Raw genomic sequence first — 214,851 nt, 5'->3', positions numbered from 1 at the left:
ACACGATGTGTATGTAGTTGGAACCGTTTATGAGTAATGGATCCCTTAGTTGTTATCTAAGTTATTATTTTAGGTGTTTAAAAGGACCAAATGGATATTGGGTATTTGGGTTTTAATGATTAGTTGATTAATAAGTAGATCGTTATCGTTCAGAGGTAAGTGTCTGACCAATTCAGATTAGAGGTCTTAACCATTCAGACTCTGTATAAATCTCAACCATTCAGAGGCAAATGTCTGAACCATTCAGTCATCTGCTCATGAAACAAACAGTCTGAACCATTAAGTGCTGAACCAGTAAGAGGTGTAAGAGGTCTGAACCATTAAGAGGTAAACAAACAGCCTCTAAGTTTATATATGTTAATCAACCTATGCTACCTGAACAAGGAAAACAAATTTTTAGCCGCCTCTAGAACATGGCCTCTGTGTAGTTGTCCACCCTGCACACCCTCAAAGACGGCTCTATATATATGCAATGAATTGGTGGTCATTTGATCACAGGTCGCGTTTCTAAGTACAAAATCACAATCATGGCCTAATTTCAAGTTGTGTTTTTTTCTCAGTTTTTATCATGAATTGTTTATAAAATTAGTGTTTTGATAACTAGACTACGAACAACATACATCATCGGTCTAGCTGAGTACTTGTGAATCGCTACTATATGGGAGGTGTTCGAATGGCTTTGCTTATATTGAAAATGGCGATGAGAAAGGAGGTGTCGATGAGATGGTGAAAGGTGACTAAACAGTCTAGAATTTAGTTTACTTCAAAGAAAAGTTAGGTGGTGGATGAAAAAATGGGATCAAGCTCTACACTAAAGTGGGTTGGTGTAAAGTAGCTAGGGCAAAGTCCACGCATAAAAACAAATAAACAATCATTATAACATGCTTTTTATCCAATTTATACTATATTATATGCATTTAACTTATACAATGATACACCCCAACTCATGGCGAAAACATCGGGACGGGACGAGGACGAGATTTCTCGAGACTTCATAATACTATTTACGACAATATTTAATCAAAACCGATTTCATTTCATTGCATAATTGTCAAGTACAACATTTGGAAATCAAAGTACAACAAGTTCTTAAAACGATACAACAAGTTACAATAAACAAAATACAGCAATTCTAGTATTCTAAGTGTGTTTCTAATCATCCTTACTAAATTCCATGATCATCAATGTCATCAACCTGCAACATGTTCAAAGTATATTTCAATACAAGATATATTGCGAGTATACAAGTTTAACAAAATGGTATAAGTATAAAAATCAATACAAGATATATTGCGAGTATACAAGTTTAACAAAATGGTATAAGTATAAAAATGATTAAACGAATCCACATGGCAAAACTTGTTATCTATACTAACGTAAAAACTGGCATGCGATTAAAGCGTCAACTCAAAGACCGTTAGCGTAATCCTATCATAGCAACGATAGGACCGTTCTATTTTAACTTAACATGACCACAAGACTATGAGCGGTGCGTTACTCCTATAGCACTATACATATTAAGGGGAAGCTCGTACGAAGTTAATGACAAGTTTATCACATAAGAATGTTCTGGTAACACGAATCAAGTATAACGTATTAAGCATGCATGATTGGATTGTTTGCTTATGATTACATAAAGTATGTGTGATTGTGTAAGTTGAATAAGTAAACATATTACACCCAAAAGTGTAAAAAATAAAAAGGGTGTTCGAGTAAACTTTGCAAATCTTTGTTTGATAATCCCGTTGAGTTGTTGAGTTGAAGTAGGAACACCGAGGTTACCCTACATGGGGTAAACAAAGGTGTAAGTCGTTTGGAGTTGAACGGAGGATTCGGATTTGGAATTTAAAGTATAAAAACACGAATATATATCCCGTTTGAACACTCGTTGTCACACTAAGTTACTGTGATTTCACGAGTCCCAATTTGCCTAATAGAATCACAACGAGGAATCCAGAACTGAGATTAATGGAAAACCGAAACATCACAACACTGTTTCGTGCAAATGGAAGGTTTCCTTCGCGCGAGTAGGCATCATTCGTGCGAACAGAAGTTCGTTTGAACTTTTTAACCATTAACCGGTTACGTTGTGAGTTCAGTTATGTTACATATTATATTATATAGTTATAATAATAGTCCAGTACGTCAGAGAGTTCATAGAAGTCATGCATGGAGGTATAACACCTCGTTATAAGTTTCACCAAAGCACAAGTTTATTAACAGTGTTAACAAACCAGTTGGTCATGAATATAACAGAAAGTTAATAATACAGTAAGTAAATACCAAACAGCCGAACAAGGACAACCCAGGCGTGTCATTCCCAACATGGCAAGTGTTGGAGGTGAAGCGGGGTTAACTTACTTTGAGTCTAGAAGACTGTTTGGGTGTTCGTTTGCAAGTCCAAGTGAGGCGGTGGAACTAGATTGAAAACCAAGGTTTTCATAATTCACACTTCTGTTAAACATTGATTCACCCATACTGAAGACGGGATCCGAGATAATCATTCAACGCTTAGAAAAATTTTTAAACGGGGTAACAGAGTCCTTACGCGCGAATGGATGTCCATTCGTGTGAGTGGGATGCCCAGTCGCACGCGTGGGCTCTTCCTTCGTGCGAGTGGCTCTGTTTTGGGGCGAGTTTGGTTCGGTTTTGTTTAAATAAGCTCGTTTCTTGGTTGGAATCAACCTCAATACTAACCCACAGCTATAGACTTAGCTTGTGAGCTCGGTGGGTTCTTGATTCTGCCAAGTTTCGATATCAAAAAGCATTTTATAAAAGTTTGAAAAATAGAACTTCAATCTTCAACTTGGATCTCAATGTGGTGAGCTTCATTATTCAGATTGCCATGGCAAGTCTGTGAAATCTTCCTAGAGAATAACCTAGTTGCAAGAATGGAAAAATAGTAGAAAAAGTAGAAGAAAAGTATAAGAAACAAGTATGAAAATGTAAAGGAAAGTGAGTTTGAATTCACTTAGAAGCTGTTGGAGTGCTCTGCTGGTCGTGCACAAGGTCAGATGTCGCAACCCCCGTCCCCTAACAAACCCGGGAACAGGCGGTCATAGCCAGTTTCAGTGGTATCTGGTTTATCCATTTTGGCAGCAGAAATTACATCAAGACCGTAGTTAGGAAATATTTTATCAGAGTAAAATACCAAACTTTTATAATATTAAACACTTGGGAATAATCCCACGTTTTAAGTACACACATGTTCATAGGGATAAACCCTATTTTATTTAATAAAACATCTCTTTATTTTAGGTAACGTTATAACCACTTTTCCAAGCCTTCAATGCTGTCCAGCTGGCTTCTACTTGGCTTTCACATTTTGTTACCTGAAACGCGTTTAAAAACATTTTGTCAGTGGGAAATACTGGTGAGTAGGGGTGCAAACGAGCCGAGCCGAGCCCGAGCTCGACCAGGCTCGAGCTCGAGCTCGTTTAACATATGAAAGCTCGAGCTCGAGCTCGGCTCGATTCGAGCTTTATTTCTGAAGCTCGAGCTCGGCTCGAATGTAATTCTTCAAGCTCGAGCTCGGCTCGGGCTCGACTCGTTTAGTATTTTTTTAATGAATTTATATTAATAATAATTATTATTATATATATAATTTAGTTATTTTTTATATTTATATGAAAGGTAATTATTATTATATAAATATATGTTTAATATACTAATAAAAAATATATATAAATAGAAAGCTCGATTAGGCTCGCGAGCCGGCTCGAGCTCGATAAGCGAAGCTCGGGCTCGGGCTCGTTTACTAAACGAGCTTGTTTTTAGGCTCGGGCTCGAGCTCGAGCTCGTTTAAGCTCGGCTCGTTCGAGCTTTTTTTCGAGCCGAGCTCGAGTAGCTCGCGAGTAGCTCGGCTCGTTTGCACCCCTACTGGTGAGTAAATCTTAGTTTAATCGAGTTTAATAAAAACCATTGTACAGTATTGAGGGCGGTGGCGCAATTACATTTGTTTCCATCTACTAAATTACCACCCACGGTACTGTCAACCCGACTTGTGATCATGTTACTCCTCGCAAGGTAGTAACAAATTTTGTATACAAAACCCCAACATACCGACGATAATTGTAGAATACAAATACTCAATAACTGTTTAATATATTATTAATTATGTGAGGTTTTGTAAAAACAATTTGCAAAAAGGAGATTACTCACATTGCTGTCTTAGGGTTTCCTTTAAGGATTTCCTGGTGATTATCTATAATTTACACAAATGCACACGCGTTAGTATAATAACCCAATATTTACATTAGTAATACCCTCCCCGAGACGGCATTCCAACGACTACGTCGGGCAGAACCACGACAGCCGTTACGGAACCCTGGATCAATCGGGCAGCGTATCTAATACGTAACCGGGGTTATGATACTTACAACGGAGCAGAACTTTGTTATTTAGGGGGGGTATTATGCCCGAAAATTATGTTATCTATGCAGAATTTAGAGAGAGAGATCGAGAATGAACGGTTTGAAACTGAGGCTCAGGGCCTCAATTTATAGGCGACCTTTCGACTTCCCTCACGGCCCGCGAAGGACGTAGCCAAGGGCTACGCGGCCCGCGTAGTAGGGGGTCTACGGGGTAGCTTTGTCCGGTCAACAAGATAGGTTCGACAAGTGTTTGACACGTGGCGGCTCCAGGTGAGGCCTCGTTGCAGGGCTGTCGCGCTCCGCGTAGACCCTGATGTGGTCTTACGCGGCCGCCAAAGACCCCTAAAATTTGTTTTTAATTAATTTTAATAAAAATAAAGGTATTCGGGGCCCGTTTTCGCATACGGGGTTTATTTTAGGACGTATAGGGACACTTTAAAATATATAGGGTGTCGAAAATAATTAGGAGGGTTGTTATATCCTCCCCACCTTGTTTTAGAACTCGTCCTCGAGGTCTGCTGGAATAAGTGTGGATATTTTCTTTGTATTTCCGATTCAAGCTCCCAAGTGTATTCCGGTCCTCTTTTGGAGTCCCATTTCACTTTGACCAGAACTAATCTCTTGTGTTTAAGATTCTTGACTTTCCTGTCTTCAATCTGTAGAGGCTTTTCTAAAAATTTAAGTTGCTCATTTTTGAAGTATAGTATTGACGAAGTAATGTTCGATCGAATAGGGCACTCGATTGGTAAACATTACTGTCCGGATCATGAGATACTATGCCTCAACACTTAATCGTTTTCACAACTCGTTCGTAATAGGAATGCCAGCCGATCGAACAGACTGTTCGATCGAGTGACATTCAGTTGAGGACCACTCCTGAAGTTCCTAGCCGATCGAGTGAGCTAGCCGATCGAGCGAACCGCTCGATCGACCGACTTGAAAGGTAGGAACACTTCAGTGTTCTCAAATACTGCAACAAAAACTTCCAAAGTTCAAATCCTCTAACACGAACACACAGAGGAAGAAACAATCCACCCGAATGGTCCAGCCGATCGAGCCAACCGGCCGATCGAACAGGACTGTTCAATCGGATATACCAGCCGATCGAACAGGCCGTCCGATCGAACCTGCCGTTCGATCGACCAGCCCATCCGATCCATCCATACTTGTTTACTTTTCCGCGTTACTTATCGTTATGCTATCTAACTATTCAGGCTAATCTTACTCTAAGCGCTCCCTTCAATCCACAATCAATCACTGTGAGTATACTCGAACCCTTTTTGCTTTAGCACTTTTGGGTGTTACATACGTTACCTATCAAATCACAATCAAACACAAACTATTTGAACGCTGACCATTTGCATGTGCTACTTGACTAAATGAATGTTGTTTATTATGTTTACACGTGGAATGCTCTCTACCTGCCTTAGCAACATAGTACTATAGTTTGGACTCAGCACCCGTTCACACGGGGGTTGTTAAGGACAAATACTTGCATGGATTACGATGGTAATCATGTATTGCGAACCGTCTCGGACGGTCAACCCGTAGTCGTTGGTATCGATGGTCCCATGTCGATAATTAACATGCATCGTTTTCCTCTGTGTACGTGCCTGGTTATGCGTAAACTATTCGAACTCTATATGCTATTACTAAACTTGTGTGCTCACCTTTACATTTTATGTATTGACTTTATTTTAAACGTATGTGACAGGTGTTTAAGGTGTTAGCTTGCTAGGAAAGCGAGGCAATAATAAAGCTTTAGAGCCCATATAGCAATTGTAGGTCGTAGCCTACCTAGGGGTCTCTAAAAGCGAATAAACTCTAGCCATGGAGCCGTTGGAGTTGTTCGATCAAGCATCTATGGCATTAGTTGTGTGTAGATCTTGTCCGGATGAGTCTTAATGACTCTAGGCAGTACTTTAAAACATTTGGTCTGTAATAAATTGAATCTGAGTTGTCGAGACAGTACTGTTTGTTTAGTTGTATTCTATGATAACTTGTTTATTTATTTGGGATACTGTATGGGACGTATCACTTAACTGAATTTGTAATAATAGTTGTTGTGGAGACTTCTGGACAATCTGTTTCGCTCAGTGCCGCGCCCCGATGATTCCGCCATCGGTTGGGGTGTGACAGATTGGTATAAGAGCCATAACTATAGGGAATTAGGCAGACACGACCTAGTCCGGGTCGCTGTCTTAGAGACCTAGACTATAGTTAGGAACCATCAGACCCAGTTTATGTGCCTTGTTATGTAATTCTTCCCTATCACTGCGCTCGAATTTTCAAATAAAGTCAGTAGATTTGGTTGGGAATAGGTGTGAAAGCCGCAAACTCCTGACCAAGCTGCCTGACTTATGCCGATTCAATTCGTTTATTTATGCTTATCTCATTATTTTTACTAACGAACAAGGGAGATTATACCAAATCAGGAGTGAAATCCATATTTTTGATGCATAACTTCCTCTATTTTTATTAAAAAAAACAAGGAAGAAATTGCTAAGCCAAGGGGTGAAACCCTGACCTTGGCAGTTAGTTCTGTACTTATTTATCTCACCAAGGCATTCGACGGACTCCAACGACCTGAACTCACAAGTATGACCTAGGGAACGCGTGTGGAATGCCCGAGAATCGAGGCAGAAACACGACCTCTAGAGTCGAAAGTGACGACAAGTCTACTGCGAATAGTCGAATTGTCGTGGGTAGTCGATGTCTAGTAGCCGCAGACAATCTACCTCTCGAATTTATGTGTTTCGATTCTGAGAACCGTAACCGCGTACTCTGATGACTCGTTGATTTTTATGTGTTTCTCTGTTTTGTGTTTTGTATGTGTTTTATATTTGCCTTCTCTGTTTGTGTTTATATTTCGGGATGTTATTCGATTCTGCTGTCAAATTTCAATCGACACACGCGACTCGTACTGTTATTCTATCCCTAATCGACACACAGCTATCGCAAATCTAGACGATATCATACTGTGCTATACGACTAAGTTAGGTAATTCGATACCATATTCGAATGACACTCGAACTTTGAAGGATAGGTTTCTGTTTTCTGACTGCTATGTGATTAAATGGTTACGTGTTTTTGTGTTTATGTGCCTCTGTGTTTATGTGCTCCTGTGCTTACGTGCATCTGTGGTTGTGCATATGTGTTTACGTGATATGTGTTTCGACGTGATTCTAAGCTTTAGATAGTAGTAGACGTGTGAGGCGAGATTCGATTTCGTTGTGTTGAGACTCGTGACGATGTCTAATGCAGACCATGTCGTCGTCTGGATCCCGACCCCGAGCCCCACTTACCCGCCAGGAAAAGAGGGACAGACGTCTCGCTGCTATCATCTCCAAAACTGCGGCGAAAGCTGTGAGTGAGGTGTATGAGAACGCCAGCAAGTCGTCTGAAGAATCACGAGCTGAAATCCCTAAGGACTCAAGCAAGGCTGCTTTCAGCTTCAAGCAGTTCAAAGCGTGCGGGCCAAAGGAGTTTACTGGCGAAGATGGTCCGACAGCCATGTTTCACTGGTTCGACTCGGTCGAAGTCACTCTGCGCCAGAGCGGATGTCATAAGCATCTCCGTACACTCAATGCAACAGGCGTCTTCCAGTCCCGTGCTCTAGACTGGTGGACGGCCGAACGAAACAAGCGCGGAAATGATGCAGCTTACGGGCTATCATGGAAGGAGTTGAAAGCGATTATGATCGAAGAATTCTGCCCTCCTCATGAGCGCCAAAAGCTGGAGGACGAGTTCTGGGGAATCAAGCAGAAGGATGGAGACAACGCTGCTCTCACTGCTCGCTTTAAGCAGCTTAGCATTATCTGTCCTGATCAAGTCAAGACCTCAGATCAAGCCATCAAGAAGTACATCCGAGCTCTACCCGACTGTGTAGCCGACTTCGTTCACGCCGCCAAGCCAGCAACAATCGAGGAAACCTACCTACTCGCCGCTGAGATCAACGATAAGCGAGTCAAGTCAGGTTTTTGGGATAAGCAAACCAAGTCTCTGCATCAAGCCACTGCAACACCCACCGACTCATCTGCTCAATCCTCCAAGTCCTCAAGAAGGAAGAAGAAGAACCACAACAATAGCTCCAGCAACAAGAGTTGTGCTGCCGCAACCACCGCTGCTCCCCTGCAATTTGTACCAGCTCAACAGCAGCAACACCAACGTTCAGCTCCAGTGATTAATGCACCGCCAGCAAAGCGTGCATACAAAGGCCCTCACCCACTCTGCCCGACATGTTCGTATCATCATCCAGTGGGTCTAACTTGTCGTTTTTGCGCTCACTGCAACCTCTACGGTCATTTCACTGCGAACTGCCGCTACGGTCCCCGTCAAACCCCAGCTCAAGCTACTGTCAACCAAGCTCTACTCCCTACTCCTCAAGGCCAACCAGCAGCTCCAGCACCTGCAGTCAATGCTCGAGTCTGCTTTGCATGTGGTGACCCTAACCACTTTGCAAACAGGTGCCCGAACAGGGTGGTTAAGCAAGAGCCCCAGCAACAACAGCAGCCTCAGCAACAGCAGCAAGCAGCCCATGCCCGAACCTTCAACATCAACGCCCGCCAGGCTCAGGCGGATAACAACGTGGTTAATGGTACGTTCCTTGTGAATGGTATTTATGCATCATGTTTGTTTGATACTGGAGCCGATAACTGCTTTGTGTCATTTGAATTCGAGAAGCTCCTTAGTCGTAAGCGCTCTTATCTATCCTCGTCATTCGAAGTCGAAGTTGCTACAGAGAGAACTATTGCCGTTAACTCAGTACTCCGTGATTGTACTCTCGAACTCAACAATCACATCTTCCCAATCGACCTTATTCCGATGCAACTCGGAAGTTTTGATGTCATAATAGGCATGGACTTTCTTCGTGAAAACCATGCTAAAGTTGTGTGCTTTGAAAAGATGATTCGATTCTCGCTCGCAAATGGTGATCTCCTATGTGTATACGGTGAAACAACGTCGAAAGGTCTCAAGCTTATGTCGTGTATTCAAGCCAGCAAGTATCTCCGCAAGGAATACCGAGCCTTCTTGGCCAACATCGTAGTAGCGGAGAAGGGAAAGAAAAAGAAAGTTGAAGTAAAAGATGTTCTAGTGGTTAGTGGATTTCCTCAGGTGTTCCCTGACGATCTTCCCGGACTACCACCTAGTCGTGATATCAACTTTCGCATCGACCTCATTCCTGGAGCTAACCCCGTTGCCAAGGCCCCTTATCGACTCGCTCCATCCGAAATGAGGGAACTCTCGAACCAACTCCAGGAATTACTCGAAAAAGGCTTTATTCGCCCAAGCACCCTCCTTGGGGCGCGCCAGTCCTTTTCGTCAAAAAGAAGGACGGGTCGTTCCGGATGTGCATCGACTATCGGGAATTGAATAAGCTAACCATCAAGAACCGATACCCTTTGCCACGAATTGACGATTTGTTTGATCAGCTACAAGGTGCAGCATGTTTTTCTAAAATCGATCTGCGTTCAGGATACCATCAGCTACGGATTCAAGAGGAAGACATTCCTAAAACCGCTTTTCGAACCCGTTATGGCCATTACGAATTTGTTGTCATGCCCTTTGGTTTAACCAACGCGCCCGCGGTTTTCATGGATCTCATGAATCGTGTGTGTAAGCTTTATCTTGACCGTTTCGTCATCGTGTTCATCGACGATGTCTTGATCTATTCCAAATCAAAAGCCGAACACGCACAACATCTACGTTTGGTTCTCGAGTTACTTCAGGGGAACCAACTCTATGCCAAATTCTCCAAGTGCGAATTCTGGTTAGAGGAGGTTCAGTTTCTGGGTCACATAGTGAATAGTCGGGGTATCCATGTCGATCCTGCGAAGATTGAAGCTGTCAAAAGCTGGATTACGCCTAAGAACCCGTCAGAAGTTTGTTCTTTCCTCGGACTAGCGGGCTATTATCAACGATTCATCGAAGGATTCTCCAAGATCGCTGTGCCGCTTACCGCTCTCACCCATAAGGACAAGCCTTTTGTGTGGGGAAACGCACAAGAGACTGCCTTTCAAGCCCTCAAGCATATGCTGTGCAACGCGCCGATTCTTACACTGCCCGACGGAAGCGACAACTTCATCGTCTACTGTGATGCTTCTAACCTTGGTCTCGGCTGTGTTCTCATGCAGCGAGACAAGGTTATAGCCTACGCATCTCGTCAGCTCAAGATCCACGAGAAGAAATATACAACCCATGACCTCGAGCTAGGCGCGGTTGTCTTTGCATTAAAGATTTGGCGACACTACCTGTATGGCACTAAGTGTACAATCTACACTGATCACAGGAGTTTGCAACACATCTTTAATCAGAGAGAGCTTAATATGTGTCAACGCCGATGGGTAGAACTTCTAAATGATTACGACTGTGAGATTCGTTATCACCCAGGCAAGGCGAATGTGGTTGTTGACGCTCTCAGCAGAAAGAGTTACGTGCTCAGTACTCGAAACATCCAAGCACAACACAACCTCGAAACCCTCATCCAAGAAGCTCAACATGCTTGCTTTAACGAGCGTACATTGAAGAGAGAAAAGATCTATCACGATGGAGCTCAGTTAGTAAGCAAACCTGACGGGATATTCTATTATCTGGACCGAATTTGGATCCCTAAGCGGACCGATTTGCGAAAGATTATCATGAACGAAGCCCACAAATCCCGGTATTATATTCATCCCGGTGCAGATAAGATGTACCAGGACCTGCTTTATAAGTACTGGTGGCCGGGTATGAAAAGGGATATCGCTCTGTACGTTGGAAGCTGTTTAACTTGTGCAAGAGTCAAGGCTGAACATCAAAGACCTTCTGGCTTACTCGAACAACCGCCGATACCTATATGGAAGTGGGAGAGTATAGCTATGGATTTCATAACGAAGCTCCCGCCCACGCCATCAGGTCACGACAGTATTTGGGTCATAGTTGATCGTCTAACGAAGTCAGCCTACTTTTTGCCTATACGAGAGGACTACAAGGTGGAACGACTAGCCCAAATCTATACCGACGAGATCATTCGTAATCATGGTACGCCTCGTGACATCATTTCGGACCGCGACGCTCGGTTTACTTCGCGATTGTGGTAAACGTTTCAAGCGGCCCTTGGTACGTCGCTTAATCTGAGTACTGCATTCCACCCTCAAACCGACGGACAGACTGAAAGAACGATCCGTACTCTTGAAGACATGCTCCGAGCGTGTGTTATAGATTTTGGTGGTAGTTGGAACAAACACCTGCCATTGGTGGAATTCTCGTACAATAACAGCTATCATGCCAGCATCCAAATGGCACCTTTTGAGGCTTTGTATGGTAGAAGATGTCGATCGCCTATTGTGTGGCACGAGATCGGTCACTCGCAACTAACCGGTCCCGAGATTCTACAAGAAACGACTGAAAAAATCCACCAGATAAGAGACAATTTGGTAAAAGCTCGGAACAGACAGAAAAGTTACGCCGATAAAAGACGCAAGCCCCTTGAATTTGAAGTTGGTGACTACGTACTCCTAAAGGTATCTCCTTGGAAGGGTGTAGTCTGATTCGGCAAGAAAGGGAAACTCACGCCTCGATATGTTGGACCTTTTAGGATTCTGGAAAGAATCGGAAAAGTCGCCTACAGACTCGAATTACCGGAGGAACTCAGTAACGTCCACCCGACTTTCCATGTCTCTAACCTCCGAAAATGCCTTGCTGATCATGATCTAATCGTACCACTCGACGATCTTCAGGTCAATGAAACGTTACACTTCGTGGAAAAGCCTCTCGAAATCATGGATCGCCAAACCAAGCAGCTCAGGCGCTCTCGCATCCCAATCGTGAAGGTCCGGTGGGAAGGCAAACGAGGCGCGGAGTTCACTTGGGAACTCGAAAGCGACATGAAGGCCAAGTACCCGCAGTTGTTTAAATAAATAGATCTGAAGCATCAAATTGGTAAATCACGGTGTAGTGTAGCCTTCGAGCCTAATTTCGGGACGAAATTCCCTAAACAAGGGGAGGCTGTAACACCCCGTGTTTTCAAATGTCAAAGTCAAACTCAAAGTCCAAGTTAACTTTGACTTTCTTTGACTGTAGATAGTCGATTTATATTTTAGTTGTATTATGTGGAGTAAGTGTTGTAATCAACAAGAATCGAAGTAACCGAATGCGTTTTAAAGCAAACCGATCTACGACTGTGAATAGTAGGAAGTAACAATGCGATAAAGTTAACTAATCAGCAATCAAACCGATCTAACAATCAATCGAACTCGAGACTCGAATTATGCGAATTGTGGTGTTGTTATACGTGTGTGTGTGCCTTATGTGATACTTGTGCATGTTTACTTTATGTTTGGTGTGGTATTCAAGCAAATCAATCGAAAATCGAATCGAAACTTGAAAGGCAAACGAACTCAATCGAAACCAACATCGAAACGTGACTTAACAAAGATTGTATGTTAGATATAGTGGCTGGGATTAAAAGTAATTTGACTAGGAACTCTATCGTATTCGTATCATCGTCCATCGAAATCGAAACGTCGAAAATCATCGCAAAAATGCTCAAAGTGTGTGGCGGATCGAACAGGAAGCATCCTGATCGAACAGGCCAGCCGATCGGCTAGCATCTTGCCAGCCGATCGAGCAGCCCACTCGATCGGAGCTCCCAGCCGATCGGCTGCCACTTTCCTCTTTTGGAAGCCTATAAATAGGGCTGTCCTTGTCTTCATTTCCACTTTTGGAAAAGTTCTGACCGGCCAGCTCCTATTCTTCACCTTTTCTCAGATTTCTCTCAATCCCAGTAAGTTTTCACTCTAATTCTTGTACGATCTTGATCAATACTTGATTCTACAACTTTCTATCTTTCAAAACTTGGATTCTAACCGTGAAATCACCAAGATCTAAGTGTTCTTGGGTGATGTCATCATGGTGTTCTTGAAGAACATCAAGCTTTGGCATCATTCAACCATGAATAGCTTAGCTCTAACCGATTTCCACATAAACAAGTTAAGATCTATCATAGATCTAAACATTTTCATGGTGTAAAGGATTGAAAGAAGGATTTCCAACTTTGATGTTGTAATTTGAATTTCCTTGTATTGTATTTGACAATTTGAATTTTCAATGAAAATGGTTTTGAGTTAATTATTGTCGCAAAATAGTGTTATGTGTGATGAGCAATCTATTTCGTCTCACTCCGATGATTCCGCCATTGGTTGGGGTATGACATCTGTCATGCAGATACCCCTTTTGGTGGGCCATTGCCTAAACTTTTTTTTTTTAATATGTCACATGTAACATACGTCATATAATAGTTTTTATGGTTAAAACACAAAAGTAAAGCATTGGCCTTCTCCTACACATGTGTTAATAGGTTTGATTCTAGCCGAAGGTTCTTACCGACCTTTCCTTAATTATCTAGCCTCTTCCATCTAAGCACCTTTAAGTTTTAAGGGTTTCTTTTATAACGGTTAATCATTTTTATTTATTATCAATTTTAGCCCAAGGTTTTTACCAGATTTTTCTTTCTTGTCTTCCTTACCATACCTTTTTTTTGCATTTTGGTGTAGGCGTCGCAGGAAAGAGTGTTATAAGTGTGTACGGGCCTCATTAAATTGCTTTTGATGGTTCCGTGCAGTCAGATTGTTTGGATCCAATGTTTGATTGAGCAAGCCGATGAGCTGGGTGACAAGGTGGACGAAGATGTGGAGGGTGATTGGGATCTGTATTCTGAAACAGTAGATCTAAATGACATGGCACCATGGAATGTGTTTGGTGGAAGGAGTATGCCATGATGTGGATTATGACTGGGATCCGCTACCTAAGATAGTGGATTCTTCTCTGAATTCTCAACTGCAAAAAGTGGTTTGATGGAGCACTTTCAATTCAATTATGGTGGAGTTTGGGCAACGAGTGGTTCGATAGAGTGTGCAATACTATTAATACAATCCGTTTGAATTCGATATCCATGCAAGCTATAATCAGACTTGATTTATAGCTATAGTATCTTTTATTTCAACTTGATTAAAGTTTGCACGACAACCAAACTATGGCATTCAACCCTGTATCATCGATTCCTCTATCTGCAAAGTGTCCAGCATTGTCTTTTTTATTAGATAGCAAATCCGATGTGCCACCATGTAACCCATCGATCAAGCCAGCACACACAACAAGCGACCACGTCACTCGTGCACAACCTCGTTTTTAGGCACAAGTATAACCCTCTCACAAAAGTAATTTTCATTGTTGATGTTTTGGAGAATTAGGGGATAAACGAAATCAATTAAACTGGGAATGGGGCAGACTGTCATTAATTAGAATATAGTGTGGTATTTTAATTATTGCTTCCCCGTCATTAGGACAACCAACATTTCCCTCATCAAAGTCTAACAACCATTTTGCAAAATTATTTTTTTCCATATCAAAGCCGAACTTCCAATGGTTAACCTCATGGCTTTTTGGTTAACCTTAGAAACATACATTTACTCCAAAGATTTGATGAACTTAATGAGGCATTCACAATATCTTGTCTTCGACCATTTGGAACAACATAAAGAATTTGTCTAAAATCCTCACCAAAAACACCAAGGTGGTGTTTGTTTTTTTTCTAAAAAAGATTTATGCAGTCTTTTCTGTCTTCGCCGCATAGACCACACGCAGACATTGTCACCTGCAGACTGTTTTGTTTTTCTGAAGACGTTTCACTAAAAAACCTTTGCGCAAGCTCTTCTTGGTGCAAACTTGGCACAACCACTTCTAAGATCTTCTAAGGTCTGCAGAAGGGTTAAACACCACCACTAGGGGTGCAAACGAGCCGAGCGGCTCGCGAGCTACTTGAGATCGGCTCGAGAAAAAGCTCGAAACGAGCCGAGCCTTATCGAGCCCGAGCCGAGCTTGAGCCTCAAAACAAAGCTCGTTTGTTTATCGAGCCCGAGCTCGAGCCTCACATGTGAAGCTCGTTAGGCTCGCCGAGCCTTATCGAGCCTTAGTGTAAACAAGCCGAGTCGAGCCGAGCTTATTTAAACTTGTTTACAAGCCGACCTCGAACCTAAAAATAAGCTTATTTAGTAAACGAGCCCGAGCCCGAGCTTTACTTATCGAGCTCGCAAGCCTAAAAAGTCTTATATTTATATTATTTTTATTTAATATACTAATTAATAGATAATAAACGAGCCGAGCCCGAGCCGAGCTCGAGCTTGATAAAATACAAATGAGCCGAGCTCGAGCTTTGAAAACAAAGCTCGAATCGAGCCGAGCTCGAGCCCGAGCTCTCATAAGTTAATCGAGCTCGAGCTCGAGCCTGGCCGAGCTCGGGCTCGACTCGTTTGCACCCCTAACCACCACCCACTACCATCGTCCACCACCACCCACCACCACCCACCACCGTCCATCACCACCACAACCACCGTCCACCATCCACCACCAACGTCCAACACCACAACCACCGCCTGTACACCACCACTAGCTTATTTTAGAAGTCTACATACGTTAAAAAAACAGTCTTCTCAGGGCCGGCTCCGAAAATCACAAAAAATTTTTTAGCCCTGTTCGAGATAAAAATGTGGGCCCTATTCTCAAATCTTCATATAATATAAACTCATCAATCATTCAATCAAATATATAAATACTAAAAACCCATAATACTACGATAATTGTTATGAAATAAATAAAACAAATTAACAAAAATAGTATAGCAAAAATGATCAAATTATCGAACCTGCTTGCTAAGCGAACAATGTGGTTCTTTTAGCATTTTTTGAAGCAAAGCTCTCGATCAACTCCTTGTAATTCATAGTATCTAATATTTCACTTTCAGAAGAAATTGTCGCCAACCCGTTTAGCCTTGCTTGTGACATTGTAGAACGTAAATAGGTCTTCAACAACTTCAACTTTGAGAAACTTCTTTCTACCGATGCCATGGTTACCAGAATTGTCAACAACACTTTATATGCATTTATAGCATTAGGATAAGTATTACTGCGTTGGAAGATATAGTCTAAAACATCAAAAGGGTTGTCAATGTGTCTCGGTAAAAATGTATTAATCAACTTCAACTCCGTATACAGGCCCTTATATTTGTTTAAACTAGTCACTTGGGCTTGTTAATTGGGCCATTTTTTAAAACTTTTAAATAGGCCCTTATCTATACTAACATCCAGAATTATATATATATATATATATATATATATATATATATATATATATATATATATATATATATATATATATATATATATATATATATATATATATATATATATAGGTAGGGGATCCTGTAAAAAAGGCCCAAAGTGTGAGAAAGGTAAGAAAGAATCTTAACCATTAGATCTTTTGATCTAATGGTTGAGATCAATAGGGACCAAAATGGTTAATATTTTTTTTTAATTTGGACTGAATTGAAAATTATAGGGGTAATAAAGTCTTTATATCCATTCAAACTAGGAAACTGTAAATCAAAATTCCTATAATTCCGATCTCTCTCCAATTGATCATACAGTTTCTCTCTCTCTCTACAATTTCAAAACCCTAATGCCGATAAACCTCCATATCGATAGAACAGTGGCGACGACGAGCGGCAGCGACGACGGCAAGCGACGAGCGGCGACGTCGAGCGGCAACGGCGACGGCGAGCGGGCAGCGGCAGTGGTTGTGCGGATTGGCAGCGGTGGTGCAGCAGTGGTGGTGCCGGAAGTGCCAGTGGTGGTGCCGGAAGTGGAGAAGATGATACAGAGGTGTTTTTTTGTACTAAATGATGTTTTTTTTATTTACTGCTGAATGGTGTTATTTTTGTGCTGAATGGTGTTATTTTTGTGCTGAATGGTGTTATTTTTGTACTGAATGGTGTTGTTTTTGTACTGAATGGTTTTTTTATCTAATGCTGAATGGTGTTATTTTTGTGCTGAATGGTGTTATTTTTGTGCTGAATGGTATTATTTTTGTACTGAATGGTGTTATTTTTGTGCTGAATCGTGTTATTTTTGTACTGAATGGTGTTGTTTTTGTACTGAATGGTTTTTTTTTATCTAATGCTGAATGGTGTTATTTTTGTACTGAATGGTGTTATTTTTGTGCTGAATGGTATATTTTTGTACTGAATGGTGTTATATTTGTACTGAATGGTGTTTTTTTATTTACTGCTGAATGTTGCCATTTTTGTGCTGAATGGTGTTATTTTTGTACTGAATTGTGTTATATTTCTTGTACTGAATGGTGTTTTTTTATTTACTGCTGAATGGTGTTATTTTTGTGTTGAATGGTGTTATTTTTGTGCTGAATGGTGTTATATTTTCTGAATTGTGTTATATTTAAAACACCATGTATGAACATGCTCTGAATGGTGTTATATTTATGGACGGTTATAAGTCCTAAAATCCAGGTTTTTCTCTCTCCAAATCCTTAAATCAAGGATTACCATATTTGAATTTGTTAATGCATTTACAATCCTACCCTTTTCAATTAATTTTAATCTAATGGTTGAGATTCTTTCTTACCTTTCTCACACTTTTGGTCTTTTTTACAATAACTCCACCCTATATATATATATATATATATATATATATATATATATATATATATATATATATATATATATAATTCTTAAAAAAATTTCGGGCCCTGATCGCAGGCACCAACTGCACCCCCTAATAGACGGCCCTGAGTCTTCTTCTTGCAGACTGCAAATGTTTATTCCATCTCTTCTTCTACAGATGTCTCTAGGAATGCAGACATTTTACCTCTTAAAAAACTACCAGCACCTAACCTTACCTCCAAATGGGATTTGAGAATTGATAGAACGATCATATTGAAAATGTCATTCATAGTTCTATCAAAGGATTTGAATGCATGTTTTATGGAAAATTGGTGCTTCATCCCATATAATCAACTTCGTCTCGTGGAGTAAATTAGCCACACAATTGTCTCGTTTTAGATAACAAACTGAATCCTCGGTATGATTGAAAGCAATATGAAACCTGTAGTGTGTCGTTCTGTCGCCAATCAATAACAACAAAGTAATCCCACTAGAGGCAACATTTAATACGATTTGACCTTTTGATCTTATTGTTGTCAACAATGTCTTTCATAAAAGGTTTTATCGGTTTCACCAGAGTCGTAAACGAAAAAACACCTCCTTAGTTACCGTTAACTCGAGCTCAATTAACTTATGAGAGTTTGAGCTCAGCTCAATTCGAGCTTTATTTTCAAAGCTCGAGCTCGGCTTGCTGGTATTTTCTTAAGCTCGAGCTTCAACTCGTTTATTATCTATTAATTAGTATATTAAATAAATATAATAGAAATAATAGACTTTTTAGGCTCGTGGCTCGACAAGTGAAGCTAGGGCTCGGTCTTATTTACTAAATAAGCTTATTTTTAGGTTCGGAGTCGGCTCGTAAACAAGTTTAAATAAGCCCGACTTGACTCGGCTCGTTTACACTAAGGCTCGACGAGCCCGACGAGCTTCACATGCCATGCTCGAGCTCGGGCTCGATAAATAAACGAGCTTTAAGCTCGACTCAGGCTCGATAAAGCTCGACTCGTTTCGAGTTTTTTCTCAAACCAATATCAACTAACTCGCAGCTCGTTTGCACCCCTAAGTCTAACTAACATATTACTAAGGTGGTGTTTGGTTTTTCAGATGTAAAAGGTCTGCAATCTGCGGACCACATCTGTAAACGTCTGCACGAGAAGAGGTGGACCAAATGTCTGCGGAGTGTAATAAAAAGAGTGTTTGATTATCTCACCTCTTTACCTCTTCCCCTCCCCTGCTCACCCTTTCTCCACCACCACCACTCCTCGATCACCCACCCTCATCAGATCTGTCATCAAATCTGCCATTGAATCCGTCATCTTCCTCGGAATCTGTTATCTTCATCAAATCCGTTATCAAAGCTGTCTCCTCCGGCGACATCATCCACACCCACCCTCATCAGATCTGTCATCAAATCTCCTCCGGCGACATCATCGGACCTGTCATCAAATCTCCTCCGGCGACATCAAATCTGTCATAACACAGATTTCGGTGTGTTATTATTATTATAGACGGAGATCGGAGAGATGAAGATGGATGTATCCAGATCCAGATCTCACATACAGTGGTTCAATAAACAACAACAGATATATTAAAGGTTTAGGGTTTCTTTCTTAAAAATGGTGTTGACGTGCAATGTGAACTAGATAGTAGTAGACTTCCTGCCTAACCAACCATTAACACACTTTGATTTCCTATTCATTCCACCAGATCTCAAAACCTTCCTCGCCAATATTAAATTCAATTAAAAAAAACAAACAAGGTGTGTGATGATATGGGTAAACTGAGATTTGTTTTTGTAGTTGGTGATGATGAACAGTGAAGGATTTGGTGTGGGGGCTGGTGACCGGGATTTGAGACTAGGAGGAGAGGGATGGAGGGAGAGGGTTGGAAGAGGTTGGAAAAGGTGGGAAGACATTGGACTATGTCTGTGTGGGGAAGAGGAAGCGCAGAGGTTTGAAGACATTTTTTAATGAAACATCTTCGAAAAAACAAACAGTCTGCAGAGCTAAACGTCTGCGCGTGATCTGCGCGGCGCAGACATAAGAGGTCAGAAGAGGTTTTTCTGAAAAAACAAACACCACCTAACTTTCCCTCCATTTCTCAATTCCTCTTACCATAATCACGTGTTAATCACGTGACTTCCCATTCCGTACGTTAGGACCGTTAGGTCGAAGAAATTGATCTATTCAATGACATTTCCCTAATTTATCTCGTATAATCATCATCATCATAATAATAATTTCAATGGCCGATTGATCTGTGTTTCATCGCGTCAATGGCGAGTCGTTCGATTTCTAGGGTTTCAATCATTCTCCTCTTTTGTTTTCCAGGTAATTCTTAATTTCTTATCTATAATCAACCTAATTTCGCTTTTCTATTATTGATTTGAATAATTGAATCTTATATAAAGATTTGAAATTGTGTTTGAAAATTGTTTGTTGAATTTAGGTTTTTTTTTTTTTTTTTTTTTTTTTTTTTTTTTTTTTTGTAGAAGTTTTGTTATCAGCAGTTGTGACACTACATTCTATTGAAATATATACAACTCATGCATGGATATCGTCATCGCCGAAAGTTTACTTTCAATGTAAAGGGGAGAAGATGACGGTTTTGCAGGATGTGAAGAAGAAACACACTGTATATACTTTCAGGGATGAAGAATCTTTTCAGGTATTTATAATCTAATCAAATGTAAGAAAAAAAATCACAAAAATGAACACTTTTTGGGTGCAGTTAGACTATGTGTAGTGGTTTAACTAATAACACAACTATTTTTTAATTTTCTTTTTTATATAAAAATGTGAGTAAACGGTTTGGCGCCCCTCTTTAACGAGCCAGCACGGTGTAAACGCCCTTGGCGGGTGACTCCTGTTTTTATAGCCATGGTTGTAAAAATCCCGACTGGTCTTCGATTAGTTGCTGATTAATCACTAATCGGAGGTTCACCGATTAGTGGCCGATTAATCGCTAAGCGGTCAATGGCGGTCCTATTCTGGCCAAATGTTGACCAAACGTTGACAAAATTTCAACCAAACATTATAAATTTTTTCTAATTACTTAAAAAATGGGTCAATGAGGGATTAAAACATATCTACTTTAGAAAACTACATATAAAACGTGTGTGTATATATATAACTAAAAATTACATATAAAAAAACTCAATCCGATTACTTACGATTAATCCCTATTAATTCCGATTAATCGCTAGTCGGTACCCCACCGCCCGACTAGCGCCTAGCGATTCTTACAACACTTATAGCCATGAGATACGAGGTATCTACTATCATCAAGAATGCATAGGAATGTACAAACATGACCCACATTATTTGTGAAAATAAAGTATAAAAAAAGGAATTTTGCGTATAAATAAAAAAAGGGGTTGTTTGTTTCAGCTCTTAATGGGTCAGACCTCTTATTGGTTAAACACTTAATGGTTCAGACTGTTTGTTTCGTGAGCAGATGTCTGAATGGTTCAGACATTTGCTTATGAATGGTTAAGCATTATACTGAGTCTGAATGACTTATTTGAATTGGTCAGACATTTGACTCTAAACGGTTAAGCATTATACTGGCTCTTAATGGTTAAGACCTCTTACTAGTTCAGCACTTACACATTCAGAAGTTGCTAAACAACGCCTAAATAATGGGCCTTGTTTGTACATTCCAAGGCATTTCAAGTGTTACGCGAAATAATTTCACGTATTTTATGGCTATATAGATAAAAATTGTCTGACATGGACACTAACGTGTAATGCATCTAGATAATGGTAATTCTCGTAGTGTAATATATGTGTTTTTCGTATAGAAATTTTTGGGTATATACGTTTTCGACCCCCCGTTGGAAATCTCAAGCTTCGCCACTGTGCATAAGCATATGATTATTTGTTGTCTTTTAATTCATCAGAGTTTATATGATTCAGACTTAACAAGTTCATTAAGGCATGATATATTTGTAATATCGTTTATGCGTTTGTTTGTTTATTTATTTATTGTTTAATATTTTCAGCCTCTTGTGGATTTCAAAAGTACAAAATGCAAGAGATGCGGATTTTATGAAGAGAGGCTTATTAAATCTGACGATGTGTTTGACGAGTGGGAATTCTGTCCTGATGATTTTAACTCTGATGATGGTCGGTACATTCACACCAAAGACGAGGAACTTAATGCAACATTTGTGTGTAAAGAGTGTGTAAAAAAAGGTATTGCGTATACGCATATCATGTACATGTTTATTTATATTTAATGTGGCAATCCGGGTACATAAACAATGCGGCTCAAAACGGGCCAGGTTGGGTTGGGTTGTCCCCTTAACTAACACCTTTTGTCCAAAAATATTCAAGTTCTTACGATTAGTTAGCGTGTCAAATATGATTCAGAAGAATTATGTTATTTTAATAAGAGTAAAGTACACGGATGGTCCTTGTGGTTTACTAAAATTTTGGATTTGGTGCCTAGTTTTCTAAAAGTACACGAATGGTCCCTGTGGTTTGCACTTTGTAACACATTTAGTCCCTAGCCAACAAATGTAAAGGTTTTAGCATGTCCAAGTTAAGAGACTAAATGCGTTACAAAGTGCAAACCACAGGGACCATCCATATACTTTTAAAAAAATTGGGGCTTAATGCGTTACAAAGTGCAAACCATAGCGAGCATCCTTGTACTTTTGGAAAGCTAGGGATCAAATCCAAAATTTTGGTAAACCACAAGGACCATCCGTGTACTTTACTCTTTTAATAATATTCTATGTTTTGATTAAGGTGGATTTTGACCCGTTTCTTTTTCAGTTTTTATTTTTCTATTTTAACCCTTAGAAATAAATCATAACTCGAATTGACCATTAAGAGGATTCATCTGAACCCTGAACCACCTTTCTGGTTTGGGTTGACATGGATTGGATCGGGTTGACCCGAAAGTATGTATGTTAAAAATTTTAAATATATAGTGTGTCAAATATGATTCAGAAGAATTATGTTATTTTAATAAGAGTAAAGTACACGGATGGTCCTTGTGGTTTACCAAAATTTTGGATTTGGTCCCTAACTTTCTAAAAGTACACGAATCACTTTGTAACGCATTTAGTCCCTAGCCAACAAATGTAAAGGTTTTAGCATGTCCAAGTTAAGAGACTAAATGCGTTACAAAGTGCTAACCACAGGGACCATCCATGTACTTTTGAAAAAAGTTGGGGACTTAATGCGTTACAAAGTGCAAACCATAGCGACCATCCTTGTACTTTTGGAAAGCTAGGGATCAAATCCAAAATTTTGGTAAACCACAGGGACCATCCGTGTACTTTACTCTTTTAATAATATTCTGTGTTTAGATTAAGGTGGATTTTAACCCGTTTCTTTTTCAGCTTTTTTTTTTTTTTCAAATTTTAACCCTTCGAAATAAATCATAACTCTAATTGACCCATTAAGAGGATTCGTCTGAACCCTGAACCAACTTTCTGGTTTGGGTTGACATGGATTGGACCGGTTGACCCGAAAGTATGTACGTTAAAATATTTTAAATATTTAGTGTGTCAAATATGATCAAAAGTTGTGTTATTTGAACATACATTTTACTAGACTTTCACCATTCACCATTGTGACCCGTTAGAGATCAAACATAACTCGACTTATCTAACAATCTATTAACTATCGAACGTTTGACTTTTTGCAGGCGCACCCAAGAGCTCAGATAAAGAAAACGACTCTCGTTCTCATGAAAAAGAAAATGGAATGCACTGGTCTATGATAATAATCATTGGTTTAAGTGTAGTGTCTTCTACTGTACTATTGATCATGGGATTACTTCTTGCGTACAAGATTTGGCAGAAGCGAAAGCGACAGCAAGATCAGGCTCGGTTTATGAAACTGTTTGAAGATACGGATGAGATAGAAGATGAATTAGGTATTGGTCCTCTTAGTGACTCAGTCTAACAAATGTTTTTATGCAATTTTAACTTTTGCTCGGTTCTTCATATATACAAAAGCAGTTGAGTTTATAAAAAGGTGATTGTAGATCTAAAGTGGTTTGATATGGTAAGTGTTAAATCTGAGGTCGTTTACACAGGTGAATCAAGAACGCAACTCCAATTAAAACTTTTGCTTAACACCCTTGAACAAACAAATAAAGGTTGTATATGGGATTAGAACTCGTGTCTTCTTATTATTAAAGTTACTTTCAAACCACCAAACCAAGTGCTTCAAGATGGTATTTTTCTGATTCATTTCGTATATATTCCAACTTTAGAGTGTTAAACTTATTTAAAAAAAACATTGGGCCCTGATTGGTTTGGGCCCTGAGCAGTTGCCCATTCCACACACCCTTTGGGCCGGCTCTGCTTCAAATAATACATTTAACGAAAATAATTTCGTAAATTGTTATTGTTCATGTTACATCTTTTTCTTTTAAACATTCATGATAATACTCTCAGTTCGATGCTCTTTTTGAATACCTTTTCTGAATGTCTTTGAAATTTACATCCATGTTAATTACCAACTACCAATAAAAGGATATTATCACTCCATCATATAGTTTCTTTTTTTTTTGTTTTTTAAACTTTTGGTCATTAATAATATATTCTTTTTAAATAGGGGTAACTTTGTAGAATAGTAACCAACTTTTAAAAATGTTCCAATTACCTATATTTTTATTTTATACCATCTTTACCGTAATCTTATCGTTCTACATTATTTAAAGCATCTCAGTACCCAATGTTACTTTATATTTATGTCTGTAATTTCCAATTATTATATTTTATTAACTTTTGCTCGGTTCTTCATATATACAAAAGCAATTGAGTTTATAAAAATGGTGATTGTAGATCTAAAGTGGTGTGATATGGTAAGTGTTAAATCTGAGGTCGTTCACACAGGTGAATTAAGAACGCAACTCCAATTAAAACTTTTGCTTACCTCCAAAATCGAAAGCCTTTTTTCCATATCCGCCATCCATTGATCATTATATTCATATGTGGCGTTGGTGGTCGTGTTGTTGATTAAAGAGGGAGTGCTCTCGGTGATCAAGGGTTGGTGATGTGCACTTGCTCTACCTCGACAACTTATGTGGTGGTGTAATTTGTGCCTTCGTCAATGGCTATCAAGGGACATCAATTGCAACAAAGATTTCATGACTAGCCTTTCACCAGCAGTGGCAATACGTTAACACTAGGTGCTAAAGTCCATAATAACCCATACATGTGTTGCGTATTTGTACCATCTCTTATAATTTTGTACGTAACATCCAAATAACCGTAAATATTTCATTAAAAGTTATAACTTATTTTCCTTTTTTACTTTTTTTTTATAATTATAAAATTAGGTCAATTATATTGACTAAAAAGTGAAGTTAAACTATGGGCTCAAGCTTGACCAAACCAACTCTTATGGGTTATTGGACTTAAGTGGAGGTTGAAAGGCTCTCCACCATTAGAGCCGAATAACATGTTAAAAATCCTTGCTCATATGGCTGCAAATGCTACTTCTATCCTTTTGCTTATTGTGATATTCCTGTCCTTGTAATATGATAATGAATTTCATTATTCGAGCAATGAAAATGGTCGAATGGGGGGTAAAACTTCAATGTTGAAATTAGTAACTTTAGTATAAATTATTGGAAAGTCTTGTAAAAATTATACAAAGTCATATTTTGATCTGATTGAGGTGTTATGTTTTTTATTAGAAAGCTACACGAGTCTACTTTATTAGAACGACAAACGCACCCATTCTTTAATCACATTCCTAAATCTACACATTATCCACTATGAGACTAGAACCCTCAACCACATTGAAAGAGACACCACTATATACATACCTTGATACCATTAGACTACACGCCCTTTAACTACAACCACATAGAGAGAGACATCATAATATCAATCATAAAAGCACAACACGACAGATCCTTACAAGTGACTTGCACACAAGAAAAAGTATTGCTTGCACAATATTCTCTATATTTTCTTTAAGGAAACATCACATTATTCTTCAAGCAACATATGAAACAAGTGCCATTGAGATAGTGGTGGAGGGTAGGAAAAATTTGTTCCTTGACTCTCTCCATTATTTTCTACGGTATCCAGGTGAATGGCGAATACGGATGGCGCCGGTTCGTCTTGGATAAGAGACGAGGTTTTACCGATTATTTCATTGTCGTGTCTTCGGACTGGTGGAGGTTAGGTTTCTGCGCATCTGGAAGAGCCAAAAGACTGACAGCGATCGAGTAGTCGACCTTAATCACAGCGTCCGATGTGACGATAGTTAGAATATCGTTCCTTCCCGTTAAAAAAACATATGAAACAAGTAACAAGACACGATGAACGTTGAATATTTCCACCAATAAATGGCACTTTCAGCCATCACAACCGCCGCCATAACCACCAGTCGCCACTCCATCTTATCACATTCACCATCCGTATCAAACCTCACACTCCTCATAACAACACACCGTCTTCATTATCATTATCGCCACTCCAGAAAACTCATTACAACAACAATGGCATCATCTTCACCGGACCACAAGACCACTGCACCCTACGGCTCCTGGCACTCTCCGATCACCTCCGACGTCGTTTCCGGAGCTTCCAAAGGCCTCGGAGGCACCGCCGTTGACTCTCACGGTCGCCTATTTTGGCTTGAGTCACGTCCTACTGAAGCCGGGTAGGTCAATGTTAATCGATGATTTTACGAGCCCTAATTTTGGTAGTTTGGTGTTTTATTGGTGAAATGTTGATTTAGTTAGTTTCTGAAACCCTAATTACTGTAATTTGTTGTTTCATAGGCGATTGTTGATAGATTTTGTTGTTTCATAGGCGATAGTTGATAGATTATTGGTAAAATGTTAGTTTAGTTCGTTTACGAAGATCTAATTGCTGTAGTTTGTTGTTTCGTAGGCGACTGTTGATAGATTTATCAGTAAAATATTAATTTGGATACTTTCCGAAACCCTAATTACTGCAGTTTTTTGTTGTTTTATTGCGGTTTTATAGACGATCACTTATAGTTATCCTCCAAAACTTAAGTAATTTGTTGTTTCATAGCCGATCACTGATAGAATTATTGATAAACTGTTGATTTAGTTATTTTCAAAGAACCTAATTTTTGTCGTTTGTTGTTTTATCACGGATTTATAGACGATCGTTTATAGTTACTTTTCGAAAACCTAATTACGGTAATTTGTTGGCGATTGCTGATAGAATTACTGGTAAATGTTAACTTAGTTATTTTCCGAACTCCTAATTAGTGTAATTTGTTGTTTTATTGCGGTTTCATAGACGATCTTTTATAGTTATTTTCTGAAAACCTGATTACTGTAATTTGTTGTTCCATAGGCGACTGTGGATAGATTCATTGGTAAAATGTTGATTTTGTTATTTTCCAAAAACCTAATTAATGTAATTTGTTGTTCTATAGACGATCGGTTATAGTTAAAGGGGATAAAGACGAAAACAAAGAAGCTATTGATGTAACACCGAAAGAATTCTCAGTCCGTACAGTTGCCCAAGAGTACGGTGGTGGTGCCTTTTCAATTTCAGGAGACACTGTTGTTTTCTCGAATTACAAAGATCAAAGGCTTTACAAGCAATCTACAGATTCAAAAGGTTTGACCTAATAACTATCACATTAATCTGATATTAAAAATATTTGCCACAATGTTAATGGAAATCAATTGGCATTACTCATTAGAAAAGTGTGTATGACATAAATCATAAGGCGCGTCTTGTTTTCAAATGTCAAAATGAATAGTTTTGACTTGATCACAAAAGTCAAACTGTAACAACTTTTTTTCATGTATCTAGAGTTTAGTAAAATTTGGTATGTTTTAAGTGTAGATTCAGCACCTGTGCCACTTACCCCTGATTATGGTGGACCTTTGGTGAGCTATGCGGATGGAGTTTTTGATACATCACTTAATCGGTTTATCACTGTTATGGAAGGTACTTTTTTTTTGTCTTGTGCCCACAATTTTTATATATCCCTTTCAACCATTTATCCCACTAAATATTGTCATGTTTATTTCTGTTAGACCGACGTGAAAGTAGCTTGGATGCAATCACAAGCATCGCATCGATAGAACTTGGTGGTAACACTATTCAAGGTATGGTTAGCGATTGTGTTCTCAATTTTTGTTTCAATTGTTTTCTGGTCTTGAGTATTGAGTCATTTAGTTTTGCTAGTGGTGGCAGGATTTGCGTAGGGCTGTCCCTTTTTATCTGAAACCCGACCCGAATTCGAAGCCACCTGAACCTGAATTAGAGAATACCCGAAAAACCCGAACCCGAGTAACCCAAACCCAACCAACCCGAACCTTAAATGGCTCGGTTATCGGGTCACTTTTTCCCAACCAAAAACCCGAACAACCCGACCCGAAAAACCCAAATCTCGAAACCCGAACATTATTGTCTTTTTTTATAGATGCGATTTGATTTGGAGTGTTTTATATTTGAAACATTAAGATTTGGGACTTTTGAACATTATCATACCATATTGTTAAATGATGTTTGAATTGTGATAATATTTTTTTTAACAACATGATATATTTGATGATATTTGGCGAAAAAAAAACGATTTTTTTTTTTAATTTTACATATAAACCTGAAAACCGAACAACCCGACCCTGAATAACCCAAACCCGAACAACCCGAATTTTAAATGAGTCGGTTATCAGGTTACTTTTCGGTTTTCCTAGCCAAAAACCCGAACAACCGGACCCGAAAAACCCGAAACACGAAGGTCACCCCTAGATTTATGGGTCTGGGAGGTTGGGTAACTGGCCAAAACGTGTTTAGGTTAAAACAGGCAGTTTTTTTGGTATCTGTTAAAATGGATCCGGTTGGGTTGAGCCACAAACACTTTTGTCCATATCTGTTTTAAGTATTTTTTGCAGTGATATACATTTTTCCAAAGCGATAATTTTACAACAATAATATAAATTTTTGAATAAATGATCTAGGAGGTTGTATACATTAAAATAGGCTTTAGGGCGACTCAACCTGTTTGACGTGTTCGTCCCCATTTGACCGCTTCCCCTTTTGGCTTATTTTTATTAACCTTGCTGAAATAAAACACACACATGGAATCGTTATTTTCATAATCAAATGGGATGAAAATGCTGTCTCTATGTTACGCACTCAGTGCGAACCTTGATCTTGTACTTTTGATGGTAAATACTAAATAGCCATTTTTTGTCATTTATGGTGACACGCAGAACCAAAAGTATTAGTTGGTGGAAATGATTTTTATGCATTCCCGAGACTGGATGCTTCTGGAAAAAAGCTGGCGTGGATTGAATGGAGCCATCCGAACATGCCATGGGATAAATCACAACTCTGGGTCGGCTATATTTCCGATACTGGGTAAACATAGTGCTTTGTTTTTTTGAGTTATTATTTCAAATTATAATGCTTTATAATTTGAATGACTGTGTAACCTCTGTGTTACGTCTGGTTCCTTGAAAGTTTTTGCCATGCTATAATTCATCTCATCCTTCTTTATTATTGTCCATTATGTTTCTCATACATTCGATTATGCTAATTCCATTTATTTGTACAGAGATGTGTATAAACGTGTATGTGTGGCAGGAGGTGATTCTGCAATAGTAGAATCTCCAACCGAACCAAAATGGTCTGATGAAGGTAAAGTGTACTCTCGATTCACGACAAAATTTACACTTCTGTAGCTCTAAATATGAATCAGGTCCTCAAATATTATGCTATTGTATATTTATATATTTTTATACCTCGTGTAGAAAGTTACTAAAATCTGTAATCTCATGAGGGGGTTTACAGGTGCATTATTTAATCATTTTAGCATCTTACGTACTGCAGGGGAATTGTTCTTCATCACTGACAGAAAAAGTGGATTTTGGAATCTTCACAGATGGGTAATTCTCGAAAAATGTTGTTATTTATGTTCTGGTTGTGTATCTGTCGTTACCTAGCATAGTTGTCAATAGCGAGCGTAGCGATCGCTATAGCACACTCAGTGGCGAAGCTTGATATTTTGGACAGGGGGGTCGAAAACGTATATACCCAAAATTTTCTATACGAAAACTACACACTCTCTACTACTGTGCGAAAAGTTCGGGGGGTCGGCCGCCCCCTCCCTCCCTACTTAACCTGCGCCCTTGAGCACGCTACATAGCGTATAGGTCTAGGCTTGCTATTAGGGTTGAAACGGTAGATAGCGATGATAGCGACAATTTTTTTTTGTTTTTTTAATATAAGTAACAATTAAATATAGCTATAAAATAGTTAGAGTTTAGGTTTTTGTTAAATATACATGTATAATAGCATATATACCAGGGTATTTTGATATAATATACATAAAAAATTAAAAAAAAAAAATTCTAGTGTATCGCGATTTATAAAATAGCCGCCCGCTATTCGCTATGTAGCATATAGGTACCTTATCGCTATTTGTCGCTATTCGCCATTAACAACTATGTTACCTAGTATATTCAATAATAATCCATTTCTTAAATATCAGGTTGAATCTGATAATACGGTGGCGCCAATATATTCATTAGAGGCTGAATTTGCAAGACCATTATGGGTGTTTGGTATGAACTCGTATGAGATTATTAAGGAGCAAAATAACTTAATTGCTTGCACTTACAGGTTATGTGTTGTTTTACATTCATCATTTTATTTTTAAAACCTTTTCGTTCCATTTCAGTTGATTAAAATTTTATGACGTGCAGGCAGAAAGGAAGGTCATATCTCGCAATTGTGGACAAAAATAAGAGCACATTATCCGTCCTTGAGAGTCCTTTCACAGATTTAATGAATATTGTAATCTCACTACACCTTGTTCTTGACGGTTCTTGTTTTATTTTGACTGGGTTGTCAGTTATCACTGGGGTTATCTAATGTTATTGTTAATAATTATCAATTCTTTTCCGTAGACTTCAGGTGTAAAATGTCTATATGTTGAAGGGGCATCTGGAGTCCACCCGATGTCAATAGCTAAGGTACTATTCCTACTGTTCATAACTATCGACATTGCTTATTTAAACACCCACTAAAAGCCTTTCACTAAATCAGAAGTATAACCGCTTTTCTTTCAAACATCAAAACATTATTGTCCAGATAATTAGTTCCAATTTGCAAATCCGGAGCACCCCCTTTCTAAGTTTATCAATAGATTTATATCTATTAGACTATGGGCCCACGGGTTTGGTTAGGTTTTTAGGGTTACTCGTAATCCCTATATATTGTAACCTACTCATTCAATAATGATCATTCAGTCTTTAATAATCTTACATGGTATCAGAGCCAGCCTAGGCTCTATACCGTTTCCGTCGTGCCGCACACAAATATACAAACCCTAGCCGTCACCACTTGAAAAAAACCCTAGACAGGGCGGCGTGCCGCCACTGCCGCCCTGTCCGGTCTTTGTTCGTTTTCCGTTTCCATTTTTTTTCAGTTTTGTGTTCAAATAAAGCTTCGTCTTCGGTTCTAGATTCACCGGTCTTCTTACGGTCTCTTACCACACAGATGATGCTACGGCTCATCCTGTTGATTTCGCATCTCCGTCAAACCGCCCCTTGCCGCCGTGCCGCCGCCGCTCATTAGACTACGGTCTTCGCGCGCCGCCTACAGGATTACGATCCGCCGCCGCGCCGCTACCAGCCGCTGCTGCACTTCCGTATTGGTTGTCTCTTATTGGATTACGAGATCATTCAAAACCGTGTATCGAAGATTATGGATTTAAGATTGCAAGATTATGGAATTTTGATCGAAATCGAAGACAGTTTTTTAGCGTTTATTATTGTTTTTTGTTTTCAGTCTAAGCTTCTAGTTCCATCGGCTACGACTGCGGGGGAGTATTAGACTATGGGCCCACGGGTTTGGTTAGGTTTTTAGGGTTACTCGTAATCCCTATATATTGTAACCTACTCATTCAATAATAATCTTACAATATCATCAAACCATTGTTTATAATTGATGTGAACTGATCGTGTGTGGGGGACAGGTGTCTTTAGATGAGCAGGCATCAAAAGTAATTGATTTCAAGATTGTTTGGTCTTCTTCACCTACTATTTCAGAATACAAATCATACTTTAGCTCTCCAGAATTTATCGAGTTTCCAACCGAAGTCCCTGGTGAAGTGGCATATGCATACTATTATCCACCAACGAATCCCGTTTATCAAGCCAGTCAAGATGAAAAACCTCCATTACTGTTAAAGAGTCATGGTAACTGTTTTTTTTCCCATTTTTATTAAATTCACGTGTAGTTGTGCACATACATGCATGCACACATAGTTTTTACATTCATATTGTGTATTTCACATTTTATATGAACAGGAGGACCTACTGCCGAGACACGTGGAATCTTAAATCTTAATATACAGTTTTGGACTAGTCGTGGTTGGGCTTTCGTGGATGTGAATTATGGTGGAAGTACCGGTATGTTGAAGTTTAGAATGATATCGTATTCACATAAATAAATTCGGGTTTATAGTTTAGTACTTTAGTATATGTTGGGCACTTGGGCTATGTGACCTATAGGTCTTCTGTAAAAGTGTCATCTTCGGCCCATCTACTTGTTAACGGGTCAAATCGGGTTACTTTTTTTTACCTATGGGTAAAAGGAGTAGCTGAAAAAAAATGAGTCAAACGGGTCATCAGTTGACCAAAGTCTATTTTTCAAAGCATACACCAACAGAGTCACTTGATTTTAAAATTAATCAGTTCTTGTAATAATATACCTTTTGTAATTGTATTTAACACAGAAGTTGTTAAGAATGTTTTAAGAATTGGACGCATAGTTGTCAATAGTGAATAGCGGACGATAGCGACAAGCTACCTATACGCTACATAGCAATAGCGATCAAATAGCTGGTGCTATTTCATATTTAGCAATAGACTAGAAGAAAATTTTAGAAAAATTTTGTATGTATATTTTACCCAAAAAAATATAAAAAAGCTAAAATTTTACAAAAATCTCGCTATTTACCGCTATTTGTCGCTACCAGCTATATAGCGACACATGAGCGCTACGCTACGCTATTCGCTATAGCGGGCGCTATGCTCCCTATTAATAACTATGATTGGACGAAAGTGCTCCTTCTTCGATATTTTGTCTTCAGCATGGTTCTAACTTCTAAGTTCTAACTACTCTTAAAATCATTAACTAACTCATATATTTGCTACTAAAATTGCATTATGTCATGTTTTGAAGGTTATGGTAGAGCATTTCGTGAAAGGCTATTGAAGCGCTGGGGTATGGTTGACGTTAACGATTGTTGCAGTTGCGCTCAGTTCTTGGTATTTTACCACAAATTTAATCCTTACAAAATAACCATTCGGTCACATGTATTTGCCTTTTTTCAAGTTGTGCTGATATTCGTTTTTCTTTTTTCTGCTCTCTTTTTGTACAGGTGGATAGTGGAAAGGCAGATGGTGAAAGACTATGCATCACTGGTGGCTCTGCTGGCGGTTACACAACATTGGCTGCACTTGCATTCAAAAAAACTTTTAAGGCTGGAGCTTCTTTATATGGTGTAAGTACTCTGTTATTAATGACCTGTTGAAATTTTTTTCGATTTATTTTGTCACCGCTACATTTAACATATGGTAACCATCTTGAACAGGTAGCTGACCTGAAGTTGTTGAAAGAAGAAACTCACAAGTTTGAGTCCCGATACATGGATAATCTTGTTGGTAATTATTATTTAATTTCACTCCTACGTTACGATGGTTTTCATCTATCTGAACCTTTTGTGTACGTGAATTACTAGCTGATGATATATTAACATTGCAACAGGGGGTGAAAAAGAATTCTTTGAGAGATCACCTATCAATTTTGTTGATCAATTTTCTTGCCCTATAATCCTCTTTCAAGGCTTGGAAGACAAGGTATTGGAAGCGTTTTTTTGTTATTTGTTCACCGTGGTAAAACTTTGCCTTATAAACAGTTTGTAAGGCCTCCTAATCCAAGATCTCACTCAGCTAAAGCCACCAACAGGTGTGCGGAATCCACCTGATGATTAACCACTGTAGATGAAACACTAGAATGCAAAGATTTGTGAGAGAAATCAAGAATACACTGAGTATTCTTGATGAGGAAGATGAATGACGTCACTCACACAAAGTAGCCGCCAAACAAAACACACACAATGATTAGGGTTAGGTGCACAGAATTCACACAGAATCGTCGCCTTGTCTATTCCACATAAAGGTATAAATACAAGGCAAACCCCGGACTTTCAAGACAAACTAGAAAGCCCGGACAAACAAACTACACAAAGCTCAGACCTTTTGTCCTAAACAAAACTCAGACAAAAGGCTAGGCTAAAACTTGGACAGAATGTCCAAGGATAAAACTAGGACTAAGTTTCACTATATGTACAATAAAGACCCTATAACATGGGAGACATGCACTTATCACCTAAAGTGCATTAACAAACTCCCCCTTGATCAGTGCATGGTCTTCATTGGTCTTGAGATCTTCATACTCTCTTCGAGAAGCTGCTTCCTGCCCAGACCTTGTTCTTCACACAGAACTGAACCACCTTGATGAACTGGTCAGCTAGAACACGATCTTCTTCATTGTATTTTAGAGGTAGGCGCCGAAGCTTCTTCAGATGTGCTTCCCTTAGGTTGGCAAGCCAAATCGGATCCAGAACTTTAGCAATCTCAACCGTCACTTTTTTTTTGGTAATCACATCTTCTCCAGTCTTGCTATTGAGATACCAATAACCTATGTTGTCAAATTTGTCGAGATCAAACTTACGCATAGGAATTACGGAGGCATCTCGCTGGAGGATAGACCATCTTCCATTCTTCTTTACCAGTGAACTTGTTTAAGTACTTAACTCCTCGACCAACCGCTGGCTTGAACATCTTCCATTTACTTTCTCGACTCTCAGCAACAAGATGAGGAATCAATCCTCTGATACTAGCAACATTTGTATGGTTGTTGAGATCGAGCTGAGCAATGTGATGGAGATCACGAGCTGGAAGAGTCTGAAGGAACTTGGCCCTTGGCCTGAAGTACTGTACCCCATCGGTCCTTTTTATCATTACCAGGCCGTGCTGCTTATCGAAATCCCAACTTCGAATCTGACCCGAATACTCACCTTTTGTGGATAAATACCTCTTCCTTTGAGTTTCATCTGGAAGATTTCTAAACCATTTGTGAGCTGCCAAGCTAACTTCCTCGAGAATTCGTATAGGATTAAAGATTTCTTCGGGCATTTCACAGCCAAACACAAAGCCTCTGATAACATCACTGTTGACCGGTAAGGACTCGTACTCAATCCTCTTCCCTTTCGCAGTCTCAATGAAACTGAACTTACCAGCTAGGTCGTCATCGGTTCGTCAATCTTCAACCATTTCCTCAACCACTTCACCAGCTCCTAAAACCAATTCAGCAGCAGGATCTAACTCAGAATCAGATAGGGCACCTGTATCAGAATCTACAGGGCCTTTATCTCCCCCTGCAGCTGCACCCGAAGACTCCCCCTCAACATGAGCCGAGGTTGCAGCTTCAGGGGCACGTGCGCTCCTTGACTACTCCCCTTGCTTCGCTGCGTTGGGATCCTTGTCCTTGTCAAGATCGTCTCTGATTTTCTTTAGTTCATCCATCTTGCATTTAGCCTGAACCTGAAAATTCGAAGCCGAAATCTCCCCCTGAGCAGCAAGGAGTGACACAAGATCTGTCACAATCCCGAGAAGCCGATCCGTAGTACTAACCAAAGTCTGTTGTCGGGCAGACGTCGAGGCATCTTGTGTTATGAACTTACCCAACTGAACACTCTGATCTTTGGTTAGACGAAAAAGCTGTGCCATCTGCTGGTCTCGAACTGCATCCCTTTTCTTCAAGAAAACAATTTCTTTCTGCTGCCTAGAGATTTGATTCTTATGTTGTACCATAACCTTGGCTGCATCCTGAAATTTGCCACGAACAAACTCCTGAAAGTTCTGCCCTTGACCTGAACTTGATGGTCTCGAAGTAGAAACAGTAGAAGATTTAGGAGCAGGAGGTCTTGAGCCAGACGGCTGTGCACTAGATGGCCTAGGACCTGAAGATGGTAGAACTGGAGGAAGCAGGCCCTTTCTTCGATCGCACCGGCGGACTCGGACCGAAAGCAACATTTGGACGTGCTTGTCGTGTCTTTAGCGCTTGCAAAGAAGAACTTCCTGATAAGGCAAACACATTACCCGTACCCATTTGAGAAGATAACGACCCAAATAGTGGTATCGCAGGAATCGGAGAAGACATTATCGGCGTTACTGGTTGAGGAGAAGTAACCATACTGGTAGCTTCCACAAAGGAAATGAATGGAAGTGAGGAAGACAGTGACGGGAGAGCTACAGATAACTCCATATTAAGAAGACCTCTGAAGTCTGATGGAGCAGAGCTGGATGTAAACGTGACCGAAGCAACCATCGGACTCGTAGACTGAAGATCCGAAACAGCAACACGTTGTCGCTTATACGTCATGAGAGGAACTGGCACACGAACAGTATCAGTATCAGGACGACGACGATCTTCATCATCATCATCAGAAGAGGACGAGCTAAACACAATTGAATCTAAATCATTCGCTCTGTCATTCCAACTAGCTAAGTGTATACTCCAGTCGGAAGAGGGACCGAAAGAAGCAACCTTCGCTCGAAATAACTCAAGCTTTTCTCTTTCAAAGGGTGAAATACGATTTTGAAGTTCCTTCATTACTAACAGAAGGTATTGTTTTTCAGATGGCATATCATCTACGGATTCATCCACAGAAACTTCTTCCGTAGGACGCTTTCCTTTGTCAACTGTACGGGAGGACGGACCCACATCTAGAGCTTCATCAAGCTCTAAAATCACATCATCAGTTTCTACAGCAACTCCTGTTGCCGAAGACGTAGAAACTGGAGTTTGAACAGACACAGTTTCTTAAATAGAAGCAACAACAACTGGTTCAGAAATCACTGGTTCTTGAACGGGTTCAGGATCCGGAAGATTAACCGGTGGTTGTTGAAGATCAACCTGAGGTTGAACAACCACGGGCTCGTGAGCATCTCCAACAAAGATTTGATCAACACCACTTCTAAAGTAGACATGTGATCTTCAGTCGCCTTCGAAAGTAGACATGTCGCTGGAGCAGACGAGTTAACCAACGGGCGCATGTCCATGATATATGTGTTACTCACCCTTGGAGCCCTCATAACGATCCAATCTTCAGGAACAGCAAATCCCGGACGCAAAACGAAGCAAGCTTTATCAGTGAACAACATTGTGTACTTGTTATCACAGATTTGAGAAACCGACATCAAGTTATCGTTCAATTCTTCAACGTAGTTCACTTTATGCAGCGTGATTTTTCCATTTGACACAGAGCCTTCACCGGTGATATATCCACCCTTTTCACCGGCAAAGTTCACATAACCACCACGAATTTGTTTAAAATTGTTCAATAACTCTTTATTTCCTGTCATGTGTCTGGAACAGCCACTATCGATATACCAAATATAGATAGCCCTCTTCAGCTGCTCCTACACTCCCCAACAAGAAAATTTAGTTAGAGTGTGGGACCCAAGCCATGTTGGTCTTGGGTCGTCCCGATTCGTCAACATAAGAAAACTCTTTGAAATAACCATCATCGCCTCTGTGTCCACCACTTTCATTTCGGAAGTTGTTGGAATGAGTCCCCGCAAATCGTGGATTATACGGAGTTGACGATCTGTTGGTATAACCAGAGTTTCCATACCCTCGGCTTCCATAGTTTTGGTAACTGTAATTTTGATTCCTGGGTGGCTCAAAATTTCTGCCAAATCTAGGAGCATCTTCGTGTCTTGAGAATGATCGTGGATGATTATCCGAATGCGGTCTTTGATTTGGAAATCGGGGGGGGGGGGGGGGTGACGCATTTCGATCATTCACGAGTCTGTTCTGTGCATGAGGTCTAACATAGTTGTTGTTCGAACCTTCAGAGCGTTGGTCATTCTCAAGTGCTTGGAAGGTAACATGATTTTGTCGTCTGTGAGGGGTTTTTTCACGAGTATCATGTCTTTGAGATGTGTTTTCCGATCTGTCCCCACGGTTAATAACAACGGGTTTCTCCTCTTGGTCCTGATTTTGTTGTGATTTAACATTTGGTTTAACAACTGGTTTTACTTCTTGTTTAATCACTTTGTTTTTCTCAACCTTCTGATTTTTACCATTTTTCTTTTCAACATTAACTGTTTCATTTTGTGGTTTTTCAACAAAAGGTTTCTTTTGATCAGGATAAACAAGAGATTTGCCCTTGTCATCTGGACAGTCTGCTGCTAAGTGTCCTTTCCCACGACACTTATAGCATTTGCGAATTTTTGCAGCATTCTTTGGACGTTCCTCATGATTGGTCGAAGATGATGAGGCATTGGTGGAATTTTTCGAAATTTGGTTCACAAACTGAGAGTTGGAACCTGTTTCGATCTTAACTTCTTTGACAAAATCCTCCCCTTTCACAAATTCAGTTTTAGGGATGACGACCTAGCTGGTAAGTTCAAACACCAGATTGGTCTGAAGGCAAATGATAAGCGTTTGTTGATTCTGTATCCTCGTTTTCTTTGTCTTATTTTTCGACATTTATTGCCGAATCTTTCGTTCGAAGGAACTTTACCTGCCTACGCTCAAGCACACATGCCTATTCGTATTTTCACTGATTGTGCCAGGGTTAACGAGTCCAAAAGGACTGATACTCGTCCTGTTACGACTCCCTTGCGTGGTGCTATTCTTCAAGGAAATTACAATCCAGAAATTGATCCGAATTGGTTAAACATTAGAAGTGGTGTTGATCAAATCTTTGTTGGAGATGCTCACGAGCCCGTGGTTGTTCAACCTCAGGTTGATCTTCAACAACCACCGGTTAATCTTCCGGATCCTGAACCCGTTCAAGAACCAGTGATTTCTGAACCAGTTGTTGTTGCTTCTATTCAAGAAACTGTGTCTGTTCAAACTCCAGTTTCTACGTATTCGGCAACAGGAGTTGCTGTAGAAACTGATGATGTGATTTTAGAGCTTGATGCAGCTCTAGATGCGGGTCCGTCCTCCCGTACAGTTGACAAAGGGAAGCGTCCTATGGAAGAAGTTTCTGTGGATGAATCCGTAGATGATATGCCATCTGAAAAACAATACCTTCTGTTAGTAATGAAAGAACTTCAAAATCGTATTTCACCCTCTGAAAGAGAAAAGCTTGAGTTATTTCGAGCGAAGGTTGCTTCTTTCGGTCCCTCTTCCGACTGGAGTATACGCTTAGCTAGTTGGAATGACAGAGCGAATGATTTAGATTCAATTGTGTTTAGCTCGTCCTCTTCTGATGAGGATGATGAAGATCGTCGTCGTCCTGATACTGATACTGTTCGTGTGCCAGTTCCTCTCAGGACGTATAAGCGACAACGTGTTGCTGTTTCGGATCTTCAGTCGACGAGTCCGATGGTTGCTTCGGTCACGGTTACATCCAGCTCTGCTCCATCAGACTCCAGAGGTCTTCTTAATATAGAGTTATCTGTAGCTCTCCCGTCACTGTCTTTCTCACTTCCATTCACTTCCTTTGTGGAAGCTACCAGTATGGTTACTTCTCCTCAACCAGTAACGCCGATGATGTCTTCTCCGATTCCTGCGATACCACTATTTGGGTCGTTATCTTCTCAAATGGGTACGGGTAATGTGTTTGCCTTATCAGGAAGTTATTCTTTGCAAGCGCCAAAGACACGACAAGCACGTCCAAAGGTTGCTTTCGGTCCGAGTCCGCCGGTGCGATCGAAGAAAGGATCTCTACGTTCTCCAGTTCTACCATCTTCAGGTCCTAGGCCATCTAGTGCACAGCCGTCTGGCTCAAGACCTCCTGCTCCTGGATCTTCTACTGTTTCTGCTTCGAGACCATCAAGTTCAGGTCAAGGGCAGAACTTTCAGGAGTTTGTTCGTGGCAAATTTCAGGATGCAGCCAAGGTTATGGTACAACATAAGAATCAAATCTCTAGGCAGCAGAAAGAAATTGTCTTCTTGAAGAAAAGGGATGCAGTTCGAGACCAGCAGATGGCACAGCTTTTTCGTCTAACCAAAGACCAGAGTGTTAAGTTGGGTAAGTTCATAACACAAGATGCCTCGACGTCTGCCCGACAACAGACTTTGGTTAGTACTACGGACCGGCTTCTCGGGATTGTGACAGATCTTGTGTCACTCCTTGCTGCTCAGGGGGAGATTTCGGCTTCGAATTTTCAGGTTCAGGCTAAATGCAAGATGGATGAACTAAAGAAAATCAGAGACGATCTTGACAAGGACAAGGATCCCAACGCAGCGAAGCAAGGGGAGTAGTCAAGGAGCGCACGTGCCCCTGAAGCTGCAACCTCGGCTCATGTTGAGGGGGAGTCCTCGGGTGCAGCTGCAGGGGGAGATAAAGGCCCTGTAGATTCTGATACAGGTGCCCTATCTGATTCTGAGTTAGATCCTGCTGCTGAATTGGTTTTAGGAGCTGGTGAAGTGGTTGAGTAAATGGTTGAAGATTGGCGAACCGATGACGACCTAGCTGGTAAGTTTAGTTTCATTGAGACTGCGAAAGGGAAGAGGATTGAGTACGAGTCCTTACCGGTCAACAGTGATGTTATCAGAGGCTTTGTGTTTGGCTGTGAAATGCCCTAAGAAATCTTTAATCCTATACGAATTCCCGAGGAAGTTAGCTTGGCAGCTCACAAATGGTTTAGAAATCTTCCAGATGAAACTCAAAGGAAGAGGTATTTATCCACAAAAGGTGAGTATTCGGGTCAGATTCGAAGTTGGGATTTCGATGAGCAGCACGGCCTGGTAATGATCAAAAGGACCGATGGGGTACAGTACTTCAGGCCAGGGGCCAAGTTCCTTCAGACTCTTCCAGCTCGTGATCTCCATCACATTGCTCAGCTCGATCTCAACAACCGTATAAATGTTGCTAGTATCAGAGGATTGATTCCTCATCTTGTTGCTGAGAGTCGAGAAAGTAAATGGAAGATGTTCAAGCCAGCGGTTGGTCGAGGAGTTAAGTACTTAAACAAGTTCACTGGTAAAGAAGAATGGAAGATGGTCTATCCTCCAGCGAGATGCCTTCTTAAAATTCCTATGCGTAAGTTTGATCTCGACTAATTTGACAACATAGGTTATTGGTATCTCAATGGCAAGACTGGAGAAGCTGTGATTACCGAAAAGAAAGTGACGGTTGAGATTGCTAAAGTTCTGGATCCGATTTGGCTTGCCAACCTAAGGGAAGCACATCTGAAGAAGCTTCGGCGCCTGCCTCTAAAATACAATGAAGAAGATCGTGTTCTAGCTGACCGGTTCATCAAGGTGGTTCAGTTCTGTGTGAAGAACAAGGTCTGGGCATGAAGCAGCTTCTCGAAGAGAGTATGAAGATCTCAAGACCAATGAAGACCATGCACTGATCAAGGGGGAGTTTGTTAATGCACTTTAGGTGATAAGTGCATGTCTCCCATGTTATAGGGTCTTTATTGTACATATAGTGAAACTTAGTCATAGTTTTATTCTTGGACATTTTGTCCTAGTTTTAGCCTAGCCTTTTTAGATTTCCCACGTGACTTTGGTTTTGACTTCACATTTTGAACTTGATTAAAAATTTCCAAAATTTTATTGCTTATCAAATTTTCAATGTTTTCAAGATTTACCTCATTTTTCTTTGAAACTCCACTCATCTTCGACTGATCTGAGTCAGTCACTTCATCTGGCTCAGATTCTGACTCACTTTGCGGTTCAACCGTCAGAGGGGTTTTTGGCACAAAATTTGCCAATTCAGGATCAATGCTTGGCATCGATGTATAGTTATGGTTTACCGGTGGAGGCACCTTACTATATCCAATGCCGAACATTTTTTCCTCAGATTCTTTGAGACGTTGGCTGTTAATACAAAAATTCATCGCTTCGGATGAATCCCCGAACTTTTCAATCTTTCGTTGCAAATCTAAAATCAGATTATCTTTTTCCAAAATGATTTTTTTCTTTTGTAAAACACAATTTTGATTCATTTCAAGTTCAGATTTTAATTTCTGATTTTTAAGATTTCCCTGAGCCACAAGTCTCTCAAATTCAGAGATATTATTTTTCAGCGCTTTTATCTTAATTCGGTATTCTTTATCCGAATTAAACAAAACAGCAATGAGTTCTATGGATTTTTCTAAATCTGCAATTATGTTTGTGTTATGAAGTGCATATCTGTCACTCAACACATCTAGCACATCGCTTATCTACAGAAGATGATTTTACCTCAATGCCAGCCATGAATGCACAAGCCTCGTTTTCTACGGAGTTTTCTTCCAACCTTTTAGCTTCTGCATCCGCAAATTGCTGCATTTCAGCTGTGGAGAGTTATCCCTTTTCTACATCTTCTGTCTTGTTAGACTTTTCAACAGACTCTTCATTCGATAGATTCGATGGATCTTCATTCTCAGCAACATTTCCCGAATCCAACTCTTCCCCAAAAACCTCAGCTACAACCGCAAGCTCCTCAATGCTAGTCTCTTCGACAACCTCTTCATACACTTCTTCGTTCCCAATTTCAGCTATAAATGCTTGTGATACAATAGCTCCTGAGATGTCTTCCAAAGCACAACCCCAGTCATAAGGCTCAGTCACACTCACACTCTGTAGAGGTTGAGCCACCATAGCATTGTTTGTCGAAGGTGTAAGATTTTCAGACCCACTTGAACGAGCACTCGAGTTAGAGGTAGCAGCTGATGCATTGTTGTGAGGTCTTGAATTATTTCCTCGAGAGTTGTTGTCTCTATCAGATCTTTCCATTTTCGGCTTTCGACAATCACGTGCAAAATGCCCGTAGATACCGCAGTTGTAACATTTTACCTTTGACATGTCGACTCCCATTCAAGTCTTTGTCTGACTCCTATGAACTTCCTACCCGTTCTCAACAGAAACTTCTTCGCTCTACGGACTAAGAGTGCCATGTTGAGTTGTAGATCATGTTCTTCCATTTCGTCTTGATCTATCTGATCAATGTCCTCATCGAGACTTGACGGTTCAACGAGTTTTCCAAAACAGAAGTTCTCGTAGGCTGTCATGAAGGACGCCAAAAGACTCATGTTTTCTTCAATCAACTTAAAACAACTTGCATCTATCTTAGGAATGTTCAAGCTTGTTCCTTGAGATTTCTGAGCTCCACTAGAAGAGTACATCCCTTGATTGGAATTGGTTGTTCCACTTGAACCGTCATTGTTGCTTATAAAGGCGTGTTCACTTGCAGAACCTTCATTCTCCGAATACAAGGCAACACCGACTCCACCATTACTACCCTTATCCGTTGGTTTCGAAGCCATATATAACTGAGGATCTTGAATCTTCTCGAAATCAGATGCTTGATCTTCCATATTCCAAGCATAACCCCTCAGTTTTTGGACAGCTTCTTCCAATGAGAGCTCCTCATAGAGAACACCCTCTTTAATCAATGTGGTGTACATATTCCATTCTCTGGAAAGACAATTCAGAAACTTTTCAACCTTCTCAAATTCAGTGTAGATACCCTCTTGACTTCTATCAAGTTCGCTCAACAGATGATAAAATCGGTTCACCGTGTCATCAAATGATTCATTTCTTAAAGCTTTGAACACAACAAATTGAGTCTTCAAACGTTCGAGACGTCGCTTCTTGTACATTGCATTTCCTTCATATCGCTGGATCATACTATCCCACAATTCCTTTGAGCTACTTCTCTTACGGAACGTATGAAGTATAGATTGTGTCATAGCCATCGTTATCATTGACATAGCTTTCTCTTCACAGTCATAAAATTTCTTCTGGTCGTCAGTGAGTGCCAAATACGTATCAATTGTCAACGTACGTACTGGAGTAGCTCCACATCCTTTAACGATACACAACCAGATTTTGATGTCTTTTGCTCGTACATATCTTTCGAAACGCTCCTTCCACTCAGGAAAATCAAGCTCGTTTATCAACACAGGAGGTTTGTCGTTACTCCCTACCTCAGCATTGTGCTTGAGGTTTTGCACCATTGCAGTCAGATTGTTGTTTGCCATTTCAGAAAACAACAGTAGGTTTCCAAGCAAGAACTGTGTTACTGAAAAGATTTTCTAAGTCCAAACTCGGAGAGAAAACACGGAGTGAAATGTCTGAGCTTTAATCAGAGTGTGAAATCCGGATCACAAAAACCTGAAATAAAACACAAAACAGAAAAACTCGGACACTACACTGTTAGGAATTTAAACTCAGACCACCTAATAAAAGAAGAAAAATTCGGACTCCCTAACAAAAGAAAACTCGGACTCCAGGAAAAGTTCAGACTCTAATAGAGGTTAAAATTCGGACTCTATAAGAAAATAAAGTTCGGATTCCACTGACAAGATAAAAGTCGGACTTCCTAAGCATATAAAATTCGGACAAGAAGGTTTAAAAATTCGGACTAAAGATCTAAAGACTCGGACCTAAATAAAAGGAAACAAACTCGGACTCAAGGGACTAATAAAACTCGGACTAGGTAAAGATTAAGTAAAATTCGGACTTAAGTAAAAGGAAATAGAACTCAGACCTGAAAGAAACTAGGGTAAAATTCGGACTACTAAGCTAGGGCATAAAATTCGGACAATATAAGGAGTTTAAAAATCGGACAAGAGTTTTGAAACTCAGAACAAGTAAGAGTTTCTCAAAACTCAGATCCAGTAACCAATCTCCGGACTATCTCCCCAATGTGACTTCACACTGGTTCAACAATACCCCGGAAACACAAACACAGAATTTAAACCACGGACAAATCTTCCAAAGATCAAACTCAGGAATCTTTTTCAACTTTCAACACTGAATAAACAAGAACCAAAACCCCTGTAAAACCCAGATGAAGAACAACACTAAAAATCACCAAACTACTCAAAATCCATCATCAAATCACTAGAGATGAATGAAGAATCATGAATAAAACACAAAAACTCACTAAACACTCACTAAACCCTATCAAAGTTTGAACTTTTCTCACAAAAACCTTCAAACTAAGAAACACCTACAGTAGTATGAGCACACTGCTCTGATACCACTTGTAAGGCCTCCTAATCCAAGATCTCACTCAGCTAAAGCCACCAACAGGTGTGCGGAATCCACCTGATGATTAACCACTGTAGATGAAACACTAGAATGCAAAGATTTGTGAGAGAAATCAAGAATACACTGAGTATTCTTGATGAGGAAGATGAATGACGTCAACTCACACAAAGTAGCCGCCAGACAAAACACACACAATGATTAGGGTTAGGTGCACAGAATTTCACACAGAATCGCCGCCTTGTCTATTCCACATAAAGGTATAAATACAAGGCAAACCCCGGACTTTCAAGAGAAACTAGAAAGCCCGGACAAACAAACTACACAAAGCTCAGACCTTTTGTCCTAAACAAAACTCAGACAAAAGGCTAGGCTAAAACTTGGACAGAATGTCCAAGGATAAAACTAGGACTAAGTTTCACTATATGTACAATAAAGACCCTATAACATGGGAGACATGCACTTATCACCTAAAGTGCATTAACACAGTTGAAACCGACCGAACCCTTATAAACAGTTGAAACCGACTGAACTGTTTAAACTGAAGCAAGTCGGTCGGTATGGTTCGGTTGACTGTTCGCTTTTGGCAGTTTGGAGCCTGGAACCCGTTAAGAACCGGCCATTTAACGTTTATATTTTTATGTTTTTTTAATTTTATTTATGGAATCACAGTTATTACCATCATGAGCCTTCTTTATAGTTTTAATTTTTTAGTAATGAACCGACCATTTAACGTTTATTATTTTTTATTATTTTTTTTTCATTCTTGGAATACACAGTTATAACCATCATGAGCCTTCTTTATAGTTTTAAATTTTTTAATACAAACGAATGAGTTTGAAAAGAAAATAATAAAAAAGGTTGGTTCCAACTGCCGAAATCATCCCCCCCCCCCCAAAAAAAAAAAAAAAAAAAAAAAAAAAACCAACCAACGCGGCAGGTTTTTTGTTTCGTTTGTAGCAAGTGATTCAGCCTAGGATTTCCGTCAAAAATCGGCTCATGAACACCCCTGGTTGCTAAAATATGGAACAAGTGGAAAATTTTATATCTATATCTTGTAGTTCTTGTATATATCATAATGAATCGATGTATGCTGTGTTACAGGTTGTACCTCCTGATCAAGCAAGAAAAATTTATCAAGCACTGAAAGCAAAAGGATTGCCAGTTGCTTTAGTGGAGTATGAAGGGGAGCAGCATGGTTTTCGTAAGGTTAGAAATATATAAAATGTCTTTGTTTTTTATTTTTATTTAATTTTGTGGTAAAAGTAAGTTGGTTACTGTAATATGTGTGCAGGCCGAAAACATTAAATTCACACTTGAACAACAAATGGTGTTTTTCGCACGTTTAGTGGGACACTTTAAGGTTGCAGACGAAATCGTTCCCATCAAGATTGATAATTTCGACTAAGAAGTATGTATTTTTATATCTTTTCGCACTTCACTAGCTTAGAGGTGACATTTTTGGCCTATTTTCCTAAATTGGTTCATGTTATGTTTTTTTCTTTGGGTCAAACAAGCAAAGTCAAACTCTTGGCTAAATGAAAACATGTATTTCAGAGTGAAAGTTAACCTTTTTGAACAATATTGTTATGTAATAATATTTACAGTAAATGTTTTTTTTAAAGACTGGTTGGGCTGTGGAACCGACGGTGATCTTACAGTTTGTGTTTGTCCCTCTAAATTTTAAGTGGGTTGGACGATCAATGTACAACCCGGTCGTTATACCAAACATATTCTTCAATTTACAGAATCGTTTTGTTGGTCCATGATCGGTCCATATGTTGATCGTGGTCTTACTTTGTTTGGGTATTTAACATATATAATCTTATATTTATCATTACAAATAATATGCAGAAAAGGAAGAAAAGTGCAACATATCAACGTAAAGGATGATTTCTGTAATTTTTGTAGTTCAAGAATGATTCGTGCAATAACGAAAACAATAATTTACTCTAATTTAGTATGCATGGACCGAATTTTAACTGGGTTGCGATAAAAGGAATTTCGGCCGGTTTGCTGAATTTGACTTTTTTGACATCGGGTTTTGAACGGTCAATGAATCCTTCAAATTGGGTATTTGAAGTGCTTTTAAGATATCAATTTATTGTATTATTACGCCAATCAAAGAAAACAAAAGAAAACAAAGAATGTCAAATCTCATTTGCGATTCTTCAACTCTTATCAAAGAAAATAAAAGAATGTCAAATTCTTCCACTTGATTTTATTACAAGTCTTTTGAATCCGTTTAAACCTTTTCAGTTTAGTGGTTCTCTAGTTACTTGAACTTATTAACTACATTTTTTTTCTTGGGCTATAATACACTTAAATACTTAACTCTAATGCCTATCTTAAATGGTGAACTATCTATCGTAGTTTAAAATTGTTGGGAAATCTGAACAATGAAACCGATTTGGCGTGCAATGCTCAAGTAGAGTTTTAAGAAGAGTTTTAAGAAGTGGATAATTATAGATTAGTAAATGCAATGTTTAATTTAAAAACCGGTTTTTTTAATTATACCGGGTTAGGCTCTGAAAAAGGTTTAACCGGTTGAACCGAGTTGTATTGGGCGGTTGAACCGGGTTACTATTTAACCCTATAATTCCATAAAATACAAACTCATCTCAAAAAACAATCCAATCTCAATTAGGATTTATGTAAATGATCATAGTTTTATCTAAAAAACAACTATTTTATTGTAAAATATTAAGCATTTTAAGAGCATTTTTATTACTTATAAACAATATTGCATTGTACAATGTGAAAAACAGTTTTAACAGTGATGGAATATTGGAATGGAAGGCACTAAGTTGATTATCGTAAATATGAAAAGCCAATATTACCTTAATTTCTTATTTTATTAAAATTAAGAAAAAAATCAAATTCCAAGGTAATGCAAACCGGTTCAACGGTTTGAACCGGTAGAACCGGATTTACCGCCGATACCTATGATATACCGTATTTGGATTTTACCGGCCCTTATCGTACCGGACCCGTGTCCGGTATCCGGTTTAACCGGCCGGTATGAACCAGTGTTTAAAACATTGAGTAAATGTGATTATGATTTAATAATTATTTGAAATTATCATGTCCTAGTTAATTAATTAGATAATTTTCTAGCATTAAATGTGATTATGATTTGATAATTATTGGAAATTACCATGTTCTATTAATTGATTAGATAATTATCTAGCATTCTAAAGAGTTAGGTTTGGATGTCTTTAGGATAATTATGTGAATAATTCTAGTTCCTAGTTATAGTTTAATGCGTTAGGTTTGCTATATATACCGTATATTGGGTAGAGATTCGTAATCAAGTTTTTAAGCAGTTTTCTTGATCTAATAGTATTATGGGAGTTGGCCATAATTTTATGCTCGTTTGAGTCTGAATGGGATTTGAAAAATATTTTTTCTATTTACGACATATCATACATCTGAATTTTTGTATGGATTTTCTTTTAGGGGGTGTTTGAAACTTGAATAGAGCTTTAAGACACATGTGATGATGTGAAATTGTAATAGTTTTCTTTTAATGGTGTTAAGTATCCAATTTTTTTTGAGTATTTTAGAATCTATACAATCATACGGAGGAGGGAGTGATAAATGTTACTGGGTAATTTAGTCTTTTCTTAAGTGAATTAGTTTCTCACTTGATTTTGAAATGGTTATAACTTTCTTCTACGTTAAATTATTTTAAAAAATATACACCATATTAACCATATTCTATTGCTATAGTTTTCTAAAAAAAAAAATTACAGGATTTTGAATACCCATTATGTGATTACATGATTTAAATACATAGTACCCATTATAATACCCAACACATGATTACGTGCTTTTTGAATACCCATTGCGTGATCACATATTCAACATAAATCATTACACATTCAATATAAATCCATTATATGATTACAAATTTAATATGATTTGTTATAACTAATGTTATTACAATTATGCTTCTTACGTGATTACACATTTAATAATAAAAACTTGATTGTTTATGCTTTATTACACAAATAAATCTTTTGTATACGACATTATGTGGGTATTATACGTTGATTTGGCTAATGTTTTGTATATTATTTATCCTTAATACATGATTATACCTGAAATATTAGGTATTCCATATGAAATATTATGTATTACATGTTTTGTTTTTACGTAATTGGTAAACCATAATTTTTCGTTGACTTTTAGTTTTAGTTAGATTAAAAAAGCCGTGATTTGTACCATTAATCGCGGAATCAATTGTCTTCTCAATATTAATAAAATAATCATAATATTTATGGGACAAATAATCTAATCCTAGGATACGTTGTGTATTTGGAAGTCTCAGTCATTTCATCAATAAAAATACTTGAGTAAATGGCGGTTTTGGTCCTTGTGGTTTATAGGCCATTGCTATTATCAGAAATGTTTTGTGATTTTAATACCAATGTTTTTATTTTATTGCAATTTCACTCCACCATATTAACTCCATTTGTATTCTAGTTAAAACCAAGTCACATGATAGTGAAAGGGAAAACTCGTAAATAACCAAAAATTTATGCCATATAATAAAGAATTTTTTTTAAAAATTTATATAATATAAAAAATCATGTACGTGATCATAATTGGCTGTATTTAGAAAGCCAAACCAGACCTCTTGGTCCTAAGTAAAATCGAGAACGACACGTATGGACATGCCACAAATTCATTTACGAGCTAATAAACCTATTTGATTTTAAGTGAACTATAAACCCTCTAGTATTGTCTTAACGTTTTCCGTTTCTTATCGCCGTGACCCTCAAAATATACCCGTAGTATATGGGGTTTGAACATACGCTTTCTTTTTTCTTACACAGTAAGCCTGAAACATTTTGGTCCGTACTCTTTTTTATCTCTTTGCTATATTATATAAAGAGAATGGGTCCTGTACATGAGAGAAGATTCGTACGAAGCATACGCGAGGTTGAAAGGAGGACAAGTATTCTTGGCTTGAAGGGTAATTTAGTCCTTTCTCACTTAAACAATTTCCCCACTTTGATTTTCAAACCGCTATATCTTTTTTCATGCGTTAATATTTAAAAAAAAAAAAATTTACACCGTATTAACAAGCATTTCATTCTCTTTAATTCGAGCAGCATATTGCTATAATTTTCTTAAAAAATACAAGAGTTTGAATACCCATTAGTTTATTACGTGATTACGTGATTTTGAATATCCAACACATGACTACATGATTTTGAATCCACATTACGTGATTACACTTTCAACATAAAGCATTACGTGATTTTACATTCAATATAAATCCATTACTTGATTATACATTAAATATGATTTGCTATAACTGATGTTATTACGGTTATGATATTACGTGATTACATATTCAATAATAAGAACTTGATTGTTTTATGCTTTATTACGTGATTGAATCTCTAATATACAACATTATGTGGTTATTATAGATTGATTTGGCTAATGCTTTGTATATAATATATCTTTAATACATGATTAGGCCTAAAATATTAGGTATTACATATGAAATATTATATATTACATATTTTTGTTTTTACGTAATCACTCAGTGTGGGTATCACATAAAATTCTATAATGAAATCAGTAATTACCAAATGAGTATTCAAAATCACGTTCACGTAGTCACGTAATAATACATAGTCAGCTATTTTTATGTAATTACGTAATCACTTAGTGAGGTTTCACATACTATAATGAAATCACATAATAGGTATTCAAATCACGTAGTCATTGCTGGGTTTCATAATCACGTAATGTGTATTCAAAAATCATGTAATTTTTTTAAAGAAAACTATAGCAATAGACTGCTTGAATTAAAACGGATGAAATGCTCGTTAATACGGTGTAATTTCAAAAAAATATATTAACGTATGAAAAAGTTATAGTTGCTCGAAAATCAAGGGGAAAGGAGTTAAAGTGGGAAAGGATCATAATACTCTGCATTTGTTTCTTCAATTGTTTGAACATCGTAATTACAAAAATGTCATCCCTAGTTTTGAGCCATTGATCTTGGTAGATCAATGGCTGGGATTCTCACCTATCCTTCGTACAAGAGAAGACTCTTGTACAAGATCAGAAGACTCTTGTACAAGATCTGGATACATTATATAAACTAGGAAGTTATATAAACTTGATTATATGAAAATTTTGAACTATTTACAAAATCTTGTACAAGATCTGGATACATTATATAAACTAGGAAGTTATATAAACATGATTATATGAAAATTTTGAACTATTTACAAAATATTCGATCAATAGTGCAAACTCAATCGCATGTACCATCGTCAAAAAGAAAATAGCATAATAATAAGGAAAAAAAAAAAAGCTTGGCTAGTGATTAAAACATTAACAATATGTTAAATAGTTTCAATTTATTATGTTGTTAGTGGTACCCAAATTCTTTATTATGTTTCACGTGTTTATGCATGAAGAAAAAATAAAAAAATAAAACCTATGCTATAACTATGCAGCATCACCTGCTTTAAGCATCCCCTTAAAAGTGTTCGTTGAATGGGATATATACCTTGTAGTATAGTTGCTATAAAATATCTTTAGAGTCCCACCCTAAACTTCCATCGTCCAAAACTTCCAAGGCATTCTCAAGTGCTTCTTCATGGCAAAGGTTTATTCTGAGAGTGAGACCATCATTCCAGTTGTAAACACTAAGAATCCTATCGTCTTGACGGTGTGGAAGAAGTCTTTGATCTTCAGTTGCGACGGGTTTACAGTGTACAACTCCAATGGAAATCTTGCATTTCGAGTAGACAACTATTTCGTGAAAGGAAACCGGGAGATTGTTCTCATGGATGCGTTAGGCTGCGGTCTCCACACCGTTAGGCGCAAGGTATATTTATTTCTACACCTGTAATAACTTACATAAAACATCATCTTAACGTTGTACACAAGCTGATTAGTGATATGATTTATTATCCTCAGATGTTAAGCCTAGCAGACAATTTTCTTGTCTATGATGGTGAAAGTGTAAATCCCCGATTTTCAGTGACCAAACATGTGAATATCTTAAACACCAAGTCACTAGCATATGTGAGCAGTGTAGGATCATCAAAGAACAGGAACAAAAGAAATGTGATCTATGAGATCCAAGGATCATATGCTCAAAAGTCCTGCATGGTGTATGATGACAAGCACCGGTGTGTTGCTGAAATTAGGAGGAAAGAAGCCAAAGGAGGGGTGGCACTTGGGGAGATGTTTTTGCTTTGGTGGTACAACCATCTATCGATCCTGCCATTGCTATGGTCCTCGTCATTGTCCTCGATCAAATGTTTGATTCTTCTAGGCGCTTCTCTAAATAGATTTTGATGGCCGGCTCAACCATTTTGGTGGCCTAAAGCGAAGTAAAAACTAGAGGCATTTTCCCTCAAAAAAATTGACTAAATCGCAATTGCCGCCCAAATACAAAACTCGATATGCACCGCCCCTTCAAATATGCTATACATCAATAATATCTATCGCAACCCAGCCCAAATATCATATATAATTATTACTAATTTTTTTAAAGCTGGAGGCCCAAAGCTTAAGCCTCAAAATACTTGGGCTTTGGCCGAGCCCTGATAGATTTGGGTGCAACAACCATGTACAACTCCTAGTTTTATGAAGTCCTAGTTTTGTGCTTCAAATTCTTTAAACATAGTATGGATAATAAATAGGAATATTGGAGTTTAATAAGCCCAACTATTCGCCGTTGGCCGCCAACAGTCCTAACTTCAAAAATAACCATCAGCAATCCCAACTATTAGCATATTAGCCTCCAACGGACCATGACTTACAGAACCCTAACGCTGTTAGTCTCTGGTCGCCGGAAAAATGTTTTTGGCCGGAAAAAGATTCCTAAAGGTCCGATCTAAGGTTACAAGTTCGGACCCTTAGATGCATATATACGGACACTATAATGTAAATTCTGATCACAGTCCGATCAATGTAAATACGGACAACCTTTCAAAGCAAATATGTGTGGACTCCCTTCAAAGTTAAACATGTACTGACCTTAAACCAATATCACATCTACGGCTTTAATTAAATAAATAAATGATTGCTATGTGCGGACCTAAATAAGCCACAAGTACGGATTGTTATGATATATTATATACGACCATAAGTAATTTCATAAGTGCAGACATGAAGAGAACATTAAGTGCGGACATTGAGGCAACACATGTGCGGATGTTTTTCAACTAAGTTAAGTGCGGACTGATGTAGGAAGAACAAGTGCGGACCTTTAAACCTATTCATATGTGCGGACATCAACAAGGCTTGTAAGTTCGGACCTCACATATTGCACAAGTTCGGACGTGTATAAGATACACAAATTCGGACCAACATTGTACACTAAGTGCGGACTTCTTTTATAAACAACAAGTACGGACATCTATTCCTTTTTAACAAATGCGGACACATCTTGAGATAACAAGTGCGGACAGTTTCAAAGAAACTACAAGTGCGGACATTATAACTTTGTGACTTCACAAAGTCTGACAACAATCAGAATTTTCATTCTTCAAGATTTCTACAAACAAAAAACCCCAAATGCATAGAAATCCACCATGTCAGGCATCAAATCAAACAATCTAACAGTGGTATCATACCGAAACAACAAACAATCATTGCACAATCATTCGTCTAACAATTAAGTATTCATTGACGTAAACAATCACACAACAGTTGTTTGGATATCTAGGGTTTGTATAAATCAAAGGAACAAGATTAACAACATATCATGCAATCATAAACACTTACCTCTGGTTAAATCTAGATGAATTGAAGGTCAAGAATTGATGTGTGAACTTGTGAAGCCAAGAATGATTGAAGGAGGATTGGAGATGATTAGAGAGTGTAAAAATGCGTATAGACAAGTTATGGAGAACTTAGGGTTTTGAGTAGTTTATTATAGTTTCACAATTACTCTAAACACCCCCTAATAATATAACTTTTACACAAAAACCACATACTACCATGTAATTTACAATTAAAGCATACAATTCACGTATTTGTCATGCAACACATAAATTTCGTATAAGCCATCGGTTTATAATATTATTTGCGGCGGTTGTCAATTTCGATGTGTGTGTTCCGGTTCCCCGAAATACGAACGTAGACTCATTTAACAAACCCTAGTTAAATGCAGTGCTATTGAATGTATAACTTATGTTAACTGTGGTTAGGTTAAAGTAGTGGCTTGAAGTTTCGGGTTGTCACATCATCCCCAACTTAAAAGAAATTTCATTCCGAAATTTGATAAGCAATCTCAGAAAAATGAAACGGTGAGTTAAGATGACTGTGGATTTTCCTTGGGTACCACATCATCCCCAACTTGAAAGGGAATTCCGTCCCGAAATTCACTAGTCGTATCAGTGTTAGGTTTAGCAGTTTTGAATAAATGAGTGTTAGGTTCAGCTCGATGTAACCAGTCCATACCAATGACTATATTAAAGCTACCAAGGGTATCAGGAAAGAGATCAGTGTCAAACACTTGACCTAGGAAATCGAGTTTGCACCCAACATAAATATGGGATGCTTCAATCGGCTGCCCGTCAGCCAATTCCTCAATGTGTTTGGTTTCCAAAAGGGGGTTGGCGTCAACCCTAACAGTCTACTGAACTTCAAAGTCACGAGACTCCAATCAGCACTAGAATCGAATAAAACAGAAGTGAAACGATTGTTTATAGAAAACGTACCGGTCATACAGTTGTCATCATTCCCGGCGTCACCCGCGCTAATTGTTTTGAAGGCTCTGCTGGTGGTTACACAACATTGGCTGCACTTGCATTCAAGAATACTTTTAAGGCTAGAGCTTTCTATATGGTGTAAGTGCTCATTTGTTTTATAATTTGACCCGTTGTCTAACCCGCTCAACTTGTCACCACTGCATTTAACATATGGTAACGGTCTTAAACAGATAGCGGACCTGAAGTTGCTGAAAGAAGAAACTCACAAATTTGAGTCCCATGACTTGGATAATATTGTTGGTAATTATTATTTATTATTTACTTTCACTCCTATATTGCAATGGCTTTTACGTATCTCAACTTGTGTACATGAATTATTAGCTGAAATTTTTTATTAACATTGCAACATGGGGTGAAAAAGAATTCTTGAGAGATCACCTATCAATTTTGTTGATCTCTTTTCTTGCCTTATAATCCTCTTTCAAGGATTGGAAGACAAGGTACTCGAACTATTTTTTGAATTATTTTGCTCACCCTTTATCAGTACTTTTTTTATGATACAAACTAATGATTCTGAAAAAAAAAAAACAGTTTAAAGAGCCAAACCGAACTGTTAAACCGCTAAACCGGATGCAACCAGGCCGGTAAGATTTGTCTTTTTATTGAAACCGTAGTTAGCAGTTCAACCCATAATTTTCGTAAAAAGCAGCTAACGGGGCCATGAACACCCCTTGCCAAAATATTGAAAAAGTGTAAGGTTTTATTTCCGAATCCATTTCTTTACTATTATAATTATTATATAATTTTGTTTAGACAACAACTATTATAAATTAAAAATATACATTACATACATATAGTTTTATCATAACTTAATAATAAATTTATAATACTTATAACTTATATGTAATGTATATACTTCACAACATACAAAATATAAATATTATATCAAATGTATATACTAAAAGAGAAATTATTTTTTTCACATTATGAATACTAAAATAAATCACTAATAGACAAAGGTTAATGAAAAATAAAAATATAAATTAAAAAATTCAGGTATAAGATTGGGTATATAGTTCGGGTAAACGGGTAATTGGTTTCGGGTAATCAGGTCGGACATCACCTAAGCCCGTACCTGACCCATACCCGCAAAAATTTTTAAAACTAATCCCATACCCGACCCAATACTCGTTAGGTATTGGGTATACCCGTCCCATTTGTGTCGGGATTCGGGCATACCCGCCTGGCTCGGGTATTTTTGACATCCCTACACAACAGTTGGCCCTTGAGTTAGTTACGGATGTATTTTTTTTTATTTGGTTTGGTGCAAATTACGAATTTGATAGTTGATTTACAGTTTTTTGTGAATTCGGCCTCTGCAGCTACAAGGGCTAGTGTTCATTTAGATCCTTAGCGACTTTGCGTTAGCAACATACATAAAGTTAACCAAAGGCCCCTTTTCTTTCTCTGTTGACCAAGTCCTTTCCTCCGAACTCAAAATTACCGTGGGCACGGATCTGAGACACATCCCCATATGTGACCTCAATTTCATCATGCACCATGTGAACATCAAGGAAGAAAAACATAAAGTTAGGGTTTCGAATTTCAAACAAAATCAGGTTGATATAAATAGTCCAAACATCAGCTTGTAATTCAGGCCATTTCTGTTTTCGAGCCGCCGGATCGTAGGTCCAAACATGATCATCCACAATAGTCTCTGACTCTAATCACAACTTATTTATTTATTTTTGAACGGCGTACGGTTAGGATGTCGCTAATCACATTATTTAGATGGGTTGGACTTTTGGCCACCGTGTCGTAGATTACATAAGCAATTACGCTAGTTTCATATGGAATCATCACCTACCGTGTAGCATATATTGGGGAAGTTCATATAACATAAAATCGAAAATTTGACTTTTGAAATATTTTTTAAGACAAAAAGCTATCTTTGTGAGTGTAGGGACTATTTATTAAAGTAAACAGTGTCATTGATATTGAATCCGTTAAAATTGTAATAAGAATGAATTTGTATTATGACACAAATGACATGGACTAATTAAAAGCAGAGTTAATCATTAGAATTTTACACTAAAAATATATATATCTATATTTATCTATATACTATATTAAGAGAACTGGGTTTTCTACCCTTTTCGTAATTTTGCCTAGGTACAAATCTTGTAGCACCATGTACAAATGAAGCAAGCCATTTTAGAGGGGGTAAACTTGAACATTCTCCAAAGTTTTAAGACACTTTGAGGGCAATCTAGACGTTTCATCCATGGAATCCATGCCCGCTTATGTCTTCTATTAATTGAATTAAATTAAGGAATTAAATAAAACTTTTATAATAATTAAATAAATTAATTGATTAAATTAAATGTTAGACATGCAACATTTGGGATTTTCATGATTTAATAGTATGTATAAATATAACAAATAGATTTATATGGACTATAAATAGGTTTTCTACCCTTATAGTAATTTTACATTCTGTACATATTTTGAAGCAACATGTACAAGAGAATCAAGCTATTTTAGAGAGGGTAAACTTGCACATTGTCCAAAAAATTTAAGACACTTTAGGGACATTTTAGGGATTTTGGCACCTTTTTAAATAAAAATAATTCAAAAAGTTATGGGTACTAATAAGTAATGATCATCAAGGCCATCATTTATTGAATTGATGAGGAAATTAACTATTAGTATATGAAGGGTTTAGCCTTGCACTAATCTATATACAAACCAAAAGCCGTAACTGATATTGAAGTTAAAACCCTTAAGTAAATGCTAAAAACACTCATGTGTATATAATATATATTCCGCTAGGAACATGTGTTGTATGTTCAATTTTTTTGCGAGCAATGTTTTATTTTGTTCATACTGGGAGATATAATTACATGCACATTGTTTTTCTGATTCATTGCAAAGAGAACATGAATTAAGTTTATTTGTCTAGGCTTTTTCTCAATAGATTTTTTTTCGAAAGTGGTTAGTAATTTGTAGTTTTAATATTTTTTCCACAAGATATTTACTGTAATTCAAATGCTATTGAGTGTTTGGTTTATAGTTTTTATATCTTAATATTTATCTTCTATCCTTTTATTTTTTCATTATGTGGAATGAAGGTAAAGGTTGATAGAGAGAGTCGTCTCCATAAGCAGCTATGCTTGCTGCACAAGATGTTTCAACAAGATGCAAGGTTTTTACTTGTTTCTTTTAGTGTCTTGCTATATGGTAATCATAGCAGTTTGTTTTTGTTTGATACATTACAACTAACAAATTTCTGTTGTAACAACTGGAGCTTGGAATCAATGCCCTCCACAAAAAACTATAGGCAACCGGAGGTAACAAGACAAAGACACCCGGTCCAGGTGCACAGTTTGCCCTCAGAGCTCTTGTCCGTTTTGGCATGAAGATTGGTCACATTGGTATGCTTATATTCTTTATTTTTTTATATACGAATTTTTGTATTTGTTATTTTTGCTCTTTGAAGAACTTTTATTTATGTTTAAGGAGTAGTTGATAAGTAAGTTGTATGTTTTGATGATGACAGAGGACCTGACACCAATTCCAACAGATAGCACTCGTCGAAAGAGTGGGAGAAGAGGAAGGAGGTTGTGATATGTTTTTTGTCTACAATATGTTTTCAAAGTATCTGCAATTTGGATTATGGTTGTCTTCAACTTTTGTAGGTTATTTTTATGTTCTGGTTGACATTTGGGGGTGACATTCATTTTTGTTGAACTGCTTTATATTTCTGTTTAATGATATTCTAATATTTACTTCATATATGGGTTTTTATGCTTTATTTTTGCTTAATCAGATGTATTCTATATGTAGTTGAGGTCAATATCAATTCAATGGATGTCAGTGTGCTTGAGATCTAAACCTTATTGATTGAATCAATTTGAGAGTTTCAGAGTGTGTTAAAGAAACGTTTTGAGGATCTTGTCAAATTTGTCTGTTCATTCTTTATCTTAGTAGACTTCAGTTGACTTTCAATGTAATTGATCTTCCTTTGATGCCATTGTTGAGGTACACAATAGAAAATATACGAAAATTACATAAATTCATGTATTGAATATCAGTTGTGGTTCGTAATAGACATAATTGAATCTGATATTAGTCGGGACACCCGCTGCAACACGCGGGCATTCCCACTAGTACTATATAATAAAAGAAAATGACGAGAGACACTTGTCACAATTGTAAGTCATTTACATTTTTGTTTTTTCGCATCTCTCTCTCATGCTTAATTATGAATTACTATTATTTAATTATTGATATTTGTTATATTTTCATTAACAAATGAATTTAATATGAAACTAATTATAAAATCTCTAAATAAAGTTATTTTGTTGATTAAAAACTTGTATTTAAATCTCTAAATATCATCAAATTCAAAGTTATGTTTGTTAAAATATTATAAAAATGAAAGAATAATGACACTAATTGTTTTTCTCTAGGTTATCTCTTAAAATTTTCAGTGGTTAGATGGTTTGAATGATAAAATATGTCAATTTTTTCAACCCACACGGGATTCTAACCTAGTGAGCTATATAAGGAAACACGCAGTCAAATATGTTATGTCAATTAATCATCCAAAAGTAGACTAGTGTCGTCTAAATCAGATTCAAATAAAAAAAACTCAAGATTTGATTCTAAAGTACCAGAAAAGATTTCGTAATCAGATCCCAAGTCGGGCTAGCGAGATTAGACACCCCATCCATAAGGAAATACACAGTCAAATATGTATCTCAATCATCCAAAAATAGACTAGTGTCATCTAAATCAGATTCAGATAAAAAAATGCAAGATTTGATTCTAAAATACCAAAAAAGATCTCGTAATCAATCGGGCTAGCGCGAGATCAGATACACCATCTATGAATTAAGCAGCATCATCGTCATCAAACTACATGCTGAGCATGTCTTGTTGCTCCATATCTTCTTCCAAACTTCTCCACTCAAGTTCACGTTTAGGGTCTACATTGCTCCAATCTTCTTAATTGAGAATAATTTCCAACAAAATCACAGGTACCAAGTGAGCAATTTCTTGGTTTGGAGTTCATGAATTGGCGAGCAAGGTTGACTATAGTCCACCCGTTGATCTCAGCATAAAGGGCAAACAAGCTTAGTTTGTTCTCTCCCTTTATTTATATTTGACTTATCAAACTGGTCAAGACAATTTGAGTGGTGGGAACTCGTGTCACAAATGTAAGGGCGACATCCTTTTTTCAAGAGAAGAACAAAGTAGAAGTACAACATTGTGTGGGCTTCTTTTGGAATGGATGTTGTTGATGAAGAAGAAATCATCCATTTTGCCCCTTTTGTGTTTGGATTTCCCTGTAGATGATGAAGACAATGATATTTAGGGTTTTGTTATTTAATTTTGGGCTAAGAGGGTAAAGGGGTTTAAAAATGATATCATATATGCCATGTCATTGCCCAGTCACCGTCCACGTCATTAAAAAACAAACAACATTAGATTTTTTTAAATAATTTTAACCAACATAATACCTTTTAAGTAAAAAATATATGTTTTTTTAACTAATAATTAAATTCATTTGTTTAATTATATAATAACTATTTTTGATTAAAAAAATAAGCATCCATAATTAATTAGGAGAGAAAGGGGCAAAGAAACAAAGAAAAAAATAGTAGTATGGTCTTCTTTTATTATATAATATAGATATAGATGACAAAAAAGTAAAAAGAAAAATGAGATGTTTATAGCTATGGTTCGGGTAGATGTAGAGGCGGCTCACACATTTTTTAGACCAAAAGTGAAGTAAAATTTTACACCCTTAGTGAAGTAGGTCAAACAAAACAACCGATAATAATATAATAATGATAAAATATTAAGAAATAGAATAAAACATTTAAATATGTGAAAAAGTTTTAACGTGGTATATATTCTCATCCATCGATAAAGTTTCAACTCTTAATTCATGATCTAATACCAAAAGGCAACATTTGAATATTGAAACACACAATTTGACTACAATTTCACATATGACAATAGCATATATAGTAAGAATACTACTTAGTTTCTATAATCCTTGTAAAAAAAGGAAAACAATTTATATGCAATAATCTTTAGCTAAACATTTGATGCAAGAAAAAATCATATACCATAAATTTCATTACATAAAAAGTAATACTTGAAAATATGAGTTGAAAATCTTTATAACAAATCATAAAATTACATGTATCAAACAAGAACCCAGATTGAGTATAGACGAACTAACAACTAGCCCCTAGTGTAAGGTTGAATTTAAATTTTAAAATCGTAAATGTTTAACATTACCATGTGCAGTCAAGATAATCCTATAAGCAATCAACATGTTATGAAGGATTGATATTTGTTCTTTAGATCCCTGCACAATGAAAACGATAACATGTAAGCATGCTACATTCGTAACAAAATCAATGACGACGATAAAACTAAAACAGAGTTCTCGCCATAATAATAACTCAGAACAAAAATAGAAGAAAATAGAAGTAATGAAACAAAGATTAAAATGCTTACCTGAGATGACCTCGCTTGTTTTCCTAACATTGGCAATGAAGTTACCAATTAGGGTTGTTGACAACGGCAGCCGCAAGAAGAGAATAAGGTTTTATGATTGTGCATTGAGTAGGGTTTGATAACTTCTTATTTATAGTATTGGACCACTAAATAAAACTGGACTTTTTTTGGGCCTACAAGGCCTGTCCAATTTGAAAAGGATAAAAAAACATGCAAAAATTCAAAAGTGTGATTGTTGTGATTTGTAACCTATATCTCTATAGCCAAAAATGAAATACTTACCGCTAAACTACAACAAGATTATCTGTCATATAGTTAAATTACATATTAACATCCACATCACACACACACGCGCGCGCACACACACACATATACATAAATATATAGAAACAAGAGGATCCGGAGAAAACGCCTTAAAGTGTGAAAACGGTGAGAACGATTCTCAGCCACAAGATCTTTTTGCTTTGTGGCTAAGTTTGATGCGGGCCATTTTTGTAGATACTAGGAACCTTAGAACTACCAGGAGGGGTAAAATGGGATGATCCAAACAAGGTTGCACATGCTAATCACATGCCATTTCTCCATCACATTTAACCGTCCATAATTCTTTTATACGTGATTATTTAAGAAAAACTTAAACCATAAAATCCAGTGTTTTTTTATCTTTCCAACGACTATACTATTGATATAAGTTTCAAAAAAAAAAATGAACTGGGTTTTTATGGCGTTTTCAACTTTGTTTTTTATTTTTATGGCGTTTTCAACTTTGTTTTTTATGACGTTTTCAACTGGGTTTTTATGGCGTTTTTTCTGTACCTGGTGTATTTATGGCATTTTCAACTGGTTTTTTCATGGTGTTTTTATTGAATTGGGTGTTTTATGGTGTTTCCAAATGGTATTTCTTGGCATTTTTCATGGCGTTTTCTGAACTGGAACTATTTTTTGAATTATGTTGCTCACCCTTTATCGTTCCTTTTTTTATGATACAAACTAATGATTCTGAAAATAAAAAAAACGGTTTAAAGCGCCAAACCGAACTGTTAAACCGCTAAACCGTATGCAACATGGCCGTTTGATTTGTCTTTCTCTGACACCGTAGTTAGCGGTTCAGCCCACAGTTTTTGTAAAAAGCGGCTAATGTAATGGATCGATGTACTACGTTGAAAAAGTGTAAAGATTTATTTCTACATAACGTATTTTTTATATACATTGTAATGGATCGATGTACTACGTTGTGTTGCAGGTTGTATCCCCTGATAAGCAAGAAATATATATCAAGCATTAAAATCAAAAGGATTACCTGTTGCGTTGGTGGAGTACGAAGGGGAGCAGCATGGTTTTCGCAAGGTTAGAAATATATTTAATGTCTTGTTTTTTATGTTTATTTTTTCAGGTAAAGAGATTAATTACTTTGCATGCGTAATGTATTCTGGCCGAAAACATTAAATTCACACTCGAACAACAAATGGTGTTTTTCGCACGTTTAGTGGGACACTTTAAGGTTGTAGACGCAATCGTTCCCGTCAAGATTGATAACTTCGACTAAGAAGTTTGTATTTTTGTACCTCTTTGAAGTTCAGTCGTCTTAGAGGTGACGTTTTCGGCCTATTTATTTTATTTTCATTGTGTCAAATAAGCAAGTCAAAAGGGTTGAAACTTAGCTAAATGTAAACATATCGAAATTTCCTCTTTTCTTAAACAATATAGTTTTTTTTTTGAATAAATTTGGTTACTTTGTTTTATAACGTTGACAATTCTTTTGGCTTTAGTTGTCAATACTTTTCGCACAACGGCTCATGAACACTCCTGGTTGCTAAAATATGGAAAAAGTGGAAAATTTTATATCAATATCTTGTAGGTAATGAATCGATGTATGCTGTGTTACAGGTTATACCTCCTGATCAAGCAAGAAAAATTTATCAAGCATTGAAAGCAAAAGGATTACCAGTTGCTTTAGTGGAGTACGAAGGGGAGCAGCATGGTTTTCGTAAGGTTAGAAACATATAAAATGTCTTTGTTTTTTATTTTTGATTTAATTTTTTGGTAAAAGTGAGTTGGTTACTCTAATATGTGTGCAGGCCAAAAACATTAAATTCACACTTGAACAACAAATGGTGTTTTTCGCACATTTAGTGGGACACTTTAAGGTTGCAGACGAAATCGAAATCGTTCCCATCAAGTTTGATAATTTTGACTAAGAAGTATGTATTTTTATATCTTTTGGCACTTCACTAGCTTAGAGGTGACATTTTTGGCCTATTTTCCTAAATTGGTTCATGTTACGTTTTTTCTTTGGGTCAAACAAGCAAAGTCAAACTGGTTAAATATCACTCAAAACTCTTGGCTAAATGAAAACATGTTAATTTCAGAGTGAAAGTTAACCTTTTTGAACAATATAATTATGTTATAATATTTACAAAAAAATGTTTTTAAAGACAGGTTGGGCTGTGGAATCGATGGTGATCTTATGGTTTGTGTTTGTCCCTCTAAATTTCAAGTGGGTTGGACGATCAATGTACAACCCGGTCGTTATACAGAAAAGGAAGAAAAGTGCAACATATCAACGTAAAGGATGATTTCTGTATTTTTTTTGTAGTTCAAGAATGATTCGTTAAACTCTAATTTACTCTAATTTCGTATGCATGCACCGAATTTTAACTGGGTTGCGATAAAAGGAATTTTTTAAAACAAATCGTTTTATTTATATATAAAATACTGGCCGAGTTACATCAATATCGCAGGTAAGCGAGCAACAAGCTGCGCCCAAAAGGAATTTGGGCCGGTTTGCTGAATTTGACTTTCTCGACATCATTTTTTTGAAGTACTTTTTTTGAACGGTCAACGAGTCCTACAAATTGGGTATTTGAAGTGCTTTTAAGATATTAGTTTATTGTATTGTTACGCTAATCAACCTATGTATATATATGTGCGTCAAATCTCTTTTGCGATTCTTTAACTCTTATCAAAGAAAACAAAAGAGTGTCAAATTCTTCCACTTGATTTTATTATAAATCCATTATATGATTACAAATTTAATATGATTTGTTATAACTAATGTTATTACAATTATGCTTCTTACGTGATTACATATGTAATAATAAAAACCTGATTGTTTATGCTTTGTTATGCGATTAAATCTTTAGTATACGACATTATGTGGGTATTATATGTTGATTTGGCTAATGTTTTGTATATTATTTATCCTTAATACATGATTATATCTGAAATATTAGGTTTTCCACATGAAGTATTATGTATTACATGTTTTGTTTTTACGTAATTGGTCAACCAGAATTTTTCGTTGACTTTTAGTTTTAGTTAGATTAAAAAAGCCGTGCTTTGTACCATTAATCGCGGAATCAATTGTCTTCTCAATATTAATATAATAATCATAATATTTATGGGACAAATAATCTAATCCTAGGATACTTCGTGTATTTGGAAGACTCAGCCATTTCATCAATAAAAATATGTTGGTGCACTTGTGTCTGTACTTTGTCTGTATTCGGTCTTATGTAACGATGTCCTGATTTGTGTTGTAAGTTGACCAAGTCAACCATCCTCCGGTTTGACTTGGACAACAGATTGTATGTTGAGAGATGTTCTGATCGAAGGATGATGTAGAGATCGAAGGATAATTTGGATCCTTCGATCTCATCTAAAGATATGCTTCGAACGATAGACCTCGAAAGACTATCCTTCGAGGTCCCTGCTTATCCTTCGAAAGCATTGTATCCGAAAGATGATCCTTCGGCCCATCTTTCGAATCCTTCGACCAGACCTGCTGAGCTGGGTATATATACCCATGCATGTGTTGAGTTTCGGTAGACAGACACACAGACAGAAAGAGAGAGTATTCTTTGAGAGCATTCTGTCCAAACTCACACACACATCTTAGAGAGTTTATAGAACACTTCTGTAAACATTGAGCTTGTAACCGAACCCTCATTGCATTAATACAAGTTGTGTTAATCGGTGAACTTGTGTGTTTGTTTCTCTACTTGCTACTAACTCGGTTTGCTTGCTAGCTTGGATTCCGCACTCGCTAGTAGGTTTGTATAACAAGGTTTAGGTTCGTAATCCTCCGCGAAAAGGGACCTACAAGTGGTATCAGAGCTTGGCTCTTTACCTTGTTTAAAACCGGGTTTTTACAAGTTTTGGTGTGTTGAAACACTTGGTTTTGCACCTGTTTTTACTTGGTTTCTTGCATTTTCTTTGAGTAAAAACGTGTCTAAACTAACCGGGAGTGTTTAAAGTGGGGTTGGGTAACTTGAAAAATTGTTTTAAGTGATTTTGAATTTTCCGGCTATATTCCGGTTCAAAATTCCGGTGACTGGTGTTGTTGTCATTTTTGGCAAACTTTCAAAGTTGGTGGTGAAAGGACAGCCTGCACATCCTTTCTGCCGAAAGTTGACTTACCTACCCATCACCTTTTCACCAACCCGTCACATCTGTGTCAGTGTGTCAGTGCCCATTCGAAAGATATCCTTCGACTTCGAAAGATATCCTTCGACATCGAAAGACCATCCTTCGATCAGTGACAGCTCGATAGATAAACATCTTTCGAGTAGTCCTTCGAAGTTCGAAACATATCTTTCGATCAGGGAATCTTTTCGAAAGATAGTTGTTTTATCTCGGAAGATAAGGATCTTTCAAGTGTGAATCTTTCGAGATTTTGAGTCTTTCGAAGCCAGTGCTCGAAAGTCAACAGTGATCCTTCGAACACTGTTGATCATTCGAACAAGTGTGATCCTTCGGAAGTTAGCTATTCGAAAGATAAGTGTCCGAAAGATAGGGATTTGACTCGAAAGATAAGGATCTTTCAAAAGGGAATCCTTCGAGTTCTTGAATCTTTCGATATTATTGTTCAAGACTCAACAGTAATCTTTCGAGTACTGTTGATCCTTCGAACAAGATTATATCTTTCGATTGTGATCTGTTTATTGTTAACAATTTTCTGTGATTTCAGATCTTTCGACCAGGATCTTTCGGTTGTGTATCTTTCGGATCTTTCTTACTTAGCATTTATTTTGCTTATCTATCATGAATCCGAGTTGGTGGGGAACTCCGGCTCCAGACAATGGTGAATATACAAGATCAAATGTCACTCCTTCATGGTGGGGTACATCGGCTCCAGACGATGGAAAATACACGAATACCAGGTCATCTCCTTTATGGGCCGAGTCGCCGGTATCGACATCTTCTCAGGGAAATCAATGGGCTTTGGTATCGAATCAAACTCCGAGCATTCAAAGTATTCTACTAAGCGAAAGTGAATCAGGAAGTTTGAATCGACCTCCAAAGTTGATGCATTTGAATGAATATCCAGGATGGGTTGAGAGATTTAAAACATATGTTCTTGGTCAAAATACGGAACTGTGGATACGTTTCACCACAGATTTCGATCAAGCCATAGAGGTTGCTGCTTCAGATTCTACTACGTTTGCTGATCTTCCAGAAGATAAAAAGAAAACCTATGATCTGGAAAAGAAGGCATACGCCATTCTCACTCAGGCGTTGAGCAAGGATATCTACCATCAGTTTGTCAGCTTCAAGACAACAAAGAAGTTATGGGATGGATTGAAAAACAGAGGAGTGGGAAATGCAGCAACACGTCAAATGCGTCATGATCTTCTCAAGAAAGAATTCGAAGGCTTCACTTGTATGGATAAGGAGTCCTTGGGAGATATGACAAGCCGATTTTATCATCTGCTTACGGAATTGGATAATTACAGTGTAGTGACAACTCAAGCTGAAGTTGTGAAGAAGTTTGCTGATGCTTTGCCTCCTCAATGGAGTAGTTTCTTGGAAATCCTGAAGTACAACGGGGTGTTGAGGACCACTAATATCAACGAATTCGTTCAACTGTTGGAAAACAAGGATCAGGAGGAAACATTGAAGGCGAAGAGAGTTCCATTGCCACAGAATCCAGAAATGTACTGTGGAACTTCCAATTCTTCGTCTGCAAGAACCGGTTCACATGCTCCACTTCAAACAGCGTTTGTCACAAGCACAGATTGTTTTGGCAATCCAATACAAGTTCCTGTTAAGCCACCTCCCACCACAGACATGTATGGAAATCCAATCCAACCACCTCCACCTCCTCCTGCTCAACAACAACAACGTGCATGTTATGGAGGAACATCATCTGCTGGTCAACAATCAAAGTCAAGTACAGTACAGCTCGACACGTCAAGTTTCTCTAAAATCAGTGTAGAAGTGGCTAAGGAACACATGGAGCTGCTTAACACTGTAGTGAGCGCGTACTGTGGGTTGATAGAAGGTCAGATTGGCAACATTAATCTGACACAAGAAGATTACAGGCAGATTGATAAAGAGGAGATGGACTTGATGGACATCAAGTGGGCCTTTGCGAGTGCTGTGAGAAGAGCAAAGGATTGGATGGAGAGTACTGGAAGAACCAGCTTGGAAAGTAAGCGAGATACCAAGTATGGGTTCGATAAGCAGGCCGTTAAATGCTTCAACTGTGGTGAACGGGGCCACTTTAAACGGGAATGTACAAAGCCAGCCCAGCACGGGAATCAAAACCCCTTCAGGAACCAAGGCAACCAGCAGAACAGAAACAATGATCGTACATTGGTGCCTGTCAACAACCAAACCAACCGAGCACTTGCAGTTCAGGTGGATGAAGGTTGTGACTGGTCAATCCAGTTGGGTGGTGATGCTCCTGATGGAACAGCATGTTTTGCTCAGATTGTGAAGGAGCTGGTTCACACCAATGGTGGAGAATCTTCTGCCAGTGGTGATGAATCGTCTGAAGATGAAGACTCCTCTGGATACAGCAGGAGTGTTGATGAAGAATCATCCAACTCTGGTGATGATCATGTGGGTGAGACATCTAATGTTTCAGATGATATTGACATTGATGAACTCTTGGGGGAAGCTGTAGCAGAAACTCAAAGAAGATCTATTCTGGTGGATCAAGCTGCTTACTCTTCGTCTTCTCTTCATTCAGCCTTTATGGCTAATGTCGACGGTTCATCAAGTCAGGTATGTGTCGATGAACCCACTGCTGTTAATTGTGATGAATGTGCTAGGTTGCATGCTAGATGTGCTGATCTTGAGAAAAGTATGTCTGAGTTGCAAGGCAAACATGATGCTTTACAAGCTAGTTTGTTTGACTTGCAAGACAAACATACTACTGTGAATGAGAATTTGAGTGACTTGCAAAGTAAGCATGACGCTTTGCAAGAAAAATATGATGTGACCTTTCTCCACAATCAGAAGTTGACTGTGGATCTCTCTAAATGCACAGAAGCCAACATGTTTTATGAAAACCATGAAAAAGAATTTAAGTCAGTAATTGAAACATTAAAGAAGGATAAAACTGAACTGACTAAAATGGTTTCAAGAAAACAAACTGATATTAATTTGTATATATCTCGCCTTGAGAGTATGCAAAAAGAGATGGCTTGTGTGAAAACCGAAAGTGATGCGATCCAACTCAAGCTAGACAGTTATTTGAGTTCTAGCTATGTGTTAGATCACATCATTGACGTTCAGAAAGAAAAACGGGATGTCACATGCATAGGATACAAAAAATGTCCACCACCAGTCAGACACAATTATGATGCCATGCCTGATGAGGAGGATAGAGTGTTCTTCGAACCATCTGTTCCTCTTGATGTGAAGGAGTTTGCAGCAGGACTCGGATACCAGAAAGAAGTATCCTCAGATTCGGATGTGTCAGCAGATACATCTGTAACTGCTGAACAGAAACAGGATCCTCCAGTTGAGGTTGAGGATGCTGATTCTTCAGATGATGAATCTGATGATGCTGCTCCAGCAAAGTCTGATGCGGTAGTCAAAAATGAGGACATACCTCTTGAGAATCACATTCTATGTGATCCCCCTGCCACACCCGCTAAGACTGTTGCAACTGAGTCCTCGTCTGAGAAGGAGTCGGAGAGTGTGACCTTGCTGTACACTTTGGTTGGTGATGATAAAATTTACTCAGACAAAGATTTTCCTATTAAGAACGTTAATCAATCCTTAATCGATAAAGTCTTTGAAAATTCGACAAGTAAGTTTTTGGGGAAGAAAGGACCACATGTTACAGTTACACAGTGTCCTCCAATCCCAAAGGCTGAAGTTCGAAAACAATTTGGCAACAAGAAATTACCAGCAATGCCAAAACAGCAAAATCACACCAAGCCCAAAGGAAAGGCACCGGCTCAAGTCCAGAAGAAGCCGAATCAAAAGAAGAAGAAAAATGTTAACTTTGTGAAATCGACGGGAACGGACAAAATTGAAACGTTTGAAAATAAATCTAACTTAGATTTTGTCAAGAAAGCTACTGTTTTGAAAAGGAATGAACAAAACAGCTCAAAGCCTAGTACCTCGAGTTCACAAGGTTCAACATCATCGGCTAAGAGAACACATGATTCTTCGAGGTATGTTGAACGAAGATCATGTTTTGAGTGTGGAACCATTGGGCATATAATTCGAAATTGCCCTTACCTTCATAAGCAAAAAGGGAAGGTTGATGATCCCCGTGACAAGACTGACCGTAAGCCATCTACTTCCACAAAACAAGATCCCCGACTTGTAAAAGAAAGGGAGAAGAAGCAGAAACGCCAACAGGTCAAAAGGATTGAAAAAGCAATTAAAACCGATGTGGTTCAAAAACAATCTGTTTCTGTAAAATCAACACATTCAAAAACTTCAAACTGTAATGAAGTTAAAATGTTAAAGAATGACACTGATAAAACAAAACAGACATGGAAACCTAAATCGGTTACTGAATCAGGGGGACCATCACAATTTACAAACCATCAAAGACAAGAAGTTATTGTCATTGATGAAAATGGAAGACCCAAGACCACAATGGCTTGGGTCCCTCTCTCCAACTAATCTCTGAGTGAGTGTGCAGGAAGTTCCAGGAGGAACTATTGATAGTCTTAGGATTGTTGATAGTGGAATGTCCTTGCACAAGATAGGCGACAGAAGAAATTGTTGCCTTTGATGGTGAGAGAGAAAAGAAAAAGAAAATGTGGCTGAATGAAGATGCAAAGTCGACCAAATGAAGAACGTGCCGAAAATTTGGTCATTCTGGTTTTGATCGGGTCCTCAGGAACGAATGAAGTGAAATGTGTGCCGATGCCTTGGCGTGGATTGAACATCCGCACACCATTTCTGAAAGAGAAAGTCAAAGACCTTCGCTGGTGAAATGTGGAAGACCAGCCGGACCCGGAGGTTTATGAGCTTATTGCTGTCAAGAGACTTCTCAGCAGTTGCAAATTCGATCTTGAAGTCCACACCGGGTGGATATCCAGTTGGGAGAGTGCTTAGATTCCTTGCAATGCACGGAACAGTTGCAGGATACGCCTTTAAATTCTTAATCTCTCCTATACTTGTCGATATTTTAGCTGCTTTGTGAACTGTTATTATCTCGTACAGCACTCTTTGACCTGACACGTTGATCTCGGATATCACCTCACACGTGATTGTTTCAATATGAAACTCATCAATGTTGTCAAGGTCCGCACCGCTTACCGACATGCCAACTCATTTTTCAAAATTTGTTAAATCTTTTCGGATAAAACTTAATTTTGGTAAACGGCATTAAGGTCAAGCACAAAAGTAAACCAACATCGGAAAATCATTGTTGAAAATATCCTTGTGTTTTTAAATTTATCTTAGTTTATTGATTTTAGGGGGAGTAAATCCAAAAATCGGAAAATACAAAAACATCGAAAAATTTCAAAAACACAAAAACAATAGAAAAACAAAAATGAGTTTCCTGGCGAGCAAAAGAGAAAATGATAGTACATCAGTGGTCTATCCAAACCTCTCTAAACCTTAAATGCAAAACGATAAGCAGCTCTATATAAGATGTATCGGTAGGCTCACAATCATTTTAAAGTGTGCAGGGTGATATAAATCTTAAATCGACTGAAGATCAGGTGGGAACCATTCATTGGCATATGGTCTTAGTACCGAAATTTCGTTTGATAGATTGCCGAGGTTCTGAGATATTCGGTCTTTATGCTGCTTATCATCTGGGTATCATGGTTGTATCTTTTACCGAAAAATAACGGGGACGCAAGTCTAGATCTTCCATGATACTATACATACGTGTACATATTGCATACTGCATTCGACCTCAATAAGTGATAAACAATCACATGTCCAAATCAAATAAGTGATAAAATATCACATTTTTCCGGGTGTCAAGTTCGTCTCTCTGCTGTACGGAAGTACTGACCTGTTCACGGACTTGCACCTGTGCCCTCATGCATACGAAAATCAAGTTCCTCATCAATAAGTGATTATATCACATAGGACTTGTTTTCAAATCAAAATAAGTGAGTATCTCACAATTTATACGGTCAAACAGATGATAATCGGTATACTCACCGGTAAGATGAACCCTCGTGCATACCTTGATACGGGAATGTGTCGTGATGTGGATGAACACCGGTCGGTAAGTATAAATCATACCTTAACGTATCCCCTCGCCATGATTACATCTGATAAGTTGAGCTTAAGTGGAAAACAATACCGATAATTGTTATAGGATGCTTATCTTAATATTAACTAACTGAACAACAAGAGTGTTTTGGCATGACCGTACACTGATATGATTCTCTTACCCTCGAAACTCGCAAAAAGAATGTTTGTATATATTTATTTATTTACTGCTTAACTTTTATTGTTTTTCTTTTAAACAGTTTCGTCGTTTGGTGCATATCAGCACGACATTAGCGGTGATGTCGTTTGATAACACTCAAAGGATTTTAAATTGTTATCTTTTAATTTCAAAAACACGCCTAAAATCCTTGTTTTAATATAAACTTTATAAAAGCCAAAAAGATTTTATTTCTGCTTTATTTTCGATCGTACGATGTTGGAGCTCAAGTCTTCGCTACCTGAAACCTGACTGAAAACCGAACTGACTAAATCTTCATAAACGGTCGAAATTTGCATGTTTGAAAGTTAAAAGGCTAAAATTGGCAAATTTATTAAACTTTCAAACTGTCGGACGGTGTTTGATTGTGACATGGTCATACGTGTGTCTTTTGTTTATGCTAACTATATTCCAAGCAGTTGTTCTCATTACGCGTTTAGATTTCTTGCATGTGCAGATTCTAAAGGCTAGGAGAACATGGTCGATGACGAGCTTTGGAATGAAGACACGAAGGCACTCAATGAATGAAGGTGATCGAGTCGCCGCTGGCCATCATCATCACCACAAGGATCTCACTTCATAAAGATAAAGTCTTTTCACGAGCATAACTCAAGGGGGAGCTTATGTTAAGGGGGAGTTTGTCAACACACTTCCTACATGATACGGGTAGTTTGTTGATACACTTTCTACTTTCAAGACGTGAAGACTTTGAAGATCCTCCGACATTGAAGACATGATAGGACATCAGAGTTTTGAAAACCTGAAGACCAAAGACCGTCGAAGTTCAAGACGAGTCTACACTTTTAGAAGAACAAGACAAAGCTTAGAGATCAAAGACAAAGCTACAGCCAAGGGGGAGTTTGTTGGTGCACTTGTGTCTGTACTTTGTCTGTATTCGGTCTTATGTAACGATGTCCTGATTTGTGTTGTAAGTTGACCAAGTCAACCATCCTCCGGTTTGACTTGGACAACAGATTGTATGTTGAGAGATGTTCTGATCGAAGGATGATGTAGAGATCGAAGGATAATTTGGATCCTTCGATCTCATCTAAAGATATGCTTCGAACGATAGACCTCGAAAGACTATCCTTCGAGGTCCCTGCTTATCCTTCGAAAGCATTGTATCCGAAAGATGATCCTTCGGCCCATCTTTCGAATCCTTCGACCAGACCTGCTGAGCTGGGTATATATACCCATGCATGTGTTGAGTTTCGGTAGACAGACACACAGACAGAAAGAGAGAGTATTCTTTGAGAGCATTCTGTCCAAACTCACACACACATCTTAGAGAGTTTATAGAACACTTCTGTAAACATTGAGCTTGTAACCGAACCCTCATTGCATTAATACAAGTTGTGTTAATCGGTGAACTTGTGTGTTTGTTTCTCTACTTGCTACTAACTCGGTTTGCTTGCTAGCTTGGATTCCGCACTCGCTAGTAGGTTTGTATAACAAGGTTTAGGTTCGTAATCCTCCGCGAAAAGGGACCTACAAAATACTTGAGTAAATGGCGGTTTTGGTCCTTGTGGTTTATAGGCCATTGCTATTATCAGAAATGTTTTGTAATCTAATACCAATGTTTTCATTTTATTGCAATTTCTCTCCATCATACTAACTCCATTTGTATTCTAGTTAAAGCCAAGTCATATGATAGTGAAAGAGAAAGCTCGTAAATAACCAAAATTTATGCCATATAATAAAGATTTTTTTTAAATTTATATAGTATAGAAAATCATGTACGTGATCATAGCTGGCTGTATTTAGAAAGCCAAACTAGACCTCTTGGTCCTAAGTAAAATCGACGTTCATATGACATGCCACCAATTAATATACGGGCTAATAAATCTGTTTGATTTTGAGTGAACTATAAACCCTCTAGTATTCATGATCCTCAAAATATACCAGTAGTATATGGGGTTTGGATATATGCTTTTTTTCTTAGACTGTAAGCCCAAAACATTTTGGTCCGTACTCATTTTTATTATTTTGCTATATTATATAAACTAGGAAATTTAATAAACATGATTATATGAAAATTTTGAACTATTTACGAAATATTCAATAGTGCAAACTCAATCTCATAGTCAAGAAGAAAATAACATAATAAGAAAGAGAGCTTGGCTAGTGATTAAAACAATAACAATATGTTAAATAGTTTCAATTTATTATGTAGTTCATGGTACCAAGATTCTTTATTTACTTGCATGAAGAAAAACATAAATAAATAAAACCTATGCTATAACTATGCCGCATCACGTGCTTTAAGCATCCCCTTATTACAAAAGTGTTCATTGAATGGGATATATACCTTGTAGTATAGTTACTATAAAAAATGTAGAGTCCCACCCTAAACTTCCATCATCCAAAATTTCAAAGGCATTCTCAAGTGTCTTCCCCTTCTCTTTCTAATCAGTGCTTCTTCATGGCAAAGGTTTATCCTGAGAGTGAGACCATAATTCCAGTTGTAAACACTAAGAATCCTATCGTCTTGACGGTGTGGAAGAAGTCTTTGATCTTCAGTTGTGACGGGTTTACAGTGTACAACTCCAATGGAAATCTTGCATTTCGAGTAGACAACTATTTCGTGAAAGGAAACCGGGAGATTGTTCTCATGGATGCGTTAGGCTGCGGTCTCCACACCGTTAGGCGCAAGGTATATTTATTTCTACACCTGTAATAACTTTCATAAAAATGTCATCTTAAAGCTGTACACAAACTGATTAGTGACATGATTTATTATTCCCAGATGTTAAGCCTAGCAGACAATTTTCTTGTCTATGATGGTGAAAGTGTAAATCCCCGATTTTCAGTGACCAAACATGTGAATGTCTTAAACACCAAGTCACTAGCATATGTGAGCACAGTAGGATCATCAAAGAACAGAAACAAAAGAAATGTGATCTATGAGATCCAAGGATCATATGCTCAAAAGTCCTGCATGGTGTATGATGACAAGCACCGGTGTGTTGCTGAAATTAAGAAGAAAGAAGCCAAAGGAGGGGTGGCACTTGGGGGAGATGTTTTTGCTTTGGTGGTACAACCATCTATCGATCCTGCCATTGCTATGGTCCTCGTCATTGTCCTCGATCAAATGTTTGATTCTTCTAGGCGCTTCTCTAAATAGATTTCAGGGCCGGCTGAACCATTTTGGTGGCCTAAAGCGAAATAAAAACTAGAGGCTTTTTCCCAAAAAAAATTGAGTAAATTGCAATTGTGGTCCAAATACAATATTCCATATGCAACGCCCCTACAAATCTAATCTGCTATACATCAATACTATCCATCGCAACCCAACCCAAATATCATATATAATTATTACTAATTTTTTTAAAGCTGGAGGCCCTGTTTATTTGGAGGCCCAAAGCTAAAGCCTCAAAATACTTGGGCTTGGGCCACAGATTTGGGTGCAACAACCATGTACAATTCCTAGTTTTATAAAGTCATAATTTTGTGCTTCAAATTCTTTAAACGTAGTATGGATAATAAATAGGAATATTGGAGTTTAATAAGCCCAACTGTTCACCATTGGCCGCCAACAGTCCGAACTTCAAAAATAACCATCAGCAATCTCAACTATTAGCATATTAGCCTCCAATGGACCATGACTTACAGAACCCTAACGCTGTTAGTCTCTGGTCGCCAGAAAAATGTTACTAAAGAGGTTTGAGACGAAAATGTTGAGTTTTCCGGCAAAACAGAAGTTTTCCGATGAGAAAGGAATTTTCCAGCGACCACAATAGTTGGGACTTTTACTAGAAAAAGGTTTCTAAAGGTCTGTAATAAGGTTACAAAGAGGTTTGAGACGAAAAGGTTGAGTTTTCCGGCCAAAATGGAGTTTTCTGGCTAAAAACGTTTTTTTGGACGACCGGAGTCTAACAGCAGCATTTGGGTTCTATTAGTCAGGGTCCATTGAAGACTAATATGTTAATAGTTGGGACTACCAGTTGTTATTTTTGAAGTTGGAATTGTTGGCAACCAATAAGAAATAGTTAGGATTATTAAAATCCAATATTCCTAATAAATCATAGTAGTTTTAATTCAAATATGTTTGAAGTGGTGCATACACTAATATACCATAGTATTTGATCTAATGTGCTCTAGTTAAAACCTAGTGGTGTAAGCACTTTTTTCATTTCTTAGGTTATGTGTAATTAAAAAAAGGTGGCCTTGATGAGCCCCATATAAACTCTCAATTTTTTCATCAATCAAATAAGGAAACAATTAATTTAATTGCAACTACGATTTGGTGATATTTAAACATATGATAACATTACATGATGGTAGAAAATTTGTCTGCTTGTTATAACAATGTATACTTAGTGTCGTGAGTCTATGTAACCTTCAAAGTCATTTCATTGATTAAGAAATCCGAGCACCATATTCTTTCTACATATAATAAGTTTAGATGGATATTAAAAATTCAAAACGTTATAAATAGTGTTACTAAACATGATATAATTCATGCATACTCAATCATCTATTTACCATGTGAAACTAAATGTTAAATATTGTAGATTTGATAAACGTTTTTAGCACAATAAAAAAACATAAACAAATCTACACATGTGGATTTTCTTAAAAAGTTTAGAATTTGAGAACCCAATTCATTCTATTTTATTGACTAAGATTCAGATTCTTTTTGTTTTTATATGTATTTATTAAATATCTAAGTATGTTGTAGGAAAACAAAAAGAATCTAGATAGTTAGTATATGGTATCGTTACTAATGGTATAGTTGCAACTTGCAATGATATGAGCTTACGTATTTATCTGTAGTTAGGATATATGAGTTTTGTAATAGAGTTAACTAGTAAATTTCTCCCACGCGTTGTCGCGGCGTCGAAACGTAAAGTAACTCGAATTTATAATGTCTAACAAAAACATATTAAATTTCATTGCACTCGTTTCCGAAAAAAATTTACGTCAAAAACGAACGCATACTAAAAACACACATAAAAAAGCACAAAAACGTATTATATTTGACTCGATAGAATTTACGCCGAAGTGTAAATCAACTTGAGTTTATACCGAATGCATATATGCGGACACCATAACCCTGACCATAACCATGCTAACAAGTTCGGACCCTTAGACGCATATATACGGACACTATAATGTAAATTCTGTTCACATTCCACAATGTAGATTCAGACAACCTTTCAAAGCAAATATGTGCGGACTCCCTTCGAAGTTAAACATGTACTGACCTTAAACCAACATAACATCTGCGACCTTAATTAAATAAATAATTGATTGTTATGTGCAGACCTAAATAAGCCACAAGTACAGACTGTTATGATATCTTATGTACGACCATAAGTAATTTCATAAGTGCAGACATGAAGAGAACATTAAGTGCGGACATTGAGGCAACATATGTGCGGATGTTTTTCAACTAAGTTAAGTGCGGACTGATGTAGGAACAACAAGTGCGGACCTTTAAACCTATTCATATGTGCGGACATCAACAAGGCTTGTAAGTTCGGACCTCACATATTGCACAAGTTCGGACGGGTATAAGATACACAAATTCGGACCAAATTGTACACTAAGTGCGGACTTCTTTTATAAACAACAGGTATGGACATCTATTCCTTTTTAACAAATGCGGACACATCTTGAGATAACAAGTGCGGACAGTTTCAAAGAAACTACAAGTGCGGACATTATAACTTTGTGACTTCACAAAGTCAGACAACAATCAGAATTTTCATTCTTCAAGATTTCTATGAACCGAAACCCCCAAATGCATAGAAATCCACCATGTCAGGCATCAAATCAAACAATCTAACAGTGATATCATACCGCAAACAACAAACAATCATTGCACAATCATTCGTCTAACAATTAAGTATTCATTGACGTAAACAATCGCACACAATTAGTTGTTTGGATATCTAGGGTTTGTATAAATCAAAGGAACAAGATTAACAACATATCATGCAATCATAAACACTTACCTCTGGTTAATCTAGATGAATTGAAGGTCAAGAATTGATGTGTGAACTTGTGAAGCCAAGAATGATTGAAGGAGGATTGGAGATGATTAGAGAGTGTAAAAATGCGTATAGAGAAGCTATGGACAAATTAGGGTTTTGAGTAGTTTATTATAGTTTCACAATTACTCTAAACACCCCCTAATAATATAACTTTTACACAAAAACCACATACTACCATGTAATTTACAGTTAAAGCATACAATTCACTTATTTGTCATGCGACACATAAATTTCGTATAAGCCATCCGTTTATAATTATTATTTGCGGCGGTTGTCAATGTTCGAGAGTTACCATGTGTGTGTTCCGGTAATTCCCCGAATTACCAACGTAGACTCATTTAACTAACCCTAGTTAAATGTAGTGCTATGAATGTATAACTTATGTTAACTGTGGTTAGGTTATAATAGTGGCTTGAAGTTGCAGGTTGTCACATCATCCCCAACTTGAAAGAAATTTCGTCCCGAAATTTGATAAGCAGTCTCAGAAAAATGAAATGGTGAGTTAAGATGACTATGGATTTTCCTTGGGTACCACATCATCCCCAACTTGAAAGGGAATTCCGTCTCGAAATTCACTAGTCGTATCAGTGTTAGGTTTAGCAGTTTTGAATAAATGAGTGTTAGGTTCAGCTCGATGTTTGGTCAACCAGTCCATACCAATGACTACATTAAAGCTACCAAGGGTAACAGGAAAGAGATCAGTGTCAAACACTTGACCTAGGAAATCGAGTTTGCACCCAACATAAATATGGGATGCTTCAATCGGCTGACCGTCAGCCAATTCCTCAATGTGTTTGGTTTCCAAAAGGGGGTTGGCGTCAATCCTAACAGTCTACTGAACTTCAAAGTCACAAGACTCCAATCGGCACTAGAATCGAATAAAACAGAAGTAAAAAGATTGTTTATAGAAAACGTACCGGTCATACAGTTGCCATCATTCCTGGCGTCACCCGCGCCAATTGTTTTGAAGTCTCTGCTGGTGGTTACACAACATTGGCTGCACTTGCATTCAAGAATACTTTTAAGGCTAGAGCTTCTCTATATGGTGTAAGTGCTCATTTGTTTTATAATTTGACCCGTTGTCTAACCCGCTCAACTTGTCACCACTGCATTTAACATATGGTAACGGTCTTAAACAGATAGCGGACTTGAAGTTGCTGAAAGAAGAAACTCACAAATTTGAGTCCCATGACTTGGATAATATTGTTGGTAATTATTATTTATTATTTACTTTAACTCCTATATTGCAATGGCTTTTACGTACCTCAACTTGTGTACATGAATTATTAGCTGAAATTTTTTATTAACATTGCAACATGGGGTGAAAAAGAATTCTTGAGAGATCACCTATCAATTTTGTTGATTACTTTTCTTGCCTTATAATCCTCTTTCGAGGATTGGAAGTGTCACACCCCAACCACGTAAAACAACAAATCATGGCGGAAACGTCGGGGAGTGTCGTAACAGAATCATTGTTTCACAACCATGGATTAAATAGTTTCGTTTCATTGAATTATTGAACTCAATGTTTATTACAAATCAGATAAATACAAATATTGGCTTTCAAGTTTTAAAGTCGCTAAGGCACGAGTCCATCCTATGTATAGCATGTATCAACAATCATCACATAGCAGCACCTGAAAAATATGTAAAAATAATAGGTACGTCAGCATAAAAATGCCTGTGAGATACATAGGCTTTATTAAAATAGGATTCATGACTTGTAAGTTTGAAGAAAATGTTTAACAAAAGTAGTCATGAGCCTTAAAATATTTTCTTTTATTTTTCATACAAAAAGTGATAAGAAATCAGATGATATAAAAGAATAATGCATAATGAAATGAATAACCAAGTAAAAATGAGTTTGTATAAAATATGTTGTTTGTAAAACAATGTTTTGATAAAAAGGTTTGCAACATATATAAAAAATATACCTTGGTTTTAAGAAAGTCGGATAATAATATATTAAAATATATTTTAGTTTCAAAACAGTTAAACAGATAGTATATCAAATATACTTTAGTTGTTAAAATAATAGTTTTCGGTAGTATATCATAAGTATACTTTGGTTTTGTAACATATCAAAACTATGCTTTGGTTTTGTAAATAACATATCAAAACTATGCTTTGGTTTTGTAAATAACATATCAAAACTATGCTTTGGTTTTGTAAATAACATATCAACTATGTTTTAGTAAATAACAAAATATATGTTGGATTTGTACATAGTATATCAAATTATACTTTGGTAAATAATATCACATATGGGAGCATATCAAACTATACTTTAGAAGTATATCAAAATATACAAAAGAAAATGTGATTTAGAATTCATTCAAACCTTAGTGTATCAAACTACACCTTAGAGACTATAGAAATACCACAAAGGAAATTTTTATTTGGATAAAATTTGGTTTCTGACATTCCATACAACAGGAATGGGGTGTCTAGTCCTATAGCGCTATATCGTACTACCAATCGGTTTGGTGAATGTATAAAATAAGTACAACCCAACAATTTATTTAATAAGCTTTGAAAAATTAGTGTTTAAACCATAGATAATCATTCAGTTTGTCAAAAGATAAGTACTAGCATGTATAATCATATAGTCGAAATCATGAAAATAACAAATAGGTACACATGTTTCACCCAAAACATTTGAAAACAGTAAAAGACGGGACTATGTACTCACTTGAGGATGCTTAGAAGTCTTGAATAACAACCAAGCAAAGCTAGAGGGATCACGGAACCTAATATAGGTAACTATGTAAACAAACCGGACCTAAATCGGAAGATCGGATAGGATGAGGTTTCGTAAACCAAATGAGCATAAGAACTCATGTAATATGGTTTAACAAAGCCTACATTCTAAAACTTAACCTATCCTAAGTGCTTACGACCCATTACGACTCGTTTAGGTAGCTTACGCTACTTTAATGCGTCGTTCGCGAAAAACGCGTTCGGTCCGCCTAACTAGTCCTATGACAAGTAATATATGCCTTAACATGTCTAATAATGTTGCCTAATTAGTTTAGATGTCAAAATTTAGGTTACATATGCTTAAATGAATTTATGCGTAAAAAGGGCATTTTGGTCATTTACCTAAGGCTAAACTACCTATCATACAACTACTTAAACGAAGTGACCATAAGGTATAACCTCGGAAGGTTATTCCCTATAATACCATGGTCACATAATATGCTTGGTCGGATCCTAATGATCGACCAAACGGGTCTAGTTCGAAAGTCTAAGCGTTTGTTTAGACCGCTTGTGATGCAGTTTCGCGTGCAATCAAATGGCTCAAGATCACTTGATTAATCAAAGACGATAAAACGAACCAAAGGGTTCAAGAACAAAGTTCTTATCATTAAAAATCAATCAAAAACTAAAAAACAATAAACCCTAGATGCCCTATTTATAACCATGAAAAAGATAAAATAGGAAATTCAAATTTTAAATAAAAATATAAGATATGCTACTGCATCATTCTCCCCATCTTCAAAAAAACTCGTCCTCGAGTTTTGTCTTCGAACCAAGCCACCTGGGTCGAATGGAACATCAACCCGATTCCGCTTTATGATTATCATCATTACCCCTTTAAACAACTTAACTTCATGAATCATTTCGTCCGACTCTAGACTTGTACCACCCGGGTTGAATGGAGCATTGGTCCTTCTCATTTTCATTATCGGCTTCAAATCATGACCCAAATTCGAAGTTATCTTCCCATTGAACTTAGAGTAGGGTCCATTAGTAATTGGCTTCAAATGTGATCTGGTCACATGACCCAAGCTAATAAAAAACCCATGTAGGTCATTACCCTTGGTAGCAAAAAGTTTTGAGACTTGATTAGTACTTTTCATATTTGTTTTCGGTTTGCTTTTAGTGGATGTGGATTCCACCATCACAATAAAAGGGTCATCCAAATCCATCAAGGAATTTACATCGTTTCCTACATTTTCAGTTGGGCCACGTGGGCTTTTGCCATGCATTGTATCCATGCACATATACCCCAAATTGTCGGTAGATTCCATTTCATCAATATCCGCCAAAATATTTTTGTTATTTTGAATGGATTCTTCCCTTTGAATTACCACTAAAATAGGCACCCCATATTGAATACCATCTTTTCCAACAACACCCATATAATTGCCAACATTAATTTTTTGAATATTTGAGTTATCTCTTTTCATTCGAAATCCCGCAATCTTCGTTTCTGCATTTAAATCCAATATTTCTTTCAACATGAAGAAAGAACTTACCATGGTAATAGACTGAGTCCCATAGGTAGTCTCCGGATCCCCCGTCACCATTGTAGGACCACCACCTTTGACACTTTCAACATTGCAAAACTTGAAGAACGATTCATCACCCGGTAAGTTCTGATCACAACCGGTTATCCAAGAATACCATTCCTCGTCCCAGTATTCATCATACACGGGAGGAGAGTCATAGATAGCGTCGCCATTGGTAGGATGCTCCTCATCCCCGGATAACTCGTCCCCGACGAATCCTTCCGGTTCCGTTTCCTCCCATGTCAACGGTGCCTCAAGATCGTGGATCCGTTGCCTGAGTCGTTGGATCTCGTGTTGTAATTCGAGGTCTCGGACTCGTTGTCGGAGTCTTCTGATCTTAAAATCCCGTGGTTCAGCACCAACCCTTCCACTGCCTCGGTCGGCGATTCTGCGGGTAGGATGTCTGTCTTCTCCACGAGCACGTGATTCGGGACCATCTCTGCCGTTGCCTCGGTCGGCGATTCTACAGGCATAAGAGTAATCACTATCACGTTGAGCCATTTGATAAACCATAGCTCTGATACCACCTGATGCAGTTTCGCGTGCAATCAAATGGCTCAAGATCACTTGATTAATCAAAGACGATAAAACGAACCAAAGGGTTCAAGAACAAAGTTCTTATCATTAAAAATCAATCAAAAACTAAAAAACAATAAACCCTAGATGCCCTATTTATAACCATGAAAAAGATAAAATAGGAAATTCAAATTTTAAATAAAAATATAAGATATGCTGATATGCTACTGCATCAGCTTGACTTACGACTCTATACAAGCACTAAACTAAAAGTGACGAGCTAAACATGTTAAAACATGCTTAACTAAGTTAGAAAACATGTTTTGATATCAAAACAAAGGGTTTTGATACCCAAGAATAGTTTGGTTGCAAAATACGCATAAACGCACATTTTGACCGAAACTATGACTCGTCACTACACCTAATCAACGTGGTAATCAGTAGGTATAGTCACTAGGGAGTATAACCATCGTGATTACGCTCACGTTGCGAAGTTCAAACGAACTTCGTGTTGACCATAACCTGGTCAAAGCAGAAAGTCAAACACAGTTTGACTTTTACGCTTAAAAACGCATAAAAGTACGAAAGAATACTTACAAAAGGTCCAAGCTAGGAGATTTGATCCAAAAATTCTCAGGTATGAAGCTTTGAGCTTCAACTTAGAGATAATTCAGATCAAGGTGTGGGTTTGGAATGAAATGGGGTTGGGTATTTATAGAAAATCAAGAACCGTTAGTATCATTCATCAATAAACGAGCTTCGATCTTGGCCCTCCAAGTGGGCACAAGGTTTTCTAATACCATGGGACATGAAAAACAATCAAATACCAGCCCAAGGTATTGAGAATTTTACATAAAAGCCCCTGAAATTCAACCAGTTAGCTAAAAGCTGGATTCTAATTTGGGCATGTCGTCGCGGCCCACGTAGCCAGACCCTAAGGTCTACGCGGTCCGCCTAGCCACTTTCAGAAACTGTCAAGTTTGGTCCCTGCAATACATAAAACTTGTTTTTGGCTCGTTTAAGCCCCGTTAACCCCATTTCAAGGCTCTAAAATGAAGTTAAAGTATAGGGAACTTAAAATATGCTCAAAAACATCTCGGATTTCGGTTCATTTGGCCGTATGATTGCGTTGTTCGGTTATTTACGACGAAACACGAACGGACGCGAAAAACGATCCAAATTACGTGACGAATGGAATTTTATCATAACAATCACTAAAATAACATATTTTAATGATTACATAAATTTTTGGATGTCCGGATATATTCAGAACGTAAGATATGCGCGAAAATGCAAACTTATGCACTTTTTGACGCTTTTAGTCCCTACTGATCAATAAAGTTTATTTTAGCATACCGAACCCCTCAAAGCCTATTTCTAAGTTATGTAAAGTATATTTAGGGCATGTTTAACTTATGATCAATTTCCGGAATGTTCGTTACTATACAAATCGGTATAGTTTCGCAGTTTGACGCAAATAGTCCCTGCGATCGAACAAACTTGATTTCGACACACCAAACCATCCAGAACTTATTTCTAAGTTATGTAAGGGTTGTTTAAGGTATGTTAAGCCTATTTCACTATTCTGGAGTGTTTGTCACATTAAACTGATTACGTTTACGTATCAGTTCGCGTATAACTTTCTAGAAAGCGATTTAGAGCTCGAAATCGAACAAGAATTGATATGTGCAAATGATTCACATATTTATGCAAATCCCAAGTATGAAACACAATATTTCATTGGTTTGGTATTTGTTTGATGGTTGAAGTGACACAGGTGTCACAGGATGTCACACCCCCAAAATCCACACGCGGAGTATCACCGCTTGGGAGCGTGACTGACCAGGATCAAGCCACCAATCATATTGAACATGCAATTAATATTAAGTAAAATAAACGTAAACCATCCATTCAATACGATAGGTGTTCAAAACATAACCATAGTTTCAAAGTGTAGCGGAAGCATAGTAAATAAACCAACAATAGTTAATAGTTTTAAATGTCATAATAGTTTCAACGTAGAAACCACGTTCCTTGCCCACAACGACCCGCTTCTCCAGTGCAAGCTCCAAGTACCTAACGATCTGCAAGGCATGTAACAGAATGATCAACAAACTAGTTGAGCGAGTTCACAGAAAGTAAATGCGTAATAGTAAGTTCGTTTGTAACAGGTGGCTCTACTGGGCCGTTAGTACGTTCTATTGGTGGGGGCTTCCCATGTTGTATAACCACTAGACTATTCGTAACTATAAGTATCCTTCACAACCGAGGATAGTGATCAGTATAAGTATCCTTCACAACCGAGGATAGTGATCAGTATAAGTATCCTTCACAACCGAGGATAGTGATCAGTATAAGTATCCTTCACATCCGAGGATAGTGATCAGTATAAGTATCCTTCACATCCGAGGATAGTGATCAGTATAAGTATCCTTCACATCCGAGGATAGTAATATGGTAGTCTAGTCATAGTATTAGTAGTGTATCTATTCAACCTTATCCTTTCAATCCCATTCCCAACACCCCGGGAATCCCATGCCTTGGTAAGAGTGTGAACTCACCTTGGTTTGCTCGGTATGCTAGGTTATGCACTCACAAGTAATTAATCACGTCCTATTGTATGCACGTATAACAAATCAGTTCATGTTCGCAATAATACGCATGCAATTTAATGTTCACATAACAGTCAGTTTGCATATCGGCACAACACGTATTATTTCACATTAAATCATCAGCTAGTGTGCACGGATACAAATGTTAACATTCATCACCAAGCATAGCATGCCAAATAAATCAAGCATTTACTCCATCACTCAAAGTATGTTCATAACCATATATCTTTCGATCCACCCTTATCTTTCGGTCCACAGTTATCACAGTTATCTTTCGGACCAAATGTTATGTTTCGAACCTAAGGTCATCTTTCGGTCAATGCTATCCTTCGGTCAACACTACTATGGTTCGGTCAAAGTTATCCTTCGGTCAACACTACTATGGTTCGAAGGACAAGTATCTTTCGGTCTCAACAACTATGTTTCGACATAGTTATCCTTCGACACAGATTATGTTTCGGTCAACACACTATCTTTCGGTCAACTATCAATTCCTAACAGTTTCAGTACGTCATCGATCAAACAGGCAGATTTCAATTGTTTCTCAAGAACCCTAATCGAACCATACATGAACACAACCTATTTACATTCAATCAGGTTAACTTTAAAACACGACAAGTTTATAACTAATCAAGATCAATACTCGAACCCATGGCGTAACAATCCGATTAACATAAATATTTTCCAAGACATACATACCAACCGATTACAATATGAACAATCCGATTCAGATGAACAATATCTATCGCACATACAATGCTATCAATCACCAGGTATATACATATGCAATTAAATCGGCCCACATGCGATCAACTAGCAACAAGATCGGTTAACAATGAAATCGTGTAATCATGTGTTCGATTATCAGTTAAAGCAATTAGCACGACAAGATCATCAAAATCGTAGGTCACTATTTCGCCGACTATTCAGAATTAGACACACGTACATGTTTTATCACACACACAATTAACCAAGATTAATCATATACTAAAGCACCAATCGGAACTAGAATCACTAACCACAATCCAATACTGAATCGGATTCCAAAGAGAAGGGAAAAAGGTCTTGAAGCTTGCTGCCGTCGCACAAGAGGAAACTAGGGTTTTTTTTTGAAAACTAACCGTCGACTTACATGCATTCACGTTTATAAATCGTTTCACAGGAATGGGCCAAGCCCATTAGAAAGACTGGGCCGAAAGATGTCGAAGGATAGAGTCCTTGGTCGAAGGATATGTTTCGTAATCCTTCGAACCGAAAGTTGATCCTTCGAATCGAAGGTTATCTTTCGTGATCCTTCGAACTGTATGTCATGTTTCGTGATCTAGACTAAGTGTTTTAATAATAATTCTAATATTATTTTCTACCACAGCAAGTAATCACATATAGGCAAAACGACAATACGTTTCATTAAAACACAACGCGTACAATTTCAAGTCCACAATCCAAACAACTAAACAGTCAAAGTCAACGCGCATCTAATGCGAAAGTGAAAGTCAGAAACTCGAGTTGTCACATTATCCCCAACTTAAAAGAAATTTCGTCCCGAAATTTGGTACGCACTCACTGAGGAAGCTAGGTAAGTCACATCGTTCACTGGTTTTCCTGGGGTGTCACATCATCCCCCCGTTGATTTGGAATTTCGTCCCGAAATTCAGTAGTAGTAGCTTCAGCCTCAGAAGTGGATGCATTGGTTTCGAATAGCTGGGGGTACTTTTCTTTCATCTGGTCTTCGCGTTCCCAGGTATACTCTGGGCCACGCTGGGAGTTCCAACGAACTCGAACAAGAGGGATTCTCTTGTGTTTGAGGACCTTAACATCCCGGTCCGTGATTTCAACTGGTTCCTCGACGAACTGCAACCGCTCGTCGATAGTGAGTTCCTTAAAAGGAACTATAAGGGTCTCATCTGATAGGCATTTCTTCAGATTCGACACGTGAAATACATTGTGAACTGCACCGAGTTCAGCTGGTAGGTTTAATCTGTAGGCTACTTTGCCAATCTTTTCTAAGATTTCGAATGGTCCGACGTACCGCGGATTCAGTTTGCCTCGTTTACCAAATCGAACCACACCCTTCCAGGGTGAAACTTTCAATAAAACCCGGTCCCCGACCTCAAATTCCAATGGTTTTCTACGCTTGTCCGCGCAGGCTTTCTGACGGTCGCGTGCTGCCGCCATGCGTTGTCGTATCTGCGCAATCTTTTCTGTGGCGTCCACTACAATCTCTGGACCCGTAATCTGGCTATCCCCCACCTCTGCCCAACAGAGAGGTGACCGGCATTTACGTCCGTACAATGCCTCGAATGGAGCGGCTTGTATGCTGGTGTGATAACTGTTATTGTACGAAAACTCCACCAATGGGAGGTGCTTTTCCCAGCCGTTGCCGAAATCGATAACGCATGCCCTAAGCATGTCTTCAAGTGTTTGAATCGTTCGCTCAGACTGCCCATCCGTCTGAGGATGATATGCTGTGCTCATGTCTAAACGTGAGCCAAAGGATTTGTGCATCGCTTGCCAAAGCTCTGACGTGAATCGTGCATCGCGATCCGAAATAATGGAAGTGGGCACTCCGTGCCTCGAAACAACTTCTTTAAGATAGACGTCTGCTAGAGTGGAGAACTTGTCCGTTTCCTTGATCGGCAGGAAGTGTGCAGACTTGGTGAGTCGATCAACTATGACCCATATGGTATCGTTCCCACGCTGAGATCTAGGTAGGCCTGTAACAAAAATCCATGGAAATTTCTTCCCATTTCCATTGCGGTATTTTAGGCTGCTGAAGTAGGCCTGATGGTTTCTGATATTCAACCTTGACCCTCGCACAGGTTAAGCATTTTCCAACATACGTAGCGATGTGAGCCTTCATACTAGGCCACCAATAAGTAGTACTGATGTCGTGGTACATTTTATCCGACCCTGGATGTACCGAATAGCGAGACTTGTGAGCTTCATCCATTACAAGTTCGCGTAAACCGCCATAAAGTGGGACCCAAATACGCCCCGTTACATAGTAGGCGCCGTCTTCCTTTTGTTCCATGCGTTGCCTTGAGCCGCGTAAGGCTTCAGCTTTGACGTTTTCGGGTTTCAGAGCTTCCATCTGAGCAGCTCGTATCTGAGAGGGAAGACTAGACTGAATAGTAAGCTGTAGCGCTCGCACGCGCTTCGGTAGAGTGTCTTTCCGACTGAGGGCATCAGCCACAACATTGGCCTTGCCTGGATGATACTTGATGGCGCATTCATAGTCGTTTAGAAGTTCAACCCATCTCCGTTGACGCATATTCAAATCCTTTTGCTTAAGAATATGCTCGAGACTCCTGTGATCGGTGTAAATCGTGCACTTGGTACCGTACAGGTAGTGTCGCCATATCTTAAGCGCGAAAACAACAGCTCCCAGCTCTAAATCGTGCGTCGTGTAGTTTCGTTCATGAACCTTGAGTTGCCGCGAAGCGTAGGCAATAACTTTATCCCGCTGCATCAATACACAACCAAGCCCCTGTATCGATGCGTCACAATAAACCACGAAGTCATCCGTGCCCTCTGGCAATGAAAGAATAGGTGCGCTGCAAAGCCTATCCTTTAAGTACTGAAAAGCGGTCTCTTGCGTGTTACCCCATCTGTAAACGACACCTTTCTGTGTTAGCATAGTAAGTGGTTGCGCGATCTTTGAGAAGTCTTTAATAAATCGCCTGTAGTAACCCGCCAAACCCAAGAATTGGCGTATTTCTGTCGGTGTACGTGGTGCTGGCCAGTTTCTGATCGAATCAACCTTGGATGGATCGACATGAATCCCATCCTTGTTCACCACATGGCCTAAGAAGTGGACTTCACGAAGCCAGAAGTCGCATTTTGAAAACTTTGCGTACAGTTGCTCCTTTCGAAGAAGTTCCAAGATAAGACGTAAGTGCTGCTCGTGTTCCTCCTGACTCTTGGAGTAAATCAGAATGTCGTCGATGAAAACAATGACGAACTTGTCGAGATAAGGTTTGCACACCCTGTTCATAAGATCCATGAAGACTGCAGGCGCGTTCGTGAGCCCGAATGGCATGACAAGAAACTCGTAATGACCGTAGCGAGTTCTGAAAGCGGTTTTGGAGACGTCCTCATCCCGGACTCTCAGCTGATGATACCCTGACCTTAGATCAATCTTGGAATAGTAACACGACCCTTGCAACTGGTCGAATAGGTCATCTATGCGCGGAAGAGGATAACGGTTCTTCACCGTCACCTTATTGAGTTCGCGGTAGTCGATGCACATCCTGAACGTACCGTCTTTCTTCTTCACAAATAACACTGGAGCTCCCCAAGGCGAAGAGCTTGGACGAATAAAGCCCTTTTCCAAGAGCTCTTGTAGCTGCTTCGACAGTTCTTCCAGTTCGGTTGGAGCTAAACGATACGGTGCGCGGGCTATTGGTGCTGCTCCAGGAGCTAACTCAATCTGAAACTCGACTTGACGATGAGGAGGTAAACCAGGTAAATCTTCAGGGAACACTTGAGGAAAATCACGCACAACTGGTATATCCTCCAGCTTCTTTTCCTTTGCTGATGCGTCAGTGACAAGTGCCAGAATGGCAGTATGCCCCTTTCGTAAACATTTCTGCGCCTTTAAGAATGAGATGATGCCAACCACAGCACCACTCTTGTCACCTTGTACTTCGAGAGGTTCTTGACTGGAGCGAGGAATACGAATAACTTTTTCTTTGCATAAGATCTCCGCGTGATGTTGGGACAACCAATCCATTCCGATGACGACGTCGAAACTACCCAAAACTATGGGTATGAGATCAATCGAGAAAGTCTGACCCGCTAGAACAATACTACAACCCTTGACTACCTGTGCGGCTTCTACACTTTTACCATTGGCTAGTTCTACGACGTGTTTGGTGTCTAGAGGTGTTGGTGTACGTTTTAATAATTTACTCATTTTCAATGACATATAGCTTGTATCAGCACCCGAATCAAATAAGACAGTAACATAAATATCGTCGAGAAGAAACTTACCCATAACCACATTGGGATCATTCACTGCGTCACCCCGACCTAGCACAAAAGCACGACCACGAGCTTCATTGCCGTTGTTGTTGTTGTTTCCCCCGTTGTTGTTGTTACCATTACCCTGATTGTTGTTACGGTTGTTGTTGTTCTGGTTCCTGTTCAACTGAGGGCAATGCCTTTTGAAGTGACCCTCTGCACCGCAATGAAAACACCCTTTGTTACCCTGCTGCTGATTCTGCTGTGCTTGAGGTTGCTGCTGATTCTGGTTTGCAGGTCGAGCGCTTCTACAATCTTTGGCCTCATGACCCATCTTGAGGCATCTTTGACAACGAACCTTATTACACTGGCCACTGTGATGTTTGTTGCAGGTGTTACACTTTGGGAGATTTCCTCGATACCCTCCCTGTCTGTGGCTGCCTGAGGTGTGCTGACTGGGACTCTGGTAACTGTCTGTCTTTCGTTGCTGGGCTTGCGACTGCGCTGAAGCTGACCCCTTGCTAGAATCCCCATCCCATTTTCTCTTACTTTCACTGGGAGTAGCAAGTGTAGTAGAAGCAGTAGCGGTAGCAGTAGCACTGACACGCTTAGGCAGTTTATTTTGATCCACTGCCTGATCGGTGATGCGATGAGCGAGACGCTGGATTTCCTGGATGTTGTTGAGGTTAGCCGAGGTAACGTGGCTCTGTATTTCTGGTGCCAAACCTTTGAGATACAACTCAATACGCTTGTATGGAGGGTCCACCATAGTTGGACATAACACAGCCAACTCATTTGATCTCTTAGTGTAAGCTTCGATTTCCGAACCAACCATTTTCAAGTTATACAACTCGTCCTCCAACTTGTGAATGTCTTCTCTAGTGCAGTATTCCCTCTTGATCAGTTCTTTGAAATCATTCCAGGGTGTGGCGTTAGCAGCTGCCAACCCTAAGATCTGCACTTGTGCGTTCCACCAAGTGAGCGCAATCCCTTCAAGTGTGCCAGTGGCGAACTTCACCCTGCGAGCCTCAGGGCATTCACACATTTCGAAAACCGACTCGAGCTTTTCAAACCAGTGGAGGAGTCCAACTGCTCCCTCCGTGCCACTGAACGAGCTAGGACGACAATCCATGAAATTCTTGAAGGTGCACCCAGGTTGTTGCTGAGCGGGTTGACCTATTGTGTACGAATAGGGCAAAGTTAAGTACGAGAATTAATGTAGGATCTAAAGATCCTAGTGTCTATACTGCAGGGTATACTACCTGCTTGGGCGGCTGCAACTGCCGCAGCAATGAGAGCCTCTAGCTGGGCTTGAGTCATGTTAATTCGTGCGGCCATTGATCTTCACATCAAAGGCAACATAAGTGAGAAAGGTTCGCGAATAGTGCGATGACAGAAGAGTGTAAGCACATAAGCTCATGCAATGACAAGTTGTGAGCAAGGTAATGTAAGCATACTACGAGCAAAGTTCTATGCAAATTCTAGCATGTAGGCAATAAACATAAACCTTATTACCTAGGAAGTTGAGTCTTGCACGTGGAGCGAAGCGTCGTTGTGGATCGTTGAGAGCACTGTTCTGGTTATAGTCTGGTTTTAATAAAAACGTTTTTTTTTTCCATATTAAAACCAAGTTCTCTATAACCAATGGCTCTGATACCAATCTGTCACACCCCCAAAATCCACACGCGGAGTATCACCGCTTGGGAGCGTGACTGACCAGGATCAAGCCACCAATCATATTGAACATGCAATTAATATTAAGTAAAATAAACGTAAACCATCCATTCAATACGATAGGTGTTCAAAACATAACCATAGTTTCAAAGTGTAGCGGAAGCATAGTAAATAAACCAACAATAGTTAATAGTTTTAAATGTCATAATAGTTTCAACGTAGAAACCACGTTCCTTGCCCACAACGACCCGCTTCTCCAGTGCAAGCTCCAAGTACCTAACGATCTGCAAGGCATGTAACAGAATGATCAACAAACTAGTTGAGCGAGTTCACAGAAAGTAAATGCGTAATAGTAAGTTCGTTTGTAACAGGTGGCTCTACTGGGCCGTTAGTACGTTCTATTGGTGGGGGCTTCCCATGTTGTATAACCACTAGACTATTCGTAACTATAAGTATCCTTCACAACCGAGGATAGTGATCAGTATAAGTATCCTTCACAACCGAGGATAGTGATCAGTATAAGTATCCTTCACAACCGAGGATAGTGATCAGTATAAGTATCCTTCACATCCGAGGATAGTGATCAGTATAAGTATCCTTCACATCCGAGGATAGTGATCAGTATAAGTATCCTTCACATCCGAGGATAGTAATATGGTAGTCTAGTCATAGTATTAGTAGTGTATCTATTCAACCTTATCCTTTCAATCCCATTCCCAACACCCCGGGAATCCCATGCCTTGGTAAGAGTGTGAACTCACCTTGGTTTGCTCGGTATGCTAGGTTATGCACTCACAAGTAATTAATCACGTCCTATTGTATGCACGTATAACAAATCAGTTCATGTTCGCAATAATACGCATGCAATTTAATGTTCACATAACAGTCAGTTTGCATATCGGCACAACACATATTATTTCACATTAAATCATCAGCTAGTGTGCACGGATACAAATGTTAACATTCATCACCAAGCATAGCATGCCAAATAAATCAAGCATTTACTCCATCACTCAAAGTATGTTCATAACCATATATCTTTCGATCCACCCTTATCTTTCGGTCCACAGTTATCACAGTTATCTTTCGGACCAAATGTTATGTTTCGAACCTAAGGTCATCTTTCGGTCAATGCTATCCTTCGGTCAACACTACTATGGTTCGGTCAAAGTTATCCTTCGGTCAACACTACTATGGTTCGAAGGACAAGTATCTTTCGGTCTCAACAACTATGTTTCGACATAGTTATCCTTCGACACAGATTATGTTTCGGTCAACACACTATCTTTCGGTCAACTATCAATTCCTAACAGTTTCAGTACGTCATCGATCAAACAGGCAGATTTCAATTGTTTCTCAAGAACCCTAATCGAACCATACATGAACACAACCTATTTACATTCAATCAGGTTAACTTTAAAACACGACAAGTTTATAACTAATCAAGATCAATACTCGAACCCATGGCGTAACAATCCGATTAACATAAATATTTTCCAAGACATACATACCAACCGATTACAATATGAACAATCCGATTCAGATGAACAATATCTATCGCACATACAATGCTATCAATCACCAGGTATATACATATGCAATTAAATCGGCCCACATGCGATCAACTAGCAACAAGATCGGTTAACAATGAAATCGTGTAATCATGTGTTCGATTATCAGTTAAAGCAATTAGCACGACAAGATCATCAAAATCGTAGGTCACTATTTCGCCGACTATTCAGAATTAGACACACGTACATGTTTTATCACACACACAATTAACCAAGATTAATCATATACTAAAGCACCAATCGGAACTAGAATCACTAACCACAATCCAATACTGAATCGGATTCCAAAGAGAAGGGAAAAAGGTCTTGAAGCTTGCTGCCGTCGCACAAGAGGAAACTAGGGTTTTTTTTTGAAAACTAACCGTCGACTTACATGCATTCACGTTTATAAATCGTTTCACAGGAATGGGCCAAGCCCATTAGAAAGACTGGGCCGAAAGATGTCGAAGGATAGAGTCCTTGGTCGAAGGATATGTTTCGTAATCCTTCGAACCGAAAGTTGATCCTTCGAATCGAAGGTTATCTTTCGTGATCCTTCGAACTGTATGTCATGTTTCGTGATCTAGACTAAGTGTTTTAATAATAATTCTAATATTATTTTCTACCACAGCAAGTAATCACATATAGGCAAAACGACAATACGTTTCATTAAAACACAACGCGTACAATTTCAAGTCCACAATCCAAACAACTAAACAGTCAAAGTCAACGCGCATCTAATGCGAAAGTGAAAGTCAGAAACTCGAGTTGTCACATTATCCCCAACTTAAAAGAAATTTCGTCCCGAAATTTGGTACGCACTCACTGAGGAAGCTAGGTAAGTCACATCGTTCACTGGTTTTCCTGGGGTGTCACATCATCCCCCCGTTGATTTGGAATTTCGTCCCGAAATTCAGTAGTAGTAGCTTCAGCCTCAGAAGTGGATGCATTGGTTTCGAATAGCTGGGGGTACTTTTCTTTCATCTGGTCTTCGCGTTCCCAGGTATACTCTGGGCCACGCTGGGAGTTCCAACGAACTCGAACAAGAGGGATTCTCTTGTGTTTGAGGACCTTAACATCCCGGTCCGTGATTTCAACTGGTTCCTCGACGAACTGCAACCGCTCGTCGATAGTGAGTTCCTTAAAAGGAACTATAAGGGTCTCATCTGATAGGCATTTCTTCAGATTCGACACGTGAAATACATTGTGAACTGCACCGAGTTCAGCTGGTAGGTTTAATCTGTAGGCTACTTTGCCAATCTTTTCTAAGATTTCGAATGGTCCGACGTACCGCGGATTCAGTTTGCCTCGTTTACCAAATCGAACCACACCCTTCCAGGGTGAAACTTTCAATAAAACCCGGTCCCCGACCTCAAATTCCAATGGTTTTCTACGCTTGTCCGCGCAGGCTTTCTGACGGTCGCGTGCTGCCGCCATGCGTTGTCGTATCTGCGCAATCTTTTCTGTGGCGTCCACTACAATCTCTGGACCCGTAATCTGGCTATCCCCCACCTCTGCCCAACAGAGAGGTGACCGGCATTTACGTCCGTACAATGCCTCGAATGGAGCGGCTTGTATGCTGGTGTGATAACTGTTATTGTACGAAAACTCCACCAATGGGAGGTGCTTTTCCCAGCCGTTGCCGAAATCGATAACGCATGCCCTAAGCATGTCTTCAAGTGTTTGAATCGTTCGCTCAGACTGCCCATCCGTCTGAGGATGATATGCTGTGCTCATGACTAAACGTGAGCCGAAGGATTTGTGCATCGCTTGCCAAAGCTCTGACGTGAATCGTGCATCGCGATCCGAAATAATGGAAGTGGGCACTCCGTGCCTCGAAACAACTTCTTTAAGATAGACGTCTGCTAGAGTGGAGAACTTGTCCGTTTCCTTGATCGGCAGGAAGTGTGCAGACTTGGTGAGTCGATCAACTATGACCCATATGGTATCGTTCCCACGCTGAGATCTAGGTAGGCCTGTAACAAAATCCATGGAAATTTCTTCCCATTTCCATTGCGGTATTTTAGGCTGCTGAAGTAGGCCTGATGGTTTCTGATATTCAACCTTGACCCTCGCACAGGTTAAGCATTTTCCAACATACGTAGCGATGTGAGCCTTCATACTAGGCCACCAATAAGTAGTACTGATGTCGTGGTACATTTTATCCGACCCTGGATGTACCGAATAGCGAGACTTGTGAGCTTCATCCATTACAAGTTCGCGTAAACCGCCATAAACACGACAAGTTTATAACTAATCAAGATCAATACTCGAACCCATGGCGTAACAATCCGATTAACATAAATATTTTCCAAGACATACATACCAACCGATTACAATATGAACAATCCGATTCAGATGAACAATATCTATCGCACATACAATGCTATCAATCACCAGGTATATACATATGCAATTAAATCGGCCCACATGCGATCAACTAGCAACAAGATCGGTTAACAATGAAATCGTGTAATCATGTGTTCGATTATCAGTTAAAGCAATTAGCACGATAAGATCATCAAAATCGTAGGTCACTATTTCGCCGACTATTCAGAATTAGACACACGTACATGTTTTATCACACACACAATTAACCAAGATTAATCATATACTAAAGCACCAATCGGAACTAGAATCACTAACCACAATCCAATACTGAATCGGATTCCAAAGAGAAGGGAAAAAGGTCTTGAAGCTTGCTGCCGTCGCACAAGAGGAAACTAGGGTTTTTTTTTGAAAACTAACCGTCGACTTACATGCATTCACGTTTATAAATCGTTTCACAGGAATGGGCCAAGCCCATTAGAAAGACTGGGCCGAAAGATGTCGAAGGATAGAGTCCTTGGTCGAAGGATATGTTTCGTAATCCTTCGAACCGAAAGTTGATCCTTCGAATCGAAGGTTATCTTTCGTGATCCTTCGAACTGTATGTCATGTTTCGTGATCTAGACTAAGTGTTTTAATAATAATTCTAATATTATTTTCTACCACAGCAAGTAATCACATATAGGCAAAACGACAATACGTTTCATTAAAACACAACGCGTACAATTTCAAGTCCACAATCCAAACAACTAAACAGTCAAAGTCAACGCGCATCTAATGCGAAAGTGAAAGTCAGAAACTCGAGTTGTCACACAGGAAGACAAGGTACTAGAACTATTTTTTGAATTATTTTGCTCACCCTTTATCGGTACTTTTTTTTATGATACAAACTAATGATTCTGAAAAAAAAAGTTTAAAGAGCCAAACCGAACTGTTAAACCGCTAAACCGGATGCAACCTGGCCGGTTAGATTTGTCTTTTTTGTGAAACCGTGGTTAGCAGTTCAACCCACAATTTTCGTAAAAAGCGGGTAACGGGGCCATGAACACCCCTTGCCAAAATATTGAAAAATTGTAAGGTTTTATTTCCGAATCCATTTTTTTACTATTATAATTATTATATAATTTTGTTTAGACAACAACTATTATAAATTAAAAATATACATTACATACATATTGTTTTATCATAACTTAATAATAACTTTATAATATTTATAACTTATATGTAATGTATATACTTCACAACATACAAAATATAAATATTATATCAAATATATATACTAAAAGAAAAATTATTTTTTCACATTATGAATACTAAAATAAATCACTAATAGACAAAGGTTAATGAAAAATAAAAATAAAAATTAAAAAATTCAGGTATAAGATTGGGTATATAGTTCGGGTAAACGGGTATGTGGTTTCGGGTAATCAGGTCGGATATCACCTAATCCCGTACCTGACCCATACCCGCAAATTTTTTTTAAACTAATCTCATACCCGACCCAATACTCGTCAGGTATTGGGCATACCCGTCCCATTTGTGTCGTGTCACACCCCCAAAATACCACCTAGGGAGTGTCCCTGATAGGCGTGTGACGTACCAACAATGAGCCACTAATTACATTGAACCCATACATGATTCAAAATAAAGTTCTCAATTATTAATAAAAATACCATCAACAAGTTTAAGTGAAAACCAAAGTGTTCATCAGAAGCAAATGAAAAACCCAAGTTAAACAGTTTCAAACCAATATATAGTATCAAGAAAACAATAACGTGAATCCCTCCAGTTGACCCATGACTACTCCTGCTACTCCAGACAGCAAGTTCCAATCCATAGACATCTAACGACCTGCGAGCATGTAACAAGTGTGTCAGACAAGGCTAGTGAGTTCATTGTTTTACGAAAACGTTGGTTACCAGATGTTTAGTTAAGTTCAATGATTGCATTTCTGAAAACAATGTTGATAATACCCCGATACAAGACGACTTCTGATTATTTTGCCCTTTCTCCAATGCTCCTATCAAAGCATTGGTCATGACTAGGTCATTAGTTCAACACCCGTCCTCCCAGGTACGGGGTGAGGTTGCCAAACCTAAGTAGCGCTACTAACTAATACCATGTTACCTCCCAGGTAACCAAACAACACGGAGGGACTTTAAAGGTGATAGGATGAGTATATTATCCAACATTCCCGTCTTTACCCAAAAGACTTATCCCTCCCCGGGATACCCACTGACTGTCCCAACCACCGGGACGCATGCTCAAAAGAGATGAACTCACCTTAGATTGCTCGGTACGATTAGTTACTCTCTTTTTTTAACAGCTGATCACACACGTCCTAACATGTTTACCGGTAACAATAAGTTTTTATGTGCAACTGAACCACATATATCATGCACAAATAGTTCACATACTCATGGTTCACATATCACGTAATTAATGTACATGTAACACGTAGTTCAGGTCATACAGTCAATCTAGCAACACAAAAATATAATTATTAATCAAAATAATTCACTTATGTTTTGTGCGCCCCACTGTTACTCATCAGCCCACATTCAATTCACAACTTATGTTCATATATGAATTAGGCACATCCGAACCTTGTTTTAACCCATTCTAACAACATATGTGCAGCCATCCTATGCCAACTATCAATTAACATGGAACCATAGACCAAGATATAAACATAGTCATTCATGAATTACCAATACTGTGCTAACATGGCCCAAATATGTAATCAAGTCAGTTATGGGCTTCTTTCGGTTACAGTCCATTAAAACCCCACCGGCCCAAGAATACATTTGTGTGTGCCCCAACCAGTATGCTGTTTTGATCCAATACTCGCCCCCCGATTATAACCCACAAACCTTTAATCTTATTTATCCCCTATGTGTACATACCATTGTAGTGCATAATATTGGCACCTCTTATCTTTAAACTGAACCATTAATTTTTTTTTTTGAACAACAACGATGGAATCTTTATTCATGATCATGATCATGACTCATTGTCTAAGTTGTGTCATAATTACCATCATTGAAGTCATGATCATGCACAAATAGTTCACACATCATTGAAGTCATGATCATGACTCATTGTCTAAGTTGTGTCATAATTACCATTTATGAAAACATGGGAATTATCAATCCTATATCCTACGTACACAATTTCCAACTTCAACAAAACAAAACATCATTTCATCATTCAATTCACCTAATATTAATGCTCTTGAATATTCTGACAATACTATTAATATAAGCACATGGTTTGATCAAATCTAGACTACTAACACATACACATGAGCCGCCATTTTCTTATACAAAGTTATCCAAATTTTTTTTCAACCCAATCATGACAACATTTTTCATAACCCATATAACATCCTCATTATTATTATTATTATTAATTGATTAACATGTAACTTAAAATCATGCACTAATAGTCTGAATCAAGTAACAAACACCCTCTAACTACCCATCATAGATCAACTAGTTCATCACCATCAAACTCATCAACACTTCGTTTAATAGTTCCATTAATTGACAAGCCTCGTTGATGCAATAACATACACAATTTATTATCATATGAAAACAATTAATAATATTCATAAGGTTTTCATATAACAGGTTGTTTCCACAAATATTCATAAGGCTTTCTACTATCATATAACCCTAATCCATCAAACTTCAATAACAACTAGCAATCAGTATGTTAGTCGGACCCATCATCATGATCAGGTTGCGACATGAATTGAATAGTATGGCAGATTTGTTAATAATTTACCAGATATTTAGCAAGGTTTATCATAGTGTGACCCTAACCAAATCGGACATTAATCAAGATAGTTTCCAAAACATAAACAACACACATATATCTTTGCATGAATAAAGACTAACCGAATGGTGTATAAGACCAAACGCAGAGGTAAGTTCCAATGAAAGGGTTTCGAATAGGGGGGGGGGGGTCTCCTGTTGCCACAAATCCAAAGGGGGTAGGGTTTGTTTGTGTTGATATATTGTGGGTTATAAAAGAAAAGCTACGTAACATCTAATTATAATGTCAAACAAGCTTAAGTGGGCCGGTACTCATGACTTGGGCCGAGATCAGAATTAAATGCACAAAATGTGTATTGGGCCGAGATCACGAAGTGTGAATATGTAGCCCAAATACGTGCGGCCCAACTCATTCGGTTTTCTAAATCAGTCGAACGACACACAAAACGTTTAACAATTTCCCGTATAGTGAATCAGTTAAACATACGTAATCATTTAGTTGCGCACGAGATAGGTAGACGAACATAGAGGCACACGTAAAAAGTTGTGGGATTTCAAGCAATGTTAACCTTAATTATCCGGGTTGTCACATGTCGGGTTTCGGGCATACCCGTCTGGCTCGGGTATTTTTGACATCCCTACACAACAGTTGGCCCTTGAGTTAGTTACCAATGTACTTTTTTTATTTGGTTTGGGGCAAATTACGAATTTGATAGTTGATTTACAGTTTTTTATGAATTCAGCCTCTGTAGCTCCAAGGGCTAGTGTTCATTTAGATCCTTAGCGACTTTGCGTTAGCAACATACATAAAGTTAACCAAAGGCCCCTTTTATTTCTCTGCTGACCAAGTCCTTTCCTCCGAACTCAAAATTACCGTGGGTAACGATCTGAGCCACATCCCCATATGTTACCTCGATTTCATCATGCACCATGTGAACATCAAGGAAAAAAACATAAAGTCGGGGTTTCGAATTTCAAATGAAACCAGGTTGATATAAATAGTCCAAACATCAACTTGTAATTCAGGCCATTTCTGTTTTCGAGCCGCTAGATCGTAGGTCCAAACATGATCATCCACAGCAGTCTCTGACTCTAATCAGAACTTATTTATTTATTTTTGAACAGCGTACTGTTAGGATGTCGCTAAACACATTATTTAGATGGGTTGGACTTTTGGTCACCGTGTCGTAGATTACATAAGCAATTACACTAGTGTTAATGCACTTTAGGTGATAAGTGCATGTCTTCCAAGTTATAGGGTCTTTATTGTACATTTGTAAAAGATAGTCCCAAGTTTATCCTAGGGACATTTTGTCCAAGTTTTGGGATGGTTTCTTTAGTCAGACCTTTTTGTATAGGACTAAGGTCAGAGTTTGTTTATGTAGACCTTTTGTCTGAGTTTTGTCTAGGTCAAAAGGTCTGAGCTTTGTGCTATTTGTTTTGTCCGGGCTTTCTAGTTAGTCTTGAAAGTCCGGGCTTTGCCTTGTATATATACTTTAATGTGGAATAGACAAGGCAACGATTCTGTGTGAATTTCTGTGCACCTAACCCTAATCATTGTGTATGTTTTGTCTGGCGGCTGCTTTGTGTGAGTGACGTCATTCATATTCATCTTCTTCATCAAGAATACTTAGTGTATTCTTGATTTCTCTCTCAAATCCTTGAATACTAGTGTTTCATCTGCAGTGGTTGATCATCAGGTGGATTCCGCACACCTGTTGGTTGCTTTAGCTGAGTGAGATCTTGGATTAGGAGGCCTTACAAGTGGTATCAGAGCAGTGTGCTCATACTACTGTAGGTGTTCTTAGTTTGAAGGTTTTGGTGAGAAAAGTTCATACTTTGATAGGGTTTAGTGAGAGTTTAGTGAGTTTTTGTGTTTTATTCATGATTCTTCATTCATATCTAGTGATTTGATGATGGATTTTGAGTAGTTTGGTGATTTTTAGTGTTGTTCTTCATCTGGGTTTTACAGGGGTTTTTGGTTCTTGTTCATACAGAGTTTTGAAGGTGAAAAAGATTCTGAGTTTGATCTTTGGAAGCCTTGTCCGTGGTTTAAATTCTGTGTTTGTGTCTCCGGGGTATTGTTGAACCAGTGTGTAGTCACATTGGGGAGATAGTCCGGAGATTGGTTCTTCTGAGTTTCAAATCTCTGTTACCTTGTCCGAATTTTGTCTTAGCTTAGTTTGTCCGACCTTTTTATTTAGATTGCCTTGTCCGAATTTTTATTATCTCTTAGTGAGTCCGAGTATATTATTAGTCCGAAGTTTTTTGGTTTAGTGTGTCCGAATTTTAGTTTATACTCAGTCCGTTTTTTTTTAAATATCATGTGTTTTTTAGTTAGTTAGTCTGACTTTTAAAATCTGAATTTTAGATTTGTTCTTGTCCGAACTTTTCTTTAACATAAATTAAGTCCGAGTTTGTTCTATTATTTAATATTTGTGGTGTCCGAAGTTTTTTTTTTTTTTTTTTTTTAGTTGATAAAGTTTAGTAGGTCCGACTTTTAAGGTTTCTTTAGTAGGTCCGACCTTAGTTTATAATATTGGTCCAACTTTCCAGTTAGATTGCTTTAGTCCGAACTTTTGTTTTAAGTTTATAATATTGGTCCAACTTTCCACTTAGATTGCTTTAGTCCAAATTATTAGCTCTGTCTTTAGTTCGATTTTTTTAATAGTCCCTCCTTATTCCGAATATAAGTAGTGTCCCAACTTTTTAGTTGCTTTGTCCGACTTTTTTACTTTTGTTTTTAGTGTCCCAAGTTTTTTTATTGTCCCTCAAGTTAAAGTCTGAGTTTTGTTTTTTTTTTTTGTTCTTTTGTCCGAATTTTGTGAAGTTCCTAGTGTCCAAACTTTATTTTTGTTGAGTCCGAATTTTATAGACCTTTTAGATAGTCCGCCTTTTGAAATTAGCTTGTGTCCGACTTTTAGTAGAGTCCGACCTTTAGAGTCCGAATTTTAAATTGATTAAGTAGGAGTCCGACTTTTAATCTGTTTTAGAGTCTGACTTTTAGTTATTAGATGTCCGACTTTTGCATGCTCTATTTGTCCGACTTTTCTTTAGTCCCTAATAGAGTCCGATTTTTCATCTAGCTAGTAGAGTCCGAATTTCTGTAGTGCTTTCAGGAGTCCGATTTTTTCTAAAAATATAGAGTCCGAAGTTTTCAATCTTGGTTTAGTCCAAGTTTATTCCTAACAGTGTAGTGTCCGAGTTTTTCTGGTTGTGTTGTGTTTCAGGTTTTGCGATTCGGGTTTTTTCACACACTGATTAAAGCTCAGACATTTCACTCCGTGTTTTCTCTCCGAGTTTGGACTTAGAGAATCTGTTCAGTGACACAGTTCCTGCTTGGAAACTTACTGTTGTCTTCTGAAATGGCAAACAACAATCTGACTACAATGGTGCAAAACCTCAAGCACAATGCTGAGGTAGGAAGTAGCGACAAACCTCCTTTGTTGATAAACGAGCTTGATTTTCCTGAGTGGAAGGAGCGTTTTGAAAGATATGTACGAGCAAAAGACATCAAAATCTGGCTGTGTATCGTTAAAGGATGTGGAGCTACTCCAGTACGTACGTTGACGATTGATACGTATTTGGCACTCACTGACGACCAGAAAAAATTTTATGATTGTGAAGAGAAAGCTATGTCAATGATAACGATGGCAATGACACAATCTATACTTCATACGTTCCGTAAGAGAAATAGCTCAAAGGAATTGTGGGATAGTATGATCCAGCGATATGAAGGAAACGAAATGTACAAGAAGCGACGTCTCGAACGTTTGAAGACTCAATTCGTTGTGTTCAAGTCTTTGAAGAATGAATCATTTGATGACACAGTGAATCGATTTTATCATCTGCTGAGCGAACTTGATAGAAGTCAAGAGGGTATCTACACTGAATTCGAGAAGGTTGAGAAGTTTCTGAATTGTCTTTCCAGAGAATGGAATATGTACACCGCTTTGATCAGAGAGGGTGTTCTCTATGAAGAGCTCTCATTGGAAGAAGCTGTTCAGAAACTGAGGGGTTATGCTTGGAATATGGAAGATCAAGCATCTGATTTCGAGAAGATCCAAGATCCTCAGTTATATAAGGCATCAAAACCAACGGAGAAGGGTAGTAATGGTGGAGTCGGTGTTGCTTTGTATTCGGAGAATGAAGGTTCTGCAAGTGAACACGCCTTCATAAGCAACAATGACAGTTCAGGTGGAACAACCAATTCGAATCAAGGGATGTACTCTTCTAGTGGAGCTCAGAAATCTCAAGGAACAAGCTTGAACATTCCTAAGATAGATGCAAGCTGTTTGAAGTTGATTGAAGAAAATATGAGTTTGTTGGCGTCCTTCATGACTGCCTACGAGAACTTCTGTCTTGGAAAGCTCGTTGAACCGTCAAGTCTCGATGAGGACTTTGATCAGATAGATCAAGACGAAATGGAAGAACTTGATCTACAACTCAATATGGCACTGTTAGTCCGAAGAGCAAAGAAGTTTCTGTTGAAGACGGGTAGGAAGTTCATAGGAGGTCAGACAAAGACTCGAATGGGAGTCGACATGTCCAAAGTAAAATGTTACAACTGTGGTATCTACGGGCATTTCGCACGTGATTGTCGAAAGCCGAAAATGGAAAGATCTGATAACAATTCTCGAGGAAGTAATTCAAGACCTCACAACAATGCTTCAACGGCTACCTCTAACTCAAGTGCTCGTTCAAGTGGGTCTGAATATCTTACACCTTCGACAAACAACGCTATGGTGGCTCAACCTCTACAGAATGTGACTGAGCCTTATGACTGGGGTTGTGCTTTGGAAGACATTTCGGGAGCTATTATGTCACAAGCATTTATAGCTGAAATTGTGAACGTAGACGTGTGTGAGGAGATTGTCGAAGAGAGTAGCATTGAGGAACTTGCAGTTGTAGCTGAGGTTCTAGGGGAAGAGTTGGATTCGGGGAATGTTGCTGTGAATGAAGATTTCTCAATTGAAGAGACTGTTGAAAAGTCTAACAAGACAGAAGATGGAGAAAAAGGAGAACGCTTTGAATTCAACATCTCCACAACTGAAATGCAGCAATTTGCGGATGCAGAAGCTAAAAGGTTGGAAGAAAACTCCGTAGAAAACGAGGCTTGTGCATTCATGGCTGGCATTGAGGTAAAATCATCTTCTGTAGATAAGCGATGTGCTAGATGTGTTGAGTTTGTGACTAAGATTGATAGATATGCACTTCATAACACAAACTTAATTGCAGATTTAGAAAAATCCAGAGAACTCATTGCTGTTTTATCTAATTCGGATAAAGAACACCGAATTAAGATAAAAGCGCTGAAAAATGATATCTCTGAATTTGAGAGACTTGTGGCTTAGGGAAATCTAAGAAATCAGGAATTAAAATCTGAACTTGAAATGAATCAAAATTGTGTTTTGGAAAAGAACAAAATCATTTTGGAAAAAGACAATCTGATTTTAGATTTGCAACGAAAAATTGAAAAGTTCAGGGATTCATCCGAAGTGATGAACTTCTGTATTAGCAGCCAACGTCTCAAAGAATCTGAGGAAGAAGTGTTCGGCATTGGTTATACTAAGGTGCCTCCTCCGGTAAACCATAACTATACATCGATGCCAAGCATTGATCCGGAATTGGCAAATTTTGTGCCAAAGACTCCTCTGACGGTTGAACCGCAAAGTGAGTCAGAATCTGAGCCAGATGAAGTTACTGACTCAGATCAGTCGAAGATGAGCGGAGTTTCAAAGAAAAATGAAGTAAATCTTGAAAACATTGAAAATTTGATAAGCAATAAGATTTTGGAAATGCTTAATCAAGTTCAAAATGTGAACTCAAAACCGAAGTCACGTGGGAAATCTAAAAAGGCTTTGAAAAATATCCCTAAAACTGAGTTTGTGAAAGGGGAGGATTTTGTCAAAGAAGAAGTTAAGTTGTGAACCAAATTTTGAAAAATTCCACCAACGACTGATCATCTTCGACCACTCATGAGGAACGTCCAAAGAATGCTGTGAAAATTCGCAAATGCTACAAGTGTCGTGGGAAAGGACACTTAGCAGCAGACTGTCCAGATAACAGGGGTAAATCTCTTGTTGATCCTGATCAAAAGAAACCTTTTGTTGAAAAACCACAAAATGAAGCAATTAATGTTGAAAAGAAAAATGGTAAAAATCAGACGGTTGAGAAAAACAAAGTGATTAAACAAGAAGTAAAACCACAACAAAATCAGGATCAGGAGGAGAAACCTGTTGTTATTAACCGCGGGGACAGATCGGAAAATACATCTCAAAGACAAGATACTCGTGAGAAAACCCCTCACAGACGACAAAATCATGTCACTTTCCAAACAGTTGAGAATGAGCAACGTTCTGGAGGTTCGAACAGCAACTATGTTAGACCTCATGCACAGAACAGATTCGTGAATGATCGAAATGCGTCACCCCCCCGATTTCCAAATCAAAGACCGCATTCGGATAATCATCCACGATCATTCTCAAGACACGAAGATGCTCCTAGATTTGGTAGGAATTTTGAGCCACCCAGGAATCAAAATTATAGTTACCAAAACTATGGAAGCCGAGGGTATGGAAACTCTGGTTATACCAACAGATCGTCAACTCCGTATAATCCACGAGTTGCGGGGACTCACTCCAACAATTTCCGAAATGGAAATGGTGGACACAGAGGCGATGATGGTTATTTCAAAGAGTTTTCTTATGTTGACGAATTAGGACGACCCAAGACCATCATGGCTTGGGTCCCACACTCTAACTAAATTTTTGTTTGGGAGTGTAGGAGCAGCTGAAGAGGGCTATCTATATTTGGTATATCGATAGTGGCTGTTCCAGACACATGACAGGAAATAAAGAGTTATTGAACAATTTTAAACAAATTCGTGGTGGTTATGTGAATTTTGCCGGTGAAAAGGGTGGTTACATCACCGGTGAAGGCTCTGTGTCAAATGGAAAAATCACGCTGCATAAAGTGAACTACGTTGAAGAACTGAAGCATAACTTGATGTCGGTTTCTCAAATCTGTGATAACAAGTACACGATGCTGTTCACTGATAAAGCTTGCTTCGTCTTGCGTCCGTGATTTGTTGTTCCTGAAGATTGGATCGTTATGAGGGCTCCAAGGGTGAATAACACATATGTCATGGACATGCGCCCGTTGGTTAACTCGTCTGCTCCAGTGACTTGTCTACTTTCAAAGGCGACTGAAGATCAATCGTATCTCTGGCATAGGAGAATGGGCCACGTGCATCTGCAAAAAATGAACCACTTAGTGAAAAACAACTTAGTGTTGGGGGTTCCTTTACGTAGTTTCAATATGCACAACAAATGTGAATCATGTGAAAAAGGTGTAACACTCTCATTTAAAATACACAATATTTTTACCGACTAAATAAGAAAGATCATAATCATTAAAAGCACAAACATTAATACTAATCCTAGTTTAGCACATAAGTGTTTTAGAACCACCACAACACTAAAAGGATACATAAGTATTCCTTCTATTACAAAATTATTACTACTGATCATCTAAGACAAAATTTTCGGAACTACTTCTTGAATGTGTTCGGTTCATAAGCCTTGCGTTGATCACCATCCGCTTGGTTGACTTACTTGAAAGCTGGAAAATTTAACAAAATAATAAGGTTAGAATCCTTCAAATTTCACATAATCAAAAGTACGCTTAAAACGGATTCGAACTGTGAATTTATACAAAACTTAACAATTTTGGCTGGGCTCCACCGTAAATTACGGTGGTCACTGTAATTTACGGTGGGCGCTGGACATTTATGGTTCTGCCGTAAATCAGTAAAGAACCACCGTAACGATTCACTCTCTACCGTAAATTACGGTGGTTACCGTAATTTACGGTAGCTTCTGCATATTTTCCTGTTTTGCTGTTTTGACCCGTTTATTCCAATTTTTGCACTTTTAAGTCATCAAAGCGCAGTACGGGACATTTCTTTGCAACAAGTATGACCCGTTTTGGATCCCTTGCTTCAACACACACGCTCCCATTACCGGTTTGCGTGTTAATAATATTCTTCCCATTACCCGACACAAGGGTTATGGTCTACGGATGAGGTACTTCCGTTACCCGGTTTGTACCCACCATTGTTAACTCGTTTTGGTTTGCCATTATGAAGTCCCTCATTTAAGCAACCAAACCAACACGACTCTATATTGTTCATAACTAGTAAACAATTAAAAATGAAAACTAAATCATCAATATTATAGTGGCGTTAACCACGTACCTCAAAGCTTTCCTTTTAAACGAGCGTCCGCACCGGCTTGACTTCCCGACGCCTCACTCGTGTTGCCTAAAACATACAAGCCAATTACCATTAGAACCATTCGGCTCATGACTAAGCTTGTTACTTTACCAACACCACATTTGTGTCGATCAATGTCTATTAGGCATTTTATCAAGCATCTTATGTGCATGATTTCTTACAATTCATAACTAAGTTTAACATTTATCATTTAGCCATGATAAACATCAATTTAGGCAATTTCACATAATTTTCACATTAATAATTTCTGAACCTTGTCCATAGAACTTGAATTACTCTAGGATACATCATAAGCCTAAGGTCTCATACTTTTCTACAAAAACCCCCATATCACCTCTAATGGTGATTATGAACTTTACAAGAATCAGGCTAAATTTCAACAAGCACTCGACTAGGGTTCATCCCTATATACTATTTCAATCAAAACAACTATCATGCATGCTCAGATTTGAATCTCATGAATTTTTCTAAAATTTAAGTTAGAACCGAATCATGAAATTTTGCATACCTTACGATCCCTTAGTCAAGGTGATCACGAATCTATGTTCAGATTTCAATTTGGACTTGATTCGAACCTTCAATTAATGAATTTTGTGAATGTTAGGGTTTGAGGGGAAATCCCCTTGTTGCCTGCGTTCTGGTCGATCAAACACACACTTAGGTGTGTGTTTGGTGTGTTATTTTACTAGTAATAATTGAAGTTCCAGATTTGACAAGTTTGGTCCCTCAATTATACATGAGCTATAGAAAAAGGGCATTTAATTATACTTTGTCATATTATGTTAAGATTCTTACTAACTAGGTTATCTTTCCTAGTCCTTTATCTTAACTTACTACTGATATTTAGTTTAAAATGTAACATTAATATTTTCGGGGTGTTACAAGTCCACCCTCCTTAAAGAGGGTTTCGTCCCCGAAACCTGTTTATGTATATGACAAAAATTTCATACGCGTACCGAAAAGTGTAGGGTGTAGTCGTTTCATTTCCTCTTCAGACTCCCAAGTGGTGTCTGATCCTTTTCGGTGTTCCCATTTGACCTTTACTTGATAGATCATCTTGTTATTTAAGCTTTTCACCTTACGGTCTAGAATTGCAATTGGTCTCACCGCGTAGTTGAGACTATTATCCACCTCGATGTCGTCATAGTGAATATACGCGGTTTCGTCAGCTAGACATTTCCGGAGATGTGATACATGGAACGTGCTATGTATCCCACTCAACTCTGCGGGCAGTTCGAGAAGGTATGCCACCCTACCGACCCGCTCGATAATTCTGAAGGGCCCGATAAACCTTGGGCTTAACTTTCCCCTTTTTCTAAACCGGATTATTCCTTTCCATGGTGATACCTTCAACATCACCTTATCACCAACTTGAAACTCAATTGGTCTTCTTCGTTTGTCTGCATACGCCTTCTGTCGATTTTGAGCCGCCCTCAGGTGAGCTCGGACTATGTCGATCTTTTGATTCGTGAGTCCGACTATATCCTTTTGTGCAAGTTCACGCGGACCAACCTCACCCCAACATACCGGAGTTCGACACTTCCTACCGTATAGCATTTCATACGGGGCCATACCGATGCTTGCGTGGTAACTGTTATTATATGAAAATTCAACCAACGGTAGGTGAACATCCCAACTACCCTCGAAGTCAATTATGCACGCCCGTAACATATCTCCCAATGTTTGTATTGTTCTTTCACTTTGACCATCCGTTTGAGGATGGTACGTGGTGCTAATGAACAATTTAGTTCCCATGTGCTTTTGGAAATCGCACCAAAAATTTGAAGTGAACCGGGTATCCCTATCGGACACGATGGATACCGGCACTCCGTGGCGTGCTATTATCTCATTAGTGTACACTTCCGACATCTTCTCTGACGAATAAGTTTCTCGGATAGGGATGAAATGGGCACTTTTGGTTAGTCTATCCACAATTACCCAAATGGCATCAAAACCACGGCTAGTTCTGGGCAGTTTGGTTAGCAGGTCCATTATAATTTGTTCCCACTTCCAAACTGGAATATCTAATGGTTGCAACTTGCCGTATGGTTTTTGATGCTCCGCTTTGACTTGTAAACAAGTCAAACACTTCTCCACGTATTTAGCCACATCCCTTTTCATCCCCAGCCACCAATAGTTTTGCTTCAAATCTCTATACATCTTAGTCGCTCCGGGATGGATCGAATAGCGAGACTTATGAGCCTCGTCAAGCAGAAGACTCTTAACACCACATGTGTTTGGGACCCAAATCCTATCATTCCGGCATTTCATCCCATTACTTCCTTCCGTAAGGTCTTTTACCATCCCTTTTATACGCTCTTTCTTCCAATTTTCTTTCTTTAACGCTTCGGTTTGGGCTCCTCGGATACACTCAAGCAAACCTGAAGTTACTACCAACTGCATAGACCGTACTCGTATTGGGGCGCATTCGTCCTTTCGGCTAAGGGCATGCGCCACCACATTAGCCTTTCCGGGGTGGTAATGGATCTCGCAGTCGTAGTCTTTCACCACTTCTAACCAACGTCTCTGCCTCATTTTTAACTCCTTCTGATCGAAGAAGTACTTCAAACTCTTATGGTCAGTGAAAATAGTACTTTTCACACCATACAAGTAATGCCTCCAGATTTTCAAGGCAAAGACCACGGCCGCCAACTCAAGATCATGAGTCGGGTACTTTGTTTCATGCGGCTTAAGTTGCCTAGAGGCATATGCGATCACCCTTCCCCTTTGCATTAGCACGCACCCAAGGCCTAGGTGTGATGCGTCCGAATACACTACCATATCCTCCGTACCATCCGGTAAAGTCAACACCGGTGCACAGGTTAACTTTTCTTTTAATGTCTGAAATGCCTTTTCTTGATCGCTTCCCCAGACGAACTTCTCATTCTTGCGGGTCAATTTGGTCAACGGCGCTGCGATTTTGGAGAAATCCTGAATGAATCTCCGATAGTAACCTGCCAACCCCAAGAAACTTCTAATTTCGGATGGATTCTTTGGAGGGCTCCACTTTGACACCGCTTCCACTTTTGACGGATCCACCAATATTCCCTCGGCACTTATGACGTGCCCTAGGAATTGCACCTCTCGTAACCAGAAGGTGCATTTTGAGAATTTAGCATATAATCTCTCCCGCCTTAACACCTCCAATACTTCTCGTAAATGGTTAGTGTGCTCCGCCTCGTTTCTTGAATAAACGAGGATGTCGTCTATAAAAACAATCACCGATCTATCGAGCATCGGTTTGCAAACCCGGTTCATGAGGTCCATGAAAGCCGCGGGCGCATTCGTTAATCCGAAAGACATCACGAGAAATTTGAAATGTCCGTATCGTGTTCGGAATGCCGTTTTTGGTACATCATTTTCCTTTACCCTTAATTGGTGGTAACCCGATCTCAAATCGATTTTTGAAAACCAGCTAGCGCCTTGTAATTGATCGAATAAGTCATCGATTCTCGGAAGCGGGTATCGATTCTTTATCGTGAGTTTGTTTAACTCCCGGTAATCAATACACATCCGCATGCTCCCGTCCTTCTTCTTTACAAATAGCACGGGAGCTCCCCAAGGAGACACGCTAGGCCGAATGAATCCCTTTTCAAGTAAATCTTGTAACTGAGACATTAATTCTTGCAGTTCTGACGGTGCCAATCTATAAGGTGTCTTAGCAACTGGTTTAGCACCCGGGGTCAGTTCAATCCCGAACTCTATTTCGCGCTCTGGTGGCATTCCCGGAAGATCCTCGGGAAAGACATCTCCAAATTCACGCACCACAGGTACGTCTTCAATCCTTGGCGTTTCTTTTTCGACGTCACGTATGTAAGTTAAATATGCCGTACACCCGTGTAGTATAAACTTGCGGGCTTCTACCATCGAGCATATCATGGGATTACAAGCCTTCTCCCCATAGATGATGACACGCCTTCCGCTCGGAGACGTTAGGTGTATCTCCTTACGTAAGCATATCACTTTAGCATGGTAGCGGGATAGCCAATCCATTCCGACGACCACTTGAAATTCACCCATGGACATGGGTATTAAATCAATGGAGTATTCCTCGCCATCGATATTCAATTTGCATTCCCGACATACATCACAGACAAGAAAACTTTTGTTATTACCTACTTCTACTTCCATTGGCATAGGTAATTTCGTTAATGTAAACATGGGGTTTTGAATAAATCTATGTGAAACAAAAGACTTATTCGCACCGGTATCAAATAAAACACGTGCAAGGATCGAATTTACAGTAAATATACCTGTAACCACGTCGGGTTCCATTTTTGCTTCAGCAGCAGTGATTTGGAACGATCTTGCCTTAGCTTTTGGGGTTTCATCCCTAGAGTCGGCACTCTCTTTCTTTCCCACCAATTCCGGACATTCTGACTTTTTATGACCCGGTTGGTAACATTTATAGCACACCGTTACTTTGTCTGGGCAATTTGCAACCCCATGCCCTATCTTGCCACATGCCACACAAGGTTTGTTCTTGAAGTAGCATTCACCCTTATGAGTGCGTCCACATGTTTTGCAACTCGGAGAACCTCCTTTTGCACTTCCCTTTTTCGAAGATTCAGCTACCTTTGGCTTCTTTGTGGGACTCGGGTTTTCATCCAAGGCCCTTCTCTCACCTCTTTCAACTTGCCTTTTTAGTTTAATCTCGCGTTCCCGCGCCGCGTTGATTATGTCGGTGAGGCTTTCATAATGCGAGGGGGTCATGAACTCCCTATATTCAGCCCTAAGCATGGTGTGATAATAGTAAATTTTCTGTTCTTCAGTTTTGACCAAGTCATCACAAAACTTGAGCTTATCCATGAACATCCCCGTAATTTTATCAACGGTTTCACCTTTTTGTCTCAATTGCATAAATTCCTCCTTTATCTTATTTATCACTGCCTTGGGGCTATGATGTTTGAGGAATGGTGCTTTGAAATCTTCCCAAGTCATTGCCCTTATTGCTTCAACACCCCTTTCGTTTCTGAGGTTGTCCCACCAATCCTTGGCTTGGCCTCTAAGTTGGCCAGTTCCATAAGCCACGAAGTCCATTTCATCACAGTGCGTTCGTTCGAAAACACCCTCAATATCGCTTATCCACCTTTGACAAGCAATTGGATCTACCTCTCCATTGAAAATTGGGGGCTTACACGCCATAAACTTATTGTAAGAACAACCTTTCTTTTCCTTAGCCTTGCCTCTATCACTGGTAAGGTCTTCTCTTAATTCACCAATTCTTTCCTCCATAGTCGAAAGTAAGGTGTTTTGCATTCTTTCCACAAATCTTGGTAGGCTAACTTCGATGGCCCTTCCAACTTCCTCGACAATCTTCTCTTTCAACTCGTCGGTAGTGAGGGATAGAACATTGTCACTAGCACCTCCCGACATCTTCTTACTGAAATATTAAAATGATTCGATAAATAATCTTGTTCAATCGCTCTCATGCCTTTACATGAGACTTCGTACTCATTATTCGGCCAAGTATATATAACTTTGCCTTATCATTTATACTAAGTGTACTTCCCGGGTTCGAGTATATCACTATACTCCTCCCATACACAATAAATCGTTATCCTTTTTAATCTTTTTAAATTTAATTTGCTTTAATTGAATTCTTACCGGATGTTGATCAAGCCTTGAACCGAACACAATTCTCTTTAACCTTAGCTCTGAATACCAACTTGTAACACTCTCATTTAAAATACACAATATTTTTACCGACTAAATAAGAAAGATCATAATCATTAAAAGCACAAACATTAATACTAATCCTAGTTTAGCACATAAGTGTTTTAGAACCACCACAACACTAAAAGGATACATAAGTATTCCTTCTATTACAAAATTATTACTACTGATCATCTAAGACAAAATTTTCGGAACTACTTCTTGAATGTGTTCGGTTCATAAGCCTTGCGTTGATCACCATCCGCTTGGTTGACTTACTTGAAAGCTGGAAAATTTAACAAAATAATAAGGTTAGAATCCTTCAAATTTCACATAATCAAAAGTACGCTTAAAACGGATTCGAACTGTGAATTTATACAAAACTTAACAATTTTGGCTGGGCTCCACCGTAAAGTAAATTACGGTGGTCACCGTAATTTACGGTAGGCGCTGGACATTTATGGTTCTGCCGTAAATCAGTAAAGAACCACCGTAACGATTCACCCTCTACCGTAAATTACGGTGGCTACCGTAATTTACGGTAGCTTCTGCATATTTTCCTGTTTTGCTGTTTTGACCCGTTTATTCCAATTTTTGCACTTTTAAGTCATCAAAGCGCAGTACGGGACATTTCTTTGCAACAAGTATGACCCGTTTTGGATGCCTTGCTTCAACACACACGCTCCCATTACCGGTTTGCGTGTTAATAATATTCTTCCCATTACCCGACACAAGGGTTACGGTCTACGGATGAGGTACTTCCGTTACCCGGTTTGTACCCACCATTGTTAACTCGTTTTGGTTTGCCATTATGAAGTCCCTCATTTAAGCAACCAAACCAACACGACTCTATATTGTTCATAACTAGTAAAAAATTAAAAATGAAAACTAAATCATCAATATTATAGTGGCGTTAGCCACGTACCTCAAAGCTTTCCTTTTAAACGAGCGTCCGCACCGGCTTGACTTCCCGACGCCTCACTCGTGTTGCCTAAAACATACAAGCCAATTACCATTAGAACCATTCGGCTCATGACTAAGCTTGTTACTTTACCAACACCACATTTGTGTCGGTCAATGTCTTTTAGGCATTTTATCAAGCATCTTATGTGCATGATTTCTTACAATTCATAACTAAGTTTAACATTTATCATTTAGCCATGATAAACATCAATTTAGGCAATTTCACATAATTTTCACATTAATAATTTCTGAACCTTGTTCATAGAACTTGAATTACTCTAGGATACATCATAAGCCTAAGGTCTCATACTTTTCTACAAAAACCCCCATATCACCTCTAATGGTGATTATGAACTTTACAAGAATTAGGCTAAATTTCAACAAGCACTCGACTAGGGTTCATCCCTATACACTATTTCAATCAAAACAACTATCATGCATGCTCAGATTTGAATCTCATGAATTTTTCTAAAATTTAAGGTAGAACCGAATCATGAAATTTTGCATACCTTACGATCCCTTAGTCAAGGTGATCACGAATCTATGTTCAGATTTCAATTTGGACTTGATTCGAACCTTCAATTAATGAATTTTGTGAATGTTAGGGTTTGAGGGGAAATCCCCTTGTTGCCTGCGTTCTGGTCGATCAAACACACACTTAGGTGTGTGTTTGGTGTGTTATTTTACTAGTAATAATTGAAGTTCCAGATTTGACAAGTTTGGTCCCTCAATTATACATGAGCTATAGAAAAAGGGCATTTAATTATACTTTGTCATATTATGTTAAGATTCTTACTAACTAGGTTATCTTTCCTAGTCCTTTATCTTAACTTACTACTGATATTTAGTTTAAAATGTAACATTAATATTTTCAGGGTGTTACAAAAGGAAAAATCAAACGAAAGCCTCATAAACCGAAAACAGTTAACTCAATCAAAAAACCACTTGAATTGCTTCACATGGATCTTTTCGGCCCGATCCATGTTGCTAGCATTGGTGGGATGTCTTATTGCTTAGTTGTCACTGACGATTTCTCACGTTACTCATGGGTATTTTTCTTAAAAACAAAGGATCAAACCGCTGGTATTTTAAGAGACTTATTCAAACAACTTGAGAAAAATTATTCACTTCCTATTAAGAAAATCCGAAGTGACAACGGCACTGAGTTTAAAAATCATTATATGGATGAGTTATGTCGGGAAATGGGAATAATTCATCAGTTCAGCGCTCCATATGTTCCTCAACAGAATGGAGTTGCACAACGGAAGAATCGTACCCTAATTGAGGCGGCCCGCACTATGCTTTCTGAATCAAAATTGCCAATTTTCTTCTGGGCCGAGGCAGTAAACACTGCATGCTATGTGTTAAATCATGTGCTTACTGTCAAAAGAGAAGATAAAACGTGTTATGAATTGCTTGAAAACAGGAAACCGAACCTATCTGGTTTTCAGCCTTTTGGGATTAAGTGTGTTATCAAACGCACCAAAGATACTCCGAAAATGGGGGAAGTTGGTGAAATTGGGTTCTTTTTGGGTTATGCCAATGGAACTCCAAACAAACACGTTTATAACATCAAGAAGCGAATAGTGGAGATCGTGTTTGACATAACTCCTTTGAGTTTTGATCCTCCACCGTCCGAATTCGGTCCCAAAAGTGGTTATGATTATGATAAATTGTTTGATTCGTTTGATCTTCCTGATGTTTCAGAAGAAGATTCGGAGGTTGTATACACACATCTTGTGAACAAAGATGAAGTGGATGCGAGCTGGAGAGCAAGTATTCCTACTAATGTGTCTTCGAATGTTCCAGTCGCTCTGATTCTTCGACCGTAAATAATGCTGTTGCTGAGCAGATCCCCAATGCAGCTGCTCAAACTACAAGTGGAGATCTATACGTTGACTTTTCAGCATATCCAAATGTTGAAGCGTCTTCTGGTAATGGTGAAGCTTCTAGTAGTAATGCAAATGCTGAGGGGGAGATTCAATCGAATTTGGGAAACAATCTTCAAGCTCCGGCAATCCCAGTTCCAAGAACAAATATTCATCATCCTGTTGATAATATTATTGGGAATCCAAACGCGGGAGTGCAAACGCGAAGGAGTATTTCAGAGATGCAATGTCTGTTCTCTGCTATCAAGAAAGAAGAAATCTACAATCTTAGCCTGCATGAATGTTTTATCTCTCAGATAGAGCCGAAGAACTATCAAATGGCTCGCTCTGAAGGATAATTCTTGGTGTGAGGCGATGCTAGAAGAGCTAGCTCAGTTCGACAAGTTAAAAGTGTGGAATTTGGTCGATCTTCCAAAGGGCCAACATGCAATCAACACGAAATGGGTTTTCAAGTGCAAGAAAGACGATAAGGGTGTCGTTGTCAGAAACAAAGCACGGTTGGTTGTTCAAGGCTTCGATCAGGAGGAAGGGATCGATTATACTGAAGTTTATGCACCGGTGGCAAGACTGGAAGCTATTCGTTTGTTTCTAGCCTTTGCTGCACACATGCGTATCAAAGTCTATCAGTTGGATGTGAAAAGCGCCTTCCTTTACGGGAAATTGCATGAAACTGTGTATGTGTCCCAACCACCGGGTTTCGAAGCTCCAGGGTTAGACAACAAGGTCTATCTGTTGGACAAGGCTCTTTATGGTCTCCATCAGGCCCCTCGAGCATGGTATGAGACGTTGTCAAAGCATCTTTTGGAGCATGGGTTCTCGCGTGGTGCGATTGACTCCACACTGTTCATTTTGAAGAAAGGGGGAGATTTTCTGATTGTGCAAATTTACGTTGATGACATAATTTTTGGTTCTTCAAATGAAGAATTGTGTCGTGAGTTCGAAGTGGTGATGAAGTCAAAGTTTGAAATGAGCGCGATGGGCGAGTTATCCTTCTTTTTAGGTCTTCAAGTGAGTCAAGAAAAAACCGGGACGTACGTGCATCAGACAAAGTATGTCCACGAGATTCTCAAAAGATTTAGACTGGAAGATAGCTTACCCTATGACACGCCTCTCCCGACAAATCTCAAGCTTTCACCCGATGATGTGAAAGATCCTGAAGTGGATCCGACGCTATATCGAGCATTGATAGGTTCACTGATGTATCTTACTGCTTCACGACCAGATATTATGTTCTCTGTTTGTTTGTGTGCTAGGTACCAATCAACTCCGAAGGAGTCTCATTTGAAAGCAATCAAGCGTATTTTCAGATATCTGAAAGGGACGCCTAAGCTTGGATTGTGGTATCCAGCTGAAGGTGGTCTGGATTTGATCGCATATGCTGACGCAGATTTCGGAGGGTGCCGACTGAACAGAAAGTCAACCTCTGGCGCGCACAACTTCTTGGAAATCGTCTTGTCTCGTGGCAATGCAAAAAGCAAGTTGCCGTTTCTCTATCCACGTGCGAGGCCGAGTACATTGCTGCTTCAAGCTGTTGTGCTCAGGTTTTGTGGATTCAGCAGCAAATGAGAGACTACGGTTTGAATTTTACTCGAACTCCTATCCTTGTCGATAACAACTCTGCCATTTCCGTAACAAACAATCCAGTTAATCACTCACGCACTAAGCACATAGATGTTAGGCATCATTTTATTCGCGACTGTGCTGAGAAGGGTTTAATAGAAGTGGTTAGGGTAGACACCTTGGATAATCTTGCCGACCTGTTTACGAAAACATTCGATCGGGCTAGATTTGAAAATCTGGTCCGAATGATTGGCATGATCAACCCAGAGTAAAATGATTTCAAAACTCGCATAGAAACTTTATTTTATCTTTTCTGTACAGTTCTTACCGCTTTCGAAAAATTGAAAAACTCCAAAAATATTTTACTTAGTTGTAGGATAAATTTCAGAAAAATACAAAAACATTTGAAAAATCTAAAATGAAGTCGTGTTGAGATATAAGGGAAATGATAGTACATCGGTTAGTCGTATCTGGTGCAGGACTATGGTTATATGCATAAAATTAACCGTTAACTGTGACAGCTTCATTATACGTTGCTTCGGTAGGTTTTACGCGTAAATAAGAACCTGTCTTTGGTATATAAACATAATGAACTGCGTAACTCGTGTGGCGCATCTCTCGGATATATGGTCTTGGTACCGTAATTTCGTTTGATAGATTGCCGAGGTTCTGAGATACGTGGTCTTTATGCTGTTTATCATCTGGGTATCATTGTTGCTTCTTTTACCGGAAAATAACGGGGACGCAAGTCTAGATCTTCCATGATACCATACATACGTGTAAATACCTTAATACTTGATGCATTCGACCCAAATAAGTGATAAACAATCACATGTCCCACAAAATTATGCGGGAGTCAAGTTCATCCTCAATAAGTGATTCTATCACAAATGACTTGCTCCTGTGCCCTTTGCATCTGAAATTCAAATAAGTGAGTATCTCACATTAGCTTGTACGTCAAAACAGATGATAAATGGTATACTCACCAGTAAGATGATCTCTCGCGCATACCTTGATACGGGAATATATTCTGAGGTGGGTAAACATGGTTACTGTCAGCTATTAATACACTTAATTTCATATCTCGAAAACAGTGTTCGAAAGCGTGCTAAAGCTTAAGTGGACCACAATACCGTTGAACGTCTTGAACTGTCAACATCATTCTAAAAGATTAAAGCTAAAATGCTATGGTTCTTGTGTTGGGTACTGACAGTAAAACCGATATGATTCCTTTGCTCCGACTTCACAAAAAGATAATTAGTGTAAATATGTTCTTAGGTTTAACCAATTTAATTTAGTTCAAATTAAAAAAAAAACCACAAAAAGATTTTGCTTTCTTGTTTCTATGTGCGAGTTATCTTATTAAGAATACTCTAGGGTTGTGAAAATTGTTTAAATAAGTTATTAAATGTTGGTTGTTTAATATTTCAATTGTTTATTCTGGGGTATTGGAATTTATTTTTGGGATCCAGGTTTGGGCCGATGTCTCCGGGGTCAAGTTTCTTAATCCGGGGTTAAGTGTTTCAGGTTTGGATCGTTCATCTCAAGATGGAAGATTTGGAGAAGCTGTGTGCATCTGGATCGTTCATCTCAAGATGGAAGATTTGGAATCGTGCATCTCAAGACTGGGGAAGCAGTGATTTTTGAAAAGAAAGTGACGATTGAGATTGCTAAAGTGCTGGATCTGATTTGGCTTGCCAACTTAAGGGAAGCACATCTGAAGAAGCTTCGGCGCCTGCCTCTAAAATACAATGAAGAAGATCGTGTTCTAGCTGACCAGTTCATCAAGGTGGTTCAGTTCTGTGTGAAGAACAAGGTCTGGGCAGGAAGCAGTTCTAGAAGAAAGGATGAAGATCTCAAGACCAATGAAGACCATGCATTGATCAAGGGGGAGTTTGTTAATGCACCTTAGGTGATAAGTGCATGACGCCCATGTTACCAATGAAAGGATGAAGATCCCAAGAGCAATGAAGACCATGCACTGATCAAGGGGGAGTTTGTTAATGCACTTTAGTTGATAAGTGCATGTCTTCCAAGTTATAGGGTCTTTATTGTACATTTGTAAAAGATAGTCCCAAGTTTATCCTAGGGACATTTTGTCCAAGTTTTGGGATGGTTTCTTTAGTCAGACCTTTTCGTATAGGACTAAGGTCAGAGTTTGTTTATGTAGACCTTTTGTCTGAGTTTTGTCTAGGTCAAAAGGTCTGAGCTTTGTGCTATTTGTTTTGTCCGGGCTTTCTAGTTAGTCTTGAAAGTCCGGGCTTTGCCTTGTATATATACTTTAATGTGGAATAGACAAGGCAACAATTCTGTGTGAATTTCTGTGCACCTAACCCTAATCATTGTGTATGTTTTGTCTAGCGGCTGCTTTGTGTGAGTGACGTCATTCATATTCATCTTCTTCATCAAGAATACTTAGTGTATTCTTGATTTCTCTCTCAAATCCTTGAATACTAGTGTTTCATCTGCAGTGGTTGATCATCAGGTGGATTCCGCACACCTATTGGTTGCTTTAGCTGAGTGAGATCTTGGATTACGAGGCCTTACAACTAGTTTCATATGGAATCATCACCTACCGTGTAGCATATATTCGGGAAGTTCATATAACATAAAATCGAAAATTTGACTTTTGAAATATTTTTTAAGATAAAAAGCTATCTTTGTGAGTGTAGGGACTTTTTCTGAAAGTAAACAGTGTCATTTATATTGAATCCGTTAAAATTGTAATAAGAATGAATTTGTATTATGACACAAATGACATGGACTAATTAAAAGCGTAGTTACTCATTAGAATTTTACACTAAAAATATATATCTATATTTATCTATATACTATATTAAGAGAACTAGGTTTTCTATCCTTTTCGTAATTTTGCCTAGGTACAAATCTTGTAGCATCATGTACCATGAAGCAAGCCATTTTAGAGGGGGAAAACTTGAACATTCTCCAAAGTTTTAAGACACTTTGAGGGCAATCTAGACGTTTCATCCATGGAATCCATGCCCACTTATGTCTTCCATAATTGAATTAAATTAAGAAATTAAATAAAACTTTTATAATAATTAAATAAATTAACTGATTAAATTAAATGTTAGACATGCAACATATGAGATTTTCATGATTTAATAGTATGTATAAATATAATAAATAGATTTATATGGACTATAAATAGGTTTTCTATCCTTATAGTAATTTTACATTCTGTACATATTCTGTACATATTCTGCACATATTTTGAAGCAACATGTACAAGAGAGCCAAGCTATTTTAGAGAGGGTAAACTTGCACATTGTCCAAAAAATTTAAGACACTTTAGGGGCATTTTAGGGATTTTGGCACCTTTTTAAATAAAAATAATTCAAAAAGTTATGGGTTGTAATAAGTAATAATCATCAAGGCCATCATTTATTGAATTGAATTGATGAGGAAATTAACTATTAGAATTTGAGGGGTTTAGCCTTGCACTAATCTATATACAAACCAAAAGCCGTAACTGATATTGAAGTTAAAACTCTTAAGTAAATGCTAAAAACACTCATGTGTATATAATATATATTCCGCTAGGAACATGTGTTGTATGTTCAATTTTTTTTTGTGAGCAATGTTTTATTTTGTTCATACTGGGAGATATAATTATATGCACATTGTTTTTCTTTTTCTGATCCATTGCAAAGAGAACATGAATTAAGTTTATTTGTCTAGGCTTTTTTCTCAACATATTTTTTTCGAAAGTGGTTAGTAATTTGTACTTTTAATATTTTTTCCACAAGATATTTATTGTAATTCAAATGCTATTGAGTGTTTGGTTTAAAGAGAACATGAATTAAGTTTATTTGTCTAGGGTTTTTCTCAACAGATTTTTTTTTCGAAAGTGGTTAGTAATTTGTAGTTTTAATATTTTTTCCACAAGATATTTACTGTAATTCAAATGCTATTGAGTGTTTATAGTTTTTATATCATAATATTTATCTACTATCCTTTTATTTTTTCATTAGGTGGAATGAAGGTAAAGGCTGATAGAGATGAGTCGTCTCCATAAGCAGCTATGCTTGCTGCACAAGATGTTTCAACAAGATGCAAGGTTTTTACTTGTTTCTTTTAGTGTCTTGCTATGTGGTAATCATAGCAGTTTGTTTTTGTTTGATACATTACAACTAACAAATTTCTGTTGTAACAACTGGAGCTTGGAATCAATGCCCTCCACAAAAAACTATGGGCAATTGGAGGTAACAAAACAAAGACACCCGGTCCAGGTGCACAGTTTGCCCTCAGAGCTCTTGCCCGTTCTGGCATGAAGATTGGTCACATTGGTATGCTTATATTCTTTATTTTGTTTATATACGAATTTTTGTATTTGTTATTTTTGCTCTTTGAAGAACTTTTCTTTATGTTTAAGGAGCAGTTGATAAGTAAGTTGTATGTTTTGATGATGACAGAGGACGTGACACCAATTCCAACAGATAGCACTCGTCGAAAGAGTGGGAGAAGAGGAAGGAGGCTGTGATATGTTTTTTTTGTCTACAATATGTTTTCAAAGTATCTGCAATTTGGATTATGGTTGTCTTCAACTTTTGTAGGTTATTTTTATGTTCTGGTTGACATTTGGGGGTGACATTCATTTTTGTTGAACTGCTTTATATTTCTATTTAATGATATTCTAATATTTAATTCATATGTGGGTTTTTATGCTTTATTTTTGCTTAATCAGAAGTATTCTATATGTAGTTGAGGTCAATATCAATTCGATGGATGTCAGTGTGCTTGAGATCTAAACCTTATTTATCGAATCAATTTGAGAGTTTCAGACTGTGTTAAAGAGTTGAAACATTTTGAGGATCTTATCAAATCTGTCTGTTCATTCTTTATCTTAGTAGACTTTAGTTGACTTTCAACGTAAGTTGATGTAGTAGAGATTTAGAATTTTACGATGAAAATGGATGCGTAAAAGTTCAAATTCTTTTATCTTCCTTTGATGCCGTTGTTGAGGTACACAATAGAAAATATATGAAACTTACATAAATTCATGTATTGAATATCAGTTGTGGTTCGTAATAGACATAATTGAATCTGATATTAGTCGGGACACCCGCTGCAACACGCGGACCTTCCCACTAGTATGATATAATAAAAGAAAATGATGAGAGACACTTGTCACAATTGTAAGTCATTTACATTTTTGTTTTTTCGCATCTCTCTCTCATGCTTAATTATGAATTACTATTATTTAATTATTGATATTTGTTATATTTTCATTAACAAGTGAATTTAATATGAAAATAATTATAAAATCTCTTAATAAAGTTATTTTGTTGATTAAAAACTTGTATTTAAATCTCTAAATATCACCAAATTCAAAGTTATGTTTGTTAAAATATTATAAAAATGAAAGAATAATGACACTAATTGATTTTCTCTGGGTTATCTCTTAAAATTTTCAGTGGTTAGATGGTTTGAATGATAAAATATGTCATTTAATAAAATATAGGTGGCACTAAAACATCCGGATTTTAGCCCTTAATTTTAATATGTATCAATATTTATAAGGCCATGGAGTGTACTCTAACATTTGGGGCGTTAATGGTGTGATATGACATTTTAACTGACATTGGAAACCACTCCCTCCTATTGTTAAGTGGTATTAAATGGGTTATTTACTATTCTTTTATTTTTTTTTAAAACAAAAACCACTAAAAATAGGGTTAGATAAAGTTAGTGGGATTAAACCATTTCCTTGAATTAAGACATAGTGAAATGGGGAAAAATAGGTGATATGGCACTTAGGTGAAGTTAAGGAGGGTTAATGTATACCCCAATGCTTAATTGTAATTTAGTTAAATTAACATTAATCTGCTACAGAAAAAAGTTAATACATAGTATAAAAAATGTTTTAAAAATTAACGTAACATAATTTATAAATGCCACACCAAATTTCATTTCTATATATTTCTAATAGTTATTTAGTTTAATTAACACTAATCACCTACAAAAAAAAGTTAACACATAGTAGAAAAAAATGTTTTAAAAGTTAATGTAACATGATTTATAAATGCCAAATTTCATTTTTGTAAAGATATATCTTGACAACCATATAGGCTAATAGATAACAATGTATTTTATTCAACCCGTGAAATACACAAGTTTTTTTAATACATAATTTCATTTTTTAATACTCGGTATATAACATTACATTTTTTACAATTTTTTCAACCCGCACGGGGATTCTAACCTACTGAGTTATATAAGGAAACACGTAGTCAAATATGTTATGTCAATCATCCAAAAATAGACTAGTCTCGTCTAAATCAGATTCAAAAAAAAAACTCAAGATGTGATTCTAAAGTACCAGAAAAGATCTCGTAATCAAATCCCAAGTCGGGCTAGCGAGATCAGACACACCATCCATAAGGAAATACACAGTAAATATGTTATCTCAATCATCCAAAAATAGACTAGTGTCGTCTAAATCAGATTCAAATAAAAAAATGCAAGATTTGATTCTAAAGTACCAAAAAAGATCTCGTAATCAATCGGGCTAGCGAGATCAGATACACCATCCATGAATTAAGCAGCATCATCGTCATCAAACTACATGCTGAGCATGTCTATATCTTCTTCCAAACTTCTCCACTCAAGTTCACGTTTAGGGTCTACATTGCTCCAATCTTCTTAATTGAGAATAATTTCCAACAAAATCTCAGGTACCAAGTGAGCAATTTCTTGGTTTGGAGTTCATGAATTGGCGTGCAAGGTTGACTATAGTCCACCCGTTGATCTCAACATAAAAGGCAAACAAGCTTAGTTTGTTCTCTCCCTTTATTTATATTTGACTTATCAAACTGGTCAAGACAATTTGAGTGGTGGGAACTCGTGTCACAAATGTAACGGCGACATCCTTTTTTCAAGAGAAGAACAAAGTAGAAGTACAACATTGTGTGGGCTTCTTTTTGAACGGATGTTGTTGATGAAGAAGAACTCATCCATTTTGCCCCTTTTGTGTTTTGATTTCCCTGTAGATGATGAAGACAATGATATTTAGGGTTTTGTTATTTAATTTTGGGCTAAGAAGGTAAAGGGGTTTAAAAAGGATATCATATATATGCCATGTCATTGCCCAGTCAGCGTCCACGTCATTAAAAAAAACAACATTAGGGTTTTTTAAATATTTTAACCAACATAATACCTTTTAAGTAAAAAATATATGTTTTTTAACTAATAATTAAATTCATATTGAATTCATTTGTGTTTAATGATATAATAACTATTTATGATTAAAAAATAAGCATCCGTAATTAATTAGGAGAGAGAGAGGCAAAGAAACAAAAAAAATAGTAGTATGGTCCTCTTTTATTATATAATATAGATAGATATAGATGACAAAAAAGTAAAAAGAAAAATGAAATATTTATAGCTATGGTTCAGGTAGATGTAGAGGCGGCTCACACATTTTTTTAGACCAAAAGCGAAGTAAAATTTTACACCCTTAGTGAAGTAGGTCAAACAAAACAATAGATAATAATGATAAAATATTAAGAAATAGGATAAAACATTTAAACATGTGAAAAAGTTTTAACGTGGTATATATTCTCATCCATCAAGGATAAAGTTTCAACTCTTAATTGATGATCTAATACCAAAAGGCAACATTTGAATATTTAAACACACAATTTAACTACAATTTCACATATGACAATAACATATATAGTAAGAATACTACTTAGTTTCTATAATCCTTGTAAAAAAAGGAAAACAATTTATATGCAATAATCTTTAGCTGAACATTTGATGCAAAGAAAAATCATATACCATAAATTTCATTACATACAAAGTAATACTTGAAAATATGAGTTTGAAAATCTTTATAACAAATCATAAAACTGCATGTATCAAACAAGAACCCAGATTGAGTATAGACGAACTAACAACTAACCCCTAGTCTAAGATTGAATTTAAATTTTAAAATCGTAAATGTTTAACATAACCATGTGCAACCAAGATAATCCTATAAGCAATCAACATGTTATGAAGGATTGATATATGTTCTTCAGATCCCTACACCCTACACCCTACACGATGAAAACGATAACATGTAAGCATGCTACATTCCTAACAAAATCAATAACGACGATAAAATTAAAACAAAGTTCTCGCCACAATAATAACTCAAAACAAAAATAGAAGAAAATAGAAGTAACGAAACAAAGATTAAAATGCTTACTTGAGATGACCTCGCTTGTTTTCCTAACATTGGCAATGAAGTTACCAATTAGGGTTGTTGACAACGGCAGCCGCAAGAAGAGAATTAGGTTTTATGATTGTGCATTGAGTAGGGTTTGATAACTTCTTATTTATAGTATTGGACCACTAAATAAAACTGGACTTTTTTTGGGCCTACAAGGTCTGTCCAATTTGAAAAGGATAAAAAAACATGCAAAAATTCAAAAGTGTGATTGTTGTGATTTGTAACCTATATCTCTATAGCCAAAAATGAAATACTTACCGCTAAACTACTACAAGATTATCTGTCATATAGTTAAATTACATATTAACATTTTCAAAAAAAAAAAAATATTTTTGCAGTGCACATGTGTAATAATTCACATGTGTAGTACACATACACATGTGTAATATTACACATGTGCACTACAAGTTTTTTTTTTAAATTTTTTTATATAATTTAAATAGCAAAAATTAGTATGCAAAAAAAAGATATTTTGGTATGTTTTTCAGGCTTTTTTAGTTAGTTTTCGAATTTTCGCGATAACTAGTGGTTTTCATTTGAACCTTCCCCTACATATATATATATATATATATATATATATATATATATATATATATATATATATATATATATATATATATATATATATATACAGAAACAAGAGGATCCGGAGAAAACGCCTTAAAGTGTGAAAACGGTGAGAAATATTCTCAGCCACAAGATCTTTTTGCTTTGTGGCTAAGTTTGATGCAGGCCATTTTTGTAGATACTAGGAACCTTAGAACTACCAGGAGGGGTAAAATGTGACAACCCGAGCTCTCAAGGTTAGTATTATCTTATTCCACGATTCTCTTAATTTGTATCAACATGTTCCTTGTGTCTTAAAAGGTCATCGTTACTAGTGGGTTACGTGTAAAGTTACAAGCTTATTAGTGTTAAACGCATCAAACACATGGGTTGGTCCGCACAGTGATTGGTTTTACGGCCCAAATCGTTTACAAACACTTGGGTCGCACAAGTGTAAAACACACATTACACTTGAGTCCTTCTAACTCTCGGCCCAGTTTCCCCTAAGCCCAACCGATCCTAGCCCATCCCCCTCTTATTTTTGTATGCGTGAATGCATGGTAAGGGGCACACAACCTCTTTGCAAAAATATTACAAACCCTAAACTCTCACCAAACAACTAACGGCAGCCACTCTTTCGATCGAGTCTTAGGCATCGTTTGGCACTATTCTAACACACGACACCATCATCTAAAGGTTAGTGGATCTGTCTTGTTTAACTTCGAGTGACCATCCTTGTTTATGTGTAAACTTGTTATTGGTTTGGGTGAGTGAACGTAGATTTCGTATGAATGATGTTTGTGTTAGAAGAATCTTGTAATAATGAGAATTATGATAAAAAGATTAATATAAACTCGTATGCTAGTAAATTGATTGATCTGATTAGGAAGGGTTATGATGTTGTGTGGATTGATTGTGCTGTATGGCATACATAAAGACTTGAGGGTTGTATGATGAATTTAGTGATTGATAGTATCGCTTAGCTCATGGATTAGGGGCTTCCTATTGACAAACAATTATTGGTGATGATTATGATATCTGATTAATTTGGGACATTAATTTAGATGATAATGGACATAAGTTAATTCTTGATCATGGTTCGGTTATAATTAAGGTTCATGTGATAAAACTATTGAATGATGATTCATTGGAATCATGTTGAATGATCAAGATTCATAGGATTTGAGGTTGTAACTGTTTGATTGGAATTGGGTAACTGGTTGTTGTTGATTGCGTAACAAAACAGAACAATGTTAATTATGGTAAATAAATGTTAAGGAAACAAAAGGTTGAATTGATTAGTCACACACTGTTATGGTAATCGCACAAGTTTTGTTTATATTGGGCCTGTTACATTTGGATTGCACAATCATAAACTAGTTGCACATCTATACTGGGCCACTTTATATTGGGCCACATCCACTGACTCGGACCGCACACCTTCAAGGTGGTTGCACATTTCGTTGGACTAAACCACATTTATGGGCCACGTGACTAACATTTAGTCACATAATACATTGGGCCACGTACTGAATATGGGCCGAAGTGTCACTATGAACCGAACAACTGGATGGATCGCACACTTTGTAGGGGCCTTGCATTTGTGTTGGGCCGCATATCCTAGAAACCATTATTGGTTATTGGCAACGGATAAGAAACGGGTCACACAAAGGGAACCGGGCCGCATAATTTAGTTGGGTCGAACCCAGCTGGGCCGAGCTTTGTTATGAGTACCATATTAAGTAGTTAAGTGATGTTGGTGATGCAAGTTGTGTAGGTGACCCAAATAGTTAGTGTAATCATATAATGTGATTAACTTTATGACATGCATACTATGATGTTGATTTTAATTATGAAGCTGTTTTACGAACCAATGCGTATACTGAATGACTAAAGTTATCACGAGAGTATGTGCATTGTATGCAAGATGGTAACTAGGTTTTTTGATGTATAAGAATCAAGTGCTTGTTATGTGATGATTATGAGCTGTTAGGTGCCTAACTAACTGTTATGATTAGTATCATGTTACATGCATTGTTGGTATGCTAATGGTGTAATGTGTGCATCGGGTTTGCAATCTAAATGTTTACGAAACTGATTATTCTTGGAAATCACGGCAGGGTACGATTGACCAACTTGGAAAGGGTAATATAACATAACATACCGAGCAATCCAAGGTGAGTTCATTCCTCTTGAGCATGTGTCCTGGTGGTTGGGACAGTCATTGGGTATCCCTAAGAGGGATAGGTTTTTGGGTAAATCAATTGGGTATTCCTGAGAGGAATACGTCTTGTGGGCAAAATCTGGAATGTTGGATAATATACTCATCCTATCACCTTTAAGTCCCATCTTGTTTGTTACCTGAGAGGTAACGGGTATTAGTTGGTAGCGCTATCTAGGTTTGGCATCCTCACCCCGTACCTGAGAGGACGGGTGTGAACTAATGACCCAGTCATGCCCAATGCTTGATAGGAGCATTGGGGAACGAGCAAAATAAATCTGGAGCCGTCTTGTATTCGAGGTATTATCAACATTGTAATCAATGAACTGAACTAAACATTTGGTAACTAACGTTTTCGTAAAACTATGAACTCACCAGTGTCGTCTGATACACGTGTGTGCATGCTTGCAGGTTATTGATACGTGTGGTTGTGGAACTTGCTGTCTGGGATGCTGGAGTGGTCATGGGTCGAGGAACATGGAAACTTCAAAAGAGACTAGCTGATTTCATACACTTGGGTTTTAGTTAAACTTGTATTATGCTTCCGCTAAACACAACGAGTTATAAATATGTTTTGTAACACTTTATCTTAATGAATGAAAGTTTTTATTAGAAATCTCGCTATGAGTTTAATGTGATTAGTGGCTAGATCCTAGTACGTCACACGTCCCGCGGTATTCCTGCATGTGGTATTTTGGGGGTGTGACAGTTTGGTATCAGAGCCACTGGTTATAGTGAACTTGGTTTTAAACATGTTTTTATAAAACCAGACTATAACCGAACAGTTCTGAATACGTGAATACGACCATGACACTTAGCTCCAGATTGCAAGGTTCGTCTTTTCACCTGTGGTATACATTACATGATTAGTGTACACTTGTTTATGTTGAAACATAAGGATACACACTCGTCGCTATAACGTAATTACATGGATTGCTTGTTTACAGTACAATGCGTTTTTAGAATGTCGTAGTCCTTAGGTTTCTGTGATCTTATCCTTTTGATAACCTCTGTTTGACGTCTGAGTTTGAAGAACCATTTGACATGAGTTAGGAGGAACTGAGATGAGCATGCAAATCACAATATTATTGTGGGTGCACACATAATAATAATGTGGGGTGCATGCGAGTCCTAGTAAGGCTCAACAAGTGAAAAAGGGGTTCTGTTCCGTTATTCGATCAATGAGAAACATAACAAACCTATAGGGGTCCTAGCAGTGATTGTCTCCTACACGAACGTGATCTCTTCACTCCTCTCTGAATCCTTACGAATCTCGATGCTATCGAGTATCACCTAAACACCCATCTGAGCGCCTAGCGGATTGTGTAGAATGTTAGGTGCTAGTACGAACGTCCCTGAGTTGGATGTCGTAGCGTCGAATGATTGGTCTATACCTTTCTCACCCCTCTTCGTTTGCTGGAACTCAATGTATTGACGTCTTAGACCCTGAGGTGCAATCACTTCTGCAGCACTCTCGCAACATACCATGTATTACTCAATCAACTTGAAAGATCGATGGACAAGGGGATGAGCGTAGTACTTTACTGACCTCAGCATTAGGACGACCCTGACTACTGGCAATGAACACCAGCAAATAGACTTCGATCGGATCCTTAACCCTAGTTAGTGACTTATGGGAGTCAACTCTTATGACTCAATCGGGACATAAGCCATAACAATGGACTATAGTGTGGGACGTGTAACTGACAGCACAATGAGTGGCGCCTTAGGACGTGACACGGAATGTGACAAGATGGACCTTGTTGGTGAAAGATTGTAGGGCCTCATTTCAAGCAACGACATTAGAGGCAAGAGTCACGGCAACATCAAGGAACTCGTAATCGTAGTCTACAGTATGGAAACGGAGGTGCCTACGACATGGATCGGCCGTCGTTAAATCAAGACGACAACAACCAAGCGAAACGATGGCAGTACTGGAAATTCTCGTAACGAAAACAATAACACCGGAGATGATGCTCGTGGAGGGGCATTTAGGATTGGCATGGGCGACACCAGGATTATAGCAGCAGGGTGGCCTACACATTCTTGGTAACGAATCGTCTCGTCCCTGTTCTGTTCAACCCTGATACTTATTGAAACCTAACTTGTTGTGGAATCGGCTGATGGCAAATTAATTGAAGCCTCATATGTTCGTTGGGATGCAAACTCGACCTTGTGGGACAAGTGCTCGACATCGACCTTCCTTCTGCTATCCTTGATAGTTCCGATGCAGTAGTCGGTGTGGATTGGTTATTCAGATATCGCGCAGATATACCCTGTGAGAAGAAAATTTTGCGTATCTCTCTCTAGAGGAGAATCGTTATCTGTTCTAAAGCATCAGAGTGGTGCAAAGGTTAGCGCCATTTCAGCCATGAAAGCCCAGAAGTGCCTACGTAGGGATTACCCCGCTATGTTAGCGCTCGTTACCGATTATAAGAGTAAGGAGAAGAAGATCGAGGATCCACCAATTGTTCGTGGTTCCTTCCAAAGTGCTACTTGAAGAACTTTCAGGTTTACTTCCACAACTGTTAGGTAGAGTCTCAGTTTGATCTCACGCCAGAGGCAACCTTGATTTCTCATACTCCTTACCGTCTTGCACCAAGAGGGTTGCAAGAACTGTCAAATCAACTATAGGAACTGTTGGACAAGAGTTTTGTCGGACCTAGTTTTTGCTCTGAGGAGCCCCAATTATATCCGTGAAGATAAGCCTTATCGTTGGACATGTGTACTGATTATCGAGAACTCAGCAAGGCAACAATCAAGAACCATTTGTCTCGACCATGTATTGACAACCTGTTGACCAGTTGCGAGGGTCAAACTTCTATCCAAGGGTTGACTAACGAACGAACTATCATCAGATGGAAGTCCAAGGGGAGAATGTTCCTAAAGCGGTATATTGAACGTTGTACGGTCATTACGACTTTGTATTCCGCGACCCTTGGGTTAATCAACACACCAGCAGCTTTATGGATCGCATGGATCATCCGTGTTTATTGAGGACGCTTTGAATCATTTCCAGGAGAAAGGAACATCATGGGCGGCATTTGTAACTTAACTTAGAGCTCTTGAGGGAGGGGCCACTTCACGCGAAGTCTTGTTAAATGTAACTTCTAGACTCGAGAGGTACATTTTTGGTCGTGTAATCAACGAAGTGGGAATACACGTGGATCTCGCTAAGACCCATTTTGTTAGAAACTGAACGACACCAAAGATTCCTTCAGGGATACAGGAATTCCTTGGTTTCGCTAGATACTATCGCAGATTCATCGCGGGATTTTTGAAGATTGTGCAGCTTTAACCACTTTAGCACAGCGGGGTGCTGTGTATTCATGGGAGACAAAACAGGTGAACGTCTTTTCAGCTTTTAAAATCCAACTCTACAATGCACTGGGCATCGTCTTTACCCGAGGGTACAGGTGATCTGGTGGTATACCATGGAGGTCCGAATCGGAGACTCGGTTACACACCAATGCAACACGAGAGGGTGATTGCTTACGTAGTGGATTAACAAGAAGAATTGCACGACTCACAACCTGGGGTGGAAGCCATGGCCTCTAGATTTAGAATTTGGAGGTATTCCTTGGACGGTACCAAGGGCGTTATATAGACCGATCATAAGGACCCTCAGCATATCTCGAACAGCGAGAGTTAAACATACGACGGCGTCGCTGGATGGAACTCTCGAACGATTACGACTATGGAACTTAAACACGAATGAGCCTTGTAGCACACCCTCGACTCTAAACTACTTGATCAGATCTGTTCTGCTCAAACTGAAGCGTTGAAGGACGAGGACCTCCCAGCTGAATCCGTGCGGGGCGTGGAAAAACAATATGTAGCTAAAAAAAATCGAACGACATTCACTACTTCCTGGAGCGAATGTGGACCTCACTATACAACAATCCTAGGGAACTTGTATTGAGCGAAGCACACCAGCCTTGATATTCTAGTCGTCTGGATTTTGACAGAGGATATTAGAATCTATAAATCTGGTACAGGTAACCAGGCATGAAGGCCCACCTAACAATGTTTGACACATGCGAAAGTCAAGGTGGGATATCCGAAACCTTCTGGTTTGTGTCAGCAACCAGAGACACCCATTGGAAAATGGAGCAGACTGCCATGGATTTTGTCACCGGCTTTCCTAAAACTCTAAATGAAAACGATATCACCTGAGTGATCACTGATTGTCTCATGTAACTGATACACTCCCTTGCAATCAGGGAAAATTGACAAGTCTTCGTATACTGTGAGTAATTACCTGTGAAGGGCGGTTTCTAGGCACGGGGTATCAACTCTTGTTACCTCTAATTTTGATCTATACATGATTTATGTCAGGCAATACACAACACCCTTGACTCACGTCTGGACCAGAGCATTGCTTATCGCCGTTGGACAGACGGTCAGAATGAATGAATGATCCAGACACTCGAAGACATGCTGTGAGCATGTGTGGTCGACTTGAGTAAAGGTTCGAAACCTCTACTACGACAGCTGTTAATCCAGTATTCAGTCTAATCACAGGTCCAGGACTGGTACACGAAACTTCTGAGGAGATTGTTTGGATCGAGAGTCGTTTGGCGGCAACGCGCGACCGTCAGGAAAGCTGATAAGCTTAAGAAACGCTGGAAGATCGCTGTAGGTGATCGTATCATGCTGAAAGTCTCACCCTGGGAGGGTTTTTATGTGTGTAAAATGCACCATATAAATTACATCAAATGAGGCATAAAACTAACCCTTTTTTAGTACTAATTTTGGAAAAAGTGTGCTTTTGTCTTCCTTTTGTATTTTCAGGGTTAAATGAGCTTAAATGAACAAAAGGAACAAATATACAGCCAAAACCAACATAAATACAAAGAAAGGGAAGAAACGTGGCATGCCTGACCCCTCGACAGCATCTCCCAAAGCAAAAGCAAGAAGAAAGCTGAGCATGGGGCTGTGCCTAGCTCAACACGGGGCATGCCCAGCGGACACGGCCTCGTGCCCAGTGGACACAGCCCCGTGCCCAGCGGACATGGGGGCGTGTTCAGGTGTTTGCAGAAAAGACAAAGTTGTGGAAGCTTCCATCGCCCACCACGGGGCCGTGCTCAACGGACACGGGGCCGTGGTCAACTATAAGATTCGAAGAATCCAGGCAAATCTTGATAGTACAGATATGCTTATGCACACGGGGTCGTGCTCAGCGGACATGGGGGCGTGGTCAACTAATGCAGACAAACTGCAATTAATGAAGGAAGAGAAAAAGGTGGACACGGGGCCGTGTCCAGGCTTCTATACAGGCTATAAATAGGGGTGCTTGGTTCACTTCAAAGGCATCCCTTGGCACACCACCTCTCTCACACTTCACCCACCACCCACCACCATCACAACACCATCATCCATTGTCCATCATAGAGTGTGTGAGTCATCTCGGGATCCAAGATTGATCGTAAGAGTTCTTGACAATCAAAGGCCATGTTTGCCTAAGTCTCTTACATCACTTGGTGAAGACAAGTGTTTAGTGTAATACTTTTTATTTTCAATCTTTTGCACTTTTTAATTGGTTTTGTATTAATGACTTTAATTACTAGTTTCTTATGTTGAAGGTGATTCTTCCTTATCGTTTGTCCGTGGTGTCTTGGCATTATTTTACTGTCTATATAAAATAAAAGATTTTCACCATTCATATCTCCACGGTCTATATGGAGGTATGTTGGCTACCTGGTCGGGGGTTAAGGAAACGGTTTGGTAAGATTCTTGCCATTGTTTAGTGTATAGATCCTGCAAAGGACCTGGGTCAAATTTAGTAGGACCTCCTTCAATACCCAACGGTATTGGATGGCGGGGGTCCAAACTTTTTGATCCCCTCATAAGTTAAACTACTATTAAAACTTTAACCCGGCTACTTAAGACTGTATCCCTGCTGACTCAGACTACTTAGCCGAGGGTAACGTCGCCTTCAAAAGAGGGGCCTACCACATTATGCATTAATAACTTAATTAATTATCTTTCAATAATCCGACCCTTTAGGATTGTATCCTTGCTGACTCAAACTACTGGGTTGAGGGTAACGTCGCCTTCAAAAGAGGGGCCTACTACAATAACTAAGATAATCTCTTAAACAAGTGCAAAAGTACGAATATAATCAAAGGTTACACTACACACGAGTCGGATCCAAGTGATTCATCTTGTCTATCTATTTTTACTTTTATTTTACTTTTCAACATTTTAGTTAGTTTTATTTTCCTAGTTTAAAAAACCTTTTTCTAACATTTTGATTTGATTAGACGTTGAGGATAAACCGGTACTAAAAGCTCTTGTGTCCTTGGACGACCTCGGTATCTTACCAACACTAGACTATGTCCACGATGGGTGTACTTGCCCATATGTGTGTTTAGTGTTAGTAGATATCGTGTTTATAAATTTAAAACTTGGCTAAAAAGTGTAAAAAGGGCTTAAAATATACACCTAAAACATATATACACTGACACGCTTCAAGTTTTTGGCGCCGTTGCCGGGGACACAAGGATTTTAAGAAAGCTTAAAATCGACGGCCTAATCAGTTTTTCAAAACTTTTTCAAAATGCGCGCACATTTTTCTGCATTTTAGTTTAATTTGCATTTACAGTAGCCTGAACACGGGGCCGTGCTGCATATTTTTCATAAAACACCCAGATACAGAGTCTGAACACGGGGTTGTGCTCACTGAACACGCCCCCGTGCTCAACAAAACCAGTAACTTTAATTTAAAACGCCCAGATACAGATCCTAAACACGGGCCGTGTCCACTGAACACAGGGCCGTGTCCACTGAAAACAGGGCCGTGTTCAGCCTCTGTTTCCGTCTTTATTTTCGTTTTCTGGTCCCGAGACTCTGTTGTGGTCTGTTGAGTGATTCTTATGGATCAATACTCAGGAGGCTACAACTACACCTATGAGGAGGATGATTATAGGAGAGACTATTGCACTAGTTGTGGTAACCCGCACTCGGTTCAATATTACAACTCATCTCAACCATCCACTTCATACAACTATTATGAGGAGCCCAGGTACGAGCTATCGACTTCATACACATCCTATGAAGACCAAAGGTATGAACCTTCTCCCTCATACTCATATTTTGATGAACCAAGGTATGAGCCTTCATACTCATACTTTGAGGAACCAAGATATGAGCCACCACCTTCATATACTTATTATGAGGAACCATGGCGTGAATAACCCACCTCATATGAGTACTATGAAGAACAAAATTACGACCCTTATCCATCATATACTTACAATGAAGAACAATGGTGTGAACTATCTACTTCATATGAGTACTATGAGGAACCAAGGATCGAACAACCGGATTCAAGCTTTGAGGATCCCGATCCTTTCTCTATCACCGAAGTAACCGAAAAGATACTAGGACACATTAAAACTATTGAACGTTATCTAAAAGAGTCTCGCGCAAGGGAGGAGGAGTCCCGCGCACGAGAAGAATTAACTTGTAATAATAACGAAGAAATAGTTGAAGAGGTAAAAATGGAAGAACAAATAAGTGAAAAGCCGACACATGAGTTAAACAATGAAAAAGGTGAGTCCGTCAACGTTAAAATTCAAGTAGAGTCTAATTTTAAAGAAATTAATCTCTTGTCACCTTCTTTTGAAAATCATTGTTTTGTACCCACTCATGCCAAGTTTTTAAAATAGTTAAACACTAACACTAAAATTGACGAAACGGTAAGCGTTAAGTTAACTAACGATCAAACTTCACTAATAAAAGAAGACCCTTTTGAAATCAACATTACACCGGTTCCATGTTTTTTTCAAAATTCATTTATTAGTAACGTCACAACTGATAAAGATCTTTGTGTTAACATAATGCCCAACTACATTTTCGAAAAATTAAGTATTAGTGATTTTTCTCCACTTCAAATACCCATTTTTCTATCTAATCGGGAAATAATAAAATCAATCGGTATAGTCGAGGATGTATTGGTCCAAACAAATCAAATGGTAATCCCAACCGACTTTGTCATCCTCGATAACGCTCCTCTAGTGTTAGGACGACCCTTTGTAAAAACCCACGAAGCTTTGAAAAATCGTAAGTACAACAATCTATCTATTCAATTAGGGGCATTTAAAAAGAGTGTCGATCTTGAGCGTTCAATGAAATATCCATTCGGCAATGACGACCCCCTAATTGAAGATGAGCCCGAACCACCCGATTAGGTGGGTCTAGCCAAGGACCCTTATAAACGTGGCGCACCACGGAGGCATTCCGCGGAACTATCCTTAGTTTAAGTTAGATTAACTTTTATATTTTATAGTTTAGTTTTAATTTTCAGGAATAAAACACACTCGGGATGGTGAAGGATACTAAGGGAAGCTTGAACCAACAACCCATGCACAAAAACATAGCCTCCAGACAATTTTTCTTCATTACAGCAAGTTCAGCACGGGGTCGTGCTCACCCCAACACGCCCCGTGCCCGAGGTTCTGCAAAAAATGTCCAGTTCAGGTAACTGGACACGGGGCCGTGCTCACTGAACACGCCCCCGTGCCCAGCCTTCTGTTTAAATTTGATACTGGTAGTCTGACCACGGGGCCGTGCTCAGCCAACACCACCCCGTGTTCAGCTACCTAGTAAGATAAAATCTTGTTTTTAGCCCACTTTTACACATTTTAATCAACCGAAAAACTTATTTTTGGGACACATTGAGGACAATGTGTAATTTAAGTGTGGGGGGATGCTAAAACCTTGAATTTTGCAAGTCCTAATTACAAGCCTTACACAAAACTCTATTGGAACCGCTAAACACCTCAAATTTTTTCAAAAACTTTTCATTTTTTTTACTTGTCTTGGTTTAATTTGGGAATAACAAGTTCTAAAAAGGTTATATTTTTAAAAATTTACAACCGATAGCGTCATGATAAAAAGAACCAACATAAGACAGTTATGAAACGACATGACAAATCTAGTTAAAATTTGTTTATATATAATTGATCACATAAAAACCCATTCCCACAAAAAGTGAGTTTTTGAGCCTTTATTGAGCATATAAATATACATCTTTAAACTAAATGCTCATTTTTCGTTTCTTGTGTGAATAGCCGCTTGGTTTCTTACGACTCTAGAACTTGCCATGACGATACATTCTCGGTCCTTACCAACTTAAACCCAAGTAAGTAAATGATGGAGGCATTAGGACTAACCCTTTTTATTTCAACACCATTATTTTTCTTTTTTACCACCTACCCAAAATCCCCCTAGTTAACCCCTTTGATCCTAAACCTTTTCATTTCTTAACCAAAAACAAACACCCTTTTTCCCACCAAAACCCCTTTTTCATTTTAAACCCTTTATTTTAGTAACAAAGCTCGGTTTTTCTTATGACTTCCTTATCAAAAAAAAGAAAAAAGAAAAATGATGATGATAATGAAGCCAAAAGAAATAAACAAACAAGGTTATCAAAAAGAACTTTGTTTGAAAAATTGCTTCATTAAAATAAAAAGTCAAAAAAATAAAAAGTCTTACGAAACCGACGGTTTTTACGCCTTTCGCCCTTTTCTACTAACCACCAACCCAACCACCTACCTTTAACCCAAGCCTAACCCTTCCCCAAAGTACTCTTGATACTTACAAAGATGTAGAGTTAAAAAGGAGGAGGATTGATTGCTTGACAAACATATGGTAGGAGTAAGTTCCATGCCGCTCTCGAGTGTTTCACGAAAATACATCTTCGGCCGAGTGTTGAGAGATCCCCCGTGAGGTATGTGAACTTGTATATAAATGGAATTTTAAAAAGGCATGTTATGCCATATAAGTAATTTCTCTAATGAAACGTTCTAAATAAATCATAACGTATAGGATTGTAAATAGCATAAAAATAAAACCTAATAAAGATCTTGGATTCCCGACACTCAAGGCAAGCCCAAAACTTCTCTTCTACCCATTCCATTTGGGAGCGTAAGCCACATTATAAAGAGTTTTGCTTGAGGACAAGCAAAGATTCAAGTGTGGGGGTATTTGATGTGTGTAAAATGCAACATATAAATACATCAAATGAGGCATAAAACTAACCATTTTTTAGTACTAATGTTGGAAAAAGTGTGCTTTTGTCTTCCTTTTGTATTTTCAGGGTTAAATGAGCTTAAATGAACAAAAGGAACAAATATACAGCCAAAACCAACATAAATACAAAGAAAGGGAAGAAACGTGGCATGCCTGACCCCTCGACAGCATCTCCCAAAGCAAAAGCAAAAGCAAGAAGAAAGTTGAGCATGGGGCTGTGCCCAGCTGAGCATGGGGCTGTGCCCAGCTCAACACGGGGCGTGCCCAGCTCAACACGGGGCGTGCCCAGCGGACACGGGGGCGTGTTCAGGTGTCTGCAGAAAAGACAAAGTTGTAGAAGCTTCCATCGCCCACCACGGGGCCGTGCTCAGCAGACACGGGGCCGTGGTCAACTATAAGATTCGCAGAATCCAGGCAAATCTTGATAGTACAGATATGCTTCTGCACACGGGGTCGTGCTCAACGGACACGGGGGCGTGGTCAACTAATGCAGACAAACTGCAATTAATGAAGGAAGAGAAAAGGGTGGACACGGGGCCGTGTCCAGCAGACACGGGGCCATGTCCAGGCTTCTGTACAGGCTATAAATAGGGGTGCTTGGTTCACTTCAAAGTCATCCCTTGGCACACCACCTCTCTCACACTTCACCCACCACCCACCACCATCACAACACCATCATCCACCACCATCATCCATTGTCCATCATAGAGTGTGTGAGTCATCTCGGGATCCAAGATTGATCGTAAGAGTTCTTGAAAATCAAAGGCCATGTTTTCCTAAGTCTCTTACATCACTTGGTGAAGACAAGTGTTTAGTGTAATACTTTTTATTTTTAATCTTTTGCACTTTTTAATTGGTTTTGTATTAATGACTTTAATTACTAGTTTCTTATGTTGAAGGTGATTCTTCCTTATCGTTTGTCTGTGGTGTCTTGGCATTATTTTACTGTCTATATAAAATAAAAGATTTTCACCATTCATATCTCCACGGTCTATATGGAGGTATGTTGGCTACCTGGTCGGGGGTTAAGGGAACGGTTTGGTAAGAGTCTTGCCATTGTTCAGTGTATAGATCCTGCAAAGGACTTGGGTCAAATTTAGTAGGACCTCCTTCAATACCCAACGGTATTGGATGGCGGGGGTCCAAACTCTTTGATCCCCTCATAAGTTAAACTACTATTAAAACTTTAACCCGACTACTTAGGACTGTATCCCTGCTGACTCAGACTACTTAGCCGAGGGTAACGTCGCCTTCAAAAGAGGGGCCTACCACATTATGCATTAATAACTTAATTAATTATCTTTCAATAATCCGACCCTTTAGGATTGTATCCTTGCTGACTCAAACTACTGGGTTGAGGGTAACGTCGCCTTCAAAAGAGGGATCTACTACAATAACTAAGATAATCTCTTAAACAAGTGCAAAAGTGCGAATATAATCAAAGGTTACACTACACACGAGTCGGATCCAAGTGATTCATCTTGTCTATCTATTTTTACTTTTATTTTACTTTTCAACATTTTAGTTAGTTTTATTTTCCTAGTTTAAAAAACCTTTTTCTAACATTTTGATTTGATTAGACATTGAGGATAAACCGGTACTAAAAGCTCTTGTGTCCTTGGACGACCTCAGTATCTTACCAACACTATACTACGTCCACGATGGGTGCACTTGCCCATATGTGTGTTTAGTGTTAGTAAATATCGTGTTTATAAATTTAAAACTTGGCTAAAAAGTGTAAAAAAGGGCTTAAAATATACACCTAAAACATATATACACTGACACGCATCAGTGTGGTATGCTTGGGAAGCGTGGCGAGCTTAACTTACATCACGTTGGGCCATACAACATTCTGGGAAGAATCGGTAACGTGGCCTACAAACTCGAGCTACCTGACGGATTGGGTGACGTTCACGATGTCACTTATGTCTCGAATCTAAAGAAGCGTTTGTCGGATGAAACACTTGTTGTACCATTTCAGGAACTAAAAATCGACGATAAGTTGCAGTTCATCGAAGAACCTATTGAAATCATGGATCGGGAAGTTAAGGTTCGTAAACATAGCCGAATCCCAATCGTGAGAGTTCGTTGGAACTCAAGACGTGGACTGAAGTTCACGTGGGAGCACGAGGATAAGATGAAGCTCAAATATCCTCAACTCTTCCCTGTTGACCAATCTAATTTTGGTATCACCGGTGAATTTCGGAACGAAATTCCACTTCAAGTCGGGGATGATATGGCACCCTCGGAAAATTCACAGTCATCCTAATCTATCACTTCACTCATCTGAGATTGCTTATCAAATTTCAGGACAAAATTTCTTTCAAGTTGAGGATGATGTGACAACCCGAGCTCTCAAGGTTAGTATTATCTTATTCCACGATTCTCTTAATTTGTATCGACATGTTCCTTGTGTCTTAAAAGGTCATCATTACTAGTGGGTTACGTGTAAAGTTACAAACTTATTAGTGTTAAACGCATCAAACACATGGGTTGGTCCGCACAGTGATGGGTTTTACAGCCCAAATCGTTTACAAACACTTGTAGTGCACATGTGTAATAATTCACATGTGTAGTACACATACACATGTGTAATATTACACATGTGCACTACAATTTTTTTTTAAATTTTTTTTATATAATTTAAATAGCGAAAATTGGTATGCAAAAAAAAAAAAAGATATTTTGGTATGTTTTTCAGGCTTTTTTAGTTAGTTTTCGAATTTTCGCAATAACTAGTGGTTTTCATTTGAACCTTTCCCTACATATATATATATATATATATATATATATATATATATATATATATATATAGGGTAGGGTTCCAGCGTGAACAACCTCCCAAGAGTGAACTGCGTGAACAGATCTGGACCATTGATTTCCTTTTTAGTTGTTAAGGGTATGATTGTAATTATATAAAAAATTAGATTTAAATCATTATTTTAATAATTGAATTAAGTTACATCTTTCCTAATTTAAATTCATTATCCACATTATGTTTTATTTATTAATAAGATAATTATCAAAACAAACAACAAATCACCATATTTCAATTTTAATTTTTATTTCAGATTCATCACCAGAATTCGAATTTTGATTTTTAAGATCCACGTAACCTTCATATTTCAACGGTATACACATGTGTACTTGGATATAAATAGAAGAGTACACATGTCTACTCAGCATCGTACATATGTGTAATTAGCTACATAATACATACATAGAAACAATACCTGTAAAACTATTTTATATTTAACAAATTACAAGTTCCGTAATGTTTTCCAAACGAAGCAAAAAAAACATATAATTACAAGTTCCAGTTTCGTAAAAAAAATAAACCCAACATAATTGAAAAAACAAAAAAAACATAATCTTTTACAACTATTCGCCACGTTGCATGCTGAATCATCCTTATCAACCAAGCAAACAAACATACGTGAATCATCCTTATCGACCTCATACGTGAATCATCCTTATCGACCTTCTATCTCCACTTTTCTCGTTAACGACATCTCCTAAAATAGCACAAAAAAAATCAGCAACTATTACTTTGCATAATTCACAAGTGTACATCAACAACTTTACACATTCAATACACAAAAAATTATGAGATATCACAAAATCAGACGCTATACACATGTGTACATTGGGTTAAAATTAGAGCAAAATCAGAATACACATGTGTACATCGCATTAAAAACAGATCAAAATCATAATACACATGTTTACATCGCATTAAAAATAGAGCAAAATCAAAGAATTGAACAAAAAAAACTCAACAACTAATACTTTGCATAATTCATAAGTGTACATCAACAACTTTACAAATTCAATACACAAAAAAAAAAAAAATTGAGATATCACAAAAAACAGACGCTATACACATATGTACATCGCATTAAAAAAAGAGCAACAAATCAAAAAATTGAAATCCAAAATACTTAAATCGGAACACTAATAGTCTAGCAGATCAGTAAAACAAAAAAAGTTACCGGTTGCAAAATTAACGGTAACCCACAAGGTATCAAAGCTAAAAGGGATTAAAACAAATGCTACAAATTACCGGTGTCTATGGAGACGGTGACGGCGGCGATAAAACTATTTGTAAACAAAAAATAAAATTAATAATAAGAAATATGAGTATAGTGCAGATATACAATGTTGATTCTCACCAAAACTGATGTTTGAGGCTGCCGTTGATATACGTGTGGTGGAATTCGACCAATAAGGAGTCTGTTTCAAAAGTTCATCAATGGTTACGTCATAAACTATAGGTACCACAAAGGCATAAACAAATGTAGATCACTTGGTCAAATGTTGACATAATGATTCAAAAGGTAAGGTCAACCATGAACCATCAACATTTCTTAAATTCGAACTTTCCTTTTTTCCAATTGAAGATTATGGAAACTATTTATTTCTAGATTTTAAATTACAAATTAATGTAATTACATTTCTACCCTTTTATATTTAATTAAGTAGTAGAAACTAACCAACTAATTACAATCATGCCACTCATTTAAAATCTCAAGATCATAAAAATCAACGGCCCAGATCAGTTCACGCAGTTCACTCTTGGGATTTTGTTCACGTTTGAACCTAATCCTATATATATATATATATATATATACATAGGATAAGGATCATGTGAGAAGTAGTAGGCTATTTGAGAAACTTGAGAAGCATTCTGGACCACACATTTTCCTTAAGCAAAAAAAATGCAAAAAAATGTAAAAAAAATGCAATTTTTTTTTTTGGAAAAATCGCAGGTTTTTCTTTAAGAATTTATTTTTTTTATTTTTTTTTGGGATTTATACACATATGTATATTGTTAATCTTTTTAACTATACATATATGTATATTGTCAATTATACATATATGTATATACATGTTTAAAATTGAAAAATAAGTGTTATTTAGGGTTTAGCATTAGTATTTAGGGTTTAGCATTAGGGTTTAGGGTTTAGCTTTATGGTTTAGCATTAGGGTTTAGTAATAGTATTTAGGGTTTAGCATTAGGGTTTAGCTTTAACTTTTGGGTTTAGCTTTATCTTTACGGTTTAGCATTAAGGGTTTATCTTTAGGGATTTGTTTTAGCTTTAGGGTTTAGCATTAGGGTTTAGAATTAGGGTTTAGCTTTAGGGTTTAGCATTAGGGTTTAGAATTAGAGTTTAGCTTTAGGGTTTAGGGTTTAGCATTAAGGTTTAGCTTTAGTGTTTATGGTATAAGGTTTAGGATTTATAACACATATTTTTTCAATTTTAAACATGTATATACATATATGTATAATTGTCAATATACATATATGTATAGTTAAAAGATTAACAATATACACATGTGTATAAAGCCTAAATTAAAAAAAAAATAAAAAATTTAATCCTTAAAGAAAAAGCTGCGATTTTTCCAAAAAAAAATTGCATTTTTTTCCACCTTTTTTTTGCATTTTTTGCTTAGGGAAAATGTGTGGTCCAGATTGCTTCTCAAGTTTCTCAAATAGGGTGGACTTCTCTTAGGATCCCTACCCTATATATATATATATATATATATATATATAGAGAGAGAGAGAGGACCGCTAAAATGAGAACCACCTCGAGTTGTAAGAACCGTTAGAACTACACTGTACGGGGGGAGGTGGACCAAATTTTTTTTTCATAAACGTAGATGCGTGTATTATAAACACATTTGTAAAAAAAATTCAAAAAAAAAATGTCGTGTGTGTAGTTTTGGGCACCACAAGTTTGTGTTTACGGGTACCGTAAATCTAACCGGAAAATTTACGGTACCCGTAAACACAAACTTGTGGTGCTCAAAACTACACACACGACATTTTTTTTAGAATTTTTTTTTACAAATGTGTTTATAATACACGCATCTACGTTTATTAAAAAAAATTTGGTCCACCTCGCCCCGGATCAAAAAGTTCTCACGGTTCTTACAACTCGAGGTGGTTCTTATTTTAGCGCAATTCTATATATATATATATATATATATATATATATATAAACAAGAGGATCCGGAGAAAACGCCTTAAAGTGTGAAAATGGTGAGAACAATTCTCAACCACAAGATCTTTTTGCTTTGTGGCTAAGTATGATGCGGGCCATTTTTGTAGATATTAGGAACCTTAGAACTACCAGGAGGGGTAAAATGTGACAACCCGAGCTCTCAAGGTTAGTATTATCTTATTCCACGATTCTCTTAATTTGTATCGACATGTTCCTTGTGTTTTAAAAGGTCATCGTTACTAGTGGGTTACGTGTAAAGTTACAAACTTATAAGTGTTAAACGCATCAAACACATGGGTTGGTCCGCACAGTGATGGGTTTTACGGCCCAAATCGTTTACAAACACTTGGGTTGCACAAGTGTTAAACACACATTACACTTGAGTCCTTCTAACTCTCGGCCCAGTTTCCCCTAAGCCCAACCGATCCCAGCCCATCCCCCTCTTAATTTTGTATGCGTGAATGCATAGTAAGGGGCACACAACCTCTTTGCAAAAATATTACAAACCCTAGACTCTCACCCAACAAGTAACGGCAGCCTCTCCTTCGATCGAGTCTTAGGCATCATTTGGCACTATTCTAACACACGACACCATCATCTAAAGGTTAGTGGTTCTGTCTTGTTTAACTTCGAGTGACCATCCTTGTTTATGTGTAAACTTGTTATTGGTTTGGGCGAGTGAACATAGATTTCGTATGAATGATGTTTGTATTAGAAGAATCTTGTAATAATGAGAATTATGATAAAAAGATTAATATAAACTCGTATGCCAGTAAATTGATTGATCTGATTAGGAAGGGTTGTTTATGTTGTGTGGATTGATTGTGCCGTATGACATACATAAAGACTTGAGGGTTGTATGATGAATTTAGTGATTGATAGTATCGCTTAGCTCATGGATTAGGGGCTTCCTGTTGACAAACAATTATTGGTGATGATTATGATATCTGATTAATTAGGGACATTAATTTAGATGATAATGGACATAAGTTAATTCTTGATCATGGTTCGGTTATAATTAAGGTTCATGCGATAAAACTATTGAATGATGATTCATTGGAGTCATGTTGAATGATCAAGATTCATAGGATTTGAGGTTGTAACTGTTTGATTGGAATTGTGTAACTGGTTGTTGTTGATTGCGTAACAAAACAGAACAATGTTAATTATGGTAAATAAATGTTAAGGAAACAAAAGGTTGAATTGATTAGTCACACACTATTATGGTAATCGCACAAGTTTTGTTTATATTGGGCCTGTTACATTTGGATTGCACAATCATAAACTAGTTGCACATCTATACTGGGCCACTTTATATTGGGCCACATCCACTGACACGGACCGCACACCTTCAAGGTGGTTGCACATTTTGTTAGACTAAACTACAATTATGGGCCACGTGACTAACACTTAGTCACATAATACATTGGGCCACTTACTGAATATGGGCCGAAGTGTCACTATGAACCGAACAACTGGATGGATCACACACTTTGTAGGGGCCTTCCATTTGTGCTGGTCCGCATATCCTAGATACCATTTATTGGTTATTGGCCACGGATAAGAAACGGGTCACACAAAGGGAACCGGGCCGCATAATTTAGTTGGGCCGAACCCAGCTGGGCCGAGCTTTGTTATGAGTACCATATTAAGTAGTTAAGTGATGATGGTGATGCAAGTTGTGTAGGTGACCCAAACAGTTAGTGTAATCATAAAATGTGATTAACTTTATGACATGCCATACTATGATGTTAATTGAAATTGTGAAGCTGTTTTACGAACCAATGCTTGTACTGAATGACTAAAGTTATCACGAGAGTATGTGCATTGTATGCAAGATGGTAACTAGGTGTTTTTGGAGTATAAGAATCAAGTGCTTGTTATGTGATGATTATGAACTGTTAGGTGCCTAACTAACTGTCATGATTAGTATCATGTTACATGCATTGTTGGTATGCTAATGGTGTAATGTGTGCATCGGGTATGTAATCTAAATGTTTACAAACTGATTATTCTTGGTAATCACGGTAGGGTACGATTGACCAACTTGGAAAGGGTAATATAACGTAACATACCGAGCAATCCAAGGTGAGTTCATTCCTCTTGAGCATGCGTCCTGGTGGTTGGGACAGTCATTGGGTATCCCTGAGAGGGATAGGTTTTTGGGTAAATCAATTGGGTATTCCTGAGAGGAATACGTCTTGTGGGTAAAATCTGGAATGTTGGATAATATACTCATCCTATCACCTTTAAGTCCCATCTTGTTTGTTACCTGAGAGGTAACGGGTATTAGTTGGTAGCGCTATCTAGGTTTGGCACCCTCACCCCGTACCTGAGAGGACGGGTGTGAACTAATGACCCAGTCATGCCCAATGCTTGATAAGAGCATTGGGGAACAGGCAAAATAAATCTGGAGCCGTCTTGTATTCGAGGTATTATCAACATTGTAATCAATGAACTGAACTAAACATTTGGTAACTAACGTTTTCGTAAAACTATGAACTCACTAGCGTTGTCTGATACACGTGTGTGCATGCTTGGAGGTTATTGATACGTGTGGATGTGGAACTTGCTGTCTGGGATGCTGGAGTGGTCATGGGTCGAGGAACATGGAAACTTGAAAAGAGACTAGCTGATTTCATACACTTGGGTTAAACTTGGGTTTTAGTTAAACTTGTATTATGCTTCCGCTAAACACAACGAGTTATAAATATGTTTTGTAACACTTTATCTTAATGAATGAAAGTTTTTATTAGAAATCTTGCTGTGAGTTCAATGTGATTAGTGGCTAGATCCTGGTACGTCACACGTCCCGCGGTATTCCCGCATGTGGTATTTTGGGGGTGTGACATAAAATGTGATGATCCAAACAAGGTTGCACATGCTAATCACATGCCATTTCTCCATCACATTTAACCGTCCATAATTCTTTTATACGTGATTATTTAAAAAAAAACATAAACCATAAAATCCAGCGTTTTTTTATCTTTCCAACGACTATACTATTGATATACGTTTCAAAAAAAAAAAAAAAAAATGTACCGGGTTTTTATGGTGTTTTCAACTTTGTTTTTTATGGCGTTTTCAACTTTGCTTTGTGACGTTTTCAACTGGGTTTTTATGGCGTTTTTTCTGAACCTGGTGTGTTTATGGCATTTTCAACAGGTTTTTTCATGGTGTTTTTATTAAACTGGGTGTTTTATGGCGTTTTCAAATGGGTATTTCTTGGCATTTTTCATGGAACTAGTTTTTGAATTATTTTGCTCACCCTTTATCGTTCCTTTTTTTATGATACAAACTAATGATTTTGAAAATAAAAAAATGGTTTAAAGTGCAAAACCGAACTGTTAAACCGTTAAACCATATGCAACCTGGCCGTTTGATTTGTCTTTCTCTGAAACCGTAGTTAGCTGTTCAGCCCACAGTTTTTGTAAAAAGCGGCTAATGGGCCATGAACACCCCTTGCTAAACTATTCAAAAAGTGTAAAGATTTATTTCTACATAACGTATTTTTTATATACATTGTAATGGATTGATGTATGTTGTGTTGCAGGTTGTACCCCCTGATCAAGCAAGAAAAATATATCAAGCATTAAAATCAAAAGGATTACCTGTTGCGTTGGTTGAGTACGAAGGGGAGCAGCATGGTTTTCGCAAGGTTAGATATATATTTAATGTCTATTTTTTTATGTTTATTTTTTCAGGTAAAGAGATCAATTACTTTGGATGCGTAATGCATTCTGGCCGAAAACATTAAATTCACACTCGAACAACAAGTGGTGGTTTTCGCACGTTTAGTGGGACACTTTAAGGTTGTAGACGCAATTGTTCCCGTCAAGATTGATAACTTCTGTCACACCCCCAAAATCCACATGCGGAGTACCACCGCTTGGAGGCGTGACTGACCAGGATCTAGCCACCAATTATACTGAGCAAATTAATTAATAACATAAATGATACTCACCAATCACAAGGTTAGCAAATATTTTAATCAAGTTCAAAAGTTTTAAGTTCAAATAGTAACATAAGTAGCGGAAGCGTAGACAAAACAGTTTGAGACAAAGTTCATGGTTCAAGTTATTTAGAACCCAACACGTGGGTTAGACGACCACTACACATCCCCAAGTAGCAAGCTCCTGAGTCACCGGGTACCTGCAAAGCATGCAGTAGGGTATCAACAAAAATGTTGGCGAGTTCACGAGTTGTCCAGTTTTTAATTACCAAAAACTTGTTTCACCAGTTAATTTATCCGTTTATACATGCCATGGGGAGCTACCGCATAAGTAAGCGACTAAACTGTTTTTCCAATACCGAATACTTCATGTGACCGTACGTTTCCGTAAAGTGCCCCGTTTGTCAATGTTCTATCATCATTGACGGATTTGCCAGAGTCTATTAGTTCACTCCCGATCCCATACACGGGCACGGTGTGAGGCTGGTAAGACCTAAATAGCGCTATCAACTAATAACCCGTTCGCCTGGCCCCGACGACTAATCGGTATTAAGTAGTAGGGACTTGAGTGATAGAGTTTCGTTTAGTGTTGCCCGTTGCATTCCGTATAAACAGTAATTAACTAAGAGTCCCACACAAGGGGAGAAAAGTAAGTTTGTTCCCAGTAACAAGGGATGATAAGCAAGTTTGTATCCCTCACAAGGGGATAGTGTTGTTTTTAGTTCCGTTTCCCAATCCACCGGGAATGCATGCTTTAAGTTGTGAACTCACCTTGGGTTGCTCGGCAGATTAGCTTACTTGGTCAAGCTTGCTGGTCACCACGTCCTAATATGGTTACCGGTATAGGTCAGGTTTGGGGTACAAGTAATCACGTATATCCTACATGTATCTAACACATAGAATGCATGCAGTTATCTATTTAGTTATTGGGCCTGCTCTAATAATTACACGGTTAAACAACAACAGTTAACACATAGTCCAGTTAAACACATAGTCCAAACATGACACATTGTGGCCCAATAACCCAGGTAGGCAGCCCAGTCGAGACAAGGTGGTCTCGACTCGAGAACGTGCGGTCTCGAGTCGCAACCATGAGATCTCGAGTAATGCCGACATGAGTCGCAACCTTGGGAGTCTCGAGCTTAGTCTCGAGTCGAGATCATGAAGTCTCAAGTCGAGACCTTGCCGGTCTCGAGTCCTTTGAAGTCTGTCTCGAGTTGTCACGTGTTGGTCTCGAGTCGCAACCGAAGGTCTCGACTCGCAACCACGGTTGCGTGCACATGAAATCCTTCTAGAACCTGTCCAACTCGTACTATCCAATAGTATTTCAATTTCATGAGATTGTGTACTATCCAATAGAATTCCATAAACATGTTTTCTTGTCTAATTCTATTTCAACATGGATCAAACACAACATATTCAAATATTCATATCACATTCAAACTGTTCTTCATTAGGGTTTTCAAACCTTTAACACATAATCATCCTAATGCTATAATATCATTACTACTTCATTAAATCCAGAATTTATTATTCAGAAATATGTTCATCCATTTTACATGAGGAAATCATGCTAACATGTGGTCAAAACATCATCAATAGTAACAACACATGATTCGATTTCTAACTAGCATCAAGGATCATTATTCATGTTATCACAACATAAGAGGGTGTATATTATGTTAATCTTCACATTCTAGCTAAAACACATTATCCTTATCATGCTATCATCCATAATGCACCTTATCATCAATAACCAAAATCATGGTAAACACTTAAAATACTAACCGGTTGATGTTGAGGGTATGAAGAACCAATGAACCAACTTCCGGGTGACGATTTCGAGCTTGATCCGAGAGTCTTAGTGCTTCCGGTTGAATCCGAGAGAGAGATGAGAGGGGGTTTGTGGTGGTGTTCTAGGGTTTTAGTGAGAGAGAGAGAGAGAGAGAGTGTGTGTGGGTTGCCCAAAAATGGCAAGGTTGGCTATCAACAAGGGTTATATACTCGTTCCAAGTTGGTGCATCCTAATGGGCTTTCGGGTGGACTAAAGGAGGACCATGTCCCGACCGGCCCAGTGTTTACTGTTTACTCGAGACCGAGTGGTCTCGAGTCGTGGTCTTGGTGGTCTCGGCTCACCAATACTCTTATTCATATATATATATACACAACTTATACATTATACGTACACATTATCGACACATAGCACATCAAGATAAATCGGTCTTGGTGGTCTCGGCTCACCAATACTCTTATTCATATATATATATATATATACACAACTTATACATTATACGTACACATTATCGACACATAGCACATCAAGATAAATCACAACTTTCATTTAATATTATGTACACGCCAATTCAATACAAGATGGTTGCTCGGGAAAACCCAGAGTGTCACATTATCCCCAAGTTTTAAGAACTTTCGTCCCGAAAGTTAAGGCAGTCACTGTCAAGCTAGTATAAGTGAGAACGTTTCAACGGGGTGTCACAACTTCGACTAAGAAGTTTGTATTTTTGTACCTCTTTGAAGTTCAGTCATCTTAGAGGTGACATTTTTGGCCTATTTATTTTATTTTCATTGTGTCAAATAAGCAAGTCGAAAGGGTTGAAACTTAGCTAAATGTAAACATATCGAAATTTCCTCTTTTCTTAGACAATATAGTGTTTTTTTGAATAAATTTGGTTACTTTGTTTTATAATGTTGACAATTCTTTTGGCTTTAGTTGTCAATACTTTTCACACAACGGCTCATGAACACTCCTGGTTGCTAAAATATGGAAAAAGTGGAAAATTTTATAACAATATCTTGTAGGTCTTATATATATCATAATGAATCGATGTATGGTGTGTTACAGGATGTACCTCCTGATCAAGCAAGAAAAATTTATCAAGCATTGAAAGAAAAAGGATTGCCAGTTGCTTTAGTGGAGTACGAAGGGGAGCAGCATGGTTTTCGTAAGGTTACAAATATATAAAATGTCTTTGTTTTTTTATTTTTGATTTAATTTTCTGGTAAAAGTGAGTTGGTGTTGGGATTGAACCCTAACAGAGGAACAGATAATGTAAAGCCAAAACCGGATCCCATCAGTGGACTTCAAATAAGCAGCAGTTTACTCTAATCTCTCCCCTTGACAGTGGTTATCTAACAACTGATAATCTTAAGTGCTGCTCAACTACAACCACTGATAAACCAAACTCTGATGATTACCTAACAACTGCTAAAGACAAACTCTGTTGCTCTATCTACTGCTGTTTCCTAAGTGCTGCTGAAGACTCAAGCACTGCCCTCTCAAAGACTGATCACCTTTGAAGAAAGCATTGAAGACTCAACATCTGCGCTAAGGCTACAACAGTGGAACGTGAAGCAGTAGTTTTCATTTTGTTTTGTATGTTAGTGAATATCAGATGTTACATAACAGTAGTTTGTATAGGACAGTATTTGTAGTTTGTTAGGTCGTTAGATGTCACTATCATGGTGACGTCAGCTGAAGTATATCAGCAGTTTGGTTTGCCTATAAGTATGACAGTACTCTGTACTGTTACACTTGATCGTTTTGAGCGAGTTCTTCTCCTCAATTCATCCTTTCATCTTGTGCAACCAACTCTGGTGTATCAGGCTGAGGGGGAGTTTAGATTGTAAGCTTTTACTGTAATCTTTTGCTTTTATGTAAATCATTTGAATCAATGAAAAGCAATTGTTTATCAATCTATACTTTCCTTTGTTTGTGTTTACATAGTTTGCTACTCATTTCCGCTGCACTTACTCGTTTTATGCAAACAAACACGAATCATGACAGCCTCAGATCCTAACAATTGGTATCAGAGCTTGGACAGTCAAATTCGATCTAACAATCAATTTGACATAACAGTTCAGCTCAAAATTCATTGATACTAAGGTTGGTTGCATTCAGTTGAAAAACAGAGTAAGAAACAAATCATGATCAAAATGGTTTTTCAAAAACTCTGTAAATCAACCAAGATGTCATATGACACACAAATCTCACACAACAAATGTTTTCATACATATGTCACTCATAGTTTTCAAATCTGAAAAAGATCTGATAAATTATGAGTTCGTTCGATGTTTTCAATATTGATTTCATTTGTTGTTCTGATGTTTGTGATGTTTGTAATAAACACTAAAGTATGTACCTCAGATCAGCAAAACTTGTGTTCATCTAAAACACCTGCATACTGCTGATATCGAAAAGAGGGAGAAAAACTTTAGTCAAAATCTCTCATGTGTTCAAAGGCAAGTTGAGTACCTTCAAAAGGACCAAATCAACTTCGTCTAACACATATTGAGAAAAATAAAATGTTAAAACAGTCCTAATCATAAGTAATGTGAGATCTGAACTAAAACATGCTCAAACATGGTCAGATGTCTTAAAACATTGCTTCAAAGTGATTATGGACAAAGCATGTTCAAAATATAATCTCCTAGTGAGTGATTCTGAACATGTAAATAAACAGGGTAAAAAAAGGGAAAATGAACAAATCCCAAAGTGTAGCTATCTCAAAACTTTTGAAATCAAAAGAAGAGAGCATAAGCAGAAAACACTTTTGAGGTTAAAGTTAGGTCATCAGTGGTCATCATGCAACTGTGTGCATTTATCAATACAGAAATTGTTCTGGTAACAATGGCCTATCCAGTGATGGTGTTTAAAAGAAATTCACAATCAATTGACAAGAAAATGACCCAAACAATGGTCAGAATAACTTGAGAATAACTTGATCGTTTACTTGAAAAAGCTGTCAGATCCTTTTGATTTTCTCCAAAACATCCTTTAATTTTTCTAAGGTGTTTTCTTCTATAATAAAAACCAGATATATTTTATTCTTCTATGAAATATATTTTGTTCTTTTATGTTTTTAGTAAAAGTTCATCTCTGGTCTGGATGTAATTACCTTGTTTTTGTGTGTAATTACTATCCCTAAAACTGGTCAAGAGGAAATGACATACATACCAAGGTCATGTTAAGCTAAAGTTAGGTTTCCACTGATCATAAATTGATTGCAAATTGACTTAGACTACTGAGATACTCATGTTCTAGTTCCAGTAATTAGACACAAAATGAGCAGCTCATGTAGAAATGTCTTCATCATCTAGGATGCTGAGCCATTGTCTAAACAATAGACATTTGGCAAAACCTTGAACATGTTTCCTTGCAGATAACTGCTGGTAGTTTAGTCTTGATAATTTACATCTAAAATGCATTTTATCAAGAATAGCATTTCTGGTACTAAACAGATGATAGATTCCTACATCTGAACAAACAGATGCTAAAATTATCAGTAGGTGGTCAAAACACTGCTGCACAACCAGTTGTTATTCTTATCCACTGTTGTATCTAAAATGCTGTTGTGCCTTAACATCTGCTCTCTAAAATCTGTCCATTGCTAAAGTGTCAACCTCTGCTCTTCAAAAACACTGATGTTTAAAATCTTTGTTCCATCCACTGCTACACCCACCATTTCATTTTATTACCGTTGTAACTACTGATACTTGATCCATCAGTAGTTGTCAAAACAACTGTCCTCCATCATTTACCATTCCAACAGATGTTTGACACGTGGTCAGTTTTTAGCCTTCAGATCAAAATAACCGCTGCCACATCAGCAATCACTTTTTCCCTAAATAAAACCCTGATTAAATCCAAACAGAGGATTACACTATCGAATTGAATTCCAAACATTCTCTTCACAAAACAGTTTCCCTCTCATAACTCCAAAAACTTCTTCGATCTTCTTCATCCAAAATGACGAAACCAAAATCGAAATCAAAATCAAAACCATCTTCTTCCACCACAACAGTAGATGCCACTCAAATGGCTGCTGAAACACCGGAGATTCGCTACAAATCTCCACACAACTATGTAGATATACTCACAAAACCTACCGATAACCACACCTTCGATTCCATCCTTGACATCCTTTCTGCATCAAAGTACAAAACTTTGATAACAGCAGATGCTCCCATTTACCTTGATACCCAGAGAGAGTTCTGGAAAAACGCCACCCTTGAAAAACAAGGAGATATCATTGCTGCCATCAACTCCTCGATACAGGATAAGAAGGTAAATATTTCACCAAAATCCATCTCTGAAATCTTTAAACTCGATGATCTAAATGGAAAAACATCATTTTCAAAAGATGAGTTGAAAAAGGATTTCATAAACAGGGGCTATGCAGAAGAACCCAAAAAGGATACCCTACAAAAGGGCTACTTCCCTTCTGCACCCAGATTTTTATTCCACACACTGCTCATGTGTGTTTCAAATAAAACAACGTCCTTCAATGAGATACCAACGAAAATTCAATGTCTGGGATATGCAATTTTGAACGATAAAAATTTTAACTACTCCCAGGCAATATTTGATGATTTGGTAAAGAACGTTGATAATAAGGCTTTTCTGCTCTTTCTGAGATTTCTAAGCTATTATTTTGAACAAACATTTGTAGAGAAAGATGCAGAACTGCCCAAACAAGGTGTCTCATTCAAAATAAACTGTTTAACAATAGAAACTTTTTCAAGAATGATGGCACCTATAAAATTAAAAACAAAAGAGGCAGAGCAGGTTTTAGAAACTGCCACTGACCCTGTAGTAACCACTGCTGAGCCCACTGCTCCAGGTGATCAAAGTAGCACACCCACTGCTTTGAAACCAACACCTGCCACCAAAAAGACCAAAAGAAAAACATCCAAAAAACCCACCAAACCCACACCAAAGGCAACTCTGGAAGATGAGATCCCAGAGTTAATGTCAGTGACAACACAAAAGTCACAAGAAACCACTGCTGCTACTTCCTCACAGCAGTTGGAAGAAAGATCTCAACCCCAGCCTAAAACTCCTCCTGCATCCTCACAAAAGGGTCAGGTTGTAAGCACAGGGACACCACATTATGAAGCTCTGTATCCACTCGGATCCATCTTCCACAGTCCTGATCCCAAGGACATGTCTCTTTCTACCCCCACATCCTCACCAATAATAATGCCACAATCAATAATACCCCTGTTGCATGCAGTTGATATTGCACAGACAAAAACCAGTTCCTCTCAATCACCTATTACTGAGAGCATACCTCCACAAGTGACTGGGTCTGATGTTAATACCTCTGCTATCCCAGCAACAGTTGAGGAGGTTACACCCCTTGAGTTACAAGTAACTCTTGGTGGTAGTTCAAGTGGAGCAGCAACTACAACTGATGGATCAACAGATCTTCAGTTGGACAGTTGTTTCAAAACTAAGACTCCCTTGAAGGCAATTTCTTCCATGGCAACATCGGTAACCACCAGTAAGTTAAATATAACCACTGGTACCATCAAAGGTCTATCGGTTGCTGAAGAAAGAAGTCCCCAGTACCAAGAACAAGGGGCATCAATGGATGATATTTGGGATTCACTTCCTAAGTCAAACATTGATACAACCACTGCTGGTGGGGATTCAGATGATCCTGTTAATTCAGGTGATGATTCAAGATATAATGAATTGACGGCCAGAGTTGAAAACCTGGAATCTTCAGTTGCAGAAATAAAAGATATGGTGCAGCAGCTGTTAGAAGCTCAAATAGCCCAATCTTCTGCTCCTCCTGCTCAAGCACCTGCTCCACAAGCATTTGCTGCAAATGAGCTATGGAATATTCTCCAACCACTGATTGAACATCAGCAACAATTGGCTGCTAAACAGCACGCGAATCAAGTAAAAATGCTGACCAACATGGTGGAATCTAGGTTCAAAGACACTCAAGCAGACATCAAGGCTATAAAGGCCAGCATACAACAGAATGCTCAAAGTGAGAAAGCTCCTTCTGCCATTTTCTTCATGGACACACCCCTGGCAGATAATGCCAAAAAGGGGGAGAAAACCAGGTTGAAAAAGAAAGGTATAGAAGATGGGGTGTACATTGAACCAGAGAAACCCAAAACCTCACAAACTTTAACAGCTGATACAGCAGTAGTTACAAAAACTGCTGTCAGTAGCCAAACAGCTGCCATCTCATCAACACACACACCTTCAACACACACCACCTCATCACACACCATCACAACTACTGTTCCACCACCACCTGTGTCTATAACACAAAACCCACCACTATCATCATCTACAATCACATCACCACCACTGCCTCCTGCAACAAAGCAGAAGACAACAGATGTTACAACATCTGCTGTAATGACAACAGTGATTGAAGCACCAGTTGTTTCAACCACTGTTAGTCAATCACAATCACAAACCACTGATCCACCCAAAACATCATCAGTCTCCTCTTCAAAAAGAAGAAAGGTCTTCATTCCTGATGATGAGTCACCACCACCATCACCACCTTAAAATATCATTTCCCATTCTCCATCCCCTGCTCAAAAGCAGAAGACAACTACTGATACATCAGTAATTGTAATGACAACAGCAGTTGAGACACCAGTTGTTTCAACCACTGTTAGTCAGACATCCACAACTGCCCTAATTCTTCCTATATCTCTTCCCATATCACAACCACAACTCCTAAAAAGAAAAAGAAAGCCAATTACTGCCGATGAAGGGATACATGATCCAAATGCTGAAAAATATCCACTAGAGCTTGATGCCATCAAAAATGAGATGAGACAGTTTTATACAGAAGCAGACCCATCAAAAAGAAAATTCTCCTCACTCATCGGCTATATAGCTCCAGAAGATATAAATGATTATCTCAAGATAAAGGCAAGGCAAGCTAAAGTTAAAGCCAAGGTTGACAGTGAGAAAGAAAAACTAAGCGAAGAAGGCATTGCGAATAGACTGGAGTTCTACCTTGCAAAGGTTAAGCAGATGGAAGAATATGCACAAGAGCTAGACAAAGAAAAGGCTGATCAAAAGAAGAGATTGAGAGAACAACTTCTAGCCTTCATCATGAAAGAAAAGTTCTATCCAGCTGAAGAATCCCAGTTTAAAGAATGGCCATTAGTAGCTTTGAAGCATGAGGCTGGAGGGATCCAAAAGGTCAAAAATGATCCCTCTAAGAAGAAAACTGCTCCAAACTGGAGTAAGTACAAAAGACTCATTGCTGATCTCACTGCTGAGTATAAAAGGAAGAAAAGGGAGTTGGTGGATGCTAAGATAGGCACTGCTGAAGCCATATCAAAATGGTCTAGGCAACAAACTGATGAAGCTTATGAAAGACTTGAGAAGCAGAGGATGAAAGCCTCTAACCCTCCCAAAAAGTCTGACTACAAAAAGCTTCAAGAACAAGTCAAACTTTTCAAAACACAGATCAGCACAGCAGAAGATTTTATCACAAAGCTGAGAAAAGAAAAGAAGGAAATGTTGTCTGCTGGAGTAGATAAGAACAAAGAAGCTGAACAGATTGAAGAAGCTATGAAGAAAATAGCTTCAGATAAAGAAAGATTGGCTAAACTACAAGTCCTTGCCAAAAAGGTTAAAGTAGTAAGCCAAAAGTCATCAGCAGGCATCACAAACAGTGAGCTGATTGACAAAGAAGTTGAAGCAGATATAGCTGAAGCCAACAAGATCATTGATCAAGCATTCATACGAGTGTCTGAAGCTCATGATGCTGCTCTTCACTTCTTCAGTCCAATCACTTCAAGTTCATCAGATAATAAATCTCTCCCAAGAAACCCATTGAGTTCAAAAATACTAAAGTTGATGTCTGATCAAAAGACCCACGTATTGACTTTGCTCAGATTCAATGGTGATGTGAAGCATATATCAAGGAATCAGGCACTAGGCCTAAGTGCTGAAGATCTACAGGATCTCCTTGAGCTTACACTGTGCAGGGATGAGGATGATACAAGTTCCAAGGATTTTGAGGAAGAATTTAAAAGAAAGCAAAGGAACTTCTTATGAAGAATAAAGGTCCTGAATAAGGAAGGGTTTTGGCATTATTTGTTCCAGGGGGAGATTGTTGGGATTGAACCCTAACAGAGGAACAGATAATGTAAAGCCAAAACCGGATCCCATCAGTGGACTTCAAATAAGCAGCAGTTTACTCTAATCTCTCCCCTTGACAGTGGTTATCTAACAACTGAGAATCTTAAGTGCTGCTCAACTACAACCACTGATAAACCAAACTCTGATGATTACCTAACAACTGCTAAAGACAAACTCTGTTGCTCTATCTACTGCTGTTTCCTAAGTGCTGCTGAAGACTCAAGCACTGCCCTCTCAAAGACTGATCACCTTTGAAGAAAGCATTGAAGACTCAACATCTGCGCTAAGGCTACAACAGTGGAACGTGAAGCAGTAGTTTTCATTTTGTTTTGTATGTTAGTGAATATCAGATGTTACATAACAGTAGTTTGTATAGGACAGTATTTGTAGTTTGTTAGGTCGTTAGATGTCACTATCATGGTGACGTCAGCTGAAGTATATCAGCAGTTTGGTTTGCCTATAAGTATGACAGTACTCTGTACTGTTACACTTGATCGTTTTGAGCGAGTTCTTCTCATCAATTCATCCTTTCATCTTGTGCAACCAACTCTGGTGTATCAGGCTGAGGGGGAGTTTAGATTGTAAGCTTTTACTGTAATCTTTTGCTTTTATGTAAATCATTTGAATCAATGAAAAGCAATTGTTTATCAATCTATACTTTCCTTTGTTTGTGTTTACATAGTTTGCTACTCATTTCCGCTACACTTACTCGTTTTATGCAAACAAACACGAATCATGACAGCCTCAGATCCTAACAGTTGGTTACTCTAATATGTGTGCAGGCCGAAAACATTAAATTCACACTTGAACAACAAATGGTGTTTTTCGCACGTTTAGTGGGACACTTTAAGGTTGCAGACGAAATCGTTCCCATCAAGTTTGATAATTTCGACTAAGAAGTATGTATTTTTATATCTTTTCGCACTTCACTAGCTTAGAGGTGACAAATTTGGCCTATTTTCCTAAATTGGTTCATGTTACGTTTTTTTCTTTGGGTCAAACTGGTTAAATATCACTCCAAACTCTTGGCTAAATGAAAACATGTTAATTTCAGAGTGAAACTTAACCTTTTTGAACAATATAATTATGTTATAATATTTACACAAACTGTTTTTTAAAGACAGGTTGGGCTGTGGAACCGATGGTAATCTTATGGTTTGTGTTTCTCCCTCTAAATTTCAAGTGGGTTGGACGATCAATGTACAACCCGGTCGTTATACAGAAAAGGAAGAAAAGTGCAACATATCAACGTAAAGGATGATTTCTGTAATTTTTGTAGTACAAGAATGATTTGTTAAACACTAATTTACTCTAATTTAGTATGCATGCACCGAATTTTAACTGGGTTGCGATAAAAGGAATTTGGGCCGGTTTGCTGAATTTGACTTTTTCGACATCATTTTTTTGAAGTACTTTTTTTTGAACGGTCAACGAGTCCTACAAATTGGGTATTTGAAGTGCTTTTAAGATATCAGTTTATTGTATTGTTACACCAATCAACTTATGTATATATATGTGCGTCAAATCTCATTTGCGATTCTTTAACTCTTATCAAAGAAAACAAAAGAGTGTCAAATTCTTCCACTTGATTTTATTATAAATCCATTATATGATTACAAATTTAATATGATTTGTTATAACTAATGTTATTACAATTATGCTTCTTACGTGATTACATATGTAATAATAAAAACCTGATTGTTTATGCTTTGTTATGCGATTAAATCTTTAGTATACGACATTATGTGGGTATTATATGTTGATTTGGCTAATGTTTTGTATATTATTTATCCTTAATACATGATTATATCTGAAATATTAGGTTTTCCACATGAAGTATTATGTATTACATGTTTTGTTTTTACGTAATTGGTCAACCAGAATTTTTCGTTGACTTTTAGTTTTAGTTAGATTAAAAAAGCCGTGCTTTGTACCATTAATCGCGGAATCAATTGTCTTCTCAATATTAATATAATAATCATAATATTTATGGGACAAATAATCTAATCCTAGGATACTTCGTGTATTTGGAAGACTCAGCCATTTCATCAATAAAAATACTTGAGTAAATGGCGGTTTTGGTCCTTGTGGTTTATAGGCCATTGCTATTATCAGAAATGTTTTGTAATCTAATACCAATGTTTTCATTTTATTGCAATTTCTCTCCATCATACTAACTCCATTTGTATTCTAGTTAAAGCCAAGTCATATGATAGTGAAAGAGAAAGCTCGTAAATAACCAAAATTTATGCCATATAATAAAGATTTTTTTTAAATTTATATAATATAGAAAATCATGTACGTGATCATTAGCTGGCTGTATTTAGAAAGCCAAACTAGACCTCTTGGTCCTAAGTAAAATCGACGTTCATATGACATGCCACCAATTAATATACGGGCTAATAAATCTGTTTGATTTTGAGTGAACTATAAACCCTCTAGTATTCATGATCCTCAAACTATACTGGTAGTATATGTATATGGGGTTTGGACATATGCTTTTTTTCTTAGACTGTAAGCCTAAAACATTTTGGTCCGTACTCATTTTTATCATTTTGCTATATTATATAAACTAGGAAATTTAATAAACATGATTATATGAAAATTTGAAACTATTTGCAAAATATTCAATAGTGCAAACTCAATCTCATAGTCAAGAAGAAAATAACATAATAAGAAAAAAAAAGCTTGGCTAGTGATTAAAACAATAACAATATGTTAAATAGTTTCAATTTATTATGTAGTTCATGGTACCAAGATTCTTTATTTACTTGCATGAAGAAAAACATAAATAAATAAAACCTATGCTATAACTATGCCGCATCACGTGCTTTAAGCATCCCCTTATTACAAAAGTGTTCATTGAATGGGATATATACCTTGTAGTATAGTTACTATAAAAAATGTAGAGTCCCACCCTAAACTTCCATCATCCAAAATTTCAAAGGCATTCTCAAGTGTCTTCCCCTTCTCTTTCTAATCAGTGCTTCTTCATGGCAAAGGTTTATCCTGAGAGTGAGACCATAATTCCAGTTGTAAACACTAAGAATCCTATCGTCTTGACGGTGTGGAAGAAGTCTTTGATCTTCAGTTGTGACGGGTTTACAGTGTACAACTCCAATGGAAATCTTGCATTTCGAGTAGACAACTATTTCGTGAAAGGAAACCGGGAGATTGTTCTCATGGATGCGTTAGGTTGCAGTCTCCACACCGTTAGGCGCAAGGTATATTTATTTCTACACCTGTAATAACTTTCATAAAAAATTCATCTTAAAGTTGTACACAAACTGATTAGTGACATGATTTATTATCCCCAGATGTTAAGCCTAGCAGACAATTTTCTTGTCTATGATGGTGAAAGTGTAAATCCCCGATTTTCAGTGACCAAACATGTGAATATCTTAAACACCAAGTCACTAGCATATGTGAGCACAGTAGGATCATCAAAGAACAGGAACAAAAGAAATGTGATCTATGAGATCCAAGGATCATATGCTCAAAAGTCCTGCATGGTGTATGATGACAAGAACCAGTGTGTTGCTGAAATTAGGAGGAAAGAAGCCAAAGGAGGGGTGGCACTTGGGGGAGATGTTTTTGCTTTGGTGGTACAACCATCTATCGATCCTGCCATTGCTATGGTCCTCGTCATTGTCCTCGATCAAATGTTTAATTCTTCTAGGCGCTTCTCTAAATAGATTGATTTGGGTGCAACAACCATGTACAATTCCTAGTTTAGGAAGTCATAGTTTTGTGCTTTAAATTCTTTAAACATAGTATGGATAATAAATAGGAATATTGGAGTTTAATAAGCCCAACTATTCGTCGTTGACCGCCAACAGTCCCAACTTCAAAAATAACCATCAGCAATCCCAACTATTAGCATATTAGCCTCCAATGGACTATAACTTACAGAACCCTAACGTTGTTAGTCTCTGGTCGCCGGAAAAATGTTTTTGGCCAGAAAAAGGTTTCTAAAGGTCTGTCTAAAGTTACAAAGAGGTATGGGACGAAAATGTTGAGTTTTCCGGCCAAACAGAAGTTTTCCGACAAGAAAGGAATTTTCGAGCGACCTCAATAATTGGGACTTTTACTAGAAAAAGGTTTCTAAAGGCCTGTAATAAGGTTATAAAGAGGTTTGAGACGAAATTGTTGAGTTTTCTGGCCAAAATGAGTTTTCGGGCTAAAAACGTTTTTTCGACGACCGGAGTCTAACATCGTTAGGGTTCTGTTAGTCAGGGTCTATTGAAGACCAATATGTTAATAGTTGGGACTGACAGTTGCTATTTTTGAAGTTGGGATTGTTGGCAGCCAAGGATTATTAAAATCCAATATTCCTAATAAATAATCGTAGTTTTAATCCAAATATGTTTGTAGTGGTGCATACACTAATACACCATAGTAATTTACTCTTATGTGCTCTAATTAAAACCTAGTGGTGTAAGCACCTTTTTCATTTCTTAGGTTACGTGTAATTAAAAAAAGGTGGCCTTGATGAACCCCATATAAACTCTCAATTTTTTCATCAATCAAATAAGGAAACAATCAATTTAATTGCAACTACGATTTGGTGATATTTAACCCTATGATAACATTACATGATGGTAGAAAATTTGTTTGCCTGTTATTAGTGTCGTGGGTCTATGTAACCATCAAAGTCATTTCATTGATTAAGGAATCAGAACACCATATTCTTTCTACATATAATAAGTTTAGATGGATATTAAAATTCAAAACGTTAAATATGAAACTAAATGTTACTAAACATGATATAATTCATGCATACTCAATCATCTATTTACCATGTGAAACTAAATGTTAAATACTGTAGATTTGATAAACGTTTTTAACACAATTTAAATAATGTAGATTTGATAAACGTTTTTAACACAATAAAAAACATAAACATATCTACGCATGTGGATTTTCTTAAAAAGTTTAGAATATGAGAACCCAATTCATTCTATTTTATTGACTAAGATTCAGATTCTTTTTTTATATGTATTTATTAAATATCTAAGTACGTTGTAGGAAAACAAAAAGAATCTAGAATGTTAGTATAACTAATCCAGAGGATTCATAATGGTATCGTTACTAATGGTATAGTTACAACTTGCAATGACATGAGCATACGTATTTATCTGTAGCTAGGATATATGAGTTTTGTAATAGAGTTAACTAGTAAATTTCTCCCACGCATTGACGCAGCGTCGAAACGTAAAGTAACTCGAATTTATAATGTCTAAGGAAAACATATTATATTTGATTGCACTCGTTTCCGAACAAAATCAAAGTAAAAAACATACGCCAACTGAAAACGCACATAAAAAACACGAAAACGTATTATATTTGACTCGACAGAATTTACGCCGAAGTATAAATCGACTTGAGTTTATACCGACACATACATGTACAAAAATATCAGCTTAAAACTCGAGGGGGTAAAAATAACATTTCCTAAGATAAAGTATAAAGTTAAAAATCGAAAGACCTGCAATCCCTTAACTTCTTTATCTAGCTAGAGTTGTTTTTGTTAATACATTACAGGCAAATTGGATTTAAATAATCCCAACTTTCTCAATTTGGCCGATAATAATCTCAACTCAGTTATTAGCCGATAATAATCCGAACTGGTCCACTTTTGGCCGATAATAGTCTGCGTTAAATATAGCTTAACAGAATTAAGTTTTTTTCCGAATTACAAACCGATGTTTTATGGCTTTTGATTAGAACGAGGATACAAGTTGATTGATGTAAAATTTACCTCGAAATATGAGACGACAACGGTGCTTCAATTCGGGTGTTTAAACTTCAATTAACAAAAATCAAGCCGTTTGAAGCACCGTTTCGAGGTAAGTTTTACATAAATCGACTCGTATCATCGTATCATCGTTCTGATCAAAATCCATAAAACATTGGTTTGTAATTCGGAAAAAGCCTAACTTGCGTTAAGCTATTTTTAACGGCGGACTATTATCGGTCAAAAGTGGACCGGTTCAGATTATTATCGGCCAATAACTGAGTTGGGATTATTACCAATCAAATTGAGAAAGTTGTGATTATTTAAATCCAATTTGCCTACATTATAAACAAAGATATTATTGATTTCCAATTTATCATCATATAAACACAATGTCATTTTTGATTCTTGAATTACAAGGTGAGGGTAAATAACACAAGTCCTATATCACTAGGAACTATTAATGACAACTAAAAAGTAAAAGAATCTCAACTATAATCCAGGTAATATATATTTTAACAAATTACTTTCTCCACACCCATATTTACACTATGCAAAAAAACTTGTACACTTATCTAACGATATATCCATCAACAATATTCACCTAAGGAACATGGGGGTTTGGGAATTGGTAGCCTAGCTTCAATGAATAAGGCTATGATGGTCAAATGGATCGTGAAATTCAGGAACGAAACATCACATCTTTGGACGAAAGTTATTAAGGCAATACATGGTAGGAAACGAAGCTACCCATCCATTCCATTGAAGAGCTCGATTACAGGTGTGTGGAAAAATATTGTAAATTTAGGAAAGGGGCCGAACCTCAACTTATCAGATGTTCAAAATAGGCTGGAAGTGCAATTGGGAAAGGGTGACAAAACTTTTTTCTGGTTGGATAAATGGGCAGGGAATTTTTCATTACGGGAACGTTTTCCCAGCCTGTTTACTTTGGAAAATGAAAAACATTGCTTTGTGGAGCAACGTTATTGTCTTATGGAGGGGCAAATCTCGTGGGTATGGGGTGGTGGATCCTTGGTCAATCATTCACAGGCATCAGAGGAGTGGAACGAGTGTGTTAAGCTGCTGGAAGATGTCAAGATAGAGATGAAATCGGATGAATGGTTATGGAGACAAGATGAAACAAGAGAAGTATTCAAAGTAAACCTCTTACGTACAGAGCTGGATAGCATTCAAAGCATTCCGGAAACACAGGTTCTAAAATGGCTAAGTTGGATACCGAAAAAAATTAATTGCTTTTTGTGGAGGGCGGTGCTGGATCGGATTCCGACAAGGGAGGCTTTGGCGATAAGGAACATAAATATCCCCTCGGTTCTATGTGCCTTATGCGGTTCGACATCTGAATCGGTCGATCATTTATTGATCTCCTGTCAATATGCACAGTTAGTATGGACGGCGATATCTTTATGGGTCAAAATACCTCTCCCGAGATATTTACTCAGCTTGGTCGAATTATTGGAACATATTGAGTCTTACTGTTCGTCGAAAGAGAAAAAGAAGGCATTATATCTAGTTGCTGCAGCAACATGCTGGACCCTTTGGCGGATTCGAAACAATCTAATCTTTAATCAGAAAACAACACACGTATCAAGGGCGGTCGGAGATGTCAAGGCACTCTCTTTTTTATGGATGAAAGCAAGGGCTGGAAAAATGGAGCTGGTTTGGAAAGAATGGGGCAAATTTAATTGTTTCATGTAATAGTTTTTTGCTTAGTTTAGTTAACTGTTCTTGTTCCCTATTCTTCTTTTTTCCTTAGTGTACTGTACTATTGCCTGTAGCACCTTGCTAAGGCTTTTGTCTTCAATGAATTGCCTTTTTTCAAAAAAAAATCAACAATATTCACACTATGCAATAAACTTGTACACTTATACAACTATAACTTTTTCCTGATTAGCACAATTGTTTCATGAAGTGAAAAAAAGAAAGAAAAAAAAATATTGTAGCTCTAATTTGAGAAAAGCTACAATAAAATCAAATTATTTCATAAAGTAAAAAAAAAAGTAAAAAAAAATGTTGCAGCTCTAATTTGACAGAAGCTACAATATATTCAAGTTGTTCTTTTATAATATTTATATAATTTATATAATTAAAATATCGATTATTTGATTGTACATGTTGCTGTATTATATAAGTTAAAAAAAGTCTTTATATAGCATGAATAAATTAAAAAGTCTTTATTATATAGCATGGATTTTTGGTTATTTATGAGTTTACCCCTGCACATGCCTATTATGTGCCTTGGTTTTAACCAGAATATAGATGGAGTTAGTATGATTGAGTAAAATTGCTATAAAATGATATTGGTATTAAAATTACAAAACATTTCAGATTTGTAAATAATAGCACTAGCCTATAAACCATAGGGACCAAAACTACTATTTACTCAAGTATTTTTATTGATGAAATGACTCAATGTGTGAGAACCCGCAACTTCAGGTTATTACTTTAACCTAACCACAGTTAATTAAATCATACATTTACAGCATTGCATTTAACTAGGGTTAGTTAAATGAGTCTACGTTGGTAATTCGGGGAATTACCGGAACACATACATGATAACTCTCGAACATTGGCAACTAACACGAATAATAATTATAAACGGATGGTTTATACGAAACTTATGTGCTACATGAGAAATACGTGAACTATATGCTTTAACTGTAAATTACATGATATTATGTGGTTTTTGTGTAAAAATGGTATTATTAGGAGGTTTAGAGCTATCTGTGAAACCTTAATAACTACTCAAACCCTAATTCCTACACAACTTCACCATAGGTCAGTTGTTTTGTAGGTCCCTAGAGGAGGATCTACTTAACCTTATCCTTGTTACCGAACACACCCACAAGTGCGGAATCCAAGCGGGTATGAAACCGAGCGAAGAACACAAACAATACAAGACAAAGATTCAAAGATTAAAGCTCAACCTGTATTGCGCATAAAAGTTTTGATACAAGATAATACAAGAATACTCTCTCAAAACTCTCTCTGTTCTCACACTGTGTTCTCTCTGTGTTCTTGCCGAAATGATAAACAAGTGCTTGTATTTATAGGCCCAACACCCAGTAACCCTACGAAGAATGGTTACTGGGTTCACGAATATTCATCTGGCCCACGATGGTATCTTCGTGGACCTTTGCGACAAACAATCTATCACCATGAAGACTGATTCTTCGTGGTGAACAATCCTTATACATTCTTCGTCCAAAGCATCATGGTGATGGTTCGTTGACATCATTCTTTGTCTAAAGCAATTCTTCATTGACTTTCATAATGGCCAAAACTCCAACTATCTTGGACATGCTCCAATGAAAAACCATGTTCAGATTTAAGGTTTTGTCGTGAAATGCATGCATGCATGTGGAACATTGTCTTTCATGCAAGGTGACATCATGATGTGTCATCATCCTTCAAACGGATCGTTCGCGGCTCTTCGTGCTTCGTGTGTCGATCTCTGGGGCGCACGACGGAGGAATGTCGCGACGTCGGTCTTGAGCCGAACCGAATCGAGCCGAGCCAAACCGAACCAAACCGAGCCACATCGACACACAACTGCATCAACATGTTTTTCTCCACACCTTTTCTCTAATCTTTGGCCATTCAAGTTCCACATAAATCACCAATCTTGATCTCTCCAATTCTCTTAGAATCATCTCTACATCAATCTAAAGTAAGGGGCTGTTTGGTAGCCTCTTAATGACCATTCAGATCCTACCTGTTAATGGTTTAAAACCTCTGAATGAATAAGAGGTAACCTCAAGTCTGAATGGTTAAGAGGTAACCTCTGAATGGTAAATCATCACATGTCACATTCTTCTACCTTCTCATTGGTAAAATTCTTAATGGTTCCATTAAGAGGTAGCCTCTTAATGACCATTCAGAGGCTACCAAACAGCCCCTAAGTGTTCATTCTTTGTGTTGTTAATCTTGTTCTTTTGATTTCAATGCAAAACCCTAGACATCCAAACAATTTATGCTTTGCTTTATGATTGATGAACGTGTGATAACTGTTGTAGACAAATGATTGTGTAATGATTTTTTGATGATTGTAGTATGATAATACTGATTGATTGATTGATTTGATGTCTGACATGATTGATTTTTGTGCATTTGGGGTTTTATGTTCGTCATTACGTGAAAAGGGATTTTTGGAAGTGTCAGACCTTGTGAAGTCACAAAGTGTCCGAATTTGTGAAATAATTATATTGTCCGTACTTGTGTGTGTAAACCTGTCTGCATTTAATCAAGAACAACTAGTCCGGGATGTGTACAAAATGCAACATATAAATTACATCAAATGTGGCATATAACTAACCCTTTCTTTAGTACTATTGTTAGAAAAAGTGTGTTTTTGTCTTCCTTTTGTATTTTCAGGACACATCGACACAAAACTGCAACAACATGTTTTTCTCCACATCTTTTCTCTAATCTTTGGCCATTCAAGTTCCACATAAATCATCAATCTTGATCTCTCCAATTCTCTTAGAATCATCTCTACATCAATCTAAAGCAGTGTTGTAAAAGTCGCTAGGCGGTCCCTAGTCGGCCGACTGGGGTGTTGGGAGTAATCGGAGTACTCGGAGAGTACTCGGGGAGTACGCGGACATGGTAAATATAAAGAAAATTAATTGTTATATATTATTTATGTGTTAAAATAAGCATAATTCATGTCAACTGAGTATAATTTAAAATGAAACATGTTTAAAGTTCAAATATTCTGAATACAAGTCCGACTAGTCTGAGTACAAGGCCGAGTAGTCCGAGTACAAGGCCGAGTATGCCGATTTTGACCGAGTTTGACCGATTAAAATCAACAAACCACGTTGACCGACTAGGCCGACTACGTCCGACTAGGCGCCGACTAGGCCGACAAGGCACCGAGTACTCCCGAGTAATCCCGAGGCCGACTAATTGAGACCGCCTAGGAGGAAGTCGCCTCGGAGGAGGTCCGAGGACCGAGTACTCGCCGAGTACTCGGCCGAGTAATCCGACTTTTACAACACTGATCTAAAGTAAGTGTTCATTCTTTGTGTTGTTAATCTTGTTCTTTTGATTTCAATGCAAAACCCTAGACATCCAAACAATTTATGCTTTGCTTTATGATTGATGAACGTGTGATAACTGTTGTAGACAAATGATTGTGTAATGATTGTTTGATGATTGTAGTATGATAATACTGATTGATTTATTGATTTGATGCTTGACATGATTGATTTTTGTGCATTTGGGGTTTTATGTTCGTCATTACGTGAAAAGGGATTTTTGGAAGTGTCAGACCTTGTGAAGTCACAAAGTGTCCGAATTTGTGAAATAATTATATTGTCTGTACTTGTGTGTGTAAACCTGTCTGCATTTAATCAAGAACAACTAGTCCGTGATGTGTACAAAATGCAACATATAAATTACATCAAACGTGGCATAAAACTAACCCTTTCTTTAGTACTATTGTCGGAAAAGTGTGTTTTTATCTTCCTTTTGTATTTTCAGGATTAAATGAGCTCAAATGCACAAAAGAAGCAAAAAGGAAGCTAAATCTAACATAAATACAAGAAAAGGAATAAACGTGGCATGCCCGACCCCTCGACAGCATCTCCCCAAGCAAGAACAAGAGAACAGAAGGCTGAACACGCCCCGTACTCACTAAGCACTGGGGCGTGCCCAGCGGACACATGGCCGTGGTCAACGCAAAGATTCGCATAATCTAGGCAAATCTTAATAGTACAGATACGCTTCTACACATGGGGTCGTGCCCAGTGGACATGGGGGCGTGGTCAACTAATGCAGACAAACTACAATTAATGAAGAAAGAGAAGATGGGTGGACACGGGGCTGTGTCCAATGGACACGGGGCCATGTCCGGGCTTCTGTGCAGGCTATAAATAGGGGTGCTTGGCTCACTTGCAAACCATCCCTTGGCACACCACCTCTCTCACACTTCACCCACCCACCACCACCATCACAACCCACATCCACCACCATCATCCATCATAGAGTGTGTGAGTAGTCTCGGGATCCAAGATTGATCATAAGAGTTCTTGACAATCAAAGGCCATGTTTGCCTAAGTCTCTTACATCACTTGGTGAAGACAAGCATTTAGTGTAATACTTTTTTATTTTTAATCTTTTCGCACTTTTTATTTGGTTATGTATTAATGACTTTAATAACTAGTTTCTTATGTTGAAGGTGAATCTTCCTTATCATTTGTCCGTGGTGTCTTGGCATTATTTTACTGTCTATATAAAATAAAAGATTTTCACCATTCATATCTCCACGGTCTATATGGAGATGTGTTGGCTACCTGGTCGGGGGTTAAGGGAATGGTTTGGTAAGAGTCTTGCCTTGTTCAGTGTATAGATCCTGCAAGGACCTGGGACAAGTTTGGTAGGACCTCCTTCAATACCCACTGGTATTGGATGGCGGGGGTCCAAACTCCTTGACCCCCTCATATGTATGCTACTATTAAAATATTAACCCGACTATTTAGGCTTGTATCTCTGCTGACTCAAACTACTTAGCCGAGGGTAACATCAAAAAGAGGGGCCTAGCATATTACGCATTAATAACTTAATTAATTATCTTTCAATAATCCAACCCTTTAGGATTGTGTCCTTGCTGACTCAAACTACTGGGTTAAGGGTAACGTTACCTTCAAAAGAGGGGCCTACTACTATAACTAAGATAATCCATTAAAAAGTGCAAAAGTGCGGAAATAATCAAAGGTTACACTAAAGGCGAGTCGGATCCAAGTGATTCATCTTGTCTATCTGTTTTTATTTTTATTTATATTTTCAGCATTTTTTATTTTTATTTTCTAGTTAAAAACCTTATTCTAAACTTTTGATTTGATTGGACGTTGAGGATAAACCGGTATTAAAAGCTCTTGTGTCCTTGGATGACATCGGTATCTTACCAACACTATACTACGCTCACGATGGGTGCACTTGCCCATATGTGTGTTTGGTGTTAGTAAATATCGTGTTTTATAAATTTAAAACTTGACTAATGTGTTAAAAAGAGCTAAAAATATACATAAAAATATATAATACACGACACGCATCAAGTTTTTGGCGCCGTTGCCGGGGACACAAGAATTTTAAGAAAGCTTAAAATCGACGGCCTAATCAGTTTTTTAAAACCTTTTTAAAACGCACGCACATTTTTCTGCATTTTAGTTAGTTTTGCATTTACAGTAGGTTGAACACGGGCCGTGTTCACTGAACACGGGGCCGTGCTGCATATTTATCATAAAACACCCAGATACAGAGTCTGAACACGGGGTCGTGCTCACTGAACACGCCCCCGTGCTGCACAAAACCAGTCACTTTTATTCAAACGCCCAGATACAGATCCTGAACACGGGCCGTGTCCACTGAACACGGGGTCGTGTGCAGCCTCTGTTTCCGTTTTTATTTTTGTTTTCTGGTCCCGAGACTCTATTGTGGTCTGCTGAGTGATTCTTATGGATCAATACTCAGGAGGCTACAACTACACCTATGAGGAGGATGATTATAGGGAAGATTATTGCACCATTTGTGGTGACCTGCACTCGGTACAATATTGTGACTTATTTCAACCATCCACTTTATACACCTACTATGAGGAGCCCAGGTACGAGCCATCGACTTCATACACATCCTATGAAGACCAAATGTATGAACCTTCTCCCTCATACTCATATTTTGATGAACCAAGGTATGAGCCTCCACCTTCATATGCTTATTATGAGGAACCATGGCGTGAACAACCCACCTCATATGAGTACTATGAAGAACAAAATTGCGACCCTTATCCATTATATACTTACATGAAGAACCATGGTGTGAACCATCTACTTCCTATGAGTATTATGAGGAGCAAAGGATCGAACATCCGGATTCAAGCTTTGAGGATCCTGATCCTTACTCTATCACTGACATAGCTGATAGGATAATAGAAAAAATTAAAAACTATTGAACGCTGCATAATAGAATCTCGCTCAAGGGAAGAGGAGTCCCGCGCAAGAGAAGAATTAAATAAAAAAGAGATAGTTGAAAATGTAAAAATGGAAGAACAATTAAGTGATAAACCGACACATGAGTTAAACAACGAAAAGGGTGAGTCCGATAATGTTAAAATTCAAGAAGAGTCTAATTTTGAAAAAAATTAATCTCTTGTCACCTTCTTTCGAAAATCATTGTTTAGTACGCACTCATGCTAAGTTTTTAAAAGAGTAAAACACTAACACTAAAATTGACAAAACGGTAAGCATTAGGTTAACAAATGATCAAACTTCGCTAATAAAAGAAGACCCATTTGAAATTGACATTACACCGGTTCCATGTTTTTTTCAAAACTCCTTTATTAGTAATGTTACAATTGATAAAGATCTTTGTGTTAATATAATGCCGAACTACATTTTCGAAAAATTAAGTATTAGTGATTTTTCTCCACTTCAAATACCCATTTTTCTATCCAATCGGAAAGTAATAAAATCAATCGGTATAGTTGAGGATGTCTTGGTCCAAACAAATCAAATGGTAATCCCAACCGACTTTATCATCCTTGATGACGCTCTTCTAGTGTTGGGACGACCTTTTGTAAAAACCCATGAAGCTTTGAAAAACCGGAAGTACAACAATCTATCTATTCAATTAGGGGCATTTAAAAGAAGTGTCAATCTTGAGCGTTCAATGAAATATCCATTCGGCGATAATGACCCCCTAATTGAAGATGAAGATGAACCACCCGATACAAAAGAATAAGTTGACCACTTTGTTGAAGAAGAGGTCGCCATAGAACAAACCTTATGGTTCTTGATCAAAATGAGCAACAAAATAAGGAGTCTCCTAAAGACCCACCTCTTGAGCTCAAAGAACTCCCAAAAGGTTTGGAATATGCTTTTCTAGACAAAGATGGTAAATCACCTGTAATTATTTCGTCAAAATTAAGTAGTTTAGAAAAAGAAAAATTAATTAAGCTTTTGAAAAAACACAAAAATGCGATCGCTTGGAAGCTTGTAGATATCAAAGTAATAAGTCCTTCCATGTGCACGCACAAAATTTTAATGAATGATGACTATAAATCGGTAATACAACCACAACGTAGAGTAAGTCCAAATGTCCAAGAAGTGGTTAAAAACGAAGTCATCAAATTACTTGACGCCAGACTTCTTTACCCTATCTCCGATAGTCCTTGGGTAAGTCCCATCCAAGTAGTTCCAAAGAAAGGAGGTATGACGGTGATAACTAACGAAAAAAATGAATTAATACCAACGAGAACCGTCACAGGATGGAGGGTATGTATAGATTATAGGCGATTAAATGAAGCAACAAGGAAAGACCACTTTCCTTTACCCTTCATTGATCAAATGTTAGAAAGATTTTCCGGTCATAAATTTTATTGTTTCTTGGATGGTTTTTCAGGTTACTTTCAAATCCCGATAGCACGCGAAGACCAAGAAAAGACAACATTTACATGTCCCTATGGAACTTTTGCTTATCGACGCATGCCATTTGGTCAATGTAATGCCCCCGCAACCTTCCAACGTTGCATGGTGGCCATTTTCCACGACATGATAGAAAAGACAATGGAAGTCTTCATGGACGACTTTTCAATCTTTGGAGATTCATACGACCAATGCCTCGATAACCTTGAACGAATGCTATCCCGATGTGAGGAAACTAACCTCGCCCTTAATTGGGAAAAATGCCATTTCATGGTAACGGAGGGAATAGTACTCGGTCATAAAATCTCAAGCGAGGGAATGGAGGTTGATCGAGCCAAAATAGACACTATTTCTCGATTACCACCCCCATCCTCCGTTAGAGCTATCAGAAGTTTCCTAGGGCATGCCGGATTCTATAGACGATTTATCAAGGACTTTTCTAAAATCCCAAGGCCTCTAACAAAATTACTTGAAAAAGATGCCCCTTTCATCTTTGACAATGATTGCAATCAAGCATTTTTAACACTAAAAGAATGCTAGTCAATGCACCTATCATGATAGCGCCTGATTGGAAATTACCTTTCGAAATCATGTGTGATGCAAGTGACTTTGCAGTTGGAGCCGTCTTGGGACAAAGAAAAGATAAGCATTTTCACCCAATTTATTATGCTAGTAAAACACTTAACGATGCACAAGAAAATTACACAACAACAGAAAAAGAGTAACTAGCTGTGGTATTTGCTTTTGATAAATCTCGTTCTTATCTTGTTCTTTCTAAAACAATAGTCTATACAGATCATGCAGCCATTCGATATCTCTTCAAGAAACAGGATGCTAAACCGCGTTTGATTCGGTGGATTCTACTCCTCCAAGAATTTGACATTGAAATCAAAGACAAAAGAGGAGCAGAAAACACCGCAGCAGATCATCTTTCACGCTTAGAAGACCCAACTTTGGAGGCAACCAGGGACGAGCAAATAAATGAAAATTTCCCAACGGAGTCCCTGGAAATGGTGGAATACAGAGAAGAACCATGGTACGCCGACTATGCTAACTACCTAGCTAGCGGTATAGTTGCCAAAGGATGGCCACATCATCAAAGAAAGAAATTCTTTGCCGATGTGAAGCATTATTTTTGAGAAGATCCTTATCTTTTCAAAATGTGTGCCGATCAACTCATCCGCCGATGCGTACATGGTAGTGAAGCAAGAAGAATTCTCCGCCATTATCATGAAGGTTCATACGGAGGACATCATGGTGCCACTAGTACCGCACGAAAGGTATTTGATTCAGGATTTTATTGGCCAACCATTTACAAAGACGCCCAAAGTCTTGTCAAGACTTGTGATGCTTGCCAAAGATCAGGTAATATTTCTTCCAAAAACAAAATGCCACAAAATGGCATTCTTGTTTGTGAAATTTTTGATGTATGGGGACTCGACTTAATGGGACCTTTCCCACCGTCAAATGGAAACAAATATATACTTGTGGCGGTAGATTACTTGTCTAAATGGGCTGAGGCCGAGGCCGAGGCACTTCCAACGAATGATGGAAGAGTCGTGGTAAGATTTCTGAAAAAACTATTCTCTCGTTTTGGAACACCTAAAGCATTAATAAGTGATAGAGGTACCCATTTTTGTAACTATCAACTTGAAAATTTTTTAACAAGATACGGGGTCTATCACCGGGCCTCAACGGCATATCACCCTCAAACAAATGGACAAGCCGAAGTGACTAATAGAGGTTTAAAACGAATACTCGAAAAAACCATAGGGTTAAATAAAAAGGAATGGGCCGATAAGTTAGATGACGCTTTGTGGGCTTTTCGGACTGCTTATAAAACAATAATAGGCACAACCCCATATAAGCTAGTCTATGGAAAAAGTTGTCATTTGCCAGTAGAAATTGCACACAAAGCCTACTGCGCACTTGAAAATGTAAACTTGGATTTAGAAATTGCTGGTAAAAATCGATTTTTGCCAATTAAATAACTTAGACGAATTAAGGAATTACGCATATTCCAACTCCGAAATTTATAAGGAAAGAATGAAAAGCTTGCATGATAAACACATTAAACCTAATGAATTTCGAGTAGGAGATCAAGTTCTATTGTTTAATTCACGACTTCAATTATTTCCTGGTAAATTAAAGTCTAGGTGGTCAGGACCTTTTTCCGTCACCCATATTTTCCCACACGGTGCAGTCGAAATTAAATCTCGGAATGGAATTCCATTCAAAGTCAATGGCCAACGGCTGAAGCTCTGTCAAGGATTCATTGAGTATGAGGAGGAACAAATCTCGCTTCAAACGGTCGAAGAATGAAAGCATCGACATCATACCTGGTAAGTTACGAACAAGCGGGTTGACATCTAAATCGGTAAGTCTTCTAACCAAGTTTTTGGGAAACAGGGCACTTACATGAGCACTTAAAAAAATTAAAATTGACCGCCCACGGGGCCGTGCTCAGCGAGCACGGGGCCGTGTTTGCGCAACTGTCGAGATAAAACCCCCTTTTCAACACAGTTTCTTCATTGCACACGCCCCGTTTCCCCGAAAACTCTATGGTTCAGGCGATTTTCCTGCAAGATTTCGATGTCTCCTCTACTTCTAACAACATCAAGGTAAGATTCTATCATCATTAGTAGTTAGATTAAGCATTTGCATGTAGTTTAACATCAAGGTTTGGGGAAAAATCTAGGGTTCTTCAACTTGAACCGGATTGAACCTCAAATTTTTGCATAAATCTGTTAGCATTAGTTTAGATTCATGTTATAGGAAGTAAATCAACTTGTATTGTTTGTAAATTTGCTCGATTTCTCACTAAAACGCCAAACCCTTGTTTTTGAATCGAAAAAGATAAAATTGAAGGGGTAAACTGTTTATTTTGAGAAAAAACGGCACTTGAGATTTCATTTTCGGGAAAAACCACCCCTACTGGACCAAAAATTTTCAAGTTTTTGGGACCGGGTCGAAAAATGGGAATTTTGGTAAACAGACGCCTGGACACGGGGTCGTGTTCGCTGAACACGGGGCCGTGTCCAGCCAAATTCAGTCCAACATGGGGCGTGTCCGCTGAAAACGGGGCCGTGTTCAGTCGACTGTTTTCAATTTTCTCCGAATTTTTCACTGTTTCTTGCTAATTGTTTGGTGTTTTCTTTCAGATGGCCAAGAGGTTCACTCGATTCATTGCAAATGAGTTGGATGCTAAAGCAAGATACGATGTGCTAAGAACAAGGCCGGAGGAGTACCCACGACAAGTATGCATGGATCTTCTAGGAACAGTGAACCAGCTAGACCGATTTAACAACATTGTCACCGGCCCACTAAGAGCCACCCTGTGCACTCGGCTTCGCTCAGTCCATGAATACAACATGGAATTCTACGGCACGTTCGTTTTCAAGACGAGAGCCGATCCATTTGATTATGATGGGGTAGAATTCCGTTGTGGGGGGACTGTGTACTCAATCTCGATAGCACAGTTTGGGGCAATAGTTGGGCTGTACGCGGATGAAGATGCTGGGGATGAAGAAAACACCGGCGGTCTACGTGAGATCCCACCAAATCGACGCCAAGCTGCTTGGGCTCAAATAGGAGATGGCAACTATAATCCGACCCAAACTAAGAGCACTCAGCTGAGAGACCCTCTTTACCGCTATATCCATAGGGTCCTTACCTACTCTCTTAGCCAAAGGCACGACAGCAGCGGCGTTGTAGGGTTACGAGATCTGGTCGTTCTCCATTGCATTCACACCCGTACCAACCTTGACGTTCCATACCTACTACTCCGAAACATGCACCTGAACCAACTCGCTACTCCACCGACACCTATCTTCTTTGGAGGGTGGATTTACCGCCTTTTCAAACATTTTGTTGATAGGATGCCAAGGTCTTTCCAAAAGAGCCGATGGTCGGGGAGAGTGGACATGGTCATATGCCGCTCCATGAACTTGATTTATGAAGCGGATAACGGGACGGTCTGCTTTCAAAGAGTTCAAGGGCATGCATGGAACCCGCAAGAGGCACTCGTCTTACACGCACCACACATCCGTCCTCCTCCTTAGTACCACTACCAGCCCCAGGGTGATTCGGGTCAATCCTCCTCTCAAGGAGGCGGTTTTCCTAACTTTCAAAGTTTACATGATTTATTGCAGGGAAACCTCATGTGCACCAGTAACACCTACAACATGGCCAGCAACACGTACACCCGGGTCAGAGCAATAGAGAGAAACATCTCCGACATACAGGATGACATTGGGAACATCCGAGAGTACATGGCGGGGCATGGAGGGGACGATGATGATGAAGACGACGACATGGATTGAGCGGGAGGAGTGGAGGTAGGATCAGCCGGTTGGAGGTCTATCAGGTTAACCCCTTATTCTCATGAACAATTACTCGGCCTGCGTGCCGTTTGTTGAACAATTTTATTTCCCTTAACACTTTTAATTTTCTGCATTTCTTTTATTTTAACTTTGTGATGAGGATGGTTGAACAATGGTAATTTAGGATGTTGGCTATTGCTTGGTGTGGTATTTATTTGTTGAACATGTACATACGAGGCTTAGAGCACAAAACATTAGTGATACTAAAGCCGGGACAGGAAAACCGAAGCCAGAAACCTGTTTTACACTTTTGCAGTTTGTCCACACGGGGTCGTGTTCAGCCTACACGCCCCCGTGCCCATTGCCCCAGACCTGGTGTTTGTCTAAATTATACAGAATTTTTGCCTGACACGTGGTCGTGTCCAGCCGACACGCCCCCTTGTCCACCTTCTGTAAGTTCTCGTTACTGGCAATCTGAGCACGGAGCCGTGCTCATCCGACATGGGGACGTGTCCAGATGCCCAGTAACATAAAAATTTGTTTTTAAACACACTTTTACACATTCAATCAACCTAAAAACTTATTTTTGGGACACATTGAGGACAATGTGTAATTTAAGTGTGGGGGGATGCTAAATCCTTGAATTTTGCAAGTCCTAATTACAAGACACTCTATTGGAACCGCTAAACACCTCAAAATTTTTTCACAATCTTTTCATTTTTTTACTTGTCATGGTTTAATTTGGGAATTACAAGTTCTAAAAAGGTTATATTTTTACAAATTTACAACCGATAGCGTCGTGATAAAAAAAACCAACATAAGAAAATTATGAAACGGGATGACAAATCTAGTTAAAATTTGATTGTATATACTTGATCACATAAAAACTCATTCCCACAAAAAGTGAGTTTTGAGCCTTTATTGAGCATAAAAATACACATCTTTAAACTAAATGCTCATTTTTTCATTTTTTGTGTCAATAGCCGCTTGTTTCTTATGACTCTAGAACTTGCCACGACGATACATTCCTGGTCCTTACCAACCTAAACCCAAGTAAGTAAATGATGGAGGCATTATGACTAACCCTTTTTATTTCAACGCCATTATTTTTCTTTTTTTTTTTACCACCTATCCAAAATCCCCTAGTTAACCCCTTTGAGCCTAAACCTTTTCATTTCTTAACCCAAAACAAACACCCTTTTACCCACCAAAACCTTTTTTTTTTTTATTTTAAACCCTTTATTTCAGTAAATAGCTCAGTTTTTCATATGACATTCCTTATAAAAAAAATGATGATGAAGCCATAAGAAATAAACAATCAAGTTTACCAAAAAGAACTTTGTTTGAAAAAAAAATGCTTCATTAAAATAAAAAGTTATAAAAATAAAAAGTCTTATGAAAACCGACGCTTTTTACGCCTTTCGCCCTTTTCTACTAACCACTAACCCAACCACCTACCTTTAACCCAAGCCTAACATTTCCCCCAAAAGTCCTCTTGATATTACCAAAGGTGTATAGTTAAAAAGGAGGAGGATTGATTGCTTGGCAAGCTTATGGTAGAAGTAAGTTCCATGCCGCTCTCGAGTGTTTCACAAAAATACATCTTCGGCCGAGTGTTGAGTGATTCCCCGTGAGGTATGTGAACTTGTATATAAATGGAATTTTAAAAAGGCATTTTATGCCCTAATAAGTAATTTATCTTATGTAATGTTCTAAATAAATCATGAGGAATAGGATTGTAAATAAAATTAAAATAAAACCTAATAAAGAATCTTGGAATCCCGACACTATGACAAGCCCAAAACCTTCTCTTCTACCCATTCCATTTGGGAGTGTAAAGCCACATTATAAAGAGTTTTGCTTGAGGACAAGCAAAAATTCAAGTGTAGGGGTATTTGATGTGTACAAAATGCAACATATAAATTATATCAAATGTGGCATAAAACTAACCCTTTTTTACTACTAATGTTGGAAAAAGTGTGTTTTTGTCTTCCTTTTGTATTTTCAGGATTAAATGAGCTCAAATGGACAAAAGAAGCAAAAAGGCAGCTAAATGTAACATAAATACAAGAAAAGGAATAAATGTGGCATGCCCGACCCCTCGACAACATCTCCCCAAGCAAGAACAAGAGAACAGAAGACTGAACACGCCCCGTGCTCACTAAGCATGGGGGCGTGCCTAAGTGTCTGCAGAAAAGACGAAGTTGTAGAAGCTTCTATCACCCACCACGAGGGCGTGCCCAGTGGACACGGGGCCGTGGTCAACGCAAAGATTCGCAAAATCTAGGCAAATCTTGATAGTACAGATACACTTCTGCACACGGGGTCGTGCCCAGCGGACACGGGGGCGTGGTGAACTAATGCAGACAAACTGCAATTTATGAAGAAAGAGAAGATGGGTGGACACGGGGCCGTGTCCGCGCTTTTGTGCAGGCTATAAATAGGGGTGCTTGGCTCACTTGTAAACCATCCCTTGGCACACCACCTCTCTCACACTTCACCCACCCACCACCACCATCATCCATCATAGAGTGTGTGAGTAGTCTCGGGATCCAAGATTGATCGTAAGAGTTCTTGACAATCAAAGGCCATGTTTGCCTAAGTCTCTTACATCACTTGGTGAAGACAAGCATTTAGTGTAATACTTTTTATTTTTAATCTTTTCGTACTTTTTATTTGGTTATGTATTAATGACTTTAATAACTAGTTTCTTACGTTGAAGGTGAATCTTCCTTATCATTTGCCTGTGGTGTCTTGGCATTATTTTACTGTCTATATAAAGTAAAAGATTTTCACCATTCATATCTCCACAGTCTATATGGAGATATGTTGGCTACCTGGCCGGGGGTTAAGGGAATGGTTTGGTAAGAGTCTTGCCTTGTTCAGTGTATAGATCTTGCAAGAACCTGGGTCAAGTTTAGTAGGACCTCCTTCAATACCCACTGGTATTGGATGGCGGGGGTCCAAACTCCTTGACCCCCTCATATGTAAGCTACTATTAAAAAAACGTTGACCAGGCTATTTAGGATTGTATCCCTGCTGACTCAAACTACTTAGCCGAGGGTAACGTCACCTTCAAAAGAGGGGCCTACCATATTACGCATTAATAACTTAATTAATTATATTTCAATAATCCAACCCTTTAGGATTGTATCCTTGCTGACTCAAACTACTGGTTTGAGGGTAACGTCACCTTCAAAAGAGGGGCCTACTACTATAACTAAGATAATCTCTTAAAAAGTGTAAAAGTACGGAAATAATCAAAGGTTACACTAAAGGCGAGTCGGATCCAAGTGATGCATCTTGTCTATTTGTTTTTATTTTTATTTTTATTTTCAGCATTTTTAGTTTTTATTTTCTAGTTAAAAACCTTTTTCTAAACTTTTGATTTGATTAGACGTTGAGGATAAACCGGTATTAAAAGCTTTTGTGTCCTTGGACAACCTCGGTATCTTACCAACACTATACTACGCTCACGATGGGTGCACTTTCCCATATGTGTGTTTGGTGTTAGTAAATATTGTGTTTTATAAATTTAAAATGTGTTAAAAAAAGCTAAAAATATATAACACACGACACGCATCAGTCCGCAATTGTTAAGCTATGTTGAGAGTCCGCACTTAGTTGATTCATTATGTCCGAAGTTGTGTGACTTGAAACGGTCCAAACTTAAATAATCATATATGGCCGAACTTGCAAGTCCTTGAGGCGTTCGCACATAAATCAATTAAGCCGATCCTTATTTGTTTAGAGAAAAAGATTCGAACTTATCTTTTTATTTCATGTCCACATATAGGGGTGCACATGGATGTCGAACATAGTTGTTTCGTTCATAAATTGTCCGTATTGGTAAACTCTTAATCAGGGGCGGACCTAGAGGTTATCGGGGGGTAACCTCCGCTACGGCTTGGCTCGGAAAAATTTGACGTTTTTAGTGTAAATTTTGGAAAAATTTGATGTTTTTTCGATTTCGTTACGGCTTATTTATAAAACGTTACGGCTTGGCGTGAATCCTAGATCCGCCACTGCTCTTAATGTAGTCCGCATATATATAATTACAAATACTCAGCGTTCATTGAATTCATGTTGTCCGTATTTGTTATTGAGAGGATATCCGGATATAATAAAATTACCTAAGGTCTGAACTTGTGTCGGTGAATAAGTGATGTGGACATGGGTGAAGGGATAATGTTCCCTTGTCCGCACCTGTGAAAATGAATAATGTCAGTACTTGTTTAGGCAAAAAATCAAATACAAATAATGTTAACATACTAAATATACAAATTAAAGGAAAACTAAAAAAGACAAGGTGACATTTTTGTAATTACCACCAACTATCAAAGTTACTATACAAATGTGAACTCAACCAAAAATACCTAAAAAAAAAAAAAAAAAAAAAAATTTAGATTTTTTTTAGGTTTTTTTGGGGGTTTAGTTTTTAGCATTTTAGCTTGGGTGGGGTGGGGGGGGGGGTGGGGTGTTAGGTTTTTGGGGGTGGGGGGGGGGGGTTAGGTTTTTTTAGGTTTTTGGGGGTGGGGTGGGGGGTTAGGTTTTTTTTTTTTTTTTTTTTTGGGGGGGGGGGGGGGAGGAGGGGTTAGGTTTTTTTAAGTATATTTGTAGAGTTTTCCTTCAATTTGTATGTTTAGTATGTTAAGATTATTTGTATAAAAACTTTACCCTACTTGTTTAAAACATTCAAATAGTGGGTCGGCCAGTTTGAAGCTTTAATTGAATTTAGTAATTAAATAATACACATGTATACATGTCTTCAGTGGGCCGAAGGGTATTAGTTTGAAGGGCCTGAAATTAATAATAGTTCCTTGAATTAAATCAAGAGATCAGGTCGGGCGGCTGATGTAATTATACAAGAGTCTGATGATGTGTGTTGATTATTGGGCCGAGAATTTCCAATATTAAAGTATTAGTGGGTCGGTACATATAAAAAAAAAAGAATCTGAAATTATTTTGAAGGTATGATGATCGGAATAAAAATCATATGGTGTTTATATTATGATTATGTGCATTGGGTGTCCAAATGTGTGACGTGATTTCCGTATCTATTTATAGATCTTATATCAAACCTAATCTCATGAGTTAAAACTGCGTGTCACCAAGATCCACTATTGCTTATGTTAAACTTGATAACCGGATCACAAAAGCACTGGGTTGTTTGGACACTAGGGTATTGCATGACCCTACATACGCATACTTACATCTATTGATCGTATATTAGGTTGGGTGTAACGGACCTAACTTGTAATTTACACAAGAAGTACATTATCAAACCGAGCACACTAAGGTGAGTTCACTACTCTTTCATAAGCATGTGTCCCGGGGGGACAAACAAACTAATATTTTGGAGAGGAATACTTTTAAACACTTTGGTTTAATTTCGATGTTATTTAATAAACTCAACGCTATCACGAAAGTCCCTACTTACTGCCGAACTAGTTGCTGGGGAGGCAACGGGGTATTAGTTGGTAGCGCTATTAGGCTTGACAACCTCACACCGTACCGGGGAGGATGGGCGTGAACTAATGACCTTAAACACATGGCCAACGTTGATAGGCATTGATGAGGGCAAACAAACATACGTCACTTCGGTATCGAGTTTATTTTTAGCATGTCTTTAAACTAAAACACTTGGCATGATTTTCATTAAACAAATATGTGAACTCGCCAGCTTTATGCTTTATGCTGAAACACTTTTTCTGCATGCTTGAAGGTTGTTAGATGACTTCATGATGCGGAGCTTGCAATCAGAGGAGCTGTAGATGTCATGGGTCGTGACGTTGAAGTGTAGGTTGCTTGCAATCCTGACATCCCGAGTTACAGTTTGGGGGATTGATTTTATCAAATTAAAAAAAATATGTATAATTTTTATTCGAATTTCCAATCGAATCGAATTTAAAAATATAAATTCATATTCAATTTACTTGACTCGAATTGAATCGAATACAAATTCTTGATAACCAAAACAGATTCTTGATAACTAAATCGGATAAATTCGAGTTTCATTTTTTTTGAATCCGAATCGAATTCTAGACACCCCTATCTTAGGATATGTTGTGTTTTTGGAAGACTCGAACATTGTGTCACACCCCCAAAATACCACATGCGGAAACCACCTCGAGGCGTGTGACGTACCAGGATCTAACCACTAATCACATTGAACTAATAGTAATATAATAAACTCGAAATCTCATTCAAAGTGAAAAGTGTAATTCAAAACATTTGTTTAAAACAAAATACGTTCAGCGGAAACATTTGAAATTCTAAATTTATTCTAGGCTTCTAGCCCATTACAAACCCATTACCAAGCCCATCTTATTTTATTGTTTTTAATGAAGTGGATGTTCCCGACTTATCTTATCATTTTGTATGTTTATGAAAGATAACTTGTAATGTGGAGTGGCTAGTCCCGACTTCTCGTTTTGAATGTTATAAATGAATGTTTTATATCTATATCATGTATTTTTTATATACATTGTAATGGATTGATGTATGTTATGTTGCAGGTTGTACCCCTGATCAAGCAAGAAAATATATAAAGCATTGAAAGCAAAAGGATTACCTGTTGCATTGGTGGAGTACGAAGGGGAGCATCATGGTTTTCGCAAGGTTAGAAATATATTTAACGTCTTGTTTTTTATCTTTATTTTTCAGGTAAAGAGATTAATTACTTTGGATGTGTAATGTATGCTGGCCGAAAACATTAAATTCACACTTGAACAACAAATAGTGTTTTTTCGCACGTTTAGTGGGACACTTTAAGGTTGCAGACGAAATCGTTGCATCAAGATTGATAACTTCGACTAAGACATTTGTAATTTTATATCTCTTCAAAGTTCAATCATCTTAGATGTGACATTTTTGCCCTATTTATTTTATTTTCATTGTGCCAAACAAGCAAGTCAAAAGGGTTGAAACTTAGCTAAGTGTAAACATATCAAAATTTACTCGTTTCTTAGACAATATAGTCTTTTTAATAAATTTGGTTACTTTGTTTTATAATGTTGACAATTCTTTTGGCTTTCGTTGTCAATACTTTTCGCACTTGCCCTTGAGTTAGTTACCAAGTTACTTTTTTTATTTGGTTTGGAGCAAATTATGGATTTCATAGTTGATTTACAGTTTTTTTTATGAATTCGGCCTCTACACTTACGAGGGCTAGTGTTAATTTAGATCCTTAGCGGCTTCGCATTAGCGACATACATAAAATTAACCAAAGGCCCCTTTTTTTCTCTGCTGACCGAGTCCTTTCTTCCGAACTCAAAATTAATGTGGGCATCGATCCGAGCAACATTCCCATATGTTATCTCGATTTCATCATGCCCCATGTGAACATCAAGAAAAAAAAAACATAAAGTCAAGGTTTCGAATTTCGAACGCAATCAGGTTGATATGAATTGTTACGGATCAAAGTTTTGAGCGAATTATACAGAAGAAGACCAAAAGAGAAGAGAAAATTATCTCAAATCATCGCTAATCACAATATTTAGGTGGGTTTTGGACTTTTCGTCACCGTGTCGTAGATTACATAAATGACGTGTGTGGGGTGTGCATATAAATTTTAGATTATTTTAAGCACTTTTTACTCATGATCAAGCTTTAACTTTATAAAACACGATACAATACCATCACTCTACACACGTTAGGGCAAGTGCACCCATCGTAGACGTAGTATAGTAATGGTAAGATACCGAGGTCATCCAAGGACACAAGAGCTTTAACACCAGCATATCATTAACGTCTAATCTAACAAAATTTTGATAAAAGTTTTGAAAGTTTTTAAAAGATAAACTTAAAATAAAAATGTAAATGAAAGGAAAACAAATTGACAAGAAGGAATCACTTGGTTCCAACTCCTTTTTTTATGTATCCTTTGATGATTTCCGCACTTTGGGCTTTTTAAGAGATTATCTTAGTTATGGTGGTAGGTAACCATTGGGTGTCAGCCCAAAGGCCACCAGCCCGCATTCTAACCCGGAGGTGGCGGGTTCGAGTCTTGCTCGTTCCCAATGCCCCTACGGTAACGGATTTACCCCAGACTCAGGCTTGGCTTGCTGGGTGGCGGTCTGCGAGGTGGGATCACCTCGGCGGTTGGGAGGACCGTGGAATATCCCCCCTAGTTATGGTGGTAGGCCCCTCTTGTGAAGGCGACGTTACCCTGGGCCATATTGGTCTGAGTCAGCAGGGATACAGTCCCGTAAGGCAGGATTATTGAATGATAATTAAATAAGTTATTAATGTGAAAAGTGGTAGGCGCCTCTTGTGAAGGCAACGTTACCCTCCGCCATAGTGGTCTGAGTCAGCAGGGATAGAGTCCCGCAAGGCCGGATTAAGTTTTAATAGTAGTTAATTTATAAGGGATTACAAGCCGTTCTTACTTCCCCTGATTTGATGCTATCTGCCTTTTGGCGCATAGTATGATTTTAAACCATAACTATTAATCAAAACTTGATACCTACGGATATTATAACATGTTTTAAACATTTTCACAGTAGTTACTTGATCATAACTCAGATTTTTAAATAAGTTTTCAAACTATGTACATAAGGACCAAAATGCCCCTACGGTGCATAGTTTGGTCTTAAATCATAAAACTCACATATGTTTGACTACTTACTGATATTACATCATAAATAAAGTATTTTTACAGAATGATCATGTTCATAACATCAGTTTATATGCAAGTTCTTATAATACGTCGCATAATGACTAAAATGCCCTTATGAGGTATATTTTGATTTTAAAACCTTAATGGGCATATGCGTTGCTAACCTACTGATGTTACAAAAATATATTGGCATATAGAACTTGTTCATGACTCATCCAGTTACCTGATATCGCTTATATGCGTACGGTTAAGCTTATGTAACTAGTTTACGTAAGTTTACCGAAACGGGTCAATCCTTATCATTTTTACTTGAAATTCCAGAATGTTAATTGTTTACCCATATTATACAAGTCTTAGTACTTGTTGGGTTTAAACAACATTCTATTCCGGTCATCGCTTAATCAAGCGTATCGTATCGTTTTTGATATTTTAAGTTAACCGGTCCAAGTCTACAACTTGAATAGGACCCGTTGACATTCTAATTGGTTATTTATACCATCATTCCAGTCTAGGGCCTTCCAGTAAATTGCTACCTACCTTAGTTATTTGATTTGTGACAACCCGAACTTTCAAGGCTAGTATCACTTAGTCTCGTGATCCTGATTTCTCGTCATGTGCTTTGATAAGATTTTAAACGCTCTTAGTTAGGATAAATGTGGTGAATGTAAAACGTATTTGAGTATGTTAAAGTGTGTAGTTGGATTACGTTAAGTGTCAAATGGTTGAGTTGGGCCCCTCATGTAATGGGCTACGATATTAAATGGTTTGTAGTGATCAGGAATAGTTCAACATATGTGTTTTGGATCTCGGCCCTAAACCGTGAGCCCAGAGCGAAGCCCAAAGCTGGGCCGGTCCTCTTGTTGGAGCGCATACACACATATGGTTATGTGTGTGTGTTCTTTATATAAATTGCATAGGCTTGGGCCCATTACGGCCAGCCAACATGAACCGCCCAAAACTCTTATCTGATATGTTTATGTGTTATATTCTAATTAGCACAAAAACTCAAATAAAAACCCTACCTATTCCAAGTTTGCGTGCGGCAGGATAACCCCCCCCCCCCCTCACCATCGAGGCCTCTCATTGGTGTTGGGAAATCTTGATGTTGCGGGTTATTTACGGGTCAAGTTAGTTACCGGTTTTGTTAGCGGGTCAGCAGAAGAGTGGGTAAATGGATCGTTAATTAGCCAACAGTTAATGAGAGAAATAGTCTTGTGTTTACCAGTTTGTTGGAGGAAAAGTAGAAGTTGGGACTGAGTACGTTGCATGAAAGCAGGAGAACGTGGAGTTGTTTTCGCATGTGATTTGTTTAGTTTTTTATTATAAATAGGGCAGTATTATTTCTTGTGAAAAACCACCCATTTTATCAAATACAGAAAGCAAGATTTCTGCATATTCTCTACCTTTCGTTACTATAAATTACTTTCACATTTTTACGTGAGTCTTGAGTGTGTGTGATTGTGTGTTTTTTGGGGCCTGAATCAACATTTGGTATCAGAGCGAGGGTCGAGAAACGAGAGCTGGTGAAGACGGTGTTCGCCGTTTTGAGAGTCGTTACGCGAGAAGAGGGTAGCAGCCCTTCAAACTGCAAGAATAAGAAGAGAGAATGAATTCGCAGAAGGCTGTTGGTTTTGTGACAGCAGCGAAAATTATCGGTGATCGAAGAAGAAAGAAAATAGAGGTCACCGGGAAAAGAAAGAAAAGGGCTCGATCCTTGGAAGATAGCAGCACTATGATAAGCGAGTTTATGTAATGGTCTTGCGAGAAAGAAACTAGAAAGAAGGCTGATATAGTTCAGCGAAGAAAAAAGAGAAAGAAAGAACGCAGCAAAAGAGAAAGAGAAAGAAGCTGCTAGAAACCGTAAGAAAGAACCGGTGTCGATGTAGAAAGAAAGCCGACAACCGTAAGCAAGAAAGAAGAACGGCTTATTGAAATCAGCGAAGTAAGAAGAAAGAAGTCGCGAACGACGTGAGAAAGAAGAGTCGTCGCCAGAAAGAATGCGAGAAAGACCGTCGTCGCCGGAAGAGGAACCAGTGATAAGAAGACCGCTGTTGGAAACCTTGTTCCGACGGGAGAAAAGAAAAAAGAGACCGTGGCCGGAGATTGATTTCTGGCGTGAGATCGAGAAGACCGAAGAAGCCGCACAAGACCGACGGCTTGAAGAAAAGCAGACCGAGACCGATGTAACCGAGACCGGTGGTTGCCTAAGAAAGACCGAAAGACCGAGATTGTGAACCAAGACCGAGACTGAAGAGGTTCACATCAGATCGAGAAGAAAGACCGAGTGAACAAAGACCGAAAAAGTTCACAATAGACTGAGTCGTGAGCCGAACACCGAAAGTGTTCATGTTAGAAAGAGGAAGACCGAACCCGCATGGTTCGTGAAGCAAGAGCAAGAATCGAGTCATATTGGCTCGTAGAAAGTAGAAAGATTGAATCTTAATGATTCAATTAGCAAGAAGATTTGACAAGCAAACAAGAACGGGTTCGAATCAAGAAAGTTTAGCAAGAACGAATGCAAGAAAGAATCGAGCAAGAAAGTAGCAAGAAGAAAGAACCCACATCAAGATTATGGGGGTGAATGTTGGGAAATCTTGATGTTGCGGGTTATTTACGGGTCAAGTTAGTTACCGGTTTTGTTAGTGGGTCAGCAGAAGAGTGGGTAAATGGATCGTTAATTAGCCAACGGTTAATGAGAGAAATAGTCTTGTGTTTACCAGTTTGTTGGAGGAAAAGTAGAAGTTGGGACTGAGTACGTTGCATGAAAGCAGGAGAACGTGGAGTTGTTTTCACATGTGATTTGTTTAGTTTTTTATTATAAATAGGGCAGTATTATTTCATGTGAAAAACCACCCATTTTATCAAATACAGAAAGCAAGATTTCTGCATATTCTCTACCTTTCGTTACTATAAATTACTTTCACATATTTACATGAGTCTTGAGTGTGTGTGTGAATGTGTGTTTTGTGGGGCCTGAACCAACAATTGGTGCTTTCTCTACGCCGGTTAGTATGCTAATGTATTAGTTAGAGTTCTTGAACAGTTTTGTGTTGTGTGGTGATTATGTTGTTAATCAAAGTGGGTAGTGATTGCTTTATGTTTGTTATAAATAATCTGATTCTTAGATTTCGAGAAAAGTCATCTGATGTAAAACAAGTATTATGTGAATTTAAAACAATTATTATGTTGGATAAACAAGTAGTAATGATTGGCAACCCATGTGAATTTTATTTCGTGAAGATGATGTAAACAAGAGATACGGTCAAATCACCTTATATTTGTTATGATTCTTGCATGTGATATTTTAATTGTGAAATCAGTCTGCATGTAAAGTGATAGTTGGCCATAAATAAATGCATGTGAAGTGTCAGATTTCATGTGCTTTTGATAAGACCAGAATACATAGGGATTTTATAGATGGGCTTTATTTAAACATATTATTGATATTTTTTTATTAATAAATGTGTAATAATCGATGGTTTAATTATATGGATCTGTTGAGTGTGAATCAAATATTAGAACTATTATGTGAAAGTGTATGATAATCAAACCTGCATGGTTAATTAATTGGGGAAACGAAAATTGTTTTGGCCAGTAATGCATGGGATGGGCTGTAGTGATTCGGGTAAACTAAGATGTAGATAAGGATTGAATGGATCATGCAATGCAAATGATGATTGGGTTTCTGTTGGGACTTTGGGCCCAACAACAATTAACTCGGTTTTGTTTTATATGGGTCTTAGTAGTAACTCGGTCGGTGTAAGCAAATCGAATCACAAAGGTGGCCGGTTGGGCCAGGGCGATGTTAGGGGCTGTATATACTTAGCGGGCTGCACATCTCGCGGGTTGCTGGGTTTCCTTGGGCCGGTGTTAAGTAGGCCGTGCATTAGGGGAAACGGGTTAGGCACTTTGGTTGGGATTATGTGGTTTCGATACAAGGTCCTTGTAATCAAAGTGATCGTAAAACGTTATTAGTTAAAGCTATTACATGCATATTTACGAGAATAGGGCATGAGCTGTTAATGTGTGACAATATGGTATATGAGTGAGTGGTGTGAAGGTGTATGTAACTTGAATACTTGTTATGATTCGTGTGATAATATGTGCCAAGCTTGTTTATTACTTGCATAATAAACTACATGATTTATATGTGTGTAAGTAATTGACTGGTACGGAAACCATACTAGGATTCGATTGACCAAACTGCGAACACATACTTCAATCTTACCGAGCAAAGCAAAGGTGAGTTCATCTCTCTTGAGCATGCGTCCCGGTGGGTGGGACAGTCAGTGGGTATCCCGGGGAGGGATAAGTCTTTTGGGTAAAAACGGGAATGTTGGATAATATTGATGTGTGTAAAATGCAACATATAAATTACATCAATTGAGGCATAAAACTAACCCTTTTTAAGTACTAATGTTGGAAAAAGAGTGTTTTTGTCTTCCTTTTGTATTTTCAGGATAAAATAAGCTCAAATTCACAAAAGAAGCAAAAAGACAGCTAAATCTAACATAAATACAAGAAAAGGAACAAAAGTAGATTGCCTGACCCCTCAACGGCATCTTCCCAAGCAGAAAAGAGAAGTCAGAAGACTGAACACGCCCCGTGCTCAGCCAGCACGGGGCCATGCCCAAGAAGCAGCAGAAAAGACAAACCTATAGAAGCTTCTATTGCCCACCACGGGGCAGTGTCCAGTGAGCACGGGGGCGTGGCGAAAGTACAGCAGGCGCATTAATTGTAATTGCGAATTACAATTAATGAAGAGAGAGAGTGTCAGACAGGCACGGGGGCGTGTCCAGCGGACACGGGGCCGTGCCCAGCCTTCTATTCAGCCTATAAATAGGAGTGCTTGGTTTCATTTCAACTCATCCCTTGGCACACCACCTCTCTCACACTTCATCCACCACCCACCACCATCACAACACCATCATCCACCATCATCATCCATTGTCCATCATAGAGTGTGTGAGTCGTCTCGGGATCTAAGATTGATCGTAAGAGTTCTTGACAATCAAGGCCATGTTTGCCTAAGTCTCTTACATCACTTAGTGAAGACAAGTGTTTAGTATAATACTTTTTATTTTTAATCTTTTGCACTTTTTATTTGGTTTTGTATTAATGACTTTAATAACTAGTTGCTTATGTTGAAGGTGATCTTTCCTTATCGTTTGTCCGTGGTGTCTTGGCATTATTTTACTGTGTATATAAAATAAAAGATTTTCACCTTTCATATCTCCACGGTCTATATGGAGGTATGTTGGCTACCCGGTTGGGGGTTAAGGGAACGGTTTGGTAAGGGTCTTGCCCTTGTTCAGCGTTTAGAGGTCCTGCAAGGGACCTGGGTCAAATTTAGTAGGATCTCCTTCAATGCCCATAGGTATTGGATGGCGGGAATCTAAACTCTTTGACGCCCTCATAAGTTAACTACTATTAATACTATAACCCGACTATTTAGGACTGTATCCCTGCTGACTCAGACTACTTAGTCGAGGGTAGCGACACCGCCAAAAGCGGGGCCTACCATAATTTGCATTAATAACTTAATTCATTATCTTCCAATAATCCAACTCTTTAGGATTGTATCCTTGCTGACTCAAACTACTGGGTTGAGGGTAACGTCACCTTCAAAAGAGGGGCCTACTACAATAACTAAGATAATCTCTTAAACAAGTGCAAAAGTGCGAAAATAATCAAAGGTTATACTAATACACGAGTCGGATCCAAGTGATTCATCTTGTCTATCTGTTTTTATTTTATTTTAATTTTCAGCATTTAGTTAGTTTTTATTTTCTTAGTTTAAAAACCTTTTCTAACTTTTTGATTTGATTAGACGTTGAGGATAAACCGGTACTAAAAGCTCTTGTGTCCTTGGACGACCTCGGTATCTTACCAACACTATACTACGTCCACGATGGGTGCACTTGCCCATATGTGTGTTTAGTGTTAGTAAATATCGTGTTTTATAAATTTAAAACTTGGCTAAAAGTGTAAAAAGGGCTTAAATATACATCTAAATTATATCACACTTCACGCACATCAAGTTTTTGGCGCCGCTGCCGGGGACACAAGGATTTTAAGAAAGCTTAAAATCGACGGCCTAATCAGTTTTTCAAAACCTTTTTAAAACGCGCGCACATTTTTCTGCATTTTAGTTTAGTTTGCATTTACAGTAGCCTGAACACGGGGCCGTGCTCACTGAACACGCCCCCGTGCTGCATATTTTTAGTTAGATACCCAGATACAGAGTCTGAACACGGGGTCGTGCTCACTGAACACGCCCCCGTGCTCAACGTGACCAGTAACTTTAATTAAAACGCCCAGATACAGATCCTGACCACGGGGCCGTGTTCACCCAACACGGGGCCGTGTCCAGCTTCTGTTTCCGTCTTTGTTTTTGTTTTCTGGTCCCGAGACTCAGTTGTGGTCTGTTGAGTGATTCTTATGGATCAATACTCAGGAGGTTACAACTACACCTATGATGAGGATGATTATAGGGGTGGTAATTATTGCACTAATTGTCGTAACACACACTCGGTTCAATATAGTAACTCATATCAACCATCCAATTCATACACCCATTATGAGGAGCCCAGGTACGAGCCATCAACTTCATACACATCCTATGAAGACCAAAGGTATGAACCTCCTCCTTCATACTCATATTTTGATGAACCAAGGTATGAACCTTCATACTCATACTTTGAAGATTCAAGATATGAGCCACCACCTTCATACACTTATTATGAGGAACCATGGAGTGAACAACCCACCTCATATGGGTACTATGAAGAACAAAGTTTCAATCCTTATCCGTCATATACTTACAATGAAGAAAAATGGTGTGAACCATCTACTTCATATGAGTATTATGAGGAGCCAAGGATCGAACAACCGGATTCAAGCTTTGAGGATCCCAATTCTTTTTCTCTCACCGAAGTAACCAATAGGATATTAGAACACATTAAAACTATTGAACGTTGCATAAAAGAATCTCGCGCAAGGGAAGAGGAATCCCGCGCAAGAGAAGAATTAAATTGTAATAATAACGTAGAGATAGTTTCAAATGTAAAAATGGAAGAACAAGAAAGTGAAAAACCGACACATGAGTTAAACAACGAAAAAGGTGAGGGCGGTAATGTTAAATTACAAGAAGAGTCTAATTTTGAAGAAATTGATCTCTTGTCACCTACTTTCGAAAATCATTGTTTAGTAACCCCTCATGCAAAGTTTTTAAAAGAGTTAAACACTAGTGCTAAAATCAAAGAAATGGTAAGTGTTAAGTTAACTAATGATCAAACCTCGCTAATAAAAGAAGATCCTTTTGAAATTAACATTACACCGGTTCCATGTTTCTTTCAAAATTCATTTATTAGTAATATCACCATTGATAAAGATCTTTCTGTTAACATAATGCCTAACTACATTTTTGAAAAACTAAGTATTAGTGATTTTTCTCCACTTCAAATACCCATTTTTCTATCCGATCGGAAAGTAATAAAATCAATCGGTGTAGTTGAGGATGTTTTGGTTCAAACAAATCAAATGGTAATCCCAACCGACTTTGTCATCCTTGATGACGCCCCTCTAGTCTTGGGAAAACCTTTTGTACAAACTCATAAAGCTTTGAAAAACCGGAAATTCAACAATCTACCTCTTCAGTTAGGGGCATTCAAAAGGAGCATAGATCTTGAGCGTTCAATGAAATATCCTTTTGGCAATAATGACCCCCTAATTGAAGATGAAGATGAACCACCCAATACGATTGAAGAGGATGACCACTTTGTTGAAGAAGAGATCGCCATAGAACAAACTTTTGAGGTTCTTGATCTAAATGAGCCACAAAATAAGGTGTCTTCTAAAGACCCACCCATTGAGCTCAAAGAACATCCTAAAGGTTTGGAATATGCTTTTCTAGACAAAGATGGTAGTTTACCTGTAATTATTTCTTCTAAATTAAGTAGCATAGAAAAAGAGAAATTAGTCAGTCTTCTTAAAAAACACAAAAACGCGATCGCTTGGAAGCTTGTAGATATTAAGGGAATAAATCCTTCCATGTGCACGCACAAAATTTTAATGAATGATGATTACAAAACAGTAATTCAACCACAACGAAGAGTAAATTCCAATGTACAAGAAGTGGTAAAAAATGAAGTCATCAAGCTACTTGACGCCGGACTAATCTATCCTATCTCCGATAGTCCATGGGTAAGTCCCGTCCAAGTAGTCCCAAAGAAAGGAGGTATCACGGTAATAACTAACGAGAAAAATGAATTAATACCGACAAGAACCGTCACAGGATGAAGAGTTTGTATAGACTATAGGCGATTAAATGAAGCAACAAGGAAAGGCCACTTTCCTTTGCCCTTCATTGATCAAATGTTAGAACGACTATCCGGTCATAAATTTTATTGTTTCTTGGATGGTTTTTCAGGTTACTTTCAAATACCAATAGCACCAGAAGACCAAGAGAAAACAACTTTCACATGCCCCTACAGAACCTTCGCCTATCGACGCATGCCATTCGGTCTATGTAATGCACCTGCAACATTCCAACGTTGTATGGTAGCCATTTTCCATGATATGATAGAAAAGACAATGGAAGTCTTCATGGACGACTTTTCTATCTTTGGAGACTCATATGACCAATGCCTCGTTAACCTCAAACGAATGCTATCCCGATGTGAGGAGACTAACCTCACCCTTAACCCTTAACTGGGAAAAATGCCATTTCATGGTAACGGAGGGAATAGTACTCGGTCACAAAATCTCAAGCGAAGGTATGGAAGTTGATCGAGCAAAAATAGAAACTATTTCTCGATTACCTCCACCATCCTCCGTTAGAGCAATCAGAAGTTTCTTAGGGCATGCCGGATTTTATAGAAGGTTTATCAAAGACTTTTCAAAAATTTCAAGACCTCTAACAAAATTGATTGAAAAAGATGCACCTTTCATCTTTGACAAGGAATGCAATCAAGCATTTCTAACCCTTAAGGAAATGCTAGTCAATGCACCTATCATGATAGCACCCGATTGGAAATTCCCTTTCGAAATCATGTGTGATGCAAGTGACTTTGCCGTTGGAGCAGTCTTGGGGCAAAGAAAAGAAAAGCATTTCCACCCAATTTATTACGCTAGTAAAACGCTTAACGATGCACAAGAAAATTACACAACTACAGAAAAAGAATTACTAGCTGTGGTATTTGCTTTTGATAAATTCCATTCTTACCTTGTTCTTTCTAAAACTATAGTCTATACAGACCATGCAGCTATCAGATACCTCTTCAAGAAACAAGACGCAAAACCCCGTTTGATCAGATAGATTCTACTCCTCCAAGAGTTCGACATCGAAATCAAGGATAAAAGAGGAACAGAGAACTCTGCTGCAGATCATCTTTCATGCCTAGAAGACCCAGCTTTGGAGGCGACCAGGGACGAGCAAATCAACGAAAAATTTCCCACAGAGTCCTTGGAGATGATGGAGAGTAGACAAGAACCATGGTATGCCGACTATGCTAATTATCTAGCCAGCGGTATAGTCACCAAAGGATGGCCGCATCACCAAAGAAAGAAATTCTTTGCTGATGTAAGGCATTACTTTTGGGAAGACCCTTATCTTTTCAAAATGTGTGCCGACCAGCTCATCCGAAGGTGCGTCCATGGTAATGAAGCACGAAGAATTCTCCGTCATTGTCATGAAGGTCCATACGGAGGACATCATGGTGCCGCTAGTACCGCACGAAAGGTATTTTGATTCAGGATTTTATTGGCCAACCATTTATAAGGATGCACAAAACCTTGTAAAGGCATGTGATGCTTGCCAAAGATCAGGTAATATTTCTTCCAAAAACGAAATGCCTCAAAACGGCATTCTCGTTTGTGAAATTTTTGATGTGTGGGGACTCGATTTTATGGGACCTTTCCCACCGTCAAAAGGAAACAAATATATACTTGTGGCAGTCGATTACTTGTCTAAATGGGCGGAGGCCGAAGCTCTTCCAACAAATGATGGAAGAGTAGTGGTAAAATTTCTGAAAAAATTATTTTCTCGTTTTGGAACACCAAAAGCTTTGATAAGTGATAGAGGTACCCATTTTTGCAATTATCAACTCAAAAAAATATTAACAAGGTATGGGGTCTATCACCGGGTCTCAACAGCGTATCACCCTCAAACAAATGGGCAAGCCGAAGTGACTAACCGAGGTTTAAAACGAATACTTGAAAAAACCGTAGGTTTAAATAAAAAGGAATGGGCTGACAAATTGGACGATGCTTTATGGGCCTTTCGAACTGCTTATAAAACCACTATAGGCACAACCCCGTACAAGCTCGTCTATGGAAAAAGCTGTCACTTGCAGGTAGAAATAGCTCACAGAGCCTACTGGGCAATAAAAAATGTAAACTTAGACTTAGAAACTGCCGGTAAAAACCGATTTTGTCAAATGAATGAATTAGACGAATTAAGGAACTATGCATACTCTAACTCCGAAATTTATAAGGAAAGAATGAAAAATTTACATGATAAATATATTAAGTCTAATGAATTGCAGGTGGGAGATCAAGTTCTGTTGTTTAATTCACGACTTCGATTATTTCCTGGTAAACTAAAATCTAGGTGGTCAGGACCTTTTTCCGTCACCCATGTTTTTACTCACGGTGCAGTAGAAATTAAAGCTCGAAATGGGATACCATTTAAAGTCAATGGCCAACGGCTAAAACTCTACCAAGGATCCATTGAGGATGAAGAAGAGGAGATCTCACTTCAAACGGTTAACGAATGAAAAGCATCCACATCATACCCAACATGTTACGAACAAGCGAGTGTACATCAAAAAACCGGTAAGCCTTCTAACCATTTTTCGGAAAAAGGGGCATGCACACGAGCACGTTAAATTTTTTTTTTTGCTCGACACGAGGCCGTGTCCACTGGACACGGGGCCGTGTCGAGGCAACTGTCGGGATAAAACCCTCTTTTCATAACAGTTACCTCATTCCACACGCCCCGTTTCGCCGAAAACGCTCTGGTTCAAGGCGATTTTCCGCAGATTTTCGACGTCACCTCCACGTTTAACAACATCAAGGTATGATTCTATCATCATTAGTAGTTAGATTAGTTACTTGCATGTAGTTAAACATCAAAAATTTGGGGAAAAATCTAGGGTTCTTCAAGTTCATCCGGATCGAACTTCAAATTTTTGATGCAATCTGTTAGTATTAGTTTAGATTAATATAATAGGAAGTAAATACACTTGTATTGTCGATAGATTTGTTCGATTTCTCACTAAAACCTCAAACCCTTGTTTTTGAACCGAAAAAGATGAAATTGGAAGGGTAAACGAGTTGTTTTGGGAAAAACGACACTTAGGGTTTCATTTTAGAGGGAAACCGCAACTACTTGGCTAAAAATTTTCAGATTTTCGGGACCGGGACGAAAAATGAAGTTTTTAGGTTACAGACGCCTGGACACGGGGCCGTGTCCGCTGAACACGGGGCCGTGTCCAGCCTACTGTTTGCAGTTTCTTTAAAAATCTCATTGTTTCGTGCTAATTTTTGGTGTGTTCTTTCAGATGGCTAAGTTCACAAGGTTCAATGCAAGTGAGCTTGATGCTAGGGCAAGATACGAAATACTTCAAACGAGACCCGAGGAGTACCCCAGGCGAGCATGGACGGACCTGTTAACCATGGTGAACCAGCTGGACCGATTCAACAACATCGTTACGGGACCACTAGCAGTTGCATTGAACACTCGGCTCCGATCGGTGCATCAATGCACCATGGAGTTCTACAGTACTTTCACCTTTACTTCGAGGTGTGACCCGTTCGACAATGAAGGGGTCGCATTTTGGTGTGGCGGGACAAAGTACTCGATCTCCATGGCACAGTTTGGATCTATAATAGGACTGTACGGGGAAGAGGAATCGGGAAATGAGGAAAATACCGGGGGATTACGAGACTTGGATGAAAATGAACGTCAAGCCGCATGGGCTCAAATCGGTGAAGGAATCTACAAACCTAGTAGCACCAAGAGTACTAAGCTGAGGGACCCGCTCTACCCCTACATTCACAGGCTCCTCACCTACTCTCTTAACCAACGTCACGACAGCAGTGGCATTGTAGGGTTGAAAGATTTGGTTGTCCTTCACTGTATTCACAACCGGAAGCCTCTCGATGTTCCATATCTCCTGTTACGAAACATGCATCTCAATTGCCTTGCTCGCGCTCCAACACCTATCTTCTTCGGGGGTGGGTGTACCGTCTTTTCAAGCATTTCACGCGAATTCCGAGGTCCTTTGAAAGAAGCCCATGGTCGGGACGAGTTGACTACCACATTTGCCGGGCCATGAACTTACTTTATGAGGCGGAAGACGGGACGGTGAGCTTCCAAAAAGCACAAGGCTATGCATGGAACCCACAGGAGGCCCTAGTTCTTCATGCACCACCTCCCCACTACCAGTACCAACCCCATGGTGATCCGGGGCAATCCTCCTCACAAGGAGGCGGTTTTCCTAGCTTCCAAAGCTTACATGATCTTTTTCAGGAAAACCTCATGTGTACCAGGAACACCTACAACCTCGCCAACAACTCATACCACCGGGTCGGAGCTATTGAACGCAACATCAACGATATACAAGACGATATCGGTAGCATCCGGGAGTATATGGCAGGGCATGGGGATGGAGGTGATGATAGCGATGAAGACATGGAGTTGGAGGTTTGAAGGACAGAAGCGGGTTGATGGCGAGCCCACAGGTTTAAGTCCCTTTTTCTATCGAACAGTTTATGGCCTGCGAGCCAAGTGTTGAACAATTTACTTTCCTTGACTACTTTTATTTTCCGTTTTATTTTTCTTTTACTTTATGCTTGAGACAATTAACTATGGTAATGTAGGATGTTTGTGTTGCTTGGTGTGGTATTAAGTGATGAAACAGGTACAAACCGAGGCTTGGAGTGCTAGACCTTAGCACTTATACGCCCAAAATGGAGAAACCGTGGGAAGAAACCTGTTTTTTAGGCTTACAGACTGTCCACACGGGGACGTGTCCAGCCGACACGCCCCCGTGTTCACCTCCCAGACCTACTGTTTGGTTACTGTCCTGCAAATTTTTGCCAGGCACGGGGCCGTGCCTAACCAACACGCCCCCGTGTTCGCCTTCTGTAAGTTTTCGTCACTGGCAGTTCACCACGGGGTCGTGTCCAGCGGACACGGGGTCGTGTCCAGACTGCCAGTAACATAAATCTTTGCTTTTTAACACCACATTACACATCCAATCAACCTAAAAATTTATTTTTGGGACACATTGAGGACCATGTGTAATTTAAGTGTGGGGGGGAAGCTAAAACTTTGAAATTTTGCAAGTCCTATTAACAAGCCTTACACAAAACTCTATTGGAATCGCTAATCACCCCAATTTTTTTTTTTCAAAAACTTTTCGTTTTTTTTACTTGTCTTGGTTTAATTTGGGAATAACAAGTTCTAAAAAGGTTATATTTTTACAAATTTACAACCGATAGCGTCATGATAAAAAGAACCAACATAAGAAAATTATGAAACAACATGACAAGCTCGGTTAAAATTCGATTATATATACTTGATCACATAAAAACCCGTTCCCACAAAAGTGAGTTTTGAGCCTTTATTGAGCATACAAACTTACATCTTTAGACTAAATGCTCATTTTTCGTTTCTTGTGTGAATAGCCGCTTGGTTCTTACGACTCTAGAACTTGCCACGACGATTCATTCCCGGTCCTTACCAACTTAAACCCAAGTAAGTAAATGATGGAGGCATTAGGACTAACCGTTTTTCTTTCTACACCATTATTTTTCAATTTTTTTTTACCACCTACCCAAAATCCCCCTAGTTAACCCCTTTGAGCCTAAACCTTTCATTTCTTTACCCTAAAACCTTTTCACCCACCAAAAACCCTTTTTATTTTCACCCTTTATTTTAGTAACAAACTCGGTTTTTCGTGTGACAAAAAAAATGATGAAGTTAGAAATAAACAAACAAAGCTATTTAAAAGCTTGTTTGGAGAAATACTTCGAAATAAAAAGTCACTAAAACAAAGTGTTTTACGAAAACCGAAGCTTTTTATGCTTTTCGCCATTTTTCTACTAACCCATTCACCCACCTTTAGCCCAAGCCTATACCCAAAAAGTCCTCTTGATATTTACAAAGGTAACAAGTTAAAAAGGAAGAGGATTGATTGCTTGGCAAGTTTATGGTAGGAATAAGTTCCACGCCGCTCTCGAGTGATTCACTAAAAATATACCTTCGGCCGAGTGTGAGTGGTTTCTCCCGTGAGGTATGTGAACTTGTATATAAATGGAATTTTAAAAAAGGCATGTTATGCCCAAATTAGTAATTTCTCTTATGAAACGTTCTAAACAAATCATAACGAATAGGATTGTAAATAAGTAAAAATAAAACGCAAAAAGATCTTGGATTCCCGAAACTCTATGACAAGCCAAAAACCTTCTCTTCTACCCATTCCATTTGGGAGTGTGAGCCACATATTAAAGAGTTTTGCTTGAGGACAAGCAAAAGTTCAAGTGTGGGGGTATTTGATGTGTGTAAAATGCAACATATAAATTACATCAATTGAGGCATAAAACTAACCCTTTTTAAGTACTAATGTTGGAAAAAGAGTGTTTTTGTCTTCCTTTTGTATTTTCAGGATAAAATGAGCTCAAATTCACAAACGAAGCAAAAAGACAGCTAAATGTAACATAAATACAAGAAAAGGAACAAAAGTAGATTGCCCGACCCCTCAACGGCATCTTCCCAAGCAGAAAAGAGAAGTCAGAAGACTGAACACGCCCCGTGCTCAGCCAGCACGGGGCCGTGCCCAAGAAGCAGCAAAAAAGACAAACCAATAGAAGCTTCTATTGCCCACCACGGGGCCGTGTCCAGTGAGCACGGGGGCGTGGCGAAAGTACAGCAGGCGCATTAATTGTAATTGCGAATTACAATTAATGAAGAGAGAGAGAGAGTGTCAGACGGGGGCGTGTCCAGCGGACACGGGGCTGTGCCCAGCCTTCTGTTCAGCCTATAAATAGGAGTGCTTGGTTTCATTTCAACTCATCCCTTGGCACACCACTACTCTCACACTTCATCCACCACCCACCACCATCACAACACCATCATCCACCACCATCATCCATTGTCCATCATAGAGTGTGTGAGTCGTCTCGGGATCCAAGATTGATCGTAAGAGTTCTTGACAATCAAGGCCATGTTTGCCTAAGTCTCTTACATCACTTGGTGAAGACAAGTGTTTAGTATAATACTTTTTATTTTTAATCTTTTGCACTTTTTATTTGGTTTTCTATTAATGACTTTAATAACTAGTTGCTTATGTTGAAGGTGATCTTTCCTTATCGTTTGTCCGTGTTGTCTTGGCGTTATTTTACTGTCTATATAAAATAAAAGATTTTCACCATTCATATCTCTATGGTCTATATGGAGGTATGTTGGCTACCTGGTCGGGGGTTAAGGGAACGGTTTGGTAAGGGTCTTGCCCTTGTTCAGCGTTTAGAGGTCCTGCAAGGGACCTGGGTCAAATTTAGTAGGATCTCCTTCAATGCCCATAGGTATTGGATGGCGGGGATCCAAACTCTTTGACCCCCTCATAAGTTAACCACTATTAATACTATAACTCGGCTATTTAGGACTGTATCCCTGCTGACTCAGACTACTTAGTCGAGGGTAACGTCACCGCCAAAAGCGGGGCCTATCATAATTTGCATTAATAACTTAATTCATTATCTTCCAATAATCCAACTCTTTAGGATTGTATCCTTGCTGACTCAAACTACTGGGTTGAGGGTAACGTCGCCTTCAAAAGAGGGGCCTACTACAATAACTAAGATAATCTCTTAAACAAGTGCAAAAGTGCGAAAATAATCAAAGGTTATACTAATACACGAGTCGGATCCAAGTGATTCATCTTGTCTATCTGTTTTTATTTTATTTTAATTTTCAGCATTTAGTTAGTTTTTATTTTCTTAGTTTAAAAACCTTTTCTAACTTTTTGATTTGACTAGACGTTGAGGATAAACCGGTACTAAAAGCTCTTGTGTCCTTGGACGACCTCGGTATCTTACCAACACTATACTACGTCCACGATGGGTGCACTTGCCCATATGTGTGTTTAGTGTTAGTAAATATCGTGTTTTATAAATTTAAAACTTGGCTAAAGTGTAAAAAGGGCTTAAATATACATCTAAATTATATCACACTTCACGTACATCAATATACTCTTCCTATCACCTTTAAAGTCCCTCCGTGTTGTTTGGTTACCGGGGAGGTAACATGGTATTAGTTAGTAGCGCTACTTAGGTTTGGCAACCTCACCCCGTTCCTGGGAGGACGGGTGTTGAACTAATGACCTAGTCATGACCAATGCTTTGATAGGAGCATTGGAGAAAGGGCAAAATAATCAGAAGTCGTCTAGTATTCGGGGTATTATCAACATTACTTTCGGAATTGAATTCAATGGATTAACTGAATACTTCGTAATCAACGTTTTCGTAAAACTATAAACTCACCAGCGTTGTCTGATACACTTGTTGCATGCTCGCAGGTTGTTAGATTATATGGATTTGGAACTTGCTGTCTGAAGTAGCTGGAGTGGTCATGGGTCGTGCTGATTGGATACGAATGGTGGGCTTATTGATTACATACAATTAATTTGAAACAGTTAAACTATGATTTCTTTTATTCGCTTCCGCTGAACATGTTGGTTTTCATTTAAACTTATTGACGATACTTTTCAGTAATAATTGATGATTTTATTTAACAACTTGTGATCGGTTCAATATGATTAGTGGCTCGTTATTGGTTTGTCACACGCCTAGTAGGTTTTCCCTTGGGTGGTATTTTGGGGGAGTGACAGTTTGGTATCAGAGCCACTGGTTATAGTGAACTTGGTTTTAAAACGTTTTTTTTTAAAACCAGACTATAACCGAACAGTTCCGAAATCGACCATGACACTCAGCTCCAGATTCGCAAGGTTCGTTTCTTGTCTACTATTGCATAGTATATCTAGTGTTTGCTTATGAATAACAACACACGTGAATACACACTTGGCACTACAGTATGAGTTTCTATGTTACCAACCCATGTTACGTGTTTTAAGAGTGCGACTCTTCTTGAACTTTCATGATCTATGTTGTGGTGTCATATGTCTTATTGCTTGAATTCGGGGAACCTTTTAGCGCGAGTTAAGAGGCGCTGGGATAAGCAAGCAAATTAACTTATTATTATGGATGCACACATAATAATAATGTGGGGTGCATGTGAGTCCCAGTGAGGCTTAACGAGTGTGAAAAGGGGTCCGCTCGGTTAATTGGTGTTATGTTAGAACTCTGTAGTCTATAGAGGTCATAGTAATACTTGGCTCCTACCTTATTATGACTCGTAACCTTTTCCCTCTTCTCTTATAGAATCATGAGTGGACGAGGCCATGGACGCGGCCACATTGCTATGACGCAGGCCGAATTAACCAACTTGATCAACACTCGTGTAGCTGAAGCCCTAGCGGCTTACCAGGCTGGTACGATATGTGCCAATTACTTTCTATCCTTTTGTGTCGTATACTCGTATCTTACCTGTGTGTTGTACGTTCTTTCGTTTTAGGTCAACCTGCGAATCAAAACAATCCACCTGCTCCACCTGCTTGTACGTACAAGATGTTCATGGATTGTAAGCCACATAACTTCAGTGGGACTGAAGGGGCTGTAGGACTCCTGCGATGGTTCGAGAAGGCAGAATCGGTATTTGCAATGTGTAACTGTCCTGCTGGGGACAGGGTGAAGTATGCTACGGGCACACTCGAGGATGGTGCCCTGACATGGTGGAATGCCCAGGTTCAGATGTTGGGTATTGAAATGGCGAATGCCACTACTTGGGATGATTTCAAGGAGTTGATGCGAGAGGAGTATTGTCCTCGTGATGAGGTTCAAAAACTGGTGAACGAGTACTACAATCTGAAAATGGAGGGATCTGAGATTGAAGCATTCACTAGGAGGTCTAATGATTTAGCAACTTTGTGCCCTAACATGTCTCGACCCCCACATCGGCGAATTGAGTTGTATCTCAAGGGCTTAGCACCAGCTGTTAAGGGGTACGTTACTGCTGCAAACCTAGACAATCTGCCCCGTATCGTCCATTTGGCACATAAGATTACTGACCAAGAGGTTGAACGTGGCAACTTGCCGCCACGTGTTTCTGCTACTACCTCGACTGCTACAGCTACCACACCTGCTAGTGATCACAAGCGAAAATGGAACGATACTGACAAAGCAACCAGTGCCAGCCAATCTCAGAAAAGGGTAGACAACAGCATCCACCGTAGTTTTAGCCAGTCGTCTTCTGTGAACCAGAATCAGAGCAACAATTCAAATCAGGGTTCTTACGAGGGAAAGCAACCAAAGTGTAATAAGTGTATGTTCCACCATCACGGACCGTGCACCTGGGTATGTCATAGGTGCAACAAGGTGGGTCATATGGCTAAAGATTGTAGGGTCTGGCTTCCTAAGCAGCCGCATCAGCAGCCACAACAACAGGAGAGGCAGCAGCCCCAACAGAATCGGGGAAATCAAAAGGGGTGCTTTCAGTGTGGTGAAGAGGGTCATTTTAAGCGGGATTGCCCTCAGCTTAACTAGAATGCTGGCAACAACAACAACACAGGGAATAACAACAATGGGAACCATGGTGGGAACAGGGCAAGTGGAAAAGTATTTATTATTGGCGCTGGGGAAGCTCGCAATGAAGGGCAATGTTGAGACCGGTACGTCTTCTTTGAATAATATTTTTGTTTCTGTTTTATTCGACTCTGGTGCCGATTGGAGTTATGTGTCTCTGGGGTTCAGTCGTCAGTTAGGACTGACTCCCACCCCTCTTGTAAATAAGCATGTAGTAAAATTAACTGATAGTAAATCGATTGAAGCTTCTTATGTTCTTTTTGGTTGTAAACTTGATCTCATGAGTCAAGTGTTCGACATTGACCTACTTCTCGATACCTTTGTAAGTTTTGACGTGGTCGTTAACATGGATTTTCTTATCTATGCCCCAAGCGGAAATTCTCTGTAAAGAGAAAATCGTGCGTATCCCTCTCCCTAGTGGGGAATCCTTATCAGTTCAAGATCATCGTAGTGGTGCTATGGTTGGCATCATCTCAGCCATGAAAGCCCAGAAGTGTCTACGGAAGGGCTACTCTGCTATACTAGCTCTCGTCACCGATTCGCAACCTGAAGAAAAGAAGATCGAGTATCTTCCAATTGTTCGTGAATTTTCTGACGTGTCTTCTGAAGAGTTACCTGGTTTACTTCCACATCGCTAGGTGGAATTTCAGATTGACCCTATGCAAATCCTGATTTCCTTCTGGGATGTAGCAATCCCTTGGGTTCGTTGGACACTATCGCAGATTCATCGTGGGATTTTCAAAGATTGCGTAACTTCAACCTCCTTAGCACAGTGGGGAGCTGTGAATTCATGGAAAATAAAACAGGGGAAATGTCTTTTCAGCTTTTGAAAACCCAACCTTGCAACGTACTGAGCATCACTTCTATCTGAGGGTACTAATGATCTGACGGTATACCATGATGGTTCGGATCAGAGTCCCAGTTACACATCGATGCAACATGAGAAGGAGATGAACCACATGGTGGACTTACAGGAAGAACTGCACAAGTCACGACTTGCGTAGTCTTTGGATTTAAATTGGAGGCATTACTTGAACGGTACCAAATGCACTACCTAGACCGATTACAAGGGCCTCCCGTGCACTATCTAAACGTGTGATGGCAACATTAAGTGGAACTTTTGAATAAATACGACCGTGAAACCCGGCCGTGCACAAGCTTTGCAGCTCGCTATCGACTTTAACATACTTGATCAGACTCGCCTTGTTCAAATTGAAGGACTGAGGGAAGAGAGTTCTCAAGATTGACCCATGCGGGGCATGGGGAAGCAACCTTTGGCAGGACGGACTTCATGGAATGAATATGGACTTCACTATACAGCAACCTTAGGGAATTGGTGCAGGCGAAGCACACGGGCATCGATATCACCAGCACACTTTCTTGCAATCCAGATAATTGACAAGTCTTCACAGCTGTGAATGTTCCTTTGAGAGGCGGGTTTTAGGCATGAGGTGCCAACTTCTGTTACCTCAGAATTCGATCTATGCATAAATTATGTCGGGCAATGCACAACACCCTTGGCTCACGTCAGGACCAGAGCATTGCTTATCGCCGTTGGGCAAACGATCAGAGAAAACGAACTCTCTTGGTACTCGAAGGCATGCTGCGAGCATATGGGTGACTGGCTTTGGTGCAAATTGGAAGGACTCTTACCTATGGTTGAGTACTACTGCGGCAGTTATCATCTTGGTAACCAGATAGCTCTGTTGAGGCATTACGTAGACAATAATACCAACCTTCTTATTAGACTGAGATGGTTGACAACTTAATTACTGGTCCAGGACTAGTACTCGAAACTCTTGGGAAGGTTGTTTGGATCAGGAGTCGATTAGCGGCAACGCGTGATCGGCAGGAAAGCTCATAAACTTGGGAAATGCTGGAGGCGATCGTGTTATGTTGAAAGTCTCACCCTGGGAGGGTGTGGCACGCTTGGGAAGCGTGACAAGCTTAATTTACGTTATGTTGGGTTATTCGGAATTATGGAAAGAATCGGTCACGTCGCCTAAACTCGAGTTACCCGACGAATTGGGTAACGTTCATGATGTCATTTATGTCGCGAGTCTAATGTAGTGTTTGTCCGACGAAACGCTTGTGATGCCTTCTTAGAGTCTGAGTCTAACGTCAAGTTGCAGTTGTTAAGGTGCCTATTGAAATCATGCCCGAGGAGGTTAAGGTTTGCAAGCACTGTCAAATTCCAGTTATGAGAGTTCGTTGGAACTCGAGACTAAGTATCCGCAATCGTACGAATCTACTGAATCAATTCCGATGCAACTGGTGAATTTCGAGGACTAAATTCCCTTTCTAGTTGGGGATGATGTGGTACCCGAGGAAAACCCACAGTCATCCACAGTTATCTTGAACTACCACTTCATTTCTCTGAGACTTCTTGTCAAATTTCGGGACGAAATTTCTTTCAAGTTGGGGATGATGTGACAACCCGAACTTTCAAGGCTAGTATCACTTAGTCTCGTGATCCTGATTTCTCGTCATGTGCTTTGATAAGATTTTAAACGCTCTTAGTTAGGATAAATGTGGTGAATGTAAAACGTATTTGAGTATGTTAAAGTGTGTAGTTGGATTACGTTAAGTGTCAAATGGTTGAGTTGGGCCACTCATGTAATGGGCTACGATATTAAATGGTTTGTAGTGATCAGGAATAGTTCAACATATGTGTTTTGGATCTCGGCCCTAAACCATGAGCCCAGAGCGTAGCCCAAAGCTGGGTCGGTCCTCTTGTTGGAGCGCATACACACATATGGTTATGTGTGTGTGTGTTCTTTATATAAATTGCATGGTTTGAGCCCATTACGGCCAGCCAACATGAACCGCCCAAAACTCTTATCTGATATGTTTATGTGTTATATTCTAATTAGCACAAAAACTCAAATAAAAACCCTACCTATTCCAAGTTTGCGTGCGGCAGGATAACCCCCCCCCCCTCACCATCAAAGCCTCTCATTGGTGCATTCTCTACGCCGGTTAGTATGCTAATGTATTAGTTAGAGTTCTTGAACAATTTTGTGTTGTGTGGTGATTATGTTGTTAATCAAAGTGGGTAGTGATTGCTTTATGTTGGTTATAAATAATCTGATTCTTAGATTTCGAGAAAAGTCATCCGATGTAAAACAAGTATTATGTGAATTCAAAACAATTATTATGTTGGATAAACAAGTAGTAATGATTGGCAACCCATGTGAATTTTATTTCGTGAAGATGATGTAAACAAGAGATACGGTCAAATCACCTTATATTTGTTATGATTCTTTCATGTGATATTTTAATTGTGAAATCAGTCTGCATGCAAAGTGATAGTTGGCCATAAATAAATGCATGTGAAGTGTCAGATTTCATGTGCTTTTGATAAGACTAGAATACATAGGGATTTTATAGATGGGCTTTATTTAAACATATTATTGATATTTTTTTTATTAATAAGTGTGTAATAATCGATGGTTTAATTATATGGATCTGTTGAGTGTGAATCAAATATTAGAACTATTATGTGAAAGTGTATGATAATCAAACCTGCATGGTTAATTAATTGGGGAAACGAAAATTGTTTTGGGCCGGTAGTGCATGGGATGGGCTGTTGTGATTCGGGTAAACTAAGATGTAGATCAGGATTGAATGGATCATGCAATGCAAATGATGATTGGGTTTCTGTTAGGACTTTGGGCCCAACAGCAATTAACTCGGTTTCGTTTTATATGGGTCTTAGTCGTAACTGGGTCGGTGTAAGCAAATCGAATCACAAAGGTGGCCGGTTGGGCCAGGGCGATGTTAGGGGCTGTATATACTTAGCGGGTTGCACATCTCGCGGGTCGCTGGGTTGCCTTGGGCCGGTGTCAAGTGGGCCGTGCATTAGGGGAAACGGGTTAGGCACTTTGGTTGGGTTATGTGGTTTCGATACAAGGTCCTTGTAATCAAAGTGATCGTAAAACGTTATTAGTTAATGCTTTTACATGCATATTTACGAGAATAGGGCATGGGCTGTTAATGTGTGACAATATGGTATATGAGTGAGTGGTGTGAAGGTGTATGTAACCTGAATACTTATTATGATTCGTGTGATAATATGTGCCAAGCTTGTTCATTACTTGCATAATAAACTACGTGATTTATATGTGTGTAAGTAACTGACTGGTACGGAAACCATACTAGGATTGGATTGACCAAACTGTGAACACATACTTTAATCTTACCGAGCAAAGCAAAGGTGAGTTCATCTCTCTTGAGCATGCGTCCCGGTGGGTGGGACAGTCAGTGGGTATCCCGGGGAGGGATAAGTCTTTTAGGTAAAAACGGGAATGTTGGATAATATACTCTTCCTATCACCTTTAAAGTCCCTCCGTGTTGTTTGGTTACCGGGGAGGTAACATGGTATTAGTTAGTAGCGCTACTTAGGTTTGGCAACCTCACCCCGTTCCTGGGAGGACGGGTGTTGAACTAATGACCTAGTCATGACCAATGCTTTGATAGGAGCATTGGAGAAAGGGAAAAATAATCAGAAGTCGTCTTGTATTCGGTGTATTATCAACATTACTTTCGGAATTGAATTCAATGGATTAACTGAATACTTGGTAATCAACGTTTTCGTAAAACTATGAACTCACCAGCGTTGTCTGATACACTTGTTGCATGCTCGCAGGTTGTTAGATTATATGGATTTGGAACTTGCTGTCTGAAGTAGCTGGAGTGGTCATGGGTCGTGCTGATTGGATACGAATGGTGGGCTTATTGATTACATACAATTAATTTGAAACAGTTAAACTATGATTTCTTTTATTCGCTTCCGCTGAACATGTTGGTTTTCATTTAAACTTATTGACAGTACTTTTCAGTAATAATTGATGATTTTATTTAACAACTTGTGATCGGTTCAATATGATTAGTGGCTCGTTATTGGTTTGTCGCACGCCTAGTAGGGTTTCCCATGGGTGGTATTTTGGGGGAGTGACATGATTAACTACTAATCTATTTAAAATCCTTCCATATCAAGACAAGTTTTAGCTCAGGTAAATATTCTTAACGTATTTTCCCTATACGGGCTTAGGATACGGTAAATTATTATCGCTTGGTCGGGTATGGGATCATATATCAGATTGTGACTATAAAATTCCATGACCCGTTTTAATTTGTTTTGTCTGATAACTTAAAACATTGGGGGTTAATGCGACCGTGTCCTGGATATCTTTGACTCATTTAAGTTGCTAATGGCCACAACCGAGCACGGGGTGTACGCGACCGTGTCCTGGATATCTTACCTGTATACGTTAAAAGTAACGAACTGCATAATATCGATACCTAATTATGAATTACTATTATTTAATTATTGATATTTGTTATATTTTCATTAACAAGAAAATTTAATATGAAACTAATTATAAAATCTCTAAATAAAGTTATTTTGTTGATAAAAAACTTGTATTTAAATCTCTAAATATCACCAAATTCAAAGTTATGTGTTAATGCACTTTAGGTGATAAGTGCATGTCTCCCAAGTTATAGGGTCTTTATTGTACATATGTTGAAAATTAGTCCCAAGTTTATCCTAGGGACATTTTGTCCAAGGTTTAGGATGATTTCTTTAGTCAGAGTTTTTGTATGGACTAAGGTCAGAGTTTGTTTGTGTAGCCTTTGTCTGAGTTTTGTCTAGGCAAAAGGTCTGAGCTTTGTGCTATATGTTTTGTCCGGGCTTTCTAGTTAGTCTTGAAAGTCCGGGCTTTGCCTTGTATATATACTTTAATGTGGAATAGACAAGGCAACGATTCTGTGTGAAATTCTGTGCACCTAACCCTAATCATTGTGTTTTGTCTGGCGGCTGCTTTGTGTGAGTGACGTCATTCATCTTCATCAAGAATACTCAGTGTATTCTTGATTTCTCTCTCAAATCCTTGCATTCTAGTGTTTCATCTGCAGTGGTTGATCATCAGGTGGATTCCGCACGCCTGTTGGTTGCTTTAGCTGAGTGAGATCTTGGATTAGGAGGCCTTACAAGTGGTATCAGAGCAGTGTGCTCATACTACTGTAGGTGTTTCTTAGTTTGAAGGTTTTTGTGAGAAAAGTTCAATCTTTGATAGGGTTTACTGAGAGTTTAGTGAGTTTTTGTGTTTTATTCATGATTCTTCATTCATATCTAGTGATTTGATGATGGATTTTGAGCAGTTTGGTGATTTTTAGTGTTGTTCTTCATCTGGGTTTTACAGGGGTTTTTGGTTCTTGTTCATACAGAGGTTGAAGGTTGGAAAAGATTCTGAGTTTGATCTTTGGAAGCTTTGTCCGTGGTTTAAATTTTGTGTTTGTGTCTCCGGGGTATTGTTGAACCAGTGTGAAGTCACATTGGGGAGATAGTCCGGAGATTGGTTCTTCTGAGTTTTGAGAAATCCTTGTCCGAATTTTAAGTTAGTCTGAGTTTTAGGCTTGTTGTTATCCGAGTTTTAAGAGTCCTTGTAGTCCGACTTTTATAATTGTTAGTAGAGTCCGAATTTTAATGTTTTTTTATAATTGTTAGTAGAGTCCGAATTTTAGTGTTTGGTCCGAGCTTTAACTTTTGTTTATTAATATAAGTAGTCCGAATTTTATAGAACTTTTTAGATAGTCCGACTTTTAACCTTAGGTAGGTCCGAGTTTCTGGTTCCCTTTATTAGTGTCCGAATTTTATAATTTTCTTATTTAGAGTCCGATTTTTCTTTAGTTTGCTATAGAGTCCGAAGTTTATTTTAAATTGAGTCCGAATTTTAGTCAAGTTGAAAAACAAAATTGTTGTTTAGATCCTCTTGTCCGAAGTTTTTAAATTACAATATTGGTCCGAAGTTTAATGTTAGTGTCCGCCTTTTTTTATATAGAGTTTCTTTTAAGTCCGAAGTTTAAGAGTCTAAGTTTTAAGTTTTAGATTTGGTCTGTCCGATCTTTTCTTTATCTTAAATTATTATAGAGTCCGAATTTTTTAGTCTTATTTCTAGGGTCTGAGTTTCTTTATCTTAGTGTCCGAATATTTTTATATAGAATTTGTTAATTAAGTCCGAATTTTTAGTCCAAAGTTCATTGTGTCCGAATTTTAACCTTGTAGTCTGAGTTTAAATTCCTAACAGTGTTGTCCGAGTTTTCTGTTGTTTGTGCTTTATTTCAGGTTTTGTGATCCGGGTTTCACACTCTGATTGAAGCTCAGACATTTCACTCCGTGTTTTTCTCTCCGAGTTTGGACTTAGAAAAGGTCTTCTGTGACACAGTTCTTGCTTGGAAGCCCAATGTTGTTTTCTGAAATGGCAAACAACAATCTGACTGCAATGGTGCAAAACCTCAAGCACAATGCTGAGGTAGGAAGTAGCGACAAACCTCCTTTGTTGATAAACGAGCTTGATTTTCCTGAGTGGAAGGAGCGTTTCGAAAGGTATGTACGAGCAAAAGACATCAAAATCTGGTTATGTATCTTTAAAGGATGTGGAGCTACTCTAGTACGTACATTGACGATTGATACGTATTTGGCACTCACTGACGACCAGAAGAAATTTTATGATTGTGAAGAGAAAGCTATGTCAATGATAACGATGGCAATGACACAACCTATACTTCATACGTTCCGTAAGAGAAATAGCTCAAAGGAATTATGGGATAGTATGATCCAGCGATATGAAGGAAACGAAATGTACAAGAAACGACGTCTCGAACGTTTGAAGACTTAATTCGTTGTGTTCAAGGCTTTGAAGAATGAATCATTTGATGACACAGTGAATCGATTTTATCATCTGCTGAGCGAACTTGATAGAAGTCAAGAGGGTATCTACACTGAATTCGAGAAGGTTGAGAAGTTTCTGAATTGTCTTTCCAGAGAATGGAATATGTACACCGCTTTGATCAGAGAGGGTGTTCTCTATGAAGAGCTCTCATTGGAAGAAGCTGTTCAGAAACTGAGGGGTTATGCTTGGAATATGGAAGATCAAGCATCTGATTTCGAGAAGATCCAAGATCCCCAGTTATATAAGGCTTCGAAACCAACGGATAAGGGTAGTAATGGTGGAGTCGGTGTTGCTTTGTATTCGGAGAATGAAGGTCCTGCAAGTGAACACGCCTTTATAAGCAACAATGACAGTTCAGGTGGAACAACCAATTCCAATCAAGGGATGTACTCTTCTAGTGGAGCTCAGAAATCTCAAGGAACAAGCCTGAATATTCCTAAGATAGATGCAAGCTGTTTGAAGTTGATTGAAGAAAACATGAGTCTGTTGGCATCCTTCATGACTGCCTACGAGAACTTCTGTCTTGGAAAGCTCGTTGAACCGTCAAGTCTCGTTGAGGACTTTGATCAGATAGATCAAGACGAAATGGAAGAACTTGATCTACAACTCAATATGGCACTGTTAGTCCGAAGAGCGAAGAAGTTTCTGTTGAAGACGGGTAGGAAGTTCATAGTAGGTCAGACAAAGACTCGAATGGGAGTCGACATGTCCAAAGTAAAATGTTACAACTGTGGTATCTACGGGCATTTCGCACGTGATTATCGAAAGCCGAAAATGGAAAGATCTGACAACAATTCCCGAGGAAATAATTCAAGACCTCACAACAATTCATCAACTGCTACCTCTAACTCAAGTGCTCGTTCAAGTGGGTCTGAAAATCTTACACCTTCGACAAACAATGCTATGGTGGCTCAACCTCTACAGAGTGTGACTGAGCCTTATGATTGGGGTTGTGCTTTGGAAGACATCTCAGGAGCAATTATGTCACAAGCATTTATAGCTGAAATTGTGAACGAAGAAGTGTATGAAGAGGTTGTCGAAGAGACTAGCATTGAGGAGCTTGCAGTTGTAGCTGAAGTTTTTGGGGAAGAGTTGGATTCGGGGAATGTTGCTGAGAATGAAGAACCCTCGATTGAAGAGACTGTTGAAAAGTCTAACAAGACAGAAGATGGAGAAAAAGGAGAACGCTTTGAATTCAACATCTCCACAGCCGAAATGCAGCAATTTGCGGATGCAGAAGCTAAAAGGTTGGAAGAAAACTCCGTAGAAAACGAGGCTTGTGCATTCATGGCTGGCATTGAGGTAAAATCATTTTCTGTAGATAAGCGATGTGCTAGATGTGTTGAGTTTGTGACTAAGATTGATAGATATGCACTTCATAACACAAACTTGATTGCAGATTTAGAAAAATCCAGAGAACTCATTGCTGTTTTGTCTAATTCGGATAAAGAACACCGAATTAAGATAAAAGCACTGAAAAATGATATCTCTGAATTTGAGAGACTTGTGGCTCACGGAAA

At 38.4% G+C, this 214,851-nt stretch overlaps 7 protein-coding genes, 1 long non-coding RNA gene and 1 pseudogene across 9 annotated transcripts; all 9 read left to right on the top strand.

The window, feature by feature from the left end:
* The first annotated feature begins 20,003 nt into the window (after nt 1–20,003).
* Nucleotides 20,004–23,998, top strand: LOC110891224. The gene is made up of 4 exons (XM_022138924.2): nt 20,004–20,195; nt 20,357–20,532; nt 21,869–22,061; nt 23,527–23,998. Exons 1-4 carry the CDS (start codon nt 20,141–20,143, stop codon nt 23,784–23,786), a joined length of 684 nt encoding a protein of 227 aa, XP_021994616.1. The 5' UTR covers nt 20,004–20,140; the 3' UTR covers nt 23,787–23,998.
* A 2,146-nt stretch (nt 23,999–26,144) lies between these two features.
* Nucleotides 26,145–46,890, top strand: LOC110891225. 2 transcript variants are annotated; one of them, XM_035980312.1, is made up of 19 exons: nt 26,145–26,507; nt 27,261–27,448; nt 27,680–27,784; nt 27,874–27,945; nt 29,056–29,203; nt 29,400–29,482; nt 29,675–29,730; nt 30,336–30,466; nt 30,550–30,640; nt 30,754–30,819; nt 31,824–32,046; nt 32,158–32,259; nt 33,035–33,120; nt 33,234–33,356; nt 33,447–33,516; nt 33,620–33,711; nt 45,974–46,078; nt 46,164–46,280; nt 46,724–46,890. In XM_035980312.1, exons 1-18 carry the CDS (start codon nt 26,191–26,193, stop codon nt 46,275–46,277), a joined length of 2,172 nt encoding a protein of 723 aa, XP_035836205.1. In that variant the 5' UTR covers nt 26,145–26,190; the 3' UTR covers nt 46,278–46,280; nt 46,724–46,890. The 2 variants fall into 2 exon arrangements, with proteins under 2 accessions (XP_035836205.1, XP_035836204.1); XM_035980311.1 differs by lacking the exon at nt 46,724–46,890 and having other exon boundaries at nt 46,164–46,512.
* Nucleotides 46,891–51,459: 4,569 nt separating this feature from the next.
* Nucleotides 51,460–52,843, top strand: LOC110888883 (annotated as a pseudogene).
* Nucleotides 52,666–63,501, top strand: LOC110888884. The gene is made up of 6 exons (XM_022136382.1): nt 52,666–52,741; nt 54,591–54,706; nt 54,801–54,882; nt 54,997–55,070; nt 62,995–63,099; nt 63,186–63,501. Exons 1-6 carry the CDS (start codon nt 52,666–52,668, stop codon nt 63,303–63,305), a joined length of 573 nt encoding a protein of 190 aa, XP_021992074.1. The 3' UTR covers nt 63,306–63,501.
* A 10,627-nt stretch (nt 63,502–74,128) lies between these two features.
* On the top strand, nt 74,129–75,206 carry LOC110887395 (protein LURP-one-related 8). The gene is made up of 2 exons (XM_022135058.2): nt 74,129–74,411; nt 74,505–75,206. The coding sequence occupies exons 1-2, from the start codon at nt 74,181–74,183 to the stop codon at nt 74,880–74,882; spliced, it is 609 nt and encodes a 202-aa protein (XP_021990750.1). The 5' UTR covers nt 74,129–74,180; the 3' UTR covers nt 74,883–75,206.
* Nucleotides 75,207–78,370: 3,164 nt separating this feature from the next.
* LOC110888885 (acylamino-acid-releasing enzyme-like) lies at nt 78,371–148,864 on the top strand. Its single transcript, XM_022136383.1, has 8 exons — nt 78,371–78,440; nt 78,686–78,804; nt 78,897–78,978; nt 79,093–79,160; nt 125,433–125,438; nt 148,439–148,542; nt 148,628–148,737; nt 148,860–148,864. The coding sequence occupies exons 1-8, from the start codon at nt 78,371–78,373 to the stop codon at nt 148,862–148,864; spliced, it is 564 nt and encodes a 187-aa protein (XP_021992075.1).
* A 2,837-nt stretch (nt 148,865–151,701) lies between these two features.
* LOC110887396 lies at nt 151,702–160,007 on the top strand. The gene is made up of 3 exons (XR_002563278.2): nt 151,702–151,802; nt 159,551–159,667; nt 159,991–160,007. It is a non-coding gene; the product is annotated as an uncharacterized LOC110887396 (long non-coding RNA).
* A 1,702-nt stretch (nt 160,008–161,709) lies between these two features.
* Nucleotides 161,710–162,479, top strand: LOC110887397 (protein LURP-one-related 8). The gene is made up of 2 exons (XM_022135059.2): nt 161,710–161,992; nt 162,086–162,479. Exons 1-2 carry the CDS (start codon nt 161,762–161,764, stop codon nt 162,461–162,463), a joined length of 609 nt encoding a protein of 202 aa, XP_021990751.1. The 5' UTR covers nt 161,710–161,761; the 3' UTR covers nt 162,464–162,479.
* Nucleotides 162,480–165,150: 2,671 nt separating this feature from the next.
* On the top strand, nt 165,151–166,221 carry LOC110888886. The gene has a single exon (XM_022136384.1). It carries the CDS (start codon nt 165,151–165,153, stop codon nt 166,219–166,221), a length of 1,071 nt encoding a protein of 356 aa, XP_021992076.1.
* The last annotated feature ends 48,630 nt before the right edge of the window (nt 166,222–214,851 follow it).

This window comes from Helianthus annuus, chromosome 11 (assembly GCF_002127325.2).
Source record: "Helianthus annuus cultivar XRQ/B chromosome 11, HanXRQr2.0-SUNRISE, whole genome shotgun sequence".
Classification (NCBI taxonomy): Eukaryota; Viridiplantae; Streptophyta; class Magnoliopsida; order Asterales; family Asteraceae; genus Helianthus; species Helianthus annuus.
The sequence above is the reverse complement of the archived record's forward strand: the minus strand, read 5'-3'. Positions and strand labels throughout refer to the sequence as shown.

Coding starts and splice junctions, on each gene's coding strand:
- LOC110888885 (XM_022136383.1), top strand. CDS start 78,371: ATGAGTGTTAGGTTCAGCTCGATGTTTGGTCAACCAGTCCATACCAAT. Junction 78,441..78,685: donor CTACATTAAAGCTACCAAGG/GTAACAGGAAAG, acceptor CCGGTCATACAG/TTGCCATCATTCCTGGCGTC. Junction 78,979..79,092: donor TATTGTTGGTAATTATTATT/TATTATTTACTT, acceptor GAAAAAGAATTC/TTGAGAGATCACCTATCAAT.
- LOC110888884 (XM_022136382.1), top strand. CDS start 52,666: ATGACTTACAGAACCCTAACGCTGTTAGTCTCTGGTCGCCGGAAAAAT. Junction 55,071..62,994: donor TTCAAGGATTGGAAGACAAG/GTACTCGAACTA, acceptor GCTGTGTTACAG/GTTATACCTCCTGATCAAGC. Junction 63,100..63,185: donor AGCAGCATGGTTTTCGTAAG/GTTAGAAACATA, acceptor ATATGTGTGCAG/GCCAAAAACATTAAATTCAC.
- LOC110887395 (XM_022135058.2), top strand. CDS start 74,181: ATGGCAAAGGTTTATCCTGAGAGTGAGACCATAATTCCAGTTGTAAAC. Junction 74,412..74,504: donor TCCACACCGTTAGGCGCAAG/GTATATTTATTT, acceptor TATTATTCCCAG/ATGTTAAGCCTAGCAGACAA.
- LOC110891225 (XM_035980312.1), top strand. CDS start 26,191: ATGGCACTTTCAGCCATCACAACCGCCGCCATAACCACCAGTCGCCAC. Junction 27,785..27,873: donor GTTTATCACTGTTATGGAAG/GTACTTTTTTTT, acceptor TATTTCTGTTAG/ACCGACGTGAAAGTAGCTTG. Junction 33,121..33,233: donor GCAGTTGCGCTCAGTTCTTG/GTATTTTACCAC, acceptor CTTTTTGTACAG/GTGGATAGTGGAAAGGCAGA.
- LOC110887397 (XM_022135059.2), top strand. CDS start 161,762: ATGGCAAAGGTTTATCCTGAGAGTGAGACCATAATTCCAGTTGTAAAC. Junction 161,993..162,085: donor TCCACACCGTTAGGCGCAAG/GTATATTTATTT, acceptor TATTATCCCCAG/ATGTTAAGCCTAGCAGACAA.
- LOC110891224 (XM_022138924.2), top strand. CDS start 20,141: ATGGCGAGTCGTTCGATTTCTAGGGTTTCAATCATTCTCCTCTTTTGT. Junction 20,533..21,868: donor GGGATGAAGAATCTTTTCAG/GTATTTATAATC, acceptor TAATATTTTCAG/CCTCTTGTGGATTTCAAAAG. Junction 22,062..23,526: donor TAAAGAGTGTGTAAAAAAAG/GTATTGCGTATA, acceptor GACTTTTTGCAG/GCGCACCCAAGAGCTCAGAT.
- LOC110888886 (XM_022136384.1), top strand. CDS start 165,151: ATGAATAAGGCTATGATGGTCAAATGGATCGTGAAATTCAGGAACGAA.